This window comes from Carassius auratus, chromosome 20, assembly GCF_003368295.1.
Source record: "Carassius auratus strain Wakin chromosome 20, ASM336829v1, whole genome shotgun sequence".
Lineage (NCBI taxonomy): Eukaryota > Metazoa > Chordata > Actinopteri > Cypriniformes > Cyprinidae > Carassius > Carassius auratus.
Window position 1 is genome coordinate 10,614,270 of NC_039262.1, and position 288,358 is coordinate 10,902,627.

A 288,358-nucleotide genomic window follows, 5' to 3' on the forward strand; every position below is an offset into this window, starting at 1 on the left:
TGTAGATTCTGTTGTAGAGATCATACTGTCATCCACATCATTAATTCTCTGTTTTATCTTCGTTAATTGGCTAGAAAACATTCTTAACATGTATTTAACATGTTTAGTTAAAAAAAAATGTAAAGACATAACTATTTTATTACCATTATTTTATTCACCTTGGACTATTTATATTAAAATACGTTTTTTAATTATTATGTGATTCCTTACACAAGAACACAACCATTATCTTATGAGGCGCCGTGTAGGATTTAAATCAAACTTCGCTTATCAATACATACATAAAACACGTGCATATACACCTATAAATTACTCGCATATACATGCATACTACACTTAAACGCCTTCCGTTTACACTGAAATGCCTTCCGTTTATACTGAAAATTCACGCACATCCACATATGAAATCACTCGCATATATACATGTACACATGTTTTTCTCATCCGAACTGTATACGTTAGTAAATGTTATTGTTTTTGTATGCACGAGTGTTTTATGGATGTGTATGCGCTCATCGAGTTTATATGTATGTGCGAGTGTTTAATAGGTGTATATGCACTGATCAAGTTTATATGTATGTGCGAGTATGTGCAGTTGTGTTTGTATGCAGCGAGTTTATATGTATGTGCGAGTGTTTAATAGGTGTATATGCATGGTTCAAGTTAATATGTATATGTGAGTGTCTGTAGGTGTATGCACGTGTCAAGTTTATATGTATACGCAAGTTATTCACAAGTGTGTATGCATACATTCTAACATTATATGTATTGGTATCGATTTCATATTAGTGTTCACGTGTATTTTATATATGTATTTTTGAACATTCAGTAGTATGCATGTATATGCGAGTAATTTATAGGTGTATATGCACGTGTTTTATGTATGTATTGATAAGCGAAGTTTGATTTAAATCCTACACGGCGCCTCATATTATCTCAAAGGAATGCCATGCACTAGTAACAGCTCTTCTGTAAATATAAAAATAATCTTTTCCAGATAATCAACATGCAAGAACTCTTAAGAGCTTCTCCTCTGAAGTAGTCCGGGTTAAATGACATGGCCCGCTGGAGTGTGTCCTTTTAACAGTGCTCTCTTAAAGATTTGCAATAAGTACCACTGGAGCTCTGCACAGAGAGAATCTCAATCATTTTCATGTTTAAAAAAACACTTCTGATTTAGAAAGAAAACAATAATCTGCATTCATTGAGTGACATCTGCTGTCATGTATTCGTGTAATGTGATATAATGGCAGCTACACTGCAACAAACTTTGGGACAGGGAAAGGGACAGTTAGCTGAAAAATTGTGAAATAATGTTCTCACCATCGTGTTGTTCCAAACCCATATGCCTTTATTTCTTCTCTGTAATAAAAAAAAGCAGATATTTTGTAAAACATTTTGCCTTTCACTGTATGAAAAGCATCTTGAAAATCATATTGAGGGTTGAGTAAATGATAACAACTTTCATTCATGAGTGAACCACAGTACACCTTTAAATCATATAGTATTATTAAATACAATGGTAAAGTTTAGCATAGTTGGGATTCATTTGGATTACAGGCTTCCTAATAGACTTTCTAATAACACCCTAATGTGGGTGTTGTCTAGTATCCCACTGATGTTTGTGTCTGTGTGTGTGTGTGTGTGTGTGTGTGTGTGTATATATATATATATATATATATATATATATATATATATATATATATATATATATATATATATATATATATATATATATAATTAAACATAAAAATGAATCATACACATACTCTTAAGATATTTAGTTGTATTTTATTAACCGTTAACTGTGGTTCTAGCAAACCCATTGTTTCATCACAATTTAACCATCAAGTTGGCCACATCAACCATCAACTCCTTCAAAAACAGCCAAAAAACCTTGGAGTTATGATTGATGATCAGCTAACTTTCTCAGACCACATTGCTAAAACTCTCCGGTCCTGCAGATTTGCTTTATTCGACATCAAGAAGATCAGGCCCTTTCTTTCTGAACATGCTGCACAACTTGTTCAAGCTCTTGTTCTGTCCAGGCTGGACTATTGCGATGTTCTCTTGGCAGGTCTTCCACCCAGTTCTATCAAACCTTTACAATTAATCCAGAATGCGGCAGCAATATTTATTTTTTAATGAGCCGAAAAGAAAACACGTCACACCTCTGTTCATCGATTTGCACTGACTACGAATAGCTGCTCGCATAAAATTCAAGGCAATGATGTTTGCCTACAAAACCACCACTGGCTCTGCACCCATTTACCTAAATTTATTACTACAGACTTATGTGTCCTCTAGAAGCTTGCGTTCTGCAAGTGAACGTCACTTGATTGTGCCACTCCAAAGAAGCACAAAGTCACTTTTACGGACTTTTAAATTAAATGTTCCCTCCTGGTGGAATGTCCTCCCCAACTCAATCCGAGCCCTTAGCCATCTTCAGTTTTCTTTTCATTTATTAAACAATGAACAAAAAAAAGACCTCTAACACCAACTGGCTCTATTCTTTTTCTTTTTCTATTATATCTGTTTTCTTTTTATTTATTATATTATTTAAAAGCTTAATTTTTAATCATTTTAGCTAACCAAGACTTATTATAGCACTTGTATATCATTGCTCTTTTTTGGTTCTTGATTGCTTCCATTGTCCTCATTTGTAAGTTGCTTTGGATAAAAGCATCTGCTAAATGACTAAATGTAAATGTAAACCTCAGTGATCCTAAAATAACACTGTTTATAATAAATCTCCCATTGTAAACTGCTCAGTTTGATTTAAAATCATATAACCTCTGGTTGTTGAAATAGGAAATCTACACCTACTTCAAAATACTGGAGGTGAAATCTGTCAGCTCTTTTGGGTAAATCTTGGTAACCTTGGAAAGCCAAGGCTAAAACAGCAAAATTACCTCCTCTAAATACATTTGTATCAAAAATCCCAGGAAATGGTCCTTTACTTAAAATAACAGTAATAATATTAGCATGAAACACTAACAAAAAAAATTGTTAGCTTATTTTTACCACAGGGAGGCGCTACTAGAAAACTAAATATGGCCAACAACGTTGGTATCTGTTATAAGTGTAGTTAATACAGTTTACTTAATGTTTTATTAAAAAGATACCCTCTAAAGAGTCATTTTACAATTCAGACTTTATAAGAGCAGCATAACCTTGCTGAATTGTAATGAGGGATTCAATATGGACTACTAACTTAAAAAGAGTGCTTTAAATACAAGTATAAAACTGACCTGGTGGCATAAAAAGAGTTCCTCTGATCCTGCCTTCTTTTACAGGGATTCTACGGATACCATCAGTCAAGCAGTGTCTTTGGTTTGTCACTTGATGGCGATGACTTGATCTTCACTGACAGCCTCAATATCAATGAGAGCAGGACACGTCACTTCTGTGTGTGTGTAAACTTCTAAACAGTCTACGACGTCTGCCTTCAGTGCCCAGAATAAGCCCATTGGTTTGACTCCCTTAAAGCTGCCACCAAAAGAAGGGTCGCGGCTGAGGTCAACATGACTTGCCTTGCATCTGTGATTTTAGAGTGCAGATCCAGATTCCAGTGGTGTCGGACTGGGGGTAAAACCAGTACTGATTACCAGGGCCCCAAAGGAAGAGAGGGCCCTTGAAAAGTCTGGAATAAATTTTATTTTACCTGGATATTTTCAATGGGGGGTGGGGTGGGGGGGTGCCTAGCATAGTGCCCGGGATCTCGTGCAATTTAAAACAAGGCCAACATTTTTTAAATCTTTTTATGATGATGATGATGATGATGATGATTTATTTGACGAAATTGATTTATTTACAAAAATCAAGTGGTAGAACATTGCGTTAGCAGTGCAAGATTGTGGGTTCGATTCACAGAGAACAAGTGTTAGGTAAAAACTGCTAGCCTGAATGCACTGTAAGTCGCTTTGGACAAAAGCGTCTGCTAAATGCATAAATGTAATATTCAGACTTGGCAAATCTGTTTACGGAGGTTGGCATCCAGCTCCGGAGTGTGGATCAGATAATAGGTTTATATAGACTAATTCACCCAATTCCCTCCTTCTCCCCAAAGAATACAAATCCATACACTTCTTCCTTATTCTACTAATAATACTAATAATAATTTTAACCTTGCTCAATAATCCTATAACTCTTCATACTCTATTAAAAACCCCTGTGCTGTGTCCCTTAAGAAATCCATAAGAATCCATAAGAGGCATGTGCGCTATGTTGTGTGCTCCTGAAAAACATCATGTCTGTGTGACTTCTTCTGCAGCATAATGCCTTGTCCAAACCACACTTGAGAGTGCTACAAGAAGTAAGTGCGCAAGACTGTCCAAGGTCCTAAAAATTGCAAAACGCAGGGCCCAGTACAGGAACGCTCCATTTATTTTGAAAATAGGCTAATTTTCCAACTACCCTAGATTAAAGCAGTTGAGTTTTACCGTTTTTGAATCCATTCAGCTGATCTCCGGGTCTGGCGGTAGCACTTTAGCTGTAGCTTAGCATAGATCATTGAATCTGATTAGACCATTAGCATTTCACAAAAAAAATGACCAAAGAGTTTTGATATTTTTCCTATTTAACGCTTGACCATTATGTAGTTACATCATGTACTAAGACGGCATAATAATCAAAAATGATTTTGGCCTATATAGCTATGTGACAGGGTGGATTCTTTTTGTATAACTCATCCATTTTAATTATATTGAGTCTTAAAGTTCTGCATAATTAAGGGCGTGGCCACTTGAGTGACAGGTGGATTGCCGCTGCTGTCACTGCCATCGAGCTAGGTGTGCGTGGTTTCAGCAACCAACACCCACCTTTTTGCCCATTTTCGATTATCCGGGAGTGACGCACTGTGACATGCTGCCAAGATGACAACGGCCGGCTTCGCCTACTTTTGGCTTCAAAAACGCTCTTCTGAAACCTATGGGTGACGTCACGGCAGTGTTGTGCCTGAACGCGTTCATTGAACGATAGTTCATGAACTCGTTCATATTTTGGGCGAACGTGAACTGAACATGCTCTCTCAGGTTAAAGGGGGGGTGAAATGCTCGTTTTCACTCAATATCCTGTTAATCTTAAGTACCTATAGAGTAGTACTGCACCCTTCATAACTCCAAAAAGTCTTTATTTTTATTATATTTATAAGAGAAAGATAGTCTGTACCGATTTTTCCCGGAAAAACACGAGCGCCTGGAGGCGTGACGTGTGGGCGGAGCTGAAGAATCACGAGCGCCAGTAGGCTTTTGCGTTGAGAGCGTTTGGAAGCTGTGACACAGATCCAGAGGCTGAAATTTAACAAGAGCAGCATCAGCAAAGGCGTCTCTATGTGGTATGTACTGAAACTGTATATATTTGCTTAGCGGTTTTGGAAAATGACTAAGTTCCACTTTATGTCGTCTTTTTTTTTTTTTTTTTTTTTTAAGCTGTACATGTGGAAAGTGCAGTTTGATGACAACATCGCATGTTGTTTACTTGATGTGCTCACGCGCCAATAGCTAAGTTAACAACACAGAGATATTTGAAGCAGTTTTACTCACCGCATGCGGTTCCAACACACGATCGTGACCCTTTTTCGTTGGGACTGCATTATCCTTAAGAAATAAACGATGTGCAAATCCGGCATCAAACTGGTCCTTGTTTGTATAACAAGCATCTTCGAAATGCAGGGAACAAACAAAAACACTTGCACAACTCCGTTGATGCTCTGTAAAAATAAACTCCATCCACTGGTCCCTTAATGCTGTTTCTCTTTTGGTAATCTGTGCAGGGTTGTCTTGCCCTGGCAACCAAAAACACACTTCTTTTGTGACTTTTCGCGACGCTCTCGCTCTGATCAGTGAATCGCACTGATCAGTGAAATGTTTGTGCTCAACCTCGCTATACGGGAGTGCGCGCTCTTCCGGCAGAAGTGCCTTAGGACCCATATAAGGAAATTCCGCTCCATCTAACGTCACACAGAGCCATACTCGAAAAAAACTTTCCGAAACTTGTGACAAACCGGAAGAGGTTTTTTTGGAACAAAAAAAACTTAATTTTTTAAACTTTGTCCATGTTTAGCATGGGAATCCAACTCTTTAACAGTGTAAAAAACTCAGTATGCATGAAATAGCATTTCACCCCCTCTTTAACTTCGTTCAATAGGGTGCCAGATTTCTATAGAGCCTTCCAGGCGAAAACCCGGCTAATACACACCGTAAACGGGTCTTAATATTTAGCGGGAAAAAAAACATTCTGGCAACACCAGCCACCAGTGTCTCACCGCTGTCCGCTGCATGCGTGACGCGTCATCAAAAAAAAAAAAAAAAAAGCATGGAGGCGACAGCATCATGTAGCAACAAGGCATATGATCATTTAAAATAATTTTATGATGTTTATGACAAGGTCGGTGAGAATGGGAGACAAAGCATTAAAGCAACAATTGGGAAATGCTGTCCCCTAAATGCTAATGTAAACCCTGGTTGGATAAGGATTCAAAATTGGATATGAAGATGAAATGTGACGCATAGCTTCATTGTTAAAACTGATAAAATAATTGCTGTCTGTGATTCTATATGGGCTGTGGCAATAATTGTGAAAAATAATAGCTCGCAGCAACATATGGAAAAAAAGAACTATGATCTAGTTCATTTTTGGAACTTAGTGTAACTTAGTTCAAAATTTTGTAGTTTGAACTATGAACTGAACTAGTTCATTTTAAAATTTGTGAATTGAACTTTTAACTAGTTCATGTAGAAAGTGAACTTTCCCAATACTGTGTCACGGACACTACATCCATGTGTTTATACAGTTTATGGCATCTTTACATATCTATGGTACAATGGGCGCAGCGGGCACAATGATATTACGCAGCACCTGAAAATAGATGGGGAGTATTTTAAAAGTAAATAAATACAGTTCATCATTAACACTGGCAGAACAAAGAGAAATTATAATAGAAATAAATTAATCTAAAATATTTCCAGCATTCATAAAAACAATTATTTTCCTGTTTTCAGTGACATTCAAAACTTTTTTTTTCAGTTTACATTGCTTATAAATCCCAGTTTTGTCTATTTTGTTTTATAAAGTCTAAAGCTTGCATCCATAAAAATAATAAAGAAATATTTTTTTAGTGTTTAATATAATGAAATTTATATTGACAAAACAAAGAGAAATGACAATAATTCAATTCAATTCAAGTTTATTTGTATAGCGCTTTTTACAATACAAATCGTTACAAAGCAACTTTACAGAAAATTGTCAGTGACTGTCAGTTTGTGCACGTTTGACAGGATTTTTAGAAAAAATTAATACAAGATGTAGTCAGCTAGACGATGAACATTAATAATATTATTAATTAATAATTGTTATATGATGCAGTCACACTTGTAGCAATATTTGTTAGTTCTGTTTGTTGATTCAGGGTTAGCATCATCTGAGGTCCTCTGAGGGTCAGCATCATCTCTTCTCAGGTGTTCTGGATCCAGACTGGAGCTTGTGTAAATCCTAGTTACATCCCGTGGCAAAACATAGAAACAAAATAGAGACATCATTTGCATAGCTGCTGATCCAACAAAGTAAAATTTGTTTAACCCAGGCTAATGAATAAAAATGCACATTAAATCAGATGCAAGTACACTCACAATTTAAGATACATTATTTGAATGCTTGGCGAAAGAGATGTGTTTTTAATCTAGATTTAAACAGAGAGAGTGTGTCTGAACCCCGAACATTATCAGGAAGGCTATTCCAGAGTTTGGGAGCCAAATGTGAAAAAGCTCTACCTCCTTTAGTGGACTTTGCTATCCTAGGAACTACCAAAAGTCCAGCGTTTTGTGACCTTAGGGTGCGTGATGGGTTGTAGCGTGGTAGAAGGCTAGTTAGGTACGCAGGAGCTAAACCATTTAGGGCCTTATAGGTAAGTAATGATAACTTGTAACTGATACGGACCTTAATAGATAGCCAGTGCAGAGACTGTAAAATTGGGGTAATATGATCCTATTTTCTTGACCTGGTAAGGACTCTAGCTGCTGCATTTTGGACTACCTGTAGCTTGTTTATTGACGAAGCAGGACAACCACCTAGAAGTGCATTACAATAGTCCAGTCTAGAGGTCATATACATAACATGTTTTGTAGCTTGGCAATGTTTCTAAGATGGAAGAATGCCGTTTTTGTAACATTGGAAATATGATTTTCAAAAGACAAATTGCTGTCTAATATAACACCCAGATTTCTGACTGTAGAGGAAGTAACAGTACATCCGTCTAGTTGCAAATTGTAATCTACAAGATTCTGTGTAGTGTTTTTTGGTCCAATAATTAATATCTCTGTCTTATCGGAATTTAATTGGAGAAAATTATTTGTCATCCAATCTTTTACATTTTTAACACACTCTGTTAGCTTAGATAATTGAGAAGTTTCATCTGGTCTCGTTGAGATATATAGCTGAGTATCATCAGCATAACAGTGGAAGCTAATTCTGTATTTTCTAATAATATTACCAAGGCGCAACATGTATATTGAAAATAGAAAGGGACCTAGGACGGATCCTTGTGGCACTCCATATTTTACTGATGATAAATGAGATGACACTCCATTTAAGTAAACAAAATGGTAGCGATCTTATTTTCCTGTTTTCAGCAACTAACGTCCACAAAACTTATAGACTTATTCATTATGGCTTTTAAGTCAAATTCTTCAATACTGTCAATTTACTTTTTGGTTTCACTCAGCAATATATAAGTTGAGTTTCTTTCTATAAAAAATTGGTACAATTTAAAATATTTTACAAATTAGGTAAAATCGTCCTCATCATAATTTGCGATTCCAAAATTACATTGCCCTTCAACAGTAAACAATAAGTGTACACTCAATGAATACTCGTGAACAGTTTTCAGTTTACAGAAAAGACCAAATGTATTTCCGTGTAAATGACTAGGCAAAATAATGAAGTAGCAGTTCGTTTATATTGCAATATGCTAGTTTAAACAAGACACGGCCATATCATAGACAGTAAAAGAAAGGGCCATATCTGTGTTGGTTCGGTCTCTTCCGAGTTAAAAGCATAGACAGTAAAAGAAATGGACACAGCGACCCCATTGGAACTCAATTGAGACAAATGAAGCCCGGTTTTAGCGTTTTTTAGCACTTCCCTTTCTGACGCGCAGACTCAAACGAAGCTTGACGACGTCAGCAACCTGTCTGACAGATGTAAATCTTCTAGTAGCTGTGTGTGCAAACTGCCATCGTTAATCTTGCAGAGACGGCGAGCTTGAGCGGGGAGTTCTTTGTCGTGAGTGAGCAGGAGTAAGTATTCGGATTAATTATTTTGTATAGTATTTTAAAATTTAACGCCAGTACGCCATATTAAGTTAATTGCCTGCGAGCTTCTCCTCCTGTCTGTACGGTAATGCGACAGAGAGCCGAGTGGTTATGACGCAATCGTTAGCCTATTTTTTACAAAAACTGTTTATACGGGGCCATAATGTAACATAGAAGGTAATGGAGCCCTTTATACATTTCCGTGTATCTTTAGAAATAAATAATGGACAAACAGAGTCTTTAAACGCCTCAGATGTAAAGTTATTCGCTGTCAAAGTGACGCCAAAATGAATGGGAGTCAATGGGAATGCTAACGCAAGTGAAGTTCTGCTAAAAGATGGCAGCCCCCACCCGACTTCAACTTCTGGTCGAGTTCCTTGCCCCTTGGTTAAAAGCCATAGACAGTAAAAGAAAAAAAGCTGATTTCTCATGAACTAGCAGACCTCGTAAGTCCCGCCCCTCTCTCGTACAGTTCGCCTGGTCGTCATGGAGACGGTGTGAGAGCGAGGCCGCTGGTGGAGCTCACAGCTCTTTCCTACAGTAGGGAGGTACTACGCTCACTCTTCTCCGTAGACGGTTGTTGAGACCGAGAAGGGCCGTCAGAATCCTCGAATACAGGCGATCCCATCATAAACCGCGTTTACAGTAACCTTGGGACTTCCATCCATTCGACGCAGCTCCATGGTGACCCGATACTGATTTTTAAAGAGGAGGGCATTCACTGGTAAGATCTCTTTTTTGCGTTGTGAAGGTTAGTTCACGTTAGCTGAGCTAACATGGTTAGCCTAAACGGAGTCTTTAGGATCTGAACCAATTGATATCGCAAAAGCTAACAATTATCGATAGCCAAATGATTCAGCCTGTGTAACGTTAACGTACTTAAAAATAGCAATAGTTGTTCGGCAAGGTATTGGTTGTTAAAGGACTTTAAAATTCACAGCCATTTAGCTCGCTAGTGAATCCTAATCCAATCAAAACCACTGTTCCGGTTAAATGGAAAGGTATTTTTAATCAATGCTGATGACGATTATTTGTTGTATAAATTAATCAGATCGCCGTTACGTAATTATCCTGAGAGGTTCATGTGGAAATGTGATTTTTAATTAGTATGTCATAACGCGATTACAAAAGTCGCCAGTCCGGCGATGCGGACAAAGCCTGTTGTTAGCTTCCCATTACCCATAGGCTTCCATTTTACTTCCCTTATCTGCTAAATATATGTTGTATGTATATTATCAAACAGCTGATTTTGTTTTAGATGTATGGACAAGTATAGGTTAATTGTTGTCATTGTGTTACAGTATTATTTCGGTCAGTGGTGGACCTTAAATATCGTCGTTGTAGTATTTTGTATTTGAGTCAACCGGTTTTTTTCGTGTAAATTTCCAGAGAGTTTTAGTCGGCGTATAACTGTTATATAAATTCCGTTTTATTTATTCGTTTTGCAAAAACTACATGTCGAAACGTACAAACGCACACAAAGCACTCCGTTGTAAACACTCTAAGTTGCAAGAGGACTTGCAGAAAAAAACCTTGTTATCTAAAAGTTAGAAACAACCTCAAAGTGCATTACTTTAGGAAACCTAACCGCGATTATTAGTGATGCCTCGCTTTCTTTTTGTTTGTTTTAATAAGTCAAAAGTGTTGCGTTCACAGTAGTTACAGGACACACTCTGTTCTCTTTGTTGTGCTCGTTCTGCTCTCGGAACAGTTGCACGTGTCCGCGCGTGTGACTTTTAAGTCCGGACATACTGGGGCTTATTTCTCTCTTACATAGAATAACTACATTACCATGTCCCTCAGCACACTCCACCTCCAAATACCTGGCCTCTTTTATCAAATAAAAATGTGGTGCACATTTTTGTAGTGAGGCAATAATGACATTTCTTGTCGTTAATACAAGATTGGTGTCATCTGCCTACCAGTAATTTCTTTATTATAGCCTAATTCGCTGGTGTCTCTGGTTTGGAGCCAGCATGCATTGGTTCTTGTCTTGATTTTGTACTATTTGTAAACCAACACCTTTTTCCAAGTACATATCTTTACTAGAGTTTGCTTGACTTGACTTGTTGAAACTTGATCAGGAGGTTGTTTCAATGTGATATCATTTATAGCAACCTGATATCAACTTCCCTTCACAAACTCTTATTGGTCCCCTTCTTCCTCATTGCCTTTTGTGTGCAAAGGTGTAGATAAAGGAACTGTGTGGGCCATAATATGCTTAACAAAGGGCTGTTTATTTACTGTCATGCAGCCTGGACACTTTTTGCCATTTTGTTTCTTTCTTTCAGCTTTTTTTCTCTTCCATCTCTTACTAAACTCCAGACAGCTGGAAGGGCTCTGCATTTTCATATTTCTCACTCAAACCCTTTTACGTTAAAACCTGGAGGCAGCTCTGGTATGATAAAGCAGGAACTGTGGTGCCACGTTTCTTTTGGCATCTGGCCTGTCTTGTCATTTTACGCTTTAAAATGTGGTCAAAAATGTTTTTGTTTTTTTTACCACAAAGTGGTAAAGAATGGCTTTCAAGTACAAATCAGATTTCTTAAAGGGATAGGTCACACAAAAATGGCATCAAGTGCGCACCCTCTTGTTGTTCAAAACCAACAGGATGTTTGCAAATGCGTATGAAGATATTTCTTCTTCACTATTGAAAGTCCATTCCACCAAAACTTTGATGGTTCAAAAAGTTAATAAAGAGATCATAAAAAAAAAACATGTTTAATCGAAAGCCATCAAGAATGTAGACTTTGATTAAACCGATTGATTCACAAAGAATTCTTTTACGATCTTTTACGAAAAAGAAATGTGTCATGTTTACAAGTATGTGAAATATTCAGGGCATAGAATCTTTCAAATATGTTCAAGAGTTTTACACACCGGTCTGTTATTGTTGGGATATTTCCATGCCACTAAACATGACGCGGCACAAAACAAAACATGATTGGTTGCTTTACCTGTCAGTCATATGGCCTCTTGGGCAGGCCTTGGCCATTCAAAGGTTCCCAGACCTTCTGCCATCAGTCTGAAGGTCTGGCTACTATGTTAGACTAAATATTAACTATAGTCTTACTGCTTTTGGAACAACATAAGGGCGAGTGAATGGTGGCTGAATTTTCATTTTTAGGGTGAATTAGATCTTTACATCCACAATGGAGTTGTTTGGTGCACTTTATAAATGCTTGGTTCTTATACAGCATGTGATATGGTCATTTATCTCTTTTTGAAAATATTTTCAAGCAGATGTTGTTGAATATTTGTGCGCCGTGTCAGTCGATACGCTTACTCGGGATGCCATCTTTACAACACCTTAGTCACTTTGATTGAATCCAGACTGAATTGCAGTTTTGCCACTCTGGGATCGTGTTGGCACTGAGCAGTTTGTTGCAGAATGTTCTTCTGCTCCAGTCTGTTTGGTACATGAGGCAGCAGGCAAGCTTTTCTCTGCCAGTGGGATGTGCGTCACACTCCTTGTGCTCCTTGGACACCCTAGTGCTTCTCTCCAGTGAGGAGGGGAAAGGTGTGGCGGCAGTGGCAGATTGGCCTCATGTGGGAGCAGTAGCTGCAGCCTCAGCATCCTGTTTGTTCCTGGGACTCATGCACCCCATGTTCTTGAGCTTTATCTGCCTTCAGCACACACGTACGTATCTTGTTTTGGAGGAATGCTGACAAATGGTTTGTGCTCACTTAGCAGCACTGTTGCACCTGCTCTCATTTGTGTAATGGCCACACACTTGTTTTTTTCCCTAAGTAAAAAGTAATGTGATTCTAACACTCTCCAATATTGTATTTGCTAATAGGCTTTGTATGTAATGTAAACACCACCATACATCACATGGATACCCTGCAGAATCTGTTCTGTGTTTTTGTTGATTATCAGTATAAAATGTAGGATGTATTGTGATATGAGCAATTCAGTTCCTCATGGTTTCTCAGTTCTCACGCCGTCCATGTGAGGTAGTTTCGAGAACCATGATGTTTTGAAACTTATATTATTTTTGTTCCATTGAGCTTCAATTGAAAACACTGCTTATAACTTCTATATGCTCTGTTTTTCACACATTAAAAACTATTGTCGGGATAAAATTGTGGAATTTTGTGAAATTTATTTAAATATGATTTTTTTTTTAAAAGGAACAGTTTTGAGAAACTTTTTAGTTTTTTGTTGATACTTTAGAAAAAGGTTTTAACCAAGTAAATCCAAATTTAGTCTTCAGTCTAGGTTTTTAGAAAGTAATAGTCTTAAATCTCTTTAGTTTTATTTGTGAATAACTAAACCTGGCACTCGCCATGAACATAGTCCTAAAAAAAAACATTGCAAAATTTGAAAAATGTGAGTAAAAACAATACAGGCAATGAATTAACAAAGGTTAAAAGACTAAATCCTGTTTTATTTGTGGTTTAAAATACTTAAAACTTTTATTTTGAAATATGTAAAATGCATTTTCTTGTAAGGTAAACAGTATTTATGGTCATAAAATATAATGTAGCCCACTTTTGTCATCTGTGACAGAAAGATTTAGATTCTTGGTTTAAGACTTGTTATATGAAATCTACTTGATTTTAAGTGAATATCAGCGCAAATTCCATGTGAGCATTGTAAAGGCCTCATAAATGTTTTGTTTTATTACACTAACTACTACGTGTGTGTTTCTGTGGCTAGGTTCAGCCGGAGAGGATTCTTGCTGCACAAGCAGGGCTGAAAGATGTGCAATGGAATGGTAGCGTGTGAGACAAGAGCCTCGCTCGCTCACAGGGTGGCCGCCACATCCCTTCTGCTCCTCCTCCTTGGCATGCTCCCCACAGGCCAAGCTTCAGGTGAGATTATTCACAAAAACCTCCTCCATATTCCTCCTACGCCTCAACCTTCCACTGCCATCCACTCTGACACTGATATTTAAGATGCTGACAACTGCCTCATTGATTTCATAGGATGTAACATGTCCTTAGATTATGAAATATGTGAAGTAACTTGCAGGAATGGAGGTGTCAGGCAATGTTTTTCAATGAATTATGTTGAATTCAGTTTCTGCATAATTCTGAGTCACAGATGGTTTTTAGTGGGTTTTGTCTGTTGGCATCTATGATTCCTGATGTCAAAGACAAAGGTTTTTGTTCTTTTGTATGTGTCACTCTCAGTGCTCTGATAACAGAAATAACCGTTGGTCTTAAGCTTCCGGATGGAATAAAATGAGCATCATTTCTTTGTTTTCAGTCGAGCATCTGGGAGGTGTTAGTGGGGGATGGGCTCTCTCTCTCTCTCTCTCTCTCTCTGTGTATCTCTTTCAATCGCCACTGAGGGTTTGTGTGCGTCTGTTGCCCCTTTTTCTGTGTGAGTCTCATACAGCATCTCCCTCACTAACATAGCTCTATATCTTGCTTTTCATGGCAGATTTAGCTTGAGAACAAAAACAGATGTCCATGTTGACAGGCAGTTGAAGTGTTGTTTAAAAGACGAGGTGTGTTTGTGACCTTGGGCACTTGTGTGTGTTTTTATAAAGCTCAAGTTATTCTGTAGCCCTGTGAGATTTTATTTGATCTTTCTGAGAAGGACAAGTGAATTTGTGGTTCGGCATTTTATGTTTGTAGACCTTTCGGCCACCAAAAACAACAACATTAAATACACCAAAGTAGTTTTGCTACAGTACTGGAATTTCTAATTTTGATACAGTACTTTCAAAGATTTTGATATTCAGTACATGACTTTTCCATACCAAAATTGTGTATAAAAAGATCAGTTTCCAAGTTAAGAAAATTCATTAGGAGCTTTCGCACCATGTAGTTTGAGGAACTAGCCAGTAGGGTAGCTTCTAGAGAACCACTTTCTGCCTTGGACCCTTTTTCTGGTTGCATTGGCACCGGCAGTGTGAACTCTGAAGCAACTGACAGCAACGTCTGTATTCACGGCATTTACAAACGTGGGTTTGGTGATAACGAGATGGAATGAACACTGACTGAACATCTGATGCATAAGCCACACAAAATTCAAAGTGATCATCGGATGAAAGTGAAGGTGAGAAAGTGACGTGACATACAGCCAAGTATGGTGACCCATACTCAGAATTCGTGCTCTGTATTTAACCCATCCAAAGTGCATACACACAGCAGTGAACACACACATACACACACCATGAACACACACCCGGAGCAGTGGGCAGCAATTTATGCTGCAGTGGCCGGGGAGCAGTTGGGGGTTCAGTGCCTTGCTCAAGGGCACTTAAGTTATGGTATTGTCTGCCCGAGACTCAAACCCACAACCTTAGGGTTAGGAGTCAAACACTCTAATCACGAAGCCACGACTTCCCCACTTTCCCATAGATTAGTTGAAATCTAAATGATTTCAGAGAGCAGCTCAATGCATGTTGCATTGTTTAACATTCCACCTGAAAAGAAAGATACTGTGAAGCCAAACCCCTTCATGGAAAAAGAAAGCTATCATGTTTACAACTGTGACAATCAGAGTTTATCAGGATCAACTAAACTCAGATTTTCAGAAGTATGTGAACTATGTAAAGTTCGCGGCATATTCCCTTTAAAATATGTCTAAGAGTTTGTTATTGTGGAGACATTTCCACACCCCTAAACTTGACATGGCACAAAAAAAAGTGATTGGTTGCTTTACCTGTCAGTCATATGGACTGTTCTTGGCTATTCAAAACAGCCAAAGGTTCCCAGACCTTCAGCCATCAGTCTGAAGGTCTGGCTATGCGAGACTAATTTAGTTCCCCCAAACGGAGTCCCTAGAACTAAAACAGTTCCTAGTTCCTCAGGTAAGAGCAAAAAGTGGTTTTTTTTGCCAATAGTTCCGATGTGAAAACACCCCTTATGACTATGGCCAGAAGCAAATTATGAAATGAAATGGAGTACGTGGATGCTCCCAATCCCATCCGAACTGAAAAATAATCCAGTCTGAACAGCACTTAACTCTCCATTCCCAAAACCACACGGCATCTGCACTATTTCCCCTGAACAACACGTGAACGCAGCTCAACAGGCAAATGAGTGTCTCTTGCCTTATGTAATGAGTCACTGAGAGCACTAAGCCTGGTGAATAAATGATAGAGATTGAGGGATGGTGGAATTGGGCTGGACCATTGATCCCAAGCGACCACATTCTCATATTGATTCAGCACCACAGAGTCAAGCCAGGGACAAAAGTGTCCCAACTGATCCCAAGTAGTGTGTGTGTGTGTGTGTGTGTGTGCATGGATGTATGGCTGCTCACACGTGTTTGGCATGGATCTAGTACACCGGCTGAATGCTACATTTTTAGTCCTCCCACACACTGAGCAACGGACAGAAGGGATGATTTTTCAAGGTCATCCAATGAAAGTCTGTCGATGATACTGCGCCATATTTTGGCAGTTATTTTCAGTGTCCACCTAAGCACCCCTTTTCTTTCTGTCCATCTTATCTTCAGTGTGCATATATGTGTATATATATATTTATATGTATATGTATATGTATATATGTATGTATATATATATATGTGTGTGTGTGTGTGTATGTGTATGTATATATAATGTTGAATTAGTTATACAATATAATTTGTTAAGTTTTGTATGATTTGCTCATGCCCCCCTGATGGCTAGTTTTCATAGATAATCATGGTGATGTTTTACCTACTAATCTTACTTTTTTGTACAGAATTAATTCAACCGAAATCATCAGTTAGCACATTATTATTCATTTTTATGAGAAAGGATTGATAATTTCTCCATTAAGTGGTTGAAGGTTCCCTTAGGCGGGGCTTTAGTGGGCATAAATGCATCAAATCACTTGAAGTCCTGTGATCTGTATCGGTCTGGACTGTTGTAGAACTTGTTAAGGGAAACTTGTTGAAGGCTTCAGAGTATTGAAAGAGGAACCTGAATCAGATGTGTGACGACAAAGATCTATTGATAAAATTGTTGGTGCTTCACACAAAACAAAGAATCATATTATACAGCATGGCCACGACAATGTAAACACCCACTTTGATTAATAGGTTTTGCTATTCCAGTAAAGACATCAATGCATGTACATGGGAGCGCATCCCTACAGCAATGTTCCTATAATACCTATAATTTGTGCTGTTTGGGTCTGCACATTCTTTTGGCCATGTAGAATCTCGATTGGCTGGTCATCAATGTCAAGACAGGTCCTGCAGTTTGCCGATTGCAACTTTACAGTGAACCTCTTAAAACATTCACTGTACTTCTTACAAGGCAAAGCACCTAGATAGTGATTGTGTAACATTTAAGCATCCACAAAGCTTGGAGATGCAGGGAGGGGCCAGATCCTATCTTACTTATAAAATTATGTTATTTAGAATTCTTTTTCAGAAGCCTTGCTATTGCATCGTTTCATTTACATGTATAGTGAACAAAAACAAACCAGAGGAAGTAGCACAGGAAGGCAAAAAAAAAAAAAAAACTTACTGTGCTCAGAGGCTGATCTTAGGGTTTCTGTAGCTTGACTCAGCCCACACTATTTCAGAGTGTGGATGAAAAGCAGCTCCCTGAAGGCACACTGTTTTTAGCACTAGGCACTTTGTGAGCTAGAGGAATTTCCCATGTTACTCACTTTTTACTCTGATTTGTCACTATACCGCTTCCATATGTTATCTAGTGTTAATTCTCACTTCAGTAAAGACTGGATACAAACCATTATGACATTGGATGAGGTGCTAGCATAGCATAGACAAATAGGCATTGTGAATAACCAAAAAAAGCAGAAATAATTGGAATTTTCCAACACAAATTGTTTAATGGTGATTGATTCTTTTAAGGTGCTTTCATGTGCATGCTAAAAACATTAACTGTATCACTTGGCTTGTTTAAAAGTCTGAGGTAAAGTAAAATATTAAACTTTAAAAATATTAAAAGTCTCTTGAGGTCCCCAAGGCTGCATTTATTAAATCCAAAATACAATAAAAATACAGTTATAATCATTGTTGAAAACAAATGTGCTGCTTAATATTTTGATGGAAATCTTTTACATTGTAAATGCCTCATTTTTCCTTTTTATCCATTAAATGCATCCTTGTTAAATAAGTGTTATTTTCTTTCAAATGTAAACAAAAAAACAAAAAACTTGCTGACCTTTTACCTAACTTTTAAACTGTAGTGTAGATCAAATTATTAATTTGCGTCAGGACGTGGTTTGTGTGGGTTTGAGATGTTTGCAAATTAGCCCTTGTACTTACTATTATGACCTGATGGTAAATTTCCCAGTAAAAGTGATGTTTGCTTGAGGCACATTATATGACTAAAATGAGAACTGTGAACTTATAAACTGAACTGAAATTATAAACTTTACATTCCTCAAGTTTTGGTTCTGTTACGTTGTAATGCAACTTTAAACAAGTTACGGCACAGACTTGATTCTTCTTTGGAAAATCCATGTGAAGCAGATGTGTAGATGTCTGCTTCCCTTTCATAACTCAGACTGAGTGTTATGTTTTTTCCACTTATGGTTTCATACGGTAGTTCTCTAGGTTCTTTAACTTAGTTTTCTGCTCTAATATGTTGTCCAGCGTCTGGGAAATGGCTAAGGCCCTGCAGACTGCCAGACATCAATACATTGCATCAACGGCTGCAACCACTATTGTTAATCTTTGCTTGAAGAATTTTAGGCTTAATTTTTTTATCTTGTTAACAAAATAGCACAATTGCTAATGTGCTTTCTAGACCTTGCTTATTTTAATACCACAAGTTTAGCAGATGTTCTGTCCCTAAATTTTATATCGAATATTTTAGAGGATGTTAGTGTGGGTGTCAAAGCATTTGAGTTGTTTTCCTTACGCTAAGTGTTCATGAAAGCAACTAGGAATTATATGAATCACAGGGCTTATGTTATTTGTTTTCTTTGTGGAAAATTACAGCATTCAAAAACTTTGAGGACCTGCAATTGCACAGGACATAGGTTGTTGCTTTTGTGATTTTAAAATTCAGAAGGCTGTTAGCAAAGCCAGTCTTTCGGCCGTCATATAGTCTCTTTAAACTAGTGTGGACAAGTAAGGTCTATTTGCATAACTGAAAAAAAAAACTAACAAGAGCTGATGGTGCCATTTGTGATGTGTTTGATAATACAGCTAGCTTAGCTTTTAGCTTTCAGTCATACTAGTTTTCAACATGGAGGAATTCTATTACACTTCTTGAAAAGAGTGATCGGTTTCGTATTTACCCTACGTGTCTCTCTACACCCTGGTCAAACACGATGGCACGATTGAGTTCATACTCTCTATTTTTATCTTTGACCTATTTATTTTTCATGTACACTTGTTTGTAGCTTTGTGACTATCAGTGGATATTTCTAATATTCATTACACATCATGGAAATCACTCAGTTTGGCCCACGGGAGCTTATAAAAGCCCATTCTCATCTTGTCGCCTTTAATGACAAAACTCTTTTTGGTGATTCAATTGATACAGAACCCACATCTTGCCTTGTATAGCTCGGCGAGACCGAGTTCCTGATTCACATCAAGTCATTATGAGGAAATATGTGACTTACAGACTGTTCCTCATATGAGGATTAGCCTACAATCTTTCTCAGTAGATGTAAATCGAGTTGTGTATATGCAGAGTATACATTTTGTTGCTTAATTTACTTTATTTCAGTTTCAAACCTGTTTTTCTACATCTGTAAAAAAAACTGGAGAAGTTTTGAAGATTGCACTAGGGCTTTTTCCATGTAATTACAAAGAACAAAGCTTTCAAGCTTCAAATATGTTACAGCAAAGAAAAGCAGCAGCAAAAAAAGTGTCATGTCATCTGCCTATTTTGTAATGCTGCAAGCGATTTCCTTTGTGCGAAACTTTCGATTCATAAGCTGCTATAAGCACATAACAAGTCTAGTGAACAGTAAAACTATTTTCACTACAAACATGTTTAGAATTATGATAATGAATTAAAACTGGAAAACAAATACCAGTTTGCCAGCACAGAGGACGGTCTTTTATAGTGCTAAAATAACTGGAAGTGGCTGATGCTGGAAGCTTTTGCACATTTAAGTAACAAATGGCCCCACCTGTGCATACATTAAAAATAATGTGAATATCTAATAAAAGTCTGATAACTCTAGATGTGAAACAGACCCAAATTAAGTTGTTTTTCAGTGAAAAACTAGTCATCTGGTGTCTGATTCATGAGCAAATCATTCTGTTTAGTAGGATCTCTTTAGTAAATCGGTTGATCTGGTTCAAAGAACTGGTCTGAATGATTCATTTGTGAATCAGGCATTGCAACATAAGGTGAGTTTTTTTTTTATTTTTTCAGAACTTTTTTATTACATTTCGGCCAGTGTAAATTATTTTAAGGAAGTTTCTATGAGATTGCTGTTACCAGTGTTTTGCATATTGAAAAAACACTTTTTTTTATTTTATTTTTTTATTGGTTTGTGATGTGACTGTATTCTGCCACTGGCGTGAGGTTTAAAAAGTGAAACTATTTGCGTAGATCCTTCTGAGAAAACAACACTCCACCCTTTTTTACTTAGCATTGCCAAAAAAAAAAAACACTTTCAGGCTTGCTTCAAAACAACAACTCACTGCACCATCTGTCTGTGTGGACTGTGTTTGATAGTCGTTCACCATTGACCCTAAGTCACCTAGTCCCGTTTAGGCGAATGCTTTATTCGCACTCATGTTCCTAGTAGCCATTAGCCAGCACAATGGATGTCAGCACCTCTGAGTACAGCTGCTGGCCAAGCATCCAGGCGGCTGACTGGCAGCAGCTTTTGCTCCGACTGCTTGTGTGCACCACAGAGGCTCCAGTCTGTCATTAGCTGTGGGCCGAGTGCATTCCTGGAGTGGGTGAGCCAAGACGCAGCAGATCTCGAACACAAGAGCACTGTGTCTAGAGCCATCCGCTGATAGCAGACACAGCAGGGGCACCGAGTGCCCCCTCTTGCTTTCTATCTCTTCCTTGTTTCCCTTTTTGTACACCGAAGAGGAGTTACTTGTGCCTCACAGCTGTCTGAATAGAATCAGAAGGGTGCAAACACCCATCTGCCACTTTTCACTGTGACAAAGGCTAGAAGAACAATGGAGTCTTCCTCTGTGTCTTCTGTCAGATTGTCTCTCTCGGTTTTCCCTCCCAGTCGATTCTGTTCAAGGAGGACGGGCTGCTTAAATTAGTCAGCTGCCGACCTCGGGCTGTAAAAGGGCATAATAAAGAACACGTGGAGCTTGGGTTAATGCTTTTGTTCTGTCTCGCAGAAGACGGGCTTTATTTGAGGCCCCGCTGCTGTCCACGTCTAACGGCTCTCAGGGTATGATGGGTGCTCCCAAACAAAAAGACACTAAATATATTAGGAATGAATTGCTTTAGAAATTGTGGGTGATATTGACAGCTGTGATTTTATTTACTTTATTACATTTCACTTTTTTAATGGCCAGTAATCAATATTATCTGTTATTTTGGCAAGATATGTCAGTACTTAACTGTATTAGTTTATGGCTTGACATTAGACATTTTACATTGATTTGTAAATGTTTTTTGATATTGGATCTTTAATTTATTTTATTTGTACATTTTAGATTTTTCTTAAATCTCATAATTTTTTTTTTTATACTATTGATTTTGTTTGTCATTTACTCGGATACAAAATAATATCACAGTTTAATAATGTCAACCATTTATTGCTTACCATGAAAATTATAGACTTTTTAAAATATTGGCTATATTTCATTGCATCCCTAATTATAAATTTGTATTGTTTTGTCAGCTGATTGTTCTCTCTCTTCCCCTGATTTCCAGTCTATGTTACTGTGTCTCGGTAAATAAAAAAATATGCACTAAGGAAATATTTAAGAGTACATTTTTTCAACATCTTGGTCGAAGTTTGTTTTGAATCGATAATCATTAATGATTTGGTGGATTCATTTCGAATGGATGAGTCTTTTATCTAGGGAGAGTCTCTTGGAGGATGTCTTGTCAGGGCTCGTTTTGCTCTAGCAGCCAAGTTCATCTATTTCTGCTGTGGTTTTTTTTTTCTTTGGTTATGAGAAATGTGCGTGTGGAAACGTATTCCTCTCCTCTGTCCCTGCAGGAATGACACCCCTTTCGCTGAAACCCGGCTTCCTGCTTGGCCGTGAGAGGCTATGGGTTTGCTTTATCTCTCGCAGTCAGCTTTTCCCATCACAGATATGAAACGCCCCTGCTGTGTTTCCCTTTAACCCTTAGAGTCCATCTCAAAACATATGTGGATACAGTAAACGCACATATATATACACACTCACACATATCAACTCAACCCTCTCTCCCGCCGGCAGCAGGACTCATGTCGTCCAAACCATGTTATGTACACAGAAACATGAGTCCTGTACATACGGATGCCTTCTCTCTCTCATGTAGGGTTTTCTTGCAAGAAGGAAACCACATACTGTTATTAGCCCTTTGAGAACCATTCAAGACATGTTATGTCAAGGTTGGGTCCCATATCTTAGCAGCTGTTGTGCATTTGTATCATAAACCTTGTCAAACTTACAGTGCAATAAACACGTTGGCCGACACCACTGGATATCTCAGGAGGTTTGTGAAGCTGGCTTTGGTGGTTACCGTATTAAGAATTCAATGAACAAACATCTATTATGAATGAATCCCTGCGTGAGGTTAGAGCTGGGCTTTATGACTGTAGAAATGTGTCAGCTGGTATAGACTGGTATAGAAATGTTTCTTGGACAGCACCAAATCAGCTTGTTAGAATGATTTCTACAGACTGAACGGATGCTGAAAATTCAGCTTTGCCATTACAGGAATAAATTGCATTTTTAAAAAGAAATTAAAATAAAATAAATATAAGAAAAGAAAGCAGTTGTCGTAATCACATTTAAAATTGTAATAATATATTGTATTATTACTGATTATATTGTTATTTTGATTAAGTAAATGCTTCCTTGGTAAATATAAAACATTTCCTTCAGAGATATAAAAAAAAAAAATGCCTGTAATGTTAAATCATTTTGTTTTGCTTTGTACATATGGAAGAAGCTTTGTGCTGGGTTTTTATAGATTTTATTTATTTATTATTATTTATTTATTCTTATGTACTGACACCAGACCTCTTCATTTTCAAATGAAATAGTCACTTTCATTTTATGAACTACTTGCGTCTTTGAGGATGAGAAATAGACTTTACCACATGGTTATATAATTATGAAATATTTGGGGGATGTGTTTCCAGTAAAAATAAGTTATGATATACTGTTATTGTGATTATAAAATTAATCATACTCCAATTTAAGATTTTGGTCATACTGCCCATTCTTAATTTAGATTTATAACTGTAAGAGATGAACCCTCCTCCATTTCTACAAATTCCATAAATGGGAAAGAGGAACAAATCCCCCATCTGCCATTTTCTGACAGCTTGCTTACAATCTCAGGGATCTGAATTAGGAGCGATCAGGGGAAAACAATAGAGATGGAAAAACACTTCATCCTATGTAATAAGGAGATCTTCAACAAAAACATATTTAAAAGGGAGACTGTAGGGTCTAATCCACGGCTGGGCCGCCGGGTTTTGGTGTCACTGAGCAGCTGCGCACTGCAGTGGTCAGTAATATGATCCGCTTTAGACCACAGCCATTTGTAATGAAGGATAATTAGAATTTCATTCCACTGTAAATCCCTTTTTTTTTTTTTTTGGGTGCCGCATCGTGGACAGTTGGAGGGTGAAGGCCGTTCAAGACCATGTGTTTGACATTTAGTGTCATTGTTGCGATCTCTCTCCAAACATCCCATTGTCTAAACGGGTCGTATTTCATTCAGATTATCAGTGTTAAGTAGAGTAGGTCAGGGATCCAGTTAAAGGCACATTAGGAAATTGTTTTGTGGTAAATTTGATCTGCTATTAGAGTTAGACAAAATTAACCTAGTTTCTTACAAAACTTCTGCCAGGCAAACAGGTTCATTGGAATTTCAGTCGGAACCTTGGACGTTCTGTTTTCTGGCACACGTGTGGTACTCCTAAGATAGGTATCTATTGTCAAGTGTACAATCAGTTATAGATGTCGTGAAGGCCCGGTCCAACTTGTCATGGCAGGTCTGAGCAGCCGATATTAACAAATGTTCTTCCGCAATTCTGCGATTCTTTCATTTTCCTGATTGATCCTGCCTTTCAGTGACGCACGAACTAACAATGAAATGACAACAAGGGAAAAAAACAGTCTCATGATCAAGTTTCATCTAAACCTCAACTTAAATGTCATATCATTGCGTATCCACTCAGAATCAGACATTTCTGTTTTAAAAAGTGCATTAAAATACAGTTCATAGACTCCAATTTAAAAAAATAAACAACTGCTTACAGATGTTGCACATGTTTGATATAATGGATCGTGAAGCTTTGCATCTGTGGTTCGTATCCTGACTGTTTGTCTGGTGTCAGAACAGAAGAGATAGAGCTGTATGTCCATCCTCTGAGTCCATAATCGGCTGATCGCAGCTTAAGAGCATGTTAAAAGCTCAGATTAGAGAACACAGTGACGGAGGGGGTCTGTCCAAACAGACCCTGTTTGTTTGAGTTGTTTTCTTTCTCTCTGCTGGATAAATGTAATGAGGTGATAAACATGTTTACGTGTTTCACATGATCTTTTGTGTGAATGAAGCTTTGGCTCAGGGGCTCAGGAAATGTGGGGTTTTTTGCATGCGAGAAAGGAGAAAATGAGAGGGGAAAGAGACACCACTGGCTTTATGCCATTAAACCTGAGGGCAGAAATGCATTCTGTTATCCATCTCAAGGCTGGACATTGTATGTGTGTGATCTGGGTGAAGGTTTTGTTAACTTGAGGAGGGATATAATACATATTGCCTTTTTTACATGCCTTTTTCTCTGACACATAATGAATTTTAGAGTTAGGTGCAAATACATTTTGGGGTATTTTAACACTTGAAAATTCCATTGTCAGTCTGTGATGTTAGTTCCCGAATAATCGCAAGTGGAAGTGACAGAAATTATCCACCATGAAGACATAGGCTTTTTATAGTCTTACTTCAAAACATCTTGAACCAGCTTTAAGTTGAAGTGACAATTACTGTTGCTCAGTGAAAGTTCAATGGCAAAATCCCGTCATTTAAGTAGAAATCCTCGCCTTCTGGAGTTTTGCGTTATTGTGATAAAGTTCCCCGTGTAGATTTCACTCACGTTGATGTTGTTGTGTGAATTTGCTGCGCTGACTAACAGAGAGCTGATTGGTTTAAAAATGACTTCTGTGTCACTTATACATTGCTACGTCTGTCACTGACAGTAGGCAATGGACTTTTTTTTGTGACATTTTGCTAAAATTGAGCTTATATGACCATACTTGAACATTGTCATCCATGCACTTTACTTCATTCACAATTATGAGGATTTCAGATTGGATTTGTTGTCTACATAACTGTTGTTTTCAGAGTTGTATTGAAGGACATTAACTGGGCCCAAGGGAAATATGACCTGGTAAATTTTCAGCTAACGGCTGCTCTTTCTCCTCCTGTAGGTTGTCCCAGACCCTCAGTTGTGCCTCATGGCCATGGGAACCTGACGGAAACCAATCGTGGCTCGTTCTCTGTTGGCACGCTGCTACAATACAGCTGCGATCCAGGATACACGCTGGATGGCTACAGCATCATCACCTGCACCGTCTCAGGCCACTGGTCCTCTGATCCACCTCGCTGTGTCAAAAATGACGGTATGTTCAATTTAACCCTCTTCAGCGTCCTCTTCCTGTTTACTTATCAGTTGTATTCTGTTCTAAGAAAGCTAATGCTGTTCACATCATGACGAAAGATTACATTTCTGAGCTGAAAAAACAAATCTGGTTCCTTTTAGGGCTGCACGATGTGTCGTTTAAGCATCGATATCGCGATGTACGAATCCACGGTAGTCACATCGCAGGATGTGCGATGTAGGCTGTCGTAGTTGATTTGTTATTCATTAACTGTAAGGGCCAGCTGCTCCCCGGCCCTTGACGAATGTGATTCGCGGATTAATTGCACAGCTTAACCATCATAGAGTGAAAGTTTATCATTGACAGGACTGAAAACCACATGCAAGTTTAACAGGGCAAAGAGAGAGGGAGCGCGAGAGAGACAGAGTGAGAGAGCGTGAGAGAGACAGAGAGAAAGCGTTTGTGCAAGAGTGACAGAGAGAGAGAGAGAGAGAGAGAGCGCGTGCGAGAGAGAGAGATAGAGCGTGCGCGAGGGAGACAGAGAGAGCGAGCCGTCTTCAAACAACACGAGCGCTGTCTTGGTCTCTCTCCCTCGCGCATATTAATCAATTGACACGATGGTGTCGATGTTTAAATCATTTAAAATGAGAATGTAAGTGTGCTCACCCCATTTTTGTTTGTAAGAAAAAATATCGCAATATATATCGCAAAAAAAAAAAAATATCGCAATGTCATTTTTTCCCAATATTGCGCAGTCCTAGTTCCTATTATTCGCACTGACACAAACGTTTTTTTTTTTTTCCAACAGTTTGTCAACCACCCAGTGTGCCAGAGAACGGAGGATATAACTGCCACCCCTCGCCGTGCCACAGACTGACCCAGGGCACTGTGATTGAGTACTTCTGTGATGAGGGTTACATTTTGAAAGGAGGATACCATTTCCGAACCTGTGACAATGGAGAGTGGAAGTCGCCCATGCAGATCAGCTGTCACTCTGTGCAAGGTATGTCACACAGCAGCAAGAGCTTGATCCACAAACTCAGCCATCTTGTCACATACGGATCGCTTTCCTTCTTATTACCAGACTAAGAACGGAGAATCATTGTACATTTGGTAAATTACTGTAATGTAGGTATGTACAAACTACTCGAGTGATTTCATTACAGTGTCAGAAAATGTAGTTCAAAGAAAGCTGAATTCTAAGCATCAACCATCATATGTGAGTATTTTGGGTACTCAGTCACTGGATGGGAGTTAAAAGTTTAAAGACACTTGAGTACTCTTTGTTTAAATTTAAACGTTTGGATCTATTTGTATTAGTTTATTGAAGTTATCTCTACTAAAAAACACTAAACCAGGCCAAGGTTGTTTTTAGCTCTTTGGCCATCTGGTTTACCCAGCATGACCTGCTAAAATTACCCCCTCTAAAACCATTAAAAAAAGCTAGATTTAAACAGTGTGGCCAGGCTGGTTGTCCAGCTAACCACCTTAGGCTGGTTTAAGTTGGCTTTTTCAACTATACCTAGTTTTATATCTCCACAAACCTTCTTTGTTTCTTTGGCATTACACACGGCAGTGAATCAAACAAAGTGTTTCTCTTCCAGGTGAGGAGCAGCAGTCCCAGCTGCCCATGCCGGCTCTGTCTATCGTAGCTTCCACTGCCAGCTCGGTGGTCCTCATCCTGCTGCTGGTCGTGCTGTTCGTTTTGCTTCAGCCCAAACTCAAGTCCTTCCACCACAGCCGGTGAGGCCCTGTCTCATTTTTACTGAGCACTTAAAAGAACAGCAGCAAAAAGGCCTATTTAATTCCAAAAATAAGTGAGAGGATGGAAATGGTGATGAAAACCTAACCTATTTTGACGTTATAAGAAGGCTTCAGGAGAATATAAACGTGTCCTTTGGCACCAATGCATGCAAATCTTTTGAGAACATAAATGTACTGTACTAATGTTAGTATCATGCAGATTTAAAGTCGATCGTAATTCCGACTGTTGGACATGGATAAATATGGCATCTGCCCTTCGGTGCTGTTGTTCCTGTATTTTGCTGTTGCGTAATCAGCTCACTGTGATGTAAGCCGAAGATCAGGCAGGTCTTATTTTTATTCCTATATCTGTCCTTCTCTGTCTCAAAGCAGCCGGGAGCAGGGTGTGTCAGGACAACCTACCTCCATCATGGTGGAGGGCGTTCAGGTCTCGCTGCCCTCCTACGAAGAGGCAGTGTATGGTGCAGGCGGTGGTTCTGTGCCCCCTCCTGAGTCTCGGGTACAGATCGTGCTTTCGGAGGGCCCTCAGGCCGAGGGTTTGAATGAACCTCTCGAACAGGCTCAGGCGAGTTACAGTTTTCCCTCCACCTCGACGGCTGCGTCCTCGTGTCACGCAGAGACTGTGTTGGTTCACCAGGTGCCCTCTTCCTCCTCTCCATCCTCCTCATCCTCTCCCTCCTGGGCTGCAGAGCAGCCTGGTGCCGCTGCGCCTCTCTACCGCAGACACAGCAGCGAGAGCAGCGATCAGCACAGCTTGCTCTCAGTCACCTCTGCTGAAGACTATGGCGATGGTGAGTTCATTTGCAAATCTAGAGCTGATGTGTAGTTTAAAGACATGTCGATGATAATATATATAGAAACCTATGTGGCCAATTCATATTATATCTCTAAGGGTTATTTTAAATTAATGACATGTATTTTTGTGTAAATTTTTATATTAGGATATGTACACTTTTATTATTTTTTTTTTTTTAATCTGAAAAATGTATAATATTATAGTATTGTTTTGGGGCTGTCCCACCACATTATATTTTTCAATCTTAGCTAAAAAAAAAATTATTATGCCTGATATATTTTTCTTTTTTATTAATAATATTTAAACAAGTTTACCTGTCTAAGTATTAAACACTATAGCTGCAAAATACATGTTATTAATTACAATTAGATGATAATTTATATTTTATATATATATATATATATATATATATATATATATATATATATATTATTATTATTGTTTATTTATTTATTTATTTTATTTTATTTTTTTTCCAAGTTATTGTATTTTTGAAAATGCATTTTAAATTTAAAAAAACAACTACATTCTATTTCTTTAGGCTTTTTTTGTATTAAATGATGTAGTAAAATACTAATTTCTTCGCCTAACATCATACTTTCTTCATGTCTTTTCTCCAGATGTTCCATTGCTTAAGGAAGCCTGAGTCTTGTGTGCAGTCGCCCCTCTCTCTGTCATCGCAGGCCAGGACTGTAACCCCTAAAGCTTCTCACCAAACACGTACCCCGCAGCCACCCGTCAGAAAGCAGCAGTAAATAAGATCCGACAGCTGTCCCTCTGCCAACAAATCGCGTGCCCCTGGGCTCTAAAAGCTGCATGGCCCCCGAGGAGTCCAGCGGCTCTCTTCACAGGAAGACCCTTCCACCGGATGACCCCTCAAAGGGATGCGCAAATGCCAGAGTTTAACACGTTGCACCTTTTCTCGCTAGTGATCAGTTGCACTCAAAGGCTTACCTCGTCACGCCGAGGAATCACTAATTACAAATGAATGCATTCAGATTACGTTGTGGACCTCTGCTCCGTCAATGACTGTGACCTCTTGTGAAGGGAAGAGTTCAGCAAGGATTTGCTAAGCCAGGCCCTTTTCTCTTTGATGCTGCATGTTCTGTGCAATTTCTTTTTTTTCTGTTTCGTTCTACGCGCGTACACACAGGAGCACAGCACAATGGAAGCATGACGCATAGCACCATCTCCATCATCTCCTTGTGCGAGACGCAGGGTTGAACCAATCTACATTGTACTGTATTTAAATACATGCTTGCCTTTTTATTTGTCAAGAAGTACCTGTGCTGTGCTCTGTGCGTGCATACGTGTGTGTGTGTGTGTGTTTCTGATGCCTGTGTGACTGTGGCTGTTGTGATTCGAAGAGGGCTGAAGTATCATCTAGGCTTCTTTTCCCCAAAATAGGAAACATTTTCAATACCTCCATTTTCTAATTGAGATGTTATTTAACTAGAATGGATGTTCCTTGTCTGTTTGTCCAAAGTGAGGGAGAGATACTTTGTGTTAGAAGCCGTGAGATTACGGTTCTCATTCAGAGAAATAATTCATCGTTATTTCTTCCTTTTAAAAGCTGGTATATCTCTCTCATGTTTATGTGTTGCACGCACAAGTAAAAAATATTTAATTAGATTTTTGATTGATTTAATCACATGTATGTTCATCTCCAAGAGGACATTTTTGGGTGTTGACTAAGTTCATTACTGGGCTATACCTTAAGAGATTTGACTTGGACTTGGATTTGAGCAAGATTAATACACTTTTAATTAATGAAAATTAAGCCACATGTATTGCATTTGAATGATTTGCTAAACTAGTTGTGGCATGCCTAACATTTTAAAAGATGACTATCAAGGGTAGGAGCTTTCTTTATTAAGTTTTCTTAATTAATCACCTCAGCCATAAAAAAACTAATCATGAATCAGATATTATCAGATGTTAATGCACAACCTTTTTTTTTTTAATATAAATATTTCATTATATATAAATACATATGAAAGATCCAGATAATGGCCTTGTTCTTCACTCAACATGTTCTTTTGGCAAATGTACATTTAAAAAAAACCAATGAATTTTGCGTTTTATGTACTTGCCCATCGTCACCTCATGTGTATATCCCCTGTGGTTGACTCAGAATTCTGATGTTTGTCATCATGCATCAAATATATATATATATTTTTACGTGTCTGACTTTGGAGAGAGAGGGCAGTTTGCCTATCTGCACATCCTCAGTTTTGTGTTCCTGGCTTGTTTTTGTAAATTGGATTTACTTTTTTTTTTTTTTCATGCAAACTGAAGGCAAAATATTACTGCTGCCTTAACTTGTACATTTCATACATTTCTCACTTTGTAATCATGTGTTTCTTCAAGCTCACTGGCTTTATGGTAATTTGTCTTCAGTTTCCTTATGGCCTTACTTTTTCTTTTCTATGCATTAAACATTGTCTTGTTTTTCAGACAGGGTTTTACTCCTTTGGAGGATGTGACATAAGATTGTCCACCCATACTTCCCCCAAAAGCTTTTTTTGTTTGTTTGTTTTTCAGTGAACATGAAATATGAACTTTTGAGGTTTTATTTCTCTTGTTTATCAGTTTAAGTTCAAAGGATGTTTTTAAGTTTTAAAAGAACGGACACAAGTAAAAAAAAAAAAAAGGATATCTAGGATGTGTGTGAAACACTGTTGTACAGTGTTTTTCTGCAAATGTAATTTAAGTTGACTCATCCACCCAGCTCCCCATCCCCACTTCTTTTGGTTTTCCCTCTGTACATTGCTGTGGGTGTGAAGATAGTATTTTAATATTTGTATAAAGTTTAATTTAATTCTACAGTGTGTATATAACTATTTCTAATTAAAGCTTTCATTTGAAGTGCTCTAAAGGTGTATTTATTTTGGTGATTCTTACGCTTGTCATGTTGTTGTTCACTCTATAAATACATTTATAGTTATATATTACATCCGTGCTGTCATATGACATAATAGATTCCTTTGTATTGAGGGTAAAGTGCGGATACCGTTGGTAAATAATTAATGTTGTGCGTTAACGCCATCTGGTGTTGCGGCTTTATACGTCTCTAGTTCACAGTAGTATGAGAACTCCGACTCATTCCCGCGTTTCGGTTCTTTTGAACAGCTCTTTCAAAGAGCCGATTCAATAGGAACGATGCAGCTAATTAAATTACCTCTTTATGTGATTGCTATATACTGCAGTCATAATGGATTTAGAATAGTATTAAACTTTTATGACCAGTTTTCCACCATTTCCTCAATACATAGATAACTACATAATGATTTAAATAGTTGCGTAATCATAGTGAATCATTCAGTATGACAGTGGTTGTGGTGTTCTGAACTGATCTCAGAACAGCGGCGAACGAACCACGTACACTGACTCCATTTTGTGTGAGGGACTGTTCGCACTTCGCACAGACACGACACATTCAGAGGAGAAACATCAAGTAGAGGTAACGTTATGTACCTGAGACAGTGCATATTTTATTCACGCTTGCTTATAAGCGATATATTGTTTAAACGACTATTTTGTGCAGCGGTTCCGCAGCTAATGAGCACTCTCTGGATGTGGGTTGAAGGAGGCCTCGGGCCATTATTTTTGCGGAAATGCGTAACGTTAGGTGTTTGACGCTTTCAGAATGGCAGGTTTATTGTTTATTATTGTTGTTTTAACTTCTTGTTTTAAGGAAGATGAGCGGCTGTCGTATTTTCATCGGTCGATTGAACCCCTCTGCTCGAGAGAAGGACGTCGAGCGGTTCTTCAAGGGTTATGGAAAAATCAGGGACATTGACCTGAAAAGAGGCTTCGGATTTGTAGTACGTTTGGCCTTTTGTAGACAATTTAACAACATTGTAAAATCATGCTCTATGCATGCCAGTTCTTTAGCCACAATGACTATAACTGGTTATAATAGCATATAATACATGCGTTACAAAGCTTTTTTTAACTGCCTCCTTCCCTACATAGCGTTGCTTAACAGCCTTCCCTTATGGTGGTAGACACACACAAACACACAGAGAGATATATAGATATATAGATATAATTCACTTTTTCCCTAATTAAAGCACCGTTTGGGGGAAGTCTCTTAAGATCACTGGAAGGTTGCATTTACACAGTATAAACAGTATACAGTAATATTAACATTTTTACTATTTAAAATAACTATTATGTTTTTATATACTTTAAACCATAATTTACTCCTGTGGCAAAGATTATTTTTTCAGCAGACTCTACTACTTCAGTCTTCAGTGACACGTGATCCTTCTGAAATCATTATAATATAAAGATTTAATGCTCAAGAAACATTTCCAGTATCCATTTTTGTAGAAAATAAATTTTTTTCAAAGAATATTGATGAATATAATGTGTAAAAGAACAATTTTACTGACCCCAAACTTTTGAACTGTAGTATAATATTTTTTTTATAAAATTGCAAAAGTAAACTAAGCAGTTAAATTCGGACAAAATGGAATTTTATGAATAGTAAATAATTAATTTTTAAATAAAAAAGTAATTAGGAAAAATAAACGAGATCAAGAATGGCAACACGTCACTAAACCTCTGTGGTATATAATATTCGCATGTAAAATCTTTCATTGTTTCTTGCAGGAATTTGATGATCCGAGAGATGCAGAAGATGCTGTTTATGAGCTTGATGGAAAAGAGCTCTGCAATGAAAGGTATATTTTTAATCAGTTTCTGTATGTGTATTGTTTTTTTCAATTCATAATATTTCAAAACAACTGTAAATATCTCAGTGAGCAGGCCAAAATGACAAGAGTTAGGAAAAAGTCTCCTTAAGAATGATACTCAAGAATTTGAATTGATACTCAGCAGAGGCAGACTCATATATGAGGGATGTTTGGGTTGCAGGGTGACCATTGAACATGCCCGTGTCCGTCTGCGTGGGGGCCGGGGCCGCGGAGGCAGTGGAGGACGTTTTCCCGGGCGGTATGCTCGTGGCTCCCAGGACAGCCGGAGGTAGGGGTCAATCCTTGTTGAATACTCAAAAGTTTAGTTAAGTAAGATTTTTTTGGGGTAAGAATTGAATATGTGTTGTCAGCAAGGATGTATTAAATAAATCAAAACTGGCAGTAATTACCTTTACATTATTACAAACCCCCTCAAAAATATATATTTCAAATAAATTGTTCTTTTTAACTTTCTATTGATCAAAAGATTCTAAAAAAAAAAAGTACCAGAGTTTCCGTCAAAATATTAAGTAGCGCAAATGTTTTCAAAATTGACAATATTTCACGAGCACCAAATAAGCATATTAAAATGATTTCTGAAGGATCATGTGATAATGATCCTGAAAATACAGCTTTGCCATAACAGGAATAAATGACATTTTAAAATATCTTAAACCGAAAAGCAGTTTTTCACAGTTGTAATAATATCTCACAATATTACAGCTTCTACTGTATTTTTAGTCATTTTGAACAGTTGTTCAAATCTTGCTGACCCCAAAACATTTAAACAACAGATCATATAATGTTTGCACAGGTAAGGTTCAGTTTAGTCTTATTTTTCTACATTAGAAATAAGTCAGTGACTCGAAGTGTTTCGCCTGTCAGGAATCCTCCACCAATGCGCACAGAGAATCGGCTCATTGTGGAGAATTTGTCATCAAGAGTCAGCTGGCAGGTGAGTGTTCAGTGATTTCTTGTCAGGTTTTGGTGAGTCAGTTATACTCCCAGTCACTGCAAATGACAGAAAATAAGTACAGTGGGGCTCGAAAGTTTGGGCTCCCTTTGCAGAATCTGTGAAAAAGCGAGTCATTTTCATCATACTAAATGCATGTTATATTTTATTTAGTAAGATATTGTACATAAAAGATATTAACATTTAGTCTACAAGACAAAACAAATGCTGAAATTATTAAAATAACCCCATTCAAAAGTTTGGGAACCCTTGGTTCTTGGTACTGTGTTCTGTTACCTGATGATCCTCGACTGTCTTTCTGTTTTGTGATGGTTGTGCATGAGTCCTTTGTTTGTTCTGAACAGTTAAACTGAGCAGCGTTCTTCAGAAAAATCTTTAAGGTCCTGCAGATTCTTCAGTTTTCCAGCATCTTTGCATATTTGAACCCTTTCCAGCAGTGACTGTATGATTTTGAGATGCATCTTTTCAGACTGAGGACATTTGAGGGACTCAAACACAACTATTTAAAAAGATTCAAACATTCACTGATGCTCCAGAAGGAAACAAGATGCAGTAAGAGCTGGGGGTGAAAACTTTTGGAATTTGAAGACCAAGGTAAATTGTACTTGATTTGTGTACTGGAAAACATACAAGTATCTTCTGTTGCTTACGAAGGGCAGAACTAAATGGAAAAAAATTATATTTCAATAAAAAAAGACAAATTTGGCCATCTTCATCGTGTTCAAAAGTTTTCACCCCTCAGCTCTTAATGCATCTTGTTTCCTTCTGGAGCATCAGTGAATGTTTGAATCTTTTTAAATAGTTGTGTTTGAGTCCCTCAAATGTCCTCAGTCTGAAAAGATGCATCTCAAAATCATAAAGTCACTGCTGGAAAGGGTTAAAATATGCAAAGATGCTGGAAAACTGAAGAATCTGCAGGACCTTAAAGATTTTTCTGAAGAACGCTGCTCAGTTTAACTGTTCAGAACAAACAGGGGACTCGTGCACAACCATCACAAAACAGAAAGACAGTCGAGGATCATCAGGTAACAGAACACAGTATCAAGAACCAAGGGTTCCCAAACTTTTGAGTAGGGTTATTTTAATAATTTCAGCAATTGTTTTGTCTTGTAGACTAAATGTTAATATCTTTTATGTACAATATCTTACTCAGGACAGTACTAAAAAAAAAAAATAACATGCATTTATAACATAATCTCTCTTATTTTTTGAAAATTACTCTCATTTTCACAGATTCTGCAAGGGGTGCCCAAACTTTCGAGCCCCATAGAATGAATAGAATACGTAGAGTCATGTAAATGTAATAGCATTAACTGTCCAATTAAATGTAAATCAATAGCAGAAATGGTCATTCTGAGATGAATTACAAATTGAAGGTCATATAATAAATACTCCATTAGTGCTAGAGAGGAAAGAGGAAACGGTAAGGCTGAGTCACTTTGCCTCTGTTTTAACCAATTGTTCACCCCTCTATTTGCCAGCCTGACTGTTGTGTCGTATGGAAGAGCTCGCTAATGGTGGAGTTAACCCCTACAGGGCCCCTCTCTCTGCTTAAGCCACTCCCATTGTGCCCCCACGCCTAGTTGACCTCCGCCGATCGCATGAGAGCTCTCTCTGAGTGATGCCCTCTCGCTCTAGACGCAGCGGCTGCCGCTACAAAGCGCAGTTTGTGACGGTGCCGAGCTGAAAGAGAGAGAGAGAGACAGAGAGTGAACGCGAGAGAGAGAGAGGGGCAGAAAGAGGGCGAGAGAAAAAGAGAAACAGAGCATACGCAGTCAATCGAGGGGTTCGGTAATTTGAGAGGCTTCGATCGGTATACTCCCCCACCCTGCTCTCTGGTGGTCCCGAGGATAAAATCTCCAGGTTATGGCCCCGACCCGATGGGTACGTTCCCAGGTATTAGTCTGTAATCTCTTCCTAGCTGTTCACGCTCAGTGCCTTTGAGGGGACGGCACAAATAGGGTTCGATCGATGGAGGGAAGCCCTGTGCTCTGCTACACTGTATACACTTGTGTTTTGGTAAGAATGCATCTGCCATGTAAATGTACACTTTATCAAATGTGGGGCCCTTTTTTTATAAGCTGCTCCACATATTACCTCAACTAGTCTTTTAAGTGCGGGAGTCCGGGAATGTTGCAGCATTGCAAGCCAAAAGTATCTTTGATTGATACACCACCCCTTTTACACTCCAGTGCTCATTTATTTTGGCTGATGAGACACTGAAGTCTTTGTGTCTACACCACGTTTAGAGGCCAGGGTTTGCCTCACCAAGCTTTGAGTAGAGATTTATAAGGCCGTGAAATGTGGCAGATTCACTGCTCCACCACACATTGTGATTCAAATGTGTTGGGTTGCTTTTTTTGCTTCTTGCAGTTCTTTTCTGTCTGATTACTAACCACTACACAGACCCTAGACTTTCTGTTGATATGCATTTGCCGTAATTTTCTTTAGCCTGATTTGAATATTACATATTGAACATGATCAAGGCTTGAGCATGAGCTGAGAGATTCTCGGACCCCGACTTTAGTTCAGTTACTTTGATTCTTCATAAAACGTTTATCATCGAAGTTGCTTAGCTGAGTCAAATTGCCGGTGTACTGTGTGTAGGATTTGAAGGATTTCATGAGACAAGCTGGAGAAGTTACTTTTGCAGATGCCCATCGGCCAAAGCTTAATGAGGGGTGAGCTGGCTATTTTCTTTCCTATTACTCTCCCTGCAGAACTGTTTTTGCATGAATCTGGACCGCTACTCTACTGTGCTTTTTGCTGTAATATTTTTTAAATCTTTCTACAGTGTGGTTGAGTTTGCTTCTCATAGCGATCTAAAAAATGCCCTGGAGAAGTTGTCTGGGAAGGAGATCAATGGAAGGAAAATCAAACTTGTCGAGGCGACCAGGAAAAAGTGAGATATTATTGTTTTTAGCTGTCTGAACGTTAATTAGTTTTACATCTATTATTATTGACATAAATGTAATATATAATACTGTATGAAATATAGTGACATAAGTATATAATATACAAGTAAATGCATATAAAATATCATAAATTATCATAAATGTTTCTATCATTTCTATAAATATATAGAAAATAAGTATGAGATATACAAAGAAATTCATATAAATTTATCATAAATGTTTCTATTGTTAATACTACAAATATTTGCATATTTAATATTAACTGACCCCAAACTACTAAAGTTTGGGGTCAGTAATTTAAATGTTTCTGAAAGAAATGAATGCTTTTTTTTCCCACAAAGGATGCATTAAATTGATCAGAAGTAACAGTAAACATTTATTATGTTGCAAATGGTGCTACATATAAATTCAGTTCTTCTGAACTTTCTTCTAATCCAAAAAAAAAAAAAAAAAGTGATAATGAACAGTGATAATAAGAAATGTTTCCTAAGCAGCGAATCAGGATATTAGAATGATTTCTGAAGGATCATGTGACATTGAAGACTGAAGTAATTCAGCTTTACATCACAAGAAACCATTTTAAACTGTATTAGAATAGTTTTATACTGTTCATTTTTACAGTTTTTACTGTATTTTTTTTTTTTTATCAAATACATGCATCACTGGTGTGCGTAAGAGACATCTTTCAAAAACATTAGAAATCGTATTGACCCTAAATTTTTGAAGATTGATTTATTGATTGATTGATTTTTTTTCTTGTCCTACAGATCCAGAACCCGGTCTCGTTCAAATAGTTCCTCCCGTTCTCGTTCCCGAGGGCGCTCCACATCACGTTCTCGTAGCCGCTCACATTCCCATAGCCCCAAATCACATAACCGCTCCAGAAGTCGGTCCCGTTTGGCCAGTGCTTCTCCTGTGCGGCCCAAAGAAGCACCACGTGCTGAATCCGCATCACCACCGCCCCCAGCACAGCGCCCCCCACCGTCCCGTTCCCCATCTGCTGACAGTCGTCATTAGCCTCCACTGCCCTGTGTGCTGAGAGATGTGTCTGTGGACAACACTGCACGAGGGTGATGAAGTTAGCAGTATTGCCCCATCTTTGATCAGTTTAGGTCCTGGAAGTGGACGGACAGCCTCTCTTCATGCCAGGAGTTTCACAGCACGGGCTCTGTTGCTAGTTTAAAGGCATTTGACAGGAGAATCATATTAAATCAGGAATATACTGCTGTTTTGGGTGTTTTTTTTTTTTTTATATATATATATAGTTAATGTCTAAAATGGGTATTTGGTTGTTATTTTTATCACTGTATACAGAGTGAGGTTTGATTGATGTTGAGAGTCTTTATTTGTATAAATATATTTAAGGACGAGCCAGTAAATGTGATTGTTTTCAATTAGTGCGACCCTATGATGCGTGTTGAAAATACTGAATTAAGATTCAATACATAGTATATGAATCATGACAAGAAGAAGTGAAGTGCTTCATGAAAGGCTGATAAGAATAGGAATTTCAAGTGCAAGAACTGCCACACAAAGTGACAGCCATTTCATATCCTGCATAAATTTTTGCGGGTCTTTCAGTGTTTTATGAAAAAGCCTGTGCTGTTTGACCAGCTAACTGTATATTTTTTTTACTTCATGAATATACAGTATGTGTGAATTGTTTGTAATGTGGATGCTTAAATTATAATCAAAGAATCGCCCAAGTTCCCGCCGCGCTGCATGACAAAAAATATATTTTCATAGTTGTGAACCCCGTATCATATACACACCCTATTCATATGCGTGTATTTAATTTCTCATTGAGGATATGCATTTCAATATCGCATTAGTTTGTAGGAGTAAAATATGCTTTTTTTGCAATGCATAGTTTCTTTTATTAAGCAAATCAGGATATGATTTTTATATCATTTCTGATGTACCATGTATTCCGGTTTTATGTAAAAATCTATTTTTTTCTGGATATGTTTTGATGAATGTGTTACCTTTCTGTACCATGGTACAAATAATACACATGGAAATGTCTTTGAACATTTATAAAGTTTGTGTAGCACTGTTAAAAATGAATAAATTACTGAAAAACTGTTAGTAATGAGGTCAGTCATTTTCAAAATCACATAATAAGCCATAAAAATACATTTATTCTAATACATTTGTAGAGTAAAGTATAAACTATTTGTTACTGTTAACTATTTTTAACATACTCTGAACTCAAACTGTTTGGCATCGTGCATATGTTTTTAAGGAGGAACAACAAAACATGTAGTTGTTCCTACATATTGTTTTTCATTCCCCATGGCTCCAGCATGCATAGTACTTTCCCCCTAAATTCCTTGAGTCCATTTTGAGCTTCATAAGCACTATGGGGTCCTCAGATGTCACTGTTAGATGGCCCATTGGTTTCTTCAGCTGCTCTTTCCACTGTTGTGTACTCTTTTGTTTCTGTGGAAAAAGAGAAGTTATTTTTAGAATTTAAAATACTTATAGAACAGTATTTTATTTTTAAAATATCATCAAAATAGTAATTAAATACTTATTTTTGTTGTTAGGTTAAGTAAAATTTTACAAATTTAAAAATAATACTGTAGATCACCTGTAATAGTTCTCAGTCTCTTATGGCATCTGAACAGGACTATGAGGATAAGTGCCTCCACTATCTGGAACACAATGTAGATTACAGGGAAGAAATACAGCTGGCCAATGAATTCAGCAGGGAAGACCACCTTCAGGATTGTGGTACACAGCTGAATGTTCTGACAACCCACCTCCATAGAAACAGTCCGTCTGCAACTGAGGACCAAAGGACAAAAGTGAACATGATATTAATGAAAACTGCATTGTAACTGAACAATAAATCAGTCTGGCTGATTTTCTTGAGAATGTATGTGCATCTCACTTCCATATGGTGGACATACATACGGTGCATTCATGCTGAACAGGGTGGACAATATATATCCACTTGTGAATCCAATCAGTGGCATCAATGCAGCTGTGGCTATAAGTTGATAGGATTGCACTTTGAAAAGTTTGCCTCCATCAGATATACCAGCAAGAACACCGATGACAACACATGAGATCAGCAGCAGCACCAACCCAATCTACAAACCAACAGGAAAAGAAATGCAGAACATGCTTATAATTGTTTAGAATTTGTCTATGGTTTGTAGCCAGAGGATTAATACTTTACAATACTACAGTTTGCTTGGTCAAGCAGCATTCCAGATTGTTGATACAATAGTGTGTTCACGACGTGGCAGAATTACCAAAATGCCAATTTGTGATTATGAGTTCTGTGAGGGCATAAACACTTTGTAAACTATAAGTCGGAATCTCGTAATCCTGTGTTTTTGAGTTCCAGGTCTGTTTGTGGTGGGGATTTTTTCCATTTACTCTTTCTGTACTTTACACTGGGTCACCAGTATGGCTACAGAAGAGTGCGTTTATGAGTGGATCATAAATACTTTGTTCAAACGATTCTTTCAGAAATTAATTCGGGGGGGGGGGGGGGGGTAGCTGTCTTTAGTAGTGTGTATTTTACTTATTTACTCAACTGATTCTTCAAAGACGCTGATTCATTCAAGAACTGAACACCACTATCATGCTAAGGTGTGTTTCCCAAAAGCAGCAACGGTCGTAATTCCTTTGCTATCGATAGAGATCAATAGAACTTGTGACCATAGTTAGATAGCAATGCTTTTGGGAAATGCACCACTGGGCGAAGTCATGCAACTATTTTGTTTTGTTTAAAAAATATAAATCGTCACATTACATGTAAGTTAGAGGTCCCTTTTATTGCTGTTTGGCAAATTTTGCAACTGGTCCAGTTTGGTCACATGGATTCGCCCCCATAAACCAAGCTGGTTGGTTTGAAAGTGACTTCAGTGTGAACTGTGATTCATACATTACTACATTACTGATGAGAGCATGGTCACATTGACAAGATTTTGCAGGCCAAACTTCCCAGCTCTATTGTCAGTAGAGTGGTGATGTATGAAGGACCGCTTACACAGAACTAATTTTCAAACCAAGCAGTTTTGTGTTAACTAAAACACAAGCAAACTTTGCATTGGGGAACTTGTTTGCCCTCAAATGAAACTATCAGTCACCTCACTTTTATTCAGCGTTAACCTCCTGTTTATTAAACTGTTGAATAAAAGCAGTATCCCACTCTGTAAATGAATGAACACACACCTGGGTGATGATCTTAGAATAGTGAGGCACTCTGTAGTTGAGCAGGGTCCCAATACCGCAGGGCACCAGGATCATAATCAGGGCAATAGTGATGCTAGTGAAAGGAACATATTCTGCCAGGTTTGAGATACCCTGGCTGTACAGGTAGAGCAGGAGGGGCATCATACCCAATCCCAGTACCGTGGAACAAGCAGTCATCACAATACTGAAAGAAAAACAGATCAAATTAAGGAGATACTTTCGTGTTAAATGGCAATACGGCACTGGAAAAAAACTTGGATATTTGATATATACAGTAAAAAAATGCAGATTTAAATACAACCCTGCACTGGGTGAAATGTGGTTGAAAATATTGCTAAACTTTCTTGCATATCATTTTAATTTTTTTGTTATATAATTTTCTCCATAGTCTACTATTGGACAGTACTTATTTTCTCAAGAATTACCTGAGGTTCATGTCTCCCTCGAGGGCGAGAGCAAAAATGTTGGAGAGGTTTCCTCCAGGACAGCACCCACAAATTAACACAGATAAGCTCTCCATAGGACTCAGCTGAAACAGCTTTGCAAGGCAGAAGGCTGTGAGGGGCATTATACCAAATTGAGCCCCAACTGCAATTGCCACCCCTTTGGGTTTGATGAAATAATTCTTGATCTTTGAGATTTCCATTGTGCAACCAAGAGACAACATGGTGATGAAAAGGATAACAATTAATGCCCAGCGGGTAGCCTTGTCCACATTTTCGTTGAATGCAGAGTCTTTCAAGGTGGTGATGTTTACATCCCTTTCATAACTTGAAAAGTTGGATTTGATGGTTACATTTTCAGAGACCACCATTTTTTTATATGGAGATGTATTTTGAATGTTATCATAAACTGTAAGATAGAAGTGAGAGAAAGTTGAAGTGTCATGTAGTACATGTAGTCCAATAAACAATAACAGCAAGTGGTTATGTTTTGCAAAGTTTTTAAGTTTGTTTTTGTAAAAAAGATAAATCTCAAGCCTACCTTTGATTCATGCAGTTCTTCAGTGACTGTGTGGTGTCTTCTCGGAAAGCCAGAGTGAGCCAGTTAGAGAATAATAGGGGTCTCCTGTGTCTGTGTGTCCAGTAATCGAGTTTTTTTTTTTTTACTCACTTGTTAACCCTTTAAGGGCTGAGCTATTTATCACTTAATTTTCAATCACATTTAGATTTAATATAACAATTTAGTTATTGGTGAATATAGACTGTTGTACACACCTCAAAACAATGTGCACTAGTAAGGAACGTAACAGTTATGACCAAACATGCATTTAGTTCCAGTTTTTCTCACTCAGCAGTTACAAACAAAACTTAAGATAACTTAATTTTTTGTAATTTACAACATTTAACACAAATGTTTTTTTGTTTTAATTTTTGAAAAATGTTCATGTATGTCAGCGCTCATATATTTGTTCTACACTAAGAAATTAATCATAATTTATATCTACAACAAAATAGAACAAGTTCTGGTGATAACTAAACAAATATTTAATTACTATAATATTGATTTCTCACTAGAAATAACATCAAAAGTGCAAAAAGTTAGTCATCTTTTTTTTTTTAGCTCAACCATCAAGGAATGGAATGCACAGGATTGTGGGATAAGGATACATCTATGCTGCCTTCAAAATGCGATTGAAAAAGGTACTAGTAATGTGACATTCCAAAAACGTCCCCGGTTACTATCGTAACCTCGGTTTCCTGAGAGCGGGAACGAGACATCACAGAGATATTTCTCTGTTATGGGAACACCTTCCCTTCCAACTTTTCCCGAAGTCCTACTGGCTCACAACAGTCCAAATAACTAGCCAATTGTTGCAAAGTATGCAAATCGCCTGCAAATACTGATGCGCTCAAGAGGAAGTATAAAATGCAGTGCACGCAACAATTACGTCGGAATCTGATACTGAATGGCGCATACTCGAGCCGGTTGAGCAGTGAACATGGCGACCACCATGATGTCTCATTCTAACTCTCAGGGAACCGAGGTTACAATAGTAACCAGAGATGTTCCCTCTCGAGCTTTCACTAGCCATCCTGGAGATATTTCTCCGTTATGGCAACGATATGCATTCCCACTGTGAGAGAGGGAAGTCTGTACAAGGCAAACCCTGTGTCTCAATGTTCATACTATCCATCCCAAATAGTATGTGAGATTAGAACAAGTGTGTCCCAAAGCATAATATTTTGAAAAGAGTATGCCGGAATGGTCTACTGCTTAAATCGATTTTTTAAGTGTGTATCCATGCACACTCTAACGTTAATGGCTAAAATGGCCCCCAATCCATTGCACTTACCCATGTTTTATTCCTACACCTTCTACAGTTATGTGAACTTTTATAAACATTAATTTGTTCATTAACTTTTAAATGCATCATTATGCAGAAAAGAGTTCTCTGCATGAATGACCCGGGACTGGCAGATCAACCAGCTACTTCTTTTCTCTCCAGTAAGGTAGGAGGTTAAATTAAATGTGGAGGATGTTAACTCTGACAATTGTGTGACGTGATAGTATGTTCCAAAGCTTGCCTTCTCTTCTTCTATACACTCAAAAGTGTGTACTTTTTCTTCACCAAAAGAGAACATACCTTAAAAGCACAGTATAAGTAGGCACACTGAGATACAGGGACATACTCAGCGAAGAAAGAACACAAAATTCCCACAACCAGTAGTGACACTTGTTAGGTGGGCTTGCAGTTTATAGGTGGACATAAGCCAGGTATGAGAAATTTGCATATCTGGTCAGAGATAAATGTATGCTGCGCTGAGAAACAGGGCACAAGAAACAATAACCTCAGCTGCGCTGAGTACAGGGCAGACGACAGAAAAAATAAAATATTGGGCTGCGCAGAGTAATCACTGTGTGAGACAGCAAACACTGACAGTACTTGCGAAGCTAAGGATTGAGCATCCAACTTGTAAAACCTGGTGAAGGTATTTTGAGAAGACCAGCCGGCTGCAAAGCATATATCCGAAATAGGCATAACTCTCGATCACACCCAGGAGGAGGTGATAGCTCTTGTTGAGTGGGCCCTCATGTGAAAAGGACATTCCAAACCTTGGCTCGTATAACAGCCGTGATAGTGTCCACAATCCAGTGGGAAAGCCTTTTTTTTTTTTTTACACGGTCCGGCCCTTCTCACAACCACCATAGCACACCAAAAGCTGGTCAGATCGACAAAAACTGGCAGAACAGTCAATGAAAATCCACAAGATCTGACGTGGCACACCAACGTGACGTGACTCAGAAGACAGGGCAGACAGCGAAACAGTCTGCGCACTGAGGGGGTGACGCTGCAGTCACCAGGTCAGAAAATGCATGTTACCCTGTTCGCTTGGCTGAAGTGAGGGAAATAAGAAATGCAGTGTGAGAGATACTACAGCCACATAGACTTTCAGTGTTGATGGCAAACATCCACTATCTAGCCTGTACTGTAGAAAAGACAGAACATCTGACACAGAGCAAGCAGTGGACAATGACAATGGAGGGCACCCACGCCTCTGAGAGCATGTCATGCCCACAAGAATGCAGGGCGGTCAGCTCCTCTGATATCCCCACAGCAGCCACACGTAATGGCACCACAACTCAGGTTAGGGGGGCCACACCGAACCACTTGTTCCTGATGGGGATTGGCCAGGGCGGCGCCATCAGCAGCTTTGTCATATACGGGATCCCGAGACTGGTTTGGCCAATTTGGGTCAATGAGTGTCACCGAAGCCTCCTCCTCCCTTCCAGCCGGGAGTGAGAAGAACAGCGCGAAGTGTGCATTCTTGCTTGTGGTGAACAGATCCACCTCTGCAGCCTTCACTCTCCTTGAGGAATCCCCTTCCGAAAAAAGCATTTCTGTCCCACGGTTCAAAAGAAGAGGGATGTGCACTGCTCCGATAGAGAAAAAGTGAAGGCCCGTCCATAGCAGGAGATTCACTGCCTGCTTGAACAGAGCCTTGGATTGTACACCCCTTGGTGACTTATGTACACGAAGCACACTTTCAGACATGTTATAGACTGACTCGGGGTGAGAATGCTCTTACGCAGATTCACACATAGCCCCCCCAAGAGGGTGAGAGGAATGCAAAAATTCTGTCGGCATGAGCTCATCACCAGAGTTCTTGTGTTAAGGATGAGAAAAGAGGACCAAAAGGCGAGACTCTCAGTCACGGTCTTTTAATGAAAATGAGGCAGTCAAAGAATCAAAATGGTAAACAAATCCACTCTGGAGACAGAGGTGTCAGTTAAACAGAAATCTTCACTCGGAAACCCTGAGCTTAAACTAAAGGTAGCTGATTAACAGGTTACTGGGATTCGGGATGAACGGCAGCCAAGCCAGGTGCAGTGGGAGATTCCAACAGAGGTTACGGTGAGAGGTGAAGCCTGCAGAGAGCGTGGGTACCGTAGGCTGGATACCGCATCCATTTAGAACCACAGCATCTGAGTTGGTAGAGCACAGTGGGGAGCGTGAAGGGGAATGACTTCCAGACAACCCGCACAGGACAGGACAGGACAGGACAGGACAGGACAGGACAAACTTGATTCAGAAGGTAAGAGATGCATCTTCAGTATTGATCGCTAGGAATAAACTGACAAAGGGGTTAGTGAAAGCGGAGGTAGAAATAGCAGGAGGAATCAGGGGAAAAGGGGACACAGGTGGAAGGATTGGGTAAGTGGGAACAGCTGGGACTAATGAAGTTAAAGTGATGGTGTAGAGAAAGAGTGTGCAGGATAACCACAAGAGGGGGACAGAGAAAGTAGGAAACCCGGATCATGACATCTTGAGGTCCACCACTGATCGGGGGCAGACGGACTCATCTGGCATCTGCAGAAAAATGCCATACCCACCTTACTGCTGCAGAGGAGCGGCAATCCATGCAACGCCCTTCTGATGAGCTCAACTGTTAAAAAGCCATATTCTTAGGTTATTCAGCAGAGTGAAGGAGAAGATTCTGACGTAATTGTCGCGTACACTGCATTTTATAATGCCTCTCCAGTGCGTCAATTGGTCAATCATCTTGACTGGCATGAGCCAATACAACTTCAGGAATAGTTGGAAGGGAAGGTGTCTCGTGAAAGCTCGAGAGGGAAAAAAACATTTCACAGTGAAGCACTGTACCGGAGCATGATTCGTTTTGCAGGGAGGTAACTAACCGCTGGGGGAGGTAACTAATATCAGTTAGATATTTTAATGCATTTTTATGTAGTACTATTATTAAACTATTATAAAAAATTAAATTTAACAATAGGCTATTAGCAGCTAGTCTAATGAAGCAAGATCGATTAGATATTTTCTGAACAATGTTATCATCTGTAACAGTAAAACTAATTAATCAACATCAGTTAGATATTTTAATGTATTATTACATTATATTATTTTAAATAGCCAATAATAACCAACAAATGTATATTAGTCAAATGTTTTTTAAACAGGTGAACATCTTCTAATCATAAAGCATAATTATACTGCCATCTAGTGTTGAGTATTAAATACACTTTAAACATATATGTGTTTAAAAAAGAAAATGATCTGAAAAGTTCCACTATACTTTATGGTATAACTAAATAAATGTCTAAAATGATCCATGTTATGAACTGTCATATTGTAAAATACTTGCAAGCTTTTAAAATGGTACTTATTACATTATGCAGTGTAATGACAGTTCACATATTTTTGTATATGATTGATATAACGTGAGCATTTATATACATACACTGGTATTGCATTTTTCAGAAAGTGAACAGAGTGGGAGATTTTAATCCTGCTGTGGAGCAGAGCCCCCCTGAGGAGGTATGGGGGAAGGGTGCTGGTGGGTCACGCAGATTGTCTGAGCTCATATGCGAGCTGCCACATAGACAAAGCTGCTTTTTAGGGCGGTTACCCTTCATCCCGGCTACAGCCTCCTGTAGTCTGTTTCTTTCTCCACAGCCACTACTAGTGTTTAAAAAACAGACAGTTGAGAGTGAAAAAAATGGATCATTACTAATGGAGGGAGCGTCATGAGAATGACTGAAAGGGGTTTTGCCCTTAGGACTGCAACAAATTCCCAGTATTGGCATCCCATGTAGAATCATTGACATTTTTGGCTTCCAAAATGTGCACTGCATATATAAAGAATTTTAAAATGGAATCATTGAATGCAGCAGGATGAGTACACAAGAAATTAGTTTATAATGGATTTTAATCGCAAATGCAGAAGAAAATTGGGTTATTCATTCGGGCTCTCTCATTTAAAGGGTCCTTATTGTTCTAGTATAGGGTGTGTCAGAATAAAGATATAGTGAGAAAGGGTGAGTGACAGTATTTGTGTCTCCAAAAGTCCCCCTATTTGGTACTCTGACCTTGTGGGGGAGTGAATACAACCATGTGCTTGTTTTTACCCTTTTACTGATCCTGCAGCTCATATAATCCACTGTTTAAGCTCCTTATCTGTAGCACTATTTTGAGGAGAGAGAGAAAAAATATATACTGTCTTTAATTTGTAATCTATATTTGATTTTTAATTTAAAAGACAATCATTAAAAAATTTAAATATTTTTCATTGACTTCTAGTCATGTAGTTGATTATTTATTTAACTTTTTTAATCTGTGAATTTGTTTTCTGAGAGTGTTTACACTTGCTTTGATTATCTAAAGTAGCCTATATTCATAGAAATTAAAATGTAGCTATTATTTCAGAAGGTAAACTAAATATGTTTTTAGGAATTATGTTTACTTAGATACTGTTTTGTTGTTGTTTTAAACAGTAACCCTTATTCATATATTTAATAGTATGTCTTTGTTTTGTATTTTTATAGATCTAATAACAATAATAAAATACAAATGTTAACAACGCTTTAAATATTTATCGTGTAGTATTACGTACAAATATTTGTAGCATTGGTAATCGCCATATTAGTCATAAACAGCATTGAGCACTTTCCACGTGTCTTGTTTATAACACGACAAAAAAATAAACTACAATTACCATGAAGCATTCTCATTAAAAGGGCTTTCCTTCAAAGCGAAGTAGAGACGCAACTCCAAAATGCTGATTGGGTGTTGTAGTTGTATATTATAGTTTCTACGTTACATCGACGGATCACGAAGTTCTAAAAAACAACAAATCCCACAGTCCCTTGCGCCGCAATCACAGGCGTGACAAGCCACGGTAAATGTCCGTGTGTAGGCGAGTCACGTGTGGAGAGTCCGTTGATCTCGTTTCGTGTAAGCAGTGAATCTCTCCTGTTTGTTCATTTGATTTGGGCCTCATTTCATGTTGTTTTGAAAACAACATTTCGTGTAAATTCATCTATCTTGGCCGAAGAATGAGCGACAACGATGATATCGAGGTCGATAGTGATGTGAGTATAGTTATTTTTGTTTGTACTCTGCATGTATGAGAATGAAACCACTTGTATTTTCGATACCTTAAGCCTCAGTACGAGGCTAGCCTGTTAGCTAGTTAGCCATCCTAGCGTTTGAAATAATTTCCCAGCCAGTTTACTGAGAATATCAAGCCATATGAGCAATTACTCACGGGGGTCCAGTTTATACTTGTCTCCATATATTTACATATGCGATTCTGTGTAGTAAAACAGTGCATTGCATCAATCAATAGTCAGTTAACGTTAAGTATCTCTCTTACAGCTGTAACGTTAGCTACAATTGTACTTTTCTGTTCTGTTTTCTTACAGGAAGAATCGCCGAGATTTCACTCTGTGGTGCGTAATAAGCGGAGAAATTTATCCAGTTTAGCCTTTAATGCCGAAAATTGCTTCTCTTTTTGAGATTAGCTACAATTTATTTCCGGGTAGGTACTGAACGGCCGCAATTTATTTGCATCGCTGGACGACAAAACTAGAATCAAGCCTAAAAGGGGGTAGATGTGGTGGATCTAATGAGGACACAGTCAGCTTGTTTTGAGTCGGTTCAGGGAGCTCAGTGCTCGACAGCAGGAGGGAGGGAGGGAGAGAGAGATGTACGTGAGAAAGCTGCATCTACGCTGCGAGCGCGTGACGCGACGCGCCAGAACGCTCGCGTTATAATCAGCCAACGGATTCTCTTCTGTCGAGCGTTCTAGAGTGTCGCGACGCTAGCGGTGTATTTTGCCTATTAGTTGGACGATGTTAAATACGAGGGCAGGGCTTCATCATTTCACCCCAACGAGATCTTGTTTTTTTTTTTTTTGACTGTGTGTGAATAAATAATCAACTTTAAATATAAATCCTTAACCTATGTAACATCCCCCTTTTCGGTTTTCAAAGCCATTTTGTTGTATATTACCTAAGCATTAATAACCAGACAAAACAATGATAGAAAATAGGAAAATGTTAACATTAACAAAATACACCCATGTATACATATAACACAAACAAACACACACACATATGAATATAAGAAACTTAAATTGGAATGTATTAACTAAATGGAATTTTTCTATCCCCAGAATAAGCTGTTTATTTAACATCATATTGTTCCAAATCAGTATGATAAAAAAAAAAAAATTCTGTGAAATTCAGAATGAGAATTGATGCCATGTAGGTGACTGAGTCTGTCAGTCCCTGATATTCTGTGTTAAATATTATATATGTTGTGTATCAAAGTCATACAGATTTAGAGCAAGGTGAAGGGGTTGATGATGGTGCATTTTTTTTTTATTGAATATCATTTGAAGTTAACTAAAATTTCCAGTCTGGGCAGTGAGGTTTTAAGGCAGTTGGTTGAAGTTTTCACACCTAACATTACTCATGCATTTGTGATGGTCCTTTTATTAAAGCATAATGCTTTTGTTTTTACCATTACACATCACTATATCCCAGAGGCCTGAACAAGTGTGTGAACCTGCTGCTTAACGAACAGGCATCTTTAAAGAGATATATGTAGAATAGAAATGCAGAGGTGGCAAAAAGTAGCTTATCCAAATTGAAACTACATTGCTGAGTGCTTCATTTAAATGATGTGACCAAGTTAAAACTTCAGTGTCTATCGGAAACTGTATAAAATAATAAAATGGATTAAAATGCATATTTGGCCATTTTCAAAAACTAGAAAAGGCCTGACCATCACCTAAGTTCATGTAATATCACTTTGAAATTGACATTATAGCTTTCAATGCATATGGAAATTCCTTGGGATTTTGTGGAGATGGGACAACAGTCTGTTAACTAACCATAATGATTTTGCTATTCATTTAAAACATTTAAAGTGTCATGTGTAGACCTAACCTATTTGCTTAGCTTGTACTTGGGATGCTCGGTTTAACTAGAAAATGGGTTTGTAGATTCCTTCACAACCTAGATTAAAACTGAGACTAGATCATGGACTTCAGAAGTACAATAATGGAATATACATTGCCATTTTTTTAAAATCCCAACCTATAAACATGTTTTAATGTTAAACATCTGTCGTCATTTACTCACACTCATGTTGTTCAAAATCTTAATGATTTCAAAACAAAAAGAAGATATTTTAATTGTTTTTAAATGTTTTCATAGCAAGATGTTTAATACGGCACTCATCACAAAGCAGGCTTGTTTTTACTAGCCTTGAGTTTTCATTGGGCAGACTGGAGACACAAGGTCTGCAATGTCCCCAAAGTCCTGTTTATCTCCCCCTTATTTTTGTGCTGGGAGGAAATAGTTTTTTTTTTTTTTTATCAGGATGTTGAGACCATAAGAAAACAGGACAAGCACACATTGTAGACTATTCTGAGAAAGCCTTGCTCAGCCAAAGTACTTGTCATTTTGCGTTCTTTATGTAATATTATACCCCTTCATACCTTTTATTTCATGGAGACATTGTGCTTTTTATGACAGAATTGTGGAGAAACCACATGGATAGTTTTCACTATACTCGAGTGCAGAAGAATAGCCCTTGACATTGAGCACTTGGCCACCTCATGTGCATGTAACTCAATCCTGACATTGGCAGTGTACCGTGTAACATTTTAGACATCAGACAGACTGGATCTGCAGGTTACACTATGGCCCCACCTCACACTTCCAGGTGGCGCATAGACACTGGAATGTCTTTGTCCTGCCCAGTGGCATTTCAGCCTATGGATAACTGCTTTCTTTTTTGCTTTTTTTTTCCCCCACTGAATGCAAAAGAGGCACTTGTTAATGAGTCACTGGATTCGAAACAGGTTTTACAGCTGTGCTTTTATGTAATAACAGTGTCTTGGCCAAGCCCAGTGACATTGGACTCCAGTGGCCATGTTGTTTTCTCAGAGAAACAGTCTCAGGGTACTAAAATGAGACCCAACAGACAGACTTTTTGAGGGATACTACAATTAAAGTCTTTGTCCTATAAAAGCAGATCAATTAATTTTAAATTAACTAAAGGATATCCTAAAAAAATTATGTTCTGACCAATATAGTCCAGAAGAATAAGCTGTAGAAAAAAAAACTCCTTATGCAACTGCTTTCTTATTACAATTGTCATGATCACTTAAAGACAAAACAATAGAATCCAGTTTTTAATGGTCTGTATTACTACATGGTTTATTAGTCAAGCTATAAATGTTTTTTATAACACTATAAGCCAATGGCACCAGACCAGCAAAGAGGCTGAAGCCACTGTGATTCTCTCATTGCAGGCAGACAAACGGGCACATCACAATGCGCTGGAGCGCAAACGTAGGGACCACATCAAAGACAGCTTTCACAGCCTTCGGGATTCCGTTCCCGCCTTGCAAGGGGAAAAGGTTGGTGAATGTCAGTGGTAAAAGTAAAACCATGAGGAGCATAAGTAGGCATTTTTGGATTAGGATTTTTGTTTCATGTGCTTTTTGTAAATTAAATGTCTGCTGTTACACTAAATGTTTATTGAATGCGATAGCTTTGAATGTTATAATGAGATGATTAGCATGGGATTTCCATGTTGAGGTGTAAATGAAAAGCATTATGAGAATGGGGAGCAGAGTAGGGCCGGACTGACTGATGTGATCCCGGTACAGGCGTGGTGCCAGGAAGCCATTACAAGGGGAAATGTGGTTTCTCCTTCCTCTTGTGTTTCTTATCGGAAATAGATGGTTCAAGAATGTGGTAGAAATAAATAATTTTTGACCTTTATGATAGAGCTGTATTTCTTTTCACATGACTAGGATTGCACAATATATTGGTTATTGGCTGATATAATCTTAAAGCATGAATAAAAATGTAATCTTTAACAAATCTTTAGTATATATTTGTACTGTAAATTATAATCTTGTGATGTCAGCATGTGTTTAATTGAATATTTCTAAGCATTTCAAATGTATTTTATAGACACACATTGTAGAGTTTTCAGCCATTTATTGGTTATCGGTCATAACATGAACATTTTTGCCTTTATCAGTGATAGCCAGAATCTTCTAAATGTGTAGCTATTAAAATAAGGGATTTTTAAGCAATTTGTGTGTTTTCATTAGGGATTGTGCTTAACCCAAAGTATACTTCACTTTTTACATGTGCGCGAGGAACAGCTTTCAGTGTGTTACGTCATCAGAATAGTAACCGCACATACTTTATACACATGCGCATTAAATTTGTTAAGCAGTAATCAGTTGTTCCACAAGGTGGTAACGCTGTCCCAGGCCTTTGATTTACAGTAGAAACCGAAACGAAAGCGACGGGAAGAAAAACAAAATAGTGGTGACTGCAACAACAACAGACGGGCGCATTGACAAGCACTTGTGAGTGATAGGAAATGGCCCGGCTTTGGTTTAAAAAACCAGCTTTGGTTTAAAAGACTTCAAAAGAAATTTGTTATCATCGGTCATGTATTATGGATGAAGGCAGAGCCAGACACTGGACATGGATGAAGCTTTCTATAGCACACGTGCATTCGCGCACAACATTAAATGGAGAATACTTCAAAAGGCTACACATTCAACTATACTCGCATGCTAGCGAACACGTACAAAAACGAAGTATACTTTGGGTTTTAGGATTCATATGTGTGCAATGTTACCTGCATTCCTTGCGTCAAATTCTAGTTTTTCATTTGTTGCTGACAGCAATCTATCAAACAGGCATCCCGAGCCCAAATCCTAGACAAAGCCACAGAGTACATTCAGTACATGCGACGAAAAAACCACACACACCAGCAGGACATCGATGACCTGAAGAGGCAGAACGCTCTGCTGGAGCAACAAGGTGCGTGACGCTGCATTACTCCTCGCTTTTGTCTTCTGGTCATGCCGATCCAAGTCTAATTTGGCTGTTGTAGTTCCAATGAACGAAGAATGTGTGGTCTACTTTTTTCATTTCCAGTACGGGCACTGGAGAAAGTCAAGGGGACCACACAGCTGCAGGCCAACTACTCCTCTTCAGACAGCAGCCTGTACACCAACCCCAAGGGCAGCGCTGTATCAGCCTTCGACGGTGGTTCTGACTCGAGCTCGGAGTCTGAGCCGGAGGAACAGCGTTCCCGGAAGAAGCCCCGTGGGGAGGACAGCTAAACAGCGGATTCTCGGATGCTCTACAAAGTTCTCCTCTGAGGGGAGGGAGAGTTACAGCAATGGTCTGTTTCTTGTTGTTTTTTGTGTACCTCAATCGCCCCAAACCACCTTGATCAATCTCTTTCAGTGAATGTCAACCCTTGATTCCACACCTGAAGAAACCTCTGCCAGGTTTTCAAGAGAGAGGGACGCCTGTTACGGGAAGAACACTCACAGAAAACGGCTTGTTTTTACTCTCCCTCCCTCTCCGACTCGGTTTGTCCATCTTGTGTCCTGGCACACGCAACAACAAATGATTTAAACCCAAAATGAGGCAGCTTTGCAACTTTTTGTTTTGTTCCCTTGTCTGCAATCCCTCCAGGTGGATATCCAAAGGGTTGAATGAGGCGTACGGCTCCTAGCACTGCTAAAATATACTTTTTTGTTGTTGAATATCTTAAAGCCTGCTTAGAACTTACCCTTAGCTGAATTGTCCCGAGTGGTTTGCCTTTCTAAATATTTGTTACTTTTCCATAAAGGAATGTTTTTGAAGCATCTATCAGTGTACCTCTTGTTAGACCTAGGGGATGAGTGATACGTTTTGACGTTATCGATAAAATCCCTTATTTAAAAAATACAAAAAACTAAAAAATGCTTTATGGGAAGGCTGCTGAGCTTGTGTTGTATTTGTTGTTTTAGCCTGATGTAGTAAAGTTTACAGGTTGGGGAAAAAAAAGATTTTCTTTTAAAACAAGGGGGATAAAAATAAGTGATGAAGCATATATTTTGCATCTGAGCCTCCCAAACATGTTTTTTTATGTATTTCACTCCATATTGGGAATATAAACGTTTTAAATGATTCCCCCCCCACAAAGCTAGTCATTCTTGAAAGAGTAGATTCATGTCATGACTTTAAAAGATAAATGTTCTAAATGTTCATCGGAAATTTGACCGCTGCACACCACAAAAGTTGCATTTTGAGTGTATAGGAGACATGAGTGTGTGTGTGTGCGCCCACACGTGTATCTTTTACCATATTTTCCACTTAGTACATTAGTAAACTGAGCAGGTCTTTTTTTGTTTCCATTCCATGGAAATTACAGGTATGTTGTACATACTGCCAACAGTTGTCTTGCAAGTTGAGGCCTACCTTTACAATAAGAATATAAATAAAACTATTTTATCCTTTACATATGTGTGGTTCTTTTGGTTCTCATTCTTTTTGACTCCAAGGTCCCAGTTGTCCACAACAACACATTGAAGTCATGTTTCCAACCTGTATGACTTTGAGTTTTCAAACACTAAGCTCAGGTGCTAAACTTAAAAACTGGCCAAAAAAAAAGCGCCATAAAATGTCTATTATGTGTGTGCTTTAATCAAAGTCTTGTGTAATGAACAAATACAATTTCATTGAATATGTTCCCCTCCATCATAGGTCTCAAATTTCATTCATACTTATGCATATCCATATGCTCGCATCAGGAGATGCCTTCACCCCATTGGAATCAACGTGGGTGAGGATGAATTTTATGGATTACTTTACTTTAATGCTGCTTTTTTTATGTCAAAACCTTTGTTCCCATTTCCTTTCATTTACATTAAAACGCAGTGTCAACATTCTTCCACACATCTCCTTTTATGTTCCACAAAAGAAATAAAGTCATACAGGTTTGGACCTTGGACATGCGAGTCAGTGAATAATGACACAAATTTCATTTTTGGATTAACTCATGAACTCATGCCTTACTGAATACAGTTTAAAAGCTCACTGAACAGCACAGATGGTATTTTTCAACTGCAGCCAAAGATTACAAAATGTAAACACTGGAAACTATATCTACGTATTTGGCATTTACCATATTAATTTCAGTCAAGCAGCACTCCAAATTAGAGATGATTAATGAGTTAAATAAAGGACTGCCCTCAATGAGTATAGATCCTCCACAATATACCTGCCAGTGAATAAAAACAAACATCCATCCAATTCTTTTATTTCTGTCCAGAACCTACTGCCACATGCACTCTGGGAAACATTTACTAAAGCCCAAAATAAGCTGGTATGTTGGAATAAAATATCAATCAACGACTGGTGCATGAAGAACACCTCGCCTAGTCAGTCTCTACAGTTTTCCCTGGCTAAAACCCATAAGCTGTAGTAGACCAGGCCCTCAAGAGTGTTTCCCCATCTGTAGATGCTATAAAGACCATCAAAGGACGTTTGGCTACAGCATTTACAGAAGATGCCTCTGCATTAGGTCAAGCTAGCTCAAACCCCCAATTTGTGTTTATAATAGAAAAAGGAAAAGTCTATGACTGGTCCATTGCACTTGGTGTAGGTCCCATCTGACCTGGAACAGGTAACCGGTGGAAATATTCAATCGCTTTGACGACCTTCTCTGGGCAGATGTTGTAAACTGGATGAGTTGGTGCCTGGATAGAAGAAATATGAGAACATTATTAGTTGTTATTATTAGTACATTCATGTCAATTTGAGATGGCTCAACTGAATTTTCAGTATCTCTCACCAGTCTGTTCTCATCCCGACCAAGGATCAGCTCGTTGTGGAGGTCTTTGTTTCCGAAATGCTGTGCTACTGAGAGTCCGCTCAGACAGTAGCACGTGTGGTAGAAATCTCTAGACCTGTGGGGAACCAGTGAGGAACCATTATGAAAGTCTAGTTTGGTCTGCATAGTTAGTAAAAGGAAAAAATTTTTTTTTCAGATTTTAAAGTTGACATTTTATTTTAGTTTGATCCACAAGGTTAAACAAGACAGATGTAATGGTTTTCCCATGACCTTTCCAGGTAGATGTTTGTGGTTTTATTCGTAACTGTAAAAAGGATATTTACAAATCTTTAAAAGTCCTGTTTGTGATTCATTAAAAAGAATCAATTCAAAAGAATGATTCACTCACAAATTTGACATCACTACAGTAAGTTTCACTCCAGTTTTAGAGCAGAGCAGAACTAGAAAATGAATTCATTATAAAAATCATTCATAAAAAACTTCATAAATACATTTTCTCCTCCCAAGAAAATACAACTAAATTAGTATATACTTAATTTTAGTGTTATCATAATGATATACAATTTCAAACAAGCTTAAAAAAAAAAAAAACTTTCTAATGTTTATTATAAAACGGATATTTCTGGTCCTTAATTCTGATTGGTTGAGCCGTTTAGAAGCTGTTGTGAATTACACTACAAACATTCACCTTTGTTTACTTCTGTGTGTTGCTCGGCAACCACTTTCTTGGAACAAGGGTTTCATTTTTTATTGAAGCATCCCTGGGCGCCGCCATTATTTAACGGACCCCCACCTGCTGTTAGCATTCCTTTGACTCCCATTCATTTTGGCGTCACTTTGACAGCGAATAACTTTACATCTGGGGCGTTTAAAGACTCCATTTGTCAATTCATTATTTCTAAAGAAACTTGACAATGTATAAAAGGCCCCGTTACATTGTACCTTTGTTGTGGCCCCATAGGAGCAGTTTTTGTAAAAAATAGGCTAACGATTGTGTCATAACCTGTGACTCTCTGTCGCACAGTAGAGAAATTACCGTATGGACAGGAGGAGAAGCTCGCAGGCAATCTTTTACTGTCTATGAGGCAATCGGGGGACATGGAGACATGAAGTCAAGGAAGAAGCCCATGGAGAGTCCATAATAGCAACGGGACAAAATTATTCAACAACGTCTGCAAGATTGGGTGGGTGATTCAGATTTCTCTTGGCACAGCGATTAGAAGACTTACAGACAGGTTGACAGAAGACAGACAGGTTGCTCACGTGACATCTACGTCCTCAAGCTCAGTTTAAGTCTGCGCAGTACACTCGACCCCTAGGAAGTGCGTGCTTCTAATTGACTTCACTGGTTTCTGTTGAATCTAATTGGGTCGCTGTGTCCATTTCTTTTACTGTCTATTGTTGGAACCTCAACTGTTTCTGAGGAACTACATTGTTTGGTGGAAGAATACAGTTTTTATTCATATCATTACACTTTATTTGCTCTGTTTTATTAAGCGAAACCTCACTATGTATATGGAACAACCATTTTATAAAAGCAATAAGCCTCGTGAAGCTGTGGTTTACAGTCAATTTATAACAGTAAGGGTTTTTTGCCCCTTAGCTGTTATAAATTATATTAAAATTCTAAATTAGCCTTGATTTACATTTAATTTATAACAGCTAAGGGATTAAAACCCTCCCCAAAACTCCCATATCGGTTATAAATTCACTGTAAACCATGGCTTCTTGCTTTAATTCAATGCTCTCAAAAAATTTTTCCCTTGAAGAACCAGGGTTCCCACCATCTTGAAACTGGATATACTGAATAACGACGTCTAATTTGAAAAGTGCTGATTTTTTAAATGTATTACGTTTACATTTGGTGAACATTTTTCAAGCTGTGCCAAGCTTTAAGATATTGGGTAGCAAGTGTGATTACATTTTTTTTTTATATATATATATAGAAATCCTTATCCAGTAAATCACAAGAAACTGGAAAGGTCATGGGGCCTTCAAATATAGTTTTTTTTGTGATAATCCAAAAGTTTGAGAATCTGACTTGTCATTTGACACATTATTACTGTTGATATCACTGCAAGCTTATAGACTGTATTATAAATATGCATGTAATTGTGTGTGCGCTGGAAGAGCGGCACTCACTTGCCAGGTTTGTCCAGAAGGCCTCCCCCAGGATTCTGGCAGCAGAGGAGGATGTATTCCTGCAGAGCCTTTCTCTCAAACATCCAGCTACTCACACTCAGTGTTGAGTCTCCTACACAGTAATATTTTCTTAGGTTAAACTACTAAATCTGACACTAGAGTCAATGTTTTTTTTATATATATATATATATCCAAATTAAGACCAAAAAGTACACTGCAAAAAAAACATGCAGACAAAAATGTGTAAATTAATGAATGGAACCTTCAATGAACCTTGTAGTTATTTAATTCCTTGAAAGTCGCTAACTGTTCATATATAAGTAAAAATGTCAGTTGTTTTTCTAGGATAACCGCTCACCTTCTTTGAAAAGAGCCCTGTGGAGTAATGGTAATAGTCCTGCTTGCCAGAAGGAGTAACATCCATCCACCAGCTTGTTACAGCGGCCCTGAAATCCACCTTCAAAGCGCATTTGTTTGCTGGTTACCCAGCGCTTATGAAGGAAAAAGAGAGAAAAGCCTCCAATTTACTGGTTTACAAGTATCAGCATAGGAAGATCATTAGTGATGCTGCCTTATCATTAAGACAAATCTGCCTGTGCACTGGGACTGTTAATGTCAATGTCTGCCGAAGACCCTGGAGAATGAGATCTGCCGATCTATGATGTTGCAGCACACCGATGTTAATATTTACAAGCATGTGTCCCTGAGGAACTGGTAATGAGACGCTTCTCCCTGAAACGTTCAGGATACATGCAACTGACCTTTAACGCATCTCATAAACCCCAGTTTATTGACTCTAATGGACAGGAAGAGTCAGGTTAAATAAAAGGTGGAACTGTAGCAAAGGGAAAACAAGGCAAGACAAAGGACTTACTAACAAGGCTTTGAGATCCAGCATATGTTCTTTGCCCAGTATGACCAGAGCAGCAGTACCACAGAAGGTGTAGCCACCATGTGCCTCGAGTCCTGGAACTCCACCTAAACCGCCCTCCCAGTTCTGACAGCTGAAGCCCGAAGGAAAGCACAACATCACGATATTTATTATTTTGTCATTCTGCGTGCGGTGTCTGTGATTTAACTCACTTAGGGACAGAACATCCTTTTTTGTTTCAAACATGAAACAGATGGCAGAGGAATGGGACAATTTTTTCCCCAAAAATTCAGAATTAGTTTTTCTTTACAACCATGTTGGGGTGGCCATATGTGCCATTTTTACGGGAAACTTCCTGGCCAGGATTTTTATGCTGCTTCAAATATCCACAGTAGTTTGACCAATACCATGCAGGTATTGTACATAATCAACCAATCGTGGAGCGTCGCGCACGAGGAGGTGAGAGAACAATCAAAGCGATGCAAATACACACGTGTGTTTGTTAAATCATTCTACTTGAAGCTGCACACTGATCATTATATGGAGCGATTTCAAAGCATAAGGAGCCATCTGCTCTGCTCTCTATAGCTTTCGTGAAATGAAGTCATACTTTGATCTATCGGCACAGTGCTAACAGCCAAAACCTGGATATTTTAGGCAATATAGAAATCCTGGCAAGGGTGCGTCCCGTGAAAAAAAATGGCTTGTATGGTCCTCCTAGTTATACGGGATGACATCACATTTATAGGGATTATATGATCATATTTTAGTCATTTTTTATCAAACCTCAATATTTGATTTTGTATACTTTATTATACAATATGAATATGACAAAATCACATAAAATCACTCAAACTTACATTAAAATTATATGAGATAATTCAAGACATTAACAAACTCTATAATAGCACATAAATAATACTAAAATAACACTAACCCCAACAACCAGCCAACATTTCATGGTGGGGTGAAAGGCTGTAACTAAACTGGCATGTTTGAAAAGAACATGTGGAAGTAGTTACCTGAGAATCCAATTGTGCGTCCCATCAAACAGGGTGGGCGTGATTATATTGGTGAGTGAAGCCACAGATGCAGCACAATAAGCACTCCTATCAGATCAGACACACAAGAGCAACCAGGAGTCAACAGGCACACAATGATCACCATCTATGCATGTAAATAACCACAAGCCACTTCCAATTACTTTTCAAAGTGACTTTCTTTGTTTAGCACAGACGTACAGTGAACGTGAAGCATTTTTCTAGCATTAATCTGTCTGCTGGGAAAAGTAAAAGGTCACTCTTGAAAAATGGTTCAGCACAGTAACATCAGAGCATGGGGAATAAAGAGATGTGTGGCTGTTGTGAAGATGGTTCAGGGTTCGCTGGAACAACGGTGACAGAGCTCACCTGACGTCCACCTCCCCGCCCACATGCATCACAAAGGAGCCATCTGGCTGCTTCACAGAGTACAGGAAGTCCAGGAGCTTCTCTCTGATGAGGGAGGAGGCAAACAGAATGTGTTTCCATAGTAATTTGATCAACGCAACATCTGTAGGCAACCAGGTGATAATGCAAACCTGTTGATGACTTTGTAGGCCTCCTCTGTGCCCAGGATGCAAAGGGCATTTACAGCTGCGTAGGTGGGAGCCAGGTGAGCGTGTTGACCTGGACCACCACTGAACCCACCTGTCGGACTCTGACATCTGGCCAGGAACTGGCACACGCTGGCAGACAACAGTTAATGTTGATATAGGCATATAAATGTGATAAGAATTTAAAATTTAAGCAAAAAGCCATATCCTAAAATAATAAGGGAATCAGCTTTATTTTAAAACATTATTTTCATGTTTTTACTGATAACAGAAAAATGACAGTATAGAAATGACAGAAATTCTATAATATCTTGTTTAATTAAATTAATAAATGACTAAACTAAAATTAATAATTTTACATTGTATTAAAAAAAAATGGATTTTCAGTTTGAAATTTGCTCAAGGTTAATTGTCTGTGTTACGACATTTTTCTGTCTGTTTGGAACTACTAGTAGTAGTAGATTCCTATTTAATGCCATGCCAGCATCTTTTATGGCAAAAACCATAAAAAATAAAAAAAACAATACAATAAAAACCAGCAAAGTCATAACCACCCACGATGTAAAAAATCCTTCAACCCAGCAGCTATAAAGCAATCTAAGCCTAGTTTGCATGGAGAAAAAATGTATCTGTGTCATAGCTATTACTGTAATGCAACTTTGACTTTATCTGTAGTGGGCACATTAAGACTAGGATAGTAACTGGGTAAGGGGACCTAGCCACGTGTACTCTGATAGTGAACTGCAGAGAAGAGCTGATACTCACTCTGAGGCCACTGCTGCCGGCACGGGCTCCTCTAGCAGCTCCAGACTGTGCAGGATCCAGTAGCAGAGCCAAGGCCGGCTGGCATCCAAACACTGAAGCCAGACAACATGCAGATTCAGCAGCCATTACCACCAGTCTCACACACAGAGCTGCTCTGGAACATGGTGTTCTCAAACACACACACACACGCACACACACACAAAAACTAGAAGCATAGTGTTCTCCACAACCCACCCACTCAACCACATTCACTTAAGTATTGTATCACGAGACTGTAGATCTTCAATAGCTTTGTGTAAACCAGTTATGTATTTGTTTTATTAATTAAACTAAACAGTTTTTTCTTTTAAATATCCAGTTAAATGGGGTTCAACCAGAATTTAAAAACTGTCATTAATTGATTCACCCTTGTGTCACTCCATCCAAACCTCTATGAGTGTATGACTTTTTAACAACAAACCCAAAATGAGATATTTAGCAGAATGTCTAAGCTGTTTTTTATTTTTTTGTCTCATCTGTCAAAAATTATTTGTGATTATTCTCATGATTTTCTTCAATTATTTTTCCACATTGTACACTTTTTTTTTGTTTTCCACCCATGAACGTAAGTCATACAGGTTTGGACTGCCATGAGGATGAGTAAACAATGAAAACTTTTTAATAATGTGTAAACTATCCCTTTAAGTCAGTGCTTTTATCTTTAACTAGAAAATAAAACCATAAATACATTTGCATTACATACAAATAATTATTAACTGTCTGAAATAAGTAACTATTTTTCAAGTTGAAGTATTAAAAAAACTAAAACTAAATAAAAATAAAACCTATTACAAAGACATATTATAAAGGTATACTATTTAGACATAAAACACAGAAAATGTACAATTAAAATAAAAAAAATAAGTTTTTTTTTTTTTTTCCAGAAGACACTGTTTACCTCATATGCATCAGAGAGATGGCCTAAGCCTTTCTTCAGATAGTGATAGTGTTGCTCCCTCAATAAAGCAGGCCTGAAAAAAAGAATCATCAATTTAATCATCTTACTAGAATCTAGCTATTGCAAACTAGAAATATATTTTTTTTAATCAAATATATCTCTCTATTCAAATACTGGAAACTGATCAATTTCAACTTTACACAAGATTTAGAATAGCCTAGTACAAGGCAACAACTCATTTGTACGAAGTTCGTTCAACAACTGAGCAGACATCCTCCAGTTAATCCCATCAAAGGAAGTGGCAGTGTTTAAAAAGAGTCCGAACAGCCTACACACAGTACGCTTGACTTCAGAGGTGCTGGGGCATGTCTAATGTGACGGTACCTCAGCTGAAAGAACAGATCATTAACCCCTGTTGTTTCTCTCCTCTGCTGCTCTCTGCTTGGCCACAAAAAGCCAGATCAGAGTGACGTATGGCATTCACCAGGCAAGTTTCATATCAATGAATGCTTTAGCTGACAAATTTGTTGCACTGCCTAAAATCAAGTGCAATTAAATTGACAGTCTTTAAAATGGAATTTATTTCTGACAAGCTTAATTTTCAGCAGCTATTACTCCAGTCTTCAGTGTCACGTGATCCTTCAGAAATCAATCTATATATCTAGTACTCAAGAAACATTTCTTATCATCAATGTTAAAACAGTTGTGCTGCTAAAAACTCAGGGTTTTCAGGGTTCCTTGATGAATTGAAAGTTTAAAAAGAGCAACATTTATTTTAGATAGAAACCTTTTGCCACATTGTAAATGTCTTCATTGTCACTTTTGATCAATTTAATGCATCAATGCCAGTGGTGTAGCGAGTCAGACCCGGGCCCATATGCAAATGATTTGCACAGGCCCCTCATTTATATACACTTTCCTGTTTAATATTTGCAGCACAAAATAAACATGAATATTTGAATCCATGTTGAAGAATCAGAACAATTTAATTCAAATGAATTTAATTCAATATTTCAATTCATATTTAAAATAATCTTTTCGGTTAACGGTTAATAATCAGTTAACAAGGATCGGTTGTCGGTTAGGAAATGAACATCCCCAAGAGGCACAAAAAGGTATTTATTGTTTGAATTTCTAAAAAAAACTTTTACTTTGTTTCAGTACTGAAAGTCTTGTCTGTTAGCTTGTTGTTAGGGATAAGTTACAGAAATAAATTACAAAATATCATGACTATAAAGTATTGTTGAAAACTAAGATTACGACAGCTCCAAATTTCCCTTCTCCTGCAAACTATCCAAAAAGTGCTCATGTGTTCTAGCAGCTAGTTCCCCATCTGAAAGTTTTTAGTGCCATGTGGAACAGTGTCATGCCACAGAGCATCTCTTAAACCACAAACCGTTGACAGACTTCCATAATTCACCCCAGTTGTCAAATGTGCAAAAAATTTCAATTTCATTTCTTCCAAGAAGCTGTCAGAATATACTTTTTGCACTCTTTTTACATATGGTTAGATTTAAATGTGTTAGTTTAATTAAAAACAAGTAAACTGTCACATATTTAATGGTGTTTTTGCCACTAAACATTAAGAATGTGTTTAGAAACAATAGCTGTCTATCCAGATCATGTTGTATTCATTTTGAAATGTGGCAGACGAAAATCACCGAATGCAAAAATATTGAGATAAAGAAAGATGAATAGAGATGTTGCCCTGCCCTCCCAAATCTACCAAATTAGAATCTTCTATATAGTTCCCTGCATGTTGTGATGCTACAAAATAATACAAATGAAGAGACTGTGCTACAAAACATACATAGCAGACAAGAACAGAGAACAGTCTAATGTTGGTTTTGTTGCGAAAGACATTTTCATGAACATATTTTACATGTACAGAATAATAGTGACTGCTGTCGAAAAGCAGCACCCTGAAGCTCTATGAACTGATAATGGCCAGAGAAGGCTAAACTTTACTTACTGTGGGGAGGTGTGAATTTGCTGGTAAACACTGTACACCTCTTGAATACTGCGTTCAACTTTTCTCTAAATTTAATGATAAAACAGGAAGCAAAAAATGTGAAAGTGAATTAATCAAACAGAAAATGTGACAACAAGCCAAATGACAAGCAGACAATATCCACTGTGGCCGATGCTGTTAGTGTATATGGGTGGCTGACATCACATCCTGTTCAGTATGTCATGCAAAGACCACTGATCTATAATATAGAACACATATATATATATATATATATATAAATATAGATCAGTGGCAAAGACACAAAAAATTCTGCCTTATACATTAATTTTGAAAATCATAGTAATGACTTAATAGTGCATACTGGAATTCCAACTTTTCTCAAATTCAGATCAATAACAGTCACACTTTATTTTAAAAACGAAGGAAACTGAAAATAATACAGTCTTTAAATGATTATATAGTTAATAACACTATACATTACACATACAACTGTCAACCACCCATATAACAATGCAGATCATACACTACAGTGCAACATAACATACACCAGTGAAGTATGAGCAGATTCTCAAACGTCTGCAAATGTTCACTCAGTAATGAAAAGTCTGACATCATTTAGACAAGTTCATGTTCTCCCTAACATCTCTTTTTTGTGTTGACAACATGAGGCCGAGCATCGATGACAGAATTACAAACTCTTTAAATGAACCTGTACTATTTACAAAAATGTAATAAACTAGATGAGTAAGCACTAGGTGAGCTGGATGGAGTGGCATTAGTATTTCTGCACGTGTAGAACACCCTGCTAGTTTTTTTGTAAGCACTACTGTACACAGCACAGAGTAAGAAGACAGTTAGCTTTGCGCTAATACCAATTAGCTAACTAATACTAAGAGTTAAGCTCACCTGTTCTTTCGAGGTTACCGTCTGCACGCCGTCATCGTTGAAAAGCTCAGTGCAGTGTGATTCACGAAAGCATCGCAGAGGAGGAGACGCCTCTTCCATGATGAGATTTTAAAACACATGCACTCACTGTAATTGAGAGGAAGCAGTTTTCCAGCAGAGCAAGTGTCAAGACAGTGTGGGAGGGGTTTCCTCAATGGAGTCAAGTGACTTACAGCTTAAGTACGGAAAACCTGAAGGCACATTTGAGAAAGCGCAAATAGTGATGATGACACGAGACGTACTTCTTCTTCTTTTGATTTTATGGCGGGTTGCGAACGTTCTGTAGTTCTTATTGTTTTGGTTTTATGGCGGTTTCCGAACGCTATGCTGTTCTTCGCGGTTCTTCGACAGAAACGAGATTGTCAGAAACGGCTGAAAAAAATATTCAGAGATTATTTTACGTCATGACGCAATACGTATCACGTCGTTTTTTATTGCAAATAAAGGGTACAAATCACATGTGATTAGCCAAAATATACATAACACACAAAACACAGAGGAAAATAGAAAATAAAATAAAACTGCCAGGGGAAGCTTACAGGTCTTTACAAAGAGAAGGAGGACCATATGTTTACAGTTTTAACAGCCTTTTTGTTGTTTGAGACAGAAATCTGATTAATATAATGTTCAACTTCATGGATAAAAAGTTTTTTAGAGCTGAATTTACATTTATGAATGTGAAATTTTGCCAAAAGAATTAATAAGTTTATAATGAAGTACGTTTTTTCTTTACTTTGACTTATATAAAAACAAAAAATAACATCCTTCCACAGTACGGCAAAGTCTTTATAAATATGGTTAATGGTGAACCTCTTGAGATTTTGCCAAAATGTTCTGATGTGTGGGCAATACCAAAAGAGGTGCAAAACAGTCTCTGGGTGGTCCTCACAAAAAAAAAAAAAAAAAAAAAACGTTTGTATTGATGTCCCTTTTAAATTTAATCATGTAATGATTAGCAGGGTAATATCTGTGAATTATTCTTAAGGATACTTCTTTCACCTTGTTTACTATCAAGTATCTGTGAGGAATCATCCAAACCTTTTTCCAGTCAATATCATTTACAAATCAGTTACTCATAGACTGTGATCGTACCTAACATCCTTAAAAAATTCAACATTTTTAATTAATTTATATTGTTTTAATCATTGCTATTTATAATTGTATTTTATTTTTCATTTTATTCCTTTATTCCTTTATTTATTTTGTTTTTGTGTAATTTTTTTTTCTTGGGTGTACATTTTGGTTATATGTATAGACTGTTTACTGGATACATTTGATATTCGTATGCTCTTTAATGATTGTACAGTATGATTTCTGTTTAATAAAAAACCTTACGTGACATATTATATGTCCTACAAAATGTACCGTATTTTTCGTACTATAAGTCGCACCTAAGTATAAGTCACATCAGCTGAAAAAATTTTTATGACGAGGAACATATATAAGTCGTACTGGACTATGAGTCGCATTTATTTAGAACCAATAGAAAACATTACCGTCTACAGCCGCGAGAGGGCGCTCTCTGTTTTCAATGTAGGCTACAGGAGCACTGAGCAGCATGTGGCGCCCTCTCGCGGGTGTAGATGGTAATGTTTTCTCTTGGTTCATGTCAAATTAACGTTAATAAATAAGTCGCACCTGACTATTAGTCACAGGACCAGCCAAACTATGAAAAAAAGTGCGATTTAATTCCGGAAAATACGGTAATAAAGTCATATGTAGACACACATAGCCTAACACTGATGATTTAAAACAGGGGTTTTCAAAGTGTGGGGCGCGCCTCCCCTGGGGGGCGCCAGAGCATGTCAGGGGAGGCGCGGGAAAAATTATAATAAATTAAAAATATAATTGAGTTTAATTATTATAAGTATTTTTTATTATATTTGAATGTTTTTACTTAAATGATACTAAAAAAAATAAAAAATATGAGAAACATTTTTCACCCAGAAGGCCGTAGCTTAGAATTTTCAATTCATACACTATTTTTCCAACGAGACAATCCAGCACGAGTGGATTCGCGATCCATTCAAATTCAAGCCAGCAGAAAGTGACGCACTGTCTATACAAGATGAAGAGGCTTTGATTGATCTGACTAGTAATCATTACTGGAGCAAATGATTGGACATTTCTGGCTCTCTATTCAAAATGAATATCCTGAACTTACACAAAGGGCACTGAGGAAAATTTTACCATTCATTTCAACGTATTTGTGCGAATCAGGATTTTCTGTTCTGACATTCATCAAGAACAAATATCGTTCACGTCTTCAAGTGGAGGATGACCTTCGGTCTGTTTCTGACGTCACTGCAACCACGAATTAGTCTTCTCTGGGCAGCAAGGAAACAAATGCATACCGCTCACTAAGGTAGGGATATAATTATGTAAGCATATTCATCAGTAGTAGAGATGTTTACATTTTGGCGTTGTTTAAAGTTCTTTCCACACTCTGTTACAGGTAATCTGACTGTTTTGACTGGGGTGGACAGTTATTGCAATTTTAAATTGCTAAAAAAATATCCATCGTGGTTTTTGTTTCATTTCCTAGTTTTAAAAACGTTATATTAACCTACTTGTTATTACTCTAAAAATAACTGCACATGTGCAATGTTAACACAAATAATAATAAAAGCGAGTTAACAGTCTGTCATTGTGTGTTTATCTTTGTGTGTGTGTGTGTGTGTGTGTGTGTGTGTGTGTGTGTGTGTGTTTTGGGTGGGGGGGGGGCGCCACTGGGTAAGCTGTGTCAAAAGGGAGGCCCTCTGTCTTAGACTTTGAAAACCCCTGATTTAAAATAAGCTAAATATAATTTATGTTTACAATAAGCAATACTCAAATTCATCTACATATGTTGAATGAAAACAAGTTACTCGCTGTGATAAAATTCTTAAGTAGCCATGTCGGACGTGTCTCAAATGCCAGTCCTCGATCAAGTGATTCAAGAAGGATTCAGTTCGATTCATGAACGAATCGTTTAGTTCGGTTCATCAAAAAGATTCGACTCACCCAGTCACGATTCGGGCAAACGCTAATTATAACAGCTATCATCCGCTTTTTTTTTTTTTTTTTTTTGGTTGGAAACAGGCAAAAACCGTGTCCGCTATTAATTTATGACTGTATAAAATGCTGATGTTGCCGATTTAATTTGTTTTATGCCCCAATTTCTATATTCATTTTGCAGTATTACAATGTAAACATATGGCTACATTTTATCCACGCAGTCCTGGTATATATAAAATGAATCTAGGGCAAATCAGTATCAAAATCGTGATGCTGTGTGCCCGTAATCTCCACCCATTTCCTGAGGTGTGAAGGATGTCGTTCTGTAGCCCACCGCACCCACCAGCTCCACAGCAGCAGCAGCCTTCCTGACCGATTTCTGTTCACATCGACTCCTGCTTCATCTACACAGACTTTCGGGGAATCCGCACGTAGGCACGGACCAGTCGATGGAAAAAGCGAGAAGATGATACTGTGAAGAGGGTGGACATGGAAACCCGACGCTGAGTTCCTTTAATTGTGATCATAAGACACCATGGCCAAACAGTATGATGTGCTGTTTAGACTCCTGCTCCTCGGAGACTCCGGTGTCGGCAAAACCTGTTTATTATGCAGATTCACGGACAATGAATTTCATCCCTCTCACATTTCCACCATCGGTAAGAATGTTACTTTCATGCATCCGTTCAAAGAGTTGCAGAACAAACAGCACATACCGATAAGAAAACCCATAGCAGCGCTGGGCCATTATAGTCTATGAGCCGTGAAAAGAATGGCTTGAGAATTACACCACATAGTGAGATGCATTCACACAACCGGTTTCTGAGATGCATGACTGTATCTTTGTGTGAAGTCTTCAAATGTTGCATTTTTACACAGTTGTTGTTTTAGATAATTTTTTATAGATAATAAAATGCAGTTATAAAATCATAGGTTGCATGAATGGCAGTGAGGACACAGGAAGCGCAGGTGTGTTATTGCATGCATTTTTCACTAAAATACTGATGCATAAAAGTGTCCTGTCAGCCATTTCCAACTCATACATGCTGTTCTATGCAAGTTCAATATTGCTATGAAATGGAATCAGCGTTTACTAAATTGAAAGTTTTGACCTTTTTTATTGCAATCTCTAACACTGTTTTCTATAAAATGACTATTTTATCTGTTGTATGCTTTCAAGAATTCCAAGCATTAGGATCATATTTATTTTGACTTATTGAATGTTATGAAAAACTAAATTTGGTTCTAAAAAGCGTTTTCATAAACCTCTCATTTTGGTGTTCATAAAGCGTGCGCTTGGTCTAGTGGGACATTTTCCCAGTGGGCTGACATTATGTCCTGACAACAGCCAATTTACAAACTCGAAGAGGATGAACAGAGAGATTATTTTACAACAGTTTCCAGTAATATAAAAATGTATATTTTTAATTTGCAATATGCATAAGGACACTTTATTACTTGTCACTACAAACCTGTTCTTAATACTTCACTTATACTTGATGCTTATTAGGTGAGGTAAACTAGATTCTTCTTAGTGTATAAAGTTTTTTTTAAAAAATAAATGGTAGCTGTTTACTTGCCTTTCCAAACCTTTTTGCTGCCATGGAAACTGTAAAAGTAGCTTGATCTAGCAAAATGTCTTCGCCGCTCTTTTCCATACAATGAACATGAATGATGACTACAACTGTCCCTGTGCAATTTCACTGTATGGAAACTAGCAGTTGGGACATTTTGCTAAATATCCAAGTTTGTGTTCCACAGAAGGAAGAAAGTCAAATGGATTTGGAATGATATGATTGTGAGTAAATAATGATTCAGTTGTTATTTTTGTGTGAACTGTGAAATCCATGTCGTTCTGTAAAATCTTCTTTTTGTGTTCCACACAAGAAAAATGTGTGCTTTAAAAGATGTGAGGGTGAATAAATGCTGTCAAAATTCACATTTTGGCCAAACTATTCCTTTAATGAAGCATTTGAAATGCTGAACTCGTACCAAAAATGTTATCCCTCAATTAAATCACATGCTTCATTAGGTGTGAAGTGAATGTCAGGCTGTTATTTCGCAAAAGTTCAGGGTATGCTCTGTTGTGTAACTCTCTCTGGTTTTCCAGGGGAGCAGATAATATCAAGTGGCTTACTCTTGAAATCAGACATAAGATTCATAACACCCTCCTATTCTTCCTGATGATGATATCCCCCAAATCAATAAGGAATCAGAGGCCCTGACTCATTCCTGCAGCCTGCTGTCTGTCTCGCTAATGTTTATTTAATATGCTGGGATGGATCTCTTTTGGTTAAGCAGTGATGTGATACAGAACAATATATAACTGCAGGAGATAAAAGCTTTAGTCTGGTCCTGAGAGATGGCTGGTGTCTTGCTCTAAAACATGGTTCAGTAAGCTCTAGTCCGCAGGGCTATGACCCATATATATTATGATACTAGGGCTGTCAAGAACCTTAGCGCTGTGTACTGAAACGTTATTCACAATGGAAGAGATATCTGTTTGTTCTGCAAGTTAATTTGAAGCATTAGCAAATGGTTCTTCAATGTTATCTATTTGCCTCGAGGCAGGATGCTGCTATGCAAAATTATTCTTGCTGTAGAAAACAGCGGTTAATTGATTAGTTTGAGGATAACAAATTAAACGATATGAACTCATTTCTGTTTCATTGCTTTATATAGTCAATTGTATATGATGCTGTCAACACAAGATAAATTAGACTAAATTTGTATGTGCTAATCACCAGCATATCTGTCTGTTGCCTTGTTAGAATAATTATTTCCATTTCCAATTAGCCACTGTCTCAGAAGAAAAGTGTCAGAGTGATGATTCAATTGTTGCAGCTCTGGCACATTATGACAAGTTTAATACCTATTAGCATCTGTCAAATGCCCATTACGTCTGCTTTAATATTTTGGGGCTCAGAAACCTTACATTATCAGAAGTCTAAAGTATTTCAATACAATGCTTTAGTGTGTTTTGGGGAATCTATAAGTTATTTGAGTTTTGTTAAATCCAAGTAATGGTACTTTATTTTCATCAGGGGTTTTTTCATGACACAGACATCAATTCAAATCTGAAAACTGTAGATGTGTTTTTGCCTTTCATTTACACAACAACTGCATTTTGAGAGCTTTTGAAAACCGATTTCAAAGTGCAAGTTTTCCATTATAGTCTCAGTGAAAACTATTAAAAAACAAAACAAAAAAAAAAGCTCATTTGTTTTCGTCCAGTCCCTGTGATTGGGGATCGTTTTGACAACATTGTTGTTTTCAAAAACCAAAACCAACCATCGTTGTCATGTTAACACTAAAGTAAAACATGTAAAGTTACATTTACAAAGTAAAGAATTGTTTTTTACTCAAAGTAGCCTATTCTTGTGCAGACTTAAAAGTACAAATTAAATAAAAGATCTATTTAAATGGTCAAAAGATAATTTTTTTGGGTGAACTATCTCTTTTAGACACAGACTTTTAACTATAGCCTAATGCCTTTTCAGGATAACCATTGCTATAGATCGGGGTGTCCAAACTCGGTCCTGGAGGGCCAGTGTCTTGCAGAGTCAGCTTGCCTCAACTCAACTGCCTGGAAGTTTCTAGTATGCCTAATAAGACCTTGATTAGCTGATTCAGGGGTGTTTAATTAGGAATGGATCTAAACTCTGCAGGACCGAGTCCGAGTTTGGACACCCCCTGCTATAGATAGATGAAAAATAAATTGTAATCTAAAGTATTAGTATTTTTTACACATTTGTGTTTTAATCTGTTTATAAATCATTCCAGTTTCCTAAAATATTAATTAAATGAAATAAAATTATATTGGCATCAGCTGTCAAAAAACGATGTCAGTTGACCACTAATTATATTACTAATTCTAGATTAATCTATTAAAATCTCTTAAAAACACAGAAAAGTGTTTTCATTTTCAAGTATATATGGTGTAGTATATGTACTGTTCTCAGTATTTTTTACACCCCTGTATAGTGTTGATTAAAATAAAAGGGTTTTGGATGAAAGCTGGTTTATCAAATCAAAAAGCCATCAGAACTGCCCTTGAGAATATGCAGGAAATCTGACCTAAAAACTCTTAAAGGTGCACTCATTATTATTATTATGTTTTGGGGGGTTGGGGTGTTAGCAAATCATTTTTGAATGATGATGATACTGTGGAAATGTGCTGTAATTAATTAACCATAATTAATTTATTCGGTGAGCTTACTCTTTTATGAGAAAAGGATTATAGTTATATTTGCATCACTTTATGTGAGGTTGGTTTGGTTTTGCTCTTATTTTGCAGTATTTCACAGCATTGTTGTCCTTTCACTGCTGAGATTCTGGAAGAGAGGATGGGAAGGGCAGCTCTTTCATTATTTTACTTTGCCCCAGGACAACCAATTCAGTGGAGATGACCTTTCTCAGCTGCTTTATTTAATGCAGTTTAATAAAGAGGAGGCTATAGAGCTGTATTCATGATGAGACCCACGTCTTATTTTAGTATTTCTTGTGTTTGCATACTCAAGTGAATCCTTTGAAAAAAAAAAAAAAAAAATATATATATATATATATATATATATATATATATATATATATATATATATAATTGATGTTTTTTTTTTTTATTATCACATTGCTGCTAGGGCATGTTAAAAATACAAGAGACAACCGACTCATAATTGTTATTGAGAATGGAACTTCCTAGAAACAAAACAACTCTTCCGGGAGCTGGAATGTGTTTGCAGTGGACCTATTGACAGATCTCCATTTATTATTGTGCTTTTGCTGTGGCTTTATTTTCTTGCCTTCCTCGGGTTTAAAAGAGAGGTGTTGGCTTTCAAGGCTCAAGATCTCGTTATGGTTTCACACCTTACAAGAACACGTCATTCTTACTATTTAGTACACTTTCATGTTTACTTCATATGTGTCTAAAGAAATTGCATTAAATATTAAACTCTGAATTCTTAATGAATTCTGATGTTTGTTTTTTTTTTTTTTTTTGAACATAGGTCAAGTATTAACAATTGATTTTAATTCTGTGCTGTTTAGGTGTATTTATCTAGCTCCTTTTTGATAAAATATTAAATATAAAAATATATACTTCAGATTGACATTTCCATGTAAACCATTTCCTTATTTCTACCCTTATTTCTATTTCTATTTTAGGTTCTATGCTGTGAGTTTTATTGTCAGTGATTAAAAAAAATAATTTTGCTTAATTTTGCTTAAGCTTGACCTATGCATATTTCTAGACAAAAAATATACCCTTTTATAGAAATATTTAATAAATTGCATCGAAATTAATATACATTTTGTCTCTGGTATTCGTCACCATTTTTGCATCTTTTTGCTTCATATTCTTTATTACTTCACTGCCTTTTTATGAGTCTGAGTTGAATGGTTCAGTTAACTTCATGAGAGCACTGATTACACTGAAAGATTTCATTTAGATCTGGCTTAGAGCCTGAAGATGATTTAACAGATGAGTTGTGTCAATATTAGGACATATTTTCAAGTTATTTGAAATCATTGTGAAATGCTTTTCTTTTTTTACCCCAGGTGTCGATTTCAAAATGAAGACTTTGGAGATAGATGGCATTAAAGTGCGAATACAGATATGGTATGTTTTCTTGTTCTGTGATGATATAACAGTGTTTGATCCACTGGTTCTGCTAATCAGATGTGTGTGTGTGTGTGTGTGTATGCAGGGACACAGCAGGTCAGGAGAGATATCAGACCATCACTAAGCAGTACTACAGAAGAGCACAGGTGATCTTCAAACATCTCACTGACTCTAACATTGGAGTCAGATCTAATACGGATGCCTGTTGTTGTCCACTGATAAAGGCTCATTATTATGTATGGGTGGAGTGAAATGTAATCTGTATCAACAGGGCATTTTTCTGGTGTATGACATCACAAGCGAGCGCTCGTTCCAGCACATCATGAAGTGGGCCAGTGATGTAGATGAGGTGAGCCTGTGGAGTTTAAGCATATCTGTCTTACTGTAACTAAATATAACCTACCTCATTTTAATATCTTTTTAATATTTCCCTTATTTTGCGTTTTTCATGTTTATATATTATTATATAAGTTTATATATTATTATCAGAAATTAAACACTTAAAATAAAATACATTAAAATAAAAAAATAAATAAAAAGATGATCAAATATTCATTGTGGACTTTTGGACCCCACTGTATTATTTGTATATTAGGTTTAAAACTTTACCCCATTTGTTCCCACAAGAGGACAACAGAACACTTTATGAATACCAAGCCAATACTGGTTCTGTTAAATGAATCCTGTATCTCATATAATATTTGTCTGGTTCTGCTCTGCTCCATCCATTTACCTCTGTTGAGTCTCTCCTCTCGTCTGTTCTGTTTCTGATCAGTATGCCCCTGAGAAAGTGCAGAAGATACTTGTTGGAAACAAGTCTGATGAAGAACACAAGAGACAAGTAGCTACAGAACAGGGAAATAAGGTAAATGATCCTTTGCACTGCATCTTTCAGTCATACTGCTATTTACTCCTCATTTCCTCTGTTATGTAACAAATCCGAAGTTAAAAACTTTCTTCTAAATCTTCGTTTTGCTCCAGCTTGCCAAGGCTTATGGAATGGATTTTTTTGAGACAAGTGCCTTTACCAACCACAACATTACAGAGGTACAATTTTATACATATTTTTCTTCTCATTATTTCTGTATTTTATGTACATAAATATTGGATGAATGGTGAAGCCATGCAACCATGTGATCCTCTTGTTTGCAAATTTGTATTATCTTTTTTATTTATCTTTCCTTCATTACAGTCTTTCACCCGATTGGCTGAGTTAGTCTTACAAGCCAATAAGAAGGATCTTGATTTGTTGGGAGGATCCATGAATGATGAGTTCAATCTGGCTGTTTTGGAGGAGCAGGAAGGATTGTGTAATGTTAGCGATGACACCCGCAAGTCCTGCTGGTGCTGAGGACAGGAAGTGACATGACTACTTTTTCACTTCATATCCATATTTATGTTGCATTTACATTTTGAATTTCATTTTGCAAAACAGTTATTGTTAACCAGTGTTTGGTGCCTTTAATGGCTTATTTCCTGCTGATTCTTAAGAATATTATTTCTTATTGATTATTTATTTTATAGTTACTAAACATTAAGATAGAACATTAAAGAATATTGTATCCTCATTCTGAAAATCAAGATCAAAAGGCCACTGCTGTGCAATTGTACATTATTTAGTTACGCTCATTCAAGCCACACATTCAGAGTCTGTCATACGTTATATTAAATGTAACAAATATAAAATACAAGTTGATTAAGTGTTAGGCAGCACTGACAGAATGGTTTATTCAAAGGAATAGTTCAATCAAAAAAGAAAATGTCAAGAATATTAAGCCACCCTCAGGCTATCTAATGAGTTTATTTCTTCATCATAACAGGAGAAATCTAGCACTACTTTTTACATTTAACTCACCAATGGATCCTCTGCAGTGAATGGGTGCCATCAGAATGAGTCCAAACAGCTGGTAAAAAACTCCCAGTAATCCACAAGTAATCAACACAACTCTAGTCCATCAAATAATGTCTTGTGAAGTCAAACGTTCTGTGTTTGTTAGAAACCAATCCATCATTAAGGCATTTGAAGTTTAAACTAAATTTCCATAATCCATACTAAAAGTCCACCTGCTATTGTCTTCTTACAACAAAATACACCAACACATTTTTTTCTCTCTTGTAAACAGTGCTTGATCTGTGCATATATCTCTCCTGATTTAGAGAAAGCAATATTATGGATATTGTCTTGATGATGATTTGTTTATTACAAACACAGCTTTCCACTTTTAATTGGTGGACTAGAGTCATGTGGGCTATTATGATGCTCTTAATCAGCTGCTTAAACTCTCGTTCTGATGGCACCCATTTACTGCAAAGGATCCTTTGGTGAACAAGTGATGTGCTGCTAAATTTCTCCAAATATATTCTGATTAAAAAAAGACATGAGGGTGAATAGAATTTAAGCAAATGGTCCTTTTTGGGTGAAGTATTCCTGGTTGTATGGCTGGGGTGCTCATGCTAACATATTCTTCTTTCCTTGTGTTTTGCTTTGGGACTTCATGTGAATATTATTCAGATTTGATTTGGCTTTCTATAAAAATCTTGAATTTTGAAACCTTGACTGCACCTACTTGACCAATGTTTGCTCTTTCAAGGTAATAAATGTATTCTTGAATGATGAAATGATGAAGCTTCACACGTCACTGTAACATTCTAAGCTTCTTTTCGTTAAAAGAAAAAAATTGAAAAAAATAGTCACTAAACATGCTGCTTAACAGTTCTGGTCCACTGTGATTGTAAATGAATGCAAGGAATTTTGATCTCATTAATCTGAGGTTACTCACTAATTTACTCAAGTAGTATGATTGAATGCGGTATTTTATACCAATATTACATCAAGCTCACTTGTTCCATCAATAATCACTATTTAGCTGATTAGAATAGTTGGGATGTTTCAACTTTTACTCTATAAATGAATCCGGAATTGATGTGGTTTAATTTCATCACAGCACACTGAATAATGTTTTTTCCTGCTTAAATCAACATCTTACCCATACAAACTGGAGGGAAATATATGCAGACTGAACCGTTGTGATGCCCAGCATTGATGGCGGTGTACATCACTGTAATGACATGGGTTGTATTGCTAAAGATTCAATGTATATTACACTATTGCAGCATTTATATGTGCAAGTGCCATTGTACTATGTTGATTTAAATTAACTCTTGAATAATGCTGATATGTTTATCTGTTGTTTCATGAAATACGTCCATGAAAAAAAATCTGAGAAATTTAAATGCGTATGTGGTTATTTATATATAAACTGCAATGTTGTGATTCTGTTTAAGGGGGGATGTATAGTTATGAATAAACATCTAATTATGTAACGTTTGATTTATTATTATTATAATAAGGAATTTTGAGATCAAATTCTCTGTAAGTGCAACACCACAAGGCAACACTAGGAGGCAGTTTTGCAAAGCTGAAATCCGTCTGTCTGAATGTAGTTATGCATGATAAAGGATAAAACACACTGGCACTGAGTTAAGCAAATAAGCAAATGTTATGGTTCACGCTCATGTTTGCAGCTAGTTTGTAAGCAAGTAATAGCTACACATAGATGGATGCAACGATTAGACCTGCAGTGCAATTACACAATAAAATGTAATTCCTACAAACAAACACTTTCTTTCTTCTGGGGAAGACAAAATAAAATATTTTGAAAAATGTTTAATGGATTGGTAACACTTTCCATTACAATTAGACTACCTCTAAAGCATTTATTTATCTTAGTTATTAGATAAAAAAATGAGCTGAGATGAGATCCATACTATGAAAATAACTTTAATTGCATGGGCCAAATATTATGTTCTAGAGAGGAAAATCATATAGGCCTGGAAATACAGGAGGGTGAATAAATAATGACAGAATTTTTTTTTTTTTTAATGGACTATCTATATGCAAAAGGCTATATTTTTTTGTTACCCCACACTCTCAAATGACAAATCAGAACGACTTCTGCAAAATAGTTATGCAATACTTCACATGCATGTACATCTATTTACAAAAACAAACATGTATCTTCATTAATATTATTGGGATGCTCTAAGCCTGCTTGGCTCACATCAACGCACAAATGTTTCACATTCTACTAAAAGGCTCATTGATTTGCCTAATTCTGCTGTTTACCTTTTACCCAAATACTTCATTTGAATGTGCATTGTGTGTGAGGATGCATTTGTAAGGCTTGTTAGTAAATCTATTCAGGTGTCACAATGTGTTCTCTTGACGATGGCTCTAATATTATGTGTCATCTCTGAGAGAGTGTGGGCCAAGTGAAAGAGCTCTGTGTAGTGCTGCTAATGAAATGTCTGAGCTAAATAATCTGACTTTTTATATCTCACAAGGTCTCATCAACTGTCTAGTTGCATGAGGGAACTCAAGCCCCCCACACATGATGAAGATGTTAAAAAACGAGGGGCTAACTTAGATAACAGAATGACGGTTATTATGTAAGAATCTTGAGATTACACGAGAACATATTTGACTCCCATTTTTGCGCAGAACTTTCATCCAGCTACTGTCATTAGTCTCACTTTTGATTTGGCTGATTTTGAAAGAAAGGGAGAGCTGTAAAAACAGCCCTTAGCTCCCTTCAGTTTTCCTTTCCTAGATAATTGTCATGCCATAACCAAATACTTCCATGCAATTGGCTCTCACCTATCCTCATTTAATCATTGATTTGCTCAGAAAAAAAAAAACTCGCCTGGCACTGATAGAAGTAAACCAATACATCTATTGGAGAGAGAGAGAAACAAGATGTGCTTTAGTATTATTTTTGGGGTGCGTGCGCATGCAGCGGGGGCGTTTGGTGAGGAGAGGGGGGGTCCAGCTTCAGGACACTTCTGCTAAGCACTGTGTTGTCATCCTCCCACCTCGCCACACTGTGCTTTCACACCAGAGTGAGTCACGCTGGCTCTCTGAGCTCTGGAGGTGCACAATGTGGAATGCTAAGCACTCTGAGAGAACTTCACAGCATTCAGACTCTTTCTACTCTGCCTTCTCATCTCTCCTTTATACCTGCTTGGAGATGTTGAAAAAGGATAAGAGAAGCCTGCTTGATCTTTCTTTCCATATGCACAGCTAAATGTACATTTGGTGTTATCATGGTTTACCTCACTGTTAGGCAGAAAAACTATAAATATAATGTTATATATACATTATATATAACATTATATATAATATGCAATATATTGTCAAAATATATAACAACATATTCGATATACATCTACCTATCAACAATTTATTATAATATAAATTATCTATCTATCCTTTTTCAAATTGGTTTCTGCATTTTGCCTGAGCTTTCAAATATTACATGAAATACCATTTGAAAACAATTATGTACAATTATACTTTTCCTTTCTGATAAGTCCACAGATGTATTTTTTTTTCCAGTGGGTAAAACACTGAATGTGTCTGTGTGGTTCTTGGCCTGGAGTCAGCTGGGAAGCAGCCAGGGAATTGTGCCTTAGGATACTGGCTCAGGCATTGTGAATCTCAGAGCACCAGGAGAAACGTTCAGCACCGATATCTCCAATTTCATTCTCCACACCGCACTGTGTGCACTGTGCACCTATGAAAAGATTATCAAGATTTCTTATTGCAACTGCAATAGCTAACTTCCATTAGGATTTAATAATGCTTCTCTGAGGGAAATGTTAATAAAGTCTTGCAACACACATATGTGTATATAACTGACAGTCATTAATCTCTCTCCGTGGGCATTTGGTAATTACTTTGCTGATTCTATTAATATAATAACACAAATATGAACAATAAACAACACTGGCTAACTTAATTGTTTGCTAAATTATGTGAATCACTTAAGACTAACTCAGGGGTAGGCAAGTTCAGTCCTAGAGAGCTGCAGTCATACAGAGTTCAACTTCAACCATAATCAAACACACCTGAACAAGCTCATCAATGTCTTCAGGTGTAATAAGTCTATAGGGAGGTGAGGGTTTTTTTTAGGGTTGGAGCTGAACTCTGCAGGACTGCGGCTCTCCAGGACTGAACTTAACCTACCCCTGGACTTACAAGAACATCAGCCATTTTGAAGGCCTCACACACTCTATGCACTGGGCTTTTCATTGGGTCACACAAAGACCCTGTGTGCTCAGCAACATCTTGTCACCTTTCTGCATGGCATTCTGTATTAGTGTATCTGCATCGCTTGAGTGGATGGGTAAATGAATGGGATTCATTCTTCCTGTTCCCCCAGCATCCCTGACAAGACATTCCTATGTGAGGTCACTCATGCAGTTGTGTGGCCAACATGCAGGGGGCGTCAAGTAGTGATCGCTCAGACAGGACAAAGGCATTCCTAAATAATTAGGAATGGTCAGAGGGTAACAACCTGTTCGACATTATGATTTCTGTTTGTGTGCTATGATGATAATCCTTGCTAACTTCATTTATTAATTTTTTTTCTCCCTGAAATTCAGCAGCTCTCAACTCAAACTCTGTTTGTTAATGGAGTTTTTCACAAAACAGAGAATGGAATCTAGCGCACTCATTTTAAACAGATTAACCTCCTGCCATGTGTTCAATGAGCACATCACATTTTGGATTGTATGTGCTCGTTATTTCTCTTGGAATAAAACATCTGTCCTAAAATATGGACAATCTGTGCTGCAGTGGTAGCTTTACTCAAATCTGAAGCATAGTGTATAAATTAAGTAATTTTGACCAAAATTAAGTCATCTTACAGAGGAACTGCAAGCCAGTTGTCATGGTGACAAACTAAATATTATTTTAACACTGAATTTTATTTTCTTGATGTGATAACTCTGATAACTTTTCTTTGGAACATTTATGAGGCATGAGTAAACATGCACTGGTATGAGGAACTATACATGAAATACTGCACAAAAGTTTTGACAAAACCACTTATTCCTTATTATTATTAATTTCTACACTTTATAGTTACATTTAAGGAGGTACCTTGTATTTTCACACACACACACCATCTTTGTGGGAACATTTTGTCCCCATGAAATAGGGTTAAGTTGAACCACAAAAACACACACACGCTTACAAAATAGTGGTTATCATCTTAGATAAATCACTCTTGATGTAAAATAATTCAGTGCATTTCTTTATCCCTAAACTGCAATCACATTATATGGAAACCATTGAACGATGAACCAAATGATTAACTGGTTAACCCTTAAGATTAGTTAGATTAAATAATAGACAAATAAATTAAACTGAATGAGAAGTCATGCTAATGAAATGTTTGATAGAAATAGCTTTATGAAAGGCAGTTACTGTGATTGAAACATCTACATAAATAAAACATTAATTTTGTGTAGTGAAAAGGATATTTTGTGATTGTGTGTATTGTACTAACACAATTGAAAATTGTGGAAAACTGGAAAAAGTGCTCTTTTGATGATATGTTGTGGTATTAGTACTAAGAGTTTTGAAAATGTATTGGTGAAAATTGTGCCAGAGTAATAATAATAAATAAACTGTACATTTGATAATTTTTCTACATTTATAATGAAAGTTCCCCAACATTTAGACCTGGCAGGGTTAACTTTAATACAACCCTCATTACTGTCAAGACTTTCAAAATCCCTTAAATTAAGTTTATGATGATTTAAAATTTAAAGTGAAACCACCACAAAATCAGATTTTGAAATCTGTTTAATAGTTGATACTGTTTTTGAAATAAAAATGTTGCATAGCTATGACAAGATACACTAGCATCTAACAATGCCTTGAAAAAAAGGTAATCTTAAAAAATAAAGCATATAACTTACATAACCCCAAAAAGGTCCTAAACTCCTGAAACATTGGTATGTCATATTTAAAAGCAGTCAATTTGGGAAAGAAATCTATTAAATCTGTATGTGCAATGTTAACCCATTTGTCATCAATAACATTTAACTGTAACAGTGTTACGTTTATTTTGAAATTAAATTATTTAATGATGTTACTTCCCAACTCTGCAAATAGCAAAGATAATTTAAAAATGCTCACAGTACAACAGGAGAAGGTTTCAAATGAGGTAAAGCACTAACTGTTCTTACTAGTAATCAAAGTGTTAATCATTATGCTTAGGATACCAATGCTATTAATACAATACACAGATTTAGTTAAGCACATGTTGGACATGGCAACCCATTACCCAAGACAACAGAACACCAGTCGCGTGCTAACCGTGCAGCACATAAATTGTGCTGTTGCTACGGCAACCCTGTCCGTAGGGGGCCCATACCCAGATACAATAAGCCTCCAAATCACGCTCCCCTCTGCGCTCAGCTATCGCGAGATTCCTGAAACGAAGCGGAGCAGCGGCTTGCAGTGACCTCATCAGAAGCTGCAGCGCGAGGCGGAGTTGCAACTTTTGTATGAACTTCGAAGTTGAATAATTGTAAACGAGACGCTGGGGCCAACGGTACTGCTGCTGGAGTAGATACAACAGTACACTGAGAAATCTCCCGCGGCACACGGGAAAACAGCAGGAATAACGGCCACACGCCGACTGCACTCCGCCGACGAATATTACGAGGCGAAGAGACGCTTGTGTTGGACTTTTATCGCAAGATTTAGTGGGAGAAGAACCGCGCGAGAGGTGGAGAGAAAAGAAGGTGAGTTCGTCAGATTTCTGTTATTTAACTGTTCATGCCAAGTCTGAACCGTGCTTATATACCTCTAGAGGGGTCCACGGATGCGGTTTTTCGAAAAAGCGTGTCTTGTAACCTAAATGCTTTTATATCTCCAGCGAGTTCCGACGGTTAACGAGTGATCTCGGCTCACCTGATTATCAGAGGAAAACAATATTCCGTCAGGAAGTTGCAGTGAAAACGGTCTTGTTTTGATAACCGATAGCAGGTAGAATGTAAATATAAACCGTTGTCCTTTGTGTCGTGATTTATTCGGTATCCATCTGATAAACAAGACGACGTATGGTGAAAATGATAGTTGCGGTTATAGTTAAAAGAGTTTTGGTCTTGACTCCAGATGTGGGAAGAACACAGAAACACAGTCGATTGCAGCTGACAGCCGAGCAACTTCAACATGGATTGTGCATGTCACATGCACATTTAATCATTGTTGCAAAAGTCATGGAAATAATGTAATGATTTTTTCCCCTAGCCATACCAATAAAATGTCTTCATATAGTTGATGATTTTTAAGTGATCTGAGAAGTTGATCAAAAAGTGTAGATCTATTTCTATCTATCTATCTATCTATCATATTTGAGAAGATATTTTCATAAACTTGTGAGTTGCCTAGTAAGCAGCATTTTTGGCCTTCACAAAATCATTCCAAACGCCAATATCTATGGAATCTGTGTTAGCTGAGAATCAGATCACGTGTCCAACTGGAGGAGTCATTGGGCTGTAGATCACATTGCATTTATTAAGGCATAACATTTTGTCACATTGAAATTCTGAGGTCTGTGTTGTTGGTTGAATAATGGCCCTTCACTCAGTTTTCTCCCTGTAAGGGCTTTGCTGATTTGTCATTTGCATGTCTTTTCTTCATTGTGTGGGTGGTGTGTGCTCACTGTGTATTGGCCAGGCTCTAAATGCAGTTCGTGTGGGGGTGGATTTGAAGAGCAGGTCCCTGATTTAAGTGCTTTCTGGCATTCCCTTTTTTTTAAACTTTGGATGAATGGAAGATGCGGACCATCACAAGACCTTTAAAATGACCACGGTGGAACTTTGCATTGGCATCACCATGTCCTTCAGATGTTGTTGTTTCAGTGTCCTTTGACAGGACTGCAACTATTTCTGTTTAGTCTTGGTGTGGTTTATAAAAGTAGACAATCTGACCACTTTTAGACTCTTTGTCTTTGTTAAACCCACCTGTGGAACAGCATGGGTCCCATTTTCATAGACCTCACCTGTTACATGTCTTTTTTAGACGTAAGCGATGTATTAATAACTTGATTTAGTAGGCAGATATCATTCTTCTGTGCGAAACATACTTAGATTTAATGTTTTCTTTCCCCAGCCTCTATCTAAGAATGCCAAGGATGCAGTTATCTGCAGGCAGTGTCGCATTTCCAATATTAAGTAGCCTATTGAAAGGGAGTGTGTAGGTGGACACGCACATGTTGTGAAACATGTAGAAAAGGAAATGTACGAAGGGAAAAAGATGCCTTGGTGGATGATTGGCAGCAGAGGGATTATCAACAGTTTAGAGTGGCTCCAGATTCTATAGATACTGCTGGATTAAGGTTGGGCAAATAAATTTTAATCATTGCCTCGGGCTTAACAAATTATGTGCGAGGTTGAGTGCTTAACAGCCTCTCCTCTTGTTTTTCTATATATGCGGTTGCTATGGAAGTTTGGTTTATGTAAAATCATGTCAGTTGTACGGTTATGCAAGTATATTTTTCAAGATTTGGCAGCAGGCAACATCCAAATCTAATTCTGTAGCAGGTCTGCATCAGATGTGATCCAATCATCAGACAGTATCTAATGGTCCCACTTTTTAATGTCTGAGACTTGATTTGCACTGGAATATATGATGCAGTGCCTCATCTTTGGGTTTATCCAGTCCAATTTATTCTCAGAAGCAATTTTATATTAGGCATATCCAAATGCACATTGCTTTGGGATTCGGGCAGCTTTTTAAAGGGTTAGTTACCCCCAAAATTAAAATTCTTTAATAATTTTCTCAACCTCATGTTGCATGTTGTTCCAAACCCATAAGACTTTCTAGAATTTTCAGAACAAACATAAACAAAATAAACATTCTTTCATCATTTTATGCCATCCATTGAAAAGCTAAACAAAATGTATATGTTTGCTTTTTTGTTATGAACTGATTTAATTTAGACTTTTATTCACCTTTGGATATTGATTATTGCACATGCACACTATTCTATTCATGGGGATTATTTTTATGATGAATTTCTGTACTTTTTGATGGGTGAAAGTTTTGGTCTGCATGGATTTTCAATAGAGGGACAAAAGTGATTAGAGAATATTACAACAATTTTAATTTGTCTTCTAAAGATGAACAAAAGTTTTATGGATTTAAAGTGAGTAAATGAAGATAGAATTCTCTCTTTTGGGTGAAAAATTCCTTTAAGAAAGTCAGTGAAAATTAAATCCAGATAGGCTAAGTTCCCACAGGTGACTATGACATAAGTGTTGTCACAAACAGGAAAAGGAAAGGACCTTTTCCCACCCAAATTGCTATATTTAGTTCATAAAGTTGCATACTCTGAAAAATGTGTGTGTGTGTGTATGCATGTAGGTATATATTTGAATCATCCACTGGTGGTTTCAACTAGTACTAATTTCCAGCATATTGTTCTGCCACCTCATTTAATCTCCCATCTTCCTGGAAGCAGCAGCTGTTGATGCTGATCTGATGAATGGCAAAGAAACAGTTGAAGGTTCAGAATGTATCTGCATTATCGCTGATATTCCCACCAACTGTCTCGCCATCTGCCTAACAGCGCTAGTTGTGTTCCGCGCAGGAGAGCAGAGATTTTCACTAGAGAGGATGGGTGTTAACACGGCACCCAAATGCTGAAATTAGTATTGAAGGCGCCCATTTTACTTTTGGACTCAATAATTACAGTCCTGTCTCCTCTAACACTTTGGGCTCCATCTTAATGCAGACTGTAGCCTCAGATTTATGCAGCCATTAGTCATGTAGACAGTCTGTTGAAAATTGAATGTGAGAAATGAGTGCTGAGGAATTTGAGATGCAGGATTCTATGTGTTTGATTCATGCAGTTTATTCTAGACTCTCAGTATTGAACCTTTTCTAAAGTAATGTTGTTGATTTTCCTATTAAAAAGTAAACCAAAAGCCTAATGCCTTTTGCAGACCGAAACCTAGTTAAGTCAGGATTGCTTGGAAGCGTTATCAGTGGTGATTCACTTTCTTATGAAATGGAAGATTTTTAGGGACTGACACAATGTCTCAAGCAAACATCTTAAAGAGAGACACCAATTTCATGATGAAATCACTCCGTTTAATAAATGCGAGCTTCTCAATGTCATATTCTCTAAGCCTTTCAAGATTCCTTTTGATCTATTTTAAACCTAATCTCATTTTGAACACTGTGTCTTTTGGAAAACATTATTTATATCGCATGTTCACTTCCCTTAGTCATTATGTGGTTTCCTAGTAACAGCTTTGCGGTTTAGTTTATTGGTCAGTTAGTTCATCTTCTCTTTTTGAGAGTCTGTTGTAATAGAATGGAATGTGTTAGGCAGGTCTTCCTGTGTATTACATTTGATCCTGTATTTCCTAGATCCACACTGTGGTAATGGCTACAGTGTTTTAAAAACATTAAGTCACCATATTGTCTAATGACAGAGTCACTGGCTTCAGACTAACTGCTAGCAGACTAGTATTCTGGTACAAATGGATAGATTATAAGTAGGGCTGGGATATGGCCAAAATGTATATCACAAAATATTGCGTAAATTTGGTCAATACAATATAATTGAGATATCGATATGAACACTATTAAAAATGCCTCATAAAAACTGCCAAGAACGGCCAAAACAGATGTCTGTACCTACAAACTTATGAAAAGTTTATTTGCTAAGTCTATGAAACCTACTCCTAAGAAACTACATTTTAACTAATATTTTAGGGGGGGAAAATGGCACAAATTAATAAATTTTTACCTTTTATTTGTATTTAGCCTTCATACAAACAAGAAATGTGAAATCACTGTCAAATAAACATCTCATGCTCATCTTTAACTTCAAACTATAGGCTAACATACACTACCAATCAAAAGTTTTTGAACGGTAACATTTTGATATATTTTTACTATGTAAAATAACTGTTTTCTTTTTGAAAATATAACTTATTCCTGTGATTTCAAAGCGGAGCTTTAGCAGCGTTACTCCAGTCACATGATCCTTCAGAAATCATTCTTATATTCTGATTCGCTGCTCAAAAAATATTTATGTTGAAAACAGCTTTGATGAATATATCTTTTATATATATATCATTACTTTTGATCAATTTAAAGCATCCTTGCTAAATGAAAGTAATAAATACTATAATTAAAATTCCTATAATATAGTATAAATATAAGCTTTTTAATGGTATGGTGTATAATGTTACAAAATATTTTTATTTCAGATAAATGCTGATCTTTGCATCTTTCTATTCATCAAAAAATCCTGAAAAAATGTTCCTAACTGTTTTAATTATTGATAATCAGCAAATCAGCATATTAGAATGATTTCAGAAGGATCATGTGATACTGAAGAGTGGAGTAATGATGCTGAAAATGTAGCTTTGATCACAGGAATAAATTACATTTTAAAATATATATTCAAATAGAAAGCAGTTTTTTTTAAATAGTAAAAATATTTAAAATTTTTACTGCTTTTGGTGTATTTTGGATCAAATAAATGCAGGCTTAGTAAGCAGAAGATATTTATTTAAAAAAATCTTGCTGTTAAAAAACCTTTGACTTGGCTGATTATTCTTTTAGATTGAAATGTGCTTCAGCCAGGATTTAGTTTGAAACGTGCTCTAAGTTGCTTCAGAAAACAAAACAAAAATTTAGCAACTACAAAACTATGTTACTGGAGACGGGCTTATAAGTGAAAATGCTAAATTATTGTCTGCCAACAGGAGGCACTATGAGCAGTAGAACTAGCGGTTTCTTCACTAACGGCTGTAATCAAAGCAGCTATGCTCATGAACGCTACTTTATCAGATAAAATTAAAATGGCATCAAACTTTTATGAAGACAGTCCTTTCTCTTCAGAGATGCATTCATTTATAACATCTGCAACATGTTTTGATTTTGAAACATCTATTTGAAACGATTCACTCGTTTTCTCGAAGCATCGATTTTAAACCCTGACGATGCATATGCATCGATCTTGAAACATGGATTTTTTTAATCGTGAATCATTGATTAAAAAGCCAAAAGTGGATTTTTTTTTTTTGTCGTGTAACCGTGACATTAAAGTTGCATAACGAATGTAGAGGAAGCTTTTAAATAGTCCTGTGAATGCACTTAAAGAATGCAGGATCGAACCGAATTAGCAATCGAATTGAATCCAATCATTCTGAATTAGCAAAAATCGTTCTTGAATCGAATCAAAGCCCCATAAAGCGTGAATAAAATCAATTTCAGTGTTTATCCAAAATTCACAACCCTATTGTGTAGGTAAAATTGGTAAAATAAATTGGTAGATTGTTTGAGTAATTATTTTATATGTATTGTATGCAACCTGCATACAAGAGGTGTAATTTCAAGCAATTTAAAATAAAAACAGGGTGAGGCAGCTTTAAAACGATTGATTAAGAGTCTGATTATGTTCAGAAGAGTACCCACTTGTTTTTTAATACCTGTTTTGCTGCTTTTCTAAATCTAGTTGGGCTGGGGAGTTGGTGGAAGTGACTGCAGCTTTTCCATTTTGAATTGGGCAAGAAAGGAGAAACGGAGCTTGGCAACCTATTTGCTATCCCACCACCCCCCTGACAGCTCCTCAGTTGTTAATATTATTAGTTGCATTTTTACATGTGGTAGTATAGAGAAACATGAGGCGTGTTCAGGGGAAACAGCAGTAGATGGTCATGGTTAGGTGAAGTAACATGTTAGCTTTCATTGTGTGTTATCTGTTTTACCTCAGCTTGCATCAATATTTTCACAGCTTCATCGAGTAAATAAAGGTTCACCTGTGTTTTAATTTGGTTCAGGTTTCTAAGGTTTACTTAAGACCTCCTTTCTACTCTGTTAACGTAAGCTTATTTTACTTAGTGTTAATCTGCTTATAATGATCTCCAGCCTATTGTGATATTGTTATTTTTTAATCCACTTTCAGTGGTGGTGTTTATGTGAATGATAAATCTGTAATGGATTTGCACCAGGGCTAAGTGGTTTGCTACCAGGGCTGTGCTAATAGACTAATAAACTTTTTGTTGGCAGAAGTCTATTTTTAGTGCTTTTTCTTGTTCTGTGTGTGTGTGGACATTGCTCTTTATCATTGATATGCTCATACCAGTAGAACCTCTGGCTGACCCGGTGAGTTCTTCCTGGCTCTCTTGAAGTTAACGTATTGCCAAGAAACCAAATATGTCCATGTGAAATCAATTCGATGTCATATGTAACACTGCTTTCGTGGCAATCTGGTAGTAACGAGGTGTTCTTTAGCAAAAACTATCTCAGGGTCAGAAAACCTTTGTTTGAATCTAAATATGCCAGACATTTCTAATTCTATCGAAACTGAAAAAAAAAATACTCAATCTCTAAACATTTTAAAGGTTTTGAGAAGCACTACAAGTTCAGTTTTGTGGATGATGCATTGGATTGATTGATTGATTCAGACTGAAAACCTGAATTTGAGACAGATTCGTTAAAAAAAGCTGGCTCATATGAGTCATTTGTTAGTGTTTCATACGTCATAAGTTTGTTGATGCTAAATAGCTTTGCAGGATACACTGAAGGCACTTTAGAGATGCACTCTGATAAAGTGCGTATCGATTCAAATCAAATTTTCTCATTTGTTGCTGACAATTTGATTTTCTCAAATTTGTATTTTTGTTGCCTTTGCAACTATTTTATACTCTGTTACCGTTCCAACAGGAAGTCTGCTGTGCTGTTTTGAAAAGGTGTGAGCAGAGGGTCATGGGCGAGTCTGGCCATGTGGAATGAGTGAGAGGGATCTGGACTCAATAGAGGTGAGAGCATTTCTTTGAGCTGAAGCAAAGGCCAGAAAACACAAGAACAATCCAATGTGCATGTCCCAGTACCCTCTGCAACCATTGCCACACTTTTCGTGTGCGTGTGAATTTAGGTTTTCTGTGACTCAAGGCAAACATTGTCACCAGGAAGTGAAGGTTAATGATTATTTGGATAGAGGAGAATGAAATGCTGTGTATCTTTGTTGTTGGACACACGTTAGTTCCAGCTGGGATGTGCTGTTTACAGATGTGATTGTAGAGATCACTTGAAGAGATTGTAGGTTTTATATATTGTTCTAGCTTGGTTAGTCTAATTTGGAGCATTTTACTGTATACTTTGGTATTCTGGGTATCTCTGATCCGACTATTGCTATAATACAAATAAATGGGGATATTTTTGGGGCATTGTTCATTTACTTGTACTACCCTCATTGTTACAATGCAAAGCTGCTTTAACCTGGATAAATGTATCCTTTAATAACACAGACTTTCTGTAGATATTGCAGATATTTCTGAATAATATCATACCTCTGTGATAATCTCCTCTGGGATTTTATTCCAGGAGTGACTGTTTTTCCATTGTCATTCAGACGTTTTGAAAAGAGTGATTCACTCTGATGATAAGCTGCGTTTGGTGCACACTCATTCAAAACGAGTGGGCCGTTTTCATTCGTGTCCAGTGAATGATTTGAACCTGCTTTGATCTGAGCACTGTAAAGGTGTCTAGAAACCTGCCATTTTTGGAAGAGTACTCAGATCTTGTGATCAGCTGTTGTGGTTGTGATCCCACTACTTCTAGTGTTACTTCAAAGAAGATCTGTCATGCAAACAATTTTGCCCAGTACCTGAACCATGAAACAATGCCCAACAAGAGCCACTTTTAGGATAATTGCTAGAAAAATGGCTGTGAGGCACCTCAAACTCACTGAGCACTTTAACTCATTGTTTGCATCTGTCATTGCCAAAGGCAACACAGATTTGAGAACAATAGATAGTTTTATGCAGTGGAATAGTAGATTAGTTTGTTCCATCTATAAAAAAAACCAAACTATTTTTAATATTTTAGTATTATATTACTGATTTAAAATATTGTCTTTTTTAAAATTAAATTATTATTTTGAATATTACAGTAAATATGGTTAGATTTATGGTTTTATGGTTAGATATGGTTTAGTGTTTTTTTTAACCTTTTCAAACATTCTAAAAAAATTTTTTAAGGAACTGGAAATTGGTCCAGTTCAGGTTCACAAATATATATCCGCAAGAGTAAGCAGGATCTAACTGCTTCTATGATATAATGGCCAGTCAATTAAAACTCAGAGCAGCTATTGACCAAATTTCATTTGTTTACTTCCGTAAGTGTGTTTACTCTCTGTGGAATACATTTACTCTGTGGCTTTGTTGCTTCTTTCCCTCAGAGTTGTGAACAGATGTGTTTGTGTGTCTGGCTATGCGGTTACTGTAATTCTGAAACCACAGACAGTAATAAAAGGGATCTCACAGGCAACTCATTGTCTGCTGTTAAGGGTAACGCCTTCAGGAAAGTTTTGTTAGGACATTTTCTAAAAAATTAGAAACGTTTACCTAGAATCCTAAAATTGTTAGGTGAAATGGCACCTATTTGGAGTTTTTTTTTTACTTTTCAAATGTTGTTTTATTACCAACATAATTGGTATCAAATCAGTGATAAAAGTAGGCGAGACTTATTTAGAAAGTGTGCTTTGACAGTACCCTGTATCTTCCTAGCAGCACAATTTCTGAAATGCAAATTAAACTGATTAACCTCATTTGAAAAATCTGTGGGGATTTTAAGTAAAAACAAGGAGCTGTGAGTCTTTCAATGGAATCAGAGTGTAGGTTCACTGGCAGGTATAATTTATGATTTATCAAATTAAAAGTACAGGATTGACTCTGTCACTGCAGTGGCTCACTTTTGATAGAAGTAGATTACCATGACAACTTGTACTGTACTGCACAGCTCAGGTGATCCTGGGCAGGTTAAGTACAGGTTCAGTTCAGCTGAGCATGAAGTTCCCTGCATTCTTTTGTAATGCTCTATAGGTAATGAACCTTATATAAGCTACTTCATAAAGTACTGTAATGCTATCTGTGTTTTCCTTCATATTTAATCACAGATGTTGAGAAATTTAGCATGAGACATTCCTCTGGATTAAAATTCTTACTCTCTTTGAACTCCTGGCATCCTTCCGATCTCATCATTCTCTCACAATGCCAGTCTGTTCATTCAAAGTTGAAATCACCATGTCAACTGGCAAGGCTGCAATAAAAGGTTCACTCAGTTCATAAAAGCTGGGAAAATGAAAGTATTACTTGATAATGTTTCAGCCTTTACCGGATGGCCTGTTATGCTGCCTGCCTGTCAATTTTACAACTTATATTTGTACATTTCATTAAGTGATGATATGTTAAGGTTCACCCAAAAATGTAAAATTCTGTCTTTAATTACTCACCCTCATGTCATTCCAAACCCATAAGACCTTTGTTTATCTATATTTTTGATGACATACGAGAGGTTTTTGACCTTCCACAGACAGCAAGGGAACCATCACCATCAAGGCCCAGAAAGGTAGTAAGGACATCTTTAAAATGGTCCATGTGACATCAGTGGTTCAACACAAATTTTATAATGATTAAATATAATGATTTTATTCAACGATTTCTTCTCTTACAGGACAGTCTGCAACCATTATGGAGAGTACTGCGAAACATGCTTGTAGTCTAAATATATATATATTAGAGGTGCTCCGATCACGATCGGCCGATCGTTATGCGTATCTCCTCAGTAAAGCCGGTTTTCTAATCAGCGGTTAATTCCATCAGGTGCGTGATTTCACATAGAGCAGCTGTTACTACACAGAGCCGTTGTTAATAGAGAAGATGCGCAAATCACGTTAATTTTCAGCGTTTATTGGCCCATCTTCTCAGTTAACAACGGCTCTGTGTAGTAACAGCTGCTCTATGTGAAATCACGCACCTGATGGAATTAACCGCTGATTAGAAAACCGGCTTTACTGAGGAGATACGCATAACGATCGGCCGATCGTGATCGGAGCACCTCTAATATATATATATATATATATATATATATATATATATATATATATATATATATATATATATATATATATATATATATATATATATATATATATATATATATATATATAGTTTTAGGGTTTTGAACAAACTCACAACCCTAAGTGTCAAACTTAGCAACTTGTCGTGCACTGTTTGTGCTTGAAATGCATCAAATTGTGCAGCTTGAGTTGTAGAGAAGTACGCTACTACTATGTGTGATTGAGCTTAAATGGTTCAACCTGCCAATTGCATAGCAATAACAGTCTGTTAGTGCATGAGCTTGTAATATAGCCTATTAAATAGCTTTTGTTAGAGTGCCTAATGTGAAATCCTAGTGTATAACCATGAACCGGTCTGTGGTATAACATCTGGTGACAAACGTTTAAAAATGTTTCTTGTTCACTGGCTTGGTTCCCAATTTCACAACACCTGCCTGACTTTTGCTCAGGTGGGTGAAAACTGCGAGGCAGCATCCTCTGTTTGTCTTGTTGCCTTAGAAACGAGGATGCAGTGGCGGTGATGGCTTTGCTGTGTAATGATGGTAATTAGCAGTAATTTTCTCCTGTGTGGCTGCAAGATTCCTCTGATCTCAGCAGACAGTGCTAGAGGAGAAAATGTCTGTTGCTGAGCCTTCTGTAGGATTTGTTGGCAACTTTGGAGGAACTTGAGCTTTGTTCCTCGCTTGATGCATCACTAATGATGCCAGGGAGTATTTCTCTAATCAAAGCAATTATTAGACTTTACGTCACACAACAGAAGCGTATATATATAGAGATTTCATGTAGATGGAAATGCATGCTTGACCATGACTTGGTTATTTTTAACTGAGCAGTGATTCAGATCTCATTTTCGCTCTCCCTTGCCAACTAAAAGTATAGAAAATGCATTAGTGGGAAATAAAGCTGTGCCCAAGACTTCTCACCTAGACAGACACTCATTCTGAGATGTTTAAGTGCAGCTACCCTGCTGCTCTCTGAACTTCACTCACATCGACCTGGGCTTGAAAACACAGTATTAAAATGTATTATATGTGCTGCTTTGGCCCTAATGATAGATTGTCATATGAGAGCTGGAGTTATGTAAAAGTCTTTATAAAACAGATGGATGGTGGTTTAATCAATACAGTCTTTCTAAAATACATATGATATAGAAACAGATATGATGTTCATATCTACTGTAAAATACTGCATACTCATTTATTCAAGGGTACAAAAGCTGTTGCTATGGTGGGTAACTAATCCAAAGGTACACTTTTGTATTCTATTTACCCAAAAGGGTGCATATCACATCAGTACCTAACAAAAATTGAGGTGATTAAGTTGGAATCCACTCACTCAGGGTGTCCGCGGGGTTTTAAAAAGTATTAAAAAGTGATAAATCAAAATGGTCAAATTTAAGGCCATTAAAAGTGTTAAATGTGGTCTCAGAGGTATTATTTTTTTCCAAATTAGGTATTATTTTTTCCAGACTATCAGGTGTCTTATTCTGATTGAAATTCTATCTGCGTTCGTGTTAGTTCGTTTATATGGGCTTTAGCATATCTGGGCACATAATCAAAGATCTTCCCTCTCCGTCTCACTGTATGTTTGATGCTGACGTCATATTCAGTGGTCGTTCGGCATCATCTCAGAACACTGCGCGCTCAACAGAAGTGGCTGGCTTACGTTTTATTTTAGACTTGCTTCAAGGCATATCTTCAATGACTGGACAACCATCGTCGTCTTCATGGACAAATGCAGGTTTTCTAATAGCTGGGTTAACGACCGGTAGTACCGAGGTCCCGTTCAAACCCGGTTCTTGACGCATACAACGCTATGATTTCCGCGAAGCAGAAAACGAGTACGGAATCTCAAAATCCAGTCATGTAAATGAAACTTACATTTTAATATGGACAGTCATGGAATTTGTGAAAGCATAAATTAATCAAATCAAATCTCCATATGGACCAGTATCTGTAAATGTTAAGCCGCAAAAGTTGTTTGAAATATGAATCCGTGTTCTGCGCGTCTCTGTGTGAATTAATGAATTACAGAGACGTGCAGGTTTATTTACTACATAGACTGAAGCGCATGACGCTTGCATTAATTTCAGCATCTGTTGTCTTCTCCTGTCAAAATAATCGAGTTAATTTAGAATTATTCATATTCATTTTCGAAAAAGCAGAAGACATACCGGTTTCTCCGGTAGTGGGCGGAGCTAATGGGCAAATAGAAATTTCAAAATGACAAATATGCATTCATTAGGCCTAAAAGAAAATTTTTACATAAGGGCATTGTGCTAGAAATATTACTATTATTTAGTAAAACGTATGTGATACTGCTACCACTGTTGCAAAAAAATAAAAAACTTTATTTAAAAAAAAAAAAATCTCAATATTTCTCCCATGTTTTAATTTTAATAGCAAATCCCCTTTATTTACCAAACATAAAATGTGTTTAAATTTGATAAATTAAAAGACAAATTAAATTTGGGTGAAACTTGTTTACTGTTTTTCATAATTATATAACTTGTAGAAAAACTTTAAACACAATTCTAAATAAGTATAAAGAATGGCATTGGTTTTATTTTTAGTGCTAAAAAGTTATTTTTTTTTATTAGCAAATTTTTGTGTTTTGCTTTGGTACCGAAATTGGTACCGAGAACCGTGGATTTTCACTGGTATCGGTACCGAATACTGAAATATTGGTACCGTGACAACACTAACAGGCAGGCTTATTGTTCGGTCTATCCATTTTCTCCATTGCACATTTTATGGTATTTGTTTTATTTTTATTTACTAAGTGAAATAAATGTGCAATATGCTGTCAACATCTCTAAATCTATTATTTTTTGTATGTTATATATGTCAAAATCTGTGTAAATAATAGAAAGGTCGCTGATTAACACTTGCAATTCAGTGTCGTGATGGTTTTAAAAAATATTCTGAAGGTAGTGAAAAAGGTATTAAAAAGTAGTAAATTTAACTTAAGGATTGCTGTATATACCCTGTCACTGCAGTTCTGAAATTGCGTGCTCACGAATCCTCTCATTAGAACACACAAAGTGTAGAAATTGTAAAAGGGTCATTGTGCATATGTTCATTGTGTTACAACAGAGCTCTATGAGATCGCAGTGAACTGAGATGTCAGCTTTTAGTGATAATAAAGGAAGCGCTGCTCGCATTCTGTCATGCCAAACCATGTACGCAGCAGTGGTTTGTGAATGTTGATGCTTAGCCTAAATAACAAATATTTTCTCTGGAGTGTTTATGCTGGGATGTTGTGGAACTTAGGAGATTTCATGTAAATTTCTTCAATGTACTGAAAAACTCATACACAGCTTTTGTGGGTGTGAGCAGGACAAAACATGAATGTCGTGGCGTGAGCGGGACCAGATAAGATACATTTCTGCAGGACAGAATCTTCAGTCTTGCAGGAGCGGGCACAAGTGGGACCGAAAAATCCATCCAGTGCAGGTCTCTACTTTCAGGTACATGTTATTACTAGTGCTGTCAAAGATTAATCATGATTAATCGCACCCAAAATAAAAGTTTACATAATATATGCATGTCTGTCATTATGTATATATAAATACACACACATAGAGGATATATTTTTTATATTTACATCTAAGTTATATTTAAATCCTTATATTACATATTAAACATAAATGTGTTTAATATATTAATATATACATTTTCTTGAATGTAATGCATTCTCAGTTAAAATGCAGCGATCCAAAACCGAAATCGAATCATCATTCAGGCAAAACTTTGCTTCAAGAATGAGCCACACTGGTGACCTGATCTAATCTCTAGCACACCCTGAGCACGTAAATAAAAATATTCCTACTATTGGCAAGACATATCGGCATAATCTTTCATAATAGGCCGATGCCAGCGATGTACATTTAAAGCCATTATCGGCCGATTCCAATATCGGTCCTATAAAATCGTGCATCATATATATATATACATATATATATATATATATATATATAAAATGTGTTTGTGTACAGAACTGTGTACATTTATTATTTAAAAAAAACAAAAAAAAAAACTTTTATTTTGGGTGCAATTAATCGCATTGAATCGTTTGACAGAACTAATTATTACCTAAATGTACATATTAGTACCATTTTAAGGGAACCTCCACAGTGTTCATTTTTGTACCTTTTTGCAAAAGACCGTGGCATCCAAGTCAACGATGGCACTCATTGACTTTCAAAATATTTGTATTGAAAATATATTCTATTTTGATGCCCTCAAAGAAACTCGTAAAGATTTGTAATGACACGAATGTGAAAGAGTTTTCAAAATAATTGTAATAGCAAAATGACTAATTTCAAATCACACACTTTTCAGTTTCCAATGGATACTGTAAAGTTCTGTTTTTGTTTTGTTTAGTTTTTTGTCATTATGTACTTGTTTGTGTACATTTGTGTTTGCAAATGGCAGAATGGTAAAAAAAAAAAAAAAAATACTATTTCACCTTCTGTGTTAAACTATTTTCTTTTAAGCGGTTCAGAAATGTTTGTTTGAGTAACCTGACATGTTGTTATCTGGTTAGGTACTTTTGGGCAGTCTATTTTGTAGCTACTAATAAACAGTCATTATTGTTGCAGTTTTGGACTGTTAGTGCCATTCAAATGTTATTTTTCAACTTTAAATCCCCTTTTTCTAAAATTGATGTGCTCAGCAGCTTTTCTTCAACATCTCTCCTGCCAGAAGTCAGCTCATGGAAACAGCCATCTATTGAAATGAACTTCTTGTTCCTTGAGGCAGGAGCTCTCTCATGTTCCTTCACTGTAGAGATGTATTGAAAAATCCCTGCCCCCGCAGTTAATTGTTTTGTTTTGCATGGAGCAGCCCAGATGTCTGTAGTCAAGGAATGACTTGACCCTTTCTTAGGATGTTAGCTGCATGGATGAAGGCATTTGAGAAAAGGCTTAGCAGCAGGCCTTTCTTTTAGGGCTTTTTTTTTAAGGCAAAAGCCGTACATCTGTCAAAGAATGAGATTGCTTGTGCCCCGTGGACCTGCACTGTGCTCAGAAGAGAGATTACCCAAGAGCCCTACTACAACTTTTCTCACAGTCATTAAACATGGACTTGTCAGTCTCATTTTAATTGCCTTAGAAACAGGAGGATACAGATCATGTCACATGTCATCTTGCCTACCCAATAAATATAAATGTATTGGCTTTTCATGGAGATTGCTTGAATTATATGGTCTGAATTTGGTTTGCTTTTTCCTTACAGAATGATAATACCTGTATAAAAATGCAGAGATGGCAATGTCAGTAATATTTTAAAATAAGGATCTATGCAGAAGACGACAATTATATCTTGAAATGCAATAATAATGAACTAGTTTTTGAGCCTGACATAGTTGGCACTCAAATTGTGAGCGTTTTAAGTTGAGTAAAAAATAAAAATGGTAAAAAGGTTGCATAATATATTTGATAATCATATTACTATATTGTATTGATCGTGTAGATTCTTGAATTGATGTTAATTTATGCACTAAAATTGTGTCTAGCGTTTCTGTGTAAAAGAAAATTCAGTCCAAACCTGCAGACATGCTGGGTCTCAGTCACACAATTTGAGACCGTTTCAGTCACAATCTAATTATGGTATTATGATGCATTGCAACGTATCGTATCAGGACGTGTCCCAATGTGTATTGTATCATGAGGTTGCAGGAAGTCCAAGCTTTTGTTTTTGCTCTCTTGTTTAAGCTGTTGTAGATTGGCCATTTTGTTTGTGACTTTGGTTGCTTCTAAAGTTTATGCCAAGCTTATGGAAATTTTGATTTGTGTGCCTTATACAATTATGCAAATGAAAGCACTTTAGGTAGTGAACTCTCTAGTCAATGAGTATCCCCAGGCCGTGGTGGCATCACCTCTGAAGCTCCACTTGTTTGTCACAGAGGACATCACAAAAACAATAGCAGCTAAGTGAAAAAGCAGCAGCAGCAGCAGCAGCAGGACTTCAGGCCTGGATAAAGGCTGAGCTTTAAATAGGCCCAGTTCATAAGTGGAATGACCTAAAGCTTTCATTAGCATGACTCCCCCTTTCCTCAGGGTTCCTCAGGGGTCCCCATCACACTGCAACAGCATCGACCACCACAGCACATACTCAACAATAAATTCTAACACCATGTGAATGCATTATATGGCTGTTACCGTAAACTCCGGATGTGTCCAATTTAGCCTCATAAGAAGACTGTATAGAGTGCTTTAAGTGCACTCAGATAATGAAGGAGAGCACCTGTCATTTCTACTGCTATGCACAGGAAAAGGAGCTTGGATTATGTATAATGTCAGACATAAGGAAGTTAAAGCTAATTCTTTCTGTAACATTTAAATCTGTGGCTTAAATAAAGTTGGCCAACGTTATTAAAACCAAATCAGCTATTAAGATCTATATCCTGGAAAGAAAACCCAGCTCAACCTTTCTAAGTAGGAGTGGTGGTACAATATTTCAGTAGCTTTATTTGAGAATATACCTGCAATAGGAACAGTAAAATCTTGGCTTTGTGTGAATTTTTCATATAGGGAATGAGTCAAACTCCCTGAGGAGCTGGAGGTTGCAGTGGGAGTTGGAAGTCCGCCGCTCATGCATCTGCAATCCACTTTGTTTTTTGGCTGTGCTGATTTATTTCATACTGGCGGAGTTTCTCGCATTCACTGCTCTTCCAGATATAACCGCTTTCCCCTTAACATGCACAGTCCGTTCCCAGGCATGCAGGGAAAAACAGCTGAATGTCTGCTCGTCTTTTAAGCCTTACCTACAAACATGATAGAAACATTGATTTCTTCAGCCCAAAGAATTTCTCAAATGTTTTTTGGTGTTTGCATCCACTATTGAGTTAAAGGGATAGTTCAGCCAAAACTGAAAATTCAGCCTCCAGAATATTGTACAGGATTGGAACATTGGAACATGAGAGTTGTGAGTAGCCAGGTTTCCTTTTTTCAAAGTTACAAATGTAACTTATTTGCAAAATTGGAATATCGCATAAAACATTTGTGAATAAGCACAGTTTCCATTCAACGAGTCAAAGAGAACAAAATCAACACTTCCTGATAAACTGGCACTATATGTATAATATATATGTATGCAACATGAAATAAGGAGCAGCCCAAGTGTTGGAAGGTGGAATCAAACTGTTTTGGACTTAGCAATAGAAAGAAGTCTGAAAACAGCCCAAATAGCTCAGTGGGGCGAGTAGATAACAGTCTTATGGAAGAGAAGAGACTGCTCATCATGAGCTCTGCACTCATTAACTTGGCATTTAGCCTCCCCAGGCAGACCAAGTAAGATGTTGAGTGTACAGTGGTCCCATATCTTTGCTCCTACAACAGGTCCTCAGTTGGATTTTATGTGAAATGCTTTGTGATTTCTTCTCTGTAGGTAAGAGAGAGATTGCAATAGAGTCAAGCGTGGGTCTTACAGTAATTTATATTTGGCACATTGAATTAGCTTTTTTTTTAAACATGCAATAAAAAGGTGTTGATTTCACACTGGGAACTTGATTTTCGTGGGACATTTCAGGGGTACTTATGTAAGAGGTATAAAAAGGTGATAATTACTTCCAGGGTTTTGGGCTTTTGTATGTCCTGCAGGAAGGTGTGAGGGCATAATACCCCATTCTGTTTGGTATTGTCTAAGACAATCTTGTATTGGTGCTTTGAATCGGCTTGCGTATTATTACTTAGTCGGACTTGTATAGTAAACTTCAGGAACCGTTAAATGTGTGAGGCTTCTCAGGTTGTTTTCAGTGTCCAATCACTGATATTACTTACAAAACAGAGACAAATTAACTGTCTGGCGAATATCCTGTGTTATTGAACACTGGCACTTACTGTCACTTGGCAGACTTTTAGACCTCACAGAAGAGTATAGAGAGTTTATCTTTTTTATGACTTGTAATGTGGTCGGGGGTTCGACATTCTAGTAACGTTTGGAATTCTGCCGATGCAGAAGAAGCAGGCTTTATCCCATTTTCTTTAATGTGGGAAATATTTTCCTCAGATTCAGTTTTTTTTTTCCAGAACGCTCTCAAAAGTAACTTCACGTGGAGTTTGAGGGTGTTCATATGGTGCTGTATTAAACCATGCTGTGCCCTTTCACTGCACCAAGCTCAAATGTAGCATTACTGTGTTTGGGTTAATTCAGGATGGGCGAGCTAATTGCGGGTAACTTCAGCTCAATTACTTGACGACAATGCACATGGTAATGGAACACCTGCTGGTTTCAGGCTAATGCTAGGAACATACTGTGAACTTTTTTGTTTTCTTCATTAGGTTCAGTTGTTGATGCATGTACACTCTGAGGAGAGCCTGAGTGGCATCCTGTGCTTTGGGGGATGCACATGTTAGTCTCGATTGCTATTGCCGAGTTGCGAAATAAATACTTAACAGAAAGGTTTTTTTGGGGAAATTGTTGTTTATTGGTTCTTTAAATGGGATGGTTCTTAAATAGAAATTTCCAAATTATTCTTTTATGGCATCACTGTGAAATCCTTCATTTAAAACCTTTATTTTAGTGTAGAGCAGTATAGTATAATTGTTAGTATTATTGTAGTTTAGTCTGTGTGTACTAGTGTTGATGTGATACTTTACCGTTTTAATAGTCAGTGAAATTTCAGGCTTCTCATTGCTATTTGTGACATTGCAGTAAAAGCAAATATGATTTTGAACCAATTCCTTTATTTTGGATGTTGAATATTAATAGAAAATAACAAATGAGTAAATTATATGGTAATAAATAGGCCTTAAAACAATGTACAATTCTTTGAAAACATTAATCTTGATTAATGTTAATGTCTACAGTTGTGAATGCATTACCAAAAAATACATTGGTTAATTATAAAAGGACAATAATTAAAAGTGTACAATATTATAGATTAACGTTCATTTAGAAATGCTAAATTAATTACATTTAGAAATGCATTAATTACATTTAGAAATGCTGTAATGTTGTCCTTTGGTGCTCAATATAGTAAATGGTAACAAAATTGAACCTTATTGTTAGGTGCTACCTATTAAATGGATGCATGTAGGTTTCAAGTATTTTGAAATTAAGTAAACAAGGCACACTTTTTCTTTTAATTATTCAAGTAAACAATCTGTAATAAAGAAAAAGTTGTCTTTTTTATTTTAGGATGGGCTTGTGCATTTGACATTCTTGTTCATTGCAGTATCTGTGAGATTCAGCAGTGGAGCGTGGCATATGGAATTTGGAGTGGAAACCGGAAAACTCCTGGTGGTCCGCCAAATAATATTGGATCCTCATGCACACTTTTCAAGCTTCTTTCTGTGTAATGGTTTTCAGATTTAATCTGACATGCTCAAAAGACAGGTTTGTTCAAACCCCACCATCGAGAGGAGCTTGAAAACTTGATGAAAATAGTCCGAAAAACAAATACTACATCAGGGGCCAAAAAACACAAAGTGAACGCTGTCCAAAGGCTGAAATAAATGAATCCCAGACTGAAGGAATTTTACCCCCTTTTTTCCCCTCTACTATTTTGAAGAGGGGCTTGGCCGAGATGCTGAGAAAGCAGCTGTAGGATAGTGTGGTTTGGGTTCGACCGCAGTTATGGTTTTAACAGGGTTCTTCCTCTTCCCACCAGTCACTGCTTGAGCTGCTCTGGAGGAATGCAGACAGGCCTTTCTCAGGGTAATCTGTCTCTAACGTGAGGAGTAGCTCTGCAGCTATTTTTCAGGTCCCACACTGACCCCTTTCTAGGCATGGACTCGTCTTTAACACTAGGTTTCTTTTCTGAGATGAAACCTAGAAACTTCTTCAAACTGTTTCTAATGTTTAGGTTTTACAAGTAATTTATATTATTATTATTTCTATATAAGCACAGATTTTCCAAATGTAGAAATCTAAAATGAATAAATAATAAAAAATTATGTATAGAATAATAATAATATGTATGTTTTTTTTTCACAAACTCTGTGTTGTGTATTTTCTGGTAATCAAATGAACATGCAGAATATTCATATTTTTTGCATTTTAGTATTCACGGACACAGTCTATATACAGTGTGTATATATATATATATATATATATATATATATATATATATATATATATATATATATATATATATATATATATAAAATATTTGATTCATACAGTAAGGTTATACAGTAAATTCCATTGTTATTATTGGATTCCATGATTCTGTCCATGTTTTCTGCATCGTGGAAATCATGGGGCCTACTAATGTAGCAAACTAATATGATAAGCTCATTGTGAAAGTAAAAGATGGGGATATTGTTGTTTATTTACTTAGCATTGAGTCTCTCCAAATAGGTAACAACGTAGTGTTAAATCACCATTCAACAGACTCAAGCCACCACCGTACTGCCGTCTATTGGACTGCAGAAAGATATTAACTTTTGCCAGTTGCCTGTAGCAAACAATGGAGCATGCGCTGTTGGACAAATTAAGTAATTACACCATTCAGAAGCATTTAATCTGTGTTATATGTTCTTTAAAAAAAATGTCTCATCGTTGGCATATTCGCAGATATCGATATATCGTCCGATAATATCAGCTAAACAATATATCGGTCGGGCTCTAATAAGATCCCCTTACCACTTCATGGGCGGAGCAAAATCTGATTCACTTAAACACAGAAAAAGTCAGATTTTCATGATAATTCACCTTTTAAGCTTGTGGCCATGCAGCTCTCAAATAATTAATTGGCTGTAAATTGCTATTTTTGAGTGCAGTCTGTAAAAATAGTTTTTTTTTTTTTTTTCAATCAATCATACACAAACATCTAGAAAAATCATGGAAATTCATTGGTCAAAAGGTGTCAGTATTTGGGAAGAACATCCAAATCCATTTAAATAAACAGTTGAATGTGCAATAAATGTTTTTTTTTTTGTTTTTTTTTAACCCACAGTAAGTTTCTGTGGACTAATACTGAATGGTTTTCCAAGACATTCCCTCATAACCTGAAGGAATTCCTCTCTCTCAGTGTTTATGTAACTGATCCCGAGCTTCATCTGTCCCAGCTCGAGGCTCATTATAGATAATGGGCTCTTTGACAAATGAGGTCCTCCCCTGTTGGTGGAGATCTCCAGTGCAGTTTCACATGTACACAGATCCAGACCGGTCAGCCGCAGAAAGCTAGATGGGGCGGATGATTGGCATTTAGTGGGCGAGTGAGTGGTAAAGCGTTGGATGTGTTTTGAGGGATTTGATGGGGCTTCCTGTGGATTCACAGTAAGGATAAATCAAGATGGAAGCAACTATACTCAAGGAAAATATGGTCAAAGCAAGCATAGTAAAAGTTTGCTTTGGTTCATCACTAGCATTTGTTTATTGTGGGAAGCTTTCAACAACCCAAACAGGTTTGGCTGGTTATTGAGCAGTAACCATGGTTACATGATAAAACAGGTTTTTACTCCTTTTTTTTGTCTTTATTGATGGGAAAAGTAAAAGAGAAAAAAAACAATAGACTGGAAAATGCCGAATAGATTCAGGAAAATTTTGATAAAAAGCTAGCAAATATGTTAATAAAATATTACATTCTGGTGTCAGTAGTTGTCAGATTTTTGATACATCGCCTATGAGTGGCACAACTCTGCATTAACCACTCGTCTCTGGGTAACTGTCCATTAACATAAGCACATTATTTTTACAAAACTAAAAAGAGCAGTATGTGTATATTTCACAGTGGCGTGTTTGCGTCACAGGGGTGGTCTGAGCTGCTGAAAGTGTCCACAGGAAAGAAAGGCACACAATAGAGAGGAAATGAACGGGTGTGTGATAATGGCTGCTAGCGCTCCAGTCCTCATACACTCGGTGAGATCTCGGAGCATAAGATCTGCTTCAGGCCTCGGCAGATGGAACTCAAGATCAGTTGACTAACTCCATGACTAATGAGTTCTCCAAACATCTGGACTTTGCTTGATGACTACAAAGCGATGTATGATTTTATACATTACAATTCGTTACATAACATAGTCCAATCAGTACATCTCTTCTTTGAGATTTTAAGCAGCATAATTTCAGTCTTTCTGAGCTGATCACCATGGTTACTGGCCAGAGTACTTCCAATGCATTGTCTTTTTATCTTGTGCTGAAGTTTGTGGCACCTTGTGGGCTTTACAGTGACACTATAAATCAATAATGATGTTACTACTCAAAGCCATGACTCGTTTTACATAAAGTGTGCTCTGTTGCAGAGTTATTGAATCAGTACTTGTGCTCTCCTGTTTAGACAAATAAATTCACATGTACAGAGTTTGGTTTTTGGTTGGTTTTGTACATGCTAATTCTTAGTGCTGTGTTTGATACAACGATACGACGATGTATCATCACAGAGATTTGACAATACGAGTATCAATACAGCTGTCTCTGTATCGATATTGCAGCAGTGGACCGCACAAGAACACTGTTTAAAAGGGAGTAGAAAGGTGCGAGGTTTCTAAAATAAAAAGATGATAAATTGAGCATAATATATAGGCTAAAACAAGGTTTAATCTGGCCACAGAGGAACACAACCTGGGTTGACTGATATAAAGATGCGTAATCCCCAACAGCTTCACACTTGCTCAATACTGAAATGTGTGCTACTTTTGTCAACCTGGCAACTCTGTGCATGCACTCTCTCTAGTGTGGATAAATGCACTTGATTTCTGAAAACACCAGTAAACTTGCAGTTTAGTTTAGATAAGTCTATTCTCAGAAACGTGTAATTCATCAAGTGTTAATTTATGAGAGAGAGACGATGTGTGTATGAATTACCACTGTTGTGCCACGTTTCTCTATTAACATTGAAATTGTGGCTTTAATTCCTCTAGAAACAATGACGTTACCAGCTGTGTTGAGAAAGTTAATGTAGCTCATGAGCGTTTCATCTATTTTATTTATAAAATTGCTGCACATCGCTCAAAAGTTTGTTTTGCTGAATGTCTGTCTGCGCACGCAACACGATCGGTTTGAGTGCATGAACGTGTGTGTGCGAGATGCAGTGAAGACAAGAGCATTAGTTTAGAAGTCTTCTAGAAAAAAAAAAGTGTGTTAATTTGTGCAGTGATAACCTTCCAGCAATGTTATTTTTTAAATATATTAGTTTGACCACATTACAAAATATACATTTATTAGAATGAGTACATTATTTATGGGCTTTGAACATTTTTTTTCTTTGAAAAACAAGATGCAAACAGTCAGAGTATTGAACCTGGTGGGGATGTATATGAAACTTATGCCATTACCTATATTGTACTGTGGGACAGTTATGGATAGGGATGCATCGATCCGATACTCAGGATCGTTATCGGCTCTGTTTCTGGCATTTTCTGCCGATCGGTATCGGTCAGACGAGATCGATCCAAATCCGACATTGTGCATGTACTGTTCTGTGTTATTGTTGAGACCCATGGAAGGCACAAAAACATTATAAAGCACCAAAACGTTTTCGTGGACCTATTTCAAGTCTTCTGAAGCTGTTCCATAGTTCAATGTGAAGTACAGATTAATATTGAAGTCATTAAATTCAAGTTCTCATGAACTCTTCTTTCCGCTGCGGCTGTCTGTCATCCTCCATTCAGCAATCAAACTGTGTGTGGCATTCGGTTACTACAGTCAAACGATGAAACTCTCTTACACAGTAACTGAGGTTTGAAATGGGTCAATAAACTAAAGCACTGATTTAATACATATCAATATTCCCTTTGTACTAGTGATGTCCAGTTTGCAAATGAATCGTTTGATTTAACTGGTTCTTCTTAGTGAATCAGTTGAATCGGTTTGCGTCTTCAGTAAGCATTAATCCACAAATTATAAACTTTTTTTTTTAACATGGCTGACACTCCCTCCAAGGCAAAATAAACTATCCCAGACTCCCGGAGTGATTCATTTACTCAAACAGTACACTGACCGAAGTGCTGTGAAGAGAGAACTGAAGATGATGTTCCAACTGTTCTATGCAGACTCGGAGAGCTGCGCAGCCTGCACACTGTGACTGTCGTTTCAAGCTCATCATTCTGTGCACAGGATGCGCATAAGCGCTCTATGCCGCTCTGTATTGGCTCCTTTAGTATTATAATACTTTTCTACGCAATCAAAGATTATTAATAGTCTTTCTTGTCCTGTCCTATCGATCACGTTTCTGCCTGTATGACTGTGCTATACATTTCAAAGAAATGTCTTTTAGATTTCTATATAAATGTATATACTTGTTTTTTCATGAATGTATTTTACAACAATACAAAGAGCAATGTGTAACATGACCAGAGTTTAGACTTATTCACTTTTATTTGTAAATAAAAATATTTCTCTGGATTTTATTAAATTACTGTCCAGCAGTGATTTTTCTAGAATCTAGATTATCTTTTGCTGAGGAATTATCCACTAACCTAGTTTATAATAGTATTTTTGTCATAGATTATGGTTATATATTTTTTCATTTGTTATTTTTTATTAAAATTGAGTTGTCTTTATGTGGTAGATTGTGTTTTGTGAACACACAAAAGAGTGATGATCAGGTCAACACAGAAGTATAGAAATTCTACATTGATAAAAGAACTGTGCTGGTATCGGATTGGATTGGTATCGGCAGATACTCTGAATTTTTGGTATCGGATCGGTTCTGAAAAAATGGTATCATTGCATCCCTAGTTATGGAGGTCCTTCATAATGCAGAGGTCAACTGCCTGCTCTGCCAATGGTTAGAAATGGCCCTGTAGTATGCAGTGTTTAATAAACGGTTGTTTTACTAAATTCTGCTGAGGTGAAAATCAGTGCAGTCCTGTATTGTGATACGTATTGTATCGTGACTTTGCTGGTGATACACAGTTTCTTGCTAGCAGGAATTCTCATGGACTTAGCAGCACAGCGGGATTCTAGATTGACTATTTTCTGTCTCCTATCACATATTTCCCATGACATCAGTCTGTCAGCACCATGTGAGCTGATGTTGTGACGATGGTAGAAGCAGCCCAGGCACAGGACTTTTATCTTGATAAAAATAAATCCTGTATTTATTATTACTATTTATTATTATTAATGTATTTATTTATTAAAAAGTGTTAATATTATAAATATCAATACAAATAAATATTAATAATAAATAACATTATTATTAATGTTATTATTATATTAATAAGAATATAAATAAGTTAATTATTCATAAATAGCAGAACAAATATATATTAACGAATAGAAGATATTATTATTATTATTATTATTATTATTATTATTATTATTATTATATTAAATTATCTGCTAATATCTTTTTTATGCTTTTATAATATTAATATATAAATGATAATTGTTCTGGTGAAACAAAGCCTTTATCTATAATGCATGATATGAAGGATTATTAAAGGTTGTAATGCATTATAAATATTCATAATGTGCATTGTAATGCATTTTATCTTGTCGTAAATAATTATAACTGAATTTAAAATGCATAGTGTAACAATAAATTGTGTTATAATGTATTACCTGTGGTTAAAATAATTTTTTTGAGATTGTACGATGCATTATAAGGTACTTTACAAGGCGTAATGTTGTCTGTTATATATTGTTTTTGCTTTTTTGTACATTGTCTTTTTTTGTCTTTTTATATTATTTTTATTAACTGTGTTCTATCTTGTCAGTCATTCGGTTGCACTGTGGAGCTTCTCGCACTAAAACAAATTCCTTGTGTGTGTAAATATACCTGGCAATAAAGCTCTGATTCTGATTAATGCACTAAAAATACTCTTATAATGCATTATACTTTAGGGGTTACCATTTCTCTTTTTAAATAAAAATATACATACATTGAAAATAAAAGTTTGGTTAAATTGGTGGTCCGTATTTCTGCTAGTGTGAATTTGCAGAAGAATCATTGATTGAAGCAATGTTATACAAGATATTTTATTTGGTCTTAAAGCTTTTAAGTAGTGCTCGATTAAAGATTTGTGCAAGTGTTTAGAAAGAATGATCTGGAGAGTTTAAATATAGAACTCAAGATGTTCCTAGGAAATTTCTTCCTGTTGGATGTGTAGTATTGTTTTGGACAAGTAAGCAACTGCTAAATGACAATAGCTATTATCTTACTGTGCACCCTGGGATTATGCAACATTTGACGAGACAACTCTAAAATCTCCAAAACCACAGTTCAAGCATGAACTTGTCATGCCTTTGTGAACCTGATTTGTCTGGCTACACTTCTGGCATGGCTCAAAGAGTTTGAATATGAGAGCATATACAAATCAGAGCAGGCCGTTTTGTTCTTCATCTTGTGTTTTTTTTTTTTTTTTTTTTTAAGAAAAAATTTCTTCATTTCAGCCAGTTTGACCTGTCCCTGAGCATTTAACAACCAAGCACTGCTGAATATTTCAGAACTGCAGTTGCATTTGAAAATGTATTTAAACTATTTTTAAGCAAGGAAATAAGGAAAGGTTGGTATTTTGCCATTTAAGATAATTACAGTAAATGGATTGTTTAAAACTGGCATTTATTTTTACTGAGCTGTTCTTTTCAGAGCTGATAAGACTTAAGTCTCCAGCACATATCGAGATCCAAATCTTGAGTCGCCTAACAATTCAATTAAATGTGGCTGTGCACAAACATAGCTTTGCCATCATAGGAATAAATGACATTTTAAAATATATTAAAAGAGAAAACAGTTATTATTAAATTATAATATGAATAAACAAATGCTATTTATGTTTTAGAGCACAAAGCTATATAAAAGACTGTATATATAAAATTCAACTCATTGTTTACAGTTTTAATATCCTGATTTTGCTTTTCCTTTAATACTTACATGAATCATTTTACTATCGTGATTTATACCTAATCATCATCAGCTTTTTTAATGAATAGACCTGTCCTGGTCAACACTGTCAGATGCTGTGCTGGTTTGAAGATTCAGCTGTGGGTTATTTTCTTGCCCTTCTTTGACATAACTTCAGTCTTTAGGAATAAATGGCTCTTTTTGAATTGAATTTCAACATTTTTCTAAATGTCAGAGTACAGCTGCTTGCACTTTAAAACAAGATCTCAACAGCATTTATTCACTCTTCTCTCAGTTTAGCCTGATTAATTAATGGAGGAACGGTACTTCTGTTGAATTATAGATCTTTGTGTCTTCAATGGCATTTGTGTTAAATAGAGAAAAGGAGTGGGCGACCCTCATTTATCAAAATAAATTTGAATCGGTCCTGAAACCTCTGCGTTTACCTTCCCTTCATCACTTCACTGCCGCACAGCAGCTCTGGTCTCCACCCACTCACTCTCAGTCTTTCACATGATTCCCGCAGAGGGAAATTACAGGAGGGCACTCTGCAAAAGCAGGTGCACCCAGAAGATGTGATTAAGAACTTGTGGAGGTTTGAACCAGGGGGAGGTTAGGAGGAAGAACCGCAAGAGGGAAGACAACACTAGATCCTGTTTATTGGATTTAAGGACACTTGGTTATCATGTGTGGGTTAAGCAGTAAGAGTCAGGACTGGAGGTAAAACCATGATAATGGTAATATTCTGGATGGATAATTGCATAAAACATGGATCGTAAAATCTCTCTAGACACTACAGCGGCTGATTTATCTGATTTAGCAGATAAATGAAAAAATTAGGTTTTGAGATGAGGCTATTGAGTGGGGTTCGTTTCATCATATGCTGATACAGTCTTTATTAGCATAACGGCTTTAGAGCATTTCATGAAGAACTGTCACAGACATATTATATTGTGTAAAAAATGACAGTCTCTCTTTTCCCTACAGTTTAGTTACAATAACACACAATTCTGAAGAGAATGTCTGCACTGAGACTCAAGACAATTTCAAAGTGGACTGCAAGTTGATTGGCTGTAAAAAAAAAAAAATAGACTAGATTAAAATAAAACAATGAAATAAAATGAAACGATAAAATATAAATTAAATAAAAAAAATAAAAATAAACCACAGTTTGTTTTGGGAAAATAAAATAAAACAAAACAATGAAATAAAATTATGAAATAAAAAAATAATAGTTTAATTACAATTTCAGTTGGTTGGCTGAAAAAAGAGACAAAAACAAAACAACAAAATAAAATAACTAAAAATAAAACTACAAAATATTTTTAATTAAATGATAAATAAACCAATTAATTATTTATAACCTATTTTCACATTTCTGCCATTCATTCTGAATTGGGGCTAGTCAAGCAAAAATTTTATTTGCTGCATTTCCACCGAAATTACCCAGAGCAATTGTACCTGAAACTTTTTTTTCCCAGGAACTATTTTTCCCCTAAGACCTGTTGCTTCACTCTTAGAAAAGATGTGTTAAAAATGACACAACCTGTTAAATTTTAACACAGTAATGGGTGAGTTCTGGGACAGTGATTTTTTACTCATTCATTGTGTGGTTGATTTTAACACAGTAAATGTGTCAGAAAGGTTTGTACAAAGATATGCAAATGTGTGTATAAGTTTACACATTATGTGCTGTTCTTTACTACATACATTGGACATAAAAATCATACATGAAATTCTAAACGAAATGTTGATTGAAAAAATCATTGGTGGTTTAGCTTTTTGTCCAAATATTTATGATAATGAAAAACAACAGTTACATTCATAGAACTGCAGAATATATGTACAATTTTAAGCAGTCAAAAAGGAAATGTCCAACACAGGACCAAACAGTTCTTTTCATCTCATTAGGTAAGATGCCACATAACCCCACCTTCATAATCATTTCACTTTTTTCCAAACTTTGCTGGATTGATGCACACTGGTGGCCAAACATATTTGGAGAAAATTCCATAATAGTGTCAATCTATTTTTAACCTACATTTTTAAACCTTTTTACACATCTTTCTAAGAGTGTTTCTTTGTTCCCACTAGGGCTGTCACGTTTCGTTCGAAAATTGATTGCACAAGCGATAAGACCAACCAAAAAAGTTTCGAAAATGAAAATAGGGAATCGATTTTGACCAAAATATTAATTTAAAAATAATTAAACAATTAAAAAATATAGATGTAAAAAAATTCGGGTTGGGGCTTAATTTATATCATCATACGCGGGCTCGGGCTTGCGCTCCGGTTTGTGAGGTAAATGAGCGGTCATGTGATGTGTTTCGCTCAGCGCGAGAAAGATGTGAAATGGTGCAACCTCCGGCGAAAATATGTTTTGGTTGCACCAGCAACTAAAGCAAAGTCTGAGGTGTGGAAAAGTTTTGACCATGTTTATAATGAGAATAATGAGTGAATAATCACTATCAGTGAGTGCAGGAGCGCATTGAAGACATCTACAGTGGATTCAAACATGTAGACCTAGCCTAATCTCTGTGAGTAAAGGTTTTTCAAATGATAACTATATATTCATTAAGGCTTAAATGCATAATGTGGACAGAGTATTTACACTAATGTTGGCATTATTCTTTTATTAAATGTCAGCTGATATGTGGAGAAGCAAATCCGGGGAAGCCTTTATCTTGAATTTGGTTGTTGCCAAATACCCATCTTAATTAAAAAATTTATCTCAGTTTAATTTGTTAAAAAAGACTCGTTTTTATTGGTGCGTTGGTCTAGTTATAGGCTAAATGAGCCTATGCCTATTTAGTGTGCTGAGATGTTACTATGTTACAGAGGACTTATTTTATTCCTTTATTCCAACTTCCAAGTGACCTAGTCTACGTTAGTTATGAATAAATTATGTTCAAACATGTATAAATGACTCATTGTTGACAAAAAGCAAAAGAGCTGTGTGTGTATGCACACATTTGAATGTCGGGCTGCAAACAGGTTCGGGCTTTTTAAAAAGCTGTCAATCACAATGTACTTCTCGGGGCTCGGGTCCTGTCGGGCCTAACTTTTAAGGCCCGATTACAGCTCTAATGCCAATAAATAATAAATATTGCTGACTTGTTCAGTTCCAAGCGCTCTCTTTACGTTCATCCGATATTTGCCGTTGAAAAAGGAAACGTCTTTTTTTTTTAATCATGGAAAATCGATTTTACAATCGATTCAATGAACACTTATGTCTTAAAAATCGAAAATGCTTTTTTCACAAAAGTGACAGCCCTAGTTCCCACCATGGTCTAAAGTACTGTGAATATTAGGCAAATTGTCTGGTGATATGCGCACGTTTCTCAATGCAAAGTATGCAAATTTCGGAATTGCATCCTCGGTAGTTTGGATTTTACGAGTTTGACTCGGGAATTGGATCTCCCATGGACTGGATGACGCAAGTCCAGTGAGTCTGCAAACAGCAGCATACTTGATAACTTCAGTCAGCTCGCCTTGGCTCCTGCAATTTTCCTCACTTTATATTTACAATAAGATGAAATATGATATCAAATACCACTGCCTCCTTTCGTTTTCATTTAAACATATTAATAGCCGCAGAAATGTAGTTCAGCGAAATGTGTAGGCCTATATAGCCTACATTTACAATGAAATGAAATATTATATTAATTGCCTCTTTTTACTTTCATTTTAACATATTAATAGATACACTGAATAAAGACCAAAGATTACCTGTTAGATTTGCCCCAAACAAATTGTATTTTATGTCTAACCACTGAAGAGACATCAGAGCCAGTGGCAAACGTCGGAAGGACTAGCCGATTTGAGACTGCTCTTGTCAGTAAACATGAGCACTGAGCTCTCGCTGATCACGTGGAGCTGATCGTCTCCGAAAACAGTGAAACACATATTTAAATAGGCACTGTCTTTATAAATTAACCGCAGATTTGAGTTTTAAACAACTACATTCTCGCCTGAAATAAAACTAGATTTCATGACACAATAAAAGTAATATTTAGAAAGTTATCAGAATAAATGGTGTTTGAATTCACATTGCTTCATGAACTCAACCAATCAAGCAGCATGTTTGCGACCAAGTCCCGCCCCCGGAAGTTCCGGACGTCACCAACAGGGACATTCTGAGGGGCAATTTTTTACCAGGAACTTTATTTAGGTCCTGGTTCCTGTTCTGGAAACACACCGGGTACCAGCCCAAAGTCCCTAATTCCTGGGTAAAGTTCCAGCGGTGGAAACATGGCTATTGCTTGTGTTTTTTGTGTCCATTTGCCAGTGCTGAAATCTCATTACATTTTGTAAATTCTTTTCACTTGCACAATTCTTTTTAATATGAAGTTATTCTAATTTGTTTGGGAGGAAATCCAGCCTTTCACAGGACCTTTATTTGGAGAGGGTGGATCTGCTCGTTCTCTCTGAACTCACTGTGTGTTTACCTTCAGACCTCCAGGTTGATCCTGTTTTACTCCCAGAAACTTCCTCCATTTCCCCGCCTGGGAGAACAAAGTCTGACAGCTCCTGTCAAAAGCCTTAAGGTGGAGGGAAGTAGTTGTTGTCTGACCAAAGCACAAAGAGGCTTTTGTTATCTGAACCTTCAAACCTGAATATTCACACCAGCAGGATTAGGGTTTGTTCGCAAAAGTTGCATCCAGAAACCTAGACTGATCACAGCAAAATTCAGCAGAGTTGTGGGGTCTTGAGGAGGTTTTGTTATAAAGTTCAAATGTTTCTGAATACCCTGTGAAAGGAATCAGCAGTGGCTAAGTACTTAAGTAGATGCAAGAAAGAAAATTCAGTACGGAAATGGCTGGTCGAATTGTGCCTTGAAAGTTCTGGAAGGGAATGCAAGAGAGCATCCTGTGTGAATGAGCCCCTTACAGCTTCAGGTGTCACTGAGTCAGAGGAGAGAAATGTCCCAGCAGTCCCCATGCTGTTATAATCGCAGCTCCCAGACAGTTTCTCCTCCCCAGTTTTGGGACTGTGAAACTCAACAGAGTTTCAGAAATGTGCTAAGAATGGCTCTGTGGTTAGATTTTCCTATCATAAGGCCACCTAAAGGAGGTTAACAAATGGATAAAAATAATAATAAAATAATAACATGCTCTAGTTTTGCCCTCAGCTTGCAGTAATGAGTCACTGTTGCTTAGTTGAGTGCTGATTCAGTTTTTAGCTGTACATTTTATTCCACATTTTTGCTTGCCGTTCTTCCCTGTTTCTTCCTGTTCTGGAAAGGGGAAAGAGAACTTCCTTTGCTGTGTGAATGATACACTCTGGCCACCATACACTCCCAGTAGAGGAAAATGGTGCTATTGGCTACAGCCCAGGAAGCTTAATGACCTGTCCAGGTCTTAGTCTGGAACAGCACAGTGAGATTCATTCACAGATTTAGAAAAGGGATGGGAACTGTCTTCACTCCATTCCTGTCTGCTTCACAATCTCTAGTGGAGTCTATAGACCTGCCATTTACCAGACTTCTTCTTAAATTGTGCTTACATTTTCGTTGATTCTAATTTAAAATATATGCTTGAGCAAATCTGAGATTTGTATTTGGAAATGCTGACATTTCTAGAATTTGCCAGTCATGAATTGTCTATGTTTTTGGGAGATTGTTTCCTGCAGCTAGAGGTGAACTTAATTAACCAAATTAACTTTTCAGCTACTTAAGGTCTTATTATGAGGATTTCTCAGAGAGCTGGTATTCTTTAGAAGTGCTGATCTTTATTAATTGCTGTACTTCTCAAGTCGCATTTATGTAATTTTCTTGGAGTGCTGTTAAATGGCTATATTAAATTACATAATTTTCATATTCAAGTCTTTTATATATTTGGCAAAATATATAAATGCAAATAGTCATATTAAACATGCTCCTAAACTATTTTGAATATGGACTAGAATATTTAGGTACTCTACATTTCAAAAGTTTGAGGTCAGAAAGGTTTTTATCTTTTATGCTTACAAAAGCTGCTTTTATATCCTCGAAAGATAACAGTAATATCATGACAGGTTTTTCCAGTTGTCGCATGCTCCTTCAGAAATCATTCTGGAATGCCAGTTTGGTGCTCAAGAAACAATTCTTTGAAATAGTATTACTTTTGTCAATCAATGTAATTTGTAATATTATTAATAATTGTAATATTATCAATGCATTTACTGTCAGTGAAAATGTTTATGCATTTCTGCATTTCTTTTTTCAAAATTGAATTTGATTTAATTAATATAATTCAGGTAAATAAACACTTATTTTGCATTTATATCTGCTAAAACTAAGAAGTGTCTAAACACATGTCTCTTCACTTTATCCTCTATCACTAAACTCTATTCTATCTACTTGTTTGTTTTTATTTATTTAAAGAAACTTAATCCTCTAAGACTAGTTTTCTCTATTCTTTTTCTATCTACTTATTATTTTTAGAATTAAAAGAAACAAACTTTCTCTATGCATCTCTTTTCTATCTACTTTTTATTGTTTTTGTTTATTAAAAAACATCACAAAATCTTGCAACGTGTACTATATTAGAGTAACCAGGACTTGTCACAGCACTGATATGTGGCCCTGGACCACAAAACCAGTCATAAGCAGCATGTGTATATTTGTAGCAATAGTCAACAATACATTGTATGGGTCAAAATGATAGATTTTTCTTTTATGCCAAAAATCATTAGTATATTAAGTAAAGATCATGTTCCATGGAGATATTTCATACATTTTCTATGGTAAATATATAAAAACCTAATTTTCGATTAGTAAAATGCATTGCTAAGAACTTCATTTGGATAACTTTAAAGGCAATATTCTTTGCACACAGATTTTTAAATAGTTGTATCTCAGCCAAATATTGTCCTATCCTTACAAACCATACATCAATGGAAAGTTTTTTTTATTTAGCTTCAGTTTCAAAAAATTTATTTCTACATTTATTCATAACCCTATCACTGGTTTTGTGGTCCAGGGTCACATTTATTGCTCCTGTTTTGTTGTTTTGATTGCTTCTGTTCCCTCATTTGTAAGTTGCTTTGGACAAAAGCATCTGCTAAAGTACATATAAGCTATTATTAGCCCAAACATTAAAGCTGTTGGTAATTTTTGGGACTGAAAATAGGGAGGAACTCTTTTGTCCATCACTAGACATTATGCATTCATCACCTGCTTTTTATCCACAGAAGATTTACAATGGGTCTTAAATAATAGTCTCTTTGTAGCATCTCTGTGTAAGGTACTCACTCCAGGGCACAAGGATGAATCTGCTGGATTGGCATCACAGTGGCTTTCTGAGTCACTTTCTACTCTGTGTTGAACTTACAACCTGTGACATCTTATCTCTGTTTTTCTCTCTTGCAAAACAGGCAGAAAAAATGAATCTGGCGCAGCGAGGATCTGCGCGTTTCTTTAATCTTGTTGTTCCATCCCTCTCCTCTGCAGTGCCACAAATACCAACCAGCCAGAAGCTTGCGCTGGGTGATCGTCAGCTTGCACTCGAGATAAGATGGTCCGCCTCCCAGAAATGGAAGCAGGACACAGTTGTGTGTTTGGATGGCGGTGGCACGCAGGCCAGTGCGGGAGCCAGATATCAGAAGCACTGCTGCTCATTGCAAAGCCATTTTTGGATGTAATGACTCACTGATAGGTTTCCTCCTACACCAACCTGTGGTAGCGGAGGGAGCGCCCCAATTAATATCTATATCCAGCAAGATTTTGTATTTTTATAGCACCTCTCCTTTTGCATCGCCAGAGTGACTTACCAATCTCCTTTTGGAGCCCGAATAGCACATGACTGAAGTTTGTGTGAATGTTAGGAACTTCATTTTTAGTTTAAGGTTGTCGAAGCATCTCACTCCCACGTGTCTTATATAAGCGATACCATCATCTTTACACCTCGGCCAAACGTGCTCATAGACGAACAGGCTTTGTCTGTAATTCAGTTAAATACTCAAGCAACCAAATCAACCTGTCAGACAAAAAATCCCACCTCCTTTTCATTAGCCCTTAATATCTTAAAATCATTTGATAGCTGCACAATGAAACATCAAATCCCTGGCCTTCTGTTTTTATCGTGTGATTCTCCGAAAGGCTGGAATTATATGGTGTGAGGCTGTTTGACAGCTTCTCCTGTTAATTACACCACAGAGTTCTCCTTTTTTCTCCTGCTGTTTTCTCTCTCTCTCTCTCTCTCTCTTTCTCTCTTAGCTATTTTCGTCTGTTCCTCCTACCATCCCTGTGACTGTGTTGCTAGGGACTGTCGGTGGAATTGTGGATGTTTCTCTCATAGAGGGAGCCAAGCTTCGTCTGGTTGACGTGCTTACGGTTGACGGCATGTACGAGGCCCTTGGGGCTGTTTGTGAGGAAAGCAGTGGTAATTTGTAACACCGTTTTTGAGCTGTTATCACGCAGTGAAGGGCACTCAGTTGAAGAAACAATCTGTTGTATTATTTTTGAAGATGTTCTGGATTGTACTTTTGATAAAACATGATTTGGACTCATAAACTGTGAGAATTCGCCATGCTTTTTATTCTTTTTTTTTTTAAAGAGATAAATCAATCAATGGAAGTTTTGATTGCTGCCTTTTCTACATTATGCATCAATTGCAGCAAAAAAATTAGCTGTACTGTACAAGGCTGCTAATAACAATTATTGTTATTGATTTTTTTTTCAGATTAGTTTATTAATTGATTAACAATTATTTACTGATTAGTTTATTTATCCTTACCAATAATTAAAATAACCTTGTCACTACTTTTTAAATTTTTTAGTCAGGAAATTCCCCATAAAAATGCTTGCTTTACAAATAATAGAAAAAACTGAAGTATCAATATTTAAAATACATTTATCAGTAATACAAATGTCTATGATTCCAACATAAATTCAGCCCTACAATGTGTAGTTTCACTTATAATCAGAAATGCACTTTTATTGTTAAATTTTTTAATGTATTAGATCATCTTATGGAAAATATGTAAAGGATATATGAAATCATATACTAAACGATATTAAGACATTCTCCTAGAAGAAATGTAGAAATTTTAGCATTGATTAAATTCTATGTGTATTCTATATGAATAGAATGGTTCAGGGTGCATTTTTTTTAATCAGTACTATTGTTTTTACTTGTAGGTTTTGTATAGTGAATATGTCTTTAAAAAATTATTTTATTATTGAAATGCTACTTTTTATGTTGCCATGAATTTAGCCATTGTTTCTGATATGTCGTTAAAACATAAATTATTATATAAATAAATATATGAAATTCTCTCATTTGTTACATTAGCATAATATTAAAGATTAAAATTAACAAATTAATAAATTAAATTGCTATACTTTTAGACCCTCAAACAAAATGAGTTGATATAAACATTTAATTTGCGCATAAGGTAGTTTTCAACACTGCACAAATGCTCAAGAAAGATTTTTATTATTGTCAATAGTAATAGTCGACAACAGTAGTTTCAGCATTTTTTTTTCTTTTAGTTATGTGTTTTTTTTTTTTTTTTTTTTTTTTTGGGTAACGCTGTAAAAAATCTTCTTTTTTTTATATATATACTTAAAGGTGCAATAGGAGATCATGTAAAACGCCCCCTGAACGCATTTATGCTCACAGACCACAATACCAGAGACAACATTACTACAATAGGCTACATCAGCGGTTCCCAGTTCCAGACCATGTTCTGAAGTAAAGTAAACCCCTCGGGAGCAATGGAATCAGAACACAGTTCATTCATGTAGCTCACTTCTAACCAGTTGGTATTGATCTGAATCAGGTGTTAACAAAGTGAAACATGCTAAATATGTGCACGAGGACTGGAATTGGTAACTGCTGGGCTACATCATGTGTCATTCTCCAGTGAGAAAACTTTAAAAGTACTGCAATACCAGGAAGGAAGAACGGGTGGTTGATGTTTTTCTGCCATTCTAGCTCTGTCTGCAGTACCGCACAGAATGCATGAATGCGCTTATGAAGTATCCTGTCGGCTTGAAAATGTTGCGCAGAGGTATGTAGATGCATACGTTGACAGGCAGGTAGGAAAGCCATTTATAATGCTCAGACTGAGAGTTTTGATTGGACGTACATTTCTTGGTCATATGCCTTCCACAGAATATATAAACACATTAAGACCACTTAACTTAATGTTTGTTATAGGGATGTGAAGAGACTTTCAACCAGCATAACAAAAAAATGTTTCTGAAGACAATCACCTATTGCACCTTTAATGCATCCTTGCTGAATAAAATCATCATTGAATCAGAAAATTGTCTGGTATTTTTTGACAGGTTTAAGTATTGTTTTTGAATTTATATAAATTTAAGCTAATTAAAGCTTGCAAACCACACTTCTTTTTTTGCTAAACTTTGTGTAGTACAGAGGTTAGGGATCATGTCATATAAATGATAAATGACAATCCTTCCCACGGTGTATCCTGGCTTTCGATTACCTTTCTTCAAACAATACCTGCAGCTGCACTGACTGAGGTTTTCTCTGTAGTGGAGACCATGAGAGCAGCTCCAGCTGAAAGTTCATGCAAATCGATGTCCTCTGCTCTGCGGACATACCTCGCTTTCCTATTCACAGGAAGTGGCCTTGTTTAGTTGAATATAGCCTTTTTAAAATGGCCTTGCTGAGCATTTTACCTCAGTTTATTTATAGATGATGGTGCTAGCTTTTGTATATAAAAAGGTGTGCTGTAAATGTGTATTTAGGAAATGTCAGTGAATTTCCTGATGCGAGTGGATAGAACAGCTTTCCTATTTAATGTCATACTGCATAATGTGCATTAGATTGATCGCTTGTCAATTATGCAAGCGAAAGAGAAAGAACCTTTTTTTCTGCTTTCTCTCTTTTTGGCTAAGTTTTGTTAGTTTTCACTGATTTTCTTTTTTTGATGGGCCATTTTATTGGACTTATCTCTCTCAGTGAGCAAGATTTGTTTGATTGGACCCAAGAAAAAAACCTCCATCACACTGTGTTTATTAATAATGAGTCATATCTATAGTGGAGCTTCGGTTGATGAAAGTCCATTGAATGGGCATCTAAGAAAGGCTTCGGAAAATGGAGATATTATTTGTGGAATAGATAAATCTCTCATGAACAATTTCAGGCCATTTTCAATTGATTTTCTTTTTGGTTTTATCAGTTCCTGGAGCTTGCACATAACTCAGGCTTTCTCACACATACTGCAGAGGTAAACTCCATCACTGGCTGGTATTGATTTTTACCCAAGATCCCCAGCAGAGTGTGAGCTTGTCATGTGTGCAGCGGAGTCACCAATGAATTAGCAATGTCTGTTTGTACGTATGATCACAGCTGTTAAAAAAGATTAGCAGCGAGCTCTGCTTTTCATTCTTCCTTTCTCTGCTGACTGATGATTCATGTGCCAAGGGCTCAATCACGCAGACCGAGGGGAGGAAATCTGCTGGCTTTTTTAATCTCTGATGCGTGCATCACAGGTGAAATGACACAGCTTCACCGCCTCGGAGATTAGTCCAGACTCACTGTGGTGCGTTTGGAAATGAATGCTGCTCACCTCTGATGAATTGCTGCATTTAAATGAAAGTTTTATGCTGCTTGTTCAAAAATTTGATGATATAATTTTTTTTCGGGGTTAGCATATTGCACCAACACATTAACTTATCAGAGAAATGTGCAAAAGAAACATTCTCTTTTGTTTGTTTGTTTAGTTTGCTAGTTTTCCAGTTCAGTGCATGGGCAGAAGTGACAAATTTGTTTGCATAATTATACTGATATAATTATTTATTTTGAAGTGGCTTTTCTACACCACAGGGCTCAGCAATAAGGACTTTTTTTCCTGCTGGCCCACTCAGAATAGTAGCTATAAATGTATGTATGTGTATGCTTTGAATAAAAGCATCTGCTAAATGCATAAATGTATGTGTATAAATAAATAAAAATACTTATTATTAGAGGTAATAGTAGCAGTAGTAATAGAAGTATTTAATTATTAGATTTAATTATTTTATTAATTACTCAAATATTTAAAAGAAAATCTGATTTCCAAGTCTGGCAAAGTTATAAATAATAATTACAAATTAATTAATTTAATAATTATTGGTCATTAGTTTCTGTAGTGAATATCCATGTTTTTATTTATGCTCCGTGGTATTTTAAAATGATTAAATATTTTTGTTGGGAATTTTATTCTTTCCTTTCTTAATAGTTGGGAACTCTGAAATATCACCGTCTCCATAAAAATGTATGGCCATAATTTTTTTTTTTTTTTTTTTTTGTGATTGATGATTAGATGTAGTAACAATGCATCATTGGCCCAGTAGATCAAGTGAGAACCATGCTGTCATTCATGTCTTTTCTGCATTGAGAAACATAAATGTATTGAGAGAGAGAGATGGACAGACAGACTGGGAGGAGGGAGAGTGTGAGGAAAAAGAAATATGAAGGCAAGGAAAATGTGGTGGTGCGTGGGAGACCACATCAGCCTCAGTCAGCCGAGTGGTTCCTCTTTAGTGGGTAAACACTGTCTTCCATGGATGATGGATGAAAAATGAGGCGTTTTATCATCAACCACCAGGCAACCTGTGTCTGTTTGTTCATTTTTCTGCCATTAAATATTGTGTTAATGCAGGATTATGTTGTTGCTCATGACTTCCTTTGCCCAAACAAAATCAAAGCCTTTTAAATGTAGTCACTCACAAAAAAAAGAAAAATGAGGCAGAATACCTCCTGCCTGGCAAATAACTGAGGGCAAGAAATCAGCTTTGCCTCTTTGTCTTGCTTTTGCAAATCTGGCTACGTGTTCCTAGTTGTACACATCAAAACAGAAGCACATTTCTCCTTAATTCAACCACAGGTCGCCATTGAAACGGTACAATTTGGGGGGAGAATTAGTGATTGAAAGGAAGGAGGTTTTGTCTGAAAGGGTTGCTTTTGCATGTTGCCCAACTTGCCCTGCACTTCATAAATGTTAATGGTTAAATATCTCAACATGAATATTTTTTTGTGAGAAAAATGTATAATTACTAATGATTACTTTATAATTATGTTATTTTGTTATTTGCTCTGATGCAGTTAGTTTTCTGATTGGTGTCAGATCAGATTTTATAAAAAAAAAAAAAAAAGTGGGCCACAGTATGAAAGTTATTGCAGATAGTCTTTAGCCTGTAGCAGATTTCATAGACTCTCATGCTGCCCCTTTTTGACCTGAAGTGCACTTTGAAGCGTAAAGGAATGAGATGGTTACTGCAACAACCACATCATTCACATTCTTTCCAGCTCTACGAAGTTCAAATAACAGGACATTGCAGTAGGAAACTCGGGTCTCTTTTGATACTGTGGGAGTTATTTATCAGAGTAGAGACGAAGACATGTTGTCTGCCTCCTGACAGTCCCCCTTGCGCTCTCTCCTCTCTGGAATGAGGTGAGTCACATGCTGAAGCTTTAATCATCCTCCTGTCAGGCCACAGCTGCGTGCAGAGGGGTGGTCTGAGCCAAGCGTCTCGACTGCTCCTCACACCTCACACAACAGGTGTTGTCTTTTTCGTGGCCTGAAGGTGTGACTCAAAAATGGGTCATGACATCAGCCAGCCAGGCGAAGACGGGGTGAGAGAAAGTGCCTTTTTACAGTTGGGAAGAGAGGAAATGACAAAGCCAGTTGTAGGGCCTATAAAAAAATAAAAATAAATCCGGTGTTCAGTTTTAAACTTATTCTTCACACTTCAACAGTTTAAGAATTTGTTAAACATTCATTCTTTCCAGATTTATTTATTATATATATCTGTATCTTGTGACATTCTTCTTTATACAGTAAATTACATTTTTATGACTGGATTCTGTGATGCCATTCATGGTTTTGGCATTGCAGAATATATAAAGCCGTACAGTTGTGCTGGTTTTGTGCTAGGTCTTGAATGAATGAATAAGGAATGTTTCTTTGTTCTTTTCAAAGGTCCAAAAAGTCTTCTTGGAAGACTTCTCCACTTCTCTGCAGTTTTGTTGAACTTGTGTGGAGGACATTGTTTTCTAAAAAAAAATGCTTGTCCTTTTGTCTGAAAGGCTACAATTATATGAATTGTTCTTGTGTGTTCAACACTATTGTTTTTCCTTCCTTGGTTTTGCAGAAAGATTTCAAGTGAGTTCAGCCCAGTACCACATTTCATCCAAGCCTCCAGACGTTCTTTATTCCTTCCTTGTGGTTGGAAATCCTGCCATTTCTTTTATGACTTACAGCCGTCACATATTTGGGATTTACTCTATTGCTTTATGAATAAATCTTGCATATTTTTATGCATTTTTTTTTAAAGGGGTCATCTAAAGAGGAACCAGTTCCTCCTCAATCTTTTGGGAGGAAAATTATGAGTATGTACTTTACTCAAAATGTTCCTCTACTTTGTAATGTTGATGAATGTATCCCCACATAAACATTTACACATTAGCGATGCCAACTTGTTTATGAGAAACTTGATCTGCCCAATCACAGTAAGGTAATGAAGAGAAAGTCAGATGATCTCTGTACATTTCATCTGACTAAATGTTTGTGCCCTTAATTTCAGCATCAACTGCTTTCTGAATCTGTCATGGTAATGCGAGCTTTGCAAAGTGGATGTTATTGAAGTTGGTGGGTGTTAAAACTATATTGCAGTTGAGTCTCACAGCCTGTGTCTTCGTAGAGAAAAGTGTTGTTGCTCATTTTAAGGCTGGTCCACACGGCAGGATAATTAGGCTGATTTTAGCCCCGATTCACCCCTTCCGACAATCTTAGGATGCTCAGATTATCGTAAAATAATCTGATCAAATATTCCTGCCGTGTGTGGTGTGGTAAGACCGCTCTCCTCTTCTCGGAAGAACCTCGGGACCACTCCGATCTCAAATCGGGGATATCCAGCATGTTGGATTTATTTGGCCCGATTTCTTCTCGTGTGTGGTGTCCCCCGAGGACAAACAATCACGCAGCCTAAGGACTGTGGCCTGTAGCCAATCAGAAAGCGAGGTGACGAGGCAGTGAGGAAGTACAACAAAATCAAAACAGCCGGCGTGTATAATATATAACAAATACAAATAAAGTCGATGGGCATAACTACATCCACAACTGCAGTCCACCAGAGTACATGGAAACGAATATATGAACGTTTATTTCAACGGATATTAATCTGTGTAGTACGTATTAACATTTCTATGAGATAAAACAACAACTAACTCCATGTCATGATGTAGCAAGTATAGTCCATGCTCGCGTTGTCTCCACCTCTTTGACCATCGCCTTTTCTTGCTTTTCTTATGTTTTATTTCCGTTAAAACAAAGCAGAAACTATGGCCACTGCATCCTCTTCGTCCGCCATGATTGTTTACTCTGATGTCACGTTTGTTCTTGAGGGATTTTGCGGGATTTCCCGTCTGACCTGGGAATGCTCGGGAGTCAAATCGGTTCATGTGTGATGTGTTGATATTGCTGTGTGGCTGTACACCACACACTGAACGACCAAAACTGTTAGACCCGTGATTTTTTATCGCCGTGTGTGGGGTATCTCAGGTTTGGAAAATCGTCCCGTGTGAACCAGGCCTTACTTGGAAACAAGCATTTCTTAAAGGCAAAGTGGGGAAAACAGGCAGCTTAAGTCTAGGGGTCACAGAGAGGGTGAATTTTGTTTCCACAGATCTTTTTTCGGCTCTCTTTTTGTATAAAGATTTGTACTTCTGTGTTTATTTTAGTTCAGCCTTATGTAGATTCTTTCATGAATTTAATTCAATATCCATTCATTATTTTATTCAGAATTAGTTTATTTAATTCTAACCATACACTTGGTTATTGCAGGTCTCGTTTGAACAGTTGTTTTCACCCCAACATAATGTTTTTCTACTGTTTCCAGCTTAAGCTAACACATCTGATTCAGTTTGTCAAGTGCCAACCAATTAGTGTAGTTGTTAAAGCTGGGATCTAAGTTTAGGCTTGGATTGATAGGAATTCCTTTAAGGGTGCTTAAGGTTACAGGTAGATAATTACTTGGTGAACTGGAAATGTGACATAAACAATATTAAATGGTTTTCTACTAGTAGGAGCTATGTAGCCTATATCTAAAATGTAAGATTAAACTTTATAAAGAAGTACTCCTTTTGTTTTTTGTTCTCTCAGTACTTATATTCACCAAAGCTGCATTAAAATAAAAAAAAATGACAATAAATACTTAAGGCTACATAAATGTAAAGACTACATTGTTACATAATGCTGAACTTTCTATTCATAAAAAAGTTACTTGAGCTCCAAATCGGCATGATTTCTAAATTAGAATGATTTTTGAAGGATCACATGACTCTGAAAATTAAGCTGTGAAAATGTATTCACATTCAGGAAAAATTATGAATGTTTCACAATATTACTGTGTTACTGGGATTCTGTTTAAATGAATGGGAGACTTTTTTCTGATTCAAAAATGTTTCTCTGAATGAATCTCTGAATGTTATTCTGTAAATGAAAATTGTTATATCGAAAAGCAATTCTGTTTTCCATATCTGTGTCTTTCTTTCTATAAAGTCTTGTGCTATAAGGTCACATTTTGTCAGAGATTTGTTCCCAGAGTTCAGGTTTTCATTGCCGTGTTAGTCATCTCTGCCCTGCTCACAGTCTCCTTCGTGAAGCTCGTCACTGGTATCTGTCTCATTAGCTGCTTACATGGGATCTATCAGCTTGCGCTGCCCCCATCTGTCATACTTTGGGCTATAATTTGGCAGCTGTGTATGACTAAGCCACAGAGTTCCTTTCGGCCTTGCAGAAGCACCTGTGCTGCAATTTCCAAAATGTATTACAGCATGATTTCTGAGTGTGAACAGACAGAAAAAGAAAAGCACTCTCTCAAAGAATGGAAATACCCATGACCTCATCTACAGTGTGTGCGAGTGTGTGTTGGGGTTGGTGTGCCACCACACCCGGCGCTCCTCACACCCATTCCAGCCATTGGGAGGTCAGAACTCACCGGCAGGAAGAAGATTATCTCATGTTTTCATCAGCGCATACAGAGTCTAGCACTCAAATGTGATTCATAAACTAAAAATGTCCAGTGATTTCAGCTGGATGTCTATTGTTTCATTCAACCGCCCTGTTCGGGAATACATTACTTTATTTTGCTGAAGTAATAATGCTTACTCTTGCTCTTGTGCTACATGCTGTCATCAAACAGAATATTAGGTCATTTGATATTTTTAGCTCTGTACATTCATAATTCTGAATCTTTTACGAAATGCCTGTGTCATCGTGGAGCATTGCTCTTCTCCCAGGCTTATTCTCCTGTGGTGCGTGTGGTAGATTATGTAGGTGTGTGTAGTCATTGAGCTTCAGCTCTTCCATTAAGGTTAACCCAGTGGCACCGCTGCTTTGCACCACAACCCTCGGCAGATGGTTGCCAGGAGACCAAAGAAAACTGACATTTCAGAGCTTCTCCTGTCATATGGGAACAATGCTCATCTGTAGTAAGTTATAATTTAAGCAGTGAGGCCTTGTACACATGTAGAGCCATCTGCTGTATTCATATTTCACCTATGTGACCATGAACCCAGGTCTTATTTTTAGGTTTAGTCGTTGATACTCTTACAAGGTTAAAGCAGTTTGTTAGGGTTTTCCAGGTTAAAGGGGTCATATGATGCAATTTCAAGTTTTCCTTTCTCTTTGGAATGTTACAAGCTGTTTGTGAATAGATAAGGTCCCTATAGTTGCAAAGCGTTAAGTCTTAAACCCAAAGATATAATCTTTATAAAAGTTAAGACTTGTCTACGCCCTCCTAAAACGCCTTGTTTAAACGCCCCCACATGTATATGTCACGGTGTGGGAAGCTTTGCATAACACCGCCCAAATGTTCATGCAAAGAAAGAAGGCATAAATTTGATTATCGCTGTAGAATTGTTGCTGCTTCTGCCATGTTGTGGAGACGCTGTATTTTGTTGTGAAAGTGAAACGACTTTGTTTGGCTTTCTGAAAGAGGATAGAACTAGAAATCTGTGGTTAAGTTGTATTTACAACACTGTTCCAGAACAGTACAAACCAAATATTTTGATGTGTGCAGCGCATTTTACTGCGAACTAGGACTATTTCCTGGGAGAGTAGTTAACAATGCCAGTGTTCTGACAAATAATGCTGACTCGCAGCCTGTAACTTAAAGTTGTTGAATTGCTTTTGATCATCTCTGCTTATTGCACAGTTGTATCATACTCAGAACCATCATGATGATATCTACTCAGTCTATTTGGTTTGTCTATAGTTGTCCAGTGTTTTGCTCTCCATGGTGGTGGTGGCATGATTGATTTATGTAGTGTAATCTGCCCTTTGGCACAAGCAAGTATATGAACAGTGTTGCAGTTAAAAGCCTGCCACCCTGAACAATGGCTGGAAGTGGATAATAAAGAAATATTATTTGACCAATTTTCTTTGACCAATTGAAAATTGTCTTGCCTAGTTAAAGGAAGCAATATGTTTTTTTTTTTGGTACTTGTTGACATAAAACATGCTGCTGACCTCTCATGAGAAAACACTTAATGTTATGATGGGTGGGTATTTCCATTCTGTTTAATTTCTGTGATGCTGTATGGTTGTTGTTGCCATCGTAAAGAGCTTTGTCCCATCCATTGCCCATCTATTTACCTCTTTCTATTTCTCCATTTTATGAATTCTGTATTATACTGTTCTCATTTTTCTGTTTCAGTTCTGCTTTAAGGGATGAGAGGAGGAAGATCAGATCACCTAATGGTCAGCACACATGCCTGATTCAGGTTCACCTTAAAGTTCACATTCATTGTGCAATTATCTATCCTCCGTTCTCTGGCTTCTCCAGCTGAGTGGCTGCCCATGTTCCCCAAGCTTCATTATTTCAGCTAAACTGCGGGTATGCTCCAGTGCTGAGCTCCGCCACTTAACCGTACCATGACCAGTCTAAAGCGTTCACAGACCGAACGCTCTGTGGGTGGCTCTGTTCCCGCCACAGATGAGTTTTATACTCGCCGTCTACGCTTGCCCAATGGAGGCGCGCCACCCCCTCGCAGTGAAAGCACGCACTTGACTGGCACACCTGGGGTTCCCAAAATGGGCGTCCGAGCAAGGGTTGCTGACTGGCCCCCCAGGAAAGATGGCGGCAGTGGAGGAAGTGGAGGAAGTGGAGGAAGTGGAGGAGGGGGTGGAAATGGAGGTGGGGTATGGCACATTACAGTGGAGACGGATTCCCCTTCCACCACCACAGGAAGTGCCCAGAGCAACTTGTCAAGCAAGCTCGGTCACCTGATCAGCCCTCAGGACTCATCCATGCTACGGAACATTCACAACACTCTGAAGAACAAGATGCATAGCAAAGGCAAAGACAATCGCTTCCTCTCACCTGATGGGTATCTCGGGTCTCCCCGGAAGGGTATGCGGCGTATACGGCAGCGCAGCAACAGTGACATCACCATAAGTGAACTGGACGGTGATGGTAGCGAAGGCTGGTCTTTCTCAGGATGGACGCCCATGCATCGAGAGTACGGCAGTACCTCATCTATCGACAAGCATGGTGTGTCCGGCGAAAGCTTCTTTGACATGCTCAAAGGCTATCAGACTGATGCTCCGGACCAGCGCAGCCCTGCCCCTGAAAAGTTAAGCGAATTGTTGACAGTAGCTCATAAACAAACTGCCCTCGACTTGCCCGATGGACCTCTTGGTCCTCCTCGTGGCAGTCCTGCCAGTCGCCTGAAAGAAAGAGAAAAACACATGAAGAGACGTTCAAAGTCAGAGACAGGTGGAGAGTCAATATTCCGCAAGCTACGTAGCGTCAAAGCCGAAGGTGATTCGTCACGTGCGGGTTCCGACGCGGAAGACGGAAAGGCTGATGACGTGGTTCCTCCCCCTAAACCATGGGTCTGCCAGAAAGGTTTTGCTCACTTTGATGTTCAGAGTATTCTGTTTGACCTGAACGAGGCTGTGCAGAGTAGGCAAAGCGCTGTGAAGCGGAAAAACACCACCACTGGTGCCTCAGCTGCAGCCGCAGCCTCGGCCTCCAATACGTCTTCTCTCTCGTCCACACAAAGCGGGGCTTATGGCTCCCCTTGTGGAAGCCAGGAAGAGCTCAACATCAAGGACGGGCCTTCTCTAGACTCAGGGGACGACAAGAGCAACGATTTGGTCCTCAGCTGCCCTTGTTTCCGGAATGAAATTGGTGGTGAAGGAGAGAGGAACATCAGCCCTTCCAAACAGGGCAGTATCGGCAGTGGTGCCTCTAGCTCTTCCAGAGATGAAGAAGGATCCCCTGAAAGAGCTCCCAACACACATTTTAGCAATGCAGGGGTGGCTGTTCTTGAAGCCCCTAAGGATGGCAAGAGTCTCCATCATGATCGTGGAAAGAACAACATACTAGAACATGTGGACTTGGGTGCTTATTATTACAGGAAGTACTTCTATTTGAGAGGTGAGTGTTAACATTTTGCAATAATGGTACATTTGATGTCCTGGTAATATTTTTTCTGTGGAGATATCCATGTATATTAGGGTTGTGTATGGAGTGCTAGGAGTGATTAATAACTCACCCTAATGTTGTTACAAATCGTAAGATTCCATTCTTCTTTGGAACAAAAATGACGAAATTTTTAATGAAATCCGAGAGCTTTCTGACCCTGCATAGACAGGAAAATTACAGTTGAACTTCCAATGCCACATGGACCATTTTACCAATGTCCTTACTACCTTTCTGAGCTTTAAAAAATGTCAGTTGCGTAATTTCACTTTTAAAATTTTGGCAGTTTAATTCCTACCAAAATTAGGGGTGGGAATCACCAGAGGCCTCACGATAAGAAATTATCATGATACTTGTGTCACGATACAATATTATTGCAATTGTAAATATATTGCGATATTCTGCGATATATCACGGTGTTACAGTGCAACTTGAACTTGTACAAAAAAGGGATGCACCGAAATGAAAATCCTTGGCCGAAACAGAAATCAAAATTCTGGATGCGCTTGGCTGAAAACCGAAAATGCTTTGTAATGATTTATTTTATTAAATAATATAAAGTTATTTTGTAAAACTTTTTTAATTTAACAAAATTTTAATGATACTGAATTTAAAAAAGTACAAGCCAATAAAATAACCACACTTTTACTGAAAGTAACAATAAAACTGGACAAAATTTATATTAATATTGGTAACATTTTACAATAAGGTTAATTAGTCAACTACTTTAGTAACAAATGAATAATTTATTAATCTTAGTTCATGTAATGTCAACATTTACTAATTCATCATTAAAATACAGTTGTTTGTCAGATCGCATCGTGATGAGGAGAGTGAAACATGCGTGCTGAACACTGCCGGGTGGGGTACAGTGCACCATATATATTATTATAATTACATGTAGTCTATCTTTTTTGCTCGCATTTTCGGCCATTTTTCTCTTTGATAATTTTTAAAAACGTAGATGTATTTAATATTTAATTTTTAGATATGTAGTTAAATGTTGCATTAAAGTGATTATTTAATAACTTTTCAAATTGACAAATATTTATATAAATTTATCCCACTTTTTTTTTATCCCACTTTTTATCCAACTCAATTGGCAGTAGAAAAAAGAAAATCAATTTGTTAATTCTTTACAAAAGTGCAGTGTTGCATTTTTAAAAATGTGTTTAACTTGTTTAGAATAAGATCTGTACTTAATCATTTATGGAATTTGTTTATATCGCTGCTGTTTTAATGAATTTAATAAATCATTCATTGAAAAATTATTAATATCCTCAGAGCACTGGAACTACTTGGGTGTCGATGAGACTCTGGGACCGGTAGCTGTCAGTATTCGTCGGGAAAAACTTGATGATCACAAAGAGCACGGCCAGCAATACAACTACAGAATCATCTTCAGAACCAGTGGGGTGAGCACTCATTCACACGGCCCAATTCCTTTGGCATATATAGTTGTTGTAGTGTCTGAATGCAACATGCTTACTCGTGCATGCACAGGGAGAATTAATTCTAAGCAGTTAGTGGTGAGTGAGATCCAGGTCTGAAGCCCACTGCTATCTTATATAACATGCTAGGTGAGTTCTCTCTGCTAGTGCTCTGCACAGATCAAACTGTGCTCTGACTGGCTCATCACCATACTGCTTCTCAATCACACTGCTTTTGACAGCAGTTTTAAATGGATGGATCTCTCTAATTATAACACAAAGGCTCTTAAATGTGACCTTAGCCTTTGGCGTGATATATAGAAACTGCTTATGATTCACTTGCATTCGGATGTGCATTCTTTGTAGCTAAGGTGACACACAGCCCAACATGGCAATCTTTGCATTGCTATTATGATATAGGCAGATGGGCAGATGTGGTTTAGCTTAGTATAAAAATTTTGTCCCACTCATTACGACATCTTTTCAGGTATTTGAGATCTCAGAATCATAATGAGCAGGTATTAAAAGACGGTAGTATGTTGGATTTTGGAGTACCAAGTACTAATTTTCGCAGAAAATCTTAAAACAGTATTTAATACCCACCCTTCGAGTCACACCTGCAATTTTCAAATGTTATACAGATAATTGTTTATGTATGCCTACACATATTTAAAACAATACATCTTTCATATCTTTAACCTTCTGTCTGTAGTTAACAACCTTACGGGGCTCTATTTTGGAGGATGCTGTGCCCTCCACCTCGAAGCACGGCTTGGCTCGAGGCCTGCCTCTAAAGGAGGTGTTGGAGTACCTTGTACCTGAGCTCAATGCCCACTGCCTCCGTCTCGCCCTCAACACACCAAAGGTCACAGAGCAGCTGATGAAACTGGACGAACAGGGGGTATTATGATCTTTCCTTCCCTTAAAAATGATATGCTATTATGCATGTGTGATAGTTTGGGGTGTCAATCATTTAATATTTTTTTAAAGACATTTTATTCAAATTTTGTTAAGAAAAAACAAAGTTAAGAATCATCCCCACAGAACATTGGTGATTCAGTTATTTGAATTGGAAACATAAATACATACATATCAATATCTATCTGTCTGTCTGTCTGTCTATATATAGGAAGATATATACAGAAATATATATTGACTTGTATTGTTCCTGTTTTGCATGGGCTTATGCTCTTTATTTACTATATGTTCTGCAGCTTAGTTTCCAGCTGAAGGTGGGAATCATGTACTGTCAGGCCGGCCAGAGCAGCGAGGAGGAGATGTACAATAATGAGGCAGCAGGTCCCGCCCTAGAAGAGTTCCTGCAGTTGCTGGGGGAAAGGGTGCGCCTTAAGGGTTTTTCCAAGTACCGTGCCCAACTGGACACTAAAAGTAAGTCTTATCGTTTTGAAGGTTTATTTAATTGCCACTGAAGCATGAAAGGGGCTTATTGTGTGATTTAAAACCGCATGTAGCTAAAGGGGCAAAACAGCTATTGAATCTCTGGTCTCCTGTCATGTCAGTCTAGTAGTCTTTAGGGCTAGTTAATTAATTCTAACAGGATCACACTCAAATGAACCTGCAGCGTATTCTAAATACGTCCCTCCCTGTCAGTGGTTTATTGACAATTGGCGGTTGTGATTAAATGTTATCCTCTGTCTATCCTCTGGTTTGTTTCAAATTGAACCCAGTACCCTTATTCGAGACCCAGTCATGCATACCGTGCTTGGCAGCCGTGCTCCACCTCTCCCCTGAGGCCATAAGTAATATTGTCTATGATCACAAGCAAGCTTTTAATTCCATTTATCAGACTTGACATTTTACCCCTTACATTCCACCCCTCCACTGCTAGCATGGCCGAGAAGGGCGGCAGAGTTGTCAGAAAGCTTTGATCTCGGCTTGACGGATTAGGATGTGGTTTTGGAGTCAGGTGGAGTATAGAGATCAGGAAGGAGGGACTGAGGAGAAGATGAGTTTTTCACCACCATGGTCCAGAGCGACAGTATCCTGTTTGTGAACAATAGAAAAAAGGGGTCCTTTAAAAGAGCGGGAGCCATATGTTGCCCTAACAAGTCAAGGAATGTTAAATAAATGTGACCGTGTGATCAAAGGCTTTATATGGTATATCCCCTTCAGACAAAACAGAAGTCTTTTTTTTTTTTTCAATTTAACAATAGAAAAGCAGGTGGTCATATAAAAGCCATGTATGAAAGCAGGGCTCAACATTAACGCTTGTCCGGGACAAGTGGATTTTGTCCCAACCGGACAAGTAACCTGATTAAAACATCAATAACAAACAATAACTAGGGCAGCACCGAAACTTTGGTGAGAATGATTCTGATTTTATTACTTTCAGTGTAAACGGTGACTGATAACGGAAAGTGTATTGACCGTATCAAGGTCGAATCAGTTGAGTCTAGTGCAGCCTATCTGACTTACGGAAAAATCAAAACTAAGAGGCGCAACAAACACACACAAAGAAACAAACATGAACAAACATACTGTGGTAGAAAAAAAAAGATAAATATTCTATATAACACATGATAGAGCTAAGCAACATCAGAGGACCATGCACCAGCACAATAGCAAATGAGACATTGATTTTATGCAACAGTAGTTCAATAAACAATAGTTTATATTAAACTACTTACATTTTAGACACATAATTGACTGTTTTTGCAAATGAAAATAGTTCTAAGCAAAGTCACAGCAGAACAGTCGTACATCTCTGAGCAACACACAGCAGTGTGATTAGTTACTGAATGATTCAACATTTTTTTACGAATTGGTTAAGTCAATGATTCAGTGAGCCATTCATAAAGTCCCTGCATCCCAGTGTGCATACTATCCACCCTATCTGCCTTAAATAGTATTGAAAATTACTAATATCTCACAGAGTTTAGGATTGATCGTATGCACATTGGTGTGCAGGCAGTCACTTGCTTTATTTATTGAATAAATTAGCCTTATTGAACGAATATGTTGAATCAGTGACTCACTCATTAAGACAGCGACTTGCCGCCACCTACTGGTGGTTTGGTTTCATATTTAAAGTATCATTGCATTTTTCCAACATTTCATATTCACTGAATATAATTTTAAAAAACTAAGTAAAACATCTTATAACATTATCTATGCATTTGCAATTGTACTGTGTAAATGCATTTATAGAACCTCTTATCGTCATTAAACAGTCTGTGCAAAGAAAAGTGACAGTGACGTGACATACAGCAAAGTGTGGTGAACCATACTCAGAATTCGTTCTCTGCATTTAACACATCCAAAGTGCACACACAAAGCAGTGAACACACACACACAACGTGAACACACACCCTGAGCAGTGGGCAGCCATTTATGCTCCCTAAGTCCTGGTATTAGGTATTATTTAGGAGTCAAACTCTCTAACCACTAGGCCACGACTTCAGTGCTTGAGTGTTCACTCTGCAGTGGAAAGATGGGGTTTGTTGATACTGATTTTATTTGAATGGTAACAACCATAAACAGTCTAATTATTCTAACTGAATGTATTGATAAAATTTAAGAATTTGACGTAAATGATGACACATACATTTAGTAAGGTTAGGAAAATATTGCCCTTTATAAAGGTAAAAAGTTTCCTACCAATCAGTTTAAGGCAGATATCACAAATATGCTGATTAAAGTAAGACATCATAGAGCACTATTATGAGACTAATGCTTTAGAACGGATTATTACATTTATGCCAAAAAAAGAACATGTCAAGGCTTAATGTCGAGCTCTGGAAAGGTTAACGTGAGCTTTTTCTTGCAGCGGACTCTACCGGAACACATTCTTTGTACACAGCTTTTAAAGACTATGAGATCATGTTCCATGTGTCTACAATGCTGCCCTACACGCCCAATAACAAACAGCAGGTAAGCTGTCCAATGACAAACACCACTATAAGAATCAATCTTTTTACTTTCACTGTTAAACTACCACACCACTGTTTAAATGTTTGGGGTCAGTCAGGGCTTTTTGGATGTAATAATTTTGTAACTTTTTAAACTTTCTGTTTCATGTTCAAAAATATCAGGATTTCCATAAAAATATTACAGTTTTCAACATTGCTATAACTGTTTTCTACATTGATAAATGTTTCTTGAGCACCAAATCAGTATGTTAAAAATGATATATAAATGGTCATGTGACACTTATTAATGTAGCAATGGCTGCAGAAGATAATTGTGATATTATACTGATATTGCCATCACAGGAATACACTGCAAATTCTTTTTTTTCTATTATTGTTACAATAAATTTTAGTTGTAATTGCATTTGAACGATAGTGTATACTGATCTATGCTGTTTGTGTTTCATAGCTGTTAAGGAAAAGACACATCGGAAATGACATTGTCACCATCGTGTTTCAAGAGCCTGGAGCAAAGCCCTTTAGTCCCAAGAACATCCGCTCACACTTTCAGCATGTCTTTGTGGTTGTACGAGCGCACAACCCGTGCTCCGACAACACCTGCTACAGGTGAGTGGATTGGACATTTATTTAGCTGCAAAAAATTCACACTGAATAAAGTCCAGGTGGATTTTTAAAAAATCTGGTAATTTGTAATGGTGCATTTTGCGTCAACCCCACACACAATGATTTTCACACACAATGATTTTCATTGTGTGTCCACAGTAGTGATCAGCACTGTACGAAACCGCAAAACCAGTGTAGACCAGAGTAGTAATGAATCGGTTGAAAAAATTCTTTTCAGAATCTTTAACTGCATCAGAGCAGTTACTGAATTGGTGTCTGACTCTTTGTAACTTTAATTCATATTTCTGTGTTGATGAATTTTCTTTTGAAACAGGAAGTTTGGGTGGGTGTTGAACTTTATAATTACATTATTACATATAATTACAAAAAAAATCAATTATCAATCGGTAAACAATTCTTTTGGCATGTTTTTTTTTCAATAGAAAAGACTGAAAGGCTGAATTTGTTTGCCTTTTTATTATTTCTTTTTTTTAGGTGGTAGACTTGAACTAAAAGTCACAATTTTGATTTCATGACTGATTGTTCATATAACACTCTCAGGGCCCTATTTTAACGATCTGAAACGCAAGTGTCAAAGCGCGAAGCGCAAGTAACTTTGTGGGCGGGTCTCGGCGCTGTTGCTATTTTCCCGGCGGGATAAATGGCTCTTGCGCCCGGCACAAATCTAAAATGGGTTGGTCTGAAGTAGCTTCATTATTCATAGGTGTGGTTTGGGCGTAACGTGAAATAAACCAATCAGAGCGTCATCCAACATTCCCTTTAAAAGCAGGTGCGCAAGTTCCATTATGGATTGCTATTATTATGGAGTATTTACCAGGCGCACGCCAGGAGCGGTTCACAGCCGAGGAGACTGATGTTCTTGTGAGAGCAGTGAAAGAGAGAGAAGTTGTGTTGTATGGGGATGGGAGAAACCCACCCAAAATTGCGTCGGTTAAACAGGCGTGGGAGGAAATAGCCACAACTGTTTCATCGATTTTTTTCCTGGTTCTTGACGGACAAACATATTTGTCAGATGTCCTTACATAGCCTATATGTCTTGCCACTATTGGGCAAACAGGTCTGATCCTTAATTACTACAATTAGCCTGAATAATTTGTAAGCTAGATTTATGCCTATTTTTTCACATCTTCGTGGCACACCACAATGATTTCCGTCATCTCATGTGTTAATATTTTTTTTTAGTGTAACAGTTTATGATTTGCAAAAATAACTGTTGCATCTGTGTAGATTACATGAGCAAAGTGTATGCGCGTTGTGCACGCTATACATTATGGTCAAGCATGCGCCCTTAAAATAGCATAATGAACAACGCGCAACGCCCCACTGACTTTAGACTAGGTTTTTTCTGGTCAGTGGCGCAATTGTTTAATGGAACAGCAAAATAGCACCAGGGATTGTTTGCGCCAAAACACGCCTCCTTTTTTGCGCTGAACCGCCCAGGGAGCGCAAGTTCATTCACTAGTTTAGCGACGTGCTTCTGTGGAGGGAAAAGCGTGCTTTGCGCGCGTGCAAAATAGGAATGACACATGCGTCGGTGTACAAAGTCAATTGCGCTGGGTGCAAGATAGGGCCCATAGTCTTGTTGAGGTCGAAAGTTATTTTGTAATAAATGGCATTTACACTGTTGTGCAAAAGCTAGTTTCTTTTATTTTTTAAGAAATTAATATTTGTATTCAAACAGTACATACTAAATTGATTCAAAGTTACAGTAAAGACATTTGTTACAATAGGCTTTAAAAACTTCAGTTTTTTTTTATTCAGTTATTTTTTTATAGTAATAATATTCAACAAATCTAGAGATTTACTGTATTTTTGTTCAAATAAATGCAATTCAATTATGTGAAATGATAAAATAAACATTAAAAAATCTTACATCTTACAGACCATAAACTTTTGAACAATAGTGTAAATAAAACATACATTTAAATGATTTCATATTTTTATATTTTGTATAAATACGGAAAAGCTGATTTGATATTAATTTTCTATCTTGTTGTGACACCAGAATTCATTATCTAATTGTAGAAGTGTTGTTTTTGGTTTTATTTTTGGATAAATGGATTTTCTTCCTGCCCATGGTGGGTCATGTTCTCGCTTGATGTCCTCTGGCCAGCTTATTATTCTTGTCGTACAGCACATTACCCAGGAGAGCACTGCTCTTAACCACTTCAAATGAGCTAGGCCCGCTAAATTTCCCTCATGCCTACTGGGGGCTGTTTATCAGTAGGATTTGTTGATCGGTGCATTGCTTACAGTCCAACCTTGAAAGTGCTACTATGAGTCAAAAAGAAGACAGAATGTGTGATTTATCTGAACTGAACTAGCAACAAATAGTGTTGATTATTGATATCTTCATTGTAAGGGCCTCACTCCTTTAATCCTTTGCTCCCTCGCTCCTTTTCTCCATTGCTTGCTTTCTGTTTTCGCCTCATGAAACTAATAGAGGTTTTAATTGCTGATGGGGCTCATTGTGTGTCGTCTTAATTATACCCAGTAGGGATCCTCATTGTTGTTCAGCTCTGAAAGTACAGAAGTTACAATGGCTCGTCCTGACTGAACCTCTCTGGAACAATAAGCTAAACGGAGCACACAACAAACAAGAGGGCTGCATGTGCACCCTTGCCAACTGTCCTCTCATGAGAGGGACTGTTTGGGGGCTTGCTGCTTACACCCGACAACCCTGCTCCTCCTTCCCTGATGGGCTCCCTCCCTCTCAAAGCCCCTTCAATCGCACACAAATGATTCTTGTGAGCATGAATTTTCCTCAGCTGTGGCCACTGTATTAACCTGCTTTGGACTGTTTAGACAGGAATTGGGATGGAAGTCAGGAAGTGGATCAGGTGGGTGCAGCAGGTTTCCGGTTTTTCATTTGTATGAGTTTTGCATTTGTTTATTTGTGTAAAGGTGAAACACGGGTACGAACGAAGAGTGATTAAAGGTGTTTATGTAGAGAGTTAATCATTTGTATGCCCTGCCCTCCTGTTGTTTTATTGGCTGCTGTTGAGTGTACTGAAGTGGTTAACACTGTTCACTGGAACCCTATCATTTTGGCAGACATCCTCTCAGCCACCAGTGAAGTAGCAAAGTAGATGGTAATGTTGTACAAAGCGGAAGCTGTTTATTCTTTTTTACAAACCGTCCATACAGAAGTGTTGTCCTGCATTGATATTGTGACACCGCTGAGTCTACAGTGTCACAGATGTTGCTGTGAGGTTGCAGTCTGAATTAAATATGATCGAATCTACAATTTTACCCCTAAGTCAATTACAGAAAATAGATTAAAACATGGTGAAATGTGTTAAAGCTCTTTTTTATAAAATGATGTAAATGCTGCTCACTTAAAATGAGCCCATGCTGCACTGCAAAGCTTTTTAGAATGTCTTTATAACTAATTCTCAACTCAAAATAAAACCCAAATAAGTTGTCTCTGTCTAAAATAACAGCAGCAACTAGTTTATGAGAATGCGGACAGGGAGTAGAACAAATTATTATTTTGTGCGAGCGATTTACTAACAAAAAAATTATTTTTGTGCAAACAATTCACAAAAAATAGGCGAACGAATTAGTCAATAATGCACATGATTTAGTAAACCGAGGGGATGAATTAGTAAATTGTGCATGTTGTGCGGTGCTCCGTAATAAATATATTAATTATCAGTTACACATTTATGCTAAACTTTTTAAAATTTAGTGAATACTACAGCTTTCGTTCGTATGGCGCCCCAGATTTTCATTTCATGATTTATAAAAAAAAAAAAAAGAATCACTGTTTGTTAATCTGGTATTTTGGTATGGAGATAAGGTTATTGTTATAATCATTTGGTAGTATTATATCACATTCTGAGTGTATATTAGTACTATTTTTTGTTTTCTGGTGGTGTCTGATAGAGCGTTTGGACCAGAAGCAATGGCACATGATGTCAGAGCTAAACCCAATGTTAACATCAAACCTTGAATGTTATACCGGAAATTAGTGTATCAGATTGGGTTTGTCCTTTGAACAAGTTGAAAGTTTGTGAGAACTCTGCTTTATGCATGCGATACTTGTAACCCTGTGTATTTCTGAGTGGATCAGGGTGTTATTTGCTTGTGTGAAGGTTCTTTGGTTCTTTGCTGTGGGCAGTGGATGCTCCACCAACCCACACTCTGCGTATTTATACTTCAGATATGTAATCCAGTTTGTCTCTCCACCTAAGCCAAGGGGGTCGGCTGCAACAATAAAGTCAGCCCCGCTTGCTGTTCGTCACTGAATAACCGCTCAGTGCCTAGAAGTGGATTATGTTTGGATGGAATATGCACTGCTCTATTCTAGCTTTTGAAAAATGTTGATAACTGTTATTATCCACACTCTCATACAGAATTTGGTTTTTGTAGGCCATTGGTGAAGCACAATTGTGGGAGCTTGGACTGCTTTAACTACTTAAACATAAAACAATATAATGCAGAGATTTAAAATAATAGTAATTGCAAAAAAGAAAGTTTTGTAGGTTTTACTACTATGGTAAGTTGTGGACATTTGTTTTTTTTTAAACCAAACCATGGTAAAGCCATCCTGCTCTTTGAAGTACAGGTACCATGCTTAAAAACAGATGAGATGTGTAAATGTGTTTCAAATGATACCAAGTGTGACAGAGGACTCTTGTTAGTTATGGGAAACACAACCCATTAACACTTGCGTAAGTTAAACACTTCCATTTGCTTATACTCTTTACTCACCACTTGGCAATTACATGCGTTAAAATAAGTTATTACAGTGTATGTTAGATAGGACATAATCAAAATAAGCAGTTACAAAAAAAGTTCCATGATGTTTTTGTATTGTATCTTTCATGGTAATACCATTATATTGTTTCAAAGCGCTAGGTATTTTCAAAGAAAATACCATGATCATAATCCTCATTAATTACCATAGTGTACATTATTTTATGGCTCACTTCTTGTGTGAATCAGGCCAGCAACCTTCTGGTTACCATCCTTAGTCTTCACCATGTCTGTGTTATTTATCCCTGCAGCCAAAGAAAAAGAAACAATATTACTAAATTAGATATCAACAAGTTATTCGTCTCAGTCCGTACCTCAGCTAGCTGCTGGGACTGTGGGAGAGAAGTGTGCTATGATGAATTTGCAAGCTCATTTTTCTACCACACATGTACATGTTTCCCCTCATTGTTTTTACAGATGAAACCCACGCACAGACAGCAGTACTTTCTTTGGCCCCCCTCTCTCTACCACCAACTTCTGGGACTCACTGTTCTTTGTCTTCCTCTTCCCTGTATCACTGTAAGATCGAGGTAGTGGCTCTCTTCGGTCCAGCCTCATTACTGCTATGCCTGGCTAGTTGAGTATGAGTTCCAGGCATACCAGACAGAGCAGGAAGCTTTAGATGTCCATTCCAGAGGCTTAATGAAAGGAAAAAGCAGGGGAGAGATGAAGCAAGTGAGGTAGAAAATAAAAATGTGAAGATTTTCGGAGATGTAATTGAATTCAGAAGGTTCTTCTGTAGAATATGAGGGGTCTGTCTGAGTTTCCTAGCACTGTGTGAAGTAGTGAACAGTATAATAGCCATCCATGTTGTTTTCATAATTTCCTCCTATTCCCATTTGACTAAGTATTTGATGTCCCCACTTCACACTTTGACTCTTGGTTTCATCGTTTTTATAGCAGCCGCATTGTCTTTCGTTCATGCATAAACATGAGGGCCTTTAGGGAAGTTTGAGAATGGTTTAGCAATTATCTTGAGCATGTGATGAGCAATTTGTCTCATTGTTTGAAATCTTCTCTCTTGTTTCCCCTCTATTATCTCCATCCCCTCATTCACAGCGTGGCAGTGGCTCGCTCACGAGATGTACCTGCCTTTGGACCGCCTATTCCCGAGGATGCAACATTCCCGAAATCCACTGTCTTTCGAGATTTCCTGCTAGCCAAGGTCATCAACGCTGAAAATGCAGCCCACAAGTCGGACAAGTTCCGCGCTATGGCCACTCGGACGCGACAGGAGTACTTGAGAGACCTGGCTGAACGACACGTTACAAGCACGCCTATCGATCCTTCGGGCAAATTTCCCTTTATTTCTTTGGCCCACAAGCGTAAAGAGAAGACCCGGCCATATTCTGGGGCTGAGCTGCGTAGTCCTGGGTCCATCACCTGGCCTGTTTACGCCGAGGACCATGGAGCCGGAGGAGAACTGGAGGCCCTGCTGGCCATTTCAAATGACTTTCTAGTCCTGGTGGACCCAGAAGCCAAGGCTGTTGTCTTCAACTGCGCTGTCAGAGATGTCATTGGTTGGACGCTAGGGAGCCCTGCTTCCATGAAGATCTACTATGAACGTGGAGAAAACATCTCTCTACGCTCCATTAATAACAACACCGAAGACTTCCGTGAGGTTATCAAACGTTTAGAGGTAAGTTTGGAATTGCATGACGGTATCATGACAAATGGTGGGTGATATGACCAAAATTTTGCGATATGACTCACGATACAAGTAATTTATTTCAAAGTAATTATATAAATCACAATATAATTATTGGTTATGAATAAGGACTTTATGATATCAAGTAAGCCGATTAAATGAGAATAACAAACTAATTACAAACAATAGGGCAAAAAAAAACTACAATATAACAAATAAGTAAATAAATGAAATGCTACATACATTGTATGAAATAATCATATGTATAAAACACTGTGTATATATATATTTTTTCTTCTTATTTTTACAAAATTGATTTAGTCAAGAGCAGTGAGAGATTTTCTCTCTTATGTTGTTTGATTAACGTGAATGACAGACAGCAGGAATATTAGACTGCTGTCACTTTAAGAGCTTTCTGTATCCAATATACTGTTACACATATTTTCTTTTTCAGCTGTTTGCTTTCACTCAAGTTCACTTATGTAGCTCAAAGAATTTTTGTTTTTTTATGGCTGTGTTGTTTATGATTCATTGTGTATTAATGGGGAATATGAGAGCCTTTGCGTAACTGTGCATTGGCTTGAATGTACTCCTGATTTGGCCCCCTGCCCATTATGTCACTCTTCAAGTGCAGGAGCTGTTGCCATGGTAACTAGTACTCGCGAATTGAATGCTCATGATCACCATCACAGTCATGAAACATGTTAGCAGAGCTTTCTTTATACATTCTGAGGGAAGTAAAACCTTGATCCTAATTTGCTGTAATGTATAAAAACTTGTGATAGACATTTCCATTCCGCTTTGTCAATTTTTGACAAGCTCCCCTATCCCTAATGAAGTAAATATGTTTCTAAATTGCATAAAATTGTTTTAGAGTCCAGAAAGAGATGCCAGACAAGTCATATCAATCTTTTATTTCACTCTTTTCTCTCAGCACCTCACTAAAGGCTGTGAGACCTCTGAGATGACCTTGAGGAGGAACGGCCTGGGCCAGCTTGGTTTTCACGTTAACTACGAAGGCATCGTGGCAGAGGTGGAGCCGTATGGCTATGCCTGGCAAGCAGGGCTGAGACAAGGCAGCCGGCTGGTTGAAATTTGCAAGGTGGCTGTGGCAACACTTTCACACGAGCAAATGATCGATCTGCTTCGCACCTCCGTAACTGTGAAAGTTGTCATCATACCGCCCCACGAGGATGCCACACCTCGCAGGTAGGTCTAAGTATCAGTTAATGTTTTGATTTCGTTCATTCTTGAATGAATCCAGGTAAATAAGTAAGCCTTAATTATTTTTGTCAGGTAAAAAAAGTAAACCACTTGTTCCAAGTTTTGTAATAAGACAACAGTACAAAACATTGCACCTTTGTGCCCACACATGCAAACCGAAATAGATGAGATCCGCCTTCCCAGTCCAGGCTTGCCTGCAGGCACCGTGCCAACTTGAAGGTTATAATAATCATGGTATACAAATCATCAGACACACCGGATTTTTATTTGCGTTCACTGTGTTCTTTTTAACAGTTTTGTGGTGCATTATTATCTTTCAAAAACTTCCCCTTTTAATTTTTTTCATCAGTTTATATTTTTGTCCAAACTAAAAATGGACACTCCTCTATATGTCCTCTGGGTTTAAAACTGTATTGAGCCACTAAAAGGGTACGGTATGAGCCTGCCGATTTATTCTATCTTGACATAAAAGCTCCATGCACAGGCACATATTTGTGGCCGGTTGTATATTTATTCCAAGTTGGTATGTGCCATTGAGAATTAAATGTAGAATGCCTTCATTTTACATTTAAAATTACTTAAAATTAGTTTAATTTGTCATTTCAGTTTTGAGAAATGTTAATAGAGCCTAGCGGTTTATAAGCCTTACAGAGAGAATGTTGTTCTTTTTTTAAATTGGCTAGAACAGTTGGTTGGTTAGTTAGTTAGTAACTTATGAATAAATAATAACTTTTTTGTGGCTTTTTTTTAATTAAAGAAAAGCACTTAAGCATCTCAAGGCACAATACAAGTAACAATCTGTTATAGAATTAAGAACGTGGGGAAAGAAAACACACAAATACGCAACAATGATAAACATATAGCCACAATAATATAAGCATACAAATAAACATCTAAACAAGCAAGAAGAATAACAAAACCATAAAAGAAAAAAAAACCGCAAAACAAATTTTTCCCAAAATCAGCTTTTTTAATGAATTCCAGAGATGAAGAAGATTTAATAAAAAGATCGGATTTCATTCGAATTCCAAATGCCACGTTTCAAAAACCCATTGACGATGTTGGAGGAGATGGCAATAACAAATAACTTCTAAATTCTGTTCTTGTGCACTTTTTTATCCACCCTTCACAAAAATATCAAGCAGCTGTTTTCTGCATTTTTTTTATTTAGCACCAAGACAGCATATTAGAATGATTCCTGTAGGATCATGTGGCATCTGAAATTTCAGCTTTTCCATCACATCGTCTTTACCTTGAAGCCTGCATGTTTTAAAAGATTTCTTGAAGCATGTATTGGAGTGCATTCCAGTTCTGCATGGCCACACCCCCTTGGTTACTGTTGCTAGGTATGACAAGCGATCTCCAATTAGGGAAATTCTACTTGAGTTGCTAACAAACACTGAAAGAGAAGCAATCAAATTGAGTGAATTACTGCAGGATTTTATAATATCATCTGTATTGACTATACATTAATGTTTATATTAGAGCATACAAAACATTTGAATCACATTAATTAAATATGATATTCTGATTAATAAAATACATTGCATATGTGAGCATTTATGCAAATATGTGTAATAATGTGTAATGAAACGTATAATAAGCTAGAATTCAAATCAAATTAATTAAATGAAATTCTGATTAATAAAATGAAAAAAATTAGTTGCATATGTAAGCATTATCTGAGAAAAGCCTAAAAATAATGCACATTATCTTTGAACACAAGAATGTTTTTTATGGACCATATATGGATGAAATAAATAAAACCATAAAAATGTGTAATTAAATGTATATTAATAAAATATTATATGAACAATATGTGTTTTAGTGTAGCTGACGTAGGATTTCTTATTTTTAATAATGTTTTAAATCATATTGTAATGTTTAGTTTTTCATTTTAAAGATTTTGTAAATAGTAATTGGTATTAAGTAATTTAATAATATTTTTAAATAATTTTTCAGTTTCATTTATTTTAGTTAAACTATATTAAAATGAGATGTTGCCTTGGCAGCTAGCTGAAATATAATTGTTTATATATATTGTATATAGAAAATGTCTTTTATTTCAAGTGAATTTTTTTATGGTTTTAGTTCTAGTTTATGATAAACAATCTCAGTTTCTGTGGCTCAGTGGTAGAGCATTGCAAAGAGGTCATGGGCTCAATTCCCAGGGTCCCAGGGAACACACATACTGGTAAAAAAAAAAATGTATTGCCTGAATGCACTATCATTTTGTCGCTTTGGATTAAAGCGTCTGCTAAATGTAAATGTAACAATAAAAAACCCATATCTTTTTAAAAAGGTAGCTTTATTTTACAGTCCTGTTCCACATGTATGTAATATGCACTTATTAAAAACAACTAAGCACCAACTCTGAACCTACCCCTAAACCTAACCTTAACCCACGTACAGTAGTTACCATACACTGCCCATTTCTTTCTTAGGTAAGTACATTGCAAGTACACATACTGTTAAATAAAGTGCAACCAAAAAAAATAAATGTTGTCAACCCTAAACTTTTGAACAGTGTAAGTGTAAATAGCTGAATTCACCTTTAAGAATATGTCAAGTGCTCTTCATTGCCACTAACTGCCTGATTGATGTGGCAGGGGCTGTTCAGAACTGCACCGCATGCCAGTCGTTGAATACAAAGGCAGCAATGAGAGCGGCTCGTTTGAGTACAAGTTTCCTTTCCGGAGTAATAACAACAAATGGCAGCGCACCTCATCCAGCCCACAGCAGTCCCTCACTGCCTCACCTCAGAGTCACAGTGGAACCCCGAACCGTGCTGTCAGCCTGGGGGCCAGCATGGGCAAGACCCTCTCTGCAGAGCGGCCCGAAAGAGCTGCCGCCATCCCCCGCAGCGTGTCCAGTGACGGCCGACCTCTGGACTCTAAAAGGTGCGTTCGATGGTTACCTGTATGTAGTGGAGCTTTCATTAAGTTGCACTTCCCCTTCATTTTTTTTTTTTTTTGCTTGTTCTTCCTGTCTCTCGTGTTTATCTGTATTTGTGTGTATCGCTCTTTCTCTACCTCTCCCAGGATGTCTCCAGGTTCTGAGAACTATGCCCTGACCTCCTCTCTCATGTTGGGTCGCTCGCCGCACAACCGCAGTTCCCCCAGTAACCTCTCCTGCTCCAGTGACACGGGCTCAGGCAGCTCTGCTCACTGGAGACAGAAGTCCATGCCGGAGGGGTGAGGATCTACAAAACACCACCTCTTACTGTCTACCTCCTCTTTGTCTTTGGTTTCTTTTAAGCTCTTTACCGTCTATCCCTTAATCACCCAGTCATTTCACCGCTTCATCTGTTCAAACTTTCACACAGCGTTGTTTATGACAAGATGGCTGTGGCATCGACCGCAAAATGATGCAAGCGATTGACAGCATATGCTTGTTTATGTTTCCGTTATAGATTTGCGCACAACAGGCACTCTCCTCTCCCAGCAGAGCGGCAAATGGGGGCAGAGGATGGAAGCAGCAGCAAGTCGACACCCAGCTGGCCCAGAGTGGAAGACGGCTCTGACAGACCACCATCAGGTCAGACCTCACTCTATCAGTGATGAATTATTAAAGGGAAGGGGGATACATGTAAGGTGTCTGGAAGTGAGAGGGGAAAAGATCATTGAAAAAGGCTGCTGGAAAAAAATGAATGAGCTAAACAAAACAGTTAACTGAATGAAAGACTGAAATGAACAATGGACTGGCAGTGAAACACATGATGACAGAAAGAGTACTGTTGATGTATTACTGGTTTCTGAGGCTTTTAGTGGTGAATGTTTAAATGATGTGTGATTATAGACTTTGCTGCTAGACTCATCAAAGCATGACGCCATTCATAAACCCTCATAAAACAAAATAAAAATTCTGCTTTATTTAACAGTAACACCACATCCTCTAAGCTGATTTAAAGCATTTCTTAAATCAGATGCTTTTATAATAAAAAAATTACCTTTCTTCAATGCAGATTTGGTTTGGACTGGTTACCCTTCTGATTCATAAGTTTTTGATTTCAGATTATTCAATTCTGATTCATATTTCAGTTATAATGTCTATTTTGCTTACATGTGAAATATGCTCTCAGCTAATGATGTAAATTATACTTGAAACTTAAAAAAAAACTGAATTTGTACCTTTAAAAAAAAGGTTATTAAAAAAATTCACACAAAGGAAGTTTAGTTAGTATTTATATAACCGATATAATCAACTTGCTCACACCTTTTTTGCTGTGTTTATTTTAGTAGTGTTTGTATACTATTGTAGATTTTATAAATATTTTGAATTGGCTTATGTTTTTATTTTTAGCTTTTATTTTAGTTTTAGTTAAGTTTAAATTGTGTTATAAATGCTTTTGTTAGTTTATTAGTTTATATGAAATATTTATTGTTTATTTTTTTTTCAACTTCGTTCAAAATTCTGATACGTATTTTTGGTAGTAGTTTACCTATTTTTAGTAGTTTAGTAGATGCTACAGACATGGTTCCTCAAATCATGATGTTACTTTTCGAAAGAGCCCATGCTTACCTTACCTAGTCAATGATAAAATAGGCAAAAGGAAAAAAACAGATCCCATTTACTTGCATTGTTGGAAGGATGTGAGGATCAGGATATCAAAGAGACTTGAGGGCAGACTCTTTTGACTTGAGCCTGTAAGTAACCACTCAGAACTCCTTAGCAACCGCATAGCAATGTCCAAGCAACCACCCACGACACCTTAGCATAGTAGCGGCCATGCAAGCAAGCGCCACTCAAAATCACTTAAAGATATGTAAAAACCTGGTCAGTCTTCTCAAGTGCTTTCGTTAGAAAACGGTGAAAGTTACGCAGTGCTTTAACCCAACACATTTAACACATTACTCTTTAAAACAGACATGCTAGCATGAAAACCAATGCACTGGAATGTATCGTCTGAGGGTCCTTGTTGCCTTGCTGTAGGCTATATGGATTCCACCTGGCCTTGACGGCTTCCTTTTTTTTGGGCCACACTTGTTTTTGACAGCAGGTCGGCTCCGTTCCGTCTTCTCGCCCCTCTAACACACAGCAGATCATCTGATCCTTCCCTCCCCCTGAATACCTCTCTCTTGTATAACCATGGTCAACCTTAGAGTGCTCAATAGATTAAGCATAGCCTTTGAAAGTATGCGGTGTCCAGTGAAAGTCAGCAAGCATAAACGGTGTCTCTGAACAGCAGGCTGTGTATGGGTTCAAGCGAAGACAGAAATATGCCCTCTTTCCTGCTGGTACGGTTGTGTAAGCAATGCTTTGTGTGCCTCTAGCACCCCCCACCACCACCACCACCACTTCACTCTTCAAGGTCCAAGTGTGCTGTGACTCACACTGCCACCCCCTTTCTGCGTACTTTCTCCATTCCTCTGCTTCTCCACATGTCTCCTGTTTTTGACAGGAATATCTGCAGGACTTGCAAGCACTCTTGTTGCCTCCACTGTGTCTGTCTCTCACTTTCTGTCTCGGTTTATGTCCCCTCTTTTGTATATTTCTCCAAAGCCATCGTACTGTTTTCAGCTTCTCTGTCTGTTGTGGTCAAGCGGCCCACCTCCATATTTTGACCTGTCTTAGCACCGCTATGTGACCTCTCGGATACCAGGATGGTAATAGTAGAGTCCGGCCCACACAAAACACATCTAAGTCGTTCGGCCCAGTCTACTATATACCCATGCTGTAAATGTTACTGTAACCTAGAATTATACACCACTCTCATGATTGCATTCGACTGTTCGGAGCATGAGAGGTCAGTTGACAAATGCTGATCTATGTCAATTTGGTCTTTTTGGGTTGGCTTTGAACCTCAAGAACCTTAAAGGGATAGTTCGCCCAAAAATGAAAATTGTCATTAATTACTCATCCTCATGATGTTACAAACCCGTAAGACTTTTGGAACACAAATTAAGATGAGAAATCTGAGAGCTTTCTAATCCTGCACAGACAGCAATGCAACGACATGTTCAATAACAGAAAAGCTCATAAGGACATCCTTAAAATTGTCAATGTGACAGAAGTTGTTAAAACTTAAATGTTATGAAGCTATGATAATACTTTTTGTGCACAAAGAAAAAGTATTCTTGTAGCTTTATACAGTTACTACGGAACCACTGATGGCAAATGGACTATTTTAATGTTACTACTTTTTGGGCTTTGAACATGTCAGTTGCATTGCTGTCTGTGCAGGTTCAGAAAGCTCTCAGATTTCTTTTGCAAATTTAAGGTGGAAAACAAAGAGAAGAGGGAGGAAGGTGAACAGTGAACCATAACAGTCAGAGAAGCTAAAAACAATAAGATGGTTTCAGAGAAATATACAAAAGAGGGGACCGTAACAGAGACAGAAAGTGAAAACATTTTTTGAGATCTGTTCTGTTGTTGACCGTGTCTTGAAGCCTGGAAGGCTTCATATTTCTGACATTTTGTGTTGCTCATTGACGAGTTATACTTTTCCCAGTAACTTCTAGAAACTTTTCCTGAAGTGATGTTCCATTTTTCTTAAGCACGTTAGCACAGAGTTGTTTATTCAGGAATGGATTAAAGAGGGATTTTGTCTTTAAAAGATTGTGGTTTGTACAAACTGAGTTTGAGTTCTGAGATACTGCAAAGTAATATTGTTCTGAAAAACAAACAGAAATCTGCTTTGAGTCGCTGAAGGGAGGTAGAGACAGGAAGTGGGGTGTCAAGCGGGGAAGGAAAGCCTTTTCCTAAAGCTCGAAAGGAATTGCCCCCCTCTGACAAAGTGCAGTGGCTCATTCTTGTAGAAGGAAATGATGTTTTTACAAATGTATGTACAGAATGAAGTCTACTCGATTATGTCTTATAGTCTGTATAATCAGCCTGGGTGAACTGTGACGCACAAAATGTCTGATGTTTGAGGATCATTTCAAGTCTGTATCTTTTCTGACGTGCTGCTTCCTCTCTATCCATCCCCCTCCCCCTCATGAAGTCTGTCTGCTTTAATTGCTCGTAACATCTATTTTTCTTATGCTGGCCATTATGTAACGGGCAACAAATACACAATAATTTAATTTACACTCAATTGTAATAAAACCTGTAATAAAATCAGCCAAGACTGATTTTTTTATTGAATTATGTTTTAATGTGTGCATGTATGCATTGCGTGTGCGTGCACACATGCCCGTGTATTTCAGGTTTTATGACATTGCTCATCTAAATGAGTCTCAAGTGTGTCCGTTTCCTCTGTTGTTGGGCCTTCAATTCATTTCAATATTTTCAGTATTCAGTATCCAAGACTGTTTTTTTCTATTCAGTACCATCTAATGTCCTGTTTTCCAATGCACTCTTATCTCATCCGCTCTGTAGATGCTCCAGTCACTAAGTCTAGCTCGTCCTACTCAGGCGGCCCACGCATCCAGAGACAGGAACAGGTTATTCACCTTTCACCCAAGAAGGGCAGCCAGGTAGGTTCTGGACTGCTGCATATAACCGCTCTTAAAAATAAAGCCACATGGTATCTCTTCACTAAAGGAGCTTTAAGTGCACTATACAATATCACAAACATTAGTTTGTAAACACTAAGCTAATATGTCAGTCAGTAATCAGTCAGTCACCTTAGCAGCTAAATCAGCTGTATATACATTATTGTTCAATAGTTTGGGGTCAGTAAGATTTTTTTTTTTACATTTATAGAAATATATTTATATATATTTACATATATTTATATAATACTAAAAACATATATTTTTCTTGGTCGACTTATATTCTGCTCTGGCATTGTGATGGGCAACCTAATTTGCTTTGTTGTAGCTCCTTCTGAATAAATGGCCTTTTGTTCCAGTCTGAAGGTCCGTACTCCCACTCCAGCAGTAATACGCTCTCCAGCACTGCGTCTAGTGGGGGTCACAGCGATGACAAGTGGTATGATCTGGGCAGTGGAGGGATGGGAGAGCAGCCGGACTCTGAGCCGAACGGTCTGGGTGGTGGTGGCTACCTGCAGGGCGCTTCAGCCGACAGTGGCATCGATGCTACATCATACGGCCCCACCCATGGCAGTTCAAGCTCTCTGCTGGCTGTGGGAGCTGCTGGTGCAAGAGAAAGAGCCCCCTCACCTTGGCACAGCCCCACAGAAGGGGGCCGGAGGGTGCTTGAGAGGTCCCCTCCTGTTGCTGAGTCCCCAGTGTCTCCTGCAGATGGGCCGCCTACAACCCGAAGCCCGCCGACCCATCTACTGGTCCGGGATGGCAGCTCCTACAGTCTGAGTGATATGGCCTCTTACTCTAGGTATGTTTTTTAGCCATGGGATTTTTTTTTTTCCGACAACCTAGCAAATAATCAAATGCAAATACAAACTATTTTTTGATATACTGTATCAAATGTTTGTACTAGTAATATTTTGGCAAATATGATGCTATAAAGTATGTGCGATTATCATTTCTGAGATAGTTTAGACGTTTTTTCCCCTGATCTGGCTCTTCCTCAGCACACGCCACTCTGTCAGCCCTGCAGTCCTGAGCTCCAGCCACAGCTCCCCACGTGAAGAGTCTTCCTCAGCCACCTCCCCCTCCTCCTCCTCCTCCCAGAGCTCAGTGTCACCTGGTCCTAAGAGTTTCTATCCGCGCCAGGGGGCCACTAGCAAATACCTGATCGGCTGGAGGAAACCAGGCAGCACCATCAACTCTGTGGACTTTGGGGACACACGCAAGTAAGTGAAGGAGCTCGGCTGTGGGGATGATGGATGGCTGAAAGATGTGTGACTGGATTATTAAGGTGTGAAGATGTACAAAAACATACACACAGGGAAACGGTCACAAGTTCAAGTTCATAAATCATGGACTAGCTGCAGTGCTGTTGGATCAAACTGTCACAAGTTGTTTTATAGATAGTTAAGTTTGATCTAGTTGTTTTTGCTCTCTCTGACCTTCCTTTTCGGTGGCAATAAATGTGCGAACTTTTTGTCTCAAAAAAATTCTGGCTTTTGTTTTTCTCGGTGACTCGTTTTGTTTTTTGTTTTTAACCAATGCATGACTGCCCCCTTCTGGAGAAGAAGCATAATAACAGTGAAATGAAATCTGTGCAATCCTGTAAAAATGGAAATTATTAGCTTAAAATGACCAATGAATGTTTTCATTCAAAATCTTGATGTTTTTTTCTCTAGAAGACCACAGGGTGAGGGATCAGACCCCGGGTCTTCTCAATCCAGGCCCTCTCTTAGGGATCTGCACTCTCCTCAAGCCATGTGCAAGTCTACAGTAGATGAAGATCTGAAGAAACTTGTCACGCCAGAAAGTCCCCCATCCAAGCAGCACAAGGACAAGGTACGTCAACTGAAAAAACTACATTACATCAGTTTGCTCCATCTTTGAGTAAGGTTGGCCAATCACATGGTTTACCCCTTTGATTAGGGCTAAGCTATTTAAAAATAATCAAAATCATGATATAGCTTAATAAACTGAAAGGACTGCTTTGAGTTTGCATTATTTATAATGTGCATCTGAAAACCAAACATTTCACCCAATTTTTAACAAGCATGTATAAATACATTTTTTTATATGCAGTACTTTACAAATACAAGCTTTTCTGAAGATCCAATATATAGATCCAGTTGTTTTTATCACTTTTTAATTGTAGATTTTATCAGAGAAAATGTAGTTATCAAAAATGAGGATTAAGGCTTGTTCACACAGAGGAAGGTAACAATAATGTTTCCAATAATGATAAAGATATAATTTAAAAAATAATTCTAAATTTAAAAGTCCACATCACGACTATAATAATAATGGCTAGAGCTGCATGATTAATCTTTAAAAAAAAAACACAATGTCGATTCAAATACCCACACAATCTAATTTCTATATGACAACGATTTGCTTGTGTCTGTTAAACCTTTGGAAAAAAACATACTGGAACATTCAAAACTGCTGCTGACACAGAGTGCAGACATGTTTAGGTATGAAACACAGTCTTTGAAACTACAATGTATTAGTTCTGTAATACAGTCATTCATATGATCACAGAAATACAGGAATATATGTTTTTAGTTCGGATACAAACATTGATGTCTATGATAGCAAGCAATATTGAGCAAATGATCTTCTGGAAATAACTGGCACTTCAAATAAAGTTTGTGTCGATTACATTTTCAATTGACTGTTATAAAAAGTATTTGTAATTTAATCATTCATTCAAGAAATTTGTTCAAAAACACTGATTCATCCATTCATTAAACGAGTGAAGTATTTGAATGAGTCATTATTGAATCATTCATTTAAACCACTTTTTTAAAAATTGGTTTATAAAAAATATAATTACAAATGTGTATATATATATATATATATATATATATATATATATATATTAGTGCTGTCAATCGATTAAAAAAAATTAACTAATTAATCGCACAATTTTTTAAAATTAATCGCGATTAATCGCGATTAATCGCAATTAAAAGACTGAAACTTTTTGGATATGTAAATGTAAAATGTAAATAATTAATGTAAACTCAAGACAAAGAAACTATTTAAATTCAAAATATGATTGTTTATTGGAATTTTTGTTTAACTTGTAACACAGATTTTCTCATGTAAACAACATACCTGCAATAAACCATCAATATCCTCCAAATTAACTGTTGGCTTGAAAGCCATATTTATTACAGAAATAAAAACACAGGCATGTAAGTACCATTTGAATTTCAAAACAATCAATGCCAATAATAGACAAAAATGATTTCCATGTTGAATTCTAAGTGGACTGCAAAAAAATTGCAAAGTATAGTCATTGCAGTGCTTTAAGTGGGCCAGTATGCACCTGTACTCAGTACCGCCACTTCCAAATATAGCTCTTGAGCGTACCGCCACCTCTCCGTGCGCCCAGAACGTGCTTGTAGCGTACCGGTACGCTCATTTGGACATCTGTTTTAATAGAGGTTTTAATCTTTCACCTGCACTGCCGATTTTCAGAGCGCCCTTCACAATGCAAGTTTCCTAATTCATCCCACCGAGAGCAGAAACTACATTACCCATTCACCCTTAAGTTATACAAGTGAATAGCGCATGTGTCGCCTTTCCCACTGTTAAGTGTCAACAACTCAACGTGGCCGGAGAAGGTGTGTGAAACTCGTTGTGAGTTATACTAAAGCAAAATCTTGAGTATTTATTGTCTGATAAACATTAAAAACTGTCTGCGGAGGTTGAGTCGTCCTGCAGCCCCCGCTGGCTGTTCATTGGCTGCAGCATCTTTTTTCTAAGTTCTAAAAAAATCCCGTAGACGGCAAGGCACAAATTTAGATATTCATTTATCTAATTAATCTATAGCCTATGCACAAAAACAATATGATCTTTTTGTCCCCTTTTTGTTTTAAAGCTTGATGAAGAGAGAGAGCGCAAGTTGCTGCAGCTGAGGAGGACAGTGATGCACGCGCACAGGAGTGATTGACAGTTCGCGGCACTGTGTAAAAAAAATACTCCGCTACACAATTATTTCGTTTATTTTCGTTTAAGCTTATTAACGTTAGCGTTACAGAAAGGTCTGATTTACGCACTGTTACAGTCATTGTTTTTTTTTGTTTTTTAAACAATGACATTTGAGTTCATGATTTTAATGTTGCTGTTTCTTGTGGCAGACTGAATGAAGAGTAATGTTTCTTGTGGCAGCCTGAAGAGTAATCCGGCAGAGTTTTATACTGAAACTTTCCGTCTAAAAGTCCTTCCTTGGTCTTATCCATATTTCTTTGCACGTTGAACACACATAGGCCACAACTGGAAATAAAAAAAACTGCAACCGCGTTAATAGCGTTATTTTTTTTTAACGCGTTAAATATTTCAAATTAATCGAATGCGTTAACGCGCTAATTTTGACAGCACTAATATATATATATATATATATATATATATATATATATATATATATATAATAACATTTAAATAGACTGCAGAAATTAATGTTTTGTCACAAATTATTTTGTTTAATACAGAATCATGGGAGAATCGTGATTTCTATTTGAGACAAATATTGTGATTCCCAATTTATACAGAACTGTGCAGCTCTAATAACAGCACATAAGAACCGCTTTAAAAAATTATTTTTTTCCAGCTGATGAACGTTAACATTGAAAGACACACACATGATAAGAATCTATGCATTAAAGAGCTCACGAATTGAAAGCAGCAGACAACAAATCTACAGCACACGTTTAGAATAAACACAATGGTTTTGTACTTCGGCATGGATGCTAACATGGTTATCGTTATTGTTCTTGGTGTAAATGGTAGCAGAGGGTCAGTGACATCAATCATACATCCATCCCTTCTCTTCCCTGCAGTCCTCCTTATGTCCAGCGAGCTCAGGGCGGCGTTCTCTGCACCGCACCCTGTCAGATGAGAGTATATACCGAGGCCAGCGGCTGCCGTCTCTGGGAGATTCAGTTCTGGAGCAGGCTCTGGCCAGCGATGTGCTCTTCAGCTGCTCTACCCTTCCACGGTCGCCGACCACCCGTGGCGCCCCACTACGCAGACCTTCCTACAAATTGGGCATCAAGATGCATGGTGAGAAACCTGTCATGATTAGGTCAGAGTGCTGTTACAGTCTAGCACAATCTATAGAGATGTCATGAAAATGCAAAATATCATAGAACAAATCTTTTAAGCCTGAAGTCATCAACAGTGGGTCCGAGACATCACTGCAGGAGCTCCACCAATTATTGTTTGATCTCAAAACAAACTCTTGAGGAAAAATTGAGACATATTGCAACTTCAAAACTAAAATTCAGCTAAATGTTTCATTGTCTGGGAAGTTTATTACTTTTTTACTTTGTAACATAAGCTATGAAAGTGCATTGCATTGTAGTTCCATTAATTAAAGTTGGTGCTCCCCTAGATTTCCCTAAAGTGCAAAATCACACACATGTGCACTTACACCCCACCTCATGTTTTCTCATTGGCTGTGTTAGGTGACCTCTCAGCGTCTGACACCTCTCTAGCAGACCTGCACGAGCGACAGAGGCCACCTCCTCCTGAACTGGGTCTCATGCCCCTCCCGGACACAGACACAGACAGCGGCCTGGACTGGACCCACCTCGTGGATGTTGCCAATGCTTTCGAGGGTGAGAGAAGACCACAGCGCAGTGAGCACATTTCTCTTCTCTTTATCTCTCCTCCTCAGCTATGTCACAGCTTTGCACAATCCACCTGTCCATCTTTTATAGGAGGGAGAGTTATTTTTGTTAAATTAAAAGTGTCTCTTTAACTATTTTAACTACTTTAATATGCCAAGGTTTGATTGTTAAAGGGATAGTGCTCCCAAAATTACTCACGTCATTTCAAACCTGTAAGACCAGCCTTCATCTTCAGAACGCAAATTAAGATATTTTTGGTGAAATCTGAGAGCTTTCTGAACCTCCAGCAATGCACCTGACATGGCAAAAGCCCTATCTTCCAAAGCCCAGAAAGTTAGTAAGGACAGTGGTCCAACCATAACGCTATGAAGCTACAAGAATATTGAATATTCTTTTTTGCACAGAGAAAACAAAAATAACTTTATTCAGACATTTCTTCTCTTCCGGGTCAGTCTAAACCGCCATCCAGGAAAAGTACCATGATGTATGCATATACATTCCTCTGGTGGTAAACTCTTGTGAATGGTGGCAGATACCGACTGATTTTAATGATGTCTTTACTACCTTTCTGGGCTTTGAACATTTTATTTGCGTTGCTGTCTATGCAGAGTCAGAAAGCTCTCGGCTTTTATCATAAATATCTTAATTTGTGTTCTGGAGATGAACAAAGGTCTTATGTGTTTGGAACGACATGAGGGTGAGTAATTAATGACAGAATAAAAATTTTGGGGTAAACTATGCCTTTAAAGCTACAATGTGTAACTTTAGATTCATAAAAGCATAGACTATTTGATTCCAAAGATGTAAATATTGCCGTCATTACCAGCACAAAATATGATCAAACACCACCCATAATTTAACATTTGGAGGGAAAGGTGCTTGTGATGAGAATGCTCATGATAAAATTAGAAAATTCTCCTGTGACTGTAAAATTGAACAGCCTAATGAGAGTGTGAAAAGTGTTTTAAGTGAGTTTAATAACAGATCACAAAGCCAAAAGTTCAGGATTTATCCATTTTGACATAGCATGATTTGCTGAAACGTAAGGATTTAGAATAATGAGTGAAGTGCTGTTATATTAATGGAAATGTCCCCTGAGGACTTGCACTGATGGACAGATGTGAAATTTTGTCTTGGAATGTGCGTCTGTGTTAAGCTCGAGGTGCTGCTTTATCATTTGCCTAATGCTGCCTTCACAGTTAGATTAATGCTCTGCTTGTCATCACATCATCATCATCATCTCTCTCTCTCAACTCCATCACACTCTTCTTCCATTCCCCTTTCAGTGCAGAGAGGGTTTATGTTTAGTTCTCAAGACGTCAGTCAGAGAGGAGAGACTTCGCTCAGTCCTCAGCATCTAGAGCTGCAGCCAGTGCCGCACACCAGACTCTCCCCCAGGTACATCCACCATCCATTGCCTAATTCTAATTTTATGTATGGATGTGCTTTTTTTTGGTAGTTTCTTGCATGTCGTTCATTTTTTGTCCAAACTCTGGTTCTTCTGTTAGTGAGGGCCCTTCAAGCTACAGTGGGAAGGTTTCTCAGCTGGAAGCTTTGGTGAAGATGTTGCAGGAGGACTTGAAGAAAGTGAGGAGAACCTCTTTGACGTTTACAACCCTAGTGATTCTGTTGAAATCTAAATCTAAAGTTAGTGTATTCACTCTCACAATTGTAATTCTCTCACTCTGTTTTCTGTTTGTTCTCAAGGAGAGGGAAGAGAAACTGAAACTGCAGGCACAAATGAAGAGGCTTTGGGAGGACAATCAGAGGCTGCAAGAAGAGTCTCAAAGCTCCGCTGCCAAGCTCAAGAAGTTCACGGAGTGGGTCTTTAACACCATCGATCTGAACTGAGGCATCTTGCAGAAGACAGGCAAGATCAAAAGACTTCTCGAGGACCAGACAGACGTGGGAGAGACTTTTACTCCCATGTGAGACCGGACTGAGAATTGTCCATTCACAATTCAACATAATTTGATGTTCACATTAGCATTCCTCTACAGACAGTGGTGATAATGATCAACTCTCACATGGCTCAAAGTCAGGGGAGGGCAAAAATACTAACCTTCAGCCCTTTCCTGTGATGACTTCTCCTCTGTAGATCCCCCGGGACGTCATTAGAAGTGCCCACAGGAGTAACTAGTAACTAGCTGTGATGCCAGCCTCTGCCTCCCAGGCTGTTCCACTCTTGTCCCTCCTGTGCCCTACTTATGACTGACAACCTGACGTTTGGTTCCAGTCATTTGGACCGTGCTAATCCTGCCCCATGAAGACCCCCTGCCTCAGAGCCAGAGTAGAAGACTCCTTTGCTACACGACCATATTTCCGCATCCAGTCGTACATTTTTGCGGCGTCCTTGTGGTTTTGGAGTTTGTGCTTTTTTTTTTTCTTCTCCAAACTGTAGGAAGCCGTCCGCATGTTCTGGCAAAACCAATCTACAAACTTCATGTGACACCACCATTTGTTTCAAAAGGAGAAACATCAATTATTATAATTATTATTTTTGAGCCGGCATGAAGTGATTTGCTCATAATGAAATCAAAACTTGTGTTGTGTTGTGATACTTCATCTCATCAACAATTGAAGCAATAGCAGGGAGTCTAAACCCGGACTTTCACATACATAATAACTGTGGCAATATCCTGCCTCGAAGTACATCTCAAGTCTGTGGTACGAACGCTGATGATCCTACAAGTCTTATTTTGGGAACAGTTCAGTTATTTATTCCGTTTGTTTTGAGTAATCAATTGATACTCTATGCGTGCAGTAAAATGGTCATCTGTGAATGTTTATTTCAGAAGGGGATGTCGCTTCATTTGGACTTGGTTTTTATTTTTGGTATTATTATTATTTTTTTTCTAGTAGAGTTCTGCCTGAGCTGCAGTATTTTTTGTTGTTGTCGTTCGAGTTGTGGTGACCTAGTCTGCTATTGTGTTGCTTTAGTGCCATCTAGTGGTAATAAGTGATCATCTCACTTGACTTCAGCTCTAATCTATTCCAGTATGTTTCCACGTTGCCTATACACACCCACAGTGATGGAAAGCTTCCATTCAGACAAGAGATAATGCTATAAAAAGCAGACACGCGGGTATTGGATTCAATATCAGGGATGAGAGGAGGTGCCTTTCTGAGAAAAGGGAAAAAAGGAAAGAGGAAAAAAAAAAACTAGGAGGCATAACAGGAGTCATGAGTTCTCATGAAAAATGCAATGGGCTGCTCACAGGAACTAGCCTCAGAAAGAATGCACTCACACAGAGTCATTTCTCGGGTGCTGTGACCATCATCGCACAACGAGCACTGAACCAGAGGGACGGCTTAGTTAAGAGCCTGGTTCACTGTCTGGGATCAATAATATTGAACAACTGCCCTGTAATCTGTCACCCAGTTATAGTACTTTGCTCTTGTTGTCAGTTCTTCAGTCCCTTGTTTGAACATAGTGGCATTCCCAGAGCAAAAAGGTCAGTCATCACAGACCAAACATCTTGCCCTACTTATATCACTGACCCAAGTAATGTATATTGTATAGCTCTCAGTTTTCTAGTGTGAAGGGCCTGTTTATACTGTGCAGGAAACTCTAGCTGGTTTCTCAGTGTAATGAAGATGGAGTCAATTTCTGGATACTTTAAGTATTGTGCAGAAGATGTGCACAATGGATCCGAAGGCAACTTTGATTTGCGTTTGTGAACAGTGAGCAGCCATAATCGATTCTGTTTTAGGAATCACTCGAAGTGTTTCAGAAAGTGCCTCCCGATGCCAGTAGAGAACGACACACTAAGAATGCCAAACATTTTGCCTCGGTCGAAACTCCCTGTAAACAGGGATGGCCTGCACAACATGGAGAACGACGTGAGATTATTAGTTCCATTTCCAGGTCTTGCTGCCAAAGTCAGGAGGGTGAAACAAGAGCATCAAACTCCCTGGTAACAGAAAACACGATTAGGGAGTTTATTCTCGCATCTCTCCCCTCTTGTTTGGTATTCAATTTTCCAACATTCTCAATCCTTTATCATTTTGAAACACATAAATGTTTTTGTTCAAGGTAAATATTGATTGTGGGAATGTGAATTTTTTTAATCTTCTCTCTTCTATTTTTGTTCTTAGCTTCTTGAGTTGAATTTCTTTGCACTGTTTTTTGTTGTTGTTGTTGTTTCTTTTTGTTTTGTAGAAATCTATCGCGGTGGGTTTATGTACAAGCATAAACATATGGCTTTTGATGTCGTTTCTTGTTCTTACGTATGCAGTCACTTTTGAGAGAGACGAGGCTGGGATGGTGTTCCCTTCCTTGATCTCTTTTATATTGTGTCATTAGACGTTATTCCATATATTCTCCCATCTAAACTTTAAAGAATTGTGTTTTTAATGATGTGCACATTTTAAAAAGGAGCATTACGATTACAAACAAAAAGAACTGTTTACATATATTGTTCATCTTCTATGTAAAGTGTAGAGGTTTAAAAAAAAAAAAAAAAGAAAGAAAAGAAAAAATACTTTCCAGTGATTACAGTATTAAGGTTTCATAAATAAATAATAATAAAAAAACTTGATTTGAGGTGCTGTAATTATTCATGAACTGGTCAAAACAAATGGCTCGTGCTTGCCGCCTGCTCTGAGGTGTAATCTGCCATTGCTTTCTGAGCCAATAAATTAATTTAAATGCCATAGTTGAATGTCATTCCATGTCTCCTTGTGTTTATTATTATTGCTGCAATCTGTGCCCTTGTTTTTGTCTTTTTCTCCATCAGTGTTGTGCTTTTGTGGGAGAGGCTGATTTTTGCCACGGTAACGGCGAGGATAATTGCACCTTGCAGTAAGTAATCAGCAAAGCCTGTTGAAGAGCAGGGCTGGATTGCCAAGGGCTCCTCACGTCCCCCTGCTGATCTGCCTCTGATTGTGACGTTAACCCTCCCGTGACTGTGGCCGCGAATCCCATCTAATGTCAATGTGGCAGTGATATAGCTGAATTTGCAGAATTAAGCTGCTTCTCTTTGTGGAATTGTTAATATTAACCCAAAATGAAAAAGAACAGAAAAGGCATCTCTTACCTTTAGCGGCCGATTTTGGCCAGAAGTCTGTGCAGCATTAACTGGCCGAGCTAGGAAAGTCAAATATCCTTGCTGGATTTTCATGCATGTGGTAGAAGACATTTCTGCTATATCAGCGAGCAAATGTCAATGGTATTATTATCTGCCTCAGACTATTGGAAATGGACATGTAGAAGACTTGAGTGCTCAGACCCAGACTGAAGTGGAGTGTCTCTGCTCGGGAACTTAGGTTGAACAGTGCAATGGGGAATTTTTAGTGCACTTGAAATAAACATGTTGTAAAGCAAGAAGTGGGAGCAAAGGGCTTAGAGCTCTTCCCAAGAGTGCTGGCTGTTGCAGATGCTGTCAGAATTATGTGCCGTTGTCAGTAGACTGAGCTCTCCACAATTTGCACTAGTCATAGAAAAGAACCAGGAGAGAAATAAGACAAAGAACCAAAGCCATAGAAATACATCCTTCTCACCTTTTCTAATTCTTACAGCTCTTACTGCACTACTACTAATTTTGCAATCCCAATGTGCATTTGCTCCACTACAGTGTTAGTTTTTTTCTTTTCTTGGTAAAAAAAAGTTACATTTTGTTTATATAAGCCACTGAGTGCATTAAAAGTTCTGAAACCTTGTTTTAGTTATTTATTGTCTATTTTTAGACATTGACTATTAATAACATTTACGTTATTAATCGCATATGAATAATATGCATTTAGATGAGGAATCCATAACGTTGATATATGAAACCATTTTTGCTTGTTAATATCTTGCAGTTTTTTAGACAACCTTCTTTATCATTTTGGTCACGAATTTTGTTGCTGGAATTAACATTGTGCACTTGGTTTGATTTTAGCTTAATACTAGACACCTCTTTATTGCTTTGGGCACAGTCAGACTTTAACACTTGACTTTTCTAAGCTACCTGCTCTAATAATTGGCACTTACGCAACATGTGCCCTTTCCTGCAGGTCTCTTTGGTAGGAAAGAACATAAATGCACTGCAAATGTAACACTCTTGCGACATGTTACCTAATGTACATTGGAAAATTACTTTCAAGACATAAATTTCTCTAGTTCATTGCAAGCAAGGGGAAAACACAGCTTCATCCTTGTCTGTATGAAATGGAAAACAGCTAATTCAGTGAGATGATTGTTTGAATGCTTGTGTGTGCGATGCAATTAGACTCCTGCAGATAGGGAAACACCTCTGTGCATTTCTTGCATCTCTCACTATTCTAAATAATTAATCTAAGGAGTGGGTGGGTTTCTGATACTGACGCCGCTATGCACCAATGTCCATTATGACTGTATATGTGTGTACACATGCCTCTCTGAGTGAGTGGTTGACTGAATACATTTGTGATTCAGACATGATGAACAATTACTCCTCCCTAATGGCTTTTGACGGTATTGATTTCACAGAAGCAAGCATTTGAGCATGTACTAATGCCTGTTTGGAGGATTCGTTTTTTGAATCACAGAATGGGGCACGTTTATCATAGCTGAAAACAACCAATTTGTTTGCCACAACATACAGTATATACTTGTGTAAATACACTTGTGCTCAGCAGTGCCACTTTTATTACATCCAGACTAAAACAATGCAGGATGGAGAGCCCCAAAAATAGTGTAAGAGCTGTGTTAACACCTAGGGCTCAGGAAGGGGCTGAGTAGAGTGTGCGATAGAGCACACTTCCTGGCACTGATAAATAGCCCTTTCCTGGCTGTTCTCTGCATAGTAGAGTACTTGCTATTTGGTCAATGGTTGATAACAAAGGCCCTTGCTAGACTGTAAATGCAATGGTCTTGAGCAACACTGTCTCATATATATATATATATATATATATATATATATGCATGCAACTTACTCTAAGTTCCAAGGTGCACTTTTAATTTCTATAAACCCCTCCTTATTGCATCATCTTTATCAGAAGTTGAAAATGTAACAAAAAGTAAAGAGCAACTCCCAGAACTCCATCAGGATTCCCTGTGGGAATGTCATCTCAGTTGTACCAGAAGGCCAATTAAGAGCCAGTGGGGGGTGGGGGGGAAGGGAGTTTTGGGTGTGAGAGTGTGCATACGTATGGGATGAAGAACACATGCTGTAGACAAATGAAGTAGCAGATTGCATGAGTGGACCTGCAAGCTTCCTCAAGAACAGGAGACAAAAGACACTGTTCTCTGTGAGGTCTCTGTGGTACAGATGTGTGACATTGGATGAATTAATAGTGTGCATTTGCAATGCATTTAATAAACATTTCCTTCCATTTTTTTAATCCATCTGATCCTTTTCTCATCAATACATTGGTATTAAATACCCATTTTGCAATGAGCAACGTGTGTGTGTATACAGTATATATATATATAACACTTTTTCAGGCTCCCTGTATCTCCCAGATATGTGTTGTATTCTTCTTTTGTTTTAAAGAGGTCATATTTGAGGAATCAGATTTCCCTTGATCTTTTCAGATAAAAGCACTTGATGTACTATAAAAACTCTAACTTTCAGAATGTTCTACTCTTTCTAGTCCCAGTCAAAAAAGCTTTTATATAGACTTTTCAGCTTGATTAAAGTGACAAAAGTTGGCATCCCACTAGCCATGTTGAAACAGCTCAGTTGTAGTCAAGCATTTTTCACCCTTTTTGATCAAATCTTGCCCTCTTCAGTCAGGCATGTTACACTCACTGATGAGGATTGACGAAATAAACGGTCTCTTTGCTTTTTCCCCCTATTCCTTTCGTTTCCTGGTCCTGTGAAAAACATCATCTTCCATTGATAGCCATTCAACATTATAGTTGTGTATTCCGATAGAACATCATTTTTAGTAAGATGCATTTAAATTAAATGAAACTCCAGTGCTTGATTTTAAAAGCATAAAATGGACTTTTAAATGTACATTTTTCCTGTATGCTTCCTTTGAAGCTATTCTTGCAGTGACATCCAATCAGCATTGCATGACGGCATTCTCCAGCAGCTCCAGATTGATTAGTTAGCTCTCTCCATCTACAGTAGTCAATGTCTGAAGTGGGTCAAAAAAGTTCATAAAAGTTATCCTAACGGCAAGTATGCATTTTGGTTTAAGGGCTACTTTGATGAAAGGTTTTGATCCACTTCAAATTTTGACTTCTTTATTATAATCCTACTATTCCTAAACAACAAAAAATGTGACAAAGTGTGTCCAACCTGGTTGTTTTGGTTATTTCCGAGACTGTTTATCTCTACACATCCTTCTGAAGAAACCCTGATCATTTAAATCTGACACTTACCTGTTTGAGCGGCACCTTTATTTATTTATTTATTTTTTAAATGTCACGTGTTGCTTAGTTTTAGTTTATATTCTTGTGTTTGGCAGAATAAATTACTATCATTAATATGGTCCACTTTTAATGCTATTAAAAACAAAATGTTTTCATGTATTAGTTCTCTGCGATCCAAAGAACTCTAATGCCCTACATGTTGGGGATACAGCAGTTTATTTATTTATTTTTTCTTAAACCCTAATCCTGACGCCCCACAGTTTGTCTAATTAATTTGAATGTAGCAAGAAATCCCAATGAGAGAAGAACACAGATTAGAGGTGATTACTCCACTGAATGTTTGTTATCGGCATCACAGAAAATCAAACTGGTATGCCTGCAAAAGCCTTTTCTCTTAATAAATCAAAACATGTTTCAAAATTGCTTACCAGAAACTACAGAGGGAGACACTCCACCCCCAACCCCCCACCCTCTTTTATCCTCCCTCCCACCCTCTGACACACACACACACTCAGTTGCACACATGCCAGGATCCTCGCACTGTACCTGAGCACTCCACTCCACGCAGTGACCACCCACGCTGAGATCCAGAGCGCGCAAGAGACGGGCAGAGTGGAAGGAACCCACTGCTTTCCACATCTGCACAGCTCCTTGGAGTCTCTTCATCATCTTTCCCGCACCAACACCCCATCATCATCATCATCACCACAGTCTCTTCAAGCCAGTTAGATCATGAACATGCTCTTTTGTGGTTGCTAAGGAGGGGAATTCGAGCTCCGTGGAGTGGACGAGGCGGTACTTACTAAGGTAACGCGCTCTTCCAGTCAGTCATCATCAGCTGTTTGTGTGTGACTATGTGTCACTGTAAACTTGGACCCATGTTCGCTGGCGCTGAATGATCAATTGTCATGTCCAGCGCTGAATTCAAGTGGCTTCCGAAGTGCTGGTGAGTTTGAAGTGAATCATCCTGTCGCCTCGCTCGCGCTTGTCCTGAGGCTGGCGCGTGCCTTCCGTGACGGGTTTTTCTGCCTCCTATATTCTGCATCGCTCTGTGGAGTGCTGTGTGAATTGGGACCGGTGTTCCTTTGGGGATTGCGCTCTGAAAGCAGCTGTTTGTCTTTTTTTAAATAGCTGCACATGTTTGTAGTGCAATGCGGCGCTGGGAAATCATGCCCACGCGTAAATTAATAACATTTCTACCTTTGGGTTCGCTGGTGTTGATCACAAACAGCTGTTGTGAGCGCGTAATACTCCTCGCGTGGCATAACTGAAAATAAGTCCAAAGATGGTTCGAGCAAATACTTGAGTAACGTTAGGCTTTCTTACGTCTTTTCTAGCGCACTGTGTAGTGAAGTGCAGCCTTTGATGAAGACCAAATGTAGTCTTTTTCGGTTCTTGTTGTGGTAAAAACAATTTGGAATAAAAAATAAGCAAAAAATAATCGGAAGGTTTTAGGGATGTTTCTAGCGCTGTTATGGCTTATGTAGAGTCCAGGCGTGTCTGTAGTTTTTAATATGTTCAGAAAAAATTTTTCTCAGAGTAGGCTAATGTCTCAAAAACCTCTGTAGGTAGTTAAGACGCTACAATCCCTGTAGTGTAGCCTAACAGTACATGTTCCACTAAAAAGCTGCACATATGTTTGCTATATAGAATGATGTGTAGCTATACCTTAGCCATTATGTAAAACTGAAAACTGATCTGTTGTCTTCTCTGCTGACTCCAATTATGAGTGGTCGATAAATCGCTTTCTGAGCAACCTATTAGCGTGGAAAGCTGTATCCCTCGGCGTTCATATCCTGACAACAAGAACTTACAGATTTAAGGTAATTAGTGGTGGACATAACCAAATTTATTTTCTATGTATAATTTAGTAATTCCGGCACCAACTTTTTTCTGTCATTTAAGTAAATACATTGATTTCTGTCCGTTGGAAAGGGCGCGAATCGCGAGACATAGTTTGTGCATGCGTGGACGATCTTGCTTTCTCCAAAAAAATTAATTAAAAATTATACTGCTGAAACTTTTTATTTCTAGACCTATTTTTTAAATGGATTTTTGCTAAAAAAAAAAAAAAAAAAAAAAAATTAAATGTTTTCAATATAGAAAGTAACACAATATCCAATAAATACAGTTGTCCCTTTGGTAACATAAAGAAAAATTATAAAACTTGAGTGCATTAGGTGTGCACCCTTACTATTTATTATTATTATTATTATTATCCGCATTAATCCGGGTGATTAAAGCATATTTCTTGATTAATTTTCAGCATGTAGCCTTCTCACACTATAAAATAACTTAGAATAGTACAGATGCACCTTATGAGTGTGAAATTCTATATTTTATAACTTGGTTTACATGAATAATCTGATAGTACTGTATATTCTGAGTCACATAAAGCATGTGTTAACTGAATGGCCTGAAGTTTAAGTCATTGTGCTTTGAAAATATTCCCCTTTACCCATTTATATCTGATATTTACTGTACTAGTACTTCATATGGTGCTGGAGAACAAGAAAAATCATTCTGGTTCCCATATGTATCATCAGCGTGTTCGAATTGAATGTGTGAAACTGTAAAAGATTTGAGAACTAGGGCAGTCTCCCATGCTGTTCTTACAATGGCCCCACACTTTGAAAAACCCTACTGCGGGACTTTCTTTCCACACTTTTTTTCTTCTCCCTTTTTTTTTTTTTTTTTTAAGTCAGTTCCCATGTCTCGATAGCTATTTTGAGAAACAGTGAAATTTAAGAAAAGCTTTATTTAAAATACTCCCATGTACTTTCTCAAATCTCATGCACACATTCACACAAAGAACTGTATGCTACATATTAATTCATTGTCTGGGTGACACTCTGGAATTTATTTGGTTTGACTGATCTCTTTTCTGTTCTGTCCTTTCCCCACAGAGACGGAAAGAGAGAACAAGAGACCAAGCATGGCCCAGGCCTCTCAGGACCAAGGAGCAGTGGGCATAGCCGACCCAGATGAGGATTCACCCAACATGATTGCTTACAGAAAGGTACTGCTGCATTGCCTTTAAATTTTATATGCTTTAGATTTGCGATCTCTAAAGTCTTGTCAGCAAGTTAATGCTTGAAAGCAAAAGTAATTTAGTCAGCAAATATATACAATGAGGGTAGGACAGACACACACACACACACACACACACACACACAAACAGTCATGAATATTGCTTAGTACTGGATTTGAATTTGAATGAGTTTATTTCACTGTTTGCTTGTGCATTGTCATCCCTTGATATTTATTCAACTTCTTTGTGTATAACATATTTCTTTTCTTCCCTGACCTTCATGGTCTCTTGTGAGTAAAGAGAAGTTGCCTAAATATGTAAAAGTGTTTGCTTGGAACCATAAATAAAACCATGAAGTGTTCCTTTATAATATTATGGCTATGCATTACATATACCATCCGTGGCTCCAGTGGTAAACCACTGCTCCAGCATGTAAAGGTCTAAATGTTTTTTTTTAGAGAAAGAGACATACATTCACCATGTCAGTTTGCTGTAATCGATCATATGTGTGTTTAAGATGAATTCTGATCCACGATAAGAACATATCTGTCAGGGAGTGATGAATTTCATAATGTTAGCATTCATCAACATCACTATCGTGTCTTTTTTTGCTTGACCAGTTAGCTATGGACCACCCACAAGCAAGTCTTTTATGGAAAACCAAGTGAAGCATATTTGATGCCAAATGATTTGTTTCTATCTGAGTGGAGATAATCAGCACAAGCTGGCGCAAAGATTTTGAGCTCAACTGCCAAATTGCTAGAGAAACATTGTGGTAGAAAGTGCACCTTTAGATTAAGCCAATAAGACACACACTAATTTTATACTAATCACTCTTTGGACACCATTTGCTTAGTATCTTGATTAAATGTTAATTGTGAAAAATCCATGCCGCTAAGAAATATACAGCTGATATTACTACACTACCAGAAATCCTTTTCTCAATGAGATTTGTTTTCCACTTAAAATATCTAAAGTTCTATGAAACAAAGCAAATGTACTTTTGAAAGAGTAGCAGGCGTAAGATATTAAATCTGTAATATGAGTGTAATATTCACTTGTTTTAGGGATAAATGCCTCTGAGGTAAGATAACATATGCTTAACTTCAAGATGTAATCTATGAAAGTCTTAATGTCTTATGCAGTGTTGCTTCTAAATTTGTTATTTTTAGATATTTGTACTGGAGGGCAAGTCACAAAAAACCTTGGTCAAAATAAAAGCATTTCACTGTTCTGTAAATATTTCATGAATATCATTGCAGTTATTACTGTATGTTGATGAATATTATTAAACAAAGTTTGGATGCTTTTATTATTAAAAACGCAAGTGTCAACAGCTTAAAACCCATTTTCAGACTGTACAGTGCTTTAATGTACATCAGTGGATCTTACTACTTCCTGTTATCACATTTGGAGCTCTTAAGATGCGGGTGTGGTGGAAACAAAAGAAAAATGTCTAGTTTTGAACGGTGAAGTCTTGTGGTGAGAGCATGAATAAGACATTTTGTACAGTATGTTTTCAAGTACCCTTGCAAGAGTCAAGATATTTATTAAACAGAAAATTTTACACATGCAGGAAAACCTCTTTCTAAAGAAGATATGAAGAGAAAGTCCATCGAATACAGTTGTCAATCGTTTTAGGATTGTGTGGAACTTATATAGGATGGAGAACATTGACTTGCAAAAATAGGATTTCATTGGCTCTGTGATTGATAGATTGCTGTTTCTTTAGTCGCTTACTACCTCACAGGTATGTGAGATAGGCACCAGATGGCTCACAATATGCTCTAGGCACATGGGAGAAATGCCCAGTGCCCCTAGGGCATGAGCATGAGTTCACAGCGAGTGCCATTCTTCTGTGTAGAAACAGACAAATACCCAGTCAAGAGTGATGGCATGGAAGTCTCTCAGGGAAAATGAGTCCACAGACTGTCTCTCTCTTTCTCGCTGTGTGACTCTTAAAAATAAAGGTTCTTTATTGGCATCTGTAGTACCATGAAGAACCTTTAATATCCCTGGAAACTTTTAATTTCAGAAAAAGTTAAATGTTCTCCAAATTGGGTCTTTTAAGAACTGTGTGCACTCTGAAAGGTTCTTTGGGGAACCCAGATTGTTTCTTTTATGGCATTGCTTTAAAAAATCCTTTTATTTATTTTTTTAGAGTGAACAGTGATGGCTGACTGCTCTATTGCACACTGTTGCAGTGGATGTTTCGTCTCGGTACACACTTCATCTCAGTTTTGCTCTGCTTTGGGAGGAAAAAACAAGAAGGGATATCGTGTGCATGTGTAAACAGACACAATTAACCTGGATGTGCAGCGAAACAGGACTGACTTTGATGAATTTACCCATTAAGAAGGCATGCAAAGCCCCACGGGGCGAACATCATTACGATGTGCCAGAGATGCAGAGAATGAGGGTGAGACTATGGAAGAGAGTATTCAATGGCTTGTGGAGACCTTTTTCTTCTCCATATGCAATTCAGTCAGCTTTTCTCCAGCTGACAGCAAGCTCGGTGTGTTTTGTTATGGCGCGCGAACACATGCTGTGTTCTTACGGCTTGAAAAATACATTCTTCCCCCTGCATGGGGAATAATAGATGTATGGTCACAACCAGTAGGTTGTCTTGTACTACCTTTGTTCTGATTCTTGGCAGAAGTATTTCATGTAATGAACAGGAAATGTAATGAGACAAAATGCTTCGAGGTTAGTGTGTTTCCCTGACACCCACTGACCCCTTTCAAATATGTACAGAACTGAGAATCTGACACGTTTATCAAGAATTATTCTGGGGCAACTGAGTATTTTTAGAGTGGTTCTGTGTATTTGACTTCCCTGGCAAATTTCAAGGCTTTATTGTATTATATAAGCGTAATACAGTATCCTTTTTTGCATCTTGTTTCTTATGACAGTTCCCAGTGCAGCTTTATCTAGCGAGATATTTGGATTTGTTTATCTGCCTTTGCAGGAACGTATCTGCCAATTTTCCCCAAAACAGCAATTAGAACGGGAAGCTGTTTTTCCAACATAAGCCCAGGTGTAAGTCATCAACAAGTCGGTTATGTATCTTGAGTAATGTAAGCTGAACTGTCAGCACATTTACAGTTCCTGTGAGATATATTGCTAAAATACTCATATTTCACCAAATGCACTGTATTTTGGACCAAAGAATTTGAATCAAATAAAGTTGGGTAAGGTTGGATGTAATTTATACAATGTGGAACACAGAGATCCTTTTAACGGTTCTGTACAGTGGGATGGAACATGGCCAGCTGAATGAATCAGGCAGAGGGATGGATTCAGAGGGACGTGTATTTCTCCTGTCACATCTTAAGTGTCACCAGCTCTATGCTGACCTCAGATGCCCTCTAACTCACTGTCAGTCTCACTTCAGTGTGTGTGTCTACCTTGATACCCTTCCCATTGTCATTTTATGACTATTGAACAGGTCACGCACCTTTTAACCTTCCTTTGTATGCTCGCTGGTTTTACAACCATTTTGTAATTTTGAAACAGGCGTATCCATTCAATGGTTTGTTGATTCCAGCTAGCTTCTGACTGTCTGGCATGCTGGGGAATTTGTATCAAGTGAAAGTTTTCTAGCAGAAGATAACCGACAATTTTTTTTACACAAGATTTATGTCTCACTTTCATGTTTACAGCTAAGAAAGGCTCAGGCAATTTTCTGGGCCGATCTCAGGAAAACATAGCCGACTGGGGAACTGCTAAAGCTTTGTTCATTTTGTTTTAAGGGAACGGAGGTGATGATTTGCAGGTAGCCACAGATATGACCTATGTGACTGTGTTTGAACTGAGGGAATATCACAGTGCATTTTAACACAATGCCTGTCAGTATCATATACCACTCTTCACTTATAGCTGGACTAAACCTAACTTTAGCAAAAAGGAACATTAATTTTACCATTTAAAAAGACAATGGTCAGATGTATTATGATGAATAAGACCTTTAATATATTAATTGATAATGAAAGTAAATTATTTTCCATTTAGCAGCCACTTTTATTATTCAGAGTGATGCTTCTGGAGCAATTTTGAGTTTAGTGTCTTGTTTAAGAGCCCAGTGGTCACAGAAGAATGTTGGGACTTCAGCAACTCAATTTTCTAGCAAATGAAACGACCACCATTTCAAATTTGCAAGTTGTTTTCTGCTGCCATGTTCTGTTGAGAGACCATGACAAAAACATGCTGAAAGTTGTGAGATCTAATCAAAATGCAACAAATCAAATCTTTCCCAAATTATCTTTTTTTTTAATTACAGATATAAAGAATGGACCAGGTGGGAAGAAATATACTTTGGAGGCTCTTGAAGCTAATTATATCAGTGGAGCCTATTTATCATACCATATTCAGCTGTAATTAATTACTGTCATCCATAGTCTGCGCTACAGTGGCCATTTTTGGCTCAGGGCCCCTCAAAGAGGAACAACCGTAGTGAAAAATGTCTCTCTCCATATTTTATTTGGCATGAAAATGAAGTGAGGGTAATGATAAAACAGAGGGTGGGGAGATACTGAAGAAGAGCGTTCTGGTGCTAGCTGGGCAGATAAAGCGAGACAACTTATTATAAAACAGCAGTAGCTTGATGTGCTCCTCATTACCACTTCACACAAGCAGACAGAAAGGACTGGTGCCCCATTATTGCTTTGTTCTTGTGTTTTTGCTTGTGTGTGTAAGCAGGTTGATCCTTGAGTGTTTGTGTGAATTCTGACAGCTCGGTTAATTATTTCTTTCAAGCTCTGTTGAACTTACTCGGGCAAGTATTTCTTTGGGCAGATTTCTTATTCGTGTTATTTTCTACACTTAACCAATTAGTTTATGACAGATAACGGAGTTCGCCATCCTTCAGATAAACAGCATTTCGCCTCTGCACATAATATAAAAAGCCAAATCTGCACATTTTGATGAATCAATTCATGTTTCCCTCTTTATCCTCAGATGCTGCCTCCAGCTAAAGGCTCCTACCTGGCTTTTGGGACTAGCAAGCACATGCAAGAGTTTGGTATTGAAACAGAATGCTGAATTTGTTCAGAATTTGTTGTAAGGGCTTTGGGGAAGTGGCATGGATTTGGATCTGTTCCCTGCACTATTTGAGGAGCATTCAAGGGGGTCGCTGAACTGGATTAAACTCTAGTGTAAGCAATTATACAGTTTCATTTGAGGTCAGAGGAAGGTCTCATGTTTCATCCGTAGTCTTTTGGGCATGCTAGCTCCTGCCTCCATTCCCATGATGTCTATACTGTATATCAGGGCCGTTGCAGCTCTGACAATGTTTTTTCTCACCCTTTGATTATTTGTTTTCACACAAAAAGAGTCATTTACTCATTGATCTGCTTGGGATTGAAGTGCTGTCACCACATGATGATGTACCCGGTGGAACGCTCCAATATGAAGGGCATTCAGGAGGGGGTGGAGCAGGTATCCTAAATCTCTGTTTTTCAATGTATGCAGATCGGCTGGTATAGAAGAGCTGCATTACTTTATTAATTTCTCATCTGCTTAATCTTAGTAATTCTCGTCAATTATTGAATCAAACTAAAAGACAACGATCTCTTTGACCTAATAGCTTACTAAATATAAAGGGATAGTTTACCCAAAACTGAAAATAATGTCATTATTTACTTACCCTTATACCATTACAAGCCTGTATTTGCTTTGTTCTGTGAAACTTAAGAGAAAATATTTGGAAGAATGTTGGTAACCAAACAGTTTCAGTTCCCATTGACTTCCATTATTTGGACAAAAATACAGTTGAAGTCAGTGGGAACTGAGACAGTTTATCTACCAACATTCTTCAAAACATATTTTTTTGTGTGTGTTCTGCAGAAGAAAGAAATGCATACAAGTTCGGAAAGACATAAGGGTGAGTAAACAATGACAGAACAATGACAGAAAAGGCATTTTTGTTTATGCTTTTAATATCACAATGAGATTAGTATCAGCAACCTCAGATGTTGTTGTGTTTAGGCTCAGAATATGAAGAACAGATGCTAATATTGTTGCAGTATGCATTTTTTTTTCTTTCTTTTTTTGGACAATCCGCTATTGGGCCACATTAGCATTTGGCTGTATACTGGTTATTGTATGCTGAAACAATCACATCATTTGCAGTTAAAAAGACCCAGAGCCCTACTTTCCAAGGTGTTATTTCACGAGCATAATGAAGGCGGCCATTTCAAAGGCAACCATTCTCTGAAAATGGACTGAAGACCTATTCATACTATGGGTGCGCTCAGACCACTTCTTGTGAATCTGTTATGAGCCAGGCCTCACGCATTAGGTGTAAAGATTTGTATCGAAGCCTCTTCGGAACAATAGACAGATACACCTGTACTTACAATGCACCTTCTCAAAAGAGCACCTGGTTCGTCATGTACCTAATTGTTTATTGTCTAAAAAGCTAGCCCACACACACATTTTCTCAAAGGTTACACAATCAATCTCTCCAAACAGCACATCTCAGCAGATATTTGAGTAGAGTTGGTATGTGCTGAGTCATTTTGAAATATTCACAGAAAAGTAAATTGTTTAGAAAAGTTATTTTTATTAGTTGTTAGAGTGTTGCTTGATGGTTGTCAAGTTGTTCAGTGTGACTGCTAGGCACATGCTTGGAGCCCCAAGTTAAAAAACTTGGATGTGATTTGTTGAGTCTTACTTTAAAGGGGTCATGAGCTGCCTTCATTTTGACTTTTTTTGTACTGTTCTATGGGTCCACTTATAATGTTATCAAGTAAAAAAAAAAAAATCAATTTAGAAGTAATAGGCTATTTTGAAGTATTTGTTTTTTTTATGTAAACACCCACTGCTATGACTTGCTAATAGTTGTGTATGTTTATCAGCTTATATCCTTCATGGATGGATGGTGCTGTGATTTATGTTAAAAACACATCATACTGAGTACGTATCAAATGATCTGTAATAACAGACAAAGCAATTGTGATCACATAATGAAAAATGACTTACTTGTGCAGTGCGACATCAGATCCAGTGTAGTTGGCACATAAACATTCAATTAAAGTTTATTGTTAGGTTTCTTGGTAGACCTGCGTTCGCCTCTCTCTTTATTTACATTACATGTGTGAATCAGTGGGTGGGGCTAAAAAGGTAGTGATATAGAAGGAGGCATTGTTGATCTTCTTCAGAGGTGGTGTTTAGCCAGACTATTACATCATAGAGTGCTAGATTCCTTGTAATTGATTGTTGTAATTGAGTAGGTTCATGAGGCTGAAGAGTTTGGCTTGGTCAGGTCAGGTCAGGTCAAAAGACCCAGTAGGTGCCATTCATGAGACCATGATTAATAAATGTGAACTTTACCTAGACAAGCACTGCTGGTCCTCAAAGACACCAGCAGGAAGCCACTGTCCCAAGGGATTGAGCTCCAGTATGGACACTGTAAAACCTTTATTTCTAGACTGTCTCTTTTTTTCTTCTTTTACTAGCTCTAGTTCTTTTTCTGCTCGACCTTCTCACATGGTCTTGTTTGGAGGAGTTATGTGCTTTAGTATAAGAACCTCAATCCTTTCCTCTCTCAGTTCTTATCATTAGGTCAGGCATCATCATCATCCTTAGGCACATATGGGCTAATGCCATTGGCATAAGAGTGTGAAAGATTAATATTAAATCTGTTTATTTTAGCAATGCCAGATTACCTCACATTTGTATGCCAAAATACTACAGTAATCCATCCTGACTCTCACATAGCTTTATGAGCAGTATGGAGGCCACACTTCAGATAAACCCTGCTGCATAATAAACTGCCCTGCAAGTAAACCATTGGGTCCCACACGATAGTGATGTAGTTCAGTCTACTGTATTTTTCTGTTTGCACTTAGAAAAATACATTGTACAAATGAGGAGATGCTTCAGTGAGCAATTCATCATTAAGATTCACTCCAAGTAACCAGTGCAAATAATGCAGAGAACAGTAAACACTGAAGCAGTAATTTACATGATTTATTCATATAGTGGTGCATGCTGGGAAACACAGCATCCAGCATTATTATTTTTTTCACGGGAAACATATGGCAGCGTTATTTTTTAAATGGCATCTGATGTCATAAGGTCGATGACCTCTGCTCTAAGTTCTAGTGGATGATGCTTTAGAGAACAACTGTGAAACTCCATCCTGTAACTTCAGTGAGGAAAGTTAGGTCTTTTTTGGTTGTGGCTGGTTGACACAGAGAATCTTTGTTCTTGTAAGTCATGTAGATAAATTGATGGTGTGCTGCAGTCAATGTATTGGCCGCGAGCGAAATGTTCATCTTATCTAACGGAGACTCAAAGCCTCAGTGATCCAGAATGCAATACCCTTGATTATGAATGTCTCTCCTGTCATCACACTCCCTTTTAAGTGTTTCAACTGGCAGACACTGATATGGCCGGTTGCTGTTTGAATTGGTGAGCTGTAATCGAGTCCCAGTGGGCCGCTGTTTCTTTCAAATATGGAATAAAAGGTGAGATAGGGAGCAGAAAAGGGAAAGGGGGATTTAGGTGAAGAGCACCGATAGTGACATTTGATGTGTGTTTACTAAAGACTAGTCTATCTGAACAGCATTTAGCTCAATATAGCATTGAAGGATTAGCATAGCGGTAATGAAACCCTTGCCCTTGGCATTTTAACCATCCACACTAAGTCATAGCCTGCACCTCGTTGGCATTCTGTATGCCATCTGCCTACCTTCCCCTGTCACCTTCCTGTTTAATACAGAAAAAGGCAGTAACCTCAGTTACATTAGTTTTATTCTCATGTATTCTTCCAAGGTGGCTTCTGAAATCAAGCCTATTTGAGTTCCCAGTGTAATGGAGCATTTAATCCAGGTTGGTTCAACACGGACAGAGCACTGCTGTATTGCACTGTCTCACATAGGCACGCCACAGAGACAAGTGCCGTAATCACAGAGAAAGTGCCAGAAAGCCGGGCTGGGTGATGGATAAATAATTGAAGTGTGGGATGGCAGGATTAGAGGCTGGCATTGAAGGGCGCAGCTCTGTAAATTTGAATGTGTGTGTGTGCATGAATGGCTGATGAAGACAGCTGTGGGACAGTTTAGGAGCTCATTAAGATGCTTTTGCAGAGTCCATTGTCCATTGTGAAGAAAGCCTAAGTGAGACAGAGGAAAATGTACAGTAGTGAGATTTCAGATCTCTTTAGATTTCTGGTTTCATTTGTTTTGTGATATGGAAGTACTGGCCTGTCATTGAAACATATGCAGTGAATGTGTTTTTTTTTTTTTTTCATCTACTGGTATTCACATTAATTTTTCATAATTTACTCACATTAGTTTTTCCAAACCTATATGACTTTCTTTTGTTCTCTGGAGCACAAAAGAAGATTTTTTCTATCAAGAATGTTACTGTTTTTGTAGAATAATGAAAGTCCATTGGATCCTAAATAACACTATAGCCCATTCACTCTGGACATTCATTGTATGTGGCTTGTTTCAGAGAACAACAAAAGTCATACAGGTTTGGAACGACAAAATTTACTCCCATGTCTTTTTAGACTTTTTTTTTCGGCAGAACATGACAGATGTTTTGAGAAATGCCCTTTTTTTCCATACAATGGAAGTTAATTGACTGGTTACCAACATTCTTCAAAATATATTTTGTGTTTGACAGAAGAAAGAAAGTCATACATGTTTGGAGTGACGACTATTCCTTTAACAAAATAAGATAATTGGGTTAATCATATTGCTTACTTTTATATTGCACACTTTCATCTTCGCCAGGCCTAATAAAATATAATCTGTAATGTATTAAATTTGAGCATATTTGTGCTTGACACCTTTTAATTGCTTTAGCTACATGTCAACAAAGTGGGGCAAGCCCAGGCTGAGCTTCTGTTCTGGACTGGGGACATCAAATCACATGAGGTCTGTCTGCACCATGTCCATATGCTTCCAGTTTTCAGTGTGAAAGCAAGGCATATGCCCATGCGCCTTTAAAAAAAAAAACAAAGCAAGATTGAGCAGATGCTCTGCCCACAAGAGATAAGTATAGATTTTATAGATCTCACCCTCTCCTCCGTCTGTGGGCTCTATTAAGACCTGGACACGGTACAATCCATCTCAAATGACAGCCACTGTTCATTAGCCCATCATACGGAAATAAATGACAAGGCTGTTCACATTTTCACTCTTTCTGCAAAATTTCAACTGTCCACTACATCATCTTCTATTCCTCTCTTCTGTCTCTGTATTTTCTCCTACGCACAGGCATTCACAGATTCTCTCTTCTTCCATTCCTCTCAATTTTTGTCACACTGATGCACAAACATTCCTTTTCTGTCTTTCTCCTTCACTTGTCTTCCTGTCACTCTCCTGCACTCCACACCCCCCCCCCATTTCTCTCTTTCTCTCTCTCTCTCTCTCTCTCCCTCGCTCTCACACACACACACACACACGCACAAACTTACACACACAGCTTTATGCTTTACACATGGCTGCTGCTGCTGTGGTGCTTATCTCTTCTGGGAGTATAATTTTTTTATTTTTGCTGCATGGGAACCATTTTTAGACACACCCTCAAATCTAAACTAAAGATAATTGCTAATTCATATGTCAGTGTTTGGCGAAAAACTTCTAACCCATTATGCCCCTTCTTCGAGTCATTACATTTGTAAATATATAACTAATAAAGATTTTATCATTTAAATACAGATCTATTTTTCCGGCAGAACAGCGAGAGCTCTTTATTGAATAAACTAATATGAAATTTCAACCAATACATTTACACTGGATAAATAAAATAAGCTATTGAAAAGGTTAGTTTGTTTCTCTACTCTTAGTGAGATATTCACTACAACTGTGTAATGGAGAGAAGCTACTTTTAGAAGAATAGATTGTAATGGTCAAAATGGCATTTACAATTGCCAATTGAAATTTTGTTTAATGAAAATAAATTAATAAAAGCAAAATTCAAATGTTAAAATGCCTAGCGGCATTTCCAAAATGGCCACCAAGTGAACTGACTTGCCTTAAAGAAATAGTTTACCTCAGAAATGAAAATTCTGTCATCATTTTCTCACGTTTAAGAAAGACACTTATTTCTGAATTGAACTATTCCTTTAAAGGGGTTTTCCCATAATTGTGAAAATATGGTTTCCTGGCTCTATCTATTAACTATTACCTTGTCATGCTGGAAGATTTTTCCTGCATTTGTGAACTTTACAGTTGTCCTCATGCACAGCATTGTAAGTTTACATATCTATTCTCTACAGCTTGCTTGTCCCTTTTTTATTTTTTTGTTTTTGTCCCAAAAATCCTCCTGCTTCTATACTGCATCGACTGTTCCACTAATAATGAACTGAGTCTCCTTATGACTCACTGGCTGTTTGAACCTCCTCGCTCTCTGCAATTCGCCAAACACTCCTCAAGCTAAAATGAATGCAAAATCCACAGACCTCAACTACTAGCCTTTGTCAGTGAAACACTATATAGCCTCATGTTCATTGCATTTATACTTGAAATGCAATAAAAGAGCAAGCTGCATTTCCATGCATCAAATAGACAGGATCTATTCGTTTACCAAAATGAAATGCAATCAAATACCACAATTAAACTGCATAATCAATAGGACAGGTGACCCTTTCCTAATCTTTCTTATTATAAGTCACTTACAAATGTTACCTGGCCCTAAGCCAAAATGAACAGAGCAAATTAAATTTGATGAGACTACAAATCACAATAACATCTATTAACTGCAGATTCGCCATGCCCGCGGCATTCTTAATTGAGCATCAAAAAATCAACTAATTCATCGTTGCAAAAACACATTATTCCCCTTATTTTTACATGCATCTAATGTTTTTTCAGTGTGTCTCCTCTCGGTTGAAGAATAATGATCCTAATGCCTTTAGCAACAGAATGAAAAATCCCCCTACGGATCTGACTCAGCTTTCTTTCTCTGCTGTCAGATGTGAGTGTTCTGTGATGTTGAAGTAAGCCTCTGCTTGTTAGTTTGTACAGGATGATGGAGGCCGTAATCATCCAGCCTTCTGTTTTTAAATTAATCTTTAATGATCCACTTAACCTTGAGATGAATATATTTTACATTGACGTGTATTCATTTGACACAATTTATTCTAATCTCAAAGTATGCATTTTATCAGCATGTACTTCACCTATTTTACTTAACGCTAATGAGAACAACATCAAAGACTTCTGCAACACGGGGCCCATAAACTTTGTTACGTATACAAATCCATATATTGTGGGGAAACAATTGCAAATTTGCACTAAATATTTATTTCCTTTTTTCAATTTTTTTTTTTTGTAGAATGTTATATTTCAGTCATTCTAACCATACAAGTTCATACAAAACCTCCCCACATTGCATTTATTTAATTATTTTCTTTACTTCCTCTGACAACAAATGCAGGTTTTCTGTTTTGTACATTTAATAAATCAGAATCAAACAATATAGTTGTGGTTCATTGCAATCAGCAAATGATTAATAACATGCATACTACAATTACTCTTTCTGCCATATTTATTTATGTGTGCATTTATATACTTAGCAAATCACCAGTAGAACCTGCTCAAGTACCTCTTGGGATACATGTGTCCCTGGTTGGGAACTACCAATTGACTTGCAGATACTCGTCTGGGAACGCAGAGCCTGATTAACCCAGAGGTGCTTCATTTTCCTGCAAGCTTTTATTGAAATCATTCAAACAGATGCTTGCTTTATCTCAGCCGGAAGGGGATGTCTGTAGAGCTTTCATCTCTCATGTGAATTGCAGGCTACTAACGATCACAATGATTCTCTTGAACAGTAGTTCGCTCACTTATCGAGGGCAAAGCGTTCCAACCACACTGGATGAGTTCCTTAAAGAAATGAAAGCATTCAGTGTCAGATTCATGAGGGTTTGAATACAATGGATGAAAGCGGGTCCACAGCTCCCTGCATGCGAGACAATTAGCATGCGCGTGGATGATTGACGAACAATCCAGAAGACTTATGTCACAATTTTAGTGTTCCATATTAACAGCAGCTTAGTGCAATGCCTACCTTCAAACACTAAATCCCCATATCAGTGGTGTTTTCCTGAGAGTGTCTGGGTATAAGCGGAGGCACTCTTGGTAAATAGAACTGTCATCTCTCCTTAAACAAAACCTAGACACTCAAGGAGACTTGCGGTAATGAGCCTGTCAATTTTCCCGGGCACCCTCGGAGGATGCCGGTGAGTCAGCCCTAATGAGGGTGCTTGTACCATTTCACCAGCCGAAGCACAAAACAGGACTGCAGCAAATGCACCTCACCTTGTTTAAAACCACATCCAGAACTGCTGAAGCACTGGTCCTGTGTTTACAGATGGAGGAACCGGCATGAACCACTGGTCTTAATGATCATAGTGCTGACTGGGGGGTTTATTGTCAGCTGGTTGTTGTTGGAGGTTATGAGAGCTTCCGCCATCACATTACAGTGTTTTGTGAGTCTGATGTGATGAGTGAGAAGAATGCTTTTTCATGTAACTCACTCAAGGCTGTGATTAATTGCTTTGATAAGGCCTGCTGACATTGTGAAATTCTGCTCGGTTTCTAATAACCACAGCGAAATGGCTTACGGTAATGTTGTGCTTGTCAAATCGGAGCTTCTTCTCAATTATTTTTTTCTTACTGTAGTCTGTGCTCATCAAAATGTGTAACGTATTTGTCGATAACACTTTGAATGAGTTTTAAAGGGCGATTAAGTTGCCATAGTGGATTAACAATTAAGATGTTTTATCTTGCGCCTGTCACCCTTAGATGATGTGATGTTAGAGTGCTGGAGGGGTTTTTATCATAAATCTGAAGGAAAAATAATAGCGTACTACACAAAGGACAGTAATCAAACAAAACACGTTTAGACTGTGCTTTCTCAAATGTTTCCTGCAGGTAAACTGCTGATGTTTTGAAATCACCTTGGCATTGTCAGCTTTCCTTTGTGTTAATTCAGTTTCATTATGAACAATGACATTGTCTTACTCATGGTTACTGAATAACAATTAAATACATTTAATACTTTCATGTATAAACTAAAACGTAGACATAATGTGCATTAATTAAACTATTAAATGGATTAGAATCTAAATATACAGTATTGTTCAAAATAATAGCAGTACAATGTGACTAACCAGAATAATCAAGGTTTTTCGTATATTTTTTTATTGCTACGTGGCAAACAAGTTACCAGTAGGTTCAGTAGATTCTCAGAAAACAAATGAGACCCAGCATTCATGATATGCACGCTCTTAAGGCTGTGCAATTGGGCAATTAGTTGAATTAGTTGAAAGGGGTGTGTTCAAAAAAATAGCAGTGTGGCATTCAATCACTGAGGTCATCAATTTTGTGAAGAAACAGGTGTGAATTAGGTGGCCCCTATTTAAGGATGAAGCCAACACTTGTTGAACATGCATTTGAAAGCTGAGGAAAATGGGTCGTTCAAGACATTGTTCAGAAGAACAGCGTACTTTGATTAAAAAGTTGATTAGAGAGGGGAAAACCTATAAAGAGGTGCAAAAAATGATAGGCTGTTCAGCTAAAATGATCTCCAATGCCTTAAAATGGAGAGCAAAACCAGAGAGACGTGGAAGAAAACGGAAGACAACCATCAAAATGGATAGAAGAATAACCAGAATGGCAAAGGCTCAGCCAATGATCACCTCCAGGATGATCAAAGACAGTCTGGAGTTACCTGTAAGTACTGTGACAGTTAGAAGACGTCTGTGTGAAGCTAATCTATTTTCAAGAATCCCCCGCAAAGTCCCTCTGTTAAAAAAAAGGCATGTGCAGAAGAGGTTACAATTTGCCAAAGAACACATCAACTGGCCTAAAGAGAAATGGAGGAACATTTTGTGGACTGATGGGAGTAAAATTGTTCTTTTTGGGTCCAAGGGCCACAGGCAGTTTGTGAGACGACCCCCAAACTCTGAATTCAAGCCACAGTACACAGTGAAGACAGTGAAGCATGGAGGTGCAAGCATCATGATATGGGCATGTTTCTCCTACTATGGTGTTGGGCCTATTTATCGCATACCAGGGATCATGGATCAGTTTGCATATGTTAAAATACTTGAAGAGGTCATGTTGCCCTATGCTGAAGAGGACATGCCCTTGAAATGGTTGTTTCAACAAGACAATGACCCAAAACACACTAGTAAACGGGCAAAGTCTTGGTTCCAAACCAACAAAATTAATGTTATGGAGTGGCCAGCCCAATCTCCAGACCTTAATCCAATTGAGAACTTGTGGGGTGATATCAAAAATGCTGTTTCTGAAGCAAAACCAAGAAATGTGAATGAATTGTGGAATGTTGTTAAAGAATCATGGAGTGGAATAACAGCTGAGAGGTGCCACAAGTTGGTTGACTCCATGCCACACAGATGTCAAGCAGTTTTAAAAAACTGTGGTCATACAACTAAATATTAGTATAGTGATTCACAGAATTACTAAATCCCAGAAAAAAAAAATGTTTGTACAAAATAGTTTTGAGTTTGTACAGTCAAAGGTAGACACTGCTATTTTTTTGAACACACCCCTTTCAACTAATTGCCCAATTGCACAGCCTTAAGAGCGTGCATATCATGAATGCTGGGTCTTGTTTGTTTTCTGACAATCTACTGAACCTACTGGTAACTTGTTTGCCACGTAGCAATAAAAAATATACTAAAAACCTTGATTATTCTGGTTAGTCACATTGTACTGCTATTATTTTGAACAATACTGTATGTATATATATATATATATATATATATATATATATATATATATATATATATATATATATACACATATATATATATATATACATATATATATATATATATATATATATATATATATATATATATATATATATATATATATATATATATATTTATTTTTTGTCCAAATCTGTCTCTGTCTGTCGGTCTTTTTACCTGATAAGGTTTATATATATATATATATATATATATATATATATATATATATATATATATATATATATATATATATATATATATATAGTTATACTTGAATTTGCTTATGATGTTATAAAGTAATGTCTACCTCATAATGCAACTCTTCCATTGAAACCTAAACAAAATGACCATTAGATAACTGATCATATTGCATGAAAGGGTTAAGTTCACCTTGCAGATAATTACAGATTTAATAAGGAGCAAAATCAATGAGACCTAAGGAGCCTGAGTCTGTCTGAACCCAGAACAGAAGGGCAGGGATTTTAGCAGTCCCCACCCCATAGAGAGCCATTAAATTGGATGACTAAGTGGAGAACACTTTGTCTCACCTCAAAAGATCTTTCCTTATGCTCAAGCTGGGTGAGGTCATCACAATGTCTCAATGCAACTTGCAATAGCATTGAAAGCTGTTTATTTTGAGACTGCGCTTTAAATTTTTTTAAAAATAACAGTACATTTTTGAAAAAATAAAATCAAGAAATTGTATTTTCTGAGTCGTAATAAGAGGGAAAATAACAATACATTAATTTTCTGATGTCTCTTTATGGTCTTGCCATTTTAAGGATTAACTCGATGCATAATGAAATATGCAAATTCTCTTTTTTGGTGCATTCTTTTGTGGTGTTATAAAGGAATGAATAGAAAGCACATCTTTCGAGTGAGTTCAGAAGATCGGGGATTGTGCTATGAATACTGAGAAATGCCACAGCTGTATTTTTGACTGAGATGAAATGCTTGCTAATGAAACTCCATACAGGTGTGCAAAGCACACAGGCCAGATGATAGTCAGCCTGTCCCAGGCTAAAGAATGTGAGAAAAACTGGTGTAAAGAAGCTTGTTTCTTACACTGCTTATAATAATTATTACACGCTTGTTGTGGTAACCTTCATTGCATGCATTAGACTATCTCTCACCAGTGGTCTCTGTGATGCCTCAAGGAAACTAGGGTGTGGGAAAACAGACAGTGTGGCTGCATCCAAGATGTGCTTTTGCTGTGCTGCACCTTGTGGTCATTATTTTTTAATGGATTTTTAATTACGCTAAATTATGCTTTGTGAGAGAGGACGTGGGTACCAATATGGGAAATGGAAGGGAATCGTGTATTCAGAGGATGCTGCTGTTTCATGCTCTGAACTTGACATGAAATTCATGAGTTTGACACTGGGTGAAGTCTATTCCCGTCTGAGCAGCAGATGGACAGCAGTGGGGTGAAAACACACCCTATATGTGAATGCGCTGCAACAACAAAAAGTGCCTTATGCTTAAGGCAAGAAAAAAATATATTTATATAGTGCACTTAATACATGATAGCAATTCAGAGCACTTAACACATTCATAACAAAGAGGGAAAAAATTATTAATGACATAAAACTTAAAAGTAAATAATGCATTAAAGTGTTGTGCAGTGCTTCAAAATTGATACAAAAAACAGGTAACTAATGAATAGGTAAAAAAAAAAAAGGTATTAAAAAAAATCACATATATATTTATGTGTGTGTGTGTTTATATATACAACAGACTTGTTTGCATATATGTATACATACAGTACACACACACACACACATATATATAATATATAATATATAATATAGCAAGTCTGTTTCTAATTAAAAAAGTACTGATTGAATATATATATTTTTATATATAATATCTAAATTTTAGAAGTGTGTGGTCAGGAAACTTTCACGGTTGCTTTAACAATGAGACCTGGGAGAAGATGTGTGCCTCTGAAACAGAGTCTCATAGCAGGTTACCTTTAAAAAAGACTGACCTCTGCTCAGCCTCCGGCTGTTCTGTTCTCTTTACCTGTTGTGCTGTCAACTCTAAGAGGGACTCAACGCCCAGCTGGCTTGGGTCATGGACAGAATTTAGATCTTAACATATGCTGTTTTATACAAGCCACATAACTCGTACTGCATGACATGTACTGTACACCACCCCCACACTCTCCTATTTCTGTGTCTGTGTGATTTTTAGGTTCAGTTTTTGGTCTATCTATATTAAGAGCTGCCACAGAGTAATGTTTCAACTCCTTAACAATAAATCACATTAGTGCCCACATTGTAGTTAAGCAGATCCTCTCTCCATTCACAGCCACACCACTGGATAAATTTGGTTTCGTCCTTCATGGGAGGAAGTCTTGCATTATTGAACACTTTTTTTCGGTTCTTTATGATCCAATATCCTGCAACTACGATTCTGACAACTGGAAAATTAAATGTTCCATTTTTAAAAGTGACCTATGTCTGTTCGTCGTTTAAATGTTGGGTATGTGAATATTTGTTTAAGTATGTGATTTAATGCAGTGGATGCAAGAATGAATACATGAATTATACATTTTTATGTTTATTCAAAGACAATTTTCCCTGTTTATTTACTATATATAGTGATTTAGAAAGGTAATAACTTAATTTAGCAAGAAATACACACACACAGTTAGTTTCTATATGAATATGAAACAATATATAAATATAATTAATACATTATATAGGAGATTTTTTCTTTTTTTCAACTATCCCAAATATCAGTATGTTATTTATGGCCACATCTGGTTTGTTTTGATGATACTGATACATTAGGTGAGATATTCAGTCCATGCAGATGATGAAAAAAACACCATAAATGATCAGTTGTTCCCGATACTAGAGTAATGTTGAAGAAATGTCTAATGTAGTTGTTTACACAGGGAAACACACTCAATCTGTAAATGAGCAGTATCGCGTTAGGCAGTATCAACATTTGAATGTATTTATTTCCAGCAGACTGGAAGAATATGTTGGTCGCTGTACCTCTGGGGTAAATATGTTATTGCTGTGTCATATTAAATGCTCATTTTTGTTTGAATAGATTACAGAGTAGAGCCAGCCAAACTGTGGAGGAGTAAAGAGAGCTTGAAAATATGCAATTTGTAAAATTAAGTTATAATAACATGATGTAATGTTTTAGGGCACCAAAAAAATGAGTATTTGTTGATTTAAATGACCTGTATGAGTCATCCTCCACTGTTATTATGTTTGTCTCTGCTTACCTTAGCTTTTCTGTTCAGCATAATAACAATCTTTGAATGCATCTACAATCTTAGGATACAAATTATGTAATTTTCTACAAATTTAATTTGTTATTTCCGAAGAATTGTGTGTGTGTGTGTGTGTGTGTGAGAGAGAGAGAATTTCGTCAGACGTTTGGAATAATTAAGAATTAAGAAGTTCTGTTATGCTCACCAAGGCTGCATTTATCACAAATACAGTAAAAACAGCAATATTGTTGAATATTTTTACCTTTTAAAATAAGTATTTTCTATTTTAATAAATGTATACATATTATAATACAAATTATATATTTAAGTTGAATTTTCAGCAGCCATTACTTCCATCATCAGTGTCACATGATATTTCAGAAGTCATTCTAATATGCTGATACTGTATAAAAATAAAAAATACTGAAATATGAAAGTTAAAATGTATATGAATATAAAATATATAAATATGGTATTTTCATTTTTTTTCAACTATCCTAAATATCATCACTGTTTATACAAATAATGACCTTCTGTGCTGAATAAATGTAGCTCTGAAGACCAGCTTTAACTTGCAGTAGTTTCATGGGATAATATTGACTTTGTCTTTCACAATTCATTGAACCACTGAGTGCATAGATTCGGGTTTTCATAAGGGATGGTAAAGCTTTAATTGGCTTTCCTGTCAACTCGAGCCTTATCGGAGCATGTTAATCCAGGCAGATAGATTCACTGAGCCTTTCCTGCAGCAGTTCTGGGACCCACGGGGCAGACTGGCTGCAGAGTGATTACTTTGTTGCTTCAGGACACACAACACATGTCCCCTATTTGACACTGATTTACACCAGGACGTCTCTAATTGGTTCAAACTTTAGATGATAACCTTTCATAACCAGCTGGCGTCAGCCTTGTCATCAGTGTGATCATAATCATAGTGGAATGATATGTGTATGTCATTCTGTGGACAGTGAGAACTCTCTGTGTGGATCATCAGGTTTGGAAAAAGTTAATGGGGGAAGCGTAAGTCTAATTTATGTAAAACATGTAAATTCAGTTCGTTTTGAACACCAATCAAAGCTTCACTAAAGTTCTTAGTGGCTAATGAGCTGGAAAGTACTCTGATTTGGAGATTATAGGGATACGTGGCAATGAAGAATAAGGCCTAAAATCCTAAACTACAGCTTGCATGGCTTAATGCACAAAACTGTAGTGCACTATATAAGGAACAGGGAGTGATTTCAGATGTGGCTACTGACTGACATTGATGATAATAAGAAATGTGACACAGAAGACTGGAGTAATGACTGTTGAATATTCAGCTTTGGCCATGGCAGGAATAAATTACATGTTAAATTTAAAAATTATCGTCCTTACTGTATTTTTATTTGAATAATTGCAGCCTTCGAGGCTCCATGCAGCCTTAAGAGATTTATTTAAAAAATATATTTTTTAATTGTGTGTGTGTGTGTGTGTCTGTGTATATATATATATAACCATTTCTAGACTGGAAGGTTGCAAACAACAAGCACTGATAATAAAGGGACTGTTTTTTTGTTCTAATTGGATGATGCTGTTTTTAAATTAAACTTTACTTGACTCATTTCTTTGCTCTGCAAGATGCTAATTGACTTATTCTTTCCCTCATCTCTGTATATTTTTTATTTCTTTTTAGAGAACAGATAGATAAGGGTCTGGCTCCATGCATCTTATTAACAAATCCTATACTCGGATCAATACTCAGCCATGGTTCCTCAGTGACTGTAATAATTTACTACAATATAAGAGATAAGATGGCAAAACAAAATGATCATGAATCCTGCAGTACCATTCAGGATCACCACAGGTCTCGCTCGTTCTCCTTTTCCCCTTTTTTGCAAGGTCAGTTTTCCTTAGATTACATTAAAGTGGTCAGGGTTAATGGTCCTCTCAAAGAGGCTAATGGGCCGAAAATGTAACTTCATGCTTGTTCATCCAAACCTTAATAATGAAGCGATCAACAGAGGACTGAAAATAACCGTGGCTGACAAAGCCATCCATCACCAGGTCTTGAGAATATTCACTCGTTTCCCTGTTAGACTCTTCCTAATACTCTGTTTACTACTCTTGACTGCCTTCGCCCTCCTTCTTCTCTCACATTACTGTTTGCCTCTGTCTCTTTTGTTCTGTGTCCTCCCGTAGGACATCGTCGCCAGGCACTAAACTTGTAATGGCCTGTCACTATCTCTGGTCGTACTGTGCTGAAAAGAAATTACTTTCTGATGGCAGTGCCTTACAATGGCTATTCATCTTAATTCCTTTTTAATGAATGTAGCCATGTCTTCCATGACTCTTTTCAGAACTTCACAAGTTAGGTTTTTACCCGTCTGTCTGACCATGAGGCTGGCCTTTGCTGTGCAACTGAACCATTGCTTGGCATAAATAGGTAGGGGGGAAAAGATGCAATGCAATGAGTAATCAGTTATAAATAAGAACTAAAATGAATGATGATGCATGTAGCGCAATAGATAAAAAATCAAGCTGAAGGCAGATTTCCAGGGTTCACATCCTGAAGGTGTGTGTCTGTGTGTGTGTATAGCATATAAACATTTACTGACAGGTAGCAGCAGATATAAAAGCGGGATGTGGGAGGTAGGTATAGCACAGGGAACAATAGAGAGTTGGGATACATGTATGAAGCCATTCAACATTACAATCAACAATACTTTAATATCTTGAACCACAACGTCATATGTCTGGCAGGCTCCTGTCCTGACATCCTCTGTGCCGGGGTGGTCATAAAGGGACTCAATCAGGAAGGAACTTCAATATTGATGGCAGTGTCAATAGTCCAAAGAGTCTTTTACCATTTTCCCCCTGATGGCCAAATAGCCCAAGACACATTAACTGTCTTCTGCATGAATTATTAAATATCAGCAGGAAAAAAAAATAACTTTGTCTCCTATTGATAGAAGACTGGAGTTTATTAATAATTATTGGTGCAGTTTTTAGTGGACACCGTTTATTTAATCTATTTTTTTAAATAAAAAATCCAGGGAGGTTTGGATTTAACAAAACACTCTCAATGTTAGAAGAAACAAAAATATCTGCTTAAAGCAAAATATCTCTGCAAAATGTTGCAAAATAATCTGCTTCATTTGTTCTTTGTCCATGATGCCTTCTCATTTTATTCGCAACGCCTGTCCAAACCAGCAGAGATGTGTTCGTTAACCCCGTGTAAACATGAGCAGAACTGCTCTCTGTGGCAGAACAGGACAGCAAATCTGTGTGCCTGGTTTTGGCAAGCACTGGGAGTAACTTGAGGTCTGGGAGCAAATTAATTGCTAGCTCATGGGGGGACTTCATAGAGGAGAAGACGCTTTCTGAGCTCCGTCAATTTATCTGAACAGATGGGTCGATGGAGATCGTGAGGATGAGACATGAAGCCACCACGGCTCAGCTCCTCTAAATACTATTGGATGTCAGGCAGGGAGAAGCCAGGGCTCCCTCCTGCTGCTGTTTTCTTCCTCATATGTCATATGATTTGTTTACAGTGTGCAGTAGGCCGAAATTGTTGTTTAATGTCCCTGATCAGTCCATTTCTTTTCATTTTTCAAGTTTTCATTGCTTACCAATGGTGACGGGTCATAAGGGAGTAAAATTATGACTAACCAAGACAAACAGAATTAGTTATTTGATGGAAAGGGAACGGTGTCTTGTTCAGACACTGTAGATACTTCACCAGCAAAATGCGGAGTAAACCAAGATATGCCCTGGATATAAAATATTTTCATGTGTTATTTCCATTTATGATGTTCATGTATTTTATGTCTGAAACTCTATACAGCCCACATTCTTCTGTGAAAATGGGGGGTGTGAAAAAAATCTAGCTTTACCATCACAAGAATAAATTAAATAAAAAAAATATATATTCAAATAGAAATTATAATATTTCACAATATTGCTCCCGTTACTGTATTTTTGATCAAATAAAATTAAGCCTGGATTAGCAAAAGATACTTATTTCATAAACAAAAAGTCTCACTTACTCCAAACTTTTTTGAAAGATGTAGTGTATTTTGTTACGATATGCTATATTAATGTGTTTAAGAACATTTCATCTTTCAAAACCTTGTTATTGTGGCGCATGTATGTTTTCTGACAGTGTCCTGTTCATAGATCTGAAAAGGGCATTGATGTGTTTTTTTTTTTTTTTGTAACATGAACCTTCAATAGAGGACATGCTGTTATTGATTTTTTTTTGTATTTATCTTGAATATAGGAATATTGATCAAAATGAGGCATGAATTGAATGAATTGCTGAGAAAAGTTTGTTCATTGGCGTGTTAATTTTCCAAAAATCAAACAACAGGAGGTTGTTATCAGTGTTTTATTAATTGTCAGTGGGTCAGTTGAGTTTGCATATGGGTATATGGATGTAAAGGAAGCTTTCACTATTCCTTTAATGGTTTACTTTTGGAAAATACCAATTTTCTGTACCATTTACCTCCAGGGTAATGGCAATAAATGAGCTAGAGGCTTTTAAAAGGACTGCAGGGATGCAGCCAGCCTAATGCATTTGTCAAACACAACTGGCGTAATCTGCTTCTACAACACACATTCCCTCACCACCCAAATGAATGAGATGCCTGAGCTTTGCTGAGCCAGCAGCATTTCAGCATTTCAGAGTTGCACATCAATAATTCCCTTTCTCTCCAATTTATCAGCTGCCCAAACTGTAGCCTTTGGCTCTGGTTATTCTGTTTGGCACTTTTTGCACAAAGCATCTGAAGCTGGACTTCAGAGCATGGTGTACCTGTGTAGATGCAGGACAATAGCAAGGGACTTAATTAGCTGATTTTTGGAGACGGCAAACTGCTTCTACTAATGTCTCCAATGATGTTATAAGGCCAACAAAACCAACACTGCTTGGCAATCAGTAGGCTTTAGTTTGCATGGTCCGTTCAACAGCCGAATAGGTGAGGAGAGTGCATGCTGTAATTGGGCCTCTGAGGGATCTTGTAAAACAATAAGAGGTTCAAGCTGAAGGAAAGATCTCTATCAGAATCACAAGCATCACCTTCCACTCCTTACGAGTCTCCTTGTATACAACCCAGACCAGTGATCATTTTTTACTATTGTAATAAACTATTGTAATATGCTGATTTAGTGCTCAATAAAATGTAATATTATTATCGATCTTGAAAACCGTTGTGCTGCTTAATGTTTTGTGGAAACCGATATACATTTTTTCCTTGATTCTTTGATCAAAAGAACAAAATTTATTTGAAATGGAAATCACTTATATCATTAAAAAATTATTAATTGTCATGTTTGATAAATTTAGTGAATCCATGTTGAATAAAAGTATTAAAAAAAAACTTACTGATCCCAAACTTTTGAAAGTTTCTATGCGAGTTACATTTAAGAGAGAGAGTCCAAAATATTACATGATTTAACATATATTAACATTTCAATATTAAAAAAAAACTGTCCTTGTTCTCAAACTTGAGCTGAAATAACATTGAAATAAGTACTCTATTGTAATACAATATTGTGCATTTTTTTATGCATTAGTTATTCATTATTTGTTCTAGTGCATATTCACAATGTGACTTGAACATCCTGACCAGCTGAAGTTCACTTATGCTTTTGCATTTTGTTTGTTTGTTTGTGTACATGCATTTTATGTTATGTATATCTGATTTGGTATTGACTATTTAACACTAATTCCCTTAAACTGGCTGAGCTGTTTACCAAAGAGATTCCAATTATTTTTGCAGTTTTTCTTTACAAGATGTCTTCAAAGGCAAAGCTTTGATCACGTACACATCGCTTAACAATGGCCACAGATGTACAACATGCGCAGTAAATGTGGTTTTGTGGAATGTGGATGTTGTTTATGTTTATGCAGGCAGATAATCAGATGCGTCTCTTTTGGAAATAATAGATGAAAGGGTCCCTATTGTTTGCCATGCTTCTTTTTACATTCATGCCAAAGCATTCCTTCCACTGGACCGTTGTGATTATAACATGCTGCTTGAGTGTTATACTAATGTATTCTTGTATAAATGTTTAACAATTATGTGAAATATGCAAAGGCTGTACTTTTTCATGACTTTTTAAGAATGTTCTCCACATCTATTGGTCTAAATCAGCCAAATCAGTTTTTATATTTCAGTCTAGTTTTATCACACATCACCCATTTGCTTTCATTGGTTTGGGCCAGATCTCAGGGGCAATGGTCCAGCTTCACCTTGTCTGATTTACAGTCTGCTAAATGGCTCCGAGCTCCGGCTGAGTGGGACGCTGCCAAGCATCCTTCCCTTTGTATCCCACTTTTATGTCTGGCGGTGGCTGATCAATGAGAATGTAGAATCAGATGCTACTGATTTGAAAACTGTCCAAAGCAAATGGGGTGAAGAAGAAAGCTGTCCAACTGACAGCAAGCACAGCGTATACCAGCTGTCTCATTTCATCTCGGAGAAAAAACAAGAATAGGTCAATATCAAACGTTTTGCTCAGCTTTCCATAGTGCCCCCTCTGTTTTTTTCCTTTCCTTCAATCTGATCTGATGGAGACCACACATCCGACGTTCTCTCTCCTGAAATGAAAGTTGCAGAGAATCAAAAATGTGCCGATACGCAGAGACAAATTCAATTCCAGTCCTTGCCAAGGCTTTTCCGGCTAAGTTCTACCCACTCACGACTCCTACTTCGTCTGTTTTATCCAAGTCTGCTCCATTCATTTCGCTCAGTCACCCAGAACTCTCTCATAATGAGCTTCTGAAGGTTTGACACATTTAGCCTTAATGTCGGTAGAGTAATTAGGTGAAATAAAACAGTGATTGATATTGGCAAATTTAAATAATGGTCGATAACACTCAATTGAAATGCAATGCTTAATAATTTCAGTGAAATACAGTGATTGATATCAGCAAAATGAAATGCAATGATTTATATCTGCAGAAGTATAGTCTCACACTATTTTAGTGATTAAAGTTTTAATGTGCCAGTATTGTGCTTTATATCCGTGGTCCTATCTGGGACATTCTCAGCTTCACAACATGCTCCGTGAAGGTTCAGTGTATTATACTGTACTTCACATTTGAAACTGTAATCAATCACTGTATTTCTAGACAGGGTTTGGAGGGACCACTATTACATTGGAGCGGCGGCCTCGGGGCTCCACACACATTGGCCACATCTGGATTCATAGTTCTCATGCAGGAAATGCAAGTTTGAGTAAATCTTAAAGGAAAAGTTATGTACATTTCTATAATTTCTTTCTCTCCTTTTTCTTTTATTAAATAAATATTTACTACATTAAATTGATTCTTTTCTTCAAAGATTCCATAAAAATATGAAGCAATGCAACTGTTTTCAACATTGATTATACATTTTAAGATATGATAAAATCAAAAATGGATATTTTAAACTAGGGAAATATTACCATATTTAATGTATTTTTAATCAAGTCAGTGCAGACTTGAACAAAAAATACTTTTTTTTTTTTTTTCAAAAACTAAAATCTCACTGACCTCAAACCTTTGAACAGTAGTGCACATGTTTCTACTTGTGCTCAGTTTTAAAAGTTTACATCAGAAATTGCTGTTGATGATTATAATCTCAAAAAAAAAAAAAAAAATTAAAAACTTTGTTTGCCATCTGATGAATTCCTGTCCCCCTTCTACTTGTGTTTGCTATTAAAAATGTGACCAAAATCCCAAAATAATGGCACTAAAACATGCCACAGAAAGGAAAAAAAAAGTGGTGGGTCAGGATGTTTTTAAAGTATTTACTCTCTGTCCATCTGTCATCGCTAGTCATCTAATTATAGACAAGTATGTAATGAACCCAGCCACCTGCAGTGTTTTAAAGCCAGTTGGCTGATCGCACTGCACTGTAAATATTAATGTTGTGTGGGAAAATTGTCATCCTTCTGTTCAAGGGAAAAGATGGTCAGATGTATGGCGTAGGCATAGCTCTTTATTTACAGAAACGGGTAAATAAATCAAGCCTGATTTATGTCTGTTATTCTTGGGTGTCTAGAATGAAATGCATTTTTATAAAAGTTGCACTACATTTGATAAAGATAAATTGAATGTGTTGATTGTTTACACACTTGTTCATTTATATCCAGTTCTATATTACGCATTTCTTTTCTACCTTTCAAATAATTTGGACCATTTGTTGCCATGGCTACTTATCAGCAGGTAACATGCTATCCTCCACATTACTACCTTCATATTCAGTCACATTTACTTTGTAAGCAAAGATAGAAAATGTTTGTAGCTTGTGATATGATTGAGTCGGTGGTGATATGACATGTAATGTCTCAACATCAAGTCTGTTTGTTTTAATTATCATGCTATGACATTCATTAATGTAAATTAACCTAATCACACTTTGTAAAAATCATTTAAATAAGCAATCTTGTATTATTTTTAATTATCTATATTGCTTCATGCTGTATTTAATGATGTTTGCATAGTGTGTGCAAATTATATGGGCCTGAAAGTACTGTGAGGAACAAATGCAATATAAGTCCTGGATGACTTGGAAAGAGAGATATACAGTGTGAAATAAAGAGAGAACGGTTTTATCCATCAGGAATTGATTGGAGAGTAAAATGGGCTTTTAAATTGCTGTTTATTCTTATATTTAGATAAATGGGAATGGTAATGTCTATAAAAGTTGTTTAGCAGTAGAGAAAGTTTTTTTCTCTCTCTTTCCAGTGCATCTTAATAATAAGGTCAACAGGGTCAGTTGTAATTTCTTGTTGTATTAAATTGGTGCTCGCTGAGCTTCGGTCAGCTTTGGCATTGATTCCTTTGTTGTTGTCTTGCTATTGTATCTAATTCACGTGTGCTATGTTCTGACTTTGTTGGTGGATTGCTTCAGGCTCTGTGAAGATGCCACTGCTGTTCAGCTCCAGTGGGCCGTGTCATGAGAATCACTGAGATTAGAGAGCAGTGAATGTTTTAAGGAATCAGTCTCTGAATCAGTCAACAGTGCGACTGAGGAGAACTTTAGTTTGTTCTTTCTTCATTTTACAGTAGATACCAACAGAAGGAAAAAACACTGCTAAAATATATATCCATTAGCATAAAGAATGAATGGATGAACAATTAGTAATTGAAACATAGTGAATGAAATCCAGTGTTTAAAACAAGTTAAGTGCAATGATTTGTCTATTTCATCATTTACTCACCCTCAAGTTGTTCCAAAACTTTTCTTTCTTCTGTTGAGTACAAAAGATCTTTTGAAGTGTTCAAAACCATAAAGTTGCTGTTTTTTTTCCATGCTATGAAACTCAATGGCTACCACCAGCAACCATTTAGTTGCAATTTATCTTCTTTTGTGTTCAAAAGAAGAAATTCATACAGGGCTGCATTTCCCAAAAGCATTGTAAGCTTAAGTTGATCTTAGCTCCATTGGTTTCAATGGGTCTACAATGTGCTTAAGCTTACAATTTTTGGGGGAAATGCAGCCCAGGTTTGGAACCTACTGAAGGTGAGTAAATTGAGAATATTTTTCATTTTGGGTGAACTATCCCTGTAACAGCATTTGTGACATAATGGCGATTATTCCATAAAAAAGTGACAAAAAAAGAGATTATGTTAAGGTATTAAGAATGGAATGAAATGTGGTCAATTTTTGGAACATTTAAAAGTTAAAATGTGAAGCTTGTAATTTTATAAAAGCATAATTTGTCTGTACGAAGTTTGTATTATGTTGGAAAATGCAAGGTCTTCCCTGAAAGAGACGGCATCTGGATGAGAGCATATATTGTTCTAGAACTTGGATATACCTTTCAGCATTGACACTGCCCATGCCAAACACACCCATGTAACCCCGTACCATCAGAGTCAGAGATGCAGGCTTCTGAATGGGAACGCTAATAACAACTTGAGTTGTCCTTGTCCTCTTTAGTCCGGATGACATGGCATCCCAGTTTTCCAAAAAGAACTTCAAATTTTCCATTTCAAGTTTTCCATTTTGTCACAGTCCATTTTTTTGCTTTTTAAAAGAAAAGGAGGGAAAAATAAAAATAAATATTTTGTGGTTATCAACATTATACTGTCAGTGCTGTCAGTTGAGCTTAACTTCTGTTGAACCAGGAATATTACTTTAAAAACCCTGCATCAAGGGTGTGCATTTCCATAAAGGACGGGATCCAGGTTGTTAAACTGTCTGAGGCTTTTTTTCAAAGCCTGGCGACCCTGTCATCATATTTCCATTAGGAAACATCTCACAGCTGCTGTCAAAAGCATCAGCCATCAGTGTGCACTTGATTCTCTGCAATGCTCAGACTCTGCTCTCGACCTTCATGTGATCCAAAAGCAGTCGTACACTGGAGATTTTTTTACTTTAATTATAAATTACTGGAGAAACCTGCAGTGATCTGCAATCCATTCGCCTGGTGATTAACACACAGGCTTTGTTGCGATTGTAATGATTTTTTAAAGAGGTGACCTCAGGGTTGTGGATTATCCTGTGGTGTTTTGTAGGGCCTGTGTGCAAATCTTTTCAGCTTAACCAAGACCCTTTAGATTCCAAATCATGGAAGCCTGAAAAAGAGCATGATTGTTTCCCCAGGTAATAATATTTCATTCACTGATTTTTTCAGTACTCACAAAAGATCAGCGCATTTGGTCCATGCTACCTGGCAGTTCTTTCAAAGTTGCTCAAGACCACCTTCTGTGTTGTTACATTTTAATCATTTCGCAAAATAAAAAATTCAAGCTTTAAATTATTCAGGAATTCAACATAGAGCCAAACTATAGAGCATTATCTCATAAGGGGTTTTACATTAATTAGCATTAAATAATATATTTTGGCATACACATTTTTGTAAGTTGATATTATTCCAGTTTATATGCTAATTTTGCATGTTATTTTACACATTCCTGAGAGTGTGAATGAGTTCTGGTTCTATAACCATCATCTAGACGGCTAAATGAATATAATCTCATTTCTCTGTGAAACAGCGTGAAATTGTAGCTCAAATGAATTGGTGAAGCAGTTACATACAGTGCACAGAGCAAAATCTAGTGTGGAAATGGCAAAAGCTCTGTTTTTGATGCTGTAAGTTATAGTAAGGCTATATACAGTAGCATATAGTAACAAAAATGGAATACAAAGTACAGCTATTAACAATTATTGTTTGGTATGATACTGCTTATATAATAACATAGTTTAACTCCATCATTATCATGTGTGTGCAGATTCTTTGATAAGTATCTCAGATAATGGTTAAATTAAAAGCACAGCAAATAAGATACACTTTCAGTCTCACATTTTTTTAATCTGTTCCTATTGTGAATTGATGAAGCAATGCAGTCTCTCACAAACCCTTTGGATGAAAAAAATTATCTCAGTGTACATGCATAAATGATCATTTGAGGCCTGAAATGACCTCAAAACTTTGCAGAGTTTTATGAGTTTTTAAAGGGAGCAATCCATAAGATTAGTTTTGGGGATGAGCCTCTACCTCAGGGACTTTCGATTGACTATTGAGTTCTTTCAGCCTGCTCTATGAAGGACTTTGAATCCTGCAAACCTTGAATGTCCAGGTGGAGAGTTTGCATTTAGACATCTGCTTCTGACGTACAGAGAACAGAAGTGCTTTTTGATGAGAGATGAGATCAGCAGAGTCCAGCTTTCACCTGCATACCTGCTTTTTCATCTCCCAGCTGCATGGCCAGCTGTTTAAAACAGAAGTCATGGAGGTCACTCACAGAAAGCCAGAAGTTTGAAGGTGGGTGTCATTTTTAACTCATAGGTTGATGTAAAAAAAGAAAAAAAGAAAAGGAAATTCGGTAATTTACTCACGCTAATGTAATTCCAAAGTTTTATGACAGTGAATAGCTATCAAATATGGGTCAAAAACCATGGATATTCTTTAATGTTCTTTAATAAGAATTCTTTCATGAATATGAAGTTAAAAAGAACAGAATTTATTTGTCTTATTTGTCTAGAAGTCTTCTGTAGTATTATTAATGTCTTTACTGTCACTTATGATTAATTTGTTGCATCCTTGCAGACCCTCCCGACCTTAAACTTTTGAATAGGACAAAAAAAAAAAAAAAAAATTCAGAATGTTGTCAGATTTGAAAGCGCTAATACAATTCCTAAATAGTCTGTTGTTTCAAATGATGACAATGGACACTTTTTAGTATTATTAGTATTTTTTCTTCTTTATATATATAATCATTAATATTATTATTGTTTTGTTTTTTTGGGTTTTTCATAATGTGCAGCATTAAGTGCAGGGAAATTTTTATTAAAAAATTTTTTTTATGTTGTCTTTAAATCAGCCATGTCCACATGGAAGCCATTTCTGCTAATGAATAAATAAAATGTAAAAAAGTATATATATAAAAAAAAAGGTAATTGTGAGTTTTTCATTTTTTCCTCAGAATTGCGTAATGCAAATACAATTCAGATTTATTTTCTCAGAACTGTGAGATATAAACTTGCAATTGCGAGTCCAATTTAAATTGAGTTTATATCTCACAATTTTGAGACTATTTCTCAGAATTGCAACTTAAGTCAGAACTTTAGTCAGAATTACAAAAAAGTAAACTAGCAATTGCAAACAAAAAATTAAGAATTATGAGATAGATGAGTCGCAATTACATAAAAAAAAAAAAAAAAATTATTCAGTGTCAGCTCCTATGTGACCAAGTATGATATAGCATGTAAAACATTTATTTTCATCTCATCTGATTGTTCTTTTTGTATTTTTAGTCAGTGTAAATATGAGACAGAATTCACAATATTAGATGTTAACTGGCAAGTTTTGTTCACTTTTCTGATGGCATAAAGGTTTTCCAATTAACTTCTTTATGGGCATCCTTTGACCACATTTCATAACACATTATTATCCCACAGTGTTTTGAAGCTGTCATAATACCGCCTCTCAGTATAAGAAATGCTTGTCACGTCAGTATGCGCCTCGGGTAGACATGGTTGAGTGTCATTCATCAGGACCTGGCTGTGGAAAATCAACAGCATCGATTGTTCACATATCTCCTGCAGGGACTGAGCAGATGAGCCACAGGATGCTGCAAAGGTATTATCATCAGGAGCGTTTCCCATGCTGTTATCTATAGCGACACCAACCTGTCTCAGGAACTAACTCAAGCTGCTTTTGCTACACATCCCGACCTTGATGCATCTCCGAAGTGGCTTGTTTTCATTTCATGGATTTACCTGGCAAGGAAGACAAGCTAGTGCACAAGAAGGTGGTTTTGCACCATCCATTTTGCTTCAGAAATGGCCTGCCTCTTAAGCGGCTTCAGCAGAGGTGAAAATCTGTCCTTGTTTTCTCTCTTCTCCTCTAAGAGTGCCATTCACTGACTACTGAGACTTGTTGTAATCAAGTTTGAAAGATGGGCTTGATTGAGAAGGGGCTCTTATGGGTGAATCTGATATGTAGCCACCCACATCAGTGACTGCCTCTCATTCAGATCCCTCAGAGACAGCGAGTCAATGCCGTCATCAACATGTTTGCATATAGACAGAAACGATATACATCATATATTGCATAAAGTATATTGTTATTGTTGTAATTTTTTTAGTGTTTGTCTCAGAATACAGTGTTTATTTATTACTCGAGCAAGCCTAATAAAAATGCTGTGAACTGCTGTGTGTTTGACATTTGCAGCAAGCTCAAGGCCACACAGAGTGAGCGTTCTCCAATCAAAGAAATTTGCCCTTTTGGTGCCCATTTTTCCATTAGGAAAGTGACAAGTGAGTGTTGCTTGATCCTCACTTGAAAGTTACTGTCAGAAATCCAATCAATGCTACTCTTTTTAATGTCTCCACTGATAATCTGCAGTGCAGCTGTGTCACAAAGACATTATAACAGGACGTCTTGACTTGAGCTGAATTCTATAGAGACCACACTTAACACTCTAACAATGAAAGACACATGCTGATATTAAAAAGAACTCTCTCTCTCTCTCTCTCTCTCTCTCTCTCTCTCTCTCTCTCTCTCTCTCTCTCTCTGTGCTGCGTTTAAAATATATTTCAAATAAATGCTTTACATATGTTGCAAATAGAATGTTTTAAGGAAAAATATTTTGTTCAATATAGCAAATAGATTTCAATTTCAAAATATATTTTGGACAATATACACCTCAATATTTTGGGGTCAGTAAGAGTTTTTTTTTTTTTTTTAGTCTTGTATGCTTAATAAGGCTGCAATTATTTAATTAAAATATAGTAAAAGCAATAATAATTTGAAATAATATTGTAATATTTTAATTTGGTGCTTAAGATGCATTGCAAACAGTTGTACTGCTTAATATTTTTGTGGAAACTGTGAAATTTAGCAATACATTCTATGGCACTCTCTGGGAACTGATCTCCTGATTTGGTGTTGTTAGCGCTAAGCTCTCCCATTTGAGCCATTTGAGTTTGTCCTTCCTTGTCTGATGCTTTATTTTAATATGAACTGCATCAAAACCTTCCAAATTGTTACTTTCTTTCACATGTGAAATAATGACACTTCCCGAACTGGAGGCTGGTTCACCAGCTTTCCTTGAAGAAGCAAGAGCGCTAATTGCTACATTTAGCACACGCTGCGGTGGCCTCTGAGGGGGACTGTACTGTGATAACCTAATAAGAACTCGGCACAGTGTTTTGACAGAATATGACATATGTAAGTGCTCTTTGGGTTGGTGCCAACACAAGGGCCCGTCTTAAAAAGAGCTCTCTAGTGAGTGCTGCTGATTGTACTGAAATAGAGTGACAACCCAGCATGAAGCCGAGTGAAGAGCGTCTCTCAGAAAGATAAGGCATAACATCCGTTAACTTCATTTAATGGCATTCACTCTCATTAAGGATAGATACATGGCTTCATTGTGACGACGAGTGCAAATTTGCTCAAAATTAAGCCCCTTTCCTCGGGGATGGTCCTTGTAACAGACCATTTATCCTACTTTGAGCGACAAGGATGATTTGACACAATTAGAAAATGAAGGTTTTGTTAGGTTAAATATTAGAGTATTAGATTAGAGTAAAGAATGTGTTGCACTTGTGATCAAAGCTGAATTTTCAGCAGCATTGCTCCAGTTTTCAGCGTCACATAATCCTTCAGAAGTCATTTTAATATGCTGCTTATCAAAGTTAGAAACTGTTGTGCTGCTTAATTAATTTATACATTTACATTTTTTTGTGTTGCATTCTGCATGAATGGCCCCTAAATGTATGGCCCTAGTGGTCAAGTCACACTGTAAATGGGGCCATGGGACCCTAAACACTATGTAGCATTTTATCTGTATTAATTTGAGTATTAAGCAGACGCTCTGTTTTGGCTTCCCCTGTCACTGCTGGCTTTAGAGGTGGACTTCCTGTCTGGCCATGTTGTCTGTCTACAGCCAGAATCTCTCTTGGGACTCGGCCCAACACTCATCGACCCATTTAGAATAGTTTGCGCCATACACTCGCGTTTTAGCCACTAGATAGAGAGCATTAAACGAAGTGAAGTGCTTTGATGGGTAGAGAGGGGAAATTAGTCTCACGTGGTAATGGACGGGATGACTAGAGTGTTTTTTGGGATAATGAGGGCGGGTCCTCATGTAGCACAGCTGTGTTTTGTTCGACATGTGCCTTCTGTTTATACTCGAACTGAAGTGGCTTTACTTTATTTTAGCTACTTTAGTCATGGGCTCACAGGGGTCGGGGGCTGGCTTTGATTGTTTATATATAGCTACTGTATGCATTAAATGTCTCCAAAGCAACTAAGATCTCGCCTCCTACACAACATGTGCAAAAAAAAAAAAAAGAGCATAGAGCGCCACAGAGCAGTGATGACAACATGCAATCTCCAAAGCAGAGAAAGCTACCTAATCTCGTTACGCTCCCTCTCTCCTGCAAAACCATGAGCTGTTTTCATCAGTGCCGAGATTATTTATAGACCGTAGGTGCGAGCTTGTATATTCTGAAGGCCTCCACCGATACCTGTGTCACCAGAGAGGAACGCGAACAGATGTTCCCATCACAAGAGAAAGGAGGATTTCTGAAGCTGCTAAAAATTTTGGGAATATAAGTAGATATGGAATAAATACATTTGGCCCATGCTTTGTTTGCACTTGTTACTTGATGCATTTAGTAATGTGTGCAGGAGACGTAGGTGTGTGTTTACACCTGTTATGATCGACAGTTTGGTTAGAATGTGATACTACACAACACATGAAAAAAGCTGCAATATAACCAGACCTAGTCTAATGGTGTAAATGAGTGGTGTGAATACAAATAAACATTGTGATTTCATACATATTGAGTGTTTTCATTAATGTTGGCTTTGACATTCATTTATTTTGACCAAAAATACAGTAAAAACTAATATTTTGAAAACATTATAATAGTTTTGTATTTTAATACATTTAATAAGTAATTCTGCTTTGCCATTATAGGAATTGATTACATTTAAAAACATATTAAAATACAAAACACTTCTTTTAAATTGTAATAATATTTCTGTATTACTGTTTTACTGTATTTTTTATCAAATAAATGCAACCTTGTTGAGCATAAGAGATTTTTTTTTTTTTAAGTTACTTATCCCAAATTATGTCATTTTCTGCTGAATTCTGCGCAGTGCATACAGCAAACATAGACTCAGTGTCAGCTCTGCTTCTGCTGTGCTGCTTTTGTGGGCTGTGTTAGTTCTGTTTCCTGTCAATATGGGTGCTGGAATAAAAGTGAAGCAGGTCTAGACTGTAGATACAGTATGAGATGTGAGTCAGCCAAACTAACTAGACATACTCTCTTTCTTCTCTCTTCCTGTAGATTGAGGACATCATCACACGCCTCCAAGATGAAACTGAAGGTGTTCCTGTCAGAACGGTCAAGAGCTTCCTGTCCAAGATTCCCAGCGTTGTTACAGGTACGCCGACAGGAGTGGGAAATTACAAAAATCATCAATATAGCAACAAGACAAACACTGAATCATTTGTTTGTTTGTTTGCTTGCTTGCTTCTATGTATTTGTTAATGAAATTCAAGTTATTTATTCTACTGGTTAGTAACATTTGGCTTTCGCATCTAGCTCTTTCTGTCTCTTTTCAGTCTTTATTTATTTTTTATTTTTTTATTTTATGTTTTCTCTTAGTATTATTCATTACAGTTGGTGTAAAACCTTTTTTAATGAGAAAAAAGTTACTGAATGCACCTTTCAAATAGCAGTTTTCTTATTTTTAATTGATGCTTTCAAAAATATGTTCTTAAAAATTTATATCACTGTCAGTGTTGATAAAATATGTACAGGGGCTTGTGCTTTATAGTTGCCAGGGCATTTCATAGATCAGAGGGAGGATTTTTTTTGACAGATCAGTAGCCATACGCCCCTGTGGTCTCCACTGATACTACTAACCACTTTAACTTTCACTGATTCCTTTAGTGTGTAATAATGAATGCTGGAAGAACAGTTATTTGTCCTTATAAACCCTCAAAGAGAATAAGCTTGTAGATTTGGCTTGATTTGCACACATCGCTAAACACAATTACTACAGTGAGCAGCTCTTAATGGATGCCGCAGGCCCACATCCGGATAAGTAATAGCTGATTTGGAACTAAAGCGTTGATGTTGTACATGATTGAGGTGGTGCTAATATAGATTTAGCTTGAATGTCCTGACACGCGTTGAATTTCAAACCATAACGTGTCTTGACACACTGATGATTTTGATCTTTATCAAGGCTTTGAGAATTTACGCATAAATTTGCATGTGAAAATAAGGTGATATGTTTCCCCGTTTTAAACATCAGGTTCCGACATTGTTCAGTGGATGATGAAGAACCTCAACATAGACGATCCTGGTAGGTGTTGTGTGAAGAAAGTTACACATATTATTGATGACTGCAAATCGTTTGTGAAAGCAAATGCATTGTCTTCTGTATGTACAGCCGAGGCCATACACATCGGCAGCCTGATCGCCGCCCAGGGCTACATATTCCCTATCTCTGATCATGTTCTCACCCTCAAGGATGATGGGACGCTATACCGCTTTCAGGTGAGCTTATCCATCTACCATCACGTGGACTGTATCCTGGCAGCTGTGGTTTCCAGGATATGATCCTGTTTCACTTCAGCACTGCCGAGATTCTGAATCTACTGTGCAAATCACACCTAAGACACACTATGAAGAAGTTCCACTGACCTTTACACCTACTGAACAAATAGGACTGTGTCTGATCAGTGCAGCTGCCTTTATTAAGCACTTCTCTATACAGGTAGTACATTACTATAATACATACTGTATGTATCTTTATGTATGTATGTTAAATGGAACAAAAGTGACAGTATAGTGTCCACATTTTTTTTTCAAATAAATTAAGTTCTTTTGATTACATTTTTTTTCACTATTTAAACAAATGATGCAGCACAACTATTTTTAACATGATAATAATAATAAAATAATAAAATGATTTCTGAAGGATCATGTGGCATTGAAAATTCAGTAATATATATATATATATTCAATTGAAAAATATATATTTTTTGTTAATAATATTTCACATAAATGCCTTCTTTCAAAAACGTTTAAAGACTTTTGAACAGTAATGTGTTATGTTTATTGTCTATCACTGTTCTTTTAAGATCTAAGGTGTTAATAAGTATGTCCTCCAGAAAAAGGGGGATTTCCATCTGATAAAGGCTGATCCTTAGTTTTTCAGTGATTTAGTGATTAGTGAGGAGATGGCCAAGGGCACGTCTTCCTCTGAGCCTCTCTAGCTCATGTAACTGATGTTTCACAGGAGAAACACTGCTGGGTAAAGCTGTGAGAAGCTCTTGTCATTTCTTTTGGAATTGATTGCAACATTGAACAGATTCTCTTCAGCCAAAGATTTCTGTAATACCTGGAGAAAGCTATCAGTTTGCATTCCAATTCATCTCAATGGCAGTCGCTCAGCTCCAGCTTGACAGCGTGATCTGAAATCTGCCATCGTTACTGATAGGCACTCAATTACACTGATCCACCATATTCACCATGTTAATCTGGAATTTGTTTTTAAAGCATTTATTAAAATACAATTACATGTTGGTGCAGGTGTAATGGTTATGCATCAATAATCAATTACAGTTCTAAAGTATCATGTTAAATTTATATATTCTCAGTATAAATGAATGCACCGACTGTAATTTATCCAGAGTTTTAGCTGAATTCGCAGATACTGGCATTAGACTATCTTTCCAATAAGCTTGATACAGTATCAATAAGCCAATGAATGAATCTGAGTTTCTTTTGTACATTCATTAATTCCTCAGGAGGGAATTAGTGTTTCTGTTTCTCTGGAGTATGGCTCATCAGCTCATTGCCTGACGATAATGATCTCAATGCACCATCATTTGCTTTGTGCCGCCTGTAGTCTTTTAGACTGGCTCCACAAAGGCGAGGGAGTTAGTTCAGTTGTTACAAATGTTGTTAATAGCTTTCATAACACAAATATCTTTATATAATAACTGCACGGCAAAAGAATCACAATTCCAGCTTCAGCTTTGGCTTGTAACCAGATGGCAGACATTCTTAGTTGTTTCAGACTCACACTTGATTTTAAATAGAATCCATGTAAATCAATGAAGTAGTTACTGAAAATCCAGAAGCAATTACTGTATCTAAATATCCAGGTATTGTCTAAATTAGCAGTTCTCAACCATTTTGACTCAAAAGCCCCTCAAAAGGATCCCCATATTGGCCTCTGGTATTTCAGCTTTGGTCCCATTTTATATAAGGTGGCCTTAACTATGATTTAAATAAATAATTTGATACAATACACTTACTGTGTACATTCATGTTTTTAAATTGTTCTTATATTTAAAAAAATAACGGTAGCACTTTATTTTACAGTCCTGTTCCCCATGTACATACTATGTACTTATTATAGAAATTATAATAACTATGTAATAACTAGGTACTTACCCTAAACCTAACCCTACCCCATGTAGTTACCTTGTATTACCAGAACTTTCTTAGATAAATACACTGTAAGTACACTATAAGTACATGTAAGTACACGTACTGTAAAATAAAGTGCAACCAAAATAACTGCTTGTAATTAATTTCAGTAATTAAATTTATAGTTACACTGTTGACCCATCCCTTACACCTTAACCTACCCTTAAACCTACCTATACCACCAAACCTGTGCCTAACCTTACCCATATCCCAACTCAATAGAAGCAAACATCTACATTGTACTTTTTGTTTTATTTAAGTACACCTATATTATGTGTGACCTCTGCTTTTACTCAAAATGTTGCTTGCTTTCAAATATTTGGTTACACTTTACTTGTTACAGTGTAATTATACATTTCGGTACTGCGTAATATTAATTAAAAACATGTTCTTAATATATGATTGGGGTTAGGATTAGGGTTTGGCTTAGGTTACTTGCATGTAAGTATGCATAATTTATTGATATTATAATAGTAAGTACTGTACATGTAATAAGTAACCTTCAAATAAAGTGTTACCAAATACTTTTATTTGTTAATGTTGAAACTGTGTGTACTCTTACAATTTTGCAAATCTACAAAAGAGTAATAATTTCTATCTTTCCCACCAGGCTCCATACTTCTGGCCTTCTAATTGCTGGGAGCCAGAGAACACAGACTACGGTAAGAGAAGGATCCTCCCGGGCATGGTCACAGTGACATAAGACAAGAGCCCACAGAGCTTCACTGTAGATGTTGTTTTTCAGAGAGCTAATATAACTCATAAGGTCCCAGAGACGCTGGACACACAGTATTCAGCCCACAGTCTGCTTTCCCAGGATTATTACAGCACTGTTGGACGACGAACAGTCAGGGAGAGCTGCTGAGCATTAGTAGGTGTATGAGAATGTGTTGACTGTGGGCAGATGTTCACTGATGGTCAATGGTGACTCATTCTCAGTTCCTGCTGTCTGTAAATTGGCCAAGCAGAGATGATAGATGCAGAGGAAAATACTAAATCCAATCAAGGGCTTACACTGGATGTGTGTGTGTACTGTATGTGTAGGGCTGCGATTATACATGACAGTTGATAAGGCCAAGTCTCTTATGGCTTCTTATCTGTTTCTCTCTTCTCTGTCTCTCTCTTTCTCTCTCTGTTGCCTGTCACAGCCATCTATTTGTGCAAACGGACGATGCAGAACAAGACCCGGCTGGAGCTGGCGGACTATGAGGCGGTAAGTGACCCACTGCGATGACAGCCGACAGAGAAAATGGAAGCATTTTGCTGGCAAAAGCATCTCAGTTTGTATTTTCACAGCTATTGACAGATATGTCAAGTTATTTTATACCCGAAAATACCAATTATGAGACCTTGTCATTGACAATTAAAGGTGGAGTGTGTAATTCTTTTCAGTGATACTTTCTCCTGTCCTTGCTTAATGTGCAGAGGTAACGATAAGTAGTCATTTGAAGATTGATTTCCTCAAAGAGTGTAAACTCTGTGCCTCTGTGGAGTTTTTAACATTGTTTTTTTAAATGGCCTGAACAAGGGAACTGTGTAACGCCTGTTTCATCTTTGCACATGGGTGCTCTTTTCTGAACTTTTTGTTGTTGTTGACGAATGCCATTGACGAAGTCACACACACTGAAGTGATCCTGAGCTGTGATGTCAAAGTCAGCATGTTTTATGCTTTTCCAAATTATTGGTCACAGTGATATTATAAATAAAAAAGTTAAAATGCATATTTATATAAATGAAAGAAAACAAATAAGAAATATAAAAATATATATACTTTTTATATCATTTTTTTGTATGCATTTTAGATGCATAATTCTATTTAAAAAAGTTAGATTTTGAAATTTTTTGAGGTCTCTCAACAAGGCTGCAATTATTTGATTAAAATTGCATGTAAAAACCATAATATTATGAAATATAATTACAATGTAAAATAATGGTTTTCTATTTTAACATATTTTAAAATGTAATTTATTCCTGTGATGGCAAAGCTAAATTGTCAGCAGCCAATAATCCCGTCTTTAGTGTAACATGATCCTTCAGAATGCACTCAGATATTTGATTTGACTGATTTAGTTGGTTATTATGAATGCTGAAAACAACTGTGCTGCTTAAAAAAAATTGTAGAAACTGTGATAAATGCTTTTAAGGATTATTTGATGCATAAAAAATTAAAGAAACAGCATTTGTTATAAATTAATAGATTTGTAACATTATAATATTTTTTATTTTATTTAATATGCATCCTTGCCTAAAATATAATATATAAATATATAAAATATAATTAATTGTAGAAGTTATAATAATACTGTTTTTACATTTTTACTACATTTATCAAAATAGCAGGCTATAACATAGCGTACAGCTATCCCATTAGGCAAGAGCTGACCGTACAGTTTAGATGGATGAAACGGAAGTTACATGTTGTCTTTCTTTCTTTCTTTCTTACACTTCTTTCTCATTCAGGAGAATCTAGCGAGACTACAGAGGGCTTTTGCAAGGAAGTGGGAGTTCATCTTCATGCAGGCTGAGGCACAGGTCAAGTAAGTGCTGTTGTCAGGACAACTACGCAAACACTTGCTCTCACTCATACCTGCTCTCTTCTGTGTTGAAGACACATCTACCCTTTGTTTTCAGCCCACACACATCCACACAAAGACATACTGTATATACACAAGCTCTCATTATATAACATCATAATATTGCTGAAGTGCAGTTGTTAGGGGCGAGACGTATTAGCATGTGTGTTTGATTTGGAGTGGTCCTCATTGATTGAAGCAGTCTCTCGCTCTTCAAACACCGACTGAAGAGCCTCATCTGATGGCCGAGGGCTGCAAACACAAGTCAACCCCGCTCTGATTTTTGATCGTCAATCTGTCTCTGCCATCACGCTGTCCGCAGTACTCTTTTCATGACGAAAACCCTAATTTTGAGAAGAGCAAGAACAGAAGAGTCTCAGGGCTCAAAACCAGGATCAGTGAGCGATAGAGAGCGGGATGCAGCAAATGTCAGTTACGTAAGAGTGAAGTGGCAGGAATGGAAATGAATTAGCTGTGCTCGCAGGCAGGTTGCAACTTTGATGAGCACAAGGGCTTCGCTTGTTATCTGCTTTAACATGTGAGTGTGTGGATTGGGAAGGGTTCCTGCTATTTGTTTAATATTAATGTCTTGCAGCTTTGTGTTTTCTTTGATTTTATAGGATCGACAGGAAAAAAGACAAAACGGAGAGGAAGATTCTGGATAGTCAAGAGAGAGCCTTCTGGGATGTTCACCGTCCTGTGGTGTGTGAGGGGTGGATCCAGCGCGGGACGGGTTTCTGTGTTTGCATCTGATCAAATAGGCACACTGTAAAAAATGAAACACTTACGTAAAACACCATTGGGGTTCCTCAGATTAACCCTTTGGAAAACCTCAAGGCTCTTTTTAAAAAAGGCCAATTCTTGCTAATTGGGACCCAGAAGTTCCTTCAAACTCTAAAAACTTGTGAAGGTTCCTTCGGTAACTAAAATTAAACTCTTTTGGTCAAATTTAAAATGCATACCAGAGTTCCTTGAGTACATAACAGGATACTTAAAGGGATAGTTCACCCAAAATGGAAAATTCAGTCATTAATTACTCACCCTCATGTTGTTCCAAACTCGCAAGGCCTTCGCAACACAAATTAAGATAAGAAAGCTAAGAGCTTTCTGGCCCTGCATAGAAAGCAATGGAACTGACACGTTCAAGGCCCAGAAAGGTAGTAAGGACATTGTTTAAATAGTCCATGTGACATCAGTGGTTCAATAGTAATTTTTATGAAGGTATAAGAATATTTTGCATGCACAAAGAAAACAAAGTAATTTTATTTTAATAATACAGTGCATTTACATTACATTTACATTTAATCATTTAGCAGTTGCTTTTATCCAAAGCGACTTACAGATGAGGACAATAGAGAGAAGCGATCAGACCAACGAGAGAACAACAACAGAGTACAAGTGCCATGACAAGTTTCAGTTAGTCTAGCACAGAACCCATAGCTATGTGTTTATTTTTTCTAGAATAGAATAGAATAGACAAGAAAAGGTGAGTGCTAGTATTAGTTGGTCAAATGCTGGCGAAAGATTTTCTGTATTGTAAATGTATTTTCGTCCAGACAATGGAAGTCAATGGTAACAAACAGTTTGGTAACTGACATTATTCACAATATCTTCTTTAATGTTTCACAGAAGAAGGAAAGTACCGTATTTTCCCGACTATAAGTCGCACTTTTTTCAAAGTTTGGCTGGTCCTGCGACTTATAGTCAGGTGCGACTTATTTATCAAAATTAATTTTACATGAACGTGAGAAATTAATCGAGAGACATGAACCAAGAGAAAAATATTACCGTCTACAGCCATGAGAGGGCGCTCTTACGCGGCTGTAGATGGTAATGTTTTCTTTTGGTTCTTGGTTGTAAATAAATGTGACTTATAGTCCAGTGCGACTTATATGTTTTTTTCCTCGTCATGACGTATTTTTGGACTGATGCGACTTATACTCAGGTGCGACTTATAGTCCGAAAAATACGGTAATACAAGTGTGTAATGACATGAGGGTGAGAAAATGACAGAAATTAAATTACTCTGTGATCTACCCCAGTTAATTTTAACTGTTCTGGTAGCTTATGAATAAAACCCCATTTTAAAGTATTTACAGATTTTTTTAGTGCGGTTAATCTCAGTTTTTCATAGTAAGCACAGCTGTTAACACATTCAGTTTCTTTTTAAGGAAAGAAAATGAAACTATATGTGTGATTATTGGATTCAGAAAATTGTGTGAATCAAGATTGTAGTGGAAAATGTGCATACTGTATCTTCAATCTTTATATGGCTGATTTACACATGCTTGTGATTGACAGCCTGGGTGTGTGAACACCACAGAGATGGACATCAGGAAGTGCCGCCGCCTGAAGAATCCTCAGAGGGTGAAAAAGGTGCTTATGCTCTTGTTATTAGTGTGTGCTGTATGTGTCTGATTGTATTGTGACCCGTCTCGCTCTCTGTCTTGCAGTCAGTGTATGGGGTTGTGGATGACACACACACTCAGAGTCCTGTACACACACCCTCCCAGCAGAGCAGCAAGGACACCAGAGAGGACGTAGAGAAAGAGGTGTGTGCGAGCGACGGTGTGAATTTGATTCTTGACAGCCTCACGGCGGTTATTAATATTTAGCACGATCACTCTCTTGCTCAAGTGGAGATGCAGTGAGCAGCGGTATTCTGTCTCTTTCAGATTCTCTTCTTGAACACTCAGTTGGATCGGCACTGTATGAAAATGTCCAAAGTCGCTGAGACGTAAGTCCTTTTTCTTGATCTGTCCAAGAGGCTCAAACTTTCCTCAGCAAATATTAATACTTGTCATTAAAAAAAATTATGCTTATTAAAGATGGGTATCATAAATAATTTATTGGTTGCAGTTCTGATTTCTCTTTTGGATTCTTTTACTTCTTTAGAGTTAAAAAAGAAATGCAATTTCATTGCCAAATGATGAGAAATTTAAAAAGCCTGGAACATCTATTATTTTAAACATTTTCGTGAAAATTGTTTTAGAGACAACAGTTGTTGCATTCACCTAATTGGCAGTAATTATACAGATGAAACAATACGAAAACTAAAATTGTGTCAACATTTTATTAATTTTTATAAAATACTTCAGACAAAATTTGTATGTATTTTTAATACAAATTTCACATTACAACAAACAGTTAAATTATAATCTGTATGTGTTTGATTCATTTAAAAGAACTGACTTATTTAAGCTATTTATTTGGGAATATACACTGGTTGCGCTGTATGTTTTTGATAAACTAAACTAAATCTGGTTCATAAGAGCTTTTAATTCAGGAATCGAACCACATTAAGTTTAATGCTATAAATTCAGTGGCGGGGTTGTGTGGGAAAATCTGTCAGAGTATTTTAGTACGGTGTACAGGAATGCTTGTGTGAAAAACACTTTTATACAATAATATGAAATAATAAAATGATTTCAACCCATTTTTGCAGATTGATGATCTACACAGAGCAGTATCTTGACTATGACCCCTTTGTGACTGTACCAGATCCAGCTAACCCCTGGATCAGTGATGATGTCACTTTCTGGGAGCTTGAGGCCAGGTATGAAAACCTGAACACTACTCTCTCTTTATAGATCTAGTTTAGCTCTCATTAGGTGAAAGGGAGAGGGATCCGGATATCAGAATTTCTTATTTTCATTTATCTTACAGGGGTCATATGATGCAATTTAAATTTCTTATTCCTCTTTGGAGTGTTACAAGCTCTTAGTGCATAAAGAAGATCTGGAAAGTTGCAAGAACTAAAGTCCCAAATCAAAAGAGATATTCTTTATCAAAGTTAAGACTCTGTCAAGCCCCAACATCTCTAAGTCACTATGTGGAAATATTTGCATAATTCCGGCTGTGTTTTGATTACGTTGGTCATTTTTACGGTCACATTTGTCAAAATGCTGTTTTCTGTTTTGTTGTTATGCTTCCTTCTGGTTTTATTTTGAAAGTCTTGTGTCATATGTTGTGCTTTTGTTTCTTGATACAAATTGGGTTCAATTTTCAAACAACATGGACGTCTGCAGACAAATACATATTCATCTGTAATGTTCATTGTGATTCCCAATCATAGGCTTATTGTAAAGTGTTTCATTTAGTTAATTTATCTTACACTCTTTCTGCTTTGGCTTATGTGATCCCGAATTTTTGCGCACGTTTCATACACACTGTGTGAGCGAGTTGTTTTCATTTTGATGCCTGGGACGAATTCTAGGATCAACATCACATGCTCCCATTGTGAAAGCTGTAATATGTTAATATGAATGTATTTGATTTGTCAAGCCAGCATTTTGCTTGCTGAAGGCAATAACTGAAATGTAGTAATATAATGCAGGCATTGTACATAATCGACCAATTGTGGCATATGAGAAAGAAGGTTCTACAGAGAACAGTCAAAGCAATGCAAATATACTTTTATAAAGATTGTAGAGCACATCAGTAGGGGAAAAATCCAAAGCATGGACGTTTTAGACCATTTAAAATATTTTTATCCAGCGAGGATTCATTAAATTGATTAAGAGTGACAGTAAAGGCATTTATCATGTTACAAAAGATTTCTTTTTCAAAAAAATGCTGACCTTTTGAACTTTTTATTGATGTTAAATAAAAATAAAAAAGTATCACAAATTTTACGAAACTAAGCAGCATAACTTTTTTCAACATATAAATAAATCAAGCAAATCCAGCATATTAGAATGGTATCGGAAGGATCATGTGACTAAAGACTTGAATATTGATTAGTGCTGTCAAATGATTAATCGCGATTAGTCGCATCCAAAATAATGGTTTTTGTTTACATAATGTGTATTGTGTTTACTTATTATGTATACAGTATATAAATACACACACAAACAGTATATATTTTGAAAGTATTTACATGTATATACATGCATATATTTATATTATTATATTTTATATTATATATAAATATATTTAATGTATGAACATAATATATTTTTCTCAAATATATAGATGCATGTGTTTGTATGTACAGTACACTAAATATTATGGAAACTACAACTTTTATTTTGGATGCGATTAATCGTTTGACAGCACTAGTATTAATGCTAAATATTTAGCTTTGAATCACAGGATTAAATTACATTTTACAATATAGTCACATAGAAAATAGTCATTTTATTTATTTTATATTGACCAGTTGTTCTAAACAGAAAATCAGACTTTCATTTCTGGGTTTCTTTCGGTGTATCTGTTCAACAATGTGACTCTTGTCACTTAATTAGGCAAAAATGAAGTTGACTTATTTACCATATCAAATTAATTAACAGTTGTTGGAATTAGGTTGGAATTAGGTCATTCAAACATTAATTTACAAGATATTATTAGACGTGATAAAGCGATCTCACACACAGCCTCTTTCTCTCTTTGTTTTCAGCCCTGTCTTGCTAATATGACAAACAATGGGACATTGTGTTGTCAAAGCACTAGCTGCTGTCAGTAGATATCGCAAAGAACAATGCAAGTTAAATAAATAAAATACAGTCTTTCTCTTTCCGCCTCTCTGTCTCAGTAAGGACCCGAGTCAACCACGAGTAAAGAAGTGGGGCTTCTCATTGGACGAGGCTTTGAAGGATCCAGTGGGCCGTGAGCAGTTTCTTAAATTCCTGGAGTCCGAATTCAGCTCCGAGAACCTGCTGTGAGTTTCCATCACTTTATTCCTTCCGTCCTCCTTTCATTTGCACTTCTGTGACATTTTCCCCTCTCTTTTACCTTCCACTCTGCTTTTAATGACTTGCACAAAATAGGACAAGCAAAAGGTCAGACCTTTAATATCACAAATGAAAGAGCGAGTAAATCCACTGATGGTACATGATCATTACCACCTCCAAAGCCTGATCGCTGATGCATTGTGATAAGCTACTGCAAACCACGGGCGTCGTGGGGCACACGAGGCAGCGGCGGGCCCCAGGAGATGCCCAACCAGGACAGCAAGGCCCCGAAGGGAGCTGCAGAGATAACGCAGGTCACTGGAGCCGTAAAGTGACTGGGCGAGAGATAAAATGCTGCTTGTCTCTGTGCATCTCTCATCTCTCTCGTATCTCTGCGTATCCCCCAGCTAGGCATCTAATAGCCTCTGTGGGAGCTGTCTTACATTTGCCAGTCTGTGAGGAGAGTGAAAGTGATGTGTCCTCTTGACTGCCTGACTCTCCCTTGATCCCATTAGGGCCTAAACCACTTCTTCACTGCAGAGATCTATAGAGCTACAGAGCAAGTGTGATATGAGAGTATAAGAAGTTACTGGCCGATTGCTTTCCTCTCTCTGTCGTGGTCCTGTGTGTGTGTGCTGACTTCCATAATTAACCCGGAGTTTGTTCCTGAGGATTTTGGGAATGCCATTGCCATCAGCGATGTAAAGAGTGGGCCAAAAGTTACACATGCCAAGTGCTAATTGGGAGTGAAAATAAGCTTCAGGCAGGGAACTTGGCTGTGGAACAGCAACATAATGCATGATTGAAATCAGACTGTAGATAGTCTGGCCTTCCCTTGTTTACCATCAAATTTAATAAATGCCTAAAGGTTTTTCTTCTTCTTCATAACTTCATGCACTGACACATATATGCAATTTTCTTTCCATGGAAATATGAGGTAGAACACCAAAATTTGAGAACAAAATCATGATGCCATTGATCAACTTTCCAAATGTTGGCACAGGAGCAAAAATATATGCTATCATTCAAAAGTTTAGGGTTGGCAAAACATTTCAAAAAAATTAAAAAGTAATATTGTGAAAAATTATTACACTTAATACACAAAACAACTGTTTTCTATTTTGACATATTTGAAAATGAAATGTATTACTATATAATTCATTTATATGATGGCAAAGTTTAATTTTCAGCTGAATTTCTTAGTCTTCCGTGTCACGTGATCCTTCAGAAATCATCCTAATATGCATTTATTATTGTCAATGTTGAAATCAGTTGTGCTGCTCGATATTTTTTGTGGAAACCATGATCATTGTTTCAGGATTCTCTGATCACTGGAAAGTTCAGAACAGTATTAAAAAAAAAATAGTCATGATACAGTAAATGTCTTTCCTGTCACTTTTGATCAGTTTAATGCATTGTTGTCGAATGAAAGTACAACAGAAATCCTACTAAAAAGCCTAAACTTTTAAATGGTAGTATATATATTTAGAATTTTTATTTTTGCTATAAAAGTCCATGTTAAAATTAATTAGATTTTCACCATCCTCCCATGACCAAATACTCTCTACAGCATTATTTTCTCTTTAGGTTCTGGTTGGCAGTGCAGGATCTGAAGTGCCGCCCCCTGCAGGAAGTGGCAGCTCGTGCTCAGGAGATCTGGCAAGAGTTTCTTGCTGAGGGAGCTCCCAGTGCCATCAATCTGGACTCGCACAGCTACGAGCGCACCAGTCAGAATCTAAAAGACCCGGGCCGCTACAGCTTTGAAGATGCCCAGGTGAGTAACTGTCACAGGAAGTACAGCTCGACCGCTGATGGCTTTTGTTCCTTTTAACAATTTCCACACTTTTTCTGCATGCCTGGAGAAAATGATCCTACTGTACTGTAACTAAATAGGTATAAATCTTGAGATATCTAACAATTGTATGTTATTGTTTTTTTAATGTCCAATAATCATACTGCAAACCCATTTTCACAGCTGATTGAGGGCTTTTAGGTTTTTTGATGGATGGAGGAATTATGAAAGCTGCACTTAGGGCCAAGTTGTGCCCAAGGCAGAGTCTTTTTCATTCTTTGAATTGATGAAATAGGAACGTGAGGGCTTTGGGGTATTCGGGGAGATTGATGTACAATAATGCTGATGGATCATCTGTTCCTTGTCCTTGTCCTCATGGCTCCGTTCAAAAGAGTTTGCCTTGTGTCTGTCTCCTTCATTTATCTACATTTACATGATTGATAAAAGAGACAGAATAACAGGCATGGCAATGCTCAGAACCAGGGTGAAAAGTCTCTCGAATTATGAAATCCATTTTACTCCAGAAACTTAATTTTCTGAGAACAGTTAGCTTGTAGTGAGTGACAAAGTAAAATAATTGAAGAATGTGTTGCAGAATCCACTGCTTAGTCTGTCAAGTGAATTATGCTTGTTTTTTATAATCTGAGGAAAAAGGACGTGCACCTTCATCGCCTTCATAGGCAGCAGTGAAGTCTACTTAATCCTGCTGCAAGATATACATTATCCCTTGGGTGAACCTACTATATATTTATTAATGTGTGCATATGCAATGTCATGACTGAAAGGAAATAGAAGCCGGATCATGAGGACAGAAAGCTGTTTTTCTGAAGATGCTTGGCTCTTTCTCATTACTTTGCAATGAGGCGCTTCCATTTCGTCCAGACTGCAAACTCACTGTCAGCCTCCAATGTTCTTTCTCTTTCAGGACCACATCTACAAGCTGATGAAGAGTGACAGTTACCCTCGTTACCTGCGCTCCAATGCTTACCAGGACCTCCTGCTGGCCAGAAAGAAGGTTCGTCTCAATCTCAAATCACTCTCTGCCGCGTGTAATGAATCTGCATTTTTCTGCATTTTTGTTTTCAGTATTGCTCTGTATTCTTTTTCACAAATCATTCAGCCATAAGAACAAAAATCAGTGCGCTCCTAGAGTACTGTAAGGAAAAAATGTCAGTATTTCATCTGTCATCTGAATATAACGTCAGAATGAAAGTCCAAACAGCTGATAAAAACATGACAATAAACCACAACTCCATTCCAACAATGACTGTCTTGTAAAATGAAAATCTGTTTGGTTGTAAGAAACTAATCAAACCATTGCTTCCAGCTAAAGTCCTCTGTCTATAATATTGCTTTTTCCAGTGAAGAACTTGTCCCGCCAGAATCAGGAAAGAAATAGGTACATATCAAACACTGACGAAACAGTCGAAAACAGCCCTAAACAAATTTGTAGATGAATTTTGATGTGAGAGTTTTTCACTGACGGAGGCATTTTTATTATTGACGGCACCCATTCACTGAGGAAGATCCATTGGTGAGCAAACAATGCAAAATTTATCCAAATCTATCCCGCTGAAGAAACAAACTGTATTTCCTGAAAGGCCTGAGGGTCAGTACATTATCAGCACATTTTTCCAAGTCAGTTCTTTCGTTAGAGACAATATTACAAGCATTAGTTTCCTTTTTACTAAAACATCAGTCCTGAGTTGAATGATTTCCTTTTCTTTGCTTGCAAACGAATGTTCAGTGTTCAGCTATTAAAACCTACTAAGCCAACTTAATATTTACTCATCAAATGGCCTATTTACTCTCTTTCCTACTTGTAATGGTCAAACATGAGCACTTCAGTTCACTTCAGAGCCATTCTGCAGTTTGATTGTGTCTCGGACCCATTGTGATTATTTTAGATTAACATTTAATTTTCTTGTTATCCATTTACTTTTATTTACTAACACATTAACTTGGTGTTGTCCATTCCCCTCCATTAACCCCTGCTCCACAGCCTGAGGCTGAGCAAGGTCGACGCACATCCCTGGAGAAATTCACTCGCAGTGTGGTGAGTGGCACCTGTTGTCTAGAAAAAAGCGACCATCGCCGGTCTTTTTCTAGCTTAATTTCTAAATCAGGCTTTCTGGAAGGTAGTCAGACCAGAATAACATTGTATATTTATGTATAAATATATTATTTGTTATATTTTGAGTTTACTGATGAATATTATTAGTCGATTTCCAAGATCACATTTTTTAAACGGTACTCTTTAAAGTACACAATTAATTCATTATAATTGTGTTTCAGGGCAAGTCTCTGACAAGTAAACGACTCACAGGCCTCATGCAGTCCTCCTGACCAGTTCGGCAGTTTGCAGTCTGTTGGGGTGGAAGGATTGTGGCCATGACGGGCCACGTGTATGGACCACCCTCTCTCCAAAACCCACCCGAACACCGCACAGCTACTGACTCTAGATGGCAGCATGCAATAAGTAAAAAAAAAAAAATCTCCAAATGGCAACAGTGCTGTCTATATCTCTTAAATCAGTGACTACAAAGACTGCATACATGAATGTCAGATATATCAGTACCATCTAGAGAACCATTTTACGTTTATTTGAAATCTACAACCAAACTGGAGCACAGACGGGACTGTCTCCCTGGATAACTATTACAAAACATTCATTATCAGATATGAAAACTTTGTCCACACTAAGCATTTAGATGTAGTGAGGATGTGTCTCAAATCTTCAGAGCATTCCAAAGGAGTGAAGAACTTGACAAGGGCTTTCAGTGACTATGTTCCCTCAGTCAAGGTTTGCACAGAACTTTTTGTCATATATATATTTTTTTTGTTGGACAGTCACAGAATATGAAGAATGAAAGTGGAAATGAAGGGGTTTGGAAAAGCACATTATTATTCCTGCCATTTCGGAGAAACTAGAGTTATTTATTCTGTCTACAGGCCGTGTTATACTCACCTACTGTGTTAGCACATGATACTTCTAACTGAGATGAGAAAATAATGAAGAGCGATTACTTTTAGAGTCAGTTTTATTGAGGAAAAATAATAAAAAGTGGTAGTATTGTATTCCAGGGTGATTCAGAGCACAGAATATTGCTTTTGCACAAAAATGGCGCCAATGAGGAACGCAGGATCCTGGAGATGCGAGTCCAGCTTTGTCACCGTGTTTCCTGAACAGCTTTACAGCTAAATGTCCAAACAAATAACAAAATTAAATGATTTAGGAGCATTTATGGAGGCCTATTTTGTCACATAAAAAAATCTAAACTGACCTTTCGCAAGGAGTTTGATTGACAGGCGATCTAACCAATCATAATTATCCGAGAAACAAACCAGACGGGAGAGTAGATTATCCTCGGTGGGCTTGAACCTGAAAAATGAGGTGTATTGACCTTTCCGCAGTTTAAACAAGATACCTTCTGATGTTCATTTATGATGATTTGATGCTATAACTAACGTTAGTCGGTTTACATACTGCTTGAACTGAGGCACCAATTTACAGCGATCTGTCACGACTGCCCTCAATTTTTTCAACGTTCATACCAAAACTAAACTGCTCTGTCTTGTCTGTCAGCACGTTGTCATTTTCTTCTTTGATCCGCGATTTATTTTCACTGTGTTGTAATTTCACTTTTAACATGATGTGAGGCAAAAGAGCGCCATGTCTTGTCGGACAACAGTCAGTAACGAAAACTGGGCGGGTCTTTGCGAAGGGTCGATTGTGACATAAATTGAAATGATGAGATTCAATTATGAGATTTCTGAGGGAAAAAGTCAAAATTCCATAAATTATTAGATTAAAAAAATTCTGAATCTATATAAAAAAAAGTTAAAACGATGAAACTGACAAAATAATTCAATAACTGACAAAAACTATTAAAATAGTTTATAGTTATCTTTATCTTATAATATCGCAAAATTATTCGATACTAAGTCATAATTGGCGTAAATCATAATTATTTAAAAAATCTCAACTTTTAGTGACATAATTATGACTGTGTCATAATTGTGATATACCAAAACAAATTGTTTTTTTCTCTCGTGTGGCAGAAATGGGGTTCCATAAGCATCTGATATTACGGTATGTAAACTGTGTTTGTCTTTGCTTTAATATTGTAGTGTAGAATGTAAGCGCTTAGTGTCGCTCTGTGTCAGTGTTGTGATTAGTATGATGATGATGACGATTTGCTCTGAACACAAACATATGGGGGTCACAGCTCTTCCCTTTAACATAGACAGTGTTTTTGTGGGATTACTACCCATTAGAAAGGTGTTTCTTCATTGCATTTCTGTCATTTTTAGCTTGCATCGTTTCCTGAAGCAGCATCACTGCCAGAGACACATAGACTTACGCTGCTGGAACACATGCGTTCTCGCAGTTGTCTTTAGCCCACAGATTCAAACACAGTCAACTGGCAGAGCAGAAATGTGTGTGCGACTGATATAGCATGTTTCCTTTACACATGTTCAGGTAGTTGATTTGTTGACTCATAACTGTACATTAGGTTGAAATGGAATGTATAGACTTTGGAGCAATCCTGGTTATGGAAGATGCCGTGTAGAATACTGAACGTGGAATATAACTTAGAGGCACAAGTGCCATATTCAGCACAAAACTATGCATGGAATATTTCTAAAGAGTTTTATTGCTTTTAGGCTTTTTTTTTTTTTCATCGGTAAAGATGAAGATCCAGTAGGTCAATATAATGGAAAGGAGGACTGGAAGTCCTGAGACATTCAATAAACATTCAGTTTGGAGGGCTCTGGAATTCTTTTTCATTTTTCTCTGCATGGACAGAATTTTATGTCACACATTTTTAGCTCAAACTGTTTGTGATGGTTCATTAAACCTCTATTAAATGTTGAACTTGCCAATACACATACGGCTACAGTACATCTGAGAATTGTGCTTCAATAAGCAAGATTTGACTTCCATAAAGCCAGTGTGGTAGGATTTCATAATCATACTGAGCTGAGATGAGCACTGAATGGCATGACAGAGGGAGGAGGTGTCTCTGCTCTACTGTGAATGTGTTGTAAAGTGCTGCTCTCTAGTGTTAAGCATGCCGTGAATCATGTGAAGGCTCAGTATTACTTTTATTCATTTTTATTCAAAGTTACATTACAACAAGGATAAAAAGAAAAGACAAGGAAAAAATGATAAAGAAAAACTAAGTACAAAACGATTCAACATTTATGTTTGAACGCAGATGATTATATACAAGAAATTTCATTAACAGGCTGCTTTTTTTAACGTTTGTACTAGTTTAAATTAATTTGTAAGTTGGTATAATGGAGCTGTTTCTAGCTTAACCACAGGTTATAGTCTTTTTAAACTTGCTTTCAACCCCTGGCAGTGAAAAGTATTGCACTTTTTCTTTAGAAGGGTATTAAGCAGTGGGTAATAAAGCCTTGAGCAAAAAATCTCCCCTTTCAAGAAGTAAAACAGCACCCGACCACTTATAAGTGCCCTTGGCTCAGGTAGTATTTCCCATTGGATTTGTAGTTCTCATTAAAGAATTATAAACTATGAACTTTAATAACTTTGATTTGAAGCCAAAAGGCACAAGACTGATCCCATACAGCTTTAATGAGGATAAAAACTATAATCCCATGAAGCTTTGTGAACGAGTCGATCAAATTACAAAACAATGGAGAAATGTAAAACTAAATAAGGGGTCTTTTGGTGCATCTTGCTTTTGTGATTCTCTGGTGGAAATGTCTTTGCAGAATCATGGATAATGTAGTTTTTCTGCAGAAATTCCACACACACACACACACATATATATATATATATATATATATATATATATATATATATACATATATACACTGTATATACTATATATATATACTGTATATACTGTATATATATATATATATATATATATATATATATGGTGTACGAGGATGCCAACATATCATCAATTAACCCTCAAATTTGTTTTTAAGCAACGGATTGAGATTTTGATAGCTGCGCTCTGTAACTGGTAGTTGTTTAGCAACAAATAACCAGTCATAACCCTGAATAGCGCCTGCATCTTTAAATATTCATGAGCTGTTTTACAGTCACAGAAACTTTTACATTGTATTTCATGTCAAAATTTAAGGGAAAAATACAATGTTCAAATATTAATGAATGGAAAATGCATTCATACCATTGCAGAAGAGATTTATTTATTCTGATGGTACACTTAGAGACAAGCCGATATTTAAATGAAGCACATGCTGTGTTCCCCCAATCAATATAGGCAAATATCCATAAAAGAACACTAACCCAGGGTTTACAAATGCACAGTCTAGTACAAAACATGAAAAAAAGATACCTGAAGGTTTATATTTAGAATGGGTTAACAATTTTAAGTGTGAAAAGTCATAATGTATCAGAAGTGTTTGATGTTTTTTGTTTAAACATCATCAAACTAGTTTGATTTTGGAACCTTTAATTAATTTCTTCAGCTGAAAATCAAATGTGATGTAGATGACCTTTAAAATAGATAAAAATGCATAGCTAAAATATTCAACAGATCGCGAGATCTGGAGAGTGCTGATGAATTGGCTCTGAAAATAGAGCCTCTAATGTATTATACAGGTGAAGGAGGTGGGAATGACATGAGAGAATGTCCAGATGGAAATAGAAATGCTAATATATCACGAGCAAAGAAATACAAAATGGAGTGAACAGATGTTTCGCTCAGAGAGGTATGAAGGGCTCCAAACAGGCGGATGGAACAATAGAGGGTTCTAGGACACACAAAACGGGAATGTTCCTGGAGCATAACCAGATATGTCCGACACAATGTAACAAAGATTAAACAGTCTAATGCATTCACATTTAATACTTACAAAATGTAACCTAGTGGGAAAAAAGCTGGCTTTAAAAGACAAAACAAAGCATGCAAGTACTACCATAGCACAAGGAAAAGCATTATATGATGGCTATCATGTAATTTAACAACCAACACGATTGTCTGCTAAATAATATATGTAAAAAAAAAAATAAAAAAAAAAAACACACTCAACAACATTATTTTCCAGTCCTGAAGTCACTGCTAAGTCCTGCTTCAATACATGGAAAAACTATTTTTTGCCATTTAGTTTAAAGATTGCTTTCACAATAACTCTCAGATGCTATGCTCTAAATGTCAACCTGAATGATGATCCCAATAAGAAAGATGAGCTTCTAATCACATTTATCCTCTTTGCATCAAACTGTTTCTTGTTATGAGCCCAAAAATGTCTTTTTTTAGGCCTAAAAACATCATAGACACATTGAAAACATGAATAAAGTGAATAGAAACCGGCTTGAATAAAAATGATTTTGCTTTATACCACTGGTGTGTGTCTCTAAGTGTAAGTTTATGCTGCTTTTATTAAAGACTTAGAGAAGAAACAGCAGATAACTTGATTAAAATATTAGTTAAAAAAAACTTGAATTGCAGCTCAGGAGTGTATAAGACATTGATTATCACTTCATTAATTTGTAATATTATACTCATTGTGCTGGTGTTGCTATTTAACTAAGTACTTTTTATAGAATACAAATCATGTTTCTAGGTAATCGGACAATCTGGACTCAAACCCGCCTTTGGATTTGTTCGTGAGCAGGATGTGAGGTAGACTACCGATTGCCTAGACTTGAGAAAAATGTTTGTAACACAGAGGTAGAGGAAGACTCCACTTCACACTACTACAGGAAGAGAACTACAGAGCAAAACCAAGACCAACATCCATCCTGAGTCTGCTGTGCGAGCCTGTGTGTGGACCTGTGGAGAACCTTCTCACAATGCTTACGGCTCTCCGAAAGCAGATGCCTTATCCTTCAGCAGATCAAGACACAGATGACAACTCCAACTTCCTGTGTACGAAACAGATACTAAGGTGACTCACATGTATAGCATCCGTATGTGTGACTGTTTGTTAATCTATTTACATGCCATGTGGTGTATTGTAAATCAATGTCATAATTTTATTACCAATTTTATTTTCATTAATGGGTCAGTAAAATTTCAGGGGGGCAGTTAATTACTTTTTTAAAGGGGTCATGAATGGAGAAATCTAAATTCCTTGATCGTTTGACATATAAGAGGTCACTGTTCTATAAAAACATCTTCTATAACATCTATAAAAAAAAGTCTTGTTAGCAAATCTATCAAAATGCCCGCTTGTGGAATGTGCCACTTTATGACATAATAGTGTGGCTAAACACTTCCCCCGCAGAAGATCAAAGCCTATTTCTACATCACTTCCTGTTTAGCCCCGCCCACTGAATCTCACATGTAGGTAAATGACGAGAGCAGCTAACGTAGATCTACACAGAAACTAAATGATAAACTTTATTTCATGAGCTTCGTTTTTAATGAAGTACAATACAGTGTCAGTAGCTTGTTCCTATTTAATTAAAACATTAAGACCTTAGCTTCCAGTAAACCTAAAAGTAAAACAAAAAAGTAAGATTCAACTAAACGATTCCTTTTTCCTTTCACATTAAAATGTAATATTTGATTATTTCATTATTATTGCATCTTAAACATTATTAGTGCATTCGTTTTATTATAGGCCAGGCATTAAAAGCAACAATCCACACCAATCTGGCAGATTTAAGAATTAAAACAATGCAAGTTAGGAATGATTTTAATATGTATTATTGTATTAATTGCTGTGACGTGATCTTACCCTCGGGTGGTTGTGTCATGGGAGGCTTCAGGCAGTACATGTGGTATCCCCGATCACAGTCATCACAGAACAGAAGCTGATCCTATAAAATTAGAGGATGTCACCGAGCTGTGAGCTCACACACACTCAGCCATACGAGCAGGCTTGCTGAAACATGCATACTGGCAACACGCTGCGTCAATAATATCAAACAAGTAAATAGAGGTTTGAGAAATCTAGTTTGAGATGTCAAAGTATTTCTTTAAGCTCGCACACTATTGAACACTCACATCGTTCTCGGAGGTGCCACACAGACTGCAGGATTTACACTCGATGCACTGCCACTGGTACGTCCGAACAGCCTGCATCATGTTGTCTGTGAACTGCAGACATGAAGGATGGCCTGGTGAAACAGAAAGATGAAAGAATAATCTGACAGAAAAAATAGAGAATCTAAACTCAGAGGAGTAGATTTTTTTTTACAGATGTACTTCACTATAATCAATTTAATTTAGAAAAACATAAATCAACAAAAAATGTCATTAGACTATTCAGTAGAAAGTTTCTTAATGTAATTTATGTACTTTAAGGATTGATAAGGCGATGGATGGGGGTATAGAAAGACAGACAGACAAACAGATAGATAGATAGATCTAATTAAAGGGATAGATAGTTCACCAAAAAAAAAGAACATTTTGTCATCATTTACTCATCCTCAAGTTGTTCCAAACCTTATGAGTTCATGTCTTCTATTGAGCACAAAAGAAAACCAAACAGTTGAGTGTAGCCATTGATTTCTACAGAAGTCAAAGGTTACCCTCAACCGTTTTCAGCATTCCCAGCATCGTTCAGCAGTAGAAAGAATCTCATGGAGGTTTGGAACAACTTGAGCGTAAGGTAAACGATGACAGATTATCATTCCAGGTGAACTATCCCTTTAAATTAATAATGAAAGAAACATGACTGCGAGAGAGAAAAAAATTACACACAATTTATGTGGAAGGAACAAACAACAGTTTCCCCTAAACACCTCCACCTTCTGTCCTGCCTTCCACACACAGAGAGAGGGTAAGCACAGGTTTGGAAAATGCCAGATGGTTCTGTAACCTCACATGTCTGTCTCTCTCTCTCTCTCTCTCTCTGTCTTTCTGTCTCTTAGGGAGGTGTCAGTTCCTCGGCCTGCTCATTTCCTCAATGAAACTGTGAGATCGGCAGGCTCCTCTTGCTTGGATGACCAGTAAAGCATGTGCAGTCTTCCCAGTTGGGAAAGCATGTGGAGCCTTGGCTTGAAGTCAGATGTTATGTGAAGCTCTGTCCCTACAGGGAGTTTCATAAGAGTTGCTACCTCGTTCCTCTTCATGGCTCTGTCCCTGGTATTCACATGCGGAACTATGTTGAATATATTAAGCCACATTATGGCAACATTTAGACATACATCTTATGTCTTGATTTTATTTCTTGCAAGTGTATGAAAACATGCCTGATTTAAAGGGATAGTTCACGAAAAATGGCCACATAATTTACTCACCCTCAGGCTAAGTGTATATGGCTTTTTTTTTCTTTTAGATGAATACAATCGGCGTTATAATTAAAAATTTGCTGGCCTTTCTTAAGATTTTTAATGGCAGTGAATGGGGGTCAAGATTTTGAAGACCATAAAAGTGAGTCCATCCATCATAAAAAGTACTCCAAGTGGCTCCAAGGGGTTAATAAAAGCCTTCTGAAGTGAATTGATGCATTTGTTTGAGTACAATATCCATATTTAAAATGATATAAACTGTAATGTCTTGTGTCCACTAACTTATCTTAACTGTTGTTGGTGTGTTCATGAGAGAGTGGCATTCAAGCAGATGATGTAGGATTTAGGCGAAGCATAAGCTCGAGTTTGAATATGCTAGTCCAGCAAGAACCAACTTTCGTTTATAGCAAAGGAAAACCAGTCTCCTCTTGGCTTATATCGAAATCCTCCATCATTTTTCTTTACAAATCCTCGTTTTGTACTTCTAATTTGCGACCAGTGTTTTGCTTTGCTCTCTCCTCTGCGCTTCAGCATTCATAACTTCTCAGTTGAGCTTACACTACGCCTACATCATCGACTAGAGATTACGGTTTGTAAAAAATGTATATGGATATTTCTATTTCAGAAGGCCTTTATTAACCCCCTGGAGTCATGTGGAGTACTTTTTTATAATGGATGGATGCACTTTATTTTGCTTCAAAATCTCAACCACCATTCACTGCCATTATAAAACCTGAAAGACCCAGGACATTTTTTTTATATAAATCAAATTGTATTCTTCTAAAAGAAAAAAGTCTTATATACCTAGGGTGGTTTGAGGGTGAGTAAATGATGAGGTCATTTTCATTTTTGGGTGAACTATCTGTTTAAGATGTTGATCTTGATGCATTTTTTATGTACAATATTTTGATCAAGTTCTGTTAGTTGCATTGAAATTATAGACTAAAATGGCCCCCAAAATTATTTTGAACCAATGCCATACTTAAACATGTATAACTGTCTAATGTAATGCATTAAGAAAATATAAATCCAAGTGTTATTTACATTTTTTTTAATAACAAGGGCCTTTTTAAAGCTAAACATTTCACAATATTCACAAATTTGCTAGGTTTTAAATTATAAAACAACATATTACTCAAAATAAGACAATGTGTTCATGTGAATTTGAGGGGGGCTGACTTCATAAATGCACTAGAATGACCTTGAACCAGTTAAAAATGGCTCATAAAATTGGTTTGTTCTGAGATCTGGTTTAGCATCATTTATTTGCAGACTTGGAGTGATATTTTAGTGTTGTTCAGACATTTTTAAGTGTGACTTAAGTGTACAAATACTATTCGAGGTCACTTGTCCCCCGTTTTCCTTCCCTGAAACAAAATTAACTCAAAGAGTAATTCATAAAATGTAAAATGTTTAATGTTTTTCAGTAACAAAATCCAGTGAAAGACTTGCAGGCTGACATTTGGGGTAACAGGACTCAGCAGCGGCCACAGCCTGGATGACAGGTTGCATGAAGTGTGTTCTGTGTGTTTGTGGTTTGTGCCACAGTTCTTCATGACACAGAAGCAGTTACAAGCATCATCTCTAGCCATGTTGCCCTTTGGCTTAGTATTCAATGAACTAAAATTCGTATGTTAAACATTGAAACATTTCCTCAAAGTTTAGACATCAAAACACTGGGAGAAATATGATCAGGAACTATTATAGAACAAACGGGTTTAGCCTGCAACAGTTTGTGGGCCTATATACATTATACAATATCTTAATAAACGATACTATCGTTTTCAAAAAAACGAACGCCCTGAAATAGAGACAAGATTGAAAGCATTAATATGGAACAGTTTCAATTCAGAAGTGACACATGAGTTCACCATAACAATAAATAGAAGAGCTTTAAAGAGCAAATATAGCTAATTTTGTTCATACAAAATGAATACACTGAAATATCCCCATATTAACTGGGTCCCTGTGGCTTATGTGTATTGTGCCTTTTATTGCATGTATTCTGTTTTCTAGTTCACATTTACTGCATTGTCCTATTGAACGTAGGAAGATTATGTGCTTGAAATCCAGTGTATAATTATTATTTGCATTAGACATACACAGTCAGACAAATCCTTAGAGCTGGATCTGTTAACAGAGGTGAATGGTCCAGATTTTATTTGCAAAACAAAGCCTTCATGAGAATCATTGCACATATGCTACAGTTGTACCCCTTCTTGTACCTGTCGTTTAAGGAGAGTTTCCTGAATAGTAAAGGGAAGTTACTCCATTTTGAGTCCTTTTTCTTCTTCTTACTCAACAAAACTAGGGAGAGGCCAAGTTTTATGTATCCTCCAGCAAACATGGGATTTCAAATGTCATTGTCATTTCATTGTCATTTTTCGTTCTTGTAGCTGTCCTGAGAAAGGAGGAGAGATGGACATTGAAATGCCAACTGGCTCTTACCTCTGCAAACTGTCCTCCCTTCCCTCTGGATCCAATCAGGGCCTGGCTTCAGCCCATTCTCTGCCTTCTCGTGATCCCTTTCTTTGCAAACATTGTATTTATCCAGAGGTAGGAAGAAAAAAAAAAACCCTCTTCACTATCCGACCTACTGACACATGTTGAGTATTTTCTCCTCCTTGAGGTCTGAAATTCTTTCATCTCTATTTCTAAAGTAAATTTCCACACAGTAGGCATTTTATCTTACATGGCGAAGTGTAATCCACACATCCCTGCAATTTTCCACGACGGAAAACAAACAGTCCAGAAGTAATGGCTCTTCCGATAACTAGCACCTCTCAGTATACAGAAGTGGGAAGCAATAAAAACAACATTCCTTAATTTATAAAAGGCTGCAAATTGTCCTTTGAAAGCAATTCCTGAAGTTAACATTGTGTCTGGAGTTGTGAATCCGTTACGCATGCTGCTGCAAAACAACAGAAAAAAAAAAAGGAAGGAAAAAAAAAAAACAGGCAGCAGACACATGCCGAAAGTTTCTCTGATTCTGTTTTCTTGAGCTCTCTCCTTTGTCTATCTGTACTGAGGTGAGCCTGTGCTGTCGTCGGACAGAAGCCCGTCCAGGTCGTCCTCCTCAAAGCCGTGAAAGGTGGACGCCTCGCTTTCTGACGTGTCGCCGAACATGTCCAGAAGTCCGCCCGTCCTCCTCTTCGCCCTGGTCCCACCGACGCGATCAGCTGACACGCATGACGGACATATCAGCATCACAGTGGAAACACACACAAGTAACACTGCAGTCAGCTAGGACTCACACTCCTCTGAGCTTTGGGCAACTTGCAGTCTCTGCTGTTACTCATACATTAAGGGATTACGGCTTGCATGTCTGAGTGCCTGAACATGTGCTTATCTCATTGGGTGTAGTTTAAAGTTGCAGCACATTAACAGCTGTGAGTGAATAATGAAAAGGGATCGATCACGCTAAATGAAAATTCTGTCATTATTTACTCACTGATTGATGGAACACAAAGTCCTACAGGTTTTGAAGTGAATCAATAATGACGGGATTTTCACGTTTTGTGTGAACTATCCCTATAAACATTTTCTTTTCTTTCTTTCTTTCTTTTTTTTTTTACTGAAGAATACATCATTTGGTCTCTCCCTGTTCTTGTAATACCATTCGATTATGAGAAGGCAATGGATTACACAGCCAAGAAAGAAAAACAGAAAGAATGGAAGCATATGAGCAAAATAAATATGAGAATATTTTGCGCACATGAACAGAGATAACTGATAATGCCCTAAACAGTTAAGAGTTTTAGGATTTCTAGGATCATTTGCTAGCAAAAGCACTTATGTAAAAAAAAAAAAAAGAAGCAAACCACAAGCACAAAAGGCAATGTCACATATAAATGCTCATTCTCAACACTGCAGGATTTGGCTCACATGTCTGACACAAACACAATACACATTCTAAATGCAAGCATGGGATTTTTTTTTTTTTGAAGACCAATGCATTGGTTGGGTAATTACAAAGAGCAAATGTTTTTAGGTCTGCCACCTTGAAAGCGTTTCGCATCTAAGCGATCTAAATTAAATGTAAGATGCTTCTGGACCTTGTAGTCTTGGCATCAGCCATGAAAAACAGCAGGATTTAACAGTTTCTTCTGTTTCAGTCGAATCCCATGACACTTCCACAGCAGTTTCACAGAACTGCACCTGCTTTCCCTTCCAAACCTAATTAGAATGAACTGTGATCTAGCCTTGGTCAAAACAGTCAGAGCACAAAATGAATATCAACTAGATGATCAACTGGACCTTGTAACAGTAAAACTAATTTTTTATATTAGAAAAAAAACAATAACAAAAAATTACAAATATGTTTCCATTATTAATTAAACAAAAAAAAGAAAAGAAAAAAAAAATATAAATATATTTACTATTTTTTATATTTATATTATTCATTAATCCTATTTTCATTATTTTCACTATGGTATCTTTTGTGGCGCAAAATATATTTAATAAAATATATATATATATATATATATATATATATATATATTATTTTTTTTTTTTTTTTTTTTTTTTTTTTTTCTCAGTGCACATGTTGGGTAAATCCCAAAAATTATGCAGTCATTCTGTTACTTTCATATTGTGGTATTTGTGCTACCTTATTGATTACAATTTTAGTAATGAATAAGTAATTTATACTGAGATTCATTTTTAAAATGACCGAGCTATCTCTCCTGAAGCTCCTTTTAATCAGTATGTTTGTAAACACTGCAAGAATTCATGAATAAACACCAGGACTGCAACAGATAAACAACTGCATGGAAACAGTGGTAATCTGCCCATCTCTGAACTACTGTGCTGGGTTCCAGGACACAGATTAAGTCTAGTCTGGTTTTAAATCGCTGCTAATGGCAACTCTCCATTAAAAAGTCTTTCTAGTAGAATTCATCAGTGTCTGGGAAATAATTTGTATATGACACCATAATGCCAAGCCAAACCCAAATCACAACAACTCAAAGAAAACTCTATATAAAATAAACAAACATGCTCTAGCAAAAAACACAAAAAGATGGGATATGCACAAATAAGCTGATGAAATGTGCTATTGATGCATGACATGATAAAGCATTAAATGGGATCTTTTGGTGGATACATATCATTACATACATATTTATTTGATGAACTAAAACTTTTTCAGATCAACTTAAAAAAAGTAAATTTCTAGGATATGTTAATGTATATAATATTGTGGTGTTTTACTGTTGAAAAATTTTCCACATTTAATTCTCTTAAAAGCAAGAATAATGTATGTGTATAATGCTCATTCATTTCTGCTTCTTTTAAATAGAAGACTGACATGTCTTTAACCTACTACATCAAAAAATACAGATACTGTAATCTGGCCCATTTTAGAGCACCACACATTGGTTACTGATTGAGAGAGAAATCTCGGGAATACTTTTACTGACTACATCTGGCAATTCATTAAAAAAAAAATCTTTCTTTTTATCATTTCAACCAGATTATTATTGGCTATGCCAGTAAACATTTCCCTCAGAGTGAAATTGAAACAAGATGGAGGTGAAACTACCCTTAGTCTTGGTCTAACATGGGCAGATACTGTAACTGTGAGTAATAGAGAACACAGTGATGTGAAGGCACTCACCAGAGCGGCCGCAGTCTGAACAGGAAACCAACTCCTCAGCATGGCCTGTCTTCCTGTTAGATCCTGAGTCTCCCAGACAGAAGTCACAGTAGTCATTAGGGATGATCGTGCCATCAGGCCCTTTCTGTGCTGTAGAAATAGTACAAATTAAAAAGGGGAAGAGAACATAGAAGAACAGTGACCTTTTCCAAACCCTAGATAACTAAGAAGGTATTACTTTTATTATGTTAGACATTCTTAAATTGCAACATAATGAAGATTGTAGTATTAAAGAATACAAATAGAAACATTTGTTTTTGCTATGTATTTATTTTCTTATTGAATACCAATTAATATCAATTAGAATATAATTAGAATATTTATATTGAATATGTTGGGGAAGTTCACTAATGTAGAGCAAATGCTACTAAATATAGTTATGCTAAAATTCACACTTGGATGTTAACTATAGGAATAACTTGTTACAATTATTTTACAATGTTTAAAGTCACTATGTAGCATCAGTAGCAAAATATTATTTCTTCATATTGTTACATACAACTGAGTGAAATGGATTACAGAATAAGAACACAATTCAATTTGTTTTTGACTGGTTGTTGACTGAATGAAGGAAGATCTGAAAAGGGGCAGAGTTTAAGCAGATTAAACTATGTCTGGTAAACCCCACCAGAAAAAAGTCTGCCGTTTTATTATATTATATATATATATATATATATATATATATATATATATATATATATATATATATATATATATATATATACACATACACACACACACACACAGTATATTTTTGGTCACAACTTATTTTAAGGTCCAATTCTCATTATTAACCAACCATTAATTATGACTTTTGCCTCTGTAAACTCATAATTTGCTGCTTATTTAAAAGTTAGTAAGGTAATTAGTAAGGTAGTTGTTAAGTTTAGGTATAACCACTTATTTTACAATTCAAATGATATTAACTTACGTTTGTGATTCTCGTGGTGGACAGGAGGAGATTGGGGGATTTCAGTTTCTCGTTCTTCCTCACCCTCCTCTTCAGCAAGGTGAGTATGGGTGTAATGGTAGCTTAGTCCAGGGCGGTTTTTGTAACGCTTCCCGCAAACTATGATAAAGAACATTAGTCATGATGAAATTCATTTTACTGGCAAAAACGACTTAGTCTCAAATATGTTGTTCTAATAATCAAGCTGGGATGCTAACACACATCTAAGGAATCCACCAAGCAGCTAGCTGTGGAGTCAAAGCGCTATCACAAAATCTAGGTTGCATGTTCTCAGCCAGTGAGAGAGACATGCGGGGTGTAAGAAGAGTGTTTCAGGCACAGTATTAGCACTGCAACCCCACAGAGTGTCTTGCACCTTCATGAACACGTACAGGTGCTGCTAGGCATAGTAGCAAGTGCTCTGCACTGACAGTACCTGTAAATTAATTAGGAATTCACAAAGTGTAATTGGTAACACTTTAGAATAGGTAACACTTGTTAACTATTAACTACAACATTTTTCTCAGAAATTCTTAAATTGCTGCTTATTAATAGTTATTAAGGTAGTAGTTAAGTTTAGGGATTGGGTGAGATTAGGGAAGTAGAGTAATGCATTAATATGTTCTTAATTAGCACTAATACATAGCTAATAATTTAGTAATGTGCATGCTAATAAGCAACTAATAGGTGTTACCTATTCTAAAGTGTTACCGTGTAATTGGTAATGTGACCACCTCAAACCAAAATTATGAATATTACTTATATATTAAATAACACCTCTGTTGAATGCGGTCAGAATCCAATAGTGACACTGTATGTCTTGGGTGAAATTAAGTAGCTTTCAATATGGTCAAATGCTATCCAGCTATGATCCGATCACTGAAAACACATGTTAATGCTGGTTGGCATATTAGATTACAGATATGGGATATATCACATAACTATATAACAGTGTTGGATACGGTTTACAAATTAATTGCTTTTATTGAACATGTTGGTTTTGGTGGCCATATTATTTAAAGCTCAGCACAGAAAAGATCGGTTTCTCTCTACAGGTGGATGCAGTAAACTTGTCAAGCATCTGTGGGTTGCAGACTGCAATACCAGCAAGGTAAGCACAATAGTTTCACAGTTATAAATTATCTCACTACAAATCTATAAAAAAAAAAAAAAGTATGGACAAACCAAGGAGGAGCATGTGTACAGTTTTTGAAGATCATCACAACTAGGACATTTTTCTTTTGATTTTTAAAAACAATAATTAGTAACTGTCAGGTCCCCAGGACAAAATAGGACTCAAATACAGAAAAGTAGAGGAAAGACGGAGATTTATTTCTCACAGGGCAAAACCAAAAGAATAGCACAATCACAAAAACAGCAAACTAGTTCTTGGGGATTCCAGAGCAGGTCGGCAAAGAAATTCAGACCACATGGGCTGTGGAAGCTGTCCCAGACCCAGTGTTCGAAACAGGACAGGCGACCAGAGAGAGAGCAACACAACAAGTGACTGTCTCTCCTCACTAGGTGTCCCGAGGTACAGTGAAACAAGGGAAGTGCTTGAATAAAAGCACTGATAAAAATGTGAAAGGGGGGAGTGAATGACAGGCTTGATCTTGCACAGATGGATATTTTTTAAAACAGGGGGGGTTAACTTGAGTTGCACCGACAACAGACTGTGTTCTTGGAAGGAACAACGGTGTCATATTCTTGGGAGGGGAATAATGGTGGCTGGTAGCCTTAACAGCACTGGAAGGGAGACAACCCTGTAGTTGAGACCGGAAGGGAGTTATGCACGAACTCACCATGGTTAATCTGGAATTCAAAGACGATGGTTCACTCCAGGGTGGCAAGATAGTTTGGATGAGTGGCCCCACTGTAGGACGCTAGTTCGGACTGACTGGGGCACAAACAACAGGCCCTCTGGACAACCCGGGGGAATAGTAGCATCACATAGCAAGATGCACACTTTGGACTCCACCCCCAGGTGAATGGCAGAATGGCCACAGGGTGGGTGGGACTAGCCTAAGCCTCAAAGATCTGCGACAGTGCATCTGGTTTACCATTCTTGGACGCCGGGTGGTAAGAGTGGTGAACCTAAACTGACCGAAAACAATGCCCAAGGATCCTGACAAAAATGTAATCCGCGGTGTGGATGTATTCATCTTGCGGTCAGTCCAAAAGATAGATGGAACCCCTGCGCCCTATTATCAGTGACGCCACTTCTCCAGTGCCAGTTTGACAGCAAGAAACTCCTTACTCCTGATGTCGTAATTCTGTTCCGGTATGGTTAAATGATGAGAAAAGAAGGCACAGGGATGTATTCTCTTGTCCAAAGGTGATCTTTGAGACAATATTGCCCCAACCCCCACCTCTGATGCATCCACCTCCACAATGATCTGACGAGATTGGTCTGGGGTAGTCAAAATCGGAGCAGAAATGGAGCGACGCTTTACATTCAGCATTCATTTTTACAGTCTGAGCCTGCGAAGTCCAACAGTAACACTTCCTAGTGGAGGTGAGATCAGTCAGAGAAAGGGCGACCTGGCTAAAGTTCCAAATGAATCGCTTGTAAAAATGGGCAAACCCCAGAAATCCCTAAACCGTTCGACGACAATCTGGGGTGGGCCAATCAGCAAATGGTTTTACCTTAACAGGATCCATTCAGATACTCTCACGAGAGATAAATGCCAGGATTGTAACCAACAGTGCGTGAAACTCTCACTTCTCTACACTGGCAAATAAACGATTCTTAAGTAGCCGCTGGAGCACTCGTCGACTTGTTGGTCGAGATCAGAATATCGTCGAGGTAAACAAAATCAATCTGGTTGACCATGTCTCTGAGCACATTGTAGACTAGTGCCTGGAAGACCGCGTTGGGTTTAAAAAAAGCACAAGCAGCATGACCAGAGTGCCCTGTAGTGGTGATAAAAGGCGGTCTTCCATACATCCCCACCCCTTATCCGGACTAGGTGATACGCATTGCGGAGGTCCAACTTTGTAAAGATGGTTGCCCCCTGCAATAGCTCGAAGGCTGATGACATCAACTGCCAACATGACATGATGATTCTTCACCATGATGTCATTCAACCCCCGATAGTCTATACAGGGGTGCAGCTAACCATCCTTCTCCACAAAGAAGAACCCTATCCCATCTGGAGAAGAAGAGGGAAGGATAATGCCTGCTACCTGAGAATCATGATTATACCTCTCCATGGCTTCCTTCTCAGGTCCGGACAGAGAATAAAGGCATCCCTTAGGCAGAGAAGTGCCAGGCAACAGATCTATCAGACATTTGTAAGGGTAGTGCGGAGGCAGAGATGAAGCTCGGGACTCACTAAAAACTGTTCGCAAGTCAAGGTAAGCCACCGGTACATCCGCCAGATTTAACGGCTCCTCCTAGAACACAGAACAAGACATTACGGGGGAAATGCAGCACCCAAACATTGAGCTAAACAGAAGGGGCTCCAAGCCAAAACGGAGTTAACAGCCCAGTCAATGCGGGGGTTATGCTTGACCAGTTAGGTGTGTCCCAAAACCACTAAAGCAGTGGGTGGGTGAATGAGGAGGAACCAGATTTTCTTAGCATGATTGCCGAAAAGTGTGAGTGTAACAAAGTTAGTGGCATGGGTAATACTGGTGAAAAGGGTGCTGCAAAGTGTTTTATAGGCAGAATCCATGAAATCATCCTCTGTTCCAGAATCGATCAATGCAGACACCTGATGAGCAGTCCCATTAAACAGTAATGAGACTTGGAACTCAAAACGACCATAAGAGGGCAGTCGAGTACTATTGATGGTCACCGTATGTGCTCCCTTGAGGGGTGAGCGCCGCGTCACTGCTGGCACTGTGAGCGAGAGAGATTGTCCAGGTATTAACGTTGCTCCCTTACAGTCAGCCTTGCTCTCATGACCTGCATCGTTTCCTCCTCTGGGAAAACGAGACGTTGGGAAGGTGTGTCACTCGTCGCTCCTGACAAAGCTGTAGTGGCAGGCTCAGAAGGAAACATGCTCCTCTGATTTCGAGAATGGAGAGCAATCCAGTTATCCATCTGGTTGGCAAGTCAATCAAATCATCAAGGTTAGAGTGCAGTTCGAGAGAATAGATCTCGTCCTTGATGTATTCGGCCAGACCGTGAAGAAAATGGTCCTGGAGTGCCTTAGCATTCGAGCCACAGGATGCGGCGAGAATACGTAACTCTATAGGCTCAATCGGTGTCAGGAGAAAGCGTTACAACTCAAGCAGTGGGAGGGTTAGATTGCAGCTGATCAAGCTGCCCCAGCAGCTAGTTGAGCTGGATAGAGATCCTCCTGTTGCCAACAAAGTAGAGCTCCCTGCTTCACAACTGCTCTGCGCAACTCCATCTCCTCTACTGTCTCCATGATGTTTTAAAGTAGATTCTGTCATGTCCCCAGGATAACAGAGGACTCAAATGCAGAGAATTAGGTGAAAAATGGAAAAATGGTTTTGAAGGCAAAACCAAAACAATAGAACAATCATAAAAAAACAGAGAACTAGTCCTTTGGGACTCCAGAGCCGGCTGGCAGAGTAATGCAGACCTCACAGGCTGTGGAAGCTGTCCCAGACCCAGTGGTCACAATGGACAGGCAACCAGAGAGAGAGCGAGGCAACGAGGGGCTGTCTCTCCTCACTAGGAGTCCTGAGGTTCGGTGAAACAATGGAAGTGCTTGAATAAAAGCATTCATAAAAGCGTGAACACAGAACACACCAAACAATCTACTAACGAGGAAGGACAAGAAAGCAGAGGTTATAAAGGAATGGGGGAATGATTGAAAGGTGAGGGCGAAACAGCTTGTGATCCGTGCACCCCTGCCTTAAGATCAGTGCTGATTGCCCAGGTCACAAGCTGCCAAAAGTGATGGGACAACACAGACAGCAGGGGGAGCCAATGAGGCACCCTGAACCATGACAGTAACTAAACTTATTTAGATTAAATATCATAAGGATTTTTTATACATTTTCAAAATATTTTATACATTACCTTAAAGACAACATGAAATTTATTTTAATTTTAGAGAAAAAAGGTGAGTCTTTCCAATCAAATTTCAGTGGGATAAGGTAAGTCCCGCCTCGCATTTTGTCTTGATGATCATTATATTTTACTCTAAAGCAGGGGTGCCGAACCCTGCTCCTGGCGATCGACTGTCCTACAAAGTTTAGCTCCAATCCTAATCAACCATACCTGAAACTACTAATTAAGGTCTTCAGGCTCACTTAAAAATTAAAGACAGGTGTGTTTGATTAGGGTTGGAGCCAAAATTTGCAGGACAGTCGATCACCAGGAGCACGGTTGGGCACCCCTGATCTAAAGTAAACTGAATTACAGTTAAATGCTTTTATATGCTGTTTTTCATTTATATATTATGCTTAAAGGAGCACTAAGTATCCAACCATAGTGGGCTTAACTGTATTGAATGTCTACTTGTAGTGTGCTTCAAATCTTAAAAGTTTGTAAAAACTGTGCTTGTAGATAATAAAATATTAATATAATAAAAGGCCACTTATGTGTACTTAAAGAGGGTACGCCTTCATGACTGTTTCTTAACACACTTAAAAAGAGCATTTTGTAATTTTCTAATAAAATTTACTTTTAAATACATTTTAAATCTTTGTTTTATCATTTTTGTTGTGCTCTAAAAAATACACTTAATTTTATGTGCTGATGAACATACTAAAGTAGGGCTGTCAAAATGGCTGAAAAACTAAATTCAAATTTTTTATTTAAATATTATCAAAATTCTAATTATATTTGAATTTAAATGCATAATTTCAGGGTGAAGAAAAGCTTTAGGCTTCTCTCCTAAGGCCACAAGAGGGCACATTTAGCAAAATATTACTAATGCACATTTATTCAAAGTATAAGAAAACATGACTGAAAAATATGCACAATATTTAAAATAATGTTTATATATAATGAATTAATTATATTGCTTAAAAACTATTACCAAAACAGCATCACGTATGCAGGCATAGTTTAATACAAAGGGCGGAAATCCAATTACACAGAGTAATTTTTTTCTTTAAAAAACATGAGATGCAGTGGGATAGGGAATTAAGTCTCGAGATATGTTTTTAAAAAGTTGAACTTACGTTAATTTTACATGGCTTTCTAAACATGCGGCTCTCTTGTGCAAGACGCGAGTGCAACGGTGATAGAAGATTTGTGAAATATGCATTCTGTGTGAACGGCTTGGTTTCAGTTTTAATGTAAACAAGATCTTCTCCACATTGATGTTCTCTTTTTCTGCAATATGTTGAATGAACAATGCAGCAGCGCTGCAACAAATGTTATTTTGTAAAGACTGCTGAATCATATAGATGGACACTGGGATTATTAAAGCAGAACATATAGTATGGAAAAGGAAAGCAACTACATGCATTTACTTTCAGCAAACTGCACATCCAGAGTCAATCATTCCAGCAAGGCAGCAGATTTGACCTAGAACAGGACCTGCAATCTAGATGTGTCAATGAAAAGGCTACTTGTTCAAGCTTTGCTATTTTAGCAGCAGTGTTGTTAGCCATGCATGATAGCTTTGGCCAAGCAGCGTGAAATATTAGCAGCAGCTACAGAGAAAATACTGAACCAGATTATTTATGTTAATAATCCCTCCCCGACATGAGCATTAAGTGTTTAGCCTTGTCATTAGCATAGCCCACATGTCCGAGCAAGAGGAAGATGGCAACATGGCTGAATACCTGAGTCAGCAGTTTTTGAGTTATGCTTTTGTTTGTATCTGTCTGAAACAGAGGAGACACAAAGCAAAAGAGGAGACAGAAAAAAAATACAGGAAGTAAGTTACATTCAAAGAGGCCTCTGGAACCCAAAGTAGCTCTAGTATCTCCTCGGGTAGTCACATGCTTTTGATATTATAACAGCCCACCATGCCAAGATGAGAAACACAGACAGGTATCATATGAAAAAAATGAAAGATATCTTTTAAGACCCAAAGTAGCACAGTCAACAATAGTATATTCAAAATAGTTTAAATACCATGATAAAAACAGAGGTCGAAGACAATAAACATTTGTTATTTTATTTGATAGCAGTATGGAATGAAAAATGAATACTACCATTATAAACCTACTAATTTATACTAATATTCAGTGGGGTCCAAAAATCGGAGACCTCTACGGTCTCTGTCTACTTTTATATAACATTTTTATAACTTAATTAAAAATATTATATTTTTTGAGTGAAAAAATTTAAAGAATGTCAGAAATGTGTAATTGTAAATATTTCTAATACATTTTGATCTTTTTTAATAATTTTTTATATATATATAAGTAAAATGAAAATACTGAATTATCTAAGCCACCTCAGACTTCTGGACACAAATAAATAATGCCAAATTAGGTTACTAATTATTTTTTTTCCTAAATATTTTTTCTGTTTCCCTGCAGTTCAAATGTATATCTAATGATATATCTATTTCAAGTTACTTAGACTTTATGGCACAAAGGTTGCATATGAAAGCAATGAAATTGACACTTACTGTCACACACGTAGGGTTTATCCTGATCGTCGTTGGCCACTGCTTCTGTTCGCCTGCGCCCAGAGCCTCGACCCTGATCAACAAATAACAGACATTATATAATCCCTTTCTTTTTGTTTAGATAATTTCTCAGTTATCTTTTCTTAGTCTCTGCACACACCATAAGTCAGAGAGATCAACACAAGGTTTTTTTCATGTTTTATTCCCCTCTCCCGTGTCAGTCTGCCCTATCTCAAGTTGTCTCTTTTTCTTGCACTCACTTGCCTTTTTTCCTTCACACCATCCACAGACTTTGATGAGTCATGCTCATCACTCACCCTGCCTTTGTTTCGATGCTTCCTCTTTGGTGTGTCCACTTCAAAGTCTTCATCATCATGGAAACCATCCCCATTTTCATCTGCCTCAAGCACCCTCTGCAGAGAATGAAGAAAGTTGGGGTAAGAGATTAGATGACTAAGATCAATGCACTGCACAAGAAAAGACAATAGTCTACATATAGAGAGAGTGGAGAAATGTATTGCCATATATGGTCAATGGCATCCTTAAAATGCTGGCATTTCGTAGCAACATAGTATAAGAAACACTAAAAGTGAATTGTTTTTATAAGTGGGTCATTGAATTATTCATTCAACCGATTCATTCAGGAATGAAAGAGCACTGACTGTGTGTTGCTTCTCCTGTGGCTTTGCTTAAAAGAATAAACAGCTAATGTAATTGGCACAATTAGGTTTAAAATGTAAGTTAACTTAATATTAACTACTATTGTATGAAAACAAGATTATACTCGCAGTCGTGCATTTTCTTGAATATGATATTTGGGTACAACGTCTCTCTTGCTTGAGTGATATTGTGAAAATAAAATGTAATGTGAAGTGCATTGTGCAGAAAGCATTCTGCTGTTTGTATTTTGTCGAGTCTAGTGGTCCTTGCCCTAATAATGCAGTAGGAAGCAAACAGCTTGCGGCTGGGGTGGATGAGGTCTCAGATGATGGATTGGGCGTCACTGTGACAGTGAATGGTGGATATTGTTGATTGATGGTAGATTGCATGCTCTGTGCCATCGCTTTAAAACTTTTCAAAGCATCTTTGTTGGGTTTAGTAGTATTTTTGAACCATAGAGTGATGCAGCTAGTAAAGAAGCTTTCTAGGGTGCTAGAAGTTTGAGAAGTACGGTTACCCCGTGCAAGTTTTATTATATATTTTTACATTAGATGTCAACTCCAACCAAAACCAAGATGATTATTTATCAAACAAAAGTAACTGAAATATCAAGCATTAAAGGCATAGTTCACCCAAAAATTAAATTCTGTCATTAATTGCACACCATCAAGTCATTCCAAAATCAATAAGATATTTTCAAGCTACTAAAATATATTTTGTGTGTAAAAGAGAGAAAAAAATAACTACTTTATTCAACTATTTCTTCTGTTCCTTGTCAGTCTTCGATGCACATTAACAACAGCCAATTTAATGATTAGTATTAGCAATTTTACCAAATGAATGAAATGTATTTCACCAAAACACTGTAGAGTTCTACACTGACTCTTAATACATTATTTTGCATGTCTTCAATTTGTCTTCAATGAGCCCAAAAAAGCTCACGTTACTCCTCTCCTCATCAGGTTACACTGGCTACCAGTAGCCGCTCACATCAAATTCAAGGTACTGATGCTTGCCTACAAGACGACCACTGGCACGGCACCAACATACCTAAACTCACCGGTTAAATCATATGTGCCCTCCAGAAGTTTGCGCTCTGCAAGTGAACGACGCCTTGTGGTGCCATCCCAAAGAAAATCACTCTCAGTGACCTTTTCCTGGACTGTCCCCAGCTGGTGGAATGACCTCCCAATCTCAATTCGAACAGCTGAGTCTTTACTCATTTTCATAAAACATCTAAAGACTCATCTTTTTCGCCAGCACTTAACCAACTAATACAAGCACCTACCTTTTCTTGTCTTTCATATTCTTATATTTTAAAAAAGGGAAAAAAAACAACAACAACCTGGCTATTTGTTCAGTATTAGACTAACTGAGACTTGTCATGGCACTTGTATACAGTTGTTGTTCTCTTGTTGGTCTGATCGTTTCTCTCTGTTGTTCTCATTTATAAGTCGCTTTGGATAAAAGTGTCTGCTAAATGATTAAATGTAAATGTAAATGAAATGTCCAAACCAACTGGAGCTGGATGTGTTACCTGGATTTCCAGTAGTGTCTCTTCCTCTTTGGCATTATTGTTCCTCTTGTCCAAGATCCCATCACCTCGTAACAGTGCCTCCAGGGCCGTAGCCTCCGTCGCTGGGGCTTCTCTCTTGGCCATCAGCTCAGCCTCTAAACATAAAAAAGAAAGAGGTAGTCTGAGACAAATTATATTACTTACATAATATTTTGTGAAAAGATGTGTTCAAAAATTACACTTTATTACATTACTTTACATTGTGTTTCTATATGTCTTATTATTTTTAGGTTTAAATAAAACCCCAGATTCTTTTCCCAGATTATGGACCCCCCTGTAAATCTACTGTAAATAAGAGGTACAATCAGCTAGAGACAATGAGTGCATTTAATCAGTTTTCTGAAAGCACTTCATGAAGGCATCGGTTTCACACGGGCAGACAGATTTTGTGTGTGTTTTCCACTATTAGTTTGGGTAGATTTCTTGGAAACACCAGCCACCAATATGTTTTTATAGGGTGGATAGCTTTTCAAGGCTCATTAGAGGTGAGAAGCTCCAGGTGCTGAAGATAAAATGGAGGATGGGTGTGTATGGAGGAGAAGGCAAGAGAAAGCTATGTCTCATTTCCCTCCCTATATATTTATGATGTGAATTGGTATATCATAAAAATACTGTCGAGCACTAGCAAGGGCCTGGATACACTAAGCATTTGGACATTTGTATCTAATTTACATATGACATAACAGCAAGATCATGCATTCAAACTTAGCTGAATTTCAAATTTTCAACATTGCTGTATCCATATTTTGTAACATGGAAGTAAGCAATTTTCTTATGAATAAAAACAAATTCAGCGGATATGCATCATGCATTTGTTGTTAGCTGTTTAAATGCACCGTGCCATTATGAAGAATTATATATTTATATATAATACAAAAATTATCATATTCACAATATTTAAGAGGACAGCTTTTTACAATTTAAAATAACTTTTTTCTATTTCAATATATTTTAAAATGTATATTTTAAAATGTAATTTATTCTTATGATGGCTAAGTTAAAAGAAGTTTTAGCAGCCATTGCGTCAGTCTTTCGAAAATCAGTCTTCAGAAAATATCAAACATATTAAGCAGAACAATTATTATTATTATTATTATTAAGATTCTTTCATGAATAGGACATGCAAAATAACCCTATTTATTTTAAATATAATTTTTGTAACATTGATACTGTATATATTGCTGGCCTAATAAATATATGTATTCCTTTGTACATTTTCTTTTTGTCTTCTTTGTCTTTACAGCACATGAGGAACATCTGATGTTCACTGGTTACTGTGCATTCTGGGTAGTGGGTGAACGTTTCAGTGTAGTGAAACCATTTTGACAATGGAGAGCTTTAGAAATAGATGACTCTCTGACAAGTGCACTTATTGGTAAACTAAGAAGAAGACTGAAACACACCCTTAGGTCTGTCATAATATTTGAATTGTTTTCTGATCTATAATCTGCATCACTGGAGTTAAAGTGTTCCCAGAAGCTGTGGTTTCTGATGGCCATATCATGTGTTTGCTTTAAGATGCTCCAACTCAATATGTGTGTACATTATTGAGAATGTTTTTATGAATCTCTGTCCTTGTCTTTATTCTCTTTGTGTCTGATTGAGCCGAGACACACTCTTCCCCCGGGAGATGAGCTGAAAATAGCACAGACTGCCAGTCAGGGGCTGATTGCAGCCGCCCATCCCCCCGTTTTCCAGCCGCCAATCATGAACGAGAGGCTAAGAGAGGTTGATGTCTACAGACACAAATCATAAGGTCTTAATCATCGCAATATAATACAGCACTGCAATATTTATGCATGCCATTAAATCACGACATTGGCACCGAAAAGGCAAACGCTGACTGGAAAGACAATGTACTGCATTAAATTGAATATTTAGCAAGATTCCTCTGAGGAGTCCGTTTCACAATATGGCAACTGTAGAGCATAATGAATATATCAGTTTACTGAGATGCAGCTATTTGGTGTTGTCACAGTGGTGTGATTATATAGCAGACAAAATAGCCTGATTGAATCAGTTGATTGAATTAGAGCCTGTTCCTACATGCCATATCTGCTGTGGAGAAAAAGACAGCATATGAAGATTTACTTGCTTGTCGTTGTGAACCAGGCTTGGATGGGATATTGGACACCAAACCTGTTTACAGTGGCTGAGCACCCAGAAATGTACAACACAAACACATTTCAGACAGGAAGCGTAGGAACGATGTCCTGCTGTAACAGAGCAGAATTATGCCTAGCTATAGTGTAAATATTACAAATCCAGGACTCTGGAAAACACATAACTTAAAGGGCTAGTTCACTCAAAAATTAAAATGATGTCATTATTTGCTTATATTCACATTGTTCCGAACCCATTTTGACTGACTTTCTTCAGTGCAACACTGCGTTTAGTGCAGAGACTACTTTTATGCTATTTTTACATAATTTTTTTAAGCTTGAAAGCTCCAGCCCAATAACTGTGGTTTGGGTCATACTTTTTTTTTTTCTTTGAAAGAAATCAATGCTTTTACTCAGTAAGGATGCATTAAATAGATCAAACGTGTCAGTAAAGACATTTATAATGTTACAAAATATATTGTATTTCAAATAAATGCTGTTCTTTTTAACTTTCTACTCATCAAAGAATCCTGAAAAATATCTGTCATGGTTTCCACAAAAATATTAACTGTTTTCAAAGTGAAAATCCTCCTAAAAAGCTTTTTGGGCACATGTTAGAAGAATGATTTCAAAAGGATTGAGCCTGAAAACTGGAGTAATGACTGCTGAAAATTAAACTGTGCCATAACAGGAACTAATTATATTTTAAACTATATTAAAATAAAAAACATTTCAATATTACTGTGTTTAACTGTAGCAAATACATACAGCCTCTGTGAGCATACAAGACTTTCAAAAACATGAAATATCACACATTAATATATATTCTTCAAAATTTCAGAAGAAAGACACAGAAGAAAGAGAGTAATTTAGTAAATAATGACAAAACCGCCATTTGTGCATGAACTATCCCTAAGAGTAGACTATAATGCATCTTAAATATTCTTTATGCAAAATGTCTGAATGGCTCAGGAGAGCAGTCGTGTGACTTGAGGAATGCTTTTGAGGGGTTAACTGAGGATTCTGCATGACACTTCGTAGGAGTTATTTTGTCATTCAAATCCTTCTTCTAATATCTGCATTATTGGAAAGCAATCACACTTTACTTGATGTAAAGAAGGCCTGAATTAGTTTTATTCACTCATGCTGGCTGTGGTCCAAGTGAAGGTCAGGGGTTCTTATATTGCTTTACTGCTATTGTATTTCCAGGGACTGCTAACAAAATAATAGAGTGGCTTTCTTGTTGACACAGACGGGCCTTTATGTGCCTTTATCGAGTTCTTCAAGCCCTTCTGTAGCCCCCCATCAGCCCCCAAGACTTACATTCTAATGCTGCATGGCCAAATGATTAAAGGGGCCCGGTCAGGGCACACACAGACACAGAGAAGGATAATGAGACCCAGATGGGCTAGTTCTACAGCCTCTGAATGACCTCAGAGCAAAGAAACAATGATGGAGAGAGAAAAGAGCAGCAAGAAAGAATCCAAAACCAAAATGTAAGCTTGAGAGAAATCACACAATTAGCCGCAACCATGATCTCACCGAGTCGAAGTTCACAAAGGCGAAGCTGGGGGTCGAGTGGCTGGTGAAGTCGCCTCTTCTTTCTCCAGCAACGTGCAGGGTAAGTGTACATCTGACCTGCTGCCAACCCTGCAATTAGACAGCAGTAGCACGCTTTCAATTGGCTCTTTCACACATTCTTCATTTAACCCCGATTTGGAAGGGATTCTTTTTTTATACAATGTTTAGGTTGAAATTAATAATGGAGGACAAGTGTTATTTCATATACCAGTTTGGATTAAAATTTATTGTCTGGATGTGAATGTTATGAGATGTCAAGTGCTCTTAGTAAAAAAAAAAAAAAAAAAAAAAGATTTTTTTGATAAATGTATATTAAAAACTGAATATTGTGAACTGTTTTAAAAATAATAAATGTAATTTATTTAGGTGAAGACAAATATTAATTTTAGTAGTCATTACTCCAGATAAACCTTAAAACAAACAACAACAACAACAAAAATCTTAAAAACAGTTGTACTGCTTAATATATATATATATATTTTTTTTCTGGTTCTTTGATGAATAGAAAGTTCAAATGAAAAGTATTTATTTGTAATAGGAATGTTTTGTGACATTATAAATGTTTTCAATGTCACTTTTGATTAATTTTATGCACCTTTGCTGAATCAAAACAATAATCTTACTCTGATCCCAAACTGATGTATGTAAATGTAGTGTTCACTTGCAGGCATCATTCTGAGAAACAGAAAACTAGTCTTGTCTGGACAGAGCTTTAGACACAAGAGCTTGAATAAAACATCTTAAATGAAAACGCTGGCATCAGGGGTTTTCACATGGTCCTTCTCTCTCTGATTGACCTGTAACATTATTTTCTGTGCACTTACATAGATCTGTGAGGTACATGGTCTAATTTATTCAGTCTCTTAATGGTGAAATAGAGGAATTGAGAGAAAGAAAACCCCAGAATAAAATAACATCCAATAAACACTGGTCTACCACAAAGTGTAGGGTGTGTCTATGGAGCTTTTAGCTGTGAGGCACTGACTCTATTTGTGTCCGGTTTTCGGCAGGCATATTGTTCCCTTTGGCAGCTGTATATCTAGATATCGGCTGTTTTGGTAAGATAATAAGGAAAGGAATGCTGTGGAAAGACTAGAGACATACTTCTGTCCCATTACATTGAATAGAGCAATACATTGTTTAACATGCTACAAACTTCCTAAACACTAGTACGCTGTATAAACACACAACAACCTTTAATCTAATTGCAGTCTCTGTGCTTTAAAATGAAATTCATCAGTCTTTATTGTTAAATCAAGCTGCATTTTGAGTGGATTTTAAAATCGAAGTGTACACTGCCAAAGTCTAACTTATCCAAATGCCTGTGGTGAGAAAAGAAAAACTGTACAATGACTGGACATGATGCAGTTTACCAATTTTAAATTTTGTTAGATGACTGTGTCTTGAGATGACACCCACATACAAACCCCTTCATCCAATTTGTAGTTCATTTAATGCACTTGAACACATAATATAAGTAAAATATTGCTGATATATATTAGCACACAGCATCTCTTCATTAAAAGGAGAGTTCACCCAAAAATTATTTTACTCACTGTCGTGTCATCCCAATCTCATATGACTGACTGGCTGTTAAGCTCCAAGAACAGAAAAAAATAAAAATAAAAAAATCATGCCAAAACAAACAACAACAACAACAACAAAAAATACATGAAATTGCAATTTTACCATTCAATAGTTCTAAACAGAAACAGGCTGAAATTATGTATTACTTCATTCAGTGATAATCCTACCATTCACTTAATTGTTAACTAAAAAACCACCGTGACCAGATCAGTCACTGAATCCATAAACAAATCAAGTCTTGTTAAACACTCACTTTGTTGAAAAGAGTGATTCATTCACTTACACGGATTTCAAGTTTAACTTTCCGTCAGTTCCACACATAAAGTAACTGTATGGTGGGCTACTTATTTATTTATCGTTTTAATAAACGAGTCGTATAATAATATTATTATTATATTTATATATGAGCCTTGTATGTGTTTTGTTATAGAATATTATTAGATTTTTATATAAGACTTGTATGCATTTTGCTATTCATATAATATAATATAATATAATATAATATAATATAATATAATATAATATAATATAATATAATATAATATAATATAATATAATATAATATAATTAGGGCAAAGCAAGTTAACACGTTATTATCGCGTTAACACATTAATTGATTAATGCCGATAATTATTTTATCCTGTGTTAATGTAGTTTTTTTTATTTATTTTTTTTATTATGAAAGTCAAACGAAAAGTTATTTGTTACAGAAAAGAACAAGCTAGTAATCATGACTTTATAAGTTGGAAATAGGACATTTCTGACAGCGCGTGAAGACAGCGAAGCACTCTCGCTCAACACAGTGGAGCGAATCATTTTGTAAACTTTGTGGTTTATTATTTTGAGGTGTATGGGTCACGGTAACACACGTCCCTCTCACAATATATTGCTGTACACATCTACTGCTTTTGCCGCTCAGAAATATTCACACAATCATGCAGCACACATCAGAAGATCTGCTCTCCAGCGCGGTTCGCGCTCACACTCAATGATCTATATATAACTGAACCACGCTCTGGCCCACCTCTTTCAACTGAGCCAGGGACTGCTAAACAAACCAGGCTTTGGGGGTTAAGATTTCCTAGTATGAGCACACCCTAATTTTTCGCACACACGAGTCTCTAACGACCCATCAAAATGTTGTCATGCAGGTCTCTAATAGGAAGATGCCTGTTATAAAGTTATGATCGAGACTCTGGACTGGACTGAACAAACTATAAAATATTTTCTATAGAAACTTTTAACTTTAATCCTAGTGGTGACAAATAGCTTGTTTTATATTTAATTTCATGATATAAGTTAAGATTTACAATAAATATTTGAACTGCTACTTTGTAAAAGGAATACTGCTGTAAAAAAGCACCTTATTTGTTTAAAGTGTTTGCAAACCAAAATTTATTGCACTTTTGTTCATATAGCAGTACTTTTAAATGAAAAAAGTGCACAGTACACTACTTTTTAATGCATTATTAGTTGTGTGCATAACAATGCAATTAATCGCATACAATAATGCGATTAATCACGAGTAAAAATATATATATAATATTGCCCAAAAATAATAACAGCAAACAATTTTGTAACAACATGAAGGTAAGTTCGTTTTTTTGTTCAACTTTTTATTCCGAACCTTTTTAACAATAATGTTATTTGAAAGATAAATGCACAATGTGCTACCTGGCCCCCGGTGCCGCTTCTCCATCCAGATGTAACAGTTGTTCTGAGCTACTCCCGTCTGAGAGTCCAGGAAGGGCATGCGTACGCTGCGCTCCGCACACAAGCGGGCATTGTAGCTGCGACAGTGCTCAATGGCCTCCCTGTAGAACTGGTCCCCGAGCCTGAGGAAGACACATTTGGTGAGGAAACCTGGTTTTAGCATCAACTATGCCAGCCCATACTAGTGTGGACCTTCAACTGGTAATTAATGGTATCCAAATACCTCACTGCAGGCTGAACTTCTATATGTTAGTCAGTCAACGGTATTAAGTTTTAAACACCCTGCTTTGGAAAAGATAGGGCTATATCCTTTGGCTAATAACACCACTGCAGATCAATAAAGCTTCAAGTTTTTTGTGCTGTTGAGCCTATTGGTCATGCTTTCTTTTCACAATTCACTTTCCCACAGTAATATCCATTTCATTCTCTAGGTAGTCAAAAGGCACAGAGTTGTCACTACTAACTTCCAAACAGAAAGACAGAGGAGACACTGGACCTGAGCCAGCCTGCATGGCTTCTCTTCCCATAACTGCCTCCTGTTTCGTTTAGATCACTCTTCTCTGGAACAGAAGATATGTGAGGAATGCTGGGCTGGACAAAGAGGAGTATTCCAACCCAGTATAGTGACACAAAGAGCCTCAGTGTTTAAAGGGAGCAGGAGAGAAAAAGAACAGGCAGGTATGAAAAGCAAAGGCCTGAGAAAGAGAAATGAGACAACTAACATTTGATATTGATAGCCTATCCAACTCCCAAAAGTAGCTTTGAGAATTGAGAACCAGTTATTATTTAGAACCATTTCCATTAAAATAAAACTGTTACCATTCTGAAAAAAGGAAGAAAAAAAAAACCATCTCCCAGATCAGCTACTGAGTTCTTGATTCTTTTCCTCATTCATCTCAAAAACCTCCAGATTACATCTCCATTTCTTCCTTCCCCCACCTTTCACTATATTCCACTACACCCTTTTTCCTGGGCTTCCTGTGAGCATTATTTCCCTGAAACGAAACGGCTGTGCTATCAGCTAGAGGCTGCAGGACACATTATGTAAGTCACAGTGACAGAGGCCCGCATTAAAGCGCCCACGACCTGTAGGAAAGCAGCTATCACCATAATCATCAACATGCTCCACTGGACTAAACGGCCATGATGGCTCTCAGCTCAAGTTTCCTCTCCGAGCCGATCTATAACTACTTTTCAGCACCTTAAACAAAACCATAACAGCCCCTAGAGATGACAAGTGCTTACCAATGAGCGGCTGATGATGACGGTGTCTATCAGCACCATCTTAAGTAGAGAGCTTGTGTGTGGACACCACGCTTCATACAGCCTCCCCCATACAAAACCTCTACTATAAACATACGGTGTGTCCACGGCCTCCTGTATTACACTCGAGGCAAGGACTCTGGTCAACAGAGTGGAGCAGTTATGTAAACAGTTAGACTGGTGTGTTGGAAGACACGTATTCTCTCTGCCATTTCCCCGGAAGCATGGATGAAGAGAACCTCTTGAAGGTCGTTGAGATCTTTACTCTTTTAATGTCCATTAGTTATGGACTAAAGCGAATAGAAGGGATGTTTATTAAATCTGTCACATTATTTCATTTTCACAACCTCAAGAGCATGAAGCGACTATAGATGTTGCATGTTTTACAATTGTGTGGAAACGAAATGTGAATTTGGTTAAGTAAAATCCTTTAACTTTGAAAGGGAAAAGGTTAAAGCTGGACTTCTCACAGTCTTTGTGAGCTCACCAAAATTGTGGGACAGTGCCACACTGGAATGTTTTAGGGTAAACATTCAGCTAGGTGTCATAACAAGGCATTCTGGGTTTCAACTCTTCTGTAAGCTGAGAGGTTTTAAAGATATGTAGACCAGTGCAAAATATCTACAATGAATGGAAAAAGCCTAGACCTTAATTTTGCTCAGATTATGTTGTTAATTGATAAAGAGGTGGATCAAATAAATGAAATCACCAAACAAACAAATACAACAGAATAAAAAGAAGAAAGAAACTCATTTTTTAATTGCTTATTCATTCTAAAATATTATTAAATATTAAGTGTTCGATACACAAAAAGAGAAATGTTTTATTATTTTTGCATTTTGATAAAATAACAAATAATAATCCTTAATTCTGCAACAATTAAAATATGATTATCTTCATTTTCATAATTACCGGTATAATAATTAATCATTTGTTCTTGTTATTGCATAATTTTAATTCTATATATTTATACTCAGAAAATATTTAATATTTAAATAAATCATCATTACAAAATTAGCATTCATTATTATTATTATTTTAAAAAACTCACTTTATAACTTGGTTTTTGCATTTGACAAAAACTTATACTGAACAATAAAAGCAATATCTTATTTCTTTTAATAATAATGGTAACTATTATCGGATTTCTGGTTGTGTTATATACATAATTATTTTCATATTAAGATTGTTGTTACTATATATTTACATGATATAAATGATTGATAATAATGTTTCTTGAGAGTAAATGGTTGTTAGAGTCCCAATATCTGATTTGGAAGATTAATATATATTTACATCTATTTGGCAGAGGATTTGGTTCTTTACAGAAGCTTTATTCTTTGAGCTTCAAGAAGGCTAGATAAATTCAGAAGAATACACAGGCATAAATAGAGAAAATACAGACCGAAAAGCAGCAGACAATATGTTCTCACTGAGAGGTAGAGCAAAGAAAATTAGCTGCAGACTAAACATTTATTCAGTCTTCACACATCCTATTCAAATGCATTTGTAAACAAGCGTCTTTCTATCAGCCTGTTTCAGCCTCGATGAAAACTGTAAATGAACCTTCTGCACTGAGCCATGTGCTTTGTGCCTGGACTGCTCTTAGGAAATGAATACCTTTTCTTTATTCAGCAGAGCAGAGCTGTGTAACTCAGAGGCTGAAGGCCCCTTTACTCAGCCAGTGCGTCTATATTCATATTACTTGAACAACAGGGGTGTCTCCTTTGTGTCTCAAAAGAACATAGCCACACTTCTTAAGGATGTAGACGATGTCTTTCATATTCAAATGACCCCTTTAGTTTGATTCAATCCGAATGGTCTCTCTAAGGACAGGTGTCCATGAATAATCATTGGCTTAGGTAGGCGTTGCTCTGAAAATTGTTGTTCGTTTTCAAATACATATGCATACCGTCGTGATAATCGGCACTGCATTTCAATTAGACACGTGCTTTGTAAACTGGCTCTCCAAATGTGATTAAGCTTTCATTAGTTAGCACAGACCAGCACAGAGACGTCTTGTCTCGAAGCACTTCCTAAGGAAGCTTTTCATCAATGAGAATTAACCAGATCTGCTTTCACTGAAATGCTGGATCAGACTTTATTTTAATCATATGGCTTTCTTGTTCAAATCACCTACTCACTCACAAATCTCACTACAAATGCTCCATTATAGATCCAAATTTCCAGATGAAGTGCACCATTTTTTATGCTAAACACAGCAACACTTGAATCAACCAATGGTGCTAATTTGGGGGCGGGGCTTTCTGTGATGATCTGTTTGCTACATCACCTCTAAACCTCTTCAAAACCTCTAACTTTAAAGTAAACCCCCTCTCAAAACAGAATAAGCATTTTAAGTGATGGTATGGGTATTTTAGGAGGATAGGAAGGTGCTTATATGAATAGGGATTTGCCCTCCACAGTGTATAGTGAGAAAAGAGAGAGTTATCCATCACAGTCAGGCTCCTTTCTGTGTGTCTATGGGGAGATGAAGAGGCTGAAAACTCTCTCTCTTTCTCTCTGAACACCCAGGGCACCGAGTGCAGCACATTCACTCATTACATGCCTGTTAATCCAATTGGCCATTAATTACTGGGGCTACGTTTGCCATACCAAAAAGCATTGAACCTCCACAACAGAATTTAGCTTCAATTACTATTAATCATTAATTGCAGGTTTCATTTTTGTCTAATGGCATATAAACCATACCTAAACTATTTTTACTGTCATTTTTAGCACTACATTAAATATATTGGGACCATGTCTTTCTAAACTCACAAAACCTTTCAAATTAAGATATTTTTGATGAAATCCGAGAGCTTTCTCACCTTACATTGACAGCAAAGTTACTGTTGGAAATTTTTGCTGAAAAGGGTATCCTTAAAATAGTCCATATGACATGAGTGGTTTAACCATAATATTATGTAGCTAAGAGAATACTTTTTGTGTGCAAACAAAACAAAAATAACAACTTTATTTAACAATTCTTCTCCGTAAAAGTTTTGGAATGATGTGAGAGAGAGAGTACTTAATGACAGAATTTTCATTTTTCGGTGAACTACCCCTTTAATATTGGAAATATATACTGTTCAGAAGTTTAGTTGGTAAGATTTTGTAATATTTTTAAATAAAGCCTCTTATGCTGCATTGATCAAAACAACAGAATGATAATATTGTGAAATATAATTATAATTTACAACAATGGTTCTCTATTTTAATATCTGAACGTATTCCTTCGATTGTAATTGAATTTTCAGCACTCATTACTTTAGACTTTAGTGTCACAAATACTAATTTGTAACAGTGTAAAAATCATTACTGTCACTTTTGATCAGTTCAATGCATCCCAACTGAATACATTTATTATTATTATTTCTTAATTGTATTGACCCTAAACTTATCTTAGCGTATCATATTCGTTTTCAGTTTCCTAATAAACTCCTATCCCTATTCACAATGCAAATCAGTCACACAAACTTGAAGCTTTTACTCACCCACAGACTAGTGTAAGTATTTAGAAGATTCCTTTTCTGATGGTTATTCACCATCAGAGTCACGATTTATTATGAGCCTTGTGAAAAGATGTACGACTGTAATGGAAATGCAATGCCTAATTCAGCTTTGCTGTGAACCTCTTTAGTCAGTCTTGAAGAGTTTGAAGCAGATCTAGGCTGTGAGGAAGCTAAACATAGGTGCCCCATCAGACCGCTGTGCTTTCATGATATCACTCACATTCTGAGAGAAACCCCTCAGCGGTGAATAAAGAAAGGGCCTTGAGCAAGAGAGAGAGGCCAGGAGAGCTTGAGGAAGTCCTGAAGTATGCAGTTGTCGGCCTTGTTAGCAAATATTTTGTCTTTGTATTAAAAAAAGAAAAGGAAAAATGTGATGTAGAGGTCTAAACTGTTTGCAAATGGATTATGGAATGGAATGAAGAGAGGCATGTAAAATATGCTTTGCTTTCAGTTTTTTCTTTCTTTTGTAAGCTATATTATTTCAGCTGAGTTTAAACATGTATGGCATATACAAAAACAGGAAAAGGGTCTAGAGTAGTGGAGTCTATCCCAGAACAAACCCCTGTTCCTGGACACACAAAGACCTCGGGCTCAACGGTGTTTATAGTGCAGTTGTAATAGGAAAGCGAAATGCATCCAGACAGCGAAGATGGGGGGAGGGGAGCAGGCTACTGCAAGCGCATTAACCTAAACCCCACATATCCCCCCCTCGATGCCCCCTCGATTTATACGAGACAAAACAAACGCAAACCTCCTGACCCCGCTTCCAGAAACGAATAAATAAATTGACTAAATGCTGTTGAACACAGTATATATGACTGCTCCTTGGTAGAAAACAACACTTGTATTTAACGGCGGTGGGAAGTAATCTCATTCACAACAAAAAGCAACCAGACAAGAAACACATTACTTGCCTGGGCAACATAATGAGATTTACAGAGGAAGACAAAACAGCATAGCCAAAACAGTCAAATTACACCAGCAACAGTCTGTGTTAACCAAATCCAACATTTACAGATTCCTCCATAACACAATAAAAGAAAATGCTTTCGGTTTTGTAGCAAAGTATTTAGAATAATAGCACTGGGGAGAGGGAAAAAACATGAAAGTGTGCTCAGACAGGTGTGTTTGGCTCCTTTTCCTGCTCCCGGTGACCCCCTGATGTCTTTTCGGTGGGATGGGAGGGGAGTTTTATGTCCCTGATCTGGAGCAGATGGGGCTCCGGCTCTTGCCCACTGACATCTCTTCGGCTAGTCATCGGAACAGATGGGGACTGAGGGATCCTGGGATACTGCTAATCTGCTCCACCATCGCATTTAGAGATCCCCCTCAGTACACACACTTACATCGATAAATCAGCTTGAGTTTTAATGGAGATTAATCACTAAAGTAACTATGATTTAGGCTGCAATGAATTCAAGGGTGTAATGCAACCTTTTCTTTCTGAGGAGGTTACAGATGCAATCCTAGCTCTTTCCTTTGCAAGATAAGACTTGAGCAAAGAAAATAAATATTTTGTAAAAAATGTAGTTACTCATGTAATACATTCACGCATATAATGCATGTTATATATATATATATATATATATATATATATATATAACATATTAACATATACAGCTTAAGTATTTTCTTTATTTTAAATACCTGCAGAACTACAAATATTCCCCTCACTGTGCAATGTTAGAATAGCTTACGATAGATGCATATGTGAAATTCAAAGGGTGGCATGTATTTGCTTTATTAATGTCGAGATCGACATCACACTATAAGTAAATAAATTATTCCTCCATCGAATACTTAAAAACAATTCCTACAAAGTTCCACACCGGGGCTACTCGGTCTTAACCAAAAGGTATTGACAAATTCCAGTAATAAGGGGAACCTCTCTCTTCTGACCTCTTCTTAAAGCACTTATAAATGTAATGCAATAGAACCTGGACTTCTGTCACGTGCACTTCAACAGACAAACAACAGAGAACAGGACAGAAATTCAATTGTTATTCACTTATCATGACCGTTCGCCTGTTTTTATAATACTATACTATATCATCACAAATAAAACGGCGTTTATTCACCAGGAACAAAGCAAGTATCAATGTATATTGAGCAATGTCCGATGTCATGTTCACTATCATGCGGGAGCACAAAAACGAAAGGAATGGATACAATTCAAAGCTGTAAGTTAGAGAAACGTAACTAATTAATATTTATGAAAAATAAACATTTAAAATGTTACTTGTCCTGCTTCTGCAATTTGCCACTTTCCAATTCTCAATGTGTATGTGACAGCCTCTGTCAGTTCTCCATAGGACACAACGGAGAAATTATTCGATGCATTCTTATATGTATTTTTAAGACGACAGTGGAATCGATACATATCATTAATTTACTTCACTATCTCTGAACCTTTAAATTATTATTATACGTAATTGGTTGTTTGGTGTGGTCACAGGACAACACATCCCGACAGATTATATATATGGCCATGGCTTTATCTATGTATTTATTTATGTGTCCTGCAAAGAAGTCAACGGAGTGTGTAACGTTAACGTTACACTCCCAAAGCATTGCATCCGAAATAATGCTGCACTAACACTTACCATCGGAGGCTGAATGCTGAGACACACATATTGCATATTAGCAATATGAACATTCAAACACAACGCTTCTAATGTATTTACATTTGTATACATTTCACACCCACACAAAGACAAACCAACGTTACATGGATTAAACAGTTATTCGTTAGGGACAGAATTCCTTGAAATATAAAATGCACGATCCATACAGCCCTATTTCGAGACTCGATTTGCACCCACGCTCTAAACCATGCATAATACAGCACATTTTTGAAAACTAGCGAAAATCATGTTTATAATTACTTACGCTTTCAACGGATTCTGAATGACAGTCGCCATTTTGCCACACTGTAACCCAATATTCCAACTCTGAGTTCTTTGGGAACCTTGTGAAAGAAAAGCAGCCAATACGGACCTCAGTGTCCGGCAGTCTGGCCAATCCAATGATAGGAATCGCAATCTGGGCGTGGCTTCCGAGAGCTGTCAAAATTATAAAAATGATTTCAACGTCTTAACTTTCAACTTAAGTTGAAAAGATACAGAAACTCTATTTATGTAAACTGCATATGTTGTTTTACATTCAGCAACAGAATAAGAGCCGCCTTTAGCCATTCGTCTGACAGTTTTAACTAGATTTTTTAAAAGTATATTATTGCAGTTTGCTACACAATTACTACACAGTTTAAGCCGGGTGATATATGTAGGGACTATTTTAAATAAAAAATGTAATTTAATAAATTAACACTATTATATATGATAATATAAATAAGAGTAAATTAACAATACATTAGTGTCTATATTGTTTTTAACTGTTTTTCCTTTAAATATAAATACATGCAACGATCATAACTAAAACACAGTTACATCATGCTAATTATAACTATTTTTATTTTTATTAATTCCTTTAGCTTCGTGTATGTTTCTGTATGTCAACGAGACAGCCCCTTACGTGATTGACAGCTCATTTTCCAGTCACGTTATTTCAATATCGCAAAGTCTCAGGGTTCCACCAATGAACAGCAAGTAGGCGGGAATTCCCGGTGTCAGGAGGAAATCATATTTCCAAACAGGAAGAATTCAGCACGAGTGCATCTTCATCAGGTAAGTTTGTCATGAGTCTTGTTTTTGCATAAAGTTCAAGTTATTTCAGCGAACAATCATTATATGAACGCGAGTTCTCTTTTGCAAAAGTAACAGTTAACGTAAATAAACGATCGATCCACGTGCGTTTTCATAATAGTAGTCTTAGCATGTTAGCTCCTTGTTCAGCTCCATAACAAATCAGTGTTTTTCATCACTGCTCATTTTCTAAATAATGCTTCAAAAAGTTTACGTTTTCCTTCACATGTGCTTGACCCAAAAAAATGAATACACAGTTTTCCATTTTTATTTATCTCTAAAAATGAACAGTTTTGAGATATAAGTTACTGGCATGACTCCTGAGAAGTAGAAATGAAGCGGGGGAACTGGCGATCGAGTGGCAGGGACCGTCACCGACACCATAATCAGTCGCAGTGGCGGAGCAGACAGCGTTCAGCCCACGAGGAGCAGGAATATAGGTAACTAACACAGATACAGTCTATCATTTCTCACCCGGACACACCTGTAAAGGAAAATTATGTAATTTACTCGCCCTCCTTCTGACGCTGCAAATAAGTTCTTCTGTTGAACACAAAAACTGATCTCAAGCAGAATGAATGCATCAGATATATTCATTTTCATTGTATGGACAAAAGATGCAGTCAAAGTGAATGCTGTCATTCTGCATAACATATGTTTTTATGTTCCACAAAAGAAAGCCATACAGGTTTGAAACAACAGGAGGCCGAGTCATTTTTTTTAGTTAACAAACTTTTCAATGTGTATGTTGCATTCCAAATCAGCATGTGTATATACTAAAGTATTGTTCCTTTCTGTCAAATTTAATTGTTTGGCTTGTATTTAACTTCATATTAGCCATTAACATTATGATTTTGTTTCTAGTTCTGACAGTGCATCAGGTGATGCAAGTTCATCCTCAGCATCCACATCTGCACCAGGTCAACTTTTACTTGCGTTATGTCCCTTTATGTCTTTTGTTCTGCCAGTCCAAAATGATTCACTTTACCATTAACCATTATTGTTTACAGAGTTGCCAGGTTTCTACTTTGACCCAGAGAAAAACCGCTACTTTCGTTTGCTGCCTGGGCACAACAACTGTAACCCTCTGACAAAAGAAGGGCTTCAGAAAAAGGAAGAGGAGAAAAAGAGATCAGCGCTTCTGGCGGAGGATGATGGTCCTAGGAAGGTGAGTTGGGGAATTACTGAATATTTCCTCTAGCTATATGTAAATCTAGTTGATATGGACATTCCTCACTGCTTGTGCACATTTTTGCACTGAATTCTGATTGTAAAGTCAGTAATAAATTATTGTGTTGAGATGTGCAGGTGATTCACTTTCTCCTTGTTTCTCTCTATAATGTGCTCAGAAAGCTCCCAGGACTGGGCTGAATTCTGCATTGCTGTTACAGAAGAGACATCTGGGTCTGCTGCCCCCAAGCTCATATTCTAGGTATGGCATACAATATCTTATGGATGCAGCTTTTTTTGACCAGGAAAAAATTGGATCCCAAAGTGAATTTGATTCCAAGGGTTTTCTCATTTTGCAGGATGATCCATGAAGTGAAAGTCAGCGGGATGCAACGTCACCGGCTGGAGGTGCAGAGCTCCAACTCCACCAGCCCGAACACCGATAACTTCCATCTTATTGTTGTAAGCCTCTCATTTAATGGAAAAACTTGAAACTTGATTTCCGAGGCAACTCAGTCCATTTAAATGTGTGCTCAGTGGAAAAACAGCATGTTATGCTGAGGACGGGCAACTTGAGAACAGTCAAACCATTTGTGGGTTGCTCTTTGTTTTTATGGAAATGGATTGCTGGCAGATGTTACTTGGAGGTTTTGGCCTCCAGTTGTCTGTTCTCTTGAAAAACTAGCAGAAGGAAGATCAAGTTTTGGCACTGATTGTGGTTTCAGTCTGAGTGTTTTCCTTTTCTTCTGGATGCATCTTATTAGGCAGATTCAGCTTGTGAGCGAGTCTTCACAGTAAATGATGTGTCACACGGAGGCTGCAAGTACGGCATTATGAATTTCCACGGCTACAGAAAAGGCTCTCTGTCGGTGGAGATGTGTGATAACCTTTATTTCACTAACCGCAAGGTAACCAAGGGAATTTAAAATGAAATCCTTTAACCAAAGATAAGATGTTTTATTGATTTCAAAACTATTTCCTTCTAATTATTGTTTCAGTTGAACTCTGTGTGCTGGGCGTCCGTGACACATAAAGACTCTCATGTTCTGTATCCTTCAAACCAGGCGCAGACTGGCCATCTGGAGCACTGGGAGAATTCCCTGTGGCCTGGCGGCTGATTTGGCCCACTGCCCTGTTTTTTTTTTTTGTTTAGTTTTTTTAGTTATTATTCTTCTTAATAGTTTAGATTTATGTATACAGTTGTTGTGGATGTAAAGGCTATATACAGAAAAAAGGGCCAAAATCGCTCCTTTTGGGATGCAACAGCTTTTGACTGGAACAGGACCCTTAAAAGGACATATTTGTTCTTTTTTTTTTTTTTTTACCCCTAATAGGTAGGCCTACAAATTAGTACCTTAAGGGTACGAATTACTACTCTAAGGTACTAATATGTTCCTATTAGGGGTAAAAAAGGTACAGTTCCAAGCTGTTGTACCCCAAAAAGTAACATTTTGGCCCCTTATTTTCTGTGTGGCCTGTATGAGTGTTTGATTTCCAGCCCTGAAATTGCATCCCAGTCCAGCCTTGTTTAAACATTTTAGATTTTAAAAACTAAATCTTCAATGATTTTAATGCTTATTTTGAAACTGTAATGGGATGTCAGTTTTCCAGAATTTTCACAATCAGGGGCCAGTAAAATAAATGGTCAATAATTTTTTAACATTACAACAAAACAGATGTGGAGGTGGAAGATGGACTTGAAACATTATATGCTTATGATATGCAATTATTGCCATTGGTTAATATTCTCTTAATTTTAATACATTTAGTCTTCCTTCAATCAGATTTCACTTTGTTCATTCTAATAACTTCTATGAATGTTGGTCATAAAATAAAATAATTCTTAGTTTGAATAAAGTGCATAAACTATATCATTACAATAGAAGCATACCTGAATATTTACACACCTAATGACAAATAATCAAAAGAAATGGTCACAAACATGTCTAATTGATGAGGAAGTGTTTCTTGACAAGTCTTTTCAGGTTGTGTTTGGTGGGCATTTCTCAGACCCCAGGCTGTGTAAGCTTATTACCTGCTTCTCTTTTCAGCAACTTCAATCCAGGTACAAATCTTTTCCTTTTGGGTCTCCCACATTTCTAAATGAAAAACTCTTTTTATTTGTTCTCCCTTTATTAAACTGAAATGACTTTTTTTCACCAGATCAACCAGGGATGCTGTGCAGTTTTAAGATCTCCACAGCTTGGTCATGTGCATGGTGCCTCAACCCACAGGCTGATAAAACCTTCAGCACTGGTGAGTTTTCCTATCCGTTTCTGCAATCTGCTGTTGGAAAGAAAATTCTGCTCACCATAGCTACAGTTATGTGACCAGTAATATAGTAAAAACAGTAATATTGTAACATATTACAATTTAGTTTATATCTATTATGTTTCTATATAGGCCTTTCTCGACGAGTGATTGTGACCGATGCTGTGACTGGACGCAGGGCGACGTACCTCGCAGGCAGTGATGTTCTAGCTCAACAGTTTGCCCTGAGGGTGAGAAAAGAACAATGATTTTTGTGGCCAATGGCGCAGTGGTAGTGCACATGCTTGTGGTTTGAGTGTTACCTGAATCTTGTCTGTCTCTTTCTGTTGCCTCCAGTCCCTCACAACTTTACTCTCATTTAAAGTGCTCATTTTTACCTCATTAACAGAATTTAATCGTGTAATGCTGCATCCATACCACTAAATTTGAGAACAAGTCCAAATCAACAACACACAAATAAAAAGTGCACCTTTGAAATGCGAAATATGAAGTTCATGCATAGATAGTTGGATAGTTCACCCAAAAATGAAAGTTCTGTCATTTAATTACAACAATTTTCACTTTGTTCCAAACCCATAAGACCTTTGTTCATCTTTGGAACACAAAATAAAGATATTTTTATTATAATTAAGAAATCCGAGAGCTCTGATGTTCTAACCCTACTTAGAAAGCAACGCAACTGACACGTTCAATGTGACATCAGTGGTACATCCTTTATTCTATAAAGCTACGAGAATACTTTCTGTGTGCAAAGAAAATAAAAATATTGACTTTATTCCACTATTTCTTTTCATCCATGTCAGTCTTCAAAGCGTGTTCACAAGGGTAGCACAATGTAAGCATGCGGTGTTGCTGATGCTCTTGAAAGGATACTCTGCTCCAAAATGAACATTTTGTCATTTTATCACCCCCATGTCGTTCCAAACCCATCACAGCTTAGTTCATCTTCAGAACACAATTTAAGATATTTTAGGTGAAACCCTTGTGACTGTATCATAGACTGCCAAGTAAGTTACACTGTCAAAGTCCAGAAAAGTGTGAAAAGCATCGTCAGATTAGTCCATCTGCCATTAGTGTTTCAACTGTAATGTTATGAAGCAACAAGAATACTTTTTGTACAGCTAATAAAACAAAAATAATGACTTTATTCAATAATTTTTCTCCTCTGTCACTCCACATTAGCGTAGCAGGCAGCGTATGCTCTTCAGTGTCAGCTGTGCCACAAGGATAAGTTTTCTACATATATTAACACTTTTATTTAAAAGAAAACAGTGCATCAGCGCAACTTACAGTGTAAGTGTAACTTACTTGGCAGTCAATGTCACAAGCCTTCCGGATTTCATTCAAAATATCTTAAATTGTGTTCTTAAGACGAACAAAGCTTTGATCGTTTGAAAGTGATTGACAAAATTTTCATTTTGGGGTGGAGTATCCCTTTAATAATAATAATAAGCCTTTGTAAATGTTATCAGTCTTCTAATGTTTTTTTACTTTATGTTTGTGAGCAAAGATATTTGCTGTGTGACAATTTGCGCCATGCACTCCGTGTTTTAGGCTCCCGTGTTGTTCAACGGCTGTCGCTCAGGAGAGATCTTCAGCATTGACCTGCGTCAGCGTGACAGGGGTCGCAGTCACAGTTGGAAGACCAGCCGCTTCTTCCAGGAGTCAGCCATCACCTCGGTCCAGCTGCTACAGGATGAGAACTACCTCCTCGCTGCTGACATGCTGGGCAAGGTCTGTCTGTGATAAACAACTCAAATGACCACAGACCATCATGCTATTAATAACAATTTAGAGCAATTAATTCATTTTTATTCTGCCTTCATGTCGTCGCTGAACAGATAAAGCTGTGGGACATCCGTTTAAAGCGGTCCGTCAGAAACTATGACGGACACCACAATGAATACGCCTACCTACCCATTCATGTCAATGAGCCCGAAGGATTGCTGCTCGCTGGTATATCTTTTTTTCCATTTAAACCATCAGTTCGGTTCTATCGCAACACTTGTTACGCATCTAATTGTGTGCAATTTGCAGTGGGTCAGGACTGCTACACCCGACTCTGGAGCCTCAATGACAGCCGTCTCCTCAGGACCATCCCCTCACCTCACCCTGCAGGGAAAGACTCGATCCCAAATGTGGTGTTTTCCTCCCAGCTGGGTGGTAGTAGAGGACTTCCTGGACTCCTCATGGCTGTCCGTCATGATCTGTACTACTACTCGTACAACAAAGACTATCAGGAAGGTTTAACACTGGAGGATCAGTGCTAACATTTGCCATCTAAATACACAAGCTGCTGTGTGGTTAAAAAAAAGATCATCGTTTCTGTGACTTACTGACCAAAATGTTGCCATTTTACCATTTGCCTTTAGCTTTTCTTTTTTAGTAAAATTCTAGATTAGACCATGATGGATTCAGAATACTTCTTATCCCTTATGTCATCAAAGGATTTATTTTTGGAAAAGCTTATTAGATATAAGATTTAAATGGTAGTCACTTGAAACAGACCTCTTAAAAGTGCAATTTCATGTTCTGTTGTTTTTCTGGAAATATTTGACTTGAAATGTGCTTTAACTTTTTGTAAAGAAAGAAAGAAAAGAGGGGAAACCATTCATCAATTCAAAATAAATCTAAACTTTGTTCATCTGTATCTTTAGTTCAAATCCCAACATGAATTTAATGTTTTAACTTTTTGTCCAAACATTGGACCCCATGGAATTTATGGACAAATGAGAAAACCGTCCCTTTCAGTACAAATATGCATTTACACATTTTTACATTTAAGCCACACTCTCAGAGGTACTCAAGTTTAATTTAATTGGCATACAAGGTGCAAATCACATAAGATGGTATTCATGTTTCTTATGTCTGTTTCAGGCATGTTCGGTCATCCACACGTAATGCCTCACTGATCCTATGATAACCTGATTCTACATAATGAGTTGTTTGTTTGGCCAAGGAAACAATTTAAACGACAGTGATCAGAACAAATATCTGGGGCTAAATAAAAGCAAATACCATATGACAAAATGAGATTTATGTGGATTGGCTTTGCTTTTGAAAGATATTGCAGAGCCACATCATTTGTGTTGTTTCATCATTGCTTTGTGTTAAGAGTCACTATGCAGATTGATACGGCAACAGGGGAAGTGATTCATTAAAAAGGTCAGTTTTTAAAAATGTCAAACAAAAACGTAGTGTTCGAGTACACGCATTTAAAATAAATGATAAAGAAGTCTTTAAATGATGCTGAACAACATCTGAGAGTTTTGCATGAGGGTAAAGGAATGCTAAAAAAAAAAAAACTGTTTTAAACTGGTAAAAGCAAATGAATCTTTCCTTAAAGTGAAAATTGAGCAACAGGACAGTAAACAATATTATTACTATTTGTTCGCCGGTCCATGCATCATGTAGAGGCCATAAGTTAGCTGCCTTTACCAACCGGAAAGCCCATATGGATCTTCAGCCACAGGATTGGAATGGACCTTTGATCATGTTTAACACTTTTTTTGTTTTTTCTACCATGTTTAAACCCATTCTGCAGATTTTCCCAAAAGCACTCATTACAACGTTCCATCTGGGCCTACCCACAGGTAACGTATTTCATGGTGGACAAAGGATTGTGGATGGTTTGACAGATTTATTTTCTTGCGGTTTTTTACCTTTAAAAGAAGAAAATACATAGGCCATTAAATATATATAACTGTGAACAGCTTATGTAGAGCTGAGAAGCATGATGTGAAGTGTTGGGACAAAAAGCGGGATGTTCCTCTCGAACAATCATTCATTAGTTCAAGAGCAGTGCGTTTTATCCCTCCCAACCCGTCCTGAAGCGCTGTGGCCACATAACAGGGGTGTCTTATAATATAGAGTGGTGTTCGGTTCTGCTAGAGCTCTCCAGATTTTTGGTTGCAGGTGATGCACACCCGCACAGGATGGTCCCAGCCCCTGGAGGGCACCGCCCGGCGATCAGGGGAGCAGTCGTTACATACTCCTTCTCCACATGCACGGCAGTGATGAATAGAGAGATGGGCATTAAACTCACGCTGGCACTGGTTGCAGCAACGGATGTCTTGGTCAGGGACCCAGTATGCTGGACGGGCGGCATCTTTTACCAGACCTAGTAAATGCATTTGATCATTTATATACGCTGAGATATTCCTGCGCAAGCATATAACGGTTATGAAAATAAAATGCTTAATCCTAAAGCTTACAGAAGAGGTTACTTGAACAAGCCAAATGCTTATTATTAGTTAACATTATAATGGGTTGCTACTCAACTATTTCCAGTGTGCATTTATATTAGTAGTAACATACGGTAATGTTAACTCTTTTATAGGCTCTTAGAGGAGAGATGAACTCACCAAGAGGGATGTCTATAGCAGTGACTACCGCTCCTAATGTGTTCTGAACAGCTTCTCCCATCTTCCTGGCGATCAGAGTCCCACCTTGCTCCTCTTCCAGCGCTGCATCCAGTAGTTCTGTGTGAGACCAGTTACAGTATGATATTATGGACTGAAATACGCATGTTTATGTCACAACATGTTGCACCAGTGTCTGACTCTTAAGTGTGTAGTACTTTCAAAATTATTCAAACTCATGAAAATCATGCATTGCTCATGTTCTTTTGTTACTGTATTTGGCAAGGTGTTAAGATATTATCTCTGATTTGCATAAAAGCCAGGTAGATTATGAAAAAAAAAAAAAAAAAAAACACTTAGCTTAATTCTTCATTACATTAATTTTTTATTTTTTTACAGTATGTACTAATACATCTATCTACATATGTACACACATCTATACACATACTTATACATAGCTTGTTTTAGACCAGGGCAGTTTCCCAGCATAAGCTGCCACAGTGACTAAGCAAATTATTAGACAATTAGTCAAACTAATTGAAATAAGCCTGGCTTATCTGGTTAACTTGTTTTATGAAATGGGCCTCGAGGCATTAAAAGTGATTATATTTTCCCCATTGCATCAAATTACATTGTGCTGAATCGAATCCAAATCGGATCGCACTGCATCTTACGGAGGTGAATTGTATCGCATCGGTAGCTGCATCACATGTATCTGAGATGCACATCCCTAATGTATATGTATAAACACACATATACAGTGGTGGCCAAAATTGTAAGAACACTTGGCATATTTAAGAGGTTTCAGTTGTTTTTGGTTGAATTGGCCAGTATAATACCCAAAAAACTAACTTTTGCCTGGAAGTACCTACAAAGGAAGGAATTTCCTGGAAGATTGAAAAACGATGGATTGGCCACTCAAAGTCTGGACTTTAACCCCATCGAGAAAATTTGGGGCGAGTTGGAAAATAAACTAGACAGAAGGCATAGGATAACTTTAGTGTTGAAGTTCTCAGGAAATGTATTGACACTACGCCAGAGAGATGTGCAGCTGTAACTGCTAAAGTTAAAAGCAGATAAAAACTGTACGACTCACTTCAGCTGGTATTTGTTGTGCTCAGAGCAACCATCTGCATGTTTCATGAACATAATGAAATCTTGTTTTTGAGAAAAAAAAAAAAAAGGTCAAGATTTTCAGATCGGTCATGTGTTCTAACAACTTTGGCCACCACTCTCTCTCACTATCTATCTATCTGTAAATATATATATATAAATATTGTAGGATACCTTCTGGGATTCCTCTGTTTTGAAAGCAGGCATCACAGACTCGCACAGGCGCCAGGCCCCAACCTCTCTCAGGGACTGGCCGTGTCTTAGAGGAGCAACCATTACAGAAACCATCTCCACAAGCCCGACAGTGGTGCTTTGTATCATTATCTTGGAATTCCACTCCACAGTTTTTACATCTCTGGAAAAAGTTTTAGTATTTTAGAGAAGACTTCTCTTCATTAAAAAAGCCACATTAAAATTGCCTAGCTAACATTAAAACTCACAATAATGAGAGAATTGGGCTTCCAGTAAGCTGGGGCAATCTGGTCTGTTAACCAGGCAGTGACGGCTTTGGCAGGCTTGACGCTTAGCTCTGAAACAGACTGAGCCATATAGTTCACACCATCCAGCAGCCTCTGCGCAGCGTTGTTATTGTCCTTCAGGAATCCATCAGACTGAGACGTAAAAGCAAAAAGAACAAGCTTTGCTTACTTTTCCAATTGAATTATTGATACGTGGGATGAACAGCAGACTACTCTCACCCCTGGCCAGACATGCTGGATCTCAGTCCGAACCACTGTGTCAACAGGGTCCTGGTTCCCATACCAGTACTGCCTACTTCTATAGATCACAGAACAGTTTGGACACTCGATCACATATCTGCAAAGGAAAATACCCAACTAAGTCCTGTACATCTAAATGAACTGAACTAAATGGAACTTTAACGAGTATATTCCAATAACACGACTCACCCGGACCAGGCGTATATGGCCAAGCCAAACCAGGGTGAGTCAGAGGATGCTGTCGTCTTTGGAACCACAATCACCTCTTTGCCACTCTCATAACAAGCCTGGAATAGCAGGTTTACACACATAATGCCAAACCTGGGCAGTCACAGAGCATGTGTCAGGGTCGGGTCATGTGTTTTATTGTTTATGTCTTACCTTGCAGGTATAGATGCGATTATCATAGTGGACTGAATAGCGGCAGCGGTGTTTGGCCTCATGCCCCACACCCTCTCGTAGGTGATTCATGCTGTTTTTACAGCCTGAGCTATATATAAAAATAATTAAAAAACACCAAACATTTTTAGAAGGAGTTTTGTTTATACTAGAACAGCCTTTTGGAGGCTGTAAATGCAAGAAATTTTCCACTTGTATTACATGGGTCAAACTAATATGATCAAATATTTAATTACTAGTTTAGCCACCTTATCGGAGCCATACAAATAACTCTTTTGAATCGGTTCTTTTAATTGATTCTACCAAACCAGTTCTCAGTTTGTGTAAATGACTCAATTGTGAAAATAGAACTTTCTTTGGGAGTTAAAAATATTAATTTTACATGCTTAAATGTTGCTCAGGGACCCTTTAGAGCATTGTCTCTCATCAGAGAATAGACACACATGGAATTTGGAAATGCAGAATGTAAATTCTAAGTTTTAACATAAAAAACATCTAATTTATGTAACATCGAATCTAATTTAGATTTAACATCTAAAGTTCTTTGGCTAATTGAATCAATCTTATTATTACCATATTTCACAGATTCCATATGAATCTTTGAACCAAGTTGCTAAAATGACAGTTATTTAACAAAAACTACTGATTAAAAGTTTGGGGTTGGTAAGATATATTTTTAAAGAAACTAATACTTTTATTCAGCAAGGATGCATTAAATTGATAAAAAAATCAAAGACTGAAGATTTAGCATTGCCATCACAGAAATAAATTACATTTTAAAATGTACTACAATAATAATAAAATAAAATAAAACAGTAATTTGAAATTGTAATCATATTTGACATTATTACTCTTTGTACTGTTTTTTTTCTTTTTCCATTAAATAAAATCAGCTTTGGTGAACAAAAACTTTTTTATTATTATTATTCATACCACCACCAACTCTGGAGCAACAGAGAGTATGTTCTTGTATTTGAGTGTTGCTTTAAAAATGTGAAACAGATTTGAAATCAGTAGTGGAGTGATTCCTGAGATGTGAAGACTTACCCACAGCTGAGGCAGATGCTGGAGCAGGTAAAGTATTCATCTGGAAAAAAAGAGTTGCTTGCCAGATGCTCATCAGGAATCTCTCCACTGAAGCACTCGCTCAAAGCCTGGAGAACAAGAGTTTGATCAGCCACACAAACTACTGTACATTACAACTGAGAACTAGAAATAGCACAAATGTCCTTTGGAATAGGTCTATGCCAGAGCTAAAGATTTGTAAATAGTGATGTGACAAAAACATGCCACTTCAGTAGATAAAAAGTAGTTTTTAGAGAAAATTTGTTGAGAACATTTCAAACCAACTATTCCACTTCACGTCATTGATGAGCTAAAAGTGTTATTGATATTATCAACAAAAAAAATAAATGACCTGCAAGGCTTTATAGATGACACCGGCAGAGCGTGGCGATCGTGTAGTGTTGTTGTCTAACTGCTGCTCCACGCTGCGCAGCAGACCGCTAAAGTCAGTCGGGGGGTTGTGGGTTCGAGTGCCTCGGTACTGAATAGAGCTGAAAGCTTCTGGAAAGAGGCCAAGCTTTCTGAAACGTTCCTGAAGAAGCCGCTCGGCCGATTCTGATGGCTTGTCTACAGTGTGTGCAAAAGAGAGCTATTATGCTTTTATTACTATCTTTCAGTGTCATTCCTAAATTATTATTGTTAGGTAAGAAAGACAGCAAAGTAGAAAACATCCAAAACTGACCTGAGCCTAATAACTTGGTGTGGACTGTCTCATGGAAGATTATAACAGCGGGACCCAAAGTCGAAAGGGGCACATCCAAACCACAGCGTGCAGTTGTGGCTTTCAGCTCCTTTGTGAAATGTTTTAGATACGCATCTGATGCATCTCCAAGAAACTTGAAAAGATCATCATGTAACCGGTCGGCATGTGTCCGATAGATGACCAGATCAGAGACCGCAAGCACCTTCAGGAGGAGGCGGGTTCGCTGTCCTTGGTTAGTTCCTGCCCCCAGGAGTCCCTCCGTGTCAACAACCACCACACTATGGACAGGGTCCAGTGCTGCCCACACCCCAACGGTGCAGGATTCCTGGGTTGGAGATGTCTTGAAAACTTCACGACCCAAAAAGAAAGTGTGATTGAGGGTGTGGGATTTGCCTTCTCCAGTGTTGCCGAAAATGGACACCACCTTCAAGAGCTCATCGGGCCTGCAGGCTAATTTCCTCACAAACTCCTCCTCATCCTTCACCTGTTCAGGTTGTGGAAATGAACATGTTGCTTAATAATGCGTTACATTTCACCTCACTGAATGTCACAAATTTTCCTTGTATCACGATTTTTTATTATTATTATTGTTTACTTTGCATAAAAAATGTCATAAAATCTACTTTATAGGCTCAAACTCCCCACCCCCAAAAAAGGTGTAGCTTTATTCAATTAGCTTCATAATGAGCACCCGTTTAACGCCACTCAGCCAATCAAATTTGAGGACCAGAACTAACTGTTGTATAAAACGAGTGAAAGTTCAAACATTACAAAAGATGACTTACTTGCATATCTTCTTTTCATCCACTAGAAGAAAGCTAGTGACTTGCTCCAGTTTAGCCTTTAACGCATCCAGCAGTTCATCCCCAGTGCTGCAGTTCTTCTCCGCGGGTTTCGGGGGAGGGTAGACGATGAGAGGGTGCTTTCTTTTACTGACCCCGCTGTGAGTCCGCTTCTGACAGTCCAAACACAGGTTGATTTTACATCCCTGGCAGCGGACCACTGCTCTCAGGCGATCCCCGTTCGGAACGCCCCCGTCCCCTTTACATGAATCGCAGTAGGGTACGTGTCCAGGTGAGATTCGGATCCTGTCGTGGTTCCTCATGCGCTCCTGACGGTGGAGCTCCAGCTCGCAGCGGACGCACTGCAGGCTGCCGCATTCGTCGCACTCGAATGTGGCCTCGTCGGAGCCACCGCAGGCATAACTCTCCTGACAAACCAGGACGCCGTTAACCCCCTTCTCCACCGACGAGCCCTGACTGCTCATTATCCGTCTAAATATAACAGCGAGGTAGCGAACCGAACGGAAACGACCGACTTTAAAGTACTAAAATCCTTCAGTAAATATACTGACTAGATATTCCTCAAAGTTTCACTAACTACAGTAGAAACCAACCTTAATGTACAATCAACAAGAAAAATGAAATCTAGACTCAAATATGATGCATTTGAGCTCTTAAACAATATCTTACTCGTTTACCTTGAATTTCATTGGAATTCGAGATGTGGTGTCAAATTATGACACTGGCTTAAAATCAAATATTCAATATGAACTATAAATAGATAATTCGTATAACACTGGCACTAAGTCAGACTTCTGGTTGGTTTTAAAGTGATCAAGCAGTCTAAACTTACAAACTACAAGCAACCATAATCGACATGTATTTATTTTGCAGACGTAACGTTAAACGCTAAAACCGCTAACGTTACATTCGGATGTTGTTATCGTCCTGGGCTTTGTTACTCAAGCTAGCTAAGCTTAGCATACGTGTCTGTAAAAACACCTCCAATTTCAAAGACCACAAAAACTAGGGGGTTAGAAATGACAAATGCGGCGGAATTAATAATTGTTTAGTATCGTACAGACTGTCCTTAAAGTATGTTCACCCAACAACACATTGGTCAACCCAGCTTTGACCGAACAAAACAAGCTGATTTCGAGCCAGAATCACACCGCAATTTACATCAAACAAGCTGCTGAACTCCCTGAAAACTCGCACACGACAACGTCCCTTTGATAATCACAAATTAATAAGACTGCTGATGTCAAGATAACTGTTTTTCCCCCACCAGCTTGTAAAATGATTCCCCTCCCCGGTAGATTCGGGTGAATGTTGTTGCCAGGTCAGATCAGCTGATCGGCTTGTTTTCACTGGAGCGGAAGTCGAAGGTTACCAGCCGCAGAGCCATATGGGAAACTGAGTCCATTCTCTTATTTACTTGTAGGATATTGCAGTAGTGTTGGGGCGGGCGGAGGTCAACAGCTGTATGATTTCAAAAACAAGATGGTGCAAGAGGAACATCCTTGGGAACATATGAGGGGACAAAATGTCTAGTTAGGCATTCCTGTCTGAAAAAGAAGTGTTTAATTTTATGAGCACTTTTAAGTGTTTCAAATCTTAAAATTGTTTGAAAAAAAAAAACTGCACTTGCAGATGGTATTGAAGCAATGATGTTAATGGACACTTTCGTGTTTCTTAACACTTAATCTTTTTCAAAAATGCACTTTATAATGTCAATTTTTATAGCGCATTTAAACTTATTTTAATAATTTGATGTGCTTTAAAGAAGTGCACTTAATATGTAGTATAACATTTTAAAGCACGTGAAGTACTTGATTCAAGTTTTAACTGTTATTTAATGTTACATGTAAAGTTTAAGCAATTAGACATTAGTTTAATTGCAAATTGTAGCCTGTAAAATTTAGTTCACACTTCTATTTGTTGAATAGAAGTAGGCTATATTGTTTTAAAGAATATTATTTCCGGAAAAAGATCTCTTTAAAGAAGAAAAAAAGAAAAGGTATCCTAAAGTTTAAAGTCCCTTGTGTTCATTTTCAAAAAGATTATGCTGTTAAAAAGGTACTTATCATAAACACAAATTATTTTATGGACTGTATATTCAGGCAACATTTTCGTTTTTCTTTCTTTCTTTGTTTTATAAGTACAGCAAAGATCTGAAGGACAGACATTTAGACCATTTTAAATAATATACTGTTCTGAAAATTTGACATACAGAACCTGTAGAAACCATAATTTTCTCATTTTTACAACACATATTTTGATTATTTATTTTTAAACATGCATTTTAAACAAATGGCCGATATCCAGGTACATAACAGTAGCGGTAAACCACTGAACTGACTGTCTGGCCCTCATTTTTTTTATTCACCTAAAATTAAAGAGACCTTTCTATCCTGAAAAAGGTCGACGAGAACAAATTCTTTCAAAAAAAAAAAAAAAAAAAATCACACCCCAGTCCACTAGATGGCGGAAAAGCTCTGTTCTATTAATGTTTCAACGCCAAGCCCCATAAGAAGAAGATTCCACTGTTTGTTGTCAAATGACTGTCAAAACTATTTAATCCTAAATCCTTATTCATATAATGTTCTGACGGTGATCAGCATGGCCGAGGAAGAGTTCACAGACATAAATGGCAACTCGATTTCTTTAGACTGCCAAACTCACTCTGCTCTCTGCAGAGAGTTTACGGTCAACTCACCGAAGCTGTCCTTGCGCAAGGTGATGGTCTACACCTGCTTCGTTTGGTTATTTGCTTATGCTGTATTTTTCTTCACCGAGGTAAGAACATCGGATACTGCAAGAATACGAACTCGTAAACTTATTTTCCAATAGTAAAATTAGATTATTCGACTACTATTGACTTTTGTTTAATGTCTAGAACACGACTGTCCTGTCGAGTGCCATCCTCCTCACTCTGGCTGGGATGATGATTCAGATTCACTTTGTGAAGGTGGACCATGAGACCCTTCTCATAATCGGTTCCCTCGGTGTCCAGCTGTCTTCATCTTATGCATCTGGACGAGAAAGGACGATCTTCATTGAGATGAGCAAGCTGAAAGACATTGTGATCAACGAGGCTGTTTATATGGTAAACATGCCGTTTTCTCCAGTGACTCTTGTGCATGATTGACTTTGTGATCGAAAAATATTCACCCTTGTATGTTTCCACCTCAGCACAGCATGATATACTATCTGTGCATTCTGATAAAGGACCCAGCAGATCCTGAGACAGTGACCAGTGTTGTCCCTCTTTTTCAGGTATGAAGCAGCTGCTGCTGTTCTATTGCACAAGCAAGATTATATCTTTAGCCTGTCAGTCTGTAAATTAACATGTTGCATTCTTCCGGCAGAGTTCAAAGCCTCGGCTGAATTGTTTGGTTCACGTGTATAGGAGCTGTCAAGAGGTTCTTGCACACTCCAGATGACACTAGGTAATGATGCTATACTTCATACTATACATGTTTTGCATAATTGTCATTTCTGTGTCTATAAATATTTTATGACTCTATTTCTTTTACCCTACAGATTCTTTCTTTGAAACAGGATAAAGATTGGAAGTCCCTAGAATGAACCATGACTGTGTTAGACTGCATGTAGTGGTTTATTAGAGACATATTAGATTCAACCACAAACTTACTGGGTCCTCTTAACTTTATAAGAAAAGATTATGCTTTTAATATTTTTCACAAATTAGACACTCCTGATTTATGATATTTACTATTTGTAGTATTACATTATATATATATATATAATCACAGTGACTATAGCTGATTGTTTTTCCTGATGATTCTGACCTTTATTAGCCACTAGAGGGACTTGTGTGCCAATTTTTGTTAACCAGAACCTAATCAGTTTGTTATATTAATGATAATGATTTCCTTTTATACTCTTTTAATCATAGCTATGACATTTTAAATAGGAAAAATATATATATATATATTACTTATACAATGCTTATTTAAAACACGAGCAAAACTTTTTAAATAAATGCTATAGTACTTATTTACTTGATACATAGATTTTGCTTTAAGTGTGGAGAATCTGTGCATCAATCAGCTTTTAAAGCGGGTCTTTCTTGGCCGCCATTGTTGTGGGTCATTTGAGGGATTTTGTTAATCCATCTTATTTACTTTTTGGTGGGTCGGTATTTAATTGTGTTCCTGCTTTTATCCGGATGTCAAGCAGAACTCACTGTAAGTTTATCTGAGCTCTTATTACAGAGTTCACAGCATCACAAAGCTTCTAAGTTAGCCTATACTTAAGTGATGAATGTTCCTTAAAAATGAAGTAGTTGAATTAGTAGTTATATTATTCATTTTTGAATTGCATTTAAATGTTATAAATGGGAAGTGGACATGTATACTTTGGTGGTTTGTACCAAGTTTGTGTTTTCTAGAGATCAGACAACAGAAGGCAAGTGAAGCTTTCTCACAATATCAGGTTCACAGTATTTGTGGTGCACAGCTGTTCTGAACATCCTTCACACTATAGCTCTTGCTGTGGTTTTGTGGAACACAAAACTTATGTTGTTGATGTGTTTATCTTTACTCGGGATTCTGCTAACTTTTACATATTCTGAGGAAATGTTCCATGCCACCTCCGTATTATTGAAATATTCTGCAATTTCCTTGTAGGAGCTCGCTGCCTGCTGCATAGACAGGTGTGAGAGTTGTCATTCATGTTTACCTGTTTGGCAAAAGGAAAGAGAAACCACCCATTTGTTTGTGTTCATGCTGCTTTGTATTTACACACAGTCAAACATTCCCTTCTTTTAAAAGCAACTGTCAGCAATGATTCCCCTTGTTTTTAAATGAATATTCCGGATTCATTTCAATTCAAGTTAACGTTGGCAAATATCAATTTGGATTACCAAAGAAATTAGTTTGAATATTTTCCTCTTTCTTAAATAATTACAGTTTGGGTTACAATGAGTGTATATATAATATAGTATAGTATAACAACAGTAGTCAACAATATTTGTTAAAATGATCACATGTGCCGCGTTTCCACCGAAATTACCCGGAACATTTGTACCAGGAACTTTTTTTCCCAGGAACTTTTTTCTCCCCAGACCCGTTGCTTTCTGCGTTTCCACCACGGTGTAAAGTACCGGGTAGATTAGGCAAATAGACTGGTGACGTAGGTCTGCGCGTTTCTCAATACAAAGTACCGCTGATTTTAAAAAAAAAAAAAAAAAAAAAAGGTACGCTGATTTTGGACGTGCATCATTGGTAGTTAGTTCTGACTGTGTGCATTCGACTGGGGAGTGTGATGTCAGCGACTATGCGAATCCTGTAATTTTCCTCTCTGTATATTTACAATAAAACGAAATAGGATATAAAATACCACTGCCTCCTTTGGTTTCATTTAAGCATAATAACAGCTGCAGAAATGTACTTAGTTCAGGGATATGTGTATATGCAGCCATTACAATGAAACGAAATATTATATTTATAATATTATATTATAATATTTTTTTTCATTTTAACATATAGATAAATTGAATACAGACCAAAGAAAACCTGTTAGATTTACCCCGCAGCTGAATTATGTTATGTTTAACCACTAAAGAGACATCAGAGCCAGCGGCACATATCAAAAGATCTGTCCGAGATGAGGCTGCTCTCTGCGGATACATGAGGACTGAGCTTCCGCTGATCGAGTGGAGCTCACCGTCTACGAGATCGGCGAAATACATTTTTAAATAGGCGCTGTCTTTATAAATAAACCATAGATTTGAGTTTTAAACAACTACATTCTCGCCTGAAATACTTTTAAAATTACATTTCATGACACAATAACAGTAATATTTGAAAATGATCCAAATAAATGGTGTTTGAACTCAACCAATGTTGCGTGAACTCAGATCGCTTTGGCTACTGTTATTTTCCCCTCAGTATATTTACAATAAAACTAAATAGGATATAAAATACCACTGCCTCCTTTCGTTTTCATTTAAACATAATAACAGCTGCAGAAATGTACTTAGTTCAGGGATATGTGTAATGTTATATACAGCCATTGCAATGAAACGAAATATTATATAGACTTGCCTTTTTTATTTTCATTTTGACATATAGATAAATTGAATACAGACCAAAGAAAACCTGTTAGATTTACCCCGCAGCTGAATTATATTTTATGTTTAACCACTGAAGAGACATCAGAGCCAGCGGCACATATCAGAAGGTCTATCCGAGAAGAGGCTGCTCTCTGCGGATACATGAGGACTGAGCTCCCGCTGATCGAGTGGAGCTTACCGTCTCTGAGATCGGCGAAACACATTTTTAAATAGGCACTGTCTTTATAAATAAACCACAGATTTTAGTTTTAAACAACTACATTCTCGCCTGAAATACTTTTAAAATTACATTTCATGACACAATAACAGTAATATTTTGAAAATGTTGATTCGAATAAATGGTGGTTGAACTCAACCAATGCTGCGTGAACTCAACCAATCAGAATGTTTAGCGCCAAAGTCCCGCCCCCGAAAGTTCCGGAACTTTGAAAAAGTACCACCTCCCCAGCAGGGACTTTCTGAGGGGCATTTTTTTTACCCGGAACTTTATTTAGTTCCTGGTTCCTGCGGTGGAAACACACCAAGTACCAGGCCAAAGTCCCTAGTTCCTGGGTAAAGTTCCTGCGGTGGAAACGCGGCTATGGACCTTTTCTGTGTGATTTGTTTTAAAGTGTAATTTATTCCTGTGATGGCATAGCTGAGATTTCTGATGCTGATTTGCCGTTCAGGGAGCATTTGTTATCAATACTGAAGACAGTTTTGTGGAAACTGTTTTTTAATATTATTATAATTCTAATGAATAGAAAGTTCAAAAGAACAGCATTTGAGAGAGAAAACTTTACTATCACTTTTGATCAGTTCAATACATCCTTGCTGAATCGAACTATTTTGTTAAAAAAAAACTGCTAACATCTGACTTTTGAATGGTATTATATATCCAATTTACAGATTTGTTCCCGCATCAGTGTAAAATGCTTTACAGCTTGAGTACTACACATTTTAACAGAAGAAATGATGTAAGTTATTTTATAAAATGTCTTTATGACATTTTAAAACAAAATTAGAAATTTTTTTAATTCATTTTGCTTTTTTATTAGTGCCTCTTTTTTATGTTTTTATTTTTTTCATGATAATCTGAACACCTACCTAATCTGTTACAAATACTGTCAATTGGGTTTAACTCATTTTAAAGCCATGCTTGACCCTGGAGGTCAGAGTTCAGAGACCTTGTTGTTATTCAAATATGGTTTCTCGTGTAGTATTGCTTCATTCGCCTCTGACCATTTGGAATGACCATTCCCATAAAAGCTGTGAAAACAACTCAGGGGTTTGAAATGATCCTGTTAAGTTGCTGTGAAGATGCTCCTGACAGGATAATCATCCCTCCCAGAGGTGTGAACCTCCCAGGAAGCCTGCTCAGGGGGGTGTCAGTGGGGGTTAGACTGTTCTACACCCTCCAGCCACCAAACACAGCACATCATAAACAAACCGTCCACCATCAGCACTTTTCTAATGAATTCAACTCAGTATGACATTAAAATATCAGTGTTTAGCTTTTCGGATTGACATGTTTACACTGCGCCCTCTTGACCAAGTTAATTGGCCTTAACCACAGTTTATATTGTTGTGTATTCATAATCACTCCAGTGGCACGTGAGCTCACTTTATAGTTAAAGCACTCAAGAGATAAAACTTGGCATTTTCAGCACAAGTGGGAGGAAGCCTCCTTAAGGGCTTTGTTTTTGGTCTTTTTCACGCAAATTATAGTAAAAATATTATTAAATTTATTATTATATTGGATTATTAAAACTAAGAAAAAAGGTTCTTTAAGAACTGTTCACTGCAATGTTCTTTAGGGAGCCTGTTTAAACCGAGACCCCTCATCAGCGGATTCAACAGCTACTTCTGATTGCCTGAATGATGGGCTGTATTTGGAGGGAAAACAGTGGTCTGGGAAGGGTGCAGAAACCCCGCTGGGATGGGAGTTCCCCTCCTGGCTACTTTGCCTCCCTGTGGACTTTTAATATGTGCTAAGGTGTAACATTCACAGGCCATGAGGCAACACAGAAACACCCTGGTGATAGAATATGGACCGCTGCAACGACTCTCAGCTGTAATCTTGTCATTGGCCTCCATTTTTTTGTATACAGTTGCTAACTCATTGGTTGGATGTACTTATGTTACCGGGAAGAGACATAAACCCTCCCTAAACTGTGTTTGTGTGCTTTTTGTGTTGTGTAATAACATATGCAAATAGTGCTGAGAAACTCAAGGGTGGAAAATCTCACTGCATCTGCTTCAGTTACTGACTTCAGGTATGCAAATATAGTAAATTTTAACTGAAGTCAATCAGGATATAAAATCAATATGAGGGCATTATAAAGGCTTTGAAAAATTAGAAGGCTCTATAGTTTTACCCAGGAAGCTGTTCTCCTGTGTGTTTTCAGTGCTCTCTTTCCCCCGTACGGTACCTCTCTGAATAACAAAACTGTTACTGGAGCGTCAGCCAGAAAACCCACCCCTTCAACCTCAAGTTTTCATTTGAATCTTTGCCCAAAACTCTTCAGCTTCTCTTGATAAACATGTGCAGAAACATATCAGGTGCTGAGCTGACTCATGGGATCTTGTGCCGTCTTTTCTTTTGTCTTGCAATTTATTTTTTAAAGTAGCCTGTTACAAAATGTCTTTCTTCAGCTTTGCAGATTTAGGTACTCAAGCGCTCTCTTTTTTCCTTAGGTTGTTTTGGACTGCAACTTCCATCTACATTCGTGTGAACCTTCACCTAGAAATATTCACCAGATATCCTCTTAAATTCACTTCTCAAGTTCGTTACTGCCAAGCCCCTGTGAATGGCCGAGAGGAAATAAACTATTTTTGTGATAGCAGGTCAGGCAGTACTCTATTAACTCATTATAATAAAATGAAAATAACAATAGTTAATTGCCATTGGTTTCTTTAAAATCCACACCCTGGAAGTTATTGTAAATAATCAGTTGGGAATGCATTATTAGGTCAAATGTGAGAACTAATAAATTAAATACTTCTTAAAAGTACTTTAGTCATTTTTGGCAATTAAAAACATAACTTTGAAGTAGTGAAATTTCTATTCATCAAAGAATCCTGAAAAAAAGTTTCACAGTTTGCATAAAATATGAAGATTATTACATACAAAATCAACATATTTCTGAAAGATAATGTGACACTAAAGTCTGGAGTAATGGCTGCTGGAAATTCAGCTTTGCCATCACATGAATGAATTGCATTTTAATAAAATATATAAAAATAGAAAGTTATTTTAAATTGTAATATACTTTTACAATATTACAGTTTTTACTGTATCAAATAAATGTAGCATTGGTAAGCATGTGAGGCTTCTTTCAAAAACAAATCTCATTGAGCCCAAACTTTTGAACGCTAGTGTGTTGTTACAGGTTTATCATACATTGTCAGATGTCATTAAAATTACCCTTGTGATATTTTCAGTACCTTCTTTTTCAAAGGCACTTTTGTAGTTTAAAAAAAAAAAACTGCAGCAAGTACAGCACGTCCTGATTTTGCTAAGTAAGATGTGTTCCTAGGTCAACATATTTTGTTAACCCTGGAACAACATTTTACTCCAAAAATGAATTCTTGACCATATCCCTATACCTCAACCTAACCTTAACCATGAGTAATCCCTAAAATCAGAGGAAATGATAGATGAATGACACTGATGTACAAGCAGTAAAAAAAGTGTGATTTTAAGCGTAAACTTTACAAAATCTATAAACTGGTTCTTCAAATCTGATTGGTTAATCACAATGTTGTTCCAGGGACAACAACGGTGTTGTCCCAGGAACATGTCTCACTTGGTAAAATCAGGTTCTGCGCAAGAACACATCATTTCCTCAAGGATTAATCTGAGGGCCTTGGTTTCATTAGAACTTAATCATCTATAGATATCATTGTCTAAGTCTGTGGAAGCGGATGTTGATGTGTTAACTCAGCTCTCTGCTCACATTACCTCACCAGCAGTTAGCTGATCTGAAGGCTGGGCCGATAGATGTTCTTCCAGTCAAACCGGCTTTTTTTTTGACTCTGTTGCTTTTAAGATGAGAGGTGAGAAAGAGCTTGTAAAGCCGGTCAGGTGAGCATTTTGCTTTGTTAACAAATCTTAAGCCTTGTGCAAGCTTTGTTTTAAATCATCAGGTTACCTTTTATCAATGACCTTTGATCTGGAAATACTTCATACTTGGGTATAAGGACACAGTATGTGTTTCCATAGCTGGGTTAAATTCAACATTTGTAGGGGCTGGATAATGCTAATCATCCACTCATTTGCGGAAGTTATCTTCAAACAGTTAAAGAGGAAATTGGTTTGCCGTGACATCATGCTAACAAAAATTGTATCTTCAGTGTTAAAGGAACACTGTTGTCATCTTTTTTTTAAAGACCGGTGTCCTGACATTTTATCCTACCTGTCAGATTTTCCTACCAGGGTTTACTGCACATGCGCACATCAACATTGCATCCTTTTTATCATGCTAAACATCGAGATTTCATGTATTTTCATTACTGTAGGGTTTAGGGTTGTGGTAGGTGTACACATTAATACACCATTTTACTGGTAGCATTTTCATTGTCGAATTGTATTATCCACTGTTTTAATGGGAGGTAGTAAAATCTGAAAGGGTAGGACAAATGGACAGAACACTGGCAAGTTTGGGTATACTGGTGCTTCCAAATAATCCATGTCAGTGTAAAGTTTCATATTTTTAGAAGTCAAAAATATGTAAAGCTTCTTCAAAAAAACTCTGATGATGACGTCTGGTAGATGTCATTGGAAAAACAGCTGACCCACATGGCAGTCCTGCATGCATTGCACTCTTTCACTAAATACTACGATAAGAGCTGACAAATGATAACACTGATGTCTGTCTCAGATCATTCTAACAAAGTATTATACGGCTCTTGTATGCTTCCTTTTCTTAGCTCAGTGTCAAGAACTTAATCTGACTTTGTCTTATGCAGTATTAATCAGCAGCGCCTTTCTGTCTCCTCAAAAATAGCCAAGGTGTCATTTCACTGATGAGAAATGTAATAAAGCAAAAAAAAAAAAAAAAATGTAGGAAAAATATTGGCAATGTGGACAAGATGCTTCTATTTGTGTTTGTTGGGGGAATACAAGGTAATTTCCAAAAACATTTTTTTCTGGATGATATATTTAGAATTTTCCTGGTTAATTTGACTGACATGGAACTGTAATATCTGGCAGCCAATCAGAACCAAGCATTCTAGAGTGCCGTGGTGTCCTTGCAAAATGAAATTAATCTATTTTCTGTGAATGAGTGAGACTTCTATTATTCAATAGCTGCTATATGTCATTAATTACAAAAATAACAAAGTGCAGCACTATTTGTGCTAACAACCAGTGGTTTAATGATGTTAAGGGAATAATTCACCCAAAAATAAGAATTCTAGCTTTAATTGCTCACCCTCATGTTGTTCCAAACCTGTAATCCCTTCGTTCATTTTCGCGAACAACATGTAAGATGTTTTTGCCAAATCTGAGAGCTCTCTGAAAACCCCATAGACAGCAATGCAACTGACACGTTCAAGGCCCAGAAACTTAATAAGAATGTCATTAAAATAATCCATGTGACATCAGTCGAATAACTGTAATTCTATTAGTTACAAGAATACTTTTTGTGTGCAAAGAAAACAAAAATCACATGCACAACGACACCATAAAGATGCATTATATTGTCCTGAACATGCATTGAAGACTGACACGAAAGAGAAGAAATTGTTGAATAAATTCTTTATTTTTGTTTTCTTTGCACCCAAATTATTCTCGTAGCTTCCTATAATTAAGATTGAAGCACAGATGTCACATGGACTATTTTAACAATGTCTTTACTTTCTGGTCCTTGAACGTGTCAGTCTTGAATTTTATAAAAACAATTCTTAATTATTGTTCAGAAGATGAATGAATGTCTTACAAACTTGGAACGACATGAGGGTGAGTAATTAATGACAGAATTTAAATTTGTGGGTGAACTTCCCTTTAAAATAGCATAACTTATAGTACTTTGTAATATAATGGACTGTTTTTTAAAGCTAAAATAGCAGGAAGCTGCTGGCTCTGGAACACATTCAAGTTAAAAATGGCTGTGCCAACTCTTAAGATAAAGGTTGATAAGATGTAATGTAGAATACAATGCAGCTATTTGAAAATAAAGCATTCTCTGTTATGTTTGTAGAGGTTTCTAATGTGGAATGGTGATTGAGGGACAGTGATGGCGTTCTCATCAGCCAATGTTCTTGTTATTTAACAAGCCTTAGCAAGCTTGTGAGAATTCATGCGACTTGATGCACCATTGGTAAACGTTCTAGTGTCTCTTTGGGTACTGGCTCGGGTGGTTGAAAAGTGTGGGATACTGTTGGTTGTTGTTATCATCTTGTCCTTACTTGTAGTTGTGCCACTCAGTTGGCTCGTGTGGCTGCACCCCCACCCCTACATGCAAAGTGTGAGAAAGGCACCGCCTCCTGATTCTCACCCTTGATGGACCTATCATAATTAATTCACTTATCTTTACATAGGTATCTCATCATTGCAATGAAGTTATTTATATTTCTGAAACTTTATATTGGCTGTTTGTGTTGTTAGTTTGTCTTGAAGTGGGAGTGTAAGTGTCTATGACTCAGTTCAAAATGTAAGGAGCTTCTTATCTGAAATAAAGTGACCCATTTTTGAATGCTTTACAGCAAACTGAACAGAAGACTTGACTCACATATGCTGCATTGGATCATAAGAGTTAATGCTCATGAATAATACTGAGAAAAGCTTGGAAAACTGATGATGTAAACGAGTACTCTCCAGCCACAGCAGCCAATCACCCCTGCAAATTATCACCTATAGGTCACTTTTCATGACGTTGGTTCAACTTTGCTTTTTGAACCAGAAAAACAAAATTGCTCCAAAAAAAAAAAATTTTTCTGTATTTTTTATCAAATAAATGCAGCCTTGATGAGCTTAAGGAAACCTCTTTTAAAAACATTAAAAATCTAACTGATGACTTTTGAGGGGCACTGTATATGTAATGAATTTGTCATTTTGATGATTTTACTTTTTTTTTTTTTTTTTTTAGTGTATTTTAAATTTGGGTTTTAACTTTAATTTTAGTTATAGTTTTATTATTCTTGTATGTTTGTTGTTTTTAGTATTTTTGGTTATTATTTCTCTCATCTGTTAAATATATACATTTTTCACCACGAAAAGTGCTCTGGCATTTACATTTCTGCAGGGTCAATGTGATGCTGTGTTCAAATTTATCTTAGATAATTATAGAAGATTACTATGATTTCTTTTGCAACAGACCTATGCCTTAAAGACAGCTCACAAGGTTTTAGAACAGGGCCTATATGACACATACAGTGATAATAGTAATAATTAATGGAAATCAAAATACTGTGAAGTGAAATATCAGCATGTAACTTTGTTTCACGTGACAAGATTGTATCTTTGTGTTTATGTTGACAAAGATGGATCTTTTTGTTGGTCAGATTAAGCAGATCAATGGGTTTCAAAAGGTCAAACTATAATGTGGACAAGAGGGTCAATGTTATAAAAGCCATGCAATTGATTTAGTTCAATGGTCAAAATGATACCATCACATTGAACAGTCCAATCAAGGCTTATATCATCTTTGAAGTCATTATCAGCTCATCAGTTTTGTGAAAGAGGACCAATGCAAGGATCAGGAATGATTTCTTTGAAGACGGACATTTGTAATGCACTGAAAGACATGTACTATTGCAGCTGATGAACTGTCATTCTCTAATGAGGCAATTATGTAAGTCTTGAATCAGTGTTCACAAGATCACATGACCACTTACCAGTTATCTTTCAATACAGCCAGCAACAGATTTAACAAGATTCTGTCTTACAGTATGTGTGTGAGAACTGAAACCATAACAGCTTATAAGCCACACACCCGAAACTGGGAATAAATCAAATAAACATGACAGTGAGAGAGGGAGTGTGTAACGTTACTGCCTTCAGGCAGCACGGGAGTCAACAGCTGTGAGACTCAAGCCCTCCAGCTGTCCGTTATCATTACTTTTATTTTCCTGATTAAAACTTCCCCTTGCTCTAGGGTATTTTCTAAAACAATATTTGCTATCTAATTATAAAGATTCACTTAAGTTCTTTATTTGTAGTTAAAAGCATCGCGTTTAACTAATTACATGAAGACAGTTCATTAGTGTTGATTTGTAAAGCTAACAAGTATTTGTTCTGTATGTAAAGAAAGTTTGAATGCATGAAAAATAAAAACACAATGACATTAAAATTAATCTTATTTTTGCTAATTTTTAGTTTTAAATTTTTTTTTATGCATCACTTTTACTCATAGTTTAAGGGATGTAATGTAAAAACAGTAAAAATCATATTCATCAGTTAAAATAAAAAAATATAAATAGTTATATTGGATAAAAAACTTAACGTATATGAAAACAAATCATTTTGCATTGACAACCAATGAATTTAAATTACTATAATTACTAAAACTGGAATAAATTAAAAGGTTGTGGGTTCGATTCCCGTGTTAGATAAAAGTTGTTAGCCTAAATGCACTGTAAGTCGCTTTGGATGAAAGCGTCTGCTAAATGCATAAATTAAATTTAAATTTAATATAGATATATAGCTAAGACAACCTAGCAACTAGCATAGGTTATGTGCATTCAATGGTTGATAAAATGTAAAAATCTAATTAGCTTATGAAAGAATGAGGTAAATGTAATTCGAAAGCAAAATTTGTAAATTTCCAACCAAACAATGTGTTAATACAAGAAAACAAGCTGCAGATAAGTCCCAAAGGCCTATGCTTCATCATCTCTGTCAAACAGCCTCTGGCAATAACATTAATGGGTGATTTGGCTGACCAGGAACAGGCCGGGTCTGTGACTGTGTACCTGTCTCCTCTCAGGAGGCTTGCAGGTAAATGTGACAGGAGTGAAACTTGTTGAAACTGGCTGTGTGCCAGAGAAGGCACTAGTCAGTTTGGTCTTAGGCCTGGGAAAGGGGGCGGGCAAGAAAGCTAACAAAGCGGTGAGTAACCGTTTCTTTAACCACAAAGTGAGATGAACACCTCACCATTCCTGGGAACCTAAACCTGTCAGGCCTGGCTTCTGTTGCTCAACATGTGGAAAGCAGTATCATGCTAGACTCCAAGCATAAATGCATCCTCAAAGAAACGTGGGTGTGTGAACATGGCTGAATTTACAAGCCGAGAAGATTAGTTTAATTACTTCATGTCAGGCTTATTATAGAAATGTCTTATTTCTTGCTTTCCTATAGTTCTCTGACCTTTTACTTAATGTATGTTCACTATACTGCTTAGAATAAAAAGTATTGTTTGACTGTATTGTTTGATTCCATTCATTCAGTCATTTTGTGGTCTAACAAACATGAGGTCATGTTTCATTCAATAGGAGTTTTGCTCCTTTCAATTGGTATCTTTCATATTGTTAGGAGTGGCGACACCTAATGAAGTTCGTAATGGTTCACTTCAGTGCAATAGGAATTGTGCAACTTATTTAAACAGGATTGCTCTTTAGGTTGCAAGAGGGCAACTCCACAGTGGAACTGATGCATTGTTGTAAGGCTTTGTTGCAGCAATAGTGAGCAATACCATCATGCACATGACAACTTCACTATGTGGTTTTTGTAATTTAAACAGATATTAATGGCAAACTGTTACTTCTGTAATTCAGCATGAGTGTTTAGTGTTTTATGAGATATGTGAAAGTCTATATGGAAAATGTTATGATAGAAATTTGTATTTGATCTGAAAATTTTGATCTGGACCCTTTAAATGCTGACACCATATTATAGCTCTGCCTAAAAGTTTAACAACATTGTTGTCACTTATGAATCCTCTGCAGTAAATGGGTGCCGTTGGAATGAGTTCAAACAGCTGATAAAAACATAATAATGATGAATAATCCACACAACTCTAGTTTGACAATTCACAACATTTTTTTAAATTTTGGTATCATTTAGTCACCCTCAAGTTTTATCAAACACAATAGAAGATATTTTGAACAATGTTGGTAACCAAACAGTTGCTGGTAGCCATTGACTCCCATGGAAACAATACTATGGAGGTCAAAGACAAAAAAATATTTTTAATTTTTGGATTCACTACACCTTTAACGTCATGTGAAGAAAAATGCTGAATGTTTGTAATGTAGAAAATGATAATTAAATTAATATTTTACATGGTTAATTTATGAACTTATGCTATGTGGATTAACTGACAGCTGTTTGGACTCTAATTCTGATGGCACCCATTCACTGCTGAGGATCCAGTGGTGAGCAAGTTTTGTAATGCTAAACTGTTCCGATGAAGAAATAAACTTCTCTGGGTCTGGGATATTCTGAGAGTGTATACACTTTTTTCTTCACATTAAATATTTCTCACTACTTCAAAATCCTCGAAGTTTGAATTCTATAAAGAATGAAGCATTATATCTTAGGGCATGTATGTATAAACTTTTGAATGTGGAACTTTTGGAAAAACGTCTAGCCAGTGTAACAGTCTGAATTTCATTTTGAGTAGTTTAAACACAACAAACAACAGTAACAAGCCCTTTTGACTCCTTTTAACACTTCAAGAGTACGTGAGCCAAATCCTCTCCCACATTCATCCGAGCTCAGCTCAAAGTCACAGCGTGAGACCTCAGAGCAGAGAAGTGTGAGTTCACAAGTGTATTCATAATCCTTCAGTATATAACTGACACTTCTCTGTGTCTCATTTACACCCTCTGAAGATATTTGCAGGA

At 37.3% G+C, this 288,358-nt stretch overlaps 12 protein-coding genes across 30 annotated transcripts; 8 read left to right on the forward strand and 4 right to left on the reverse strand.

The window, feature by feature from the left end:
• The first annotated feature begins 9,804 nt into the window (after positions 1-9,804).
• On the forward strand, positions 9,805-31,382 carry LOC113120883 (sushi domain-containing protein 6-like). 2 transcript variants are annotated; one of them, XM_026290995.1, is made up of 7 exons: positions 9,805-10,032; positions 13,972-14,126; positions 25,774-25,965; positions 26,753-26,947; positions 27,549-27,687; positions 28,078-28,499; positions 29,125-31,382. In XM_026290995.1, the coding sequence occupies exons 2-7, from the start codon at positions 14,015-14,017 to the stop codon at positions 29,148-29,150; spliced, it is 1,086 nt and encodes a 361-aa protein (XP_026146780.1). In that variant the 5' UTR covers positions 9,805-10,032; positions 13,972-14,014; the 3' UTR covers positions 29,151-31,382. The 2 variants fall into 2 exon arrangements, with proteins under 2 accessions (XP_026146780.1, XP_026146781.1); XM_026290996.1 differs by having other exon boundaries at positions 9,806-10,032; positions 28,081-28,499.
• A 427-nt stretch (positions 31,383-31,809) lies between these two features.
• srsf5b (serine and arginine rich splicing factor 5b) lies at positions 31,810-39,183 on the forward strand. 2 transcript variants are annotated; one of them, XM_026291000.1, is made up of 8 exons: positions 31,810-31,967; positions 32,202-32,331; positions 33,125-33,195; positions 33,389-33,496; positions 34,057-34,162; positions 36,788-36,861; positions 36,975-37,082; positions 37,863-39,183. In XM_026291000.1, the coding sequence occupies exons 2-8, from the start codon at positions 32,206-32,208 to the stop codon at positions 38,110-38,112; spliced, it is 843 nt and encodes a 280-aa protein (XP_026146785.1). In that variant the 5' UTR covers positions 31,810-31,967; positions 32,202-32,205; the 3' UTR covers positions 38,113-39,183. The 2 variants fall into 2 exon arrangements, with proteins under 2 accessions (XP_026146785.1, XP_026146786.1); XM_026291001.1 differs by having other exon boundaries at positions 34,093-34,162.
• On the reverse strand, positions 39,118-42,458 carry LOC113120884 (sodium/bile acid cotransporter-like). 2 transcript variants are annotated; one of them, XM_026290998.1, is made up of 6 exons: positions 42,292-42,448; positions 41,733-42,159; positions 41,287-41,491; positions 40,015-40,193; positions 39,689-39,885; positions 39,118-39,537 (listed from the first exon to the last, which is right to left on the reverse strand). In XM_026290998.1, exons 2-6 carry the CDS (start codon positions 42,119-42,121, stop codon positions 39,467-39,469), a joined length of 1,041 nt encoding a protein of 346 aa, XP_026146783.1. In that variant the 5' UTR covers positions 42,122-42,159; positions 42,292-42,448; the 3' UTR covers positions 39,118-39,466. The 2 variants fall into 2 exon arrangements, with proteins under 2 accessions (XP_026146783.1, XP_026146784.1); XM_026290999.1 differs by lacking the exon at positions 39,118-39,537 and having other exon boundaries at positions 40,011-40,193; positions 42,292-42,458.
• A 5,993-nt stretch (positions 42,459-48,451) lies between these two features.
• LOC113120887 (protein max) lies at positions 48,452-54,889 on the forward strand. 4 transcript variants are annotated; one of them, XM_026291004.1, is made up of 5 exons: positions 48,452-48,639; positions 48,973-48,999; positions 51,876-51,983; positions 53,292-53,415; positions 53,533-54,889. In XM_026291004.1, the coding sequence occupies exons 1-5, from the start codon at positions 48,604-48,606 to the stop codon at positions 53,718-53,720; spliced, it is 483 nt and encodes a 160-aa protein (XP_026146789.1). In that variant the 5' UTR covers positions 48,452-48,603; the 3' UTR covers positions 53,721-54,889. The 4 variants fall into 4 exon arrangements, with proteins under 4 accessions (XP_026146789.1, XP_026146788.1, XP_026146791.1 ...); XM_026291003.1 differs by having other exon boundaries at positions 48,453-48,639; positions 53,277-53,415; XM_026291006.1 differs by lacking the exon at positions 48,973-48,999 and having other exon boundaries at positions 48,453-48,639.
• A 169-nt stretch (positions 54,890-55,058) lies between these two features.
• Positions 55,059-65,795, reverse strand: LOC113120886 (protein farnesyltransferase subunit beta-like). Its single transcript, XM_026291002.1, has 12 exons — positions 65,412-65,795; positions 64,506-64,570; positions 62,534-62,606; positions 61,597-61,688; positions 60,817-60,963; positions 60,647-60,730; positions 60,260-60,346; positions 59,241-59,370; positions 58,725-58,857; positions 58,367-58,478; positions 56,225-56,339; positions 55,059-56,129 (listed from the first exon to the last, which is right to left on the reverse strand). Exons 1-12 carry the CDS (start codon positions 65,508-65,510, stop codon positions 56,007-56,009), a joined length of 1,260 nt encoding a protein of 419 aa, XP_026146787.1. The 5' UTR covers positions 65,511-65,795; the 3' UTR covers positions 55,059-56,006.
• A 2,768-nt stretch (positions 65,796-68,563) lies between these two features.
• Positions 68,564-77,388, forward strand: LOC113120889 (ras-related protein Rab-15-like). The gene is made up of 7 exons (XM_026291007.1): positions 68,564-69,106; positions 74,001-74,061; positions 74,150-74,210; positions 74,336-74,413; positions 74,840-74,929; positions 75,046-75,111; positions 75,257-77,388. Exons 1-7 carry the CDS (start codon positions 68,983-68,985, stop codon positions 75,413-75,415), a joined length of 639 nt encoding a protein of 212 aa, XP_026146792.1. The 5' UTR covers positions 68,564-68,982; the 3' UTR covers positions 75,416-77,388.
• Positions 77,389-82,312: 4,924 nt separating this feature from the next.
• On the forward strand, positions 82,313-161,291 carry LOC113120890 (signal-induced proliferation-associated 1-like protein 1). Of its 7 annotated transcripts, XM_026291009.1 has the most exons (23): positions 82,314-82,662; positions 89,612-89,706; positions 96,146-96,276; positions 128,206-129,933; positions 131,263-131,393; positions 132,121-132,309; positions 132,623-132,797; positions 135,196-135,299; positions 135,747-135,904; positions 141,743-142,322; positions 143,266-143,540; positions 146,165-146,455; positions 146,597-146,749; positions 146,968-147,092; positions 150,876-150,973; positions 151,351-151,793; positions 151,993-152,214; positions 152,668-152,827; positions 155,833-156,055; positions 156,460-156,633; positions 157,911-158,022; positions 158,133-158,211; positions 158,332-161,291. In XM_026291009.1, the coding sequence occupies exons 4-23, from the start codon at positions 128,424-128,426 to the stop codon at positions 158,473-158,475; spliced, it is 5,346 nt and encodes a 1,781-aa protein (XP_026146794.1). In that variant the 5' UTR covers positions 82,314-82,662; positions 89,612-89,706; positions 96,146-96,276; positions 128,206-128,423; the 3' UTR covers positions 158,476-161,291. The 7 variants fall into 7 exon arrangements, with proteins under 7 accessions (XP_026146799.1, XP_026146798.1, XP_026146794.1 ...); XM_026291008.1 differs by lacking the exon at positions 96,146-96,276; XM_026291012.1 differs by lacking the exon at positions 96,146-96,276 and having other exon boundaries at positions 156,460-156,612.
• Positions 161,292-165,415: 4,124 nt separating this feature from the next.
• Positions 165,416-221,791, forward strand: LOC113120891 (regulator of G-protein signaling 6). 3 transcript variants are annotated; one of them, XM_026291015.1, is made up of 18 exons: positions 165,416-165,718; positions 167,818-167,930; positions 203,701-203,797; positions 204,677-204,727; positions 204,815-204,921; positions 207,476-207,527; positions 208,014-208,078; positions 209,326-209,402; positions 210,059-210,140; positions 211,740-211,814; positions 211,892-211,990; positions 212,114-212,175; positions 212,884-212,994; positions 214,972-215,097; positions 216,698-216,884; positions 217,828-217,917; positions 218,905-218,958; positions 219,198-221,791. In XM_026291015.1, the coding sequence occupies exons 2-18, from the start codon at positions 167,847-167,849 to the stop codon at positions 219,246-219,248; spliced, it is 1,470 nt and encodes a 489-aa protein (XP_026146800.1). In that variant the 5' UTR covers positions 165,416-165,718; positions 167,818-167,846; the 3' UTR covers positions 219,249-221,791. The 3 variants fall into 3 exon arrangements, with proteins under 3 accessions (XP_026146800.1, XP_026146802.1, XP_026146801.1); XM_026291016.1 differs by lacking the exon at positions 165,416-165,718 and adding an exon at positions 165,736-165,857; XM_026291017.1 differs by lacking the exon at positions 218,905-218,958.
• A 2,221-nt stretch (positions 221,792-224,012) lies between these two features.
• LOC113120892 (zinc finger protein DPF3) lies at positions 224,013-258,207 on the reverse strand. Of its 5 annotated transcripts, none has more exons than XM_026291018.1 (12): positions 258,094-258,207; positions 250,388-250,548; positions 247,088-247,195; positions 243,405-243,538; positions 241,525-241,620; positions 241,208-241,280; positions 240,411-240,452; positions 233,676-233,813; positions 232,706-232,834; positions 225,860-225,972; positions 225,591-225,672; positions 224,013-224,772 (listed from the first exon to the last, which is right to left on the reverse strand). In XM_026291018.1, exons 1-12 carry the CDS (start codon positions 258,123-258,125, stop codon positions 224,705-224,707), a joined length of 1,176 nt encoding a protein of 391 aa, XP_026146803.1. In that variant the 5' UTR covers positions 258,126-258,207; the 3' UTR covers positions 224,013-224,704. The 5 variants fall into 5 exon arrangements, with proteins under 5 accessions (XP_026146803.1, XP_026146806.1, XP_026146804.1 ...); XM_026291021.1 differs by lacking the exon at positions 258,094-258,207 and adding an exon at positions 251,672-251,763; XM_026291019.1 differs by lacking the exon at positions 240,411-240,452.
• Positions 258,208-258,787: 580 nt separating this feature from the next.
• Positions 258,788-264,935, forward strand: LOC113120895 (DDB1- and CUL4-associated factor 4-like). Its single transcript, XM_026291025.1, has 14 exons — positions 258,788-258,887; positions 259,197-259,345; positions 259,770-259,825; positions 259,916-260,073; positions 260,255-260,337; positions 260,435-260,537; positions 260,840-260,983; positions 261,074-261,123; positions 262,061-262,140; positions 262,239-262,331; positions 262,479-262,576; positions 263,901-264,080; positions 264,188-264,302; positions 264,384-264,935. The coding sequence occupies exons 2-14, from the start codon at positions 259,239-259,241 to the stop codon at positions 264,614-264,616; spliced, it is 1,500 nt and encodes a 499-aa protein (XP_026146810.1). The 5' UTR covers positions 258,788-258,887; positions 259,197-259,238; the 3' UTR covers positions 264,617-264,935.
• Positions 264,936-265,969: 1,034 nt separating this feature from the next.
• On the reverse strand, positions 265,970-272,951 carry LOC113120894 (zinc finger FYVE domain-containing protein 1-like). The gene is given in 12 exon segments (XM_026291023.1): positions 265,970-266,466; positions 266,711-266,827; positions 267,995-268,175; positions 268,261-268,431; positions 268,519-268,636; positions 268,729-268,826; positions 268,921-269,029; positions 269,986-270,092; positions 270,356-270,570; positions 270,686-271,190; positions 271,492-271,505; positions 271,508-272,951. Coding segments are annotated over 12 exon segments (2,334 nt in total). The 5' UTR covers positions 271,974-272,951; the 3' UTR covers positions 265,970-266,233.
• An 829-nt stretch (positions 272,952-273,780) lies between these two features.
• On the forward strand, positions 273,781-276,227 carry LOC113120896 (phosphatidylinositol N-acetylglucosaminyltransferase subunit H-like). Its single transcript, XM_026291026.1, has 5 exons — positions 273,781-274,287; positions 274,388-274,597; positions 274,684-274,767; positions 274,860-274,940; positions 275,035-276,227. The coding sequence occupies exons 1-4, from the start codon at positions 273,973-273,975 to the stop codon at positions 274,932-274,934; spliced, it is 684 nt and encodes a 227-aa protein (XP_026146811.1). The 5' UTR covers positions 273,781-273,972; the 3' UTR covers positions 274,935-274,940; positions 275,035-276,227.
• The last annotated feature ends 12,131 nt before the right edge of the window (positions 276,228-288,358 follow it).

Coding starts and splice junctions, on each gene's coding strand:
- LOC113120896 (XM_026291026.1), top strand. CDS start 273,973: ATGGCGGAAAAGCTCTGTTCTATTAATGTTTCAACGCCAAGCCCCATA. Junction 274,288..274,387: donor CTGTATTTTTCTTCACCGAG/GTAAGAACATCG, acceptor TTTAATGTCTAG/AACACGACTGTCCTGTCGAG. Junction 274,768..274,859: donor GTGTTGTCCCTCTTTTTCAG/GTATGAAGCAGC, acceptor TTCTTCCGGCAG/AGTTCAAAGCCTCGGCTGAA.
- LOC113120884 (XM_026290998.1), bottom strand. CDS start 42,121: ATGGTGGTCTCTGAAAATGTAACCATCAAATCCAACTTTTCAAGTTAT. Junction 39,886..40,014: donor CTGTTCAGCATGAATGCACC/GTATGTATGTCC, acceptor TTTGGTCCTCAG/TTGCAGACGGACTGTTTCTA. Junction 39,538..39,688: donor GAGACTGAGAACTATTACAG/GTGATCTACAGT, acceptor CTTTTTCCACAG/AAACAAAAGAGTACACAACA.
- LOC113120891 (XM_026291015.1), top strand. CDS start 167,847: ATGGCCCAGGCCTCTCAGGACCAAGGAGCAGTGGGCATAGCCGACCCA. Junction 203,798..204,676: donor GATTCCCAGCGTTGTTACAG/GTACGCCGACAG, acceptor TTTAAACATCAG/GTTCCGACATTGTTCAGTGG. Junction 212,995..214,971: donor TTCTGGGAGCTTGAGGCCAG/GTATGAAAACCT, acceptor TCTCTGTCTCAG/TAAGGACCCGAGTCAACCAC.
- LOC113120890 (XM_026291009.1), top strand. CDS start 128,424: ATGACCAGTCTAAAGCGTTCACAGACCGAACGCTCTGTGGGTGGCTCT. Junction 131,394..132,120: donor TCATCTTCAGAACCAGTGGG/GTGAGCACTCAT, acceptor TTCTGTCTGTAG/TTAACAACCTTACGGGGCTC. Junction 146,750..146,967: donor CAGAAGTCCATGCCGGAGGG/GTGAGGATCTAC, acceptor TTTCCGTTATAG/ATTTGCGCACAACAGGCACT.
- LOC113120895 (XM_026291025.1), top strand. CDS start 259,239: ATGAAGCGGGGGAACTGGCGATCGAGTGGCAGGGACCGTCACCGACAC. Junction 260,338..260,434: donor CCCCCAAGCTCATATTCTAG/GTATGGCATACA, acceptor CTCATTTTGCAG/GATGATCCATGAAGTGAAAG. Junction 260,538..260,839: donor ATAACTTCCATCTTATTGTT/GTAAGCCTCTCA, acceptor GCATCTTATTAG/GCAGATTCAGCTTGTGAGCG.
- LOC113120883 (XM_026290995.1), top strand. CDS start 14,015: ATGTGCAATGGAATGGTAGCGTGTGAGACAAGAGCCTCGCTCGCTCAC. Junction 14,127..25,773: donor CCCCACAGGCCAAGCTTCAG/GTGAGATTATTC, acceptor CTCCTCCTGTAG/GTTGTCCCAGACCCTCAGTT. Junction 25,966..26,752: donor TCGCTGTGTCAAAAATGACG/GTATGTTCAATT, acceptor TTTTTCCAACAG/TTTGTCAACCACCCAGTGTG.
- LOC113120886 (XM_026291002.1), bottom strand. CDS start 65,510: ATGGAAGAGGCGTCTCCTCCTCTGCGATGCTTTCGTGAATCACACTGC. Junction 61,689..62,533: donor ATCTCTCTGATGCATATGAG/GTAAACAGTGTC, acceptor GTCTGGCTTCAG/TGTTTGGATGCCAGCCGGCC. Junction 56,130..56,224: donor GTCGGGATGAGAACAGACTG/GTGAGAGATACT, acceptor TCTTCTATCCAG/GCACCAACTCATCCAGTTTA.
- LOC113120889 (XM_026291007.1), top strand. CDS start 68,983: ATGGCCAAACAGTATGATGTGCTGTTTAGACTCCTGCTCCTCGGAGAC. Junction 74,414..74,839: donor GGGCCAGTGATGTAGATGAG/GTGAGCCTGTGG, acceptor GTTTCTGATCAG/TATGCCCCTGAGAAAGTGCA. Junction 75,112..75,256: donor CCAACCACAACATTACAGAG/GTACAATTTTAT, acceptor CCTTCATTACAG/TCTTTCACCCGATTGGCTGA.
- LOC113120887 (XM_026291003.1), top strand. CDS start 48,604: ATGAGCGACAACGATGATATCGAGGTCGATAGTGAT. Junction 51,984..53,276: donor CCGCCTTGCAAGGGGAAAAG/GTTGGTGAATGT, acceptor TGTTGCTGACAG/CAATCTATCAAACAGGCATC. Junction 53,416..53,532: donor CGCTCTGCTGGAGCAACAAG/GTGCGTGACGCT, acceptor TTTCATTTCCAG/TACGGGCACTGGAGAAAGTC.
- LOC113120892 (XM_026291018.1), bottom strand. CDS start 258,125: ATGGCGACTGTCATTCAGAATCCGTTGAAAGC. Junction 241,281..241,524: donor AGCATCGAAACAAAGGCAGG/GTGAGTGATGAG, acceptor TTTGTTGATCAG/GGTCGAGGCTCTGGGCGCAG. Junction 225,973..232,705: donor TTCAGACTGCGGCCGCTCTG/GTGAGTGCCTTC, acceptor CTGTTTCACCAG/GCCATCCTTCATGTCTGCAG.
- srsf5b (XM_026291000.1), top strand. CDS start 32,206: ATGAGCGGCTGTCGTATTTTCATCGGTCGATTGAACCCCTCTGCTCGA. Junction 33,196..33,388: donor AAAGAGCTCTGCAATGAAAG/GTATATTTTTAA, acceptor TTTGGGTTGCAG/GGTGACCATTGAACATGCCC. Junction 36,862..36,974: donor CGGCCAAAGCTTAATGAGGG/GTGAGCTGGCTA, acceptor ATCTTTCTACAG/TGTGGTTGAGTTTGCTTCTC.